At 47.2% G+C, this 242,897-nt stretch overlaps 1 protein-coding gene across 1 annotated transcript; it reads right to left on the minus strand.

The window, feature by feature from the left end:
* Positions 1 to 15,008: 15,008 nt before the first annotated feature.
* Positions 15,009 to 215,610, minus strand: LOC125638524 (NACHT, LRR and PYD domains-containing protein 12). Its single transcript, XM_048854409.2, has 13 exons — positions 215,570 to 215,610; positions 201,229 to 201,540; positions 194,098 to 194,136; positions 190,883 to 192,614; positions 158,640 to 158,810; positions 130,102 to 130,272; positions 84,865 to 85,038; positions 73,683 to 73,898; positions 66,430 to 66,600; positions 60,709 to 60,879; positions 39,877 to 40,047; positions 22,172 to 22,339; positions 15,009 to 15,694 (listed from the first exon to the last, which is right to left on the minus strand). The coding sequence occupies exons 2-13, from the start codon at positions 201,518 to 201,520 to the stop codon at positions 15,568 to 15,570; spliced, it is 3,603 nt and encodes a 1,200-aa protein (XP_048710366.2). The 5' UTR covers positions 201,521 to 201,540; positions 215,570 to 215,610; the 3' UTR covers positions 15,009 to 15,567.
* Positions 215,611 to 242,897: the final 27,287 nt, after the last annotated feature.

A 242,897-nucleotide genomic window follows, 5' to 3' on the forward strand; every position in this document is an offset into this window, starting at 1 on the left:
GGATTAATAACAAGAATTTTAGTTATAAGCTAGGGACGCATCAGTTAGAAGTAACAGAGGAGGAGAAGGACCTTGGAGTATTGGTTGACCGCAGGATGACTATGAGCCACCAATGTGATATGGCCGTGAAAAAAATTAATGTGGTCTTGGGATACATCAGGAGAAGTATTTCCAGTAGGGATAAGAAGGTTTTAGTACCATTATACAAGGCACTGGTGAGACCTCACTTGGAATACTGTGTGCAGTTCTGGTCTCCCATGTTTAAGAAGGATGAATTCAAACTGGAACAGGTACAGAGAAGGGCTACTAGGATGATCTGAGGAATGGAAAACTTGTCTTATGAAAGGAGACTCAAGGAGCTTGGCTTGTTTAGCCTAACTAAAAGAAGGTTGAGGGGAGATATGATTGCTCTTTATAAATATATCAGAGGGATAAATACTGGAGAGGGAGAGGAATTATTTAAGCTCAGTACCAATGTGGACACAAGAACAAATGGATATAAACTGGCCATTGGGAAGTTTAGACTTGAAATTAGATGAAGGTTTCTAACCATCAGAGGAGTGAAGTTTTGGAACAGCCTTCCAAGGGAAGCAGTGGGGGCAAAAGACCTATCTGGCTTTAAGATTAAACTCAATAAGTTTATGAGGAGGAGATGGTATAGTGGGATAACATGATTTTGGTAATTAATTGATCTGTAAATATTCATGGTAAATAGGCCTAATGGTCTGTGATGGGATGTTAGATGGGGTGGGATCTGAGTTACCCAGGAAAGAATTTTCTGTAGTATCTGGCTGGTGAATCTTGCCCATATGCTCAGGGTTTAGCTGATCGCCATATTTGGGGTCAGGAAGGAATTTTCCTCCAGGGCACATTGGAAGAGGCCCTGGAGGTTTTTCTCCTTCCTCTGTAGCATGGGGCACGGGTCACTTGCTGGAGGATTCTCTGCTCCTTGAAGTCTTTAAACCACAATTTGAGGACTTCAGTAACTCAGACATAGATGAGGTTTTTCGCAGGAGTGGGTGGGTGAGATTTTGTGGCCTGCATTGTGCAGGAGGTCAGACTAGATGATCATAATGGTCACTTCTGACCTTAGTATCTATGAATCTATGAGGCCATGAAGTTTTGGAACTGGTGCCTTCAACACAACATCCAGATTTCAGCATCCTACCTACCTGGAGCACTAAACACCACCACAGACGAGCTCAGCAGATCTTTTCCTCTGGAGCACGAATGGGAAATAAACAATATGATCTTACACACTGATACCTCTGCTTCACAGAGTAGTACAAAAAATACAAATGGACAGAGCCAGGGTCATACTGATAGCCCCTACATGGCCCAGACAACCATGGTACTCATTCGTCACCAGGATGTCAGTCTGCCCCCGAATTCTACTTCCACCCACTCCAAACCTGTTATCACAATGTGGGGCTCAAATACACCACCCCAACTTACCGATGCTTCACCTCAAAGCATGGCTCCTCAGTGGTTCTCTACTGAGGAGCTAGATTGCTCTGACCAAGTACAAAGAGGACTTTTACACAGCAGAATGCACTCAACACGCACCACTTACCTTCATCAATGGACCAGGTTCTCTCACTGGTGTTCTACTAGACAAACCGCTCCTGCTTCCACACCTCTCTAATACTTGACTGTCTCTTACACCTTAAACTATCTGGCCTCTCCCTCAGCTCCATAAAGGTCCATCTGGCAGTAATCACTGCTCTTCACCTTAAGACGGTGACACCTCCATTTTTGCATGTCTGTCAAGGTTCCTTCCCCACTCTGAACTCTGGGATACAGATGTGGGAACCAGCATGAAAGACCCCCTAAGCTTATTTTTACCAGCTTAGGTTAAAAACTTTCCCAAGGCACAAGCTCCACCATGTCCTTGAACAGTATGCTGCCACCATCAAGTGATTTAGACAAAGAATCAGGGAAAAGGACCACTTGGAGTCCTATTTCCCCAAAATATTCCCCCCAAGCCGCTACACCCCCTTTCCTGGGGAAGGCTTGAGAATAATATCCTCACCAATTGTACAGGTGAACACAGACTCAAACCCTTGGATCTTAAGAACAATGAAAAATCAATTAGGTTCTTAAAAGAAGAATTTTATTTAAAGAAAAGATAAAAGAATCACCTCTGTAAAATCAGGATGGTAAATACTTTACAGAATAACAAAAGATTCAAAAACACAGAGGAACCCCCTCTAGCTTTAGTTTCAACATTACAGAGAAAAAAACAAAGGGGTAAACCTCCGTCTAGCAAAGGGAAAATTCACAAGTTGAAAAACAAAAGGTAATCTAACACATTTCCTTACTATTACTTACTATTTCTGTAATATTAGATACTTAGTTCAAGTATGGCTTAGGGAGATGTATTTTCCCTGCCCTGGTTCCTTGCTGACCCTGGAGAGAACAAAGGAACACAAAACATAACCCTTCCCACACAGATTTGAAAGTATCTTCTCCCCTTATTGGTCCTTTTGGTCAGGTACTAACCAGGTTATCTGAGCTTCTTAGCCCTTTACAGGTAAAGGAGGGATTTTATGCTACCCTTAGCTGTATGTTCACGACAACATCCCATTACAAAGAGATTCCCTATGGGTCTACAAGTTCTATAGCCAGATATTAGACCACCCACTCAGCCTTGGGACTTACATTTGGTCCTCACTTGTTTGACGCACCAACCTTTTGAGCCCCTGGCAATGTGTTGCCTCCTACATTTATCTATGAAAAGTGCATTTTTAGTTGCCATCACCTCCACTAGACATGTAGGGGAAATTGGGACACTCATGACTGACCCACCGTACAGTATATTTTTTAAGGACAAAGTCACCCTTCGAACTCATCCCAAATTTCTCCCCAAAGTCCACTCACCTTTCTACACCAACGAACCTATTCACTTATCCCCCTTCTTCATTGTCAATTCAAAAGTATTGGCATGTGGTTTTGGGCATACTCTCGATGCATGCAGGGTACTATCCTTTTATTTGGACAGAACAAGGACGTTTAGAGCCTCCCCTAAACTTTTCATCTCCGTCTCTTCTCAGCAGGGCTGGATTGACTTTTTGTGGGCCCGGCACCAAACGCATTTGTGGGGCCCCATGGAGCAATGGGGCAAGGTGCAGGGGGGCAGGATGGTCAGTCTCCAGAGCGACGGGCGGGCTGGGTGCAATGAGGCATGGTATGGCAGGAGCAGTCCTGCTCCGCGCAGCCCAGCAGGAGGGCCCTGTTTACAAACTTGCAGCTGCCAGACGCACACTGACCTGCCCAGCCCTGCGCCGTCAGCATGCCCCTTCCCCTGGGGGTGGGCCTGCAGTACACTGCCCCCCTGCCCAGTGCCCCACCCTTGTGCCCAGCACCCCCTCGCCCAGAGACCTCCCCCGGAAGCCTCCCACCACAACTGCACAGCACCCCCCTCCCCACTGCCCACCACCCTCTTCACAGTCCCACCATCACAGCTGCACGCAACCCATATTCCTGAGGGGATTTTTCATCAAAAAAATTAAAATGCTGCACACAATATTTTAAAATTCTGTAAATTTTATTTGTCAATGAATAAATATGGAGGTTCCAGCATGGCAGTGGGGAGCACAGGCCACTGGTTGCATGAAGGTGGGAGATCACCCTGTAGCCTCTCCCCACCCCGGGACAGGGACTCGGCAGTGAGGCTGCACCTGACCCTGACAGTGCAAGGGTCAGGCCTGCCCCAGAAACACTTTTCATAGAAAGCAAAGCTGGGGAGACCGTCCAGCGTGAAATGTGGCTGCTGGTAAAATCTCTCAGGAAGCAGGTGGGAGAGCTACAGGAGGAGGTGTTTAGGCTGAGGAGCATCCATGTACGAGAAAAGTATTCATAAGGAGACCTCCAAGGCTGAAGAAGCTATCAACCTAGAAAGGATTGATGTCACACCCCTTGAGGAGGAGGATACAACTCAGTCAGAGGGAGGACATTGGCTGCTGGTTACTTTTGGCAGCAGGCAGTGCTCCACCCCTGCTCCCAACCCACTGACAATAGTGATGAAGAACCATTACGCTGTCCTGGCAATGAGGGATGAGGAATCACCCCCAAAATGTGGAAGAGGAGAAGCTCTGTACCCCCAAGGCTGGGAGGATCATGGCCACCACTCCCAAGAGGAAAGGTAAGGTAGTGGTGGTTGGTGATTTTCTGGGGGCAGGAGACAAAAGTCCACAAGTGAGTCAAAAAAATGGAGACCCCTCCATTTTGTCTTCAGCTGGCTCAAGAGATATCCTTTGGGGGTGGAGAGACTACCTGAAAGAAACTGGAACAAACGACAGTAGCCACAGGGGTGTGAGTGATTGCTGAACCCAGACTAGAAGGAGGCTAGTCTCTAAAAGAAGCTTACCAGAACATCTCTGAGGGTGAGATTGCATCTGTAATCACTTTTTTACAGTATTAGGTTTAGACTTGCGTGTTTTGTTTTATTTTGCTTGGCAATTCACTTCGTTCTGTCTGCTATTACTTGGAACCACTTAAATCCTACTTTTTTGTATTTAATAAAATCACTTTTTACTTATTAACTAACCCAGAGTATGTATTAATACCGGGGGGGGGGGGGGGGAGAACAGCTGTGGAGCTCTCTATCAGTGTTATAGAGGGCGAAAAATGTATGAGTTTACCCTGTATAAGCTTTATACAGGGTAAAACAGATTGATTTGGGGTTTGGACCCCATTGGGAGCTGGGCATCTGAGAGTGGGAGACAGGAACCCATCTTAAGCTGTTTTCAGTTAAGTCTGCAGATGTTGAGGGATGTGGTTCAGACCTGGGACACGGTTTGCAGCAGGCTGGCGCGTCTGGCTCAAACCAGGCAGGGGCACTGGAGTCCCAAGCTGGCAGGGGAAACAGGGGCAGAGGTAGTCTCAGCACATCAGGTGGCAGTCCCAAGGGGGTCTCTGTGATCCGACCCGTCACACATCCACGTTGCACCAGTCTGTTGTCTGATTGTTCACCCTTAACCCCGTCTGCTGCACCTTGATGTGGCTACTGGTCCAAAGCCTGGATAAAATGGGAAGGGTTGAGATCAAGACTAGCTACTCACCCTTGTAAAAATCCTACTGGGTATAGAAATGGAACCCGGCTGCCACTCCAGTAAAAATGGGACGTTTGATGCTGGCAGTAAGGAAACACTTCACATTTGGTTACTGGAGCATGAGAACAATGTCCCAAACATCAAAGATCTTGCAGATCATGAGGGAGATGGACAACTATAGACCTGAAATTCTGGGCATCAGTGAGAGGAGACTGCCAGGTGCAGATAAAGAAGCACTTCGAGCAAGAAAAGAAACATTGCATTTATTCAGGCCATAGTCACAAGAAAGAGAGAGCAGTGCTCATTATGACAGAGTCCACAACGAAAAATCACTCATCAACTGGGAACCTATCAACCAGCTGTGACAAAGTGGGATTTTCTCTAATATTTTTATGACCCTTATGTGTGTCTTAGTGTCCATGATGTGTTACATTCTTACCAGTGGGTGAAAAAGGACAGTTTGCTGTCAGGGCGGGCTAAGAGACATAGGCGTGAATACCACAGACCTGTCTGAAACTTGAATGAGTAATTGGAAGAGGACTGACTGAAGTAGATCCCATATCAATGGGGAATCTGTGAGGACAATGGCAACCACAATCAGTGAGACTTTGGTACCTAGCAACCAATGACCACCTCTCTGTGCTAACCAAGGAATTCCTATGCTGTGTTCCTGCTGACTAATAAACCTTTTTGTTCTGGCAGTGATGGCTGAGCATCTGTGACTGAAGAAGTGGGGAAGTTTCTCAGTGTGTTGCATGAACACTGTGTGTGTCTCAGTTTCCCCTGCATGCTGTGTGTTTAATGAGGTGGTGGGAGAAGGGGTTTGTTGTTGCAGAGGACCGGGGTGACCTTGCCTAGGAGTTGGGATCCCGGACAATGGCTTGGAGATTGGGTATCCTAGCAACTGGTGCCTCCACAGCTTGGAAGTCAGCTGGATCTGGCCAGTGGGAGGACAATGGGCTGAGGAGAGAAGACCCTGGTGACCTGACCAGCCGGTTCCAGCCAGTGGGGGAACAAAGGACGAAAAAGAGGAGAAGAGGCCCAAGTGGTCTCTTTACCTGGGACCAAAGACAAAGGATGGAGGAGCGGCTGTTGGGGAAGTTGTTATAGGATGAGTGGCTGGAAGGAGGGGGCTCCTGGGCTGGGAACAGAGAGAGCACGCTGAGTCCATTGGGGCGGGAAGAGGGCCAGTTGAACTGTGCTGAGATTGGCCAGACTCAAGGGCCCTGGGAACTTGAGAGGATGCACAGTAGCAGTCTCCTTTCTGCGCATTTCAGGAGGCGTGGGGGAAGGAAGAGCTTCTCCACATCTCATTAAGGCACCTCTCCAGCAGGCCTTCCAGGAGCTCTGTTGGGAACTCTAGGATAGTCACCCAAAGTGTAACTGTAGTGCCTGGGAACTGGGCAGTGTGACAGTAACCCCATAAGGCTTTATGGAAATATGCTTATGAATATATATGACATAACTGGAATATGTTCTATGCTACTGTCAGGGTTCCTTCCCCACTCTGAACTCTGGGGTACAGATGTGCGGACCTGCATGAAAGACCCCCTAAGCTTATTTCTACCAGCTTAGGTTAAAAACTTCCCCAAGGCACAAACCTCTATTTGTCCTTGGGCTAGGAATGCTGCCACCACCAAGCGATTTAACAAAGAACCAGGGAAAAGGACCACTTGGAGTTCCTCTTCCCCCAGCAATCCCCACAAGCCCTACACCCCCTTTCCTGGGGAGGCTTGAGAATAAACAAGTTGAGAACAGACCAGCTTTGGGTTTCTTAGAACTCTAAAAACCCAATCAGATTCTTAAAAAACAGAACTTTATTAGAAGAACCACTCAAAGATAAAAGAAACACTCTGTAAAATTAGAATGAAAGATAATCTCACAGGCAGTCAGATTGAAAACATAGAGAATCCCTCTAGGCAAAACCTTAAGTTACAAAAAGACCCAAAAACAGGAATACACATTCCCTCCAGCACAGCGAATTTAAAAGCCAAAACAAAGAAAAACCTAACGCAGTTTCTAGCTAGATTACTTACTAACTTTACAGGAGTTGGAGGGCTTGCATCCTTGATCTGTTCACGGCAAAGGTATCACACAGACAGACAAAAGCCTCCCCCCCCCGCCTCCAGATTTGAAAGTATTGTGTTCCCTCATTGGTCATTTTGGGTCAGGTGCCACCAAGGTTACCTGAGCTTCTAACCGTTTACAGGTGAAAGGATTTTTCCTCTGGCCAGGAGGGATTTTATAGAACTGTATACAGAAAGGTGGTTACCCTTCCCTTTATATTTATGACAGATACATATGCCATGTAACATATCTATGTAAAGGTTATGATCTACTGAATCTATTAATCCTATCTGTATGCATGTATCATTTTTATATTTGAAGTTATGAATATTAGCTGTGTACTGGCTTGATTTCTAAATAACCTTAGTAGAGCATTTGGTCAGTTCCTGGGGAAAGGAATGTGCAAATTAAGTACCTAATCAAGAAACACTTAAAGGACAATGAATCTTGGGAGGCTCCAATCCACATAAGAAATCTACTTGAGGACGTTCAAGGTAGCATGTGACCCATGACTGCTGTCTGGTAAAAACTGTGAGTCATGCATGGACATTGTTATGTTAGCAACAAGAAGAAAGTCAAGGAAAGTGTGGGCCCCTTACTGAATGAGGGAGGCAACCTTGTGACAGAGGATGTGGAAAAAGCTAATGTACTCTATGCTTCTTTTGCCTCTGTCTTCACGAACAAGGTCAGCTCCCAGACTACTGCACTGGGCAGCACAGCATGGGGAGGAGGTGACCAGCCCTCTGTGGAGAAAGAAGTGGTTCGGGACTATTTAGAAAAGCTGGACGTGCACAAGTCCATGGGGCTGGATGTGTTGCATCCAAGAGTGCGAAAGGAGTTAGCGGATGTGATTGCAGAGCCATTGGCCATTATCTTTGAAAACTCATGGCGATTGGGGGAGGTCCCGGGAGACTGGAAAAAGGCTAATGTAGTGCCCATCTTTAAAAAAGGGAAGAAGGAGGATCCTGGGAACTACAGGCCAGTCAGCCTCACCTCAGTCCCTGGAAAAATCATGGAGCAGGTCCTCACGGAATCAATTCTGAAGAACTTAGGGGAGAGGAAAATGATCAGGAACAGTCAGCATGGATTCACCAAGGACAAGTCATGCCTGACTAATCTAATTGCCTTCTATGACGAGATAAATGGCTCTGTGGATGAAGGGAAAGCAGTGGACGTGTTGTTCCTTGACTTTAGCAAAGCTTTTGACACGGTCTCCCACAGTATTCTTGCCAGCAAGTTAAAGAAGTATGGGCTGGATGAATGGACTATAAGGTGGATAGAAAGCTGGCTAAATTGTCGGGCTCAACGGGTAGTGATCAATGGCTCCATGTCTAGTTGGCAGCCGGTATCAAGTGGAGTTCCCCAAGGGTCGGTCCTGGGGCCAGTTTTGTTCAATATCTTCATAAATGATCTGGAGGATGGTGTGGATTGCACCCTCAGCAAGTTTGCAGATGACACTAAACTGGGAGGAGAGGTAGATATGCTGGAGGGGAGGGATAGGATACAGAGGAACCTAGACAAATTGGAGGATTGGGCCAAAAGAAATCTGGTGAGGTTCAACAAGGACAAGTGCAGAGTCCTGCACTTAGGACGGAAGAATCCAGTGCACCGCTACAGACTAGGGACTGAATGGCTCGGCAGCAGTTCTGCAGAAAAGGACCTAGGGGTTACAGTGGATGAGAAGCTGGATATGAGTCAACAGTGTGCCCTTGTTGCCAAAAAGACCAATGGCATTTTGGGATGTATAAGTAGGGGCATTGCCAGCAGATCGAGGGACGTGATCGTTCCCCTCTATTCGACACTGGTGAGGCCTCATCTGGAGTACTGTGTCCAGTTTTGGGCCCCACACTACAAGAAGGATGTGGAAAAATTGGAAAGAGTCCAGCGGAGGGCAACAAAAATGATTAGGGGACTGGAACACATGACTTATGAGGAGAGGCTGAGGGAACTGGGGATGTTTAGTCTATGGAAGAGAAAAATGAGGGGGGATTTGATAGCTGCTTTCAACTACCTGAAAGGGTGTTCCAAAGAGGATGGCTCTAGACTGTTCTCAGTGGTACCAGATAACAGAACAAGGAGTAATGGTCTTAAGTTGCAGTGGGGGAGATTTAGGTTGGATATTAGGAAAAACTTTTTCACTAGGAGGTTGGTGAAACACTGGAATGGGTTCCCTAGGGAGGTGGTGGAATCTCCTTCCTTAGAAGTTTTTAAGGTCAGGCTTGACAAAGCCCTGGCTGGGATGATTTAATTTGGGATCAGGCCTGCTTTGAGCAGGGGGTTGGACTAGATGACCTCCTGAGGTCCCTTCTAACCCTGATATTCTATGATTCTATGTGACTTGCCCAGGTGACTCCAGAACTTCATCTTGGAGCTGGACTTTGCATAGGAGAAAGGAGAGAGTCTCCACCCACAAGAGAAAGTCTATTTAAACCCCTGGGAGACCCCTCTATTTTGTCTTCAGCTGGCTAAAGAGGAAGCCTTTCCACCCCCAAAGATACCTGAAAGGAACTGGAACAAAGGATGGTAACTGCAAGGGGTGTGAGTGATTGCTGGACCCAGACTAGAAAGTGATTAGTCTGTAAAAGGAAGCATACTGGAACTGGTGAAGATTTTATCTGTATTCTGTTGGATTAGACATAGATGGGTGTGTTTTGTTTTATTTTATTTGGTAATTCACTTTGTTCTGTCTGTCACTACTTGGAACCACTTAAATCCTACTTTCTGTATTTAATAAAATCACCTTTTACTTATTAATTAACCCAGAGTATGTATTAATACCTGGGGGGAGACAAACAGCTGTGCATATCTTTCTATCAGGGTTATAGAGGGTGAACATTTTTTGAGTTTATCCTGTATAAGCTTTATACAGGGTAAAACGGCTTTATTTAGCGTTTAGACCCCATTGGGAGTTGGGAATCTGAGTGTCAAAGGCAGGAACACTTCTTACCTGGCTTTCAGTTAAGCCTGCAGCTGTTAGGGGATGTGGTTCAGACCTGGGTCTGGGTTTGCAGCAGGCTAGCGGGCCTGGCTCAAACCAGGCAGGGCACTGATGTGCTAAGCTGCTAAGGCAGGGAAGCAGGAGCAGAAGTAGCCTTGACACATCGGGTGGCAGCTCCCAAGGGAGTTTCTATGATCCAACCTGTCACAGGCAGTATCCCTTTAAATAGTTTATGAGCCAGCCAGTGGCCCTAACTGTCTTTGTTTCAGAACCCTGCAGTGCGTGTGCAGCCAGGCCTCGCATGCTGTATCCAGTTAGCAAACATGATTATTTGGAGCCCACTGGACCCTTGTGGTTGCTTCCCATTGTGTTTGTTGTCTAAGGAGCAAAAGACCCAGCAATCACACGGCCCAGCGGCAGCAGGGAGTGCGGTGCGGACACGCCGGCCTGCTGGACCAGAACCTGGCTGGCTCGTGCCGACGCATTGCATGGCTGCAGCCTACACCAACTGAATCCCGCTGCTGCAAATGGCAGTGATGCAATTGTCTAGTGTAGATGGGACTGCAGAGGTGAATGGTCTCTGGCTCTCCATGTGCAATGGATGGGAAAACAGCACAGCTCTTAATAGAAGAGCAAGGCCCAGGTTCTCGATCCAGCTGTGGCCCCTTTACGCTGCTCCACTGATGCGAAGAGGCTATAGAGCCACTCAGCCGACTTCCTGAGGATTCCCCTGCACTGGAGAATCCCCAGGTGCCCGAGAGCTTGCACCATGGCTCCTATTCACCCCACTGCTGGTCCCTGGTGCAGGGGATGAGAGCAGGGGAAAGGCGGGGAGGCTGGAGTTCAGCTGACCCTGGCAATCCCTGGCTGCTGGAACATCCCACTGGGGTCACAGGCAGCCGGGCACAACCTAGAGCAGCGCTGCAGGTTCTCTAAGTCCCGCCAGACCCCAGGGCGAGGGGAACACACAGGGAGCTGACAGCCATGTGTGAGCCTTCCACCCTCTCCCCTAAACTCTGTCCCTGCACCAAGTGCAGCTTGGCCAGACCAGAGGGTCTGGGCCTGAGGTCTCTAGCAGTGGAAGGGTGTGATGGGTTTAGAGAACAGAGGCTGGGAGGGCTCCCTGCTCTGTAAATAGGCTGGGGAACAAGAGCTGGGCCCCACGGAGACCAGGAGAAAGGGCGGAGTCTCTCTGTTGCACCTCTTGCAAACAAGGATCAAATTCCACAATATGAGCTGTTTATAATAAACCCAAGGAGCGAAGAGAAGGGGTGGGGTTTCCTGGAAAGATCAGCACTGCTCAGCACCAGGAGCGAGGTCTTTCCCTGCCTGATAAGGAAGAGGCCTTTCCTGAGCACAGGGTTCTCACGCAGGGCCCCTTACCACACAAAGAGCATGTGATTAAAGGTCAGTGCTGGAGTCCCCACCTGCTGTGAGCTAGGAGCTGGCAGGAGGAATCAGCCACTGCTCACAGCCTTACCCCACAAGAGACTTGAATTTATTCCTTCCTGAACAATGTCACAGAGAGAAGGGAAATCAGTGGCAGCTGGGAGTGGAAGTGGGGGAGGGGGATGGAGTGAGCACTGAGAAGGGACGGGGAAATGTTTCAAGCAGCACATGCAGGTGTGTGGATATAGATACTGACCCAGAGGGAGGTGATGCCAGGGAGCCAGTGCACCTGGGGCAGGGAGCAGGGTGTGGGCTCCAGAAGGCAGGGGAGCTGATGCAACAGGATAGGAATGAGGAGGAGCTGAAGAGGCCAGGCCAGCAAGGGGGTGGTAGGGAGACACCAGAGGGAATTGGGCAGGTCTGATCAGGCACGGGGCAGGCAAGCCCAATGGGGAGTCCTTGCTGGAGCACAGGAGGACGTGCAGCAGCTGTTTGCTGGTTAGGGGGCACCCAGTTGGGCACACAGAGCACTGGCTGACAGGGGCAGGCAGGGAGGGAAGAGCTGCTGCTTCGTAACTCCAAAGGGTTTGCAGCACCCAGAAGTGCCGCAGTGACGGTGCCAGGGCAGGCTGCCATGGTGCGGTGCTTCCACACTCGCTATCTGACCACAGGGCAGTTAGACCCAGTGCTGTGTGTGGATACAGGGTAAATCTTTGCAGTTTCAATGCCCTCTGGGTACTTATACGACAGTTCTTGGCACAGCAGTGGATCATAAGAAATCAGGCAAGGCATTCTGGGAGCCATAGGCAGTTATGGGAGATGGGGTTCAAACACCCATAACCCGCCAGGTAGAGTGACCGTTTCCATACCCTACCCCCAGAGTGTCGCCCCAGATGGACAAAGAGGGCTCACTGTCTGCTCAGAGCAAAGCAGGAGCAAAGTGTGACAGCACCAAAAACCAGGAAATGAACCAGTCTGTGCAGAGCGTGGTCCCTCCACAGCGCCCCCTGTGGGATACAAGGGGGCCATGTGCTCACCCAGCCCTTCGTCAGCCGGCACCAGGCTGTCAGCAGAACAGGCTGAGGGACGGAAACTCACCTCTCCGGCTGGTTCCACTGGAGCTGACCCCTCTAGGCCCGGAGAAGGGTAAAACCCCAAGAAACGCAAACAGCCCGTCCCAGATGTGCCGTGGGCCTTCCCCTCCTTAACCCTGCCCCAGTGGGGGAGAGGACGGGATGACCTCTTGAGGTCCCTTCAGCCTTACAAAGACCCAATGACAGAGCAGGAGGATGAAGCAGGATCACCTCTCAGCGGCTGCAGAGGCAGCTGAAGGCTGCGATGGAGGAGAAACCCCTGGTTGTCTTGGACTTCCTTGCCACCGGACACAGGTGCCTCTTCCGCCAAGATTTGTGTGGCTGCCTGTGCAGAACGGCTCCCCCACATCAAACCACTCACGCGCGGGCTTCTTTCACAGGAGAAACTTTTATAAAACCGTGGAAGAGTCATCCTCGACCTCGAGGGATCAACGATTACTACAACAACACGTCTGTGAGTCCTTCAGGGAGCCTCTGGCCAGCCACAGCCCCGCTCAGTGTCCTCTGGGCGCCCCCAGAAAGTGTCCTGAGACGACTGTTTCTAGCCCAACTCACCTTCCCCTCAGGGTGCCTGGACCATCCGCAGTCATGGGAGCAGGCTCTGTCCTCGGCCAGGTGTCTCCCCTGGAGCTGGGGACTAGAGGTTTGTGCTCCTCCCTGAGCCACCTCCTGCAGGGCCGGGCTTCTCCCCTTTGAACCCTCCCTCCAGTCCTGACGTGCCTGGCAGGTGCGGCAGCGCAGGGCTCCTCGAACCCATGGCAGATCCCTAACCCCTTCATGTCTGGTGCGGGATCTGGACACCCATCTTCACACCAGCCTTGCTCAGACGCAGCTGTCTGGACATGGGGCTGTGCAGGGGAGAATCACCCACAGTGTGTTAGGGCTAAATTCCACTTTGAGTTACCTCCTGGCGAGCCCCTTTGGCTTCTACAGGAACAACCCTGTGCTGGCAGGAAGATCATGGGTCTTGTCCAGGCGTAATCTCTATGGTCAGTGGAGCTGCACAGATGTAACTGAGGGCAGAATTTGGCCCTTGTGACCCAGCAATATATTGTCTCCATCCCAGTCCTGTAACAGAGGAATTACCATATCAAGCAATCCAGGTTTAACAGGATAAACTGCTGCAGGGCCTGCTTCAATCACTACAAATTCACACACTGAAAAATCCAGTTGATAGCTGCTGAGCTAAGTTGCCTTTGGTATGGAGGGAAACAAATTCACACTTCTTCAGAGAGCAGAAACATGTTAAAAGCAGACATAAGATGCTCTACACATTCCCCAGAGAACAATGAGAGATGAGGAGCATTTGAAAACAGGTGGGTGACACCTTCTCTGCACTCTTATTGCTGTTCACACCTCAGCCAGGCATTGCTGTCCCTCCAAGCACCTGGAGGCAGACAGAGCCTGTGAAAATCCACCTCCACGTGCACTGGAGGCTCAGATTTTATGTCCAATAACTTCACCAGTAGCCCTGGGACTCTCCCTAAAACGTCTCACCCTTCTGCGCTGTTTTCATCTCTTTTGATAAGACTGTGCTGTATGAGAAAGCTGCAGAGGTGCCACTCAGCGTGTAATGGATCTTCATCCACACTCACAGTGTGTGAACTAGCTTAGGACTCTCCCCGAGGCCACTTTTCAATTACAGGGGGGGTTCTGTTGCAGTTGTCAAGAACAGTTCAGTTTTCAAAGTGCTTTAAAGGCCACTTGTGTAATTACCTAGGCCTGGAAATTGCTAGACCAGTAGAAGGTGCAGGGTAGAGTTTGTGGTTCAAATTTGGACTCATTTGGTGAAGAGGTTCCCACATTACATCATTCCCTGTCCACTGCATGAACTACCATCTTTCAAAACGCAGTAGTCTTCTAACACTTCTTAGCACAGAGCTAAGGAAAGTTCAGTCCTCCTCCCTCATGGTCAAACCCACAAACAAATACACACTCTGTGTGTTTGGGGGTATCTCAATTGTTGTGTAATGGGGCCTGCATGTGTGTTGTATCCATATGAGCCAGGTTGTGAGGTGAGTGTGTTCATTTGTGCCTCCTCAGTCATGCACCAGGCTTAACTAGAACAGCAGCATCTGTCTGGGCACATGGGGTGCCTGTTAGGGCTTTTGAAAATACCAGGTGATCGGCCACATTGTCCTTAACCATCTCTCTGCCCTGCGCCTTTGTTCTCCCCTCCCAACTGGATAGTCCGGGTCCTTTGCTGTCACCCTCACCACTTTTCGGAAAAAGCCAGGAGCACCCAGAGAATGGGTGAAAAACAACCCCCTCCCCTTTTAGCCAACCAAACTGTCATTTTGCCAGCACACACTTCTGAAAGTCTTGACTGGAATGGATAAGAAACTGGGACCATGACAAAATCTCTGTGAAACATCCCTCAGGACTTCCCCCCTCCCACGTCCCCACTCTGGAGAATGGGAAAATTCTTATGCATTTAGCAGAAATTCTAAAAGTGCAGAATTATTTCTTGATACATGATCTTTATTGAACTCTAGCAAAACTGACACAAATATACATCCAGGATAAACCTCTGTTGGAGATGGATACAGAAAAATGCCGACTTAATAGCTGTGGAGTTGTGTAAAATTACAACCCCCTTGTAAATATACACATAATAGTAGGAACCATTGTAAGAGAAGGACAGTTCCCCTTCGGACCCAAGGATAGTTCTTGAGTCTCCCCCATGCACAGACAGACTGAAAAAGGGAGGTTACCAGACTCCTCCATCTCATAATCCCACATCTCTCCCACTCCGCGGCCCTGATCCCCTTTCTCCCTCCTGCCCCTCCCACTCCTCCCCCAAAACAACTACCCCATTGCAGTGAGAATAGAGCAAACCCAGCTCCTACTCCTAAGCCTCCTGCCTTCATGCAGGAGGCTTGGCCCGAACAATCTCTACCCAGCCCGTGCCACAGATGTTGACGTGCTGCTGGAGTCCCTGGAGCTGGCAGGATTTAATTTTAATAGGGGCAGGTGTTCTCCTGCTCCCCCAGCTGCTCCCTCAGCTAGCAGCAGGGCAGCCAGGTCAGAGCTGCATTGGTGCCGTGGCTCCCGCCCACCAGTCCAGTAACTCTATGACCAGGTCAGGTTTTGTGTCTTTCACAGCATCCAGCTCCGCCCGCATTTCTTCACTTAAATACCCTTTCGTCAAGCTGTGGGGAAAACAGGGAAGGAAAAGGACGTATTAATTCTCTCTGCAGACACAACATCTGCGCCCACAGCCCCTATGAAGCCCAGCGCTGCACCCACAGGATCTGTGTCACTGTCACTGCTTTGCCTGCTGAGCTGACTGCCAGCAGGAGCCTTTCCCTTGTGGGGTGGGTGGGGGGGAAGAGAAATGCTGTGCAGTCTGTAGCCTGGCCTCTGCTCCGCACCCCTCAACACACACTGACACTGTGAGCTCTGAGCAGGGACAGCAATGTCCTTTCTGCACAGAAAGGGCTGGATTACGCAGCCCTTGTTCAGGGCGGTGAGCACTGACTGACACAGACAGGCCCATTGATCACTGTGGGGCTACTCCGTGCCCACAGGGAGCAGGGGCTGCAAAATCCAGCTCACAGAATCCATGGAAGAAGCATTATCTCAGCTCTCATGTGCTCCTCACACCCCCTCCTCACAGGCTTCAGTAACACCGTTCTTGAAGGAGTAGAGTTTTTAGCAGCTGTTGTGGGGCTGCAGATTTGGCCTGACACTGCTGAAATCAGGTGGGAGCTCAAACTCCACCCTGGCTGCAGGAAGACAGGAACATTTCACTTTACTGTTACAGCCAGTTCAGGAGAATGGAGTTTGTCTGTCTGCAGCCAGGTTGGTAGAGCAAGAGCCAGTGTTCCAGTTCAGAGCATGGTGCTTGTGATGCTGATAAACCAAGGGCCAGCTCTGGCCAAGGCTGTAGGCATCAGCTAAGAACTGACAAACTCATAGCTGGAAGCCAGACCAGCTGACTGGTATTTTAGTATCGTTCAAAGTAGATGTAAATGTGTAAGAATGTGTTTAGTATTTAAACTTCATGAAAATCTGGTGGGATGTAGCATGCATTGTTTTCACTTATCTGTACCCTGTTCTAATGGAATAGCAAACATTTGCATTGAATATGCCTCTGTAAGGAAGTAACTCATCAAACAAGAAAGAAGCTGTGTGTAATGCAAATTAAGAACTCTAACAGACAGGGCCGGATTTACAACTTACATGCCCCTAGGCACAGCATCTTCAGCGTCCCCCTCCCCACCCAGAGATGCCTCCACAGACCCCCCCACCACAACTGCCCAGCACTCCACACACCCCCACTGCCCAGTGCCCGCCCCGCCCCCGCACAGCCCCACCACAATTGCCCATTGCCTCCTACAGATTCCCAACTGCTCAGCGACTCAACACAACACACACAGACCTCCCACACCTCCCACAACCCTCCAGTGTCCAGCACCCCCCACAAGCCTCCCACTGCTCAGCACCCCCCCAGCTCCCTCAATGCCCAGCACCCCTCCACCCCGCAAGCCCCCTCAGAGACCCACTCTCCTGTGCCCTTCCCCCCAGCCACACTCACCCCGCTGGGAGGTGACTATATCTGCCGGGCTGAGCTGGCAGCATGGCCAGGGCTAGTCGGGGATTGTTCTGGCCCCTCGGGAACAGAGATCAGACAGGCTGGAACAGGAACAGGAGTGGGGCCTACCCAGGCCGGGCTCCCTAAGGACCCACTTGGCTGGCACAGCCCCCTGTGTTGTTCCGCTGAGCTCTTTCCCTGCCACAGGGGGCTGCTTTTCCTTCCCTGCTGGCAGAAGTGCTTCAGCAAGGCTGCGTGAAGCCATCTCCCCATCAGCCGTCCCACCCCCTGCTGGGGTCCGGGAGTGGCAAATGTTGAATTTTTAGGTGCCCCTAGAATGACAGCACCACAAGGCACGTGCCTACTGTGCCTAATTGGAAATCCAGCCCGGCGAACAGAACGGTCTTAATTCCTGCACATTGAAAGCAAATGGCCATTGTGTGTGAGATCAAAGACCAGTCTCTAAGTGCATTCCTCTTTTCCCGCCATGAGGAAAGAACCCATGTACGGCCATCCTGACCACTTGGTTTCTGTGAGCAGCTGCTGTAAATGCGGACACAAGGAAAAATTCTTCATCTTTTGACTGTTTGAATTCTTATTTTTATTCTCATTTTAGTTACCACTAGTAAGTGGTCCACTCCCACGCATGCCTCCTTCCTGCTCTGTACATCTTCTAAAGTTCTGCTCCTTTTGTGCTGAATTGTAACGTGATCCAACTGGTTCCCTGTTCTGTGATTCGATCACCTCCATCTCTGCTACCTTTTGAAATTATAGACTGTAACTCACTTGTACATATATCTTTACCTGCTTTAACCTCTTAATAACTCTCATTTCTTTTTCTGGGGGTGTTTCTACACAGGAATGGAAGCCTAGGGTTAGTGGGACTTGAGTCACCTGACCTGTGTCTAGAAGCCCTGAGCTTGTGCATCTACCCTGCAGTTTAACCCTAGGTTAAGAATTTTCTGACCTGTGCTTGAACCGAGGACTCTGGCACCCACACTGCCGTGCACAGACCACAGTCAAAGTAACCCTATCCCAGAGTGCCTCGCTTCCGCTCCCCATCCATTGTCAACACTCCAGCATTATGAATGTGTTGCACTCTACTTACTGCCCACCCTATTTCCTAACTGTGATGGTGCTGTTGATGGGATTCAGGTGCCTGTAAGGAGCACATGAGTACAGAAACTGCATAATTAGCTCCTTTGGTGGCTGTCTCAATGGAACGACTGCAGTTTGTGAAGATACTGAACTGCCATCTCCTCTGAGAGTTGGGCTCTCCACCTCTAGGCTGAGTCACACTGGCAGGAAAATGCCCATGCGCTCCTGTTCTGAGGATAATTAGGACGTCAGTCTCCAGGGCAGCCAAACTCTTCAACTGAAACTTTGCAATTCTTAATTTTTAAAGTGGGCTGTTCAATGAAGGTGGTTTTGTGTGGTTGGTTTTTTATTTATTTTTGTTTTGAAGTTTGACATAAACTGTAGGTTTCGGAGGAAAAACACACCCCCACCTCAGGCTGGCTCCTGCCGGCTGCAGAGCAATGAAGTGTATCCCGAAGGGCTTGGGGTGCAGTGTGCTCCACCATCCCACCGCAGCCCAGGAGGCAGGGATAAGGGATCCCCGGGAATCTGTGGGGAAGTTTAGAGGCTGGCTCCCACTCACTGCTCTCACAGTACACACTGCCTGGACACCTCTGCACACACAGCCCCAGGGAGGGCAGGGGGAGCCCATGGAGAAAGGGACAGAGAGTGGACTGTGAATCTGCCTTTGAAAGGTAGGGTGACCAGATGTCCCGATTTTATAGGGACAGTCCCGATTTTTGGGTCTTTTTCTTATATAAGCTTCTATTACCCCCCACCCCCTGTCCTGATTTTTCATACTTGCTGTCTGGTCACCCTATTGAAAGGGGGAAGGAGCGGCAGGGCTCTCAGCTCAGCATGGCTGGGGGAGGGATGACCCCCAACATCCTGGCAGCCACAGGCACTAACTTTATTTCTCCCAGTGGATGCTCCACCCCATCAGCAACGGGGCCCACCCTGGCAAGTGATGGGTGACCAGCCGCAGGGCACGGAACCGCTATGGCTGGTGGGTGCTGAGCACCCCCTATTTTTTTCTGAGGGTGCTTGAGCCCCGGAACACCCATGGAACCAATGCCTATGCTGGCAGCTGCCTCCCACCTGTCAGCTTTGCTCCCTGCTTCAGGCAAGCTCTGCAGAGCAGCGAGGAGGAGCCATAGACAGAGCTATCACCGCAGGAGGCTACGGGGAGGTTTTGGGGCTGGATCCCACTCGCTGCCCTGACAGTGAACGATGCCCAGGCACCCTGCACACACAGCCCAGGGAGTGCAGGGGGGCCAGAGGGTGGAGTGGGGACCAAGTGGCTGCCCTGTAGGGAGGGGGAACAGCCAGGGTGTTAGGGGTCATCCTCCCCAGGACGTGCTGAGCTGGGAGCTCTGGCCTCTCTCGGGCTGTTTGTGCAGGGGTACCTGGGCAGCATGCACCAAAATCTGGCTGTGCTCTTGGGACCAGGAAGCAGCTCTCTTTGCAAAAAGCTTCTTCTGATCAGTCTCCATTGAAAACTCTTCAGGCTCGCTGACAGTGTGCTTACAGACCGCTGTTCAGCAGACAATGGGTTAATGCTGATCTGAGCTGCTGCCGTTTCCAAAGGGCGATGTGGCTTCTGTGTGTAATAGAGTGCAACAGACTGCACCACTGATTGTCTCCATAGAGAGGACTAAGGAAGTTGCCCCAAGGAACTCTGGGATACATCCGGAGGGACCCGAGTCAAGTCAGGGCCAAATGCACACAGGAAAGAAACAGGGCTTGGACCCTAGGTCCCAGCTTAACACGGGCTCGGATGCTCCAGTCCTGCAGGGTCCTGGACCCTAAGTTTGAGTCCTAGATTAACACAATTGATGTGTGGACACAAGGGCATTTAGGCTTGAGCCTGGGCTTATATTCCTGTGTAGATATACCCTTAGTAATGAATCTCTCAATAGCTTACTATAGGATTGGATGCCAGTGTCTTTGGTGTGAGATCTAGGATGCAAATCGCCCTTGGTGAGTGACTTGTCTCTTGGCAGCTGTCCATGCTCCTAAGTCCCACCCCAGACAGCTTGACAGTCCTGGTCTAAGGAAAGGGATGTGCTAGCATAACCCACCTTACCTAGTATGACTCTGTCCCTCTCTAATGGCTGGACCACATAGAAGAGTTGTGCTAAAATCACCAGAGTTTGCAATACTGACAGTTCCCCACCCCGACCTGAAAACATGATGAAAGGCAAAAACTTCCAAATTTTCCCTTATTCAAAATGGCCACCATCACCTATTACTGCCAATGAGTCTGAAGCCAGGAATATGGCTGCCATTTCCCTATAGTCCATGTGCTTATGGAAGTGAGGCTGTCCTTGATAAAGTTGGCTGCCACCTCCCGCTGTTTACAATGAGATGGAAGCCATGCCCACAGGCAAAATGGCTGCCACTCTGGTTTGGGGGATAGACAGAACATAGGGACTGTGAGGAGTTTACTGTGACTTTATTGCTTATACCAGGGGTGGGGAACCTTTTTTGCAATAGAAGCCATTGACCCACTGAAAAAATAAATGGTGGGCCACACACATTCAACTCACCTGCCCATGGGTGCACGAAGGCTTGGGGCTTCCCCCCACAGTGGGATGAGCCAACGCATGCAGCTCCAGCCCTGGGAGTGGGGGCGCTGAGATTCAGGGCTTCCCCACCTACAGGGGTGCGAGCTGGCGCTCGTGGCTCCAGGCCTACAGGAGGATGCCAAGGCTCGGGGCTTCCTACCTGTGGTGGGATAAGCCAGTGCTTGCAGCAACAGCCCTGTGGGCAGGAAGCCCTGAGCCTTGGTGCCCCCCATGGGGCTCAAGCCACGAGTGCTGGCTTTCCCTGCTGGGGTGGGAAGCCCCGAACATTGGTGTCTTTTCCCACCAGCGGGCGAGTTGAACATGTGTGGCCCATGGGCCAGATGATAATGAGCAAAGGGCCAGATCCAGACCACAGTCTGTAGGTTCCCCACTCCTGGTTTATACCCTTACCTGAATACATTTCAAGTTCTTTAATATGTATATCTGTCACTCATCAACCCTAACAAGAACTATAGGTTCTGTATGTGAGTGTGACTCATGAGGCATTAACTAGATCAGTGGTTCTCAGACTATTCACAATCCAGCCCTTGATTTCTCCAAAGAAATAAATGTGTGGGGTGGGGGGACACAGTCAAGACAGTGATCAGAAAGGGATAGACGTTCCTCTACATGATGGATGAGGAGAGATTAAATGCAGTCTCCATCTGAGCAACCAGGGAGAGGCATGAATTTCTGTGTACACTGCAGATTGATTTTTAAACCTCATATCTCACACACGTTGGCAAAGGAGTAGAAGGGAGTTAGAAAGTCAAAAGACACTAAAAAAGCACAATTAGATTTTTTTTTAAATCTCATGATTTCAGGGGTCTAACTCAGGATTTTTGAAGTCTTCATGTTGGCAATACTGGATTGTTGTTGTTGTTGTTTTTTGTCTCAAAATAATTCTGTCTGTAACATCAAAACATGCTGCATCTGGGATTTGCTAAAAGCCACCAGAAGCTGCGCCAACTTCACACTCAGCGCTGATGAGGAGACTGAAGAAACTGGTTATAAGTCACCTCTGCACTGCCCTGATCCTGGGCCAGGTGGGGGCCGAAACGGGCTTCTGGTCTAACACAGAGGAACCTCAGGGCTGCCCTAAGGTACTCCAGATGCTGTGCCGGCCGAGGAGAGGGGGAGCACCGTGCACTCCGCCCTGGATATACACCTCCATGTTCCTCCACACCCACTACATGGGGGCAGGGCAATCCGGTGATGGGTGGTACAGAGCTGGCTGTACCTGCATTCTGCCACCAGAGGATTACCCTGAGTCATTGGGATCCTTGGTTTTCCCTTTAGGGCAGCTCCCCAGCTGCTGTCCCTGCTCAACAGGGGCCTGAGCCCACTACGTGCACTGTAGGATGTTGTGATCCTTCCTGGTACCCTGAGTTTAACTCACAACATCAGTGTTACCAGGCACAGACTAAAGGGAGCCGGCTGTTACTTACTGTAGTTTCTGTAGTTTGCAGTTTGGATGTTTTAGCCTCTTACACAGCAGCCGCACTCCGGCCTCTCCCAGGTTACCCCACAGGTTCAGCTCCGTCAGGTTGCGGCTGGTTCTGAGAACAGGGGCGAGATCCCTGCAGCCAGCGTCTGTGACACCGCAGTACCCCAAGCTGCAGGAGAGAGAAAGGCAGAGAAGGGGGATCAATGCGTGAATGGGGCTCGACACAGCTGCTCTGACAGGTGGCCCCACCCACCAGCCCCTCTGTCTGACCAATCAGCATTAAGAATGAGCCAGAAATGCTGCTACAGACACTGTCCAAAGACCCACCTCTTGTCCAGTGACAAATAAACAGTGGGTGGGACTTCCTATCTAAACTCCACCCCTTGCCTTTTGCCCTTCACCAAGCAACAGCAAGAATAGGGAGAAAGGCCGAGACACCTCCAACCTCTGCCACTGACCAATGAGGAATAACGTTTGGGGAAAGACTCCTTCCTAAGCCCCGCCCCCTCACCCTTTCCATTGGCCAACCACAATTCAGAAAGAGTAAAAAGTTGCCCTTTAAGTCCTGCCCACTCAGCTCCTGACCAATCAGGTTGGTCTTCCAACTGATCAGCCCCGGGATGGTGCGACCCAATCGGAGCAGCCCCATCGCTCCAGGGAGGCTGTAGGGGGAGCCCCCTCCCCAGGCAGCTGGGCCAGGCTCAGAGCAGGAGGATCTGGGAGATCCTGACCCTCCGCGCCCCCGGCACTAGCTCTGCTGCTCCCTTGGAGGACACAGACGTCTCCTGTCTCTGCCCCCCACTCTGAGCCCCAGGCCTGGGGAGGGCAGGCAGCTGCGAGGCCCAGCACTGGCAGCATCACACCCACCTTCCTCTGAGACCAGGGACCGAAGTGGGGGAGACAAAGGGAAGAAGGTGTGGGGAGGGAAGAGCAGCTGAAAAGGGGGCAACTGTGCGAGCCTGTTGGTAGGGCCTGATCCAGAGTCTCTGGTGAGGTTATAAAAGCAGTTCTGTTGGTTTCTGTAACCCCCCTGCAGAGCCTGGGCTCCTAATGGAGCTGCCAGCCAGCTGAGTGGGTAACCATGGCAGCAGGTTATAACCATGTGCACTTCAAGGACCACCAGCAAGTCTGGCTGTCTTTGTCTTCCTTCAAGGCTTCATAATGAGCCCCCTGCACACCCAAGCATGATCCCACTCCCATCTGCTTTAAGTGAGTAGAAGTGATAGGCAAAAAGTCAGGGTTAGTTACCAAAGAAAACAAAACAAGCGCACAGTCTGAATCTTAAGCCTGTAAGACACTAGGTGTATTTAGAGCAAGCAGTTTTCTCACCCCACTGGATGTTACGGTTCATAAAACACCGGGAGCTAGTATCTGGGCACTTCCCAAACCCACAGCATATTTTAGTGACACCCATATAACACAATTCTCATAACTTTATATTAATTAGTTATATACAAATTTAGATGGAACAGTGGGTTTCAGCAGATCATAACCTTTCCCGTGATATCTTACATGGCCTGCTTTATATGCAATATCACCATTACGTACAAATGATGAATAAGGGGGTTACAGGGCGCTCCCTCAGCGTGTAGAGTGTCACAGGACAGAAACCTCAACATTTGGGAGAGAAAAAGCCCCTGAATTTGTAAAAGGGAGAGAAGCCCCCATGCCTTGGGGAACACCCAGAGTCTGTAAGGGTTTGAGGAGACCCCAATGTATTTTGGAGGCAGAAAAAGAGGAGCCTGCAATGGAGGGAGGGGAGAGATTCTAAGATTGGGTTGAAGAGGGGGAGAAAAACCCAAAGGCATATGTGGGAATCTGAGGGGATGAAGCCTAATTTGGGGAGGGGTAAAGAGAAGAGGGCATCCAAGTTGAAGCAAAAGAGAAGAACCCCACAAGATTTATAGGCTAAAAGAGAGAGAGAGAGAGAGAGGAAACCTGCGAAGGTGAGGAAAGAGTCCATCGTTACTGAGCTCAGAGGCAAGAATAACCTGATTTTTCTTTCTAACACAATGTTAAGTGTAAAATAAAGGGTTTTCAGTCCTGATTTAACTAAATCTGAATGGAAACTTAATCCTGGCACTGCTCATGTCCCTCCATACATTCTCCCATTGACTCAAGTTGATGCTGGGTGATACACAATGTGTAAAAAGAAAAGGAGTACTTGTGGCACCTTAGAGACTAACAAATTTATTTGAGCATAAGCTTTCGTGAGCTACAGCTCACTTCATTTTCAAATCTGTGCTTCTGGTTCAAAAAATCTCAAAATGATTTCAAGTTGATCCCACCGCTCTGCCACCATGTCAAGGTTCCTTCCCCACTCTGAACTCTAGGGTACAGATGTGGGGACCTGCATGAAAACCTCCTAAGCTTACTTTTACCAGCTTAGGTTAAAACTTCCCCAAGGTACAAACTATTTTACCTTTTGCCCTTGGACATTCGCTGCCACCACCAAACATCTAACTGGATTTATTTTATTAGGAAAGAGCTCATTTGAAAATGTCTTTCCCCCCAAAATCCTCACCAAAACCTTTCACCCCCCTTCCTGGGGAAAGTATGATAAAAATCCTCACCAATTTGCATAGGTGACCACAGACCCAAACCCTTGGATCTTAAGAACAATGAAAAAGCATTCAGTTTCTAAAAAGAAGAATTTTAATACAAGAAAAAGTAAAAAGAATCACCTTTGTAAAATCAGGAGCATCTGTTGACAAACAATCATATCTATTTAGGGTCTTCTGGTTTCGATGCACTTCTATATTAACAATATGTAATTTGAGACACTAGAAAGTTATTCCAGTGCAGAACTCCAGATGAACACCAGGAATGCTCTTATTAGTCTTATTGCATGGAATTTTGCCTTTGAAATGTCTGAAGACCTTCAAATATACTGGAAATGGCACCTGACATTTCAAAAATATTTGGGAGACGGCCACCCTCCACCTCCAGGCAACTCTATCTGGATTTTGTTTTGCCTCTTTATAGCTTTCAGATGTTTGTTTGTGTCTGGTCTGGTGAGCAGTCAGAGCTTTTTTAATTTTTCTGACACACTTCAACAGATCACGTGTATCATGGTCAGAAAATTCATCAGTAGCACCGGCCCTAATTTTAAAATACTGATTGTTAAGGAGCCCTACTTAAAAAAGCACAACCATATAAAAGAGAGGCTGTGTCCAATCCAAAAAGTACATTTCTGAGACAAAATACACAAGAGAATGACAACAGTTCTCTGCAGGAGAAAGGATGCTCTTGTAGTTAAAACCCTGGCTCTACCACAGACTCCCCCATGTGACTTTGTGCAAGTCAGTCTATTTTTATGGGTCTCAATTTTCCATCTGGAAAATGGGAATAATTATATTTCCTTCTCCCATCCTTTGTCTCTCTGGTCTGTTATAGCAGGGTGATGCTATAGCTAAGGTTTAGACCAGGTTTCTGTTTAAAATTCCACTCTTCTAACTGTTTTAAAATCCACACGGTTACTCAGATTGCCTTGAAAGTTGGTGAGCCTAATGGGTGCTTGGGATTCTGTAAGTGTTCCAGACTGTTAGATGATTGACCAAGTTGTTCCCAAGATACAGTCTCAGGGGAAAAAAAGCTTTTCTTAAAGGTGACAGATTTCAGCAGCCTTTTTGTGCTCACACGGTGTGTCTACACTGCAGTTAGACACCAACTATTGACCTGTGCCAGCTGATTTGGGCTCCAGGGATCAGGATATGAGGGTGTTTAATTGCAGTGTAAATTTCCAGGTTCTGGCTGCCAACTTAGGGTCTGGGAATCCTCTGACCTCAAAAGTCCTAGCGCTCAGGCTCCAGCCCACGCCTGGAAAGCTACACTGAAATTAAACAGCCCTCGCAAGCCCAAGTCAGCTGACACAGGCCAGCCATCAGTTTTTAATTGCAGTGTGGACACACCCACAGATAGCAATCAAACCAGGGCTCAGATCATTGCGCCAGGATGGCTACCGCTCGAGGGTTCCTCCAACAGAGAGTCTGGCACCCTCTAGAGAAAATCAAATTAAAACTTTATGTGAATTTTTGCTTCTCTACATTACAATATCAGAAGCCTCCCCTTCCAAATGACATTTTAAATGGATTAAACTGATCATGTGTTGAAAGAGGAGTTAACAGAATTGTTAGCCTTTGCTATGCTACAGCAACTGGATAGCTCAAAGGATAGTCAGTCATCCCTTGAGCCTAACCCCAAGTCAGTTTGACCTCCCACTTGGGGAGACATTTGGAAAAGGCAGAGTAGCAGATTGTTAAAATGTGTGTCTGGGGAATGTGTTATTTTGGGGAAATGTAATCGAAGTATTTTTGTAAAAAAAAGTAATTACACGAATGCTTGCTGGCAGGGAGGGACATTTTACGGGTGCACAAGTGTGGGAATAAGGTTGAGAGGGATTTGGGGCTGCACTGAGGGGAAGGGGATAAATGGGGGTGGGTGGCAGAGGAGGTGAGGGGGCTGGAAGACTCAGGTGAGGGGGAAGGACACATGGCATGAGTGGCAGGGTGTTTGGGGGAGCATAAGGGGACAGGTGCCTGTTAGCCCCACATTCTTCCCTTCTGTGTGTGCCAGGATCTGGGGTGTCTGAGCCCCCTCCCTACCCCCCGCATGTGAGCCAGGTTTTGGAGGGGTTGCATTTCTAAGGGTGTCTGAGTCCCACTCCCTCTGTGTGTGTGCTAGGATCAGGGGAAGCCCCACCCCTCTGGGTGGGTAGTTTAGAACAAGCATGCTCCGAGCAAGCACCAAGCACACTGCTGAGACTGGGATGAGAAGCTGGGCACGGGTACACTTCACCAGGCCAGATTAACCTTTTTCTGGGCCTGGCATCAAACATATTTGTGAACCCCCATGGGGGCAATGGGGCAGGGCATGGAGCGGGTGGCCCCATTCCCCCCAGCACAGCCTCAGGGCACTGTTCACAAACCGGCAGCCACCAGACATACACTGCCCTGTACTGTTCACGCACCCTGTCCCCTCTAGGCAGACCTGCGCTGAGTCACACACACCCCGCTGACACCCTCCTCATCCAGATCCCTATGCCTAGCGCCGCCCTGCTGAGACTCCGACACAGACCCTATCGTAGCACCCCGCTTCCCAGAGACTCCCTAACAGACCCCCTACAATTGCACTGCACCCTGCACAACTCCACCCCTGCCCACAGACCCCCCACAACTGCCCAGCACCCCTTAACTGCCTCCCCAATACACTGCACAGTGCCCCACGAGACCCCCCTACACCCAGTGCCCCAAAAGACACATGGGAACAAGTGGTTGTGTGGAGATGCTTTGGTGAGCTCAGAAAAGAGAGAGGGATAGGGATTGGGGGAGTGGAAAAGTAGGAGGAGTTTGAGAATGTTGTAGCCCAGTTGGCCAGCTTACCTCTATTATATTCACTGCTTTGCTTTATATTCTACTTTATTATATTCAGCAGGAATGCAAGGAACCTACAGGCTCGTATCCTGTAAGACACTGGCTTCACCAGTTAGCATGGAGCTTGAGGCCTACGACCTCTGGCACAGATAAACTCAGATAACTCACACATTTTGGGGAACTAGAAGTAGAGTGTAGGGGGGAATTTTGTCCATAATGAGATTAGCCAACCACAGAACATGAACTAAGACCAGCTTCTGGAGGTTTTGGACGGGACATCCAAGAGTGCCATGGCAATGAATTGACGTATACGATAATGGGATGAAATCATGAATAGACTAACCTGTAGTAGAAGGACATCTGAACATTCATAGATTCATAGATATTAAGGTCAGAAGGGACCATTATGATCATCTAGTCTGACCTCTTGCACAATGCAGGCCGCAGAATCTCACCCACCCACTCCTGCGATAAATCTATGTCTGAGCTATTGAAGTCCTCAAATCATGGTTTAAAGACTTCAAGGTGCAGAGAATCTCATTGATAAGGGGAGGTGGAAATACAAATAAGGAAAAGGGGAGAAACCCCTACTGAATAGGCATTAGACACGGTAAATGTCAGTGTAACATATTATAAAAGTGGCATCCCAGCCTGTGGGCGGGTGGAAGAGAGAGAGAGATGTAGCCCTTAGGAGGGGCCAGAATGATGGCCTCTGGTGAAGATGAGGAAGATGACTGTGATGAAGAAGATAATGGCTAACATTTCACGTTGTCCTGCAAGGATGGCGTGAGTAGGGATGTTCTGATGTACCTTCTGTAGTATCTCTATCTACCTTATTGAGTTAGAGTGTGTGCGACTTTGCTAAATGTATTAAGAAATTCTATATTTGTAAATATAAAAGAGTTCCTATAATGTGAGTGTTGCACCTGTGCATATCGGGGTTCCCAACTATCTAATAATTTTAATGATACTGGGCCTGATCTTGGGACAACAACCTGTCTACCCTCAAAGTAATAACTGGAAATTTATATTCATAATCTATAGATCAAGCTACAATGTGAGTGGTAGCAGAAGAAGATGGGGGTTTAAGTGAGGGGTCCTGTCAGCACTGCATTTTCCCCTTCTGTGGGTGTGCTGAGATCTATGGGACACCTACCCCTTTACAGGGCTCGGAGCCCCTCTCCCTGCCCACTGTAAGTTTTGGGAGCTGAGGGACCCTGCTCCTGTTTGGGGGATCTGAGCTCCTCTCCCTGAAACTCCCTGGGATCTGGGATGGGGGTGGAAATGAAGGTAACAAATTTAACATCTGAAATCCAGACAAGGAATAATTAAAATTCACATCACCCCTGTGTGGGGGGAAGGGGGGAGGCTGGCCAGAATGTGTGAGGGGAGTGTCCCAGTTTGGAGGAGGAGTGGATTGGGTGGACCTGGGACATGGCTGGGGAAGTCTAGCTGAAGCAGGGGCAGGAGTTCCAACTGGAGCTGGATAGTGGGAGTGAGGGGCCCACCTCTGTGTGCCGTTTGGACTGTGTAACCAAGGGAGTGTGCAGCCCTCCATTAAGCGGCTGCCTGTGATATGCGCATTCAGCAGCATAGGGCAGGAGACAGCAAGGAGATGCTTCTTACATGTTTATGGCTTCTACAGTACCAACCAATGGCTTCATGCAGTGGTTCCCAAACTGGGGTTTGTGAACTCCTGGAGGTTCGCGAAATGTTACAGGGGGCTCTTGGGGATTTGTTTTGCTGTTTTTCAAATTAAATAGGCTGCTAGTGTTGTTTTTAAAGTTATTATGAAGAACAAATTTAAGCTTTGTTGTATCGTGTGTTGTTTGCCTGGACTGCTCAAGACCTGAATGCTTGTGTAGGAGGAACTCTTTGAGTTGGCTTCTTAAATACCTTCATGCTGTTTCACATTTGATACTCCTTGATGAAACATAGGAGCCTTGTCTTATAACTGGCTTAATCAAAGTGATACAAGCTAGAAAAGTGAGATCTTGGAAGAGTGTTGCCGTTTTCATAATGTAATAAAAATACTGTAATGATAAATAATAATTAGTAATAAATAGCGTAATAAGCATGTCATAAAACAAATTTTATATCTCCTAGATCACGGCTTTTATAATTTATGCTCAGGTAAGGGAGAAAATCCCTGCACACGTTCATTTTTAGGAGGGGGTTCACGAGACTTGACATTTTAGTGAAAGGGGTTCGCGAGTAGTTAAAGTTTGGGAACCACTGGCTTAATGGGATGGGAAAGAGACCGTGAGCTGGAAATATTGGTTCAGGGGCTACATGTTGCAGGGAATGTTTGTGTAGAGGGTGGAGAAGGAGAAAGACACACCAGTCTTCTCTCACCTGCTAAAAGTTATGTAACAACCCTGTAATAAAACTGTCACGGTTTTGGGACATAAAGCATGGAAGAGATTTCTCTCACTCGTCCTGTTAGCGGCTGCTCATTGTAAACATTTCAAAGTACAACCACTATCCCCTTTCCGCTATAACAAAATGTATGGGAGGCAGAGGAGCACTTAGGGATCACAAAGCAACCATGCATCCTAGTGGAAAGACCATTGGACTGGAACTATTCCTAGCTCTGCTGCTGGCGCTGAGTGAGCTTAGGTTAGTCATTTCATCTCCCTGCGCCTTGATTTCCCATCTGTAAAATGGGGATAAATGATGTAAATATGTTTGAGTGCTACTGAGGAAAAGCACTATATAAAAGCATGCCCTCTTGGGGTTTCCTCCTCCTGGATGTGATTTCTGCAGACAGTTCCACGGTCAGTCTGTCCATAAGGGCGTCAGAGTCTTCGAAGGAGTCCGTCTTCTCCAGCTCCTCCATCCAGGCTTTTTGCCATGGTGTGGCAGCCCTTGCCCATGGCTGCCGCTCCTCTGGCTGCCCCGTCTTGGCAGGCTCGGGCTGGGTAGCTGCTGCAGGTACAACCTGCTGCCTTGTTACCTCCTGAAGTCGAGAGCGGTTCTCAGTCGGATCTTGAGGCAGGGTCACTGGTGTGGTAGGGGGGACTTCTCCCAGTGTTGCTGGGGCAGTGCTGGCTCTTTCAGGAGGGAGGGGGTTTCTAGAAGTGCTGGTGTTGGATCTGAGAGGGACGCAGTCTTGCTTGGAAGCACTGGGACCGGTGCTGGTTCTCCTGCAGGCAGCTTTTAACTGGGGGGGTCCTTGGTGGAACATGGGATCTTCTGAGGATGGGGTCTCACTGGGCAGCCCTGGAGGTAGTGCTGGATTTTCTAGGGGCGAGGTCTTGCTGTGCGGTCTGGGGTCTTCGGGCAGCTCCTCCGTCTGCTGCGTCTCACCGGGCAGCCTGCGAGGTGGTGCTGGCTGTTCTGATGGCAGCGTGGTGCGAGGTTACATGTGGGGGAGCACTGACCTGTCTCGTGTCGGTTTTGAGCTGGATGGTCTGTGTGAGGTCACTAAGCCATCTAGTGAGGTCGCTGCCTCCTCACAGTGTGGTCCAGCATGGGGATTCTGGAGATAGGGCTGACCCTTCAGGCTGTGGTGACCTGTTTGTCGGTCCCCGGGATGGGGGTTGTCCTTCCCTCGGTCGGTGGTTGGGATGCCCTTTGTGGCTCTGGGGACGCTGGCTGGGGTGCTGCAGCTACAACTACAGGTTGTTCCTCCCTGGCCTGGCACCCTGAACCAGGGAATTTTCCGGATCAGGGGAGGGTCTTTCATAGAATATCAGGGTTGGAAGGGACCCCAGAAGGTCATCTAGTCCAACCCCCTGCTCGAAGCAGGACCAATTCCCAGTTAAATCATCCCAGCCAGGGCTTTGTCAAGCCTGACCTTAAAAACCTCTAAGGAAGGAGATTCTACCACCTCCCTAGGTAACACATTCCAGTGTTTCACCACCCTCTTAGTGAAAAAGTTTTTCCTAATATCCAACCTAAACCTCCCCCACTGCAACTTGAGACCATTACTCCTCGTTCTGTCATCTGCTACCACTGAGAACAGTCTAGAGCCATCCTCTTTGGAACCCCCTTTCAGGTAGTTGAAAGCAGCTATCAAATCCCCCCTCATTCTTCTCTTCTGCAGGCTAAACAATCCCAGCTCCCTCAGCCTCTCCTCATAAGTCATGTGTTCCAGACCCCTAATCATTTTTGTTGCCCTTCGCTGGACTCTCTCCAATTTATCCACATCCTTCTTGTAGTGTGGGGCCCAAAACTGGACACAGAGCCAGCTGCAGGGCTCTGCTCCGACAGCAGGTGCCAGCCCAGCATTGACAGGGCGGGGATTGGTTGGGGGGGAGGCGCTCAGGGGAAGAGGCGGGGCGGCTGTGGAGCCAGGAGTGCAACCTGTGTCCATCAGTGGGGTGCTGGGAGCATGGCCGTGGGGCTGCACTCCTGGCCCCACTGTCAGCTGCAGTGCTGTGCTCCCGGCACCCAGCCAGAAGGCTATACAGCCACTTTTCCTCATCTTCCCCTGAGTGCCCCACAGTCCCCATTCCTCCCCCTCCCTTCCTGAGCTTGAACACTGCTCCAGAAGCTCTGGGAGGGCGGGGGAGGAGTTACTGAGTGTGGGGCCCTCGGCTCTTCTCTGTGAGCGATTCAGCCCCGGAGCACCCTCTAATGCTGGATAAGGGATGTTGCCGGATGCATGGAAGTCCGGTTTAGAGAGGTCCAACCTGTACTGTAAGTAAAATGTGGAATTTATTCTGCCATCACCTGAGTTGTTGATGGTTGGCTGGATGAACAGAGAAGCTCATTGGAGCAACTTTTCATTGAGATATTGGAACCCAAACAGGAGAACACCCCCCAGCATAATGATGGCTAATGAGCTTCACCTGCACTATCAAACTGGTGGGTCATGAACCATGACTAAGGAACAAACACATGGAACATCTGTTTACCAAATCAGTACTGTATTTGGTGCTCAATGGGAGATGCCAGAGCCTGCTCATGGGTAAACTGTAGAAGAGGTTCTGTAAAAGGGCCAAATTTTGTAGCTCAATGGCTGGAGTGTTTGGTTTCCAGTAAAAGATATGGTGAAAGACCTCCTCATGTACATTTGTTTCTATTGTAAACTAAATATCTCTTTGAGTAGAGATACCAGGAGCCAAAAAAGAAAAAGAACCCAGAACCTGATCCGTGCAAGGAGTCGGGAGAAAATACCACGCATATTGGTGATAGCAAGCATCTGGGAGAGAAAAGGGGGGAGCGACTACATACTATTATAATAAAAACAAGTTTTAAAACCCAAAGACACGTTTAAAGGAAAACCTGAAGTTAAAAGAAAAATAATGTAGCTAAAAGTTGTTTTGTTAAGTTTGTCAGGGATCCAAGTGGAGTCTTCAGTGAGCATTTAAAATAACAATCACTTTAGTCACAGATTGAAGTAAAAATAGAAAAAGCTTTTCATGGTGGTTTCTATGTTTTTTGAAAGTGACTCACAGGGCCTGAGTCCTCATTTAAGAGTTAGGTCCAAAGTATTTTGAACGTAAAGAATTCAATGATCAAGCTCATTCAACGGCAGAGCTGAGCAAAAGTCAAATTTTCCATCCAGCACAGAAATTCCGATATTTCAACTTTTGTTTTCATTCCGAAGCGTGACAAAAAGATGAGGTGTCAATTTTTGTGGAACAGAAATTAAAAAAAAAAATCAGTCTAGAAATGAAGGAACTTTTGGTTTCCGCCCTCTCAACCCAAATGAAATATTTTGCATTAAGCTTCACCTTCCTATTATTGTGCATTGCCTCCTGCAATTGTAGTTTGGGAACCTCACGCAGCCACTCCCCCCTGTGCCCAGGGTTCCTGCATGGACTAGGTCTCCCATGATGCAGCCTCCATCCTCCCATGATGCATCACACCTTTTGGTCAGAGGAGAGCCCACACTGCACTGTGGGAGATGTAGACCTCCAGGGAGCCTAGCTCATAGAAGAATGATGACCTGAGGTATAACTCCCATAAGGCAATGTGCTAATAGGGACATACAGTTGAATGAAATGTTTTGGGTCAGTTCAACAAAAAAGTTCTGATTTAGGTTGAACCAACCCAAATCAAAAAAGAAAAAATCATTTTGATTTTTCTGATGAAAAATCAAAATATTTATGCAAAATCAAAATATTCTCACACACAAAGTTTCTATTTTGCGGAAGCTGCATTTTCCTTCAGGAAATCATTCCAGTGGTAAGTTCTTGACCAGCTCTTGACAATAGTCTCTGCACATGCCATTAGCTGCCAGAGCAAATTCTTCTAGTTTAAGTATTGGAGCATAAAATGTACATGATCAAGTAACAAACTCGGTTACTGCTACAGACCTGCAGGTCTCGCTCCTCAGGAGAGAACAGGATGCTGCAGGTGCACTCAGCAGGGGGATCTGTAGCTTAGTAGTGACTCCAACAGCCAGGGGGAGGGAAGGAAAATGGAGACGGGAAATCCCTGACAGGTGGCTTTTTCTCACTACTGGTTTGTGGATGGGCAAGGGTCTTTGATAGCAGATGGTTCCTGTCTACTGCAGGCCATGTAACGGAGAGTGGCACCTTCTCATCATCAAGAGAGAAGACAAGGAAGAGGCTAAACAGCAGGGATGGTGGGAATAAAAGGATAATACAAACAGCTCTGAGATGAGTCCTATCCATCCACAAACTGATAGGGAGAGCTCTGAGACCTGGATAGAGGCCTGGTGGGGTAGATGGCGACAGAAGCACCTCAGCCCTCCAGGTTATGGATCTGATGTTCTTGGGAGAGAAAAGGGGAACCTGCATTAGGCGTTAGTTTATTGGCTAAGAAAAGGAAATGAGAGCAACTGAGAAGTTAAAGCAGGTAAATTATATTAAGAGGTGAGTCACAGTTTGTAATTACAGATTGTGGCTGTGATGTAATAAATTGCCAGTGTCCTAAAAGTCTTTTCAGGGTACCCAGATTGTCTCTGGGGATCTCCGCTTTGCATCTAATTTCCTTGTAAAAGTCCAAACAGTCAGAGGTGAATGATCATTCCCTGAAACCAAATAGGCTGACAGCTTCTACCCACATGGGCTTTTCCTCTGATGACAGAAAGTGAAGAATGCCTTTAGAATCTCTGACCTCCAGTCATTATATACAATGGCCAGTTGCTTTGAAATTAGCATTTTACAAGGATTTTTTTTAAAATGAATGAAATATAAAATCCCTCTGACTAAGAAAAGCTTCTGAGAGATTTGTTGTACATCGACACCACCAACTGGAGATCACCACCAATTGTATTTCTCTGTGTTCTTTTTATTTTATTTTATATATATGCATTATGACAACTGAATGTTAGAATTAGTTAAAGTGGGATAAATGTGTTAGTGGGAATAAAGAACTGATAACTAAGGATTATAAGTAGATGTAATAAGAAATGTTGGTGATTTGTGTTGTTCCGTGGTATAGTTTCTGGACCCCAGTGCTGGTCTATGTTAACCACTTCCAAGACTGCATGTGTTCTTTGTGTTCAGTACATGCCTAGTATATTTGTTTATCTACACCTGACAGATAAACTGCCTTGTATTTACATGTGTGGTTCTGGGGGAATTTATAAAGTGTTGGCCAGTTAAGAGCCCCATGTGTCCTGATCTGAGAAATACTGTCCAAGGAAAAAGCTGACTTGAAAAGAACCTAGCATTAACCTTAGTCTGCTAACACTCTGGCTAAACACATTTCAGATTGGCTAATCTAGTTTGTTACATTTCAGCTTGAAAATCTAATCGGCCCCCTGGAAAATCAATAAAATAGCCCCACATTGACACAGCTGTGGGTTACGCTTGGTATTATATGGTATTGGGCCAATGTCCTTTGCATAGAATTCTACCATGTGCAGCAATTTCATCTCTATTATTATTAAATTAAATTGTAATGGGCTTCTTCTCCCCCAGTGGCTGGGCTGCAGGGGGTTGTGGCGAGAGAGAGAGAGAGAGAGAGAGGCTGAGGGAATGGGAAATTGAAACAAAGTGTTCTTATGGTTGGTGGTGCTGCCCGTTTCTGCTCCGTGGGAAACAGGTACTGCTGTGTTAAGACATTTTTCGATTTTAGGTATTGTGGTCTAGCCTCATTCCTTCCAATACCCCTGATGTTACAATATATATTGTACCAGTGTGGTTCTATGGTGGGGGTACAAGGGATTATTCCCCTGGCCGGCCATCTACAATTACTTTGTCATGCTGTTGTGAGGTTGGTCATTTTTTGTTTCTTGTCTGAGCCTGTGAAAGGTTGTTTTGGAAGTGGGTAGTACTGGAGCCAAACTGCTCTTCTTGTATCTCCCTGATTTCATCATTTATAGATGGCCTTAAAACCACAGCAGCTTTAAGGAGCTTCTTTCTGGGCCTTTCTTTCACATTAATAAGTACTTTTGTAGGGTCATAATTATTTTCTGACATCTAGCTGTATTAGGAAGACAGCCTGAAATATAGGGCATGTATCAGAGGGCTGGTATGAGTCCTAAGGCCTGGGTTAAAGTAATGATCAAAACTTGGTAATATAAAGCAAAGTCAGGTTGTGAACAACAGGCAGGCCCTGCTCACAGAATTTGGCAAGCATAGGGCTGATATTGCTAGGCACAGAACACTCGTGCAAGCACATTCCAGAAAGGTGGTACCAGAACACCTTGATACAGGCAAACTCCCCATAGATAACAAGAACATAGTGACCCATCCTAAGGATAAGGTCAGGATGACAGCATGACAAATAGGGATGTTATGATCCAACCAACATGTACAATGTAATAGCGGCACCTTGATACGTCAGGAGTGAGGTGTAACTTGTTTGTATCTGTATATAAAAATGTATCGCAGAGGGGCTGTCTTTGTCCAGCTTAGGGGGCACTGGAAAAGCCTGCCACTGACTGAGTTTAGTCCATTGTCAGGGGGCACATATTTGTAGTAAATCCCGTAGTCTACTGGAAATTATTACTGTGCTTCGTTTTCCAATAAACCTGGTCGTGTGCCTTCGTACCTTATATGATTCTGTGATCACTGGGGGTTCTCTTGGGGTCTGCTTTGCCAGCTGTCTATGCAGAGCACACAGAGGGAGCACATGCATGCAGCCAAACAGTTATCAACATTTGACCGAGTGACATCTGACAACAATAGGCAGTATTGCCAATTGCAGAAGTTCAAAAGTCAGACTTCAAGATCCCAAAATCATGATTTAAATTAATGCTTTTGTGTTTCTTTTTCTTAGCCTGCTAGTTCCTGAGTGTGTAGGTTACACATGGTTCACATTCTTAATCTTTTCTCCACAATCCTGAGGGCCTAGAAACATAATTATCAATAAATTTTAAGCTGAAATTCTAAATTATTCACATGACTCCAGGAGCTGAGGCCCAAAAATTCCAAGTATTGTAATCATCACAATAAAATGGCAGGTGATGCTTTGCAAAGTGGATTGTGTAATATGGCTTCCGGCACCTAAGTTTCATGAACATATATGGTCAGTAATCAGTAAGGCTAGAATATACCCCACACACAACAGCCAGCATGTGTCTCTCAAAGGGAAGTGTTCTGTTTAACCAGTGCTTTGAAAGCATATGCCACAATATAGTCATCATGCACGAGGACAACCCCACCCATGACCAATCAATTGGAATTTTGGGCTCTACGTTAATCTCAAGTTAGTTCAGTGCTAGTGCCCAGTGACAATATATATATTTTTTAATTCCCTAAAGATTTTCTCTCATATGTGTCATCCCAGGGCCATCCTCTACATTCTGAGTAGAACACTCAATTATGACAGGTTTCAGAGTAACAGCCGTGTTAGTCTGTATTCGCAAAAAGAAAAGGAGTACTTGTAGCACCTTAGAGACTAACCAATTTATTTGAGCATAAGCTTTCGTGAGCTACAGCTCACTTCATAAAGCTCATGCTCAAATAAATTGGTTAGTCTCTAAGGTGCTACAAGTACTCCTTTTCTTTTTACTCAATTATGAGACGTTAAGGCTCCTTTTGCTGAGACATTTTAACATGCTGTCACAGGGTGCACTGTCCCTTTAAGGGAGCTGCCAGATTTAGCTCTGTGGTCTTGGTTTCTACCCTGATGGGAGTTTCTGGTTGGTGTAATCCAGAGGGACGCCAAAGTGGAACTCTGGTTAAATAGCTCTGCCTTAATAACCTTAACCATATAAAAAAGACAATGTCCATTAAAAAGGCACATTTCTGAAATCAAGAAACACAAGAATGAACACAGCTCCCTGCAAGAGAAAGCCTGGTTGTGCAGTTAAAACCCTGGATGAGAACTTGGGAGATCTGTATTCAGTTCCTGACTCTACCATACACTACCTGTTTGACCTTGGGAAAGTCATTCCATCTTTCTAGGTCTCATTTTTTCATATGAAAAGTGGGAATAATATTTCCTTCCCCTTGCCTTTGTCCTGGAATGAGACGGTCACACAGCATAAAGGGCTGTCTCCTCTTTCAGGGTTCTCAGCCCAACACGAAACTCCCAAGCAGAAATCTGCCTCCAGAATAGGCTGTAATCAAAGTGCAATGCAGACAGCAAACTCTCTGACTTTTACACAATTCCCTCCTTCCCAAAACTACATCTCCACCAAACCTTGCGAAACCCAATAAAACTAACACAACACGTGTCACCCCAAGACTAAACCTTGCTTAAGTGCTAAAAAAGAACTTGGACAACTATAAGACAACTGACTGGTGACACCTGCCAATACAACATGTCTAGTGCCTAACACACTGAGGCCCTGATCGCAGCTGGGGCACTTAAGCAATACTGTAATACACTAATTACATGACAAATCTTGTTGAATTCAGAGTTAAGGGTGGCAAGTGATAGCTTATGCCCTTCTCACACTTCAGAAAACTAGGAAATAGAGAGTGAAGGTAAACACCCACACAACCTTAACTCTGCCCCTTGGAGCTGGCAAGAGTCACTGGAAATAAGTGCATGCACTCCAGATAAATTTACTGTGTTACGTGTAATTGTATTGAATAGTGGAGGAAGAAGCTCAAGCAACCGGGAAGAGCTGTGACTGTGATACAAGGAGCTCTGTGTCTGAGTCTTCCTCCTGTATATTCTCAAAAGAAAGAGGTTCATGTAAGCCATGAGGTTCCAGTTGGCATCATTCCAGTAGAGAATTGTGGAGGTTGTGTCAGTAGCAGGGCACTGGGTGCTATGGCTATTGTCAGTAGTGAGGTGGGATGTGAGAGCAGTCTGTGGATTTAATGATGGGTAGGGGAAAGTACAGGTTGAGGTGGTAACCTGTGTGCAAGTCTGAAGGGATTGTAAAGGGTATGAAGGGGTTGTTAAATTTTACAAATGTGGCATTCTCTCAGCGGAGTAGGCTCAGTGTTTGAGTGTAGGGCAAGGGCAGGTAGCATCAGTCCAGCAAATGAAATGACAGATTGCAAAAGTGTATGTTATGGTCATTCTGAGACATCATTCAGAGAGGGCAGAGTTAAGGTTGTGTGGGCGTTTAACTTAATTTAATTTTTCCCACATATTTAAGTTCATTCTCAGATTTCCCACCTCAAAGTTGAAGGCTCAGACTGGTGTTATATGGCCCATTCAGTTAATGAGATGTTCACAGCTGAAAGAGACTACCGCATGGGGATGAGTATAGCCTGAAAAATAGCTCAGATATATGAACTGCTCCATTCCTTTCAGTGGTTGTTCCCTTCCCCCTCCTCAGTGCTGCAGAGTTTCTGATATGTTCCAAGCGTATCAGTTCTTAGCTCCTTGCCCCAGTCTCAGCACTTTGTTCTTGGTGCATCTCTGAACATGCCATTTCTAAGCTATTGGGCAGGGATTCCCCAGACCTTGGCTCTCATGTGGGGTAGGGAAATGGGCTCAGACACCCACAGCAAGCAATCCCCCTGTCACATGGCTCACCTGAGGGCAGCAGGGATGGGGGAGGACACATCGCTGTAGAGGGGCTGGGGAAACACAGGTTGTGGCTCACACAAACTATTTTCCCCCTGTGCCCATTGCAGACCCTCATGTCCCCCTCTCCAGCTCCCATCCGTCTCCTTCCCACTCCTGCTAGACCCCCATTTTCTGAGCCTCAACCCCTCCTCCCACCTATTCTTTCACCCCCAATTGTCCTCCCCTCCTAACAAGCAGTTGCTTGTGTAGTTATTTTATTTTCAAACAATAGTTTCAGTGCCTTCTGCATATTTTGCCACACTCAGATCCTATTTCCCTCCAATTAAAATCCCCCTGTAACAGAAGCAGATTGGAGCAATACGCCTGCTTCTTTTACTTCAGATTTCTGCCCTGGGTTGGATTTGGACTCACAGTGCCAGGGGTGGTACTCAGATGCAGTTATTGTAACATTCCCCGGAGATACCCAAGTCCTGTGATGGGTGGTTTTCCAGATAGTAGCCTCTCCCTCTCTCTGCCGGCTGTTACTTACTCCAGTCTCTGCAGTTTGAAGTTCGGGTGTGTCAGCCCCTTACACAGCAGCCGCACTCCGGCATCTCCCAGATTATTACCACGCAGGTTCAGCTCTGTCAGGCTCTGGCTGGTTTTGAGAACAGGGGCGAGATCCCCGCAGCCAGCGGCTGTCACACCGCAGCTCCGCAAGCTGCAGGAGAGAGAAAGACGGAGAAGGGAGATCATGATATGAATGGGGATCGTCACAGCTGCTCAAACAGGTGGCCCCACCCACCAGCCACTCTGCCTGACCAATCAGCATCGAGAATGAGCCAGAAATCCTGCTACAGACTCTGTCCGAAGACCCACCTTTTGTCCAGTGAGAAACAAACAGTGGGTGGGACTTCCTGTCTAAACTCCACCCCTTGCCCTTTGCCCTTCACCAAGCAAGAGCAAGAATAGGGAGAAGGGCCGAGACACCTCCAACCTCTGCCACGGACGAATGAGGAATAACCTTTTGGGAAAGACTCCTTCCTAAGCCCCGCCCCCTCACCCTTTCCATTGGCCAACCACAATTCAGAAAGAGTAAAAAGTTGCCCTTTAAGTCCTGCCCACTCAGCTCCTGACCAATCAGGTTGGTCTTACCACTGATCAGCCCCAGGACGGTGCGACCCAATCAGAGCAGGTCCATTGTTACAGGGCAGCTGTAGGGGGAGCCCCCTCCTCAGACAGCTGGGCCAGGCTCAGAGCAGCAGTAGCTGGGAGATCCTGACCCTCCGCGATCACGGCACAGACGTCTCCTGTCTCTGCCCTCCCTCTGACCCTCAGGCCTGGGGAGGAGAGGCAGCTGCGAGGCCCAGCACTGGCAGCATCACACCCACCTTCCTCTGAGACCAGGGATCATCAAAGCATGAAAGACAAGGAGAAGAAGATCCCCCTGGCAGGGAGTTCCCCAGGGTTTGAGGAGGGAAGAGCCCCTGAAAGGAGGGCGACTGTGTGACGCTTTTTGCAGCGCCTGTTCCAGAGTCTCTGGTGAGGTTATAAAAGCAGAAGTTTTGCTGGTTTCTGTAACCCCCCTGCAGAGTCTGGGCTCCTGATGGAGCTGCTAGCCAAGTGAAGTGGTAACCATGGCAGCAGGCTGGCTATGTCCATGTGCACTTCAAAGACCACCCGCAAGTATAACTGTCTTTGTCCTCCTTCGAGGCCTCACAATGAGCGCCCTGCATACCCAAACATGATCCCACCCCCACCTGCTAAATCTTGCACACATGTTGAGAAACCCCTTCCACCAGAGCTGTCATCTGCACGGCCTCCTTCATCACCTCATTTGCCTTAAAATATTGTTACTCTGCCAAATGGGGAGGTCTGACGGGACCCCCGGGGTGCAACCTGTAACTGTGGGACCGCGGTATCCCCTTTACTCTCTATTTTGGGTGGTCTCTCACAATGCCAGACTGGTGGCAAGCAGCAAACCCCTCCAGGTGCTCTCACAACTCAGTACAGCTGCGTGTGGAGCCTCATATCCAGCTAGATTCCGTGAATGCTCACAGAGCAACGCATGAATCACAGAGAAAGGCCTCAACGAAATCCCCCCAGCTCCATGAGTTGAACTTTAGGAATATACCGTCTTGCACTGCTCAAGATCCTTTCTTGAGAAATGGAAGTTTATTGATTGGAAATTAAATGGAAAGTGGACATTCACCAGCCTTTGTAAACTGAGCAGATTTACAGACCACTTCAATCAAACTCTCTGGTAAGGATAAACATTAAACTAAGCCGTGGTCTACACTAGGAGTTGTGGTCAAATTTAGCAGCGTTAAATCGATTTAACCCTGTACCTGTCCTCACGACGAAGCCTTTTTTTTGACTTAAAGGGCCCTTAAAATCGATTTCCTTACTCCATCCCTGACAAGGGGATTAGTGCTGAAATCGGTCTTGCTGGCTTGAATTTGGGGTACTGTGGATGCAATTAGATGGTATTGTCCTCCAGGAACTATCCCAGAGTGCTGCATTGTGACCGCTCTGGACAGGACTCTCAACAGGACAGGAAAAGGCTCGCGAACTTTTGAATTTCAATTTCCTGTTTAGCCAGCATGGCAAACTTCAGGTGACCATCAGCAGAGGTGACCATGATGGAGTCCCAGAATCGCAAAAGAGCTCCAGCATGGACCGAACGGGAGGTACGGGATCTGATCGCTGTATGGGGAGAGGAATCCGTGCTATCAGAACTCCGTTCCAGTTTTCAAAATGCCAAAACATTTGTCAAAATCTCCCAGGAGAATGACAGGACATGAGGACAGAGGCCATAACAGGGACCCGAAGCAATGCCGCGTGAAACTTAAGGAGCTGAGGCAAGCCTACCAAAAAACCAGAGAGGTGAACGGCCGCTCTGGGTCCGAGCCCCAAACATGCCGCTTCTATGATGAGTTGAATGCCATTTTAGGGGGTTCAGCCACCACTACCCTAGCTGTGTTGTTTGACTCCTTCAATGGAGATGGAGGCAACATGAAAACAGGTTTTGGGGACGAGGAAGATGATGATGATGAGGTTGTAGATAGCTCACAGCAAGCAGAGAAACCGTTTTTCCCGACAGCCAGGAACGGTTTCTCATACGGACCTGGAGGCAGTACCCCCCGAACCCACCCAAGGCTGCCTTCCGGACCCACCGGGCAGAGAAGGGACCTCTGGTGAGTGTACCTTTTAAAATACTATACACGGTTTAAAAGCAAGCATGTGTAATGATTAATTTGCCCTGGCATTCGTGGCTCTCCTAGATATACTCCCAAAGCCTTTGCAAAAGGTTTCTGGGGAGGGCAGCCTTATTCCATCCACCATGGTAGGACACTTTACCACTCCAGGCCAGTAGCACATCCTTGGGAATCACTGTAGAACAAAGCATTGCAGTGTATGTTTGCTGGCGTTCAAACAACATCCGTTCTTTATCTCTCTGTGTTATCCTCAGGAGAATGATATCGTTCATGGTCACCTGGTTGAAATAGGGTGCTTTTCTTAAGGGGACACTCAGAGGTGCCCGTTCCTGCTGGGCTGTTTGCCTGTGGCTGAACAGAAATGTTCCCTGCTGTTAGCCATGGGGAAGGGGGAGGGGCTAGCCACGCGCTGTGGGGAGGCAAAATGCGACCTTGTAACGAAAGCACATGTGCTATGTATGTAATGTTAACAGCAAGGTTTACCGTGAAAGAGTGTACCCATTGTTCTATAAAATGTGTCTTTTTAAATACCACTGTCCCTTTTTTTTTTCTCCACCAGCTGCATGTGTTTCAAGGATCACAGGATCTTCTCCTTCCCAGAGGCTAGAGAAGATTAGAAGGCGAAAAAAAAGCACTCGTGATGAAATGTTCTCTGAGCTCATGCTGTCCTCCCACATTGACAGAGCACAGACGAATGCATGGAGGCAGACAATGTCAGAGTGCAGGAAAGCACAAAATGACTGGGAGGAGAGATGGCAGGCTGAAGAGAGGAAGTGGCGGGCTAAAGAGAGGGCTGAAGCTGAAAGGTGGCGGCAGCGTGATGAGAGGAGGCAGGATTCAATGCTGAGGCTGCTGGAGGATCAAACCAATATGCTCCAGCGTATGGTTGAGCTGCAGGAAAGGCAGCAGGAGCACAGACCGCCGCTACAACCCCTCCTCCCCAAGTTCCATAGCCTCCTCACCCAGACGCCCAAGAACGCGGTGGGGGGGCCTCTGGCCACCCAGCCACTCCACCCCAGAGGACTGCCCAAGCAACAGAAGGCTGGCATTCAATAAGTTTTAAAGTTTTAAACTTTTAAAGTGCTGTGTGGCCTTGTTCTTCCCTCCTCCACTACCTCTCCTGGGTTACCTTGGTAGTTATCCCCCTATTTGTGTGATGAATGAATAAAGAATGTATGAATGTGAAGGAACAATGACTTTATTGCCTCTGCAAGTGCTGATCGAAGTGAGGTGGGGAGGGTGGTTAGCCTACAGGGAAGTAAAGTGAACCAAGGGGCGGGGGGTTTCATCAAGGAGAAACAATCAGAACTTTCACACCGTAGCCTGTCCAGTCATGAAACTGGTTTTCAAAGCTTCTCTGATGCTCACCACGCCCTCCTGTGCTCTTCTAACCGCCCTGGTGTCTGGCTGTGCGTAACCAGCAGCCAGGTGATTTGCCTCAACCTCCCACCCCACCATAAATGTCTCCCCCTTACTCTCACAGATATTGTGGAGCACACAGCAAGCAGTAATAACAGTGGGAATATTGGTTTTGCCGAGGTCTAACCGAGTCAGTAAACTGCGCCAGCGCGCTTTTAAATGTCCAAATGCACATTCTACCACCATTCTGCACTTGCTCAGCCTGTAGTTGAACAGCTCCTGACTACTGTCCAGGCTGCCTGTGTATGGCTTCATGAGCCATGGCATTAAGGCGATAGGTTGGGTCTCCAAGGATAACTATAGGCATTTCAACATCCCCATTGTTTATTTTCTGGTCTGGGAATAAAGTCCCTTCCTGCAGCTTTTGAAACAGACCAGAGTTCCTGAAGATGCGAGTGTCATGTACCTTTCCCGGCCATTCCACGTTGATGTTGGTGAAACGTCCCTTGTGATCCACCAGTGCTTGCAGCAATATTGAAAAGTACCCCTTGCGGTTTATGTACTCGCCGGCTTGGTGCTCCAGTGCCAAGATAGGGATATGGGTTCCATCTATGGCCCCACCACAGTTAGGGAATCCCATTGCAGCAAAGCCATCCACTATGACCTGCACATTTCCCAGGGTCACCACCCTTGATAGCAGCAGATCTTTGATTACGTTGGCTACTTGCATCACAGTAGCCCCCCACAGTAGATTTGCCCACTCCAAATTGATTCCCGACTGACCGGTAGCTGTCTGGCGTTGCAAGCTTCCACAGGGCTATTGCCACTTGCTTCTCAACTGTGAGAGCTGCTCTCATCTTGGTATTCATGCGCTTCAGGGCAGAGGAAAGCAAGTCACAAAGTTCCTTGAAAGTGCCCTTATGCATGCGAAAGTTTTGCAGCCACTGGGAATCGTCCCAGACCCGCAACACTATGAGGTCCCACCAGTCTGTGCTTGTTTCCCGGGCCCAGAATCGGCGTTCCACGGCATGAACCTGCCCCATTAGCACCATGATGCCTGCACTGCCAGGGCCCATGCTTTGAGAGAAGTCTGTGTCCATGTCCTCATCACTCTCGTCACCGTGCTGACATCGCCTACTCGCCCGGTTTCGCTTTGCCAGGTTCTGGTGCTGCATATACTGCTGGATAATGCGTGTGGTGTTTAATGTGCTCCTAAATTGCCAAAGTGATCTGAGCGGGCTCCATGCTTGCCGTGGTATGGTGTCTGCACAGAAAAAAGGCGCAGAACGATTGTCTGCCATTGCTCTGATGGAGGGAGGGGCGACTGATGACATGGCTTACAGGGTTGGCTTACAGGGAATTAAAATCAACAAAGGGGGTGGCTTTACATCAAGGAGAAACAAAAACAACTGTCACACAGAATGTCCCCCCTCAAGGATTGAACTCAAAACCCTGGGTTTAGCAGGCCAATACTCAACCTACTAAGCTATCCCTCCCTCTCGTATTTCCTGGCTGCTCGGCAGCAGATGGTGCAATAGGACTGCTAGCCATCCTCATCTCCTGCCTGCTCGGCAGAAGATGGTACAATAGGACTGCCTACAGGACTAAAGAGAATGACCTGGTCGAGTCACTCCTAATTTAGTCCCTGCGCCCAGGTCTGCCCAGGCGCTCTTGACCGACCTTACTGAGGCAGCCAGGAGCACCTCGGACAAGACGATGACGGCTACCAGTCCTACTGTACCGTCTGCTGCCACAAGGCAATGGGTTGCTGCTGTTGTGTAGCAATGCAGTACCGCATCTGCTAGCACCCAGGAGACGTATGGTGACAGTGAGCTGAGCGGGCTCCATGCTTGCCGTGGTATGGCGTCTACACAGGTAACTCAGGAAAAAAGGCATAAAACGATTGTCTGCTGTTGCTTGCACAGAGGGAGGGAGGGCCTGATGACACATACCCAGAACCACCCGCGACAATGTTTTTTGCCCCATCAGGCACTGGGATCTCAACCCAGAATTCCAATGGGCAGCGGAGACTGTGGGAACTGGGGGATAGCTACCCACAGTGCAACACTCCGGAAGTCTACGCTTGCCTCGGTACTGTGGAAGCACTCCGCTAAGTTAATGCACTTAATGCACTTAGAGCATTTTGTGTGGGGACACACACAATCGACTATATAAAAATGATTTCTAAAAAAACGACTTCTATAAATTCGACCTAATTTCATAGTGTAGACATACCATAGGTTTATTGATTACAAAAGGTTGATTTTAAGTGATTAGAAGTGATAGGCAAAAAGTCAGAGTTAGTTACCAAAGAAAACAAAATAAGTGCACAGTCTGAATCTTAAACCTGTAAGACACTAGGTAGTATTTAGAGCAAGCAGTTTTCTCACCCCACTGGATGTTATAGTTCATAAAACACCGGGAGCTAGTATCTGGGCGTTTCCCAAACCCACAGCATATTTTAGTGACAACCTTATAATACAATTTTCATAACTTTATATTCATTAGTGATATACAAATTTAGATGGAACAATGGGTTTCAGCAGATCATAACCTTTCCCATGATACCTTACATGGCCTGCTTTGTATGCAATATCACAGTTACATACAAATGATGAATATGGGGGTCACAGGGCGCTCCCTCAGAGGGTAGAGTGTCACAGAAGGGAAATCTCCTCATTTGGGAGAGAAAAAAGCCCCTGAATTTGTATAAGGGAGAGAAGCCCCCGTGCCTTGGTGAGCACCCAGAGTCTATAAGGGTTTGAGGAGACCCCAATGTATTTTGGAGGCAGAAGAAGAGGAGCCTGCAATGGAGGGAGGGGAGAGATTCTAAGATTGGGTTGAAGAAGGGGAGAAAAAACCCAAAGGCATAGGTGGGAATCTGAGGGGATGAAGCCTAATTTGGGGAGGGGTGAAGAGAAGAGGGCATCCAAGTTGAAGCAGAAGAGAAGAACCCCACAAGATTTAAAGGCTAAAAGAGAGAGGGGGAGAGAGGACACCTGCGAAGGTGAGGAGAGAGTCCATCGTTACTGAGCTCAGAGGCAAGAATAACCCGATTTTTCCTTCTAACACAATGTTAAGTGGAAAATAAAGGGTTTTCAGTCCTGATTTAATGATAAACCTGAATGGAAACTTAATCCCGGCGCTGCTCATGCCCCTCCATACATTCTCCAATTGACTCAAGTTGATGCTGGGTTTTAGAATATAGTTGTGTATGCATCTGTTGGCAAATAATCATATCTATTTAGGGTCTTCTGGTTTCGATGCACTTCTATATTAACAATATGTAATTTGAGACACTAGAAAGTTATTCCAGTGCAGAACTCCAGATGAACACCAGGAATGCTCTTATTATTCTAATTGCGTAGAATTTTGCCTTTGAAATGTCTGAAGACCTTCAAATATACTGGAAATGGCACCTGACATTTCAAAAATATTTGGGAGACGGCCACCCTCCACCCCCAGGCAACTCTACCTGGATTTTGTTTTGCCTCTTTATAGCTTTCAGATGTTTGTGTGTGTCTGGTCTGGTCAGCAGTCAGAGCTTTTTGAATTTTTCTGACACACTTCAACAGATCACGTGTATCATGGTCAGAAAATCTATCAGTAGTACTGGCCCTAATTTTTAAATGCTGATTGTTAAGGAGCCCTACTTGAAAAAGCACAACCATATAAAAGAGAGGCTGTGTCCAATCCAAAAAGCACATTTCTGAGACAGAAAATACAAGAGAATAACAACGGTTCTCTGCAGGAGAAAGGATGCTTTTGTAGATAAAGCCCTGGACTAGAACTCAGAAATCTGTGGTTCAGCTCCTGGCTCTACCACCCACTCCCTCATGTGACTTTGGGCAAGTCACTCTATCTTTATGGGTCTCAATTTTCCATCTGGAAAATGGGAATAATTATATTTTCTTCCCCCATTCTTTGTCTTTCTGGTCTCTTATAGCAGGGTGATGCTATAGTTAAAGGTTTAGACCACGTTTCTGTTTAAAATTCAACTCTTCTAACCATTCTAAAATCCACACAGTTACTCAGATTGCCTTGAAAGTTGCGTGAGCCTCATGAGTGCCTAGATTCTGTACGTGTTCCAAACTTTTAGATGTTTGACCAAGTTGTTCCCAAGATACAGTCTCAGGGAAAAAAACAGCTTTTCTTAAAGATGACAGATTTCAGCAGCCTTTCTGTGCTCTTAGGGTGTGTCTACACTGCAGTTAGACGCCCACTATTCATAGATTCATAGATATTTAGGTCAGAAGGAACCATTATAATCATCTAGTCTGACCTCCTGCACAATGCAGGCCACAGAATGTCACCCACCACTCCTGCAAAAAAACTCTCACCTATGTCTGAGCTTGAAGTCCTCAAATCGTGGTTTAAAGACTTCAAGGAGCAGAGAATCCTCCAGCAAGTGACTCGTGCCCCATGCTACAGAGGAAGGCGAAAAACCTCCAGGGCCTCTTCCAATCTGCTCTGGAGGAAAATTCCTTCCCAACCCAAATATGGCGATCAGCTAAACCCTGAGCATATGGGCAAGATTCACCAGCCAAATACTACAGAAAATTCTTTCCTGGGTAACTCAGATCCCACCCCATCTAATATCCCATCACAGGCCATTGGGCCTATTTACCATGAATATTTAATTACCAAAACCATGTTATCCCATCATACTATCTCCTCCATAAACTATTGGCCTATGCGAGCTGGTTTGGGCCCCGGGGATCAGGATATGAGGCTGTTTAATTGCAGTATAGACTTCCAGGCTCTGGTTGCCAACTTAGGCTCTGGGATCCTCTGACCTCAAAAGTCCTAGAGCTCAGGCTCCAGCCAGCGCCCGGAAACCTACACTGAAATTAAACAGCCCTCGCAAGCCCAAGTCAGCTGACACAGGCCAGCCATCGGTTTTTAATTTCAGTGTGGACATGCCCACAGAAAGCGATTAAACCAGGGCTCAGATCATTGTGCCAGGGTGCCCAGAGCTCAAGGGTTCCTCCAACAGAGAGTCTGGCACCCTCTGGAGAAAATCAAATTAAAACTTTATGTGAAACATATTTTGCTTCTCTACGTTACAATATCAGAATCCTCCCCTTCCAAATGACATTTTAAATGGATTAAACTGATCATGTGTGGACAGAGGAGTTAACAGGATTGTTCGCCTTAGCTATTCTATGGAAATAGGATAGCTTAAAAGAATAGTCAGTCGTCCTTTGATCTTAACCCCAAGTCAGTTTGACCTCTCACTTGGGCAGACATTCGGAAAAAAAAGGATAGCAGATTGTTAAAATGTGTGTCTGGGGAATGTGTTATTTTGGGGAAATGTAATCAAGTACTTTTGCAAAAAACATAATTACATGAATGCTTGCTGGAAGGGAGGGATATTTAACGGGTCCAGAAGTGTGGGAATAAGGTTGAGAGGGATTTGGGGCTGCACTGCGGGGAGGGGGATAAATGGGGGTGGGTGGCAGAGGAGGTGAGGGAGCTGGAAGACTCAGGTGAGGGGGTAGGACACATGGCGTGAGTGGCAGGGTGTTTGGGGGAGCATAAAGAGACAGGTGCCTGTTAGCCCCACATTCTTCCCTTCTGTGTGTGCCAGGATCTGGGGTGTCTGAGCCCCCTCCCTACCCCCCGCATGTGAGCCAGGTTTTGGAGGGGTTGCATTTCTAAGGGTGTCTGAGTCCCGCTCCCTCCGTTTGTGTGCCAGGATCAGGGGAAGCCCCACCCCTCTGGGTGGGTAGTTTAGAACTAGCATGCTCCGAGCAAGCACCAAGCACACTGCTGAGACTGGGATGAGAAGCTGGGCACGGGTACGCTTCACCAGGCCAGATTAACCTTTTTCTGGGCCTGGCACCAAACATATTTGTGAACCCCCATGGGGGCAGTGGGGCAGGGCATGGAGCGGGTGGCCCCATTCCCCCCAGCACAGCCTCAGGGCACTGTTCACAAACCGGCAGCCACCAGACGTAAACTGACTGACCTGGCCCTGCACTGTCCGCGCACCCTGTACCCTGGAGGCAGACCTGAGCTGAGTCATACACACACCGCTGAGCACCCTCCTCACTCAGAGACCCCCCCACAGACCCCTATGCCCAGCGCCGCTCTGCTGAGACTCCCACACAGACCCAATCCTAGCACCGCCCTTCCCAGAGACTCCCTAACAGACACCCCACAACTGCACAAAGCCCTGCACACCATCCCTGCCCACAGACTCCCCCAGTGCCCAGCGCCCCTTCTCTGCCTACCCACCACACTGCACAGTGCCCTCCAGACCCCCTATACCCAGTGCCCCAAAATACACAACCCTCCCCCAACCCCCACTGCCCAGAAACCCCATACACAGACCCCTCAGAAACCCACTCCCTTGAGTCCTGCCCCTCGGCTGCACTCACCAACCCCACTGGGAAATGACTGTGTCTACTGGACTGACCTGGCAGCATGGGTGGGGCTGGTCGCGGGGCGGGGATCGCTCCAATCCCTCAGGGATGGTGTGATCATCCATGTCGGATCGGGGCCTGCCCAGGCCAGGTTCCCTCAGGACCCACTTGGCTGGTGGGGTCCAGCCGAGCACCCCCGTGCTGCTCCCCTGCCCACTGGCCGAGACTGACTCAGCCTTTGCACTGGTCCCAGGTGGCTCATGCCAAGGATCGTGGGTGGGTCCCCACATGTCCCAGGCAGCAGTATTTGGAGCCAGAACCGCACTGGGGAGTGGGGCAGACCCCTGGAACATGACCCCCACAAGCTCACCCTGCCCAGGTACACCCACTGGCCCCATGGACACCATCCTTGCCCAGCTCACATGGCAGAGTCCAGCTTCTGACCGGTGACTGGGACCTGCTGGCTGGGACCTGCTCATAGAGCAAGGCCTGGGTGCTGGACTTCTCCAGCGATAGGGACCAGACCCAGTCATGTGGATGGGTTAGACAGGTCCATAATGGGCCCCTTCCCAGTGTGGGTCTGGCGCCATTGTAAACCCAGTACTGTGCTTGACCCATATGAGGAATTGTCTAGCACTGGGGAGGGAGGGAGACTCACTGACATGAATGGTGCAATTCATACATCTCAGAGCCATAGAATCATAGAAGCATAGAATATCTGGGTTGGAAGGGACCTCAGGAGCTCATCTAGTCCAACCCCCTGCTCAAAGCAGGACCAACACCAACTAAATCATCCCAGCCAGGGCTTTGTCAAGCCTGACCTTAAAAACTTCTAAGGAAGAAGATTCCACCACCTCCCTAGGGAACGCATTCCAGTGTTTCACCACCCTCCTAGTGAAAAAGTTTTTCCTAATATCCAACGTAAACCTCCGCCACTGCAACTTCAGACCATTACTCCTTGTTCATTGTTTCAGGCTGCGTTCATCTCCATGGGGAGAACATCTCATTGAGATTAATGGGGTGCTTAACACATCTTTGAGTCTGAAGTTCTACCCTAGGCAGAAATCTCAGAATGAAATTTAAATATTTGGGAAAAATCTCCCTCTGTTGAGGTTTTATTGTTTATTTTGGAGAAATGTCACCTAAGCACAGTAGAATATTCAGAAGGGTCTGACACTGTTGTTGAAAAGAAAACAAATGATACACGTGACTGCTCACGGGGGAGAGGATTGATTAAGGTGCGAGAGCAGGTAGCAATACGGGAAGGAGAGTCTGAGTCTGCAGCAAAGGATGGGGTGTTATGGAGCGGAGGACACATGGGAACGAGTGGTGGGGGGAGATGCTTTGGTGAGCTCAGATAAGAGAGAGGGGTAGGGATTAGGGGGAGTGCAGAAGTATGAGGGGTTTGAGAATGTTGTAGCCCAGTTGGCCAGCTTACCTCTATTATATTAACTGCTTTGCTTTATATTCTGCTTTATTATATACAGCAGCAGAGCAAGGAACCTACAGGCTCGTATCCTGTAAGACACTGGCTTCAGCAGTTAGCATGGGGCTTGGGGCCTACGACCTCTGGCACAGATAAACTCAGGTAACTCATAAATTTTGGGAAACTAGAAGTAGAGTGTAGGGGGGAATTTTGTCCATAATGAGATTAGCCAACCACAGAACATGAACTAAGACCAGCTTCTGGAGGTTTTGGATGGGAGATCTGACTGCAAGAGTGCCAAGGCAATGAATTGACATATATGATAATGGGGTGAAATCATGAACAAACTAACCTGTACAAGAAGGACATCTGAACATTGATAAGGGGAGGTGGAAATACAAATAAGGAAAAGGGGAGAAACCCCTACTGAATAGGCATTAGACACGGTAAATGTCAGTTTAACATATTATAAAAGTGGCATCCCAGCCTGTGGGCGGGTGGGAGAGAGAGAGAGATGTAGCCTTAGGAGGGGCCAGAATGATGGCCTCTGGTGAAGATGAGGAAGATGACTGTGATGAAGAAGATAACGGCTAACATTTCACGTTGTCCTGCAAGGATGGCGTGAGTAGGGATGTTCTGATGTACCTTCTGTAGTATCTCTATCTACCTTATTGAGTTAGAGTGTGTGCGACTTTGCTAAATATGTTAAGAAATTCTATATTTGTAAATATGAAAGAGTTCCTATAATGTGAGTGTTGCACCTGTGCATATCGGGGTTCCCAACTATCTAATAATTTTAATGATACTGGGCCTGATCTTGGGACAACAACCTGTCTACCCTCAAAGTAATAACTGGACATTTATATCCATAATCTATAGATCAAGCTACAATGTGAGTGGTAGCAGAAGAAGATGGGGGTTTAAGTGAGGGGTCCTGTCAGCACTGCATTTTCCCCTTCTGTGGGTGTGCTGAGATCTATGGGACACCTACCCCTTTACAGGGCTCGGAGCCCCTCTCCCTGCCTACTGTAAGTTTTGGGAGCTGAGGGACCCTGGTCTTCTTGGGGGATCTGAGCTCCCCTCCCTGAACGTCCCTGGGATCTGGGATGGGGGTGGGAATGAAGGTAACAAATTTAACATCTGAAATCCAGACAAGGAATAATTAAAATTCACATCACCCCTGTGTGGGGGGAAGGGGGGAGGCTGGCCAGAATGTGTGAGGGGAGTGTCCCAGTTTGGAGGAGGGGTGGATTGGGTGGACCTGGGACATGGCTGGGGACGTCTAGCTGAAGCAGGGGCAGGAGTTCCAACTGGAGCTGGATAGTGGGAGTGAGGGGCCCACCTCTGTGTGCAGTTTGGACTGTGTAACCAAGGGAGTGTACAGCCCTCCATTAAGCGGCTGCCTGTGATATGCGCATTCAGCAGCATAGGGCAGGAGACAGCAAGGAGATGCTTCTTACATGTTTATGGCTTCTACAGTACCAACCAATGGCTTCATGCAGTGGTTCCCAAACTGGGGTTTGTGAACTCCTGGAGGTTCGCGAAATGTTACAGGGGGCTCTTGGGGATTTGTTTTGCTGTTTTTCAAATTAAATAGGCTGCTAGTGTTGTTTTTAAAGTTATTATGAAGAACAAATTTAAGCTTTGTTGTATCGTGTGTTGTTTGCCTGGACTGCTCAAGACCTGAATGCTTGGGTAGGAGGAACTCTTTGAGTTGGCTTCTTAAATACCTTCATGCTGTTTCACATTTGATACTCCTTGATGAAACATAGGAGCCTTGTCTTATAACTGGCTTAATCAAAGTGATACAAGCTAGAAAAGTGAGATCTTGGAAGAGTGTTGCCGTTTTCATAATGTAATAAAAATACTGTAATGATAAATAATAATTAGTAATAAATAGCATAATAAGCATGTCATAAAACAAATTTTATATCTCCTAGATCACGGCTTTTATAATTTATGCTCAGGTAAGGGAGAAAATCCCTGCACACATTCATTTTTAGGAGGGGGTTCACGAGACTTGACATTTTAGTGAAAGGGTTCGTGAGTTGTTAAAGTTTGGGAACCACTGGCTTAATGGGATGGGAAAGAGACCGGGAGCTGGAAATATTGGTTCAGGGGCTACATGTTGCAGGGAATGTTTGTGTAGAGGGTGGAGAAGGAGAAAGACACACCAGTCTTCTCTCACATGCTAAAAGTTATGTAACAAACCTGTAATAAAACTGTCAAGGTTTTGGGACATGGAGCATGGAAGAGATTTCTCTCACTCGTCCTGTTAGCGGCTGCTCATTGTAAACATTTCGAAGTATGACCACTATCCTCTTTCCACTATAACAAAATGTATGGGAGACAGAGGAGCACTGAGGGATCACAAAGCAACGATGCATCCTTGTGGAAAGACCATTGGACTGGAACTATGCCTAGCTCTGCAACTGGTGCTGAGTGAGCTTGGGCACCTGTAACAGCACCACCTGGGGGCACCTTCCATAACAACATGTACAGTGCCTAGAACAGTGAGGCCCTGATCTCAGCCAAGGCATTTTACCAAGACTGCAATTCACTAATAAATAATTTTATTAAAGTTCACGTTACACAGGTTTAAAGGAAAGGTACTGTACATCTGGGGTGAAGCTTGGGTTATGAAAAATTAAAAATCTTGATTATAAAGCTGATGAGATACATGTATACAGGTACATACCAAGCATTGTTCCAGATTAATGTGTGTGAGTTTTTAAAAGTGGTAGGGAATAAGTGTTCTCGGGTACGTTGTTTTGGGCCTCGTGATTGAACACGTCCTTGAAGTAGGAGAAGAGTCTCTCAGATGGGATAGCACAGTAGGATGAGGGCCCGTCAAGGATCTCTCTCATGGCTTTCGGACGGTTCATCCTGTAGAGATTCTGGATATGGGATGCAGCCACTGGGTCGTAGCAGCAGCTGGCATTCCTTCTCCTGCCTTCTCTGGTGTTGTTGTTACGGTTTGGTGCAGGAAACCTGCGAACGGTCTACATGCCCTCCTGGGGTTCGCTGCTCCCGGATGCGATTTCCACAGACAGTTCCACGGTCAGTCTGTCCATAAGGGCGTCAAAGTCTTCGAAGGAGTCCGTCTTCTCCAGCTCCTCCATCCAGGCTTTTGCCATGGTGTGGCAGCCCTTGCCCATGGCTGCTGCTCCTCTGGCTGCCCCGTCTCGGCAGGCTCGGGCTGGGAAGCTGCTGCGGGGACAACCTGCTGCCTTGTTACCTCCCGAAGTTAAGAGCGGTTCTTGGTTGGATCTTGAGGCAGGGTCACTGGTATGGTAGGGGGGACTTCTCCCAGTGTTGCTGGGGCAGTGCTGGCTCTTTCAGGAGGGAGGGGAGTTCTGGAAGTGCTGGTGTTGGATCTCAGAGGAAAGCAGTCTTGCTTGGAAGCACTGGGACTGGTGCTGGTTCTCCTGTGGGCGATTTTCAGCTGGGGGGTCCTTGGTGAAACACGGGACCTTCTGCGGACAGGGTCTCGCTGGGCGGCCCTGGAGGTAGTGCTGTGTCTCCTAGGGGCGAGGTCCTGCTGTGCGGTCTGGGGTCTGCGGGCAGCTCCTCCATCGGCTGCGTCTCACCGGGAAGCCTGTGAGGCGGTGCTGGCTGCTCCGATGGCAGCGTGGTGCGAGGTTACATGCGGGGGAGCACTGACCCGTCTCATGTCGGTTTTGAGCTGGATGATCTGTATGAGGTCACTTAGCCATCTAGTGAGGTCGCTGCCTTGCAAAAGGGCATTGATCCTCCTCACAGTGTGGTCCAGCATGGGGATTCTGGAGATAGGGCTGACCCTTCTGGCTGTTTGTCGGTCCCCGGGATGGGGATTGTCCTTCCCTCAGTCGGTGGTTGGGATGCCCTTTGTGGCTCTGGGGACGCTGGCTGGGGTGCTGCAGCCAGAGCCACAACTACAGGTTGTTCCTCCCTGGTCTGGCACCCTGAACCAGGGAATTTTCCAGATCAGGGGAGGTCTATGCTAGCCCCTCTGCTGCTGCCAGCTGCAGGGCTCTGCTCTGGCGGCAGGGGCCAGCCCGGCATTGACCTAGCGGGGACTGGTGGGGTGGGGGGGGCGCTCGGGGGAAGAGGTGGGGCAGCTGCGGAGACAGGAATGTGGAGACAGGAATGCAGGAGACAGGAATGCAGCAGTGGGGTGCCAGGAGTATGGTCGTGGGGCTGCACTCCTGGCCCCACTGCCAGCTGCGATGCTGTGCTCCCGGCACCCAGCCAGGAGGCTACACAGCCACCTTGCCTTGTCTTCCCCCAAGAGCCAATCAAAGATATGGTGAAAAACCTCCTCATGGAAATTTGTTTCTATTGTAAACTAAAAAAATCCCTGTCACACAAACTTAAACCTTTGTGTTTAGTCTCTACTCAAAAGTGGTCACATAAACAAGCAATTTCTGCAGAAATACGCCTACAGTTATGTTCTGCTTTGGCTCATGCCTCACACCTGATATTGAGTGTAAGCAGGGTGGAGGAAAATGGATGTTTGTTTTAATAAAAGAATCACAGCCATTGTCTGATTTTTTTCCTTAAATCAGATAAATTGAAATTGGACTTTTTATTTAAATTAAATCTATTTTGCTTTTAAAATATTTACAATTAAATAAGAAATTATAACATCCTGTTTTAAAGCATAAACTACTATAATCTGTATATAAATTATTTAAATTAAATAAAAATGATATTCAAGAAGTATGTGTTTTCTGATGAACTGGTAGAAGTTATCTGCTGAGCACCTGGAAGCTCTGAGAATACCACCTCAACATAGGGATCGGCTTCTGGCTCCCAGCTGCAGAGCTGAGAAGTCTGGAAGCACCAGCTCCCTACTTTTAAGGCTCCTGGCTCAGCCACTGTTCCCAGGGCTTCTAGGTTCCCATGGCTTCTAGAATCCTGATTCACAATCAATCCACTAGGGCTGACAGGGAGCCAGAAGTCTAGAAGCCATGGGAGCCGTGGCTGAGCTAAAAGAGTGGTTTTCAACTTCTTTGGTCTCAGGACCCATTTGTAAACTTTGATGGTCTGTCGTGAGCCAGTAAATAGATTCAGTGCAAAAATGTCTGGCTTATGAAATATTTCTAACCTAATTTCTAATACTTATATACCACATTAGTCTACATCTTAGTCTCATCCAGAATCCTGCCAGTAGCGTCCGGGGTATATTTCCCTTCAGGGAGTTCAGGTCCCAAAGAATCCATGAGTTTTTCATCCCACACTCTCAGACTCAGAGTCACGACTGACCTCGAGGGCGGGGGGGAACCTCAGAGAGACTGTAGGGAGTGGGCTGCCGGGACTGAGGGTACTAATACCTAAGAATTCCCCATGCCTCCAACCAAAGAATGACCCTCAGCAGCACCTGCAGCCATGTGCTCCCCGACTGCACTGACCAAACTAATCCACTGGGGCCTTCAATGGCTGTTTTTTATTCTGGAGTTTTGCCAACAAGTCAGAATCCACAGCCAAAGCCGTGGAAACCACAGCGACAGGCCCAGTCTCCATTTCTCAGACAGGCTCAGGCTGAGAGTCCACTGAATCAGGAGCCACAGAGCCACTAATACCATCACCCCTGGGTGTAAAGGGGCCACTAACCCCCTTCCCTCCAGAACCCCCAGAGACAGCTGGAGCCTGCTGGCTCAGTCCCTCCTGCAGCCACCCCACCCTGCGCTTTACCCTCAGAGCCCCCCACATTCCCAGGCACAGGGTCACCAGGGGCAGCCTGCCTCTTCTTAGGGCACTGATTGACTCAGTGTGTCAGACTCCCACAACGAAAACAGGCCACTTCCTCAGTGGCAACAAACATGATGTTGTCACACTCCCTAATCCTATACTTCAGGGACACCTTAAATACTTTGGAAGCACAGTTTAATATCATATAGAGCTGCCAATGAAAGGACAAGACATGCTGAACTTCTGGGCTTTACAGCTGAAAGGAATCCTCCTAATAGGGCTAGTGATCTTACCATAACTCGCCAGGCCTCTGGCCACCTGCTCATTTCCTAAAAATGGAGGGACATTAGAAACAGCAACTTGAACAGCAGGTGTTGAGAGGGGCACAACAGGGACAAAAACACCCTAATCCCCTCCACAACCATCTGCTTACGGAGGCTTCGTGTGGCAACAAACAACACAGCCTTGCTCATGCGGGAGGCAATACCTCACATTCTTAAACCCAATGACCTTCCACACAGCTAGAACATGCTCCTCCACCGAGGAAAAGCCTGAGGCAAAATCCGAAACCCATAGCCACACGTTAAACTCTCAGACTCTGCGACAAATTGTAATCTTTGTCCCCCTGGGCCCTCAACCAGCCATCCCAGTCCACAGGGTGCCCAAAAGCTTGCTAAGACAAAAGAAGGCCTGAAATAAACCCACAACTACCAAAAAATAATGAAACACACATACAAACAAACAAAAATTCCCCAAAACACAGACAACAGCAAAGCACACTCACTCTCAACCTCCATCCTAAACAATCCCACAGTCCTCAGTGAGAAAGATCCCCCTGTACTGCCTGTTCTGTGTGTGTGTATGTCTGAGAGAGAGAGAGAGATCCTGATACACTTCCCCCTGCCACTTGTGTGTGTGTGAGAGGGAGAGAGGCAGCCTGGCAAAGGGAGAGGGTTTACAATTGGAAGCTGGGAGAGAGGAGAGAGACAGCACAGATCAAGGAGCCCCTGCTAAATTCCCACTCCCCCAAAAAGTGAGACTGTGGCTTCAGGGATATGGCAGCTCCAGCACCGCAGTGACCAGAATCCAGAGAGAGAGAGAGAGAGAGATCTTACCCAGCACAGGTTATCAAGAGCCAGCTGGTATCCCAAGGGATTTTAATGAAACTGGATGGAGTCAGGAGAGGAGCCAGAGGGGCTGTCTTTGTCCAGCTTAGGGGGCACTGGGAAATCCTGCCAGTGACTGAACTTAGTCCATTGTTAGGGGGCACATATTTGTAGTAAATCCTGTAGTCTACTGGAAACTATTCCTGTGCTTCATTTTCCAATAAACCTTGCCAGGTGCCTTCGTACCTTATCTGATTCTGGGGGTTCTCTTGGGGTCTGCTTTGCCAGCTATCTGCGCAGAGCCAGGGCAGCACACAGAGGGAGCACACGCATGCAGCCGAACAGTTATCAACATTTGACAGAGTGACAGTATTGCCAATTGCAGAAGTTCAAAAGTCAGACTTCATGATCCCCAAATCATGATTTAAATTAATGCTTTTGTGTTTCTTTTTCTTAGCCTGCTAGTTCCTGAGTTTGTAGGTTACACATGGTTCACATTCTTAATCTTTTCTCCACAATCCTGAGGGCCTAGAAACATAATTATCAATAAATTTTAAGCTGAAATTCTAAATTATTCACATGACTCTCAGGAGCTAAGACCCAAAAATTCCAAGTACTGTAATCATCACAATAAAATGGCAGGTGATGCTTTGCAAAGTGGATTGTGTAATATGGCTTCCGGCACCTAAGTTTCATGAACATATATGGTCAGAAATCAGTAGAGCTAGAATACACCTCACACAACAGCCAGCAAGTGTCTCTCAAAGGGAAGTGTCGTGTTTAACCAGTGCTTTGGAAGCATATGCCACAATATAGTCATCATCCATGAGGACAACTCCCACCCATGACCAATCAATTGCAACACTCAATTGTGAGAAGTTAAGGCTGAATTTGCTGAGACATTTTAACATGTTGACATAGGATGCACTGTCCCTTTAAGGGAGCTGCCAGGTTTAGCTCTGTGGTCTTGGTTTCTACCCTGAATGGGGGTTTCTGGTGGCTGTAATCTAGAGGGATGCTCAAGTGGTACTCTGGTTAAATAGCTCTGCCTTAATAACCTTAACCATATAAAAAAGACAATGTCCATTAAAAACAGCAGATTTTTGAAATCAAGAAACACAAGAATGAACACAGCTCCCTGCAAGAGAAAGCCTGGTTGTGCAGTTAAAGCCCTGGATGAGAACTTGGGAGATCTGTGTTCAGTTCCTGGCTCTACCATACACTACCTGTGCGACCTTGGGAATGTCATTCCATCTTTCTGGGTCTCATTTTTTCATCTGAAAAGTGGGAATAATATTTCCTTCCACTTCCCTCTGTCCTGGAATGAGACGGTCACACAGCATAAAGGGCTGTCCCCTCTTTCAGGGTTCTCAGCCAAACACCAAACTCCCAAGCAGAAACCTGCCTCCAGAATAGGCTGTAATCAAAGTGCAATGCAGACAGCAAACTCTCTGGCTTCTTACACAATTCCCTCCATTCCTTTCAGTGGTTGTTCCTTTCCCCCTTCTCAGTGCCAGAGTTTCTGATATGTGCCAAGTGTCTCAGTTCTTAGCTCCTCGCCCCAGTCTCAGCACTTTGTTCTTGGTGCATCTCTGAACATGCCAGTTCTAAGCTAGTGGGCAGGGATTCCCTAGATCTTGGCTCTCATGTGGGGTAGGGAAATGGGCTCAGACACCCACAGCAAGCAATCCCCCTGTCACATGGCTCACCTGAGGGCAGCAGGGATGGGGGAGGACACATCGCTGTAGAGGGGCTGGGGAAACACAGGTTGTGGCTCACACAAACTATTTTCCCCCTGTGCCCATTGCAGACCCTCATGTCCCCCTCTCCAGCTCCCATCCGTCTCCTTCCCACTCCTGCTAGACCCCCATTTCCTGAGCCTCAACCCCTCCTCCCACCTATTCTTTCACCCCCAATTGTCCTCCCCTCCTAACGAGCAGTTGCTTGTGTAGTTATTTTATTTTCAAACAATAGTTTCAGCACCTTCTGCATATTCTGCCATACTCAGATCCTATTTCCCTCCAATTAAAATCCCCCTGTAACAGAGGCAGATTGGAGCAATACGCCTGCTTCTTTTACTTCAGATTTCTGCCCTGGGTTGGATTTGGACTCACAGTGCCAGGGGTGGTACTCAGATGCAGTTATTGTAACATTCCCCGGAGATACCCAAGTCTTGCGATGGGTGGTTTTCCAGACAGTAGCCTCTCCCTCTCTCTGCCGGCTGTTACTTACTCCAGTCTCTGCAGTTTGAAGTTCGGGTGTGTCAGCCCCTTACACAGCAGCCGCACTCCGGCATCTCCCAGATTATTACCACGCAGGTGCAGCTCTGTCAGGCTCTGGCTGGTTTTGAGAACAGGGGCGAGATCCCCGCAGCCAGCGGCTGTCACACCGCAGCTCCGCAAGCTGCAGGAGAGAGAAAGACGGAGAAGGGAGATCATGATAGGAATGGGGATCGTCACAGCTGCTCAAACAGGTGGCACCAGCCGCTCTGCCTGACCAATCAGCATCGAGAATGAGCCAGAAATCCTGCTACAGACTCTGTCCGAAGACCCACCTCTTGTCCAGTGAGAAATCAGCAGTGGGTGGGACTTCCTGTCTAAACTCCACCCCTTGCCCTTTGCCCTTCACCAAGCAACAGGGAGAATGGCCTAGACCCTCAAACCTCTGCCACTGACCAATGAGGAATAAGGTTTGGGGTAAAACTCCTTCCTGAGCCCCGCCCCCTCGCCCTTTTTTAGTGGCCAACCAGAATTCAGAAAGAGTAAAAAGTTGCCCTTTAAGTCCTGCCCACTCAGCTGCTGACCAATCAGGTTGGTCTTGCCATTGATCAGCCCCAGAATCAGTGGAGAGCTGGAGCCCGTTCGCACCGGTTCGCTAGAACTGGTTGTTAAATTTAGAAGCCCTTTTAGAACCGGTTGTTCCGCGAGGGAGAACCGGTTCTAAAAGGGCTTCTAAATTTAACCAGCCAAAAGTGGCGCCTTGGGCGCCGGCTCCATGGGTGCTCCAGCCCTAGAGCACCCAAGGGGAAAATTTGGTGGGTGCAGAGCACCCACCGGCAGCTCCCCGCCCCGCCCCCCACCCCAACTCACTTTTGCTCTGCCTCCTCCCCTGAATATGCCGCCCCACTCTGCTTCTCCACCTCCACCCCCCAGGCTTCCCGCAAATCAGCTGTTTGTGCGGGAAGACAGGGCAGGCTGAGAAGCAAGCAGCAGCTTTGCGCTCAGGCCCAGGGAGGTGGAGATTAGCTGGGGGGTGTGCACCACAGCAGGTAACTGGGGGGGGCACGCCCCGCCCCAGCTCACCTCCACCACCCTTGGCCTGAGCGCGAAGCCGCCACCTGCTTCTCAGCCCTCCCAGGCTTCCCACCGAACAGCTGATTCGCTCTGCACCCACCAAATTTTCCCCACGGATGCTCCAGCCCAGAGCACCCAGGGACTCGGCGCCTAAGGCGTCACTTTTGATGTTATCAGTGGGGGAGCAGCCGCTCCCCCTGCTCCCCCTCAGCTACGTCCCCCACCCCTAGGAGCCAGAGGGACCTGCCGGATGATTCCTGGGAGCTGCCCCAGGTAAGCACCTCCGGGACACCCCACCTCGCCCCTCAGCAGGTGCCTCTGGCTCTTAGGGGTGGGGTGGGAACCCACTATGGTGGCCCACAAGACCCTCCTGCCCAGTTCTGGGGGCAGTTAGGGGACAGGGGAGGGGGGTGGATGGGGCAGGAGTCCCGGGGGGCGGGGATGGGCAACGACCCCCTCGTGGGGTGAGGAGGGAACCCGTTGTTAAGATTTTGGCAGCTCATCACTGCCTAGTATGGAGTGACCCAAACAGGGCAGGCCCATTGCTACAGGGAGGCTGTAGGGGGAGCCCCCTCCCCAGGCAGCTGGGCCAGGCTCAGAACAGGAGGAGCTGGGAGATCTTGTCCCTCCATGACCCCGGCATTAGCTCTGCTGCTGCCCTGCAGGACACAGACGTCTCCTGTCTCTGCCCCCAACCCATAAGCTCCCAGCTCTGAGCCTCAGGCCTGGGGAGGGGAGGCAGCTGCGAGGCCCAGCACTGGCAGAACCACACCCACCTTCCTCTGAGACCAGGGATCAAAGTGGGGGAGAGACAAAGAGAAGAAGATCCTCCTGGCAGGGGGTTCCCCAGGATGTGAGGAGGGAAAAGCCCCTGAAAAGAAGGCGACTGTGTGACCCTGTTGGCAGGGCCTGTTCCAGGGTCTCTGGAGGGGTTATAAAAGTAGGAGTTCTGCTAGTTTCTTTAACCCCCCTGCAGAGTCTGGGCTCCTGATGGAGCTGCCAGCCAGCTGAAGGGGTAACCATGGCAGCAGGCTGGCTATGTCCATGTGCACTTCAAGGACCACCTGCAAGTACGGCTGTCTTTGTCCTCCTTTGAGGCCTCACAATGAGCGCCCTGCACACCCAAACATGATCCCACCCCCACCTGCTAAATGTTGCACACACGTCGAGAAACCCCTTCCATCAGAGCTGTCATCTGCACGGCCTCCTTCATCACCTCATTTGCCTTAAGATATTATTACTCTGCCCAATGGGGAGGTGTGATGGGACCCCCGAGGTGCGACCTGTGACTGTGGGACCGCTGTGCCCCCTTTACTCTCTATTCTGGGTTGTCTCTCACAATGCCAGACTGGTGGCAAGCAGCAAACCCCTGCAGGTGCTGTTACCCCTCAGTACAACTGCGTGTGGAACCCCACACCCAGCTAGATTGTGTGAATGCTCCCAGAGCCACTCATGAATGCCTTTAGCGTCTCTGACCTCCAAAAGGTTTTTTGAAATAAAGGAAATATAAAATCCCTCTAAGAAAAGCTTCTGAGAGATCTGTTGTACATCAACACCACCACGGGCGTCTATGATGTGCTGGTTAGTAGGTTCCCAGTTGATGAGTGATTTTTCTACAGAATCTGTCATAATGAGAACTACTCCCTCTGAGCGCTTGTTGTCACTACGCCCTGAATAAATCAGATCTTTCTTCTCTTGCCCGAAGTATTTCTTATCCACATCTCTCAATTTGCTCTCACCGATGCCCAGGATTTCAAGTCTATAGTTACCCATAACTCTCATGATCTGCAAGATCTTTGATGTGTGAAACATTGTTCTCATATTCCAGTAACCAACCCTGAAGTGTTTTCTTGCTGTCAGCATCCAACTTTTCAGGGCCTTGGCTTCCAGAGACTGGCTTTCATCAGGAGCCTTCCTGAAGCACAAAGGGGCACCAGCGTTCATTTTTACCGGAATGGTATCCTGGTTCTGTTTCTATAACTGGTGAGATGTTTTTATGAGACTATGTCTTTAGCCTTGTACACAACCCTCCTGACTTTATCCGGGCTTGGGACTGACAGACACAGGCATAAGATGCAGCATTGTCCCTAGTTTTTTAGGCAGAGTTTGCTTGTTTGTTTAAATTTTGTTATTTTTTCAGATGTTCTGTTTGTTTAGTAGCTAAACTCAGTTTCTCTCTATCCTGTTTTCCTATAGGAGCTAGACAGGAGAGTACTCTGGGCTCAAAGGAAGAATATCCTTGGAGGTCCTCCACGCAGCCCAGGGAATGCTCACCGAAGTTCTTCCCCACCTATAGTGGAGTCCCTTGGGGCTGGAAGGATGGGAGCATTCAGTTGGTGATGGAGACCCATGGAAAAGAGGTTTTAGTTGGGGTGGAGGAATGTAGAGGATAGGGTTCATCCGGGTGTTAATTTTTTAACTAATTACCCAGCTCTGAGTTCCCTTTAGTACATCTCAGGAGTGTGGAAATTGATGTGGATGCTGCCAACAGGCAGTCATTATGCATTGTGGGGTGTCTGTGTTCATGCACGGCCATGGTGTAGCATTTTATGTTTTTGCACAAGAATTACCAATGCACCAAGCAATTGTTTTAAAGCTGACACATGTTTGAAGTTCTAATGCTATAACATTGTATTTCTCATTCACTATGTCTTTGTAAATCTGAGGGGTGGGTGTTTGAGGGCACACTGAGCAGAGACTACTGAGTCTCCCCTCACCTGCTCTGGGGCTGGCATGCAGCCGGGATACGAGTGGCACAGCTTGCTGAAAAATGGAAACAATTCTCTTTGGAATATTTTGCTTCGTACTTCATCCATTTTTGAACCAAAATTATGAATTTTTGCAACTAACTCCAGTGAGCGGCTTGTCAGGTGACAGAATCAGCTTTACTGAGTTTAAGGCCACAAGAGACTATTAGTTCATCTAGTCTGCCCTCCTGCACATCACAGGCTATTACATTTCCCCTAAAATCTCCTGTGTTGAGCCCCGTGATTCTGAGTGATCAAAGGGCTCGTGGAAGAATGGGGTAAGGGCAGCGTGGAACTGCACTGCGCGGAGACTCACTGCACATCTGCAGCAGCTTTGCCAGTGTTGGTGCTAAAAGAGTGCAGAGGGATGTGTTGGTAAAAAATATGTGATTGTATTTCCTCTGAGCAGGTTAAACACTAGAGGTCATGGGATCCCTTGGGCACTGCTGTGCGCACGTTTGTGTGTGGCTGGGCAGCGTTAGAGGTATGGTGTGGAGTTGTGCTGTTACTGCCAAGGCAAATGGCCTGTAGCAGACAGTCTCAACTGCGCTCCACAGGGACAATCCCACTGGAGATGCCCAGGTTCAGACTCTTGGGCATTGCAGCAGAGTGTTCTCAACAGCTAGAACTCAGCTGTAGAAGGCCTTCTGAGAGGGGATCAGACTGAGCCCTGGCCTGGCCATGGTCCGAGCAAAATGCAAGATCACTTCTTCGCTAAAGCCCTTACCAGGAACAACACCAGGGTCAGCATGAGATGGAGATGGTGAAATAAGAGGAAAGATAAAGAATAAGAGAAAAGAAAATTGGGTTGGTGTGACACAGAGCAACCTTGGCAAAGGGTCCCCTGTTCTTTGCAAACAGCTCTCACCTCAGGCCTGACAAACTCATTACACCAAATACTTCTTAAAGGATATTTATTCATCAAGTATAACATGTAATGTATCTACAGAACCCTGTGTTGTCTACCCTTGCCACATCCCAGAACATTCAATGGAAAAGCGTCAAATACCATGGCAAATGATCAAAACCACTTGGAAGTGAAAAGGAACATCACAGCAGGCAGGGGATCACCAGCTAGTTCTGCAACTGACTGAGCTTTGTGGGGAAAACGTTTTTCATTAGATAGGAAAGGTAACTATTGATGACTGTAGATCAGGGTTCACGCTTTAGGAGTTTGTTTTGTGTTACAACCAGTTGTTTCCATCACCATCTCTCTTTCCTGGATAAATCTTTATTCTTTCTTAAATAAACCTACTTTATAGAAACATAGAATCTCAGGGTTGGAAGGGACCTCAGGAGGTCATCGAGTCCAACCCCCTGCTCAAAGCAGGACCAATCCCCAATTTTTGCCCCAGATCCCAAAATGGCCCCCTCAAGGATTGAGCTCACAACCCTGGGTTTAGCAGGCCAAAGCTCAAACCACTGAGCTATCCCTCCCCCCCAACTTTAGTTTTATGATAAGTGTTCACAAGTGCTATGTGGCTTACAGGAGCACTAGTTAAGGTAACTCTGATAAACTGGGGTATGCTACATCTTTGGGTGCAGAGATTCTGGTACTTCTGTGAGTAGCCAGAGTCAGGGGCAGTATATCAAAGGAGAATGAATCAGGGATTCAGTGATAAGGGTGCCCATCTTGTTAGCCTGCAAAGCAAAGCTGGGGCTGGCATAAGCCCAGAGGAGAGTGCTTGAGTGAGTGAAGGGCTGGTGGTGCCAGGGAGCTGGCACCCAAATACTCCTAGTAAGACTCTGTAGGCGCAGGGGGTGGGGTAATGCGGTAACTCTCCATCCCCAATAACATCAGAGTGGAACAGAGAGAAAAAAAAAATCTCCTCCCCTCCACCATCTCTCACTGTGTTAAGCACTTTACACAGAGGACACCTGTGAATACACCGAGGAGGCCAAATGTTACTTACTCCAATTTCTGCAGTTTGCAGTTCAGGTGTTTTAGTCCCTCACACAGCAGCCGCACTGCAGCATCTCCGAGTTTATTACCACCCAGGTCCATCTCTGTCAGGCTCTGGTTGGTTCTGAGAACAGCAGCAAGATCCTCGAAGCCAGTGTCTGTGAGACCACAGTCCCGCAACCTGCAGGAGAGAGAAACACAGAGAAGGGGGATCACAGTGTGAAGGGGGCTCGTCACAGCTGTTCTGACAGGTGGCCCCGCCCACCAGCCCCTCTCCCTGACCAATCCACGTGAAGAATAAAGTAGAAGCCCTGCTCCACCGCCTGTCCCAACCCCCACCCTATGCCAATGAGGAAACAGTGTGGGGTGGAACTTCCTGCCTAAGCCCCACCCCTTGCACTTCACTCTTGACCAATCAGCACTGTGAATGGACCAGACACCCCAATCCTTAAATCTCTGCCATTGACCAATAAGGAATAAGGTTTGGGGTGAGACTTCCTCACTAAGCACCGCCCCTCACCCTTTCCAGTGACCAACCAGAATTTAAAGGGCAGCCACCAGGACACCCTAAGTCCCACCTACCCAGCTCTCAGCCAATCAGATTGGATTTGCCACTGATCAGCCCCGGGACGGTGCGACGCAATCAGAGCAGCCCCATTGCGACAGGGAGGCTGTAGGGGGAGCCCCCTCCCCAGGTAGCTGGGCCAGGCTCAGAGCAGGAGGATCTGGGAGATCCTGACCCACCACACCCCCAGCACTAGCTCAGCTGCTCCCCTGCAGGACACAGACGTCTCCTGTCTCTGCCCTCAACCCATCAGCTCCCAGCTTCGATCCTCAGGTCTGGGGAGGGGAGGCACCGGCAAGGCCCAGCACTGGCAGCATCACACCTACCTTCCACTGAGACCCGGGAGCAAAGGCTGGGGGGATTGGAAGACAAAGAGGAGACCAGCCCCACAACTGGGGGATCCCCAAAGTTTGGGGAAGAAGAGACCCTGAGAGGAGGGTGACCATGTGACCCCGTTGGCAGGGTCTGTTCCAGAAACACTGGTGGGGTTATTGTAACAGAAATTTTCTACCGGATTCTGCGTCACTTCCTGCAGAGTCTGGGCTCCTGGCGGAGATACCACCCAGCGGAATGTGGACCTATGGCAGCAGCCTGGTTATGACCATGTGCATCTCAATGACCAGCCCCAGCATGGCTGTCATATTCTACCACTCTGCCATCCACCCTCCCTCCAGGGCTCAGAGGGAACCCTCTGCATCCGCAACAGCTGCCAAATCTTGCACGCATGTAGAGACACCCCACCCATCGCATCTGTCACCTGCACAGCCTCCTCCATCACTACAGTTGCCTTCAAAATATGGTCGCTTCGCCAAATGGGGAGGAAAGTCCTAATGTTTGAGAGAGAAAAAGAGCCCTGAATTTGTATGAGGGAGAGAAATCCCCAATCCCTGGGGTCCCCCAAGTTCCGTCATGGTTGGTAGAGCCCCAGAGATATTTTGGAGGCAGGACGAGAGGCGCCCCAATGCGATGAGACACTCTAAGTTTGTGTTCAACAATGAAAGAAAAAAACTCATGGGTGTATGTGGGAAACTACGGAGATTAGCGCTAGCAGGGGGAGGTGGGGAGAGGGTGTACTTGATTAAGCAACAGAGAAGAGCTCCACAGGATTTAAAGGTAAGGAAGGAGGGAAGTCAAATAAGAAATTGAGGAGCAAAAGACCCCAAAACGGGGAGAGGACACATGATGGTAAAGAAGAACCCAACTGGGATAAAAAAAGGAAAGACTCCCCCAAACGAGGAGTGGTGTCGGGGGTAAGCTTTGGGAAGGAGGTAGCTGTGCCAACCGTATATGAGTTTATTCTTTGCCCTGGGCGCTGATTAGAGTCCATTCTAGAGGCAGATTTCAAAGTAGCAGCCGTGTTAGTCTGTATTCGCAAAAAGAAAAGGAGTACTTGTAGCACCTGAGAGACTAACAAATTTATTTGAGCATAAGCTTTTGTGAGCTACAGCTCACTTCATCGGATGCATTCAGTGGAAAATACAGTGGGGAGATTTATATACATAGAGAACATGAAACAATGGGTGTTCCCATACACACTGTAACAAGAGTGATCACTTAAGGTGAGCTACTACCAGCAGGAGAGCTGGGGGGGGGGGGAAACTTTTGTAGTGATAATCAAGGTGGGCCATTTCCAGCAGTTGACAAGAACATCTGAGGAACAGTGGGAGGTGGAGGGGGAATAAACATGGGGAAATAAGAAAAGGAGTACTTGTGGCACCTTAGAGACTAACCAATTTATTTGAGCATAAGCTTTTGTGAGCTACAGCTCACTTCATCGGATGCATAAAGTGGAAAATAGTGAGGATGTTTTTATACACACAGACCATGAAAAAATGGGTGTTTATCACTACAAAAAGTTTTCTCTCCCCCCACCCCACTCTCCTGCTGGTACTAGCTTATCTAAAGTGATCACTCTCCTTACAATGTGTATGATAATCAAGGTGGGCCATTTCCAGCACAAATCCAGGGTTTAACAAAAACGTCTAAGGAACAGTGGGGGGAGGGAAGGAATAAACAAGGGGAAATAGGTTACTTTTTATAATGACTCAGCCACTCCCAGTCTCTATTCAAGCCTAAGTTAATTGTATCTAATTTGCAAATTAATTCCAATTCAGCAGTTTCTCGGTGGAGTCTGTTTCTGAAGTTTTTCTGTTGTAATATCGCAACTTTCATGTCTGTAATTGCTTGACCAGAGAGATTGAAGTGTTCTCTGACTGGTTTATGAATGTTATCATTCTTGACATCTGATTTGTGTCCATTTATTCTTTTACGTAGAGACTGTCCAGTTTGACCAATGTACATGGCAAAGTGGCATTGCTGGCACATGATGGCATATATCACATTGGTAGATGTGCCGGTGAACGAGCCTCTGATAGTGTGGCTGATGTTATTAGGCCCTGTGATGGTGTCCCCGGAATAGATATGTGGGCACAGTTGGCAACGGGCTTTGTTCCTGTGTTAGTGGTTCTGTTGTGTGGTATGTGGTTGCTGGTGAGTATTTGCTTCAGGTTGGGGGGCTGTCTGTAAGCAAGGACTGGCCTGTCTCCCAAGATTTGTGAGAGTGATGGGTCATCCTTCAGGATAGGTTGTAGATCCTTGATAATGCGTTGGAGGGGTTTTAGTTGGGGGCTGAAGGTGATGGCTAGTGGCGTTCTGTTATTTTTTTTGTTGGGCCTGTCCTTTAATAGGTGACTTCTGGGTACTCTTCTGGCTCTGTCAATCTGTTTCTTCACTTCAGCAGGCGGGTATTGTAGTTGTAAGAATGCTTGATAGAGATCTTGTAGGTGTTTGTCTCTGTCTGAGGGGTTGGAGCAAATGCAGTTGTATCGTAGAGCTTGGCTGTAGACAATGGATCGTGTGGTGTGGTCAGGGTGAAAGCTGGAGGCATGTAAGTAGGAATAGCGGTCAGTACGTTTCCGGTATAGGGTGGTGTTTATGTGACCATCGCTTATTAGCACTGTAGTGTCCAGGAAGTGGATCTCTTGTGTGGACTGGTCCAGGCTGAGGTTGATGGTGGGATGGAAATTGTTGAAATCATGGTGGAATTCCTCAAGGGCTTCTTTTCCATGGGTCCAGATGATGAAGATGTCATCAATATAGCGCAAGTAGAGTAGGGGCATTAGGGGACAAGAGCTGAGGAAGCGTTGTTCTAAGTCAGCCATAAAAATGTTGGCATACTGTGGGGCCATGCGGGTACTCATAGCCGTGCTGCTGATTTGAAGGTATACATTGTCCCCAAATGTGAAATAGTTATGGGTGAGGACAAAGTCACAAAGTTCAGCCACCAGGTTTGCTGTGATATTATCGGGGATAGTGTTCCTGACGGCTTGTAGTCCATCTTTGTGTGGAATGTTGGTGTAGTGGGCTTCTACATCCATAGTGGCCAGGATGGTGTTTTCAGGAAGATCACTTATGGATTGTAGTTTGCTCAGGAAGTCAGTGGTGTCTCGAAGGTAGCTGGGAGTGCTGGTAGTGTAGGGCCTGAGGAGGGAGTCTACATAGCCAGACAATCCTGCTGTCAGGGTGCCAATGCCTGAGATGATGGGGCGCCCAGGATTTCCAGGTTTATGGATCTTGGGTAGTAGATAGAATATCCCAGGTCGGGGTTCCAGGGGTGTGTCTGTGAGGATCTGATCTTGTGCTTTTTCAGGGAGTTTCTTGAGCAAATGCTGAAGTTTCTTTTGGTAACCCTCAGTGGGATCAGAGGGAAATGGTTTGTAGAAAGTGGTGTTGGAGAGCTGCCGAGCAGCCTCTTGTTCATATTCCAACCTATTCATGATGACAACAGCACCTCCTTTGTCAGCCTTTTTGATTATGATGTCAGAGTTGTTTCTGAGGCTGTGGATGGCATTGTGTTCTGCACAGCTGAGGTTGTGGGGCAAGTGATGCTGCTTTTCCACAATTTCAGCCCGTGCACGTCGGCGGAAGCACTCTATGCAGAAGTCCAGTCTGCTGTCTCGACCTTCAGGAGGAGTCCACCTAGAATCCTTCCTTTTGTAGTGTTGGTAGGGAGGTCTCTGTGGATTAGTATGTTGTTCAGAGGTGTGTTGGAAATATTCCTTGAGTCGGAGACGTCGAAAATAGGATTCTAGGTCACCACAGAACTGTATCATGTTCGTGGGGGTGGAGGGGCAGAAGGAGAGGCCCCGAGAGAGGACAGCTGCTTCTGCTGGGCTAAGAGTATAGTTGGATAGATTAACAATATTGCTGGGTGGGTTGAGGGAACCATTGCTGTGGCCCCTTGTAGCATGTAGTAGTGTAGAAAGTTTAGTGTCCTTTTCTTTTGTAGAGAAGCAAAGTGTGTGTTGTAAATGGCTTGTCTAGTTTTAGTAAAGTCCAGCCACGAGGAATTTTGTGTGGAAGGTTGTTTTTTTATGAGAGTATCCAGTTCTGAGAGCTCATTCTTAATCTTTCCCTGTTTGCTGTAGAGGATGTTGATCAGGTGGTTCCGCAGTTTCTTTGAGAGCGTGTGGCACAAGCTGTTAGCATAGTCTGTGTGGTATGTAGATTGTAATGGATTTTTTACCTTCAGTCCTTTTGGTACGATGTCCATCTGTTTGCATTTGGAAATGAAGACGATGTCTGTCTGTATCTGTACAAGTTTTTTCATGCACTTGATAGATTTCCACTCCATACGGCTAAATGCAGTGCCTTGCATAATGACAGGTTTCAGAGTAACAGCTGTGTTAGTCTGTATTCGCAAAAAGAAAAGGAGTACTTGTGGCACCTTAGAGACTAACCAATTTATTTGAGCATAAGCTTTTGTGAGCTACAGCTCACTTCATCGGATGCATAAAGTGGAAAATAGTGAGGATGTTTTTATACACACAGACCATGAAAAAAAGTGAGGATGTTTTTATACACATAGACCATGAAAAAATGGGTGTTTATCACTACAAAAGGTTTTCCCTCCCCCCACCCCACTCTTCTGCTGGTACTAGCTTATCTAAAGTGATCACTCTCCTTACAATGTGTATGATAATCAAGGTAGGCCATTTCCAGCACAAATCCAGGGTTTAACAAGAACTCTGAGGAACAGTGGGGGGAGGAAAGGAATAAACAAGGGGAAATAGGTTACTTTTTATAATGACTCAACCACTCCAGTCTCTATTCAAGCCTAAGTTAACTGTATCCAATTTGCAAATTAATTCCAATTCAGCAGTCTCTCGGTGGAGTCTGTTTCTGAAGTTTTTCTGTTGTAATATCGCAACTTTCATGTCTGTAGTCGCGTGACCAGAGAGATTGAAGTGTTCTCCGACTGGTTTATGAATATTATAATTCTTGACATCTGATTTGTGTTCATTTATTCTTTTACATAGAGACTGTCCAGTTTAACCAATGTACATGGCAAAGTGGCATTGCTGGCACATGATGGCATATATCACATTGGTAGATGTGCAGGTGAACGAGCCTCTGATAGTGTGGCTGATGTTATTAGGCCCTGTGATGGTGTCCCCGGAATAGTTGGCAACGGGCTTTGTTGCAAGGATAGGTTCTGAAACAGATTGACAGAGCCAGAAGAGTACCCAGAAGTCACCTACTACAGGACAGGCCTAACAAAGAAAATAACAGAACGCCACTAGCCGTCACCTTCAGCCCGCAACTAAAACCCCTCCAATGCATTATCAAGGATCTACAACCTATCCTGAAGGATGACCCATCACTTTCACAAATCTTGGGAGACAGGCCAGTCCTTGCCTACAGACAGCCCCCCAACCTGAAGCAAATACTCACCAGCAACCACATACCACACAACAGAACCACTAACACAGGAAAACAGAACCACTAACACAGAGAAAAGAAAATTGGGTTGGTGTGACACAGAGCGCCCTTGGTACAGGGTCCCCTGTTCTTTGCAAACAGCTCTCACTCAGGCCTGGTAAGCTCAATACACCAATGACATAGGATATTTATTCATCAAGTATAACGTGTAATGTATCTACAGAACACTGTGTTGTCACATCCCAGAACATTCAATGGAAAAGCATCAAATACCATGGCAAATGATCAAAACCACTTGGAGGTGAAAAGGAACATCACAGCATGCAGGGGATCACCAGCTAGTTCTGCAACTGACTGAACTTTGTGGGGAAAGCCTAGTTCATTAGAAACAAAAAGAACTATTGGCAAGTGTAGACCCAGGTTCACACTTTAGGATTTTGTTTTGTGTTTCAACCAGTTGTTTCCATCACCTTCTCCATCACCTTCTCTCTTTCCTGGGTAAATCTTTATTCTTTCTTAAATAAACCTTTTTTTGTTTTTATGATAAGTGTTCAGAAGTGCTGTGTAGCTTACCGGAGCGGTGGTTAACGTAACTCTGATAACTGGGGTTCACTACATCTTTGGGTGCAGAGATTCTGGTACTTCTGTGAGTAGCCACACTCAGGGGCTGGATATCACAGGAGAATGAATCAGGGGTTCAGTGATTGGGCTGGAATAAGCCCAGAGGAGAGTGCTTGAGTGAGTGAAGGGCTGGTGGGGCCAGGGAGCTGACACCCAGCTACTACTAGTAAGACCCCCTCTAGCTGTAGGCGCGAGGGCGGAAGGGGGTAACAAGGCAACTCTCCATCCCCAAGAAACATCAGAGTGGAGCAGAGAGAAAAAAAAATCTTCTCCTCCCCTCCACCATCTCTCACTGTGTCAAGCACTTTACACAGAGGACACCTGTAAATACACCAAGGAGGCCAAACGTTACTTACTCCAATTTCTGTAGTTTGCAGTTTGGGTGTTTCAGTCCCTCACACAGCAGCCGCACTCTGGCATCGCCCAGTTTATTATCAAAAAGAACTTGTGGCACCTTGGAGACTGAAACCAGTTTATTATGACTCAGGTTGAGCTCTGTCAGGCTCTGGCTGGTGCTGAGAACAGCGGCAAGATCTCTGTAGCTAACACCTGTGAGACGACAACTCCACAATCTGCAGGAGAGAGAAACGCAGAGAAGGGGGATCACAGTGTGAAGGGGGCTCATCACATCTGATCTGACAGGTGGCCCCGCCCAACAGCCCCTCTCCCTGACCAAGCCACATGTGGATTTAGAGGTAAGAAATGAGGGAAGACAAATGAGAAGTTGAGGAGAAAAAGGACCCAAAGTGGGGAGAAGACACATGAAGGGAAAAAAGGTCGCAACTGGTATAAAAAAGGAGAGACACCCAGCAAATGGGGAGTGGTGTTGGGGGTAAGCTTTTGGAAGGCGGTAGCTGTGTCAACAGTATGGGAGTTTATTCGTTGCCTTGGGCGCTGATCAGAGTCCATTCTGGAGGCAGAGTTTCTCTTTGGGAATTTGGTGCTGGGCTCCGATCTCTGGAAGAGGAGCCTCTGCTGTGTGACCATCTCAGTCCAAAACAGGTGAATAAATGTAAATGTGACAAGTTTCACTTCGGGTTTATCCAGACTCCCTGTCACCGATTTCTCCTCTGATCTGCAATGTGATGGACACCTGCCACCACTTGGCTGAGGGTAATGCTGGTGTCAGAACAGGACACTGGTGCTAAAGAAGGTGCAACAATACACACAGACAGTCCCTGCCCTGTCTCAAATGGAGAACTGAGACCCATAAGAGATTGAATGACTTGCCCAAGGTCACACAGAGAGTCTGAGGTTTGATCCAGCAATTTAATTACCCGACCATCCTTTCTCTTGCATAGAGCTGTGCTTAGTCTCCTTGTGTTTCTCAGTTCAGAAGGGCCCCCCTATTTTTTAACCAATCAGGTATTGAACATTAGGGCCTGAGCAAATGATGAGGCTTCTCACTGTGAAACCTATTGTGATTTGCTAAAGTGTGTTGGAAAAATTCGAAAAGATCTAAATACTGACTAGACCAGACCCAAGCAAACATTTCAACAGCTGCTGGAAGGGAATAGAAAAATTCAAAATGGGTTCCCTAGAAGGGAGAGAACTCCAGTGTGTGTGAGTGTGGGGACAATGGTTGGGTGGGGGGGAAGGTCAGACTGACTCAGATGTTTTTGAAATGTCATGTGCCATTTCCAGTATTTTACAAATTTGCCATACATTTCAAGGGCCAAATTGTGTTCTATCAAAATTACAAGAACTTTCATTGTTTTCATTATGCACTAGGATGGCTTACAAAAATGGCTACAACTAAAAAAAAACAATGTTTAATTTTCACCAAAAGTGGCAGAAATCTTCTAAATATGAGTGATAATGCAATTATGTACTGAAAATTGTACTGGTTTTGAAAGTTTGGGAAATACTTAGGCCCAGGTGATATATTGTATGTATTTTCCCTTACTTTTTTCCTTTGGTTAAAGCAAAAGTCTGTAATCATACAACAATATGAACTTGTACCATGAAATGCAAAAAAAAAAAAAAAGTCATCATTTGTAGACTGGACTGATTTGAGAACAGTTTTTCTGTCTGCAATTTTTATGAAGATATGAAGACAAGAAGACTCCTAACCCCTATTTATAAAATGTTTTTGTTATTACCTCTTCAGCTCTGTGGCCATGAGGGATAACATGACCCCCTCCTTCTCAGAATTTGGCCACCCTAGCTATTGAGGAGGGAAATGTAACCAGCCAAACTCTTGAGCATGCAGCACTCTGGGCAGTACTTACAAATCCATTGCTTGATGAAGCCGGCCTTACAAGCTACCTCCTGTGCAGTTTAGTGATCATGCAGAGCCAGGCAGTCTGACAGAGCTCTACGATATTCACTAACTGATCTGCATTTCTTAACATGATCCTTGCACAACTTAACAACCAGTTCCAACTGGCTCACCACGTGGTATCATCTAGTCTCTCACTTCTGAGCAAATTAATCTGCAACTGAAAAACTACATCCAATGTCACCTATCTATTGGCAATAGGCTCACTACTAGTCTCAAAGCCACGCAGCTCCCGGGAAGCAGCTGGCATGTTCCCACTCTGGCTCCTACACATAGTGGCTGCAATGGATCTCCACTTGCTACCCCTTGCCCCAAGTGCCGCCCTGCCACTCCAATTGGCTGGGAATTGCAGCCAATAGGAGCTGCGGGGGCGGCACCTGCGGATGGGCAGCGTGGAGAGCCACCTGGCTACGTCTCCATGTAGGAGACGGAAAGGGCATGTGCTGCTGCTTCTGGGAGCTGCTTGATGTAAGCGCCACCCGGAGCCTGAACCCCTGACCCCCTCCTAGGCCCCAACCTCCTGCCCCAGCCCTGATCCCCCTCCCACCCTCCAAAACCCTCGATCCTTGTCTGACGCACCCTCCTGTATCCCAAACTCTTTATCCACAGCCCCACCCCAAGGCCCGCACCCTCAGCAGAGCCCTCGCCGCCCCTGCACCCCAATCCCCTGAAACAGCCCTGATCCCCCTCCCACATTCCAAACCCATCAGTCCCAGCCTGGAGCACCCTCCTGCACCCCAAAACCCTCATCCTCAGACTCATCGCAGAGTCTCCACCCACAGCCAGAGCTCTCACCCCCCTGCACCCCTCCCGCACTCTGAACCGCTCAGCCCCAGCCTGGAGCCTCCTCCTGTACCCGAGAGCCCACATCCACAGCCTGAGCCCTCACTGCCTCTCGCATCCCAACCCACTGACTCAGCGTGGAACCCCCTCCTGCACTCTAAACCCCTCATCCCTAGCCCCACCCCAGAGCCTGCACCCCAGCTGGACCCCTTAGCCCCTACTACACCCCAGCCCTCTGAGCCAGCCCAGTGAAAATGAGCAAGTGAGTGAGGGTGGGGAGAACAAGCAACGCAGGGGGATGGAGTGAGCGGGGGCATGGCCTCAGAGGAGGGGTGGAGAATGGGCATGGCCTCAGAGCAGCGGGGGCAGGGGGCGGGGGAAGAGCATTCAGTTTTGTGTGAGTAGAAATTTGGCCACCCTAGCTATTGAGGAGGGAAATGTAACCAGCCAAACTCTTGAGTATGCAGCTCTCTGGCAAGTACTTAGGAATGCAGCCGGCCTTACAAGCTACCTCCAGTGCAGTTCAGTGATCATGCAGAGCCAGGGAGTCTGACAGAGCTCTGCTACATTCACTGTCTAACTGATCTGCATTGCTTAACATAAGCCTTGCTCAACACAACAACCAGTTCCAATGGGCTCCCCAACTGGTATCATCCAGTCTCCCACTGCTGAGCAACTTAATCAAGAAGCTACAGAATAACTGCATCCAATGTCACCCGTCCATTGGCAATAGCCAGCTGGGTTTTAGGCGTGGACATAGAATAGAAATGGCACTGCTGAGGCTGAGAGTGCTTCGCTTCCAGCTCTCACATGTTTCATCCTAGGTTTTGTGATGTACTTTGTCGCAGAGCAGCACAAAAATTTCAGCATTTCATCAATTGATCTCTCACGTCGCTGGGGCCAGAGCCACTAGGTTTTTATTCTCTGTATTACAGTGGTGTCTGCAAAGCAACCAGGCACAGGGCGCCATTGTGCTTGGAGTTGTACAGAGTAGTAGCTAGTCCCTCCCCTGAAGAGTTTACAATGTAATTAGACAAGACAGACAATGCAGGGGACAGAGATAGAACACACAAGTAGAACAAATGGCACAATTGTTTGTAAGTGTCACTTTGTTTATTATTTTGTTGTGGGGGGACATTTTTTTTTAAATTCTGGGTGGGGTTTCTTAGGAGGGGATTGGCTTAACAGAAAGACTGGAAAAAGGCTAATGTAGTGCTAATCTTTAAAAAAGGGAAGAAGGAGGATCCTGGGAACTACAGGCCAGTCAGCCTCACCTCAGTCCCTGGAAAAATCATGGAGCAGGTCCTCAAGGAATCAATTCTGAAGCACTTAGAGGAGAGGAAAGTGATCAGGAATAGTCAGCATGGATTCACAAAGGGCAAGTCATGCCTGACTAATGTAATTACCTTCTATGACGAGATAACTGGTTCTGTGGATGAAGGGAAAGCCGTGGACGTGTTGTTCCTTGACTTTAGCAAAGCTTTTGATACTGTCTGCCACAGTATTGTTGCCAGCAAGTTAAAGAAGTATGGGCTGGATGAATGGACTATAAGGTGGATAGAAAGCTGGCTAGATTGTCGGGCTCAACGGGTAGTGATCAATGGCTCCATGTCTAGTTGGCAGCCGGTATCAAGTGGAGTGCCCCAAGGGTCGGTCCTGGGGCTGGTTTTGTTCAATATCTTCATAAATGATCTGGAGGATGGTGTGGATTGCACCCTCAGCAAGTTTGCAGATGAAACTACTGGGAGGAGAGGTAGATACGCTGGAGGGTAGGGATAGGATACAGAGGGATCTAGACAAATTGGAGGATTGGGACAAAAGAAATCTGATGAGGTTCAACAAGGACAAGTGCAGACTCCTGCACGTAGGATGAAAGAATCCCATGCACTACTACAGACTAGGGACCGAATGGCTCGGCAGCAGTTCTGCAGAAAAGGACCTAGGGGTTACAGTGGACGAGAAGCTGGATATGAGTCAACAGTGTGCCCTTGTTGCCAAGAAGGCCAATGGCATTTTGGGATGTATAAGTAGGGGCATTGCCAGCAGATCGAGGGACGTGATCGTTCCCCTCTATTCGACACTGGTGAGGCCTCATCTGGAGTATTGTGTCCAGTTTTGGGCCCCACACTGGAACACATGAGTTATGAGGAGAGGCTGAGGGAACTGGGGATGTTTAGTCTGCAGAAGAGAAGAATGAGGGGGGGATTTGATAGCTGCTTTCAACTACCTGAAAGGGGGTTCCAAAGGGGATGGCTCTAGACTGTTCTCAGTGGTAGCAGATGACAGAACAAGGAGTAATGGTCTCAAGTTGCAGTGGGGGAGATTTAGGTTGGATATTAGGAACAACTTTTTCACTAGGAGGGTGGTGAAACACTGGAATGCGTTACCTAGGGAGGTGGTGGAATCTCCTTCCTTAGAAGTTTTTAAGTTCAGGCTTGACAAAGCCCTGGCTGGGATGATTTAATTGGGGATCGGTCCTGCTTTGAGCAGGGGGTTGGACTAGATGACCTCCTGAGGTCCCTTCCAACCCTGATATTCTATGATTCTATGATTCTATGAAAGTAAGAAGAAAAGAAAGGGGACAAAGAAGGGAGGGAGAGAAGGAATGAGGGGTGTATTATGGGCATTAGAGTTAATTTGTTTCTGCAGATTTGTTTTTCTTTAGCCAAAGAAACAAAAAGAGGAGGGCCATAATATTGGCTAAACACATGCCCTATCAGATTAAAGACCAACTGAAGGAAAGGGAGGAACAGTTTATTTTCTCAAAGGGCACAACAGCTGGGTTATGAATAACAGTGGGCTCAGTGGACATTTAAATGTTGACAGACTGATGATTTGTCTGCCAGACATAAAGGAAAGAAACATTTTAACACATTTTTGAAAATTGTCTGGGCTCAGAAATCCCCAAGCCTGCCTTTGCAGCCACTGCAGTGCTCAAGGATCTCTGTCTCTCAGGGCTTCTTCTCAGGGTCAAGCTCCCCACTGCTACTCTCATCTTCTGATCACTTTCTCATGGCTTACGTCCCCTGCTGGCTATAACACACACAGACACAGCTGCCATCAGACAAATCTCCTACCCCCTGCATTTGCAACCAGACTTCAGAAAAAGTGCTCAGGCTGCATGGATAAGCTTCTCATCTGCCTTTCCATGTGGCCTGTTGTTTCAAGAGGTGGTTGCTATTGTTTCTGCTATCGCTATACAAAAGGATATTTAATTGGTCCTCCTATTTAGCCTGAATGAAGGCTGGTTGGCAGACCCATCAGCTTTAACCTGTCCTGTGACTGAGGGCAGGCATTAACATCTTCCAGCGTAACAGGATACATAACATAACAACATTCCACCAGTGTTCTAATAGTGTTTCAAGTTCACTGAGAGACAATTATGATTTAAATCTTATGATGCCTTTTTGTAGGGAAGTTATTACGCTTCCCCATGTATGGAAGGTTTTCTTAGAAGGTCAAAAGTGAGTAGATGAAAGAAAATGATATTTCATGGACCAGCAGTGCACAGCAATCCTAAACTGCTCTTCCATGGCCACAGAAGGATTCTCTCTGTACAGAAGTCTCTGATGGCACCTCTACCCAATACTGCTTCCTTCACCATGCCCCTATCCCCACATGCCAGCAAAGGGACAGTGGCCAGGGGGATGGGGTGTAGCTGGAGCATCCCTAAACTCTGGCACTCTCCAGCTTCTGTGGGCCAAAAACTATGATTAAAGGACAAGCATATGGAGGTTCTGTTGACCAAACCATGTTGTATCTGGTGGTGAACAGTGAGAACCAGGGAGCCAATAACTGGTAAAATGGGCCTAAAATTGTGGAAGACTCTCTGGAAAAGGTCCTAATTTGGTAGCTCAATGACCAGAGTGTTCGGCTTCCAGTCAGAGTTGGTGAAACAAGATCCACTCAGGCAAATATTTTATAATGTAAGCTAAAAAATCCCCCTTCGCACAGACTTAAATCTTTGTTTTTAGTCTTGACTCCAAAGTGGTAACCTAAACTAGCCAACCACCCTGCAGAAATAAGCCTCTGGTCACGTTCTGCTTTTGCCTCAAACTTGACATTGCAAGTAAGTAGGGTGGAGAAAAATCAGTAGTTTATAAAAAAAAAGTTTTCCTTAAGTCAGCTTTCATTTAAATCCGAGTAGTATAAAAAATTAAATAGGTTTATATTTAAAAAGAAAAATATATTTAAAACTAAATTTGAAATGAAGACATCCTATGTTAAGGCCTAAATTTACTATAATCTACACACATTATTTACATTAAATTAAAAAACAAGATCAAAGCAGTATGTTTGATGCTGACGTTTTAACAGAAAGTGAAACCACTGAACTGGTGTAAGTCACTGGCTAAGCATCTGGAAACCCTGGGAACGCTGGCTCTAGCTGAGGCTTGGCTTCAGGCTCTGCCATAGGGAGCCTCCCAGCCCTAAGAACTGCAATTTGAGCAGGGCTTCAGCTCCTGACTGCAACAGAGCTGGGAGCCTTGAAGTTTTGGCTTCTGAGTTCTAAGTCTCCTGGCTGAGTCGTTGCCCCCAGGGCTTCTAGCGGACTGATGGGTAGCTGGGAGCCTAAAAGACCTGGGAGCCCTGGCTGAGCTGGGAGACACGGCGCTTGGTTGCCCAGACTTAATTTCTTTTACAGATTTTGAAACAAAATGTTTTGATTATTTAAAAAACGATTCTTTCATTTTTTTTTTCATTCCAGGGGAAAAATTCAAAATTTTTACTTTTCATTCCGAAAATGGAAATTTTTTCCCAAAATGTCTGCAAAATGGAAACTCTGACTTTCAACCTGGTCTACGTTTTACTTTTGTGGTCTGCCTCAGAGAGTTCAAGGAGCGAGTTACTGTTACAAAACACTGATACCCTAACACAGCAGAAAAGGACTAGGCGAGCCAGTGAGACATAGAATATCAGGGTTGGAAGGGACCGCAGGAGGTCATCTAGTCCAACCCCCTGCTCAAAGCAGGACCAATCCCCAGACAGATTTTTATCCCAGTTCCCTAAATGGCCCCCTCAACGACTGAACTCACAACCCTGGGTTTAGCAGGCCAATGCTCAAACAACTGAAGAGAATGTCAAGAGTGACAACGTGTAGCTGGCAGTCTGATGATATCAGTGTCCATCGGTCTCTGCTGAGGCTGCTTCTCTGTCTGCTCCTACTGGCTGGGAGTCATCTCTGGTCCTGGGCTTGGTTCTGGAGTTTCATGGAGATTTAAGACCATGGCATTAAATTGGCAACAGAAGCTGACTGGCAGCCAATGGAGGGACTGGAGCAGTGAGCTCATGTGGTCATAGTGGTATAAAGCACAAAAGAGGTGGAGAGTTCTCTTCTATCAGCTGGAACATATGCAGTGTTAGACTGAGCATTAGGTGCAGTGAATTACAGTGATCCGGTCTGGAGCGGAGAAGTCGATTGAACTATTTGGCTAAGTTCTTGTCTTGGCAGAAAGTGTGAAGTTTCTGAGCAAACTGGTGATTCCTATTCAAACTCTGTCACAGGTCGTACCTCTAGATCACCCGTTGGTGAATTCTAGTCCTGGGTGACATATTCAATGCTTTCTAACTTGTCAATAACCATGCTGTGCTATCTTGGGTGCATATTTCTGAAGCACAACTTGTGTATGAGGTGAACATGCTGTAACATTAATTGCTTCCCAGAAGGAGTGTATGTATGCCTCCTTTTCATATTGTCTGCTTTGTCCCTTATTAATAAATTAAGCTAAGCTGGGTTATTTGGTCTCTTAAATTCATTTAATATTGAACCACAAGTGTTGCGAAGCAATTGGCTAGACCTCAGTGAATATTGTTAGACTGACACAAGTCACTATGCCTGTGGGGGAGATAAGTACTACATTCAGATGGTAGCCGTTCCTTTAAGCAACAATGACTCACGCAAGCGCCTCTCTCTGATGCTCCACAAACTCAGTTGGTTTCCCATTCCCTGCCAGACTGAATTCAAAGTCCTCGTACTAATTGCAAAGGCCCTGGATAGGGTATGATCTAACGTGTACACTAGAGAACTCCACATTGCAACTTGCATCAGTGTGACTGAACTGGAAGCTGCAATGATGCAGTGCATCCACACTAGCCATTTTATCTTGGCTGCATACAATGAACTATGTTCACTGCGAGTGAACTCTCTAAATGCTACAGGGCCCGGGGGTTGTTGCACCTACCCTGCATTTCCTTGCACTGCTTCCTAGAGCAGGTGCATAATGTCTACGACTTATAGTGTCTGTCTGCACATAGTCACTCTTTTCAGTTTGCTGCATTGCCTCCTTTAAATAGTTTGGTCCTACACAAGGCTCTGCATATGTGTTGTGAGAAGCAACACCCTGCACTTGCAGATGCCATGACAGAGGGTCAGCAGCTCCTACTGCCTCTCCCCCCACCCCAACACAGGTGCTGAGCCTGAAGGCCCAGAGTGGATCATGAACAGCACCAGCAGCTTTGGGTGCTCAGGGTGGTGAGGAGCTGGATTTTTTTTCTTTAAATTTATTTCTTCATTCATGTTTGTTAGGTTTTTAGACAGAGTTTACTTGTTTGTTTAAATTTTGTTATTTTTTCAAATGTTTTGTTTGTTTAGTAGCTAAACTCAGTTCCTCTCTATCCTGTTTTCCTATAGGAGCTAGAGATATGAGTGCTCTGGGCCCAAAGGAAGAATATCCTTGGGGGTCCTCCACACAGCCCAGAGTATGCTCACCAGAGTTCTTCCCCACCTGCTATAGTGGAGTCCCTTGGGGCTGAAAGGATGGGAGCAATCAATGGGTGATGGACAACCATGGAAAAGAGGATTTAGTTGGGGTGGGGGAGTCCAGAGGGTAGGTTTCATCCGGATGTTAATTTGTTAACTAATTACCCTGTTCTGTTTTCTCTTTAGCACATCTCAGGAGAGTGGAAATTGTTGTGAATGCTGTCAACAGGCAGTGATTATGCATTGTGGGGTGTCTGTGTTTATGCACATAAATCAGGGGTTACTCAGCACGGCCATGGTGTAGCATTTTATGTTTTTGCACAAGAATTCCCAATGCACCAAACAATGTTATTTAAGTTGAGACATGTTTAAAGTTTGAACGTTATAACATTGTATTTTTCAATCATTGTGTCTTTGTAAATCACAGAGGTGGGTGTTTGAGGCCAGGCCTAGCAGAGACCACTGAGTCTCCCCTCAGCTGCTGTTGGGCTGGCATATGAGTGGCACAGCTTGCTGAAAAAGAGAAACAATTCTCTTCGGAATATTTTGCTTAATACGTCATCCATTTTCGAATTAAAATTATGAATTTTTGTAATTAACTCCAGTGAGCGGCTTGGCAGGTGACAGAATGAGCTTCATAGAGTTTAAGGCCACAAGAGACCATTAGCTCACCTAGTCTGGCCTCCTGCACATCACAGGCTGTTACATTTCCATTAAAGTCCCCTGTGTTGAGCCCAGAGATTCTGAGTTATCAAAGGGCTCGTGGAAGGATGGGCAGGGGCAATGTGGAACTGCACTGGGAGAAGACTCATTGCACGACTGCAGCTGCTTTGCCAGTGCTTGTGCTGAAACAGTGCAGAGGGATGTGGTCGTGGAAAGTACGTCATTGTATTTCCTCTGAGTGGGTTAAGCACCAGAGGTGATGGGATCCCTGTGCACGGCTGTGCGCACCTTTGTGTGTGGCTGGGCAGTGTTACAGGCATGGTATGGAGTAGTGCTGTTGTTGCCAACGCCAACAGCCTGTAGCAGAGCCTCACAGGGACAGTCCCCCTGGAGATGCCCAGGTTCACACTCCAGGGCATTGCAGCAGAGTGTTCTCAACAGCTAGAACTCGGCTGTAGAAGGCCTTCTGAGAGGGCATCAGACTGAGCCCTGGCCTGGCCATGGTCAGAGCAAAATGCAAGATCACCTCATTGCTAAAGCCCTTGCCAGGAACAACACCAGGGTCAGCATGAGATGGAGATGGTGTAACAAAAGGAAAGATAAAGAATAAGAGAAAAGAAAATTGCATTGGTGTGACACAGAGCGGCCCTGGCAAAGGGTCCCCTGTTCTTTGCAAACAGCTCTCACCTCAGACTTGACAAACTCAATACACCAAAGACGTCTTATAGGCTATTTATTCGTCAAGTATAACATGTAACGTATCTACAGAACCCTGTGTTGTCTACCCTTGCCACATCCCAGAACATTCAATGGAAAAGCATCAAAGACCATGAGAAATTATCAAAACCACTTGGAGATGAAAAGGAACATCACACCAGACAGGGGATCACCTGAAACGCTGCTGATGCCAGGGAGCTGACACCCAGCTACTACTAGTCAGACTTCCTCTAGCTGTAGGCAGGGGAGAAACGAGGTGACTCTCAGTCCCCAAGAAACATCAGAGTGCAGCAGAGAGAAAAAAAATATTTTCATCCCCACCATCTCTCACTGTGTCAAGCACGTTACACAGAGGACACCTGTAAATACGCAGAGGAGGCCAAACGTTACTTACCGCAGAATCTGCAGTTTGCAGTTCGGGTGTTTCAGTCCCTCACACAGCAGCCGCACTCCGACATCTCCCAGAGAATAATGAGCACCCAGGTTCAGCTCTGTCAGGCTCTGGCTGGTTCTGAAAACAACGGCGAGATCTCCGCAGCCAGCATCTGTAACACCGCAGCTCCACATTCTGCAGGAGAGAGAAACACAGAGAAGTGGGATCACAGTGTGAAGGGGGCTCGTCACAGCTGTTCTGACAGGCGGCCCCGCCCACCAGCCCCCTGCCTGACCAATCCATGCGCAGAATGAACTAAAATCTCTGCTCCAGCACCTGTCCGAACCCCCACCCTATTGCAATGAGGAACCAGTGTGAGGTTGGACTTCCTGCCTGAGCCCCACCCCTTACACTTGACTCTTGACCAATCAGGACTGTGAATGGACCAGAAACCTCAATCCTTAAAACTCTGCCATTGACCAATAAAGATTAGGGTTCTGGGTGAGACTTCCTCACTAAGCACCATCCCTCACCTTTTCCACTGACCAACCAGAATTTAAGGGGCAGCCATCTGGCCACCCTAAGTCCCACCTACCCAGCTCTCAACCAATCAGATTGGACTTGGCAATGATCAGACCCAGAATGGTGCGACGCAATCAGAGCAGTCCTATTGCTACAGGGAGGCTGTAGGGGGAGCCCCCTCCCCAGGCACCTGGGCCAAGCTCAGAGCAGGAGGAGCTGGGAGATCCTGCCCCTCCATGAACCTGGCACTAGCTTGGCTGGTCCCCTACAGGACACAGACGTCCCCTGTCTCTGTCTCTGCCCCCAGCCTGTCAGCTCCCAGCTCTGATCTTTAGGCCCAGCACTGGCAGCATCACACCCACCTTCCACTGAGACCAGGGATCAAAGGCTGGGGGGGATTGGAAGACAAAGAGGAGAACTAGGGGGATCCCCAAAGTTTGGGGAAGAAAAGCCCTTGAGAAGAGGGTGACCATGTGACCATGTTGGTAGGGCCTGTTCCAGTAACACTGATGGGGTTATTGCAACTGAAATTTTCTTCTGGTTTCTGCATCCCTTCCTGCAGAGTCTGGGCTCCTGGGGGAGCTGCCACCCAGCAGAGTGTGGAACTATGGCAGCAGCCTGGCTATGACCATGTGCATCTCAGTGACCAGCCCCAGTATGACTGTCACATACTGACGCTCCGCCATCCACCCTCCCTCCAGGGCTCACAGGGAACCCTCTGCACTCCCGACAACTGCCAAATCTTGCACACGTGTAGAGACACCCCACCCACTGCAACTGTCACCTGCACAACTTCCTCCATGACTACAGTTGCCTTGAAAATATGATCGCTCCGCCAAATGGGGAGGGAAGTCCTAATCTTTGAGAGAGAAAAAGAGCCCTGAATTTGTATGAGGGAGAGAAGCCCCCACTCCCTGGGGGGCCCCCATCTTCAGTCAGGGTTGGTAGAGCCCCAGAGATATTTTGGAGGCAGAAAGAGAGGCACCCCCAATGCGATGAGAGACTCTAAGTTTGTGTTCAACAATGAAAGAAAAAAACTCATTGGTGTATGTGGGAAACTACGGAGATAAGTGCTAGTGGAGAGAGGTGAGGACAGGGTTTTCTTGATGAAGCAACAGAGAAGAGCTCCACAAGATGTAAAGATTTAAAGGTAAGAAAGGAGGGAAGACAAATGAGAAATTGAGGAGCAAAAGACCCCAAAGTGGTTAGACAACACATGAAGGGAAAGAAGGACCCAACTGGGATAAAAAAGGAGAGATGCCCCCTAAATGAGGAGTGGTGTTGGGGGTAAGCTTTGAGAAGGAGGTAGCTGTGCCAACAGTAATAGAGTTTGTTCTTTGCCCTGGGTGCTGATTAGAGTCCATTCTGGAGGCAGAGTTTCTCTTTGGGAATTTGGTGCTGGGCTCAGATCTCTGGAAGAGGAACTTCTACTGTGTGACCCTCCCATTCCAAAAGAGGTGAATAAATGTAAATATCTCAAGTTTCACTTAGAGTTTACCCGCACTCCCTGTCACTGATTTCTCCTCTGATCTGCAAGGTGATGGACACCTGCCACCACTTGGCAGAAGGTAATGCTGGTGTCAGAGCAGGACACTGGTGCTAGAAGAAGGCACAACAGTACACACAGACAGTCCCTGCCCAGTCTCAAATGGAGAATTAAGACCCATAAGAGATTGAATGACTTGCTCAAGGTCACACAGAGAGTCTGAGATTTGATCCAGCAATTTAATTACACGACCATCCTTTCTTAGTCTCTCATGTTTCTCAGTTTCAGAAGGGCCCCCATATTTTTTTAACCAACATGACCTCTTTTTCCCCCTTTTTTTCTCATGGTTGAGGCTCTTAAGGAAGAGCTACTTACCAATCAGGTATTGAGCATTAGGGCCTGAGCAAATGGTGAGGCTTCTCACCGTGATACCTATTGTGATTTGCTAAAGTGTGTTGGAAGAATTCAAAAAGATCTAACTACTGACCAGACCAGACCCAAGCAAACATTTGAAGAATCATAGAATCATAGAATCATAGAATATCAGGGTTGGAAGGGACCCCAGAAGGTCATCTAGTCCAACCCCCTGCTCGAAGCAGGACCAATTCCCAGTTAAATCATCCCAGCCAGGGCTTTGTCAAGCCTGACCTTAAAAACCTCTAAGGAAGGAGATTCTACCACCTCCCTAGGTAACGCATTCCAGTGTTTCACCACCCTCTTAGTGAAAAAGTTTTTCCTAATATCCAATCTAAACCTCCCCCACTGCAACTTGAGACCATTACTCCTCGTTCTGTCATCTGCTACCATTGAGAACAGTCTAGAGCCATCCTCTTTGGAACCCCCTTTCAGGTAGTTGAAAGCAGCTATCAAATCCCCCCTCATTCTTCTCTTCTGCAGGCTAAACAATCCCAGCTCCCTCAGCCTCTCCTCATAAGTCATGTGTTCCAGACCCCTAATCATTTTTGTTGCCCTTCGCTGGACTCTCTCCAATTTATCCACATCCTTCTTGTAGTGTGGGGCCCAAAACTGGACACAGTACTCCAGATGAGGCCTCACCAATGTCGAATAGAGGGGAACGATCACGTCCCTCGATCTGCTCGCTATGCCCCTACTTATACATCCCAAAATGCCATTGGCCTTCTTGGCAACAAGGGCACACTGCTGACTCATATCCAGCTTCTCGTCCACTGTCACCCCTAGGTCCTTTTCCGCAGAACTGCTGCCTAGCCATTCGGTCCCTAGTCTGTAGCGGTGCATTGGATTCTTCCATCCTAAGTGCAGGACCCTGCACTTATCCTTATTGAACCTCATCAGATTTCTTTTGGCCCAAGAGTTGTTGGAAGGGGAAACAAAAATTCAAAATGGGTTCCCTAGAAGTGAGGGAACTCTCATGCGTGCGGAGGAAGGTTGGACTGGCTCAGATCTTTTTGAAATGTCATGTGCCATTTCCAGTATTTTACAAATTTGCTATACATTTCATAGAATCAGAATATCAGGGTTGGAAGTGACCTCAGGAGGTCATCTAGTCCAACCCCCTGCTCAAAGCAGAACCAATCCCCAATTTTTGGCCCAGATCCGGAATGGTCCCCCTCAAGGATTGAACTCACAACCCTGGGGTTAGCAGGCCAATGCTCAAACCACTGAGCTATCCCTCCCCACCAATTTCAAGGCCAAAATTGTATTCTATCAAAGTTACAAGAACATTCATTGTTTTCATCTGAAATTATGTACTAGGATGGCTTGTAAAAAGGGCCACAACTCATAAAAAACAATGATTAATCTTCACCAGAAGTGGCAGAAATCTTCTAAATGTGAGTGATAATGCAACTATGTACTGAAAATTGTACTGTCTTTGAAAGTTCAGGAAATACTTAGACTCAGATATATGCATTTTCCCATACTTTTTTTCCTTACGTTAAAGCAAAAGTCTGTAATCATACAACAATATGAGCTTGTACCCATGAAATGGAAAAAAGTCGTCATTTGTAGACTGGACTGATTTGAGAACGGTTTTTCTGTCTGCAATTTTTATGAAGATATGAAGACAAGAAGACTCCTAACCCCTATTTATAAAATGTTTTTGTTATTACCTCTTCAGCTCTGTGGCCATCAGGGATAACATGACCCCCTACTTCTCAGAATTCTGCCCCTTGGGAAAAGAGGAATCCTAGAAACAGTAGAGGAAATCTAAACCTCCACTTACAACTCTGATCCTTAAATTTGTAGGCTAACGAAGGAGAGTAAGAGCACTTAGAACACCCACAAACAACTGTTGTCACCACTAGTGTTCCCTCTAATTTTCCCCACTCATGTGCAGAATGAATCTTACACTTCCATGTTGGTGCACAGAACAAAATTAATGGGGTGGGGCAGAGGGGTTTGGAGTGTGGGAGGGGGCTCAGGGCTGGGCAGAGGGTTGGGTTAGGTCAGCTCTTCAGCTGATTACATCTGCTGTCATATTGCATAAGAAGAGATATGGTTTCTCAGGTAGCCATCACACATTCCATTTAAGGTTTTATAGATGAAAATGGGACCTCTACATTTTGCAAAAAAACAATAGGAAGCCAGTGCAGACAATACAGCACAAATGTGTCACATACCACTTTATAAATAGGCATCTGCAGTCTACCCTAGCTGAAGTTTCTGAATTGTCTTGTATGATCCCAAACAGTGCACACTGCAGTAATTCAGTACCAACGTGACAAAGACGTCCAGAATTGTGGTAAGGTCTGCAAATGAAAGGAAAGGTTGGAAGCTTCTTGACATTTGCAGAATGGGAAAAAATAAAGGCCCACACTCTTGACCAGATACAGGGATCGTCCTTGACACTGACAAATTAATACAGGGCCATGGGCAAATTAATACAAGGCTATTGGCAAATTAATTCAAGCTCCTTAGTGGTATTTAAAATCAGAACTTGGATAAAAGGCAATGTAGTATGTGCCATTCTTACCCACTGGCAGATGGAAAGATATCCCAATGGCTGCAAGCTTCACTACCCAATTTCTCTGCTCCATCTCTTCTCACCTTTTTTAACTTCCCCTTCTGTGATTTAGAAACAATAGAGAGCACTGGGAGCTGGATCTCATACCCTTAAGATTTCCTAGAGGCTAGAAATATTGCAATATATCAAAGAAGTTAAAATGAAGGTAATGAAGAGTGCTAAGGGGAAGCAGTCAGTCTGGTTCAGAGGCCCATAGTGTTGACTTCTTTTCTAGATCTGTTTTCACAGCTCATGAGACTCTCTAGATGTGTTTAAAACACGAAAAACAAATCCACTGCCAGCAGCCTTGCTTTCATTATGAGCAACTTGTCACAACAAACCAGTGTCCGTCAAGCGTGCTGCCCTGGGGCCGGGGCTAGAGGACTCCCCCAGCCCTCTCCCCACTGGCAACACAGAGCTCCAGGGTAAGGGGCCCCCTCTCTCCCGGCCGGTGGCACAGAGGTCCGGGGGAGGTGACGCAAACAGCTCCTTGGCAGAATTTCCTATTTAGGTTGCACTGAGCATGCTCACAGGAACTGAGGCAGCTCAGTAACATTGCTGCTCTTTTTGCCATTACATCGACAGCATGGAGCTTGCAATAGCCCTGCACACCCCAACTTGCTCTCCTCCCCATTTCATGCGCACCCCCTACCACTCTCTTCTCCAGGCCATTGCTGCACGGCTTAGCGGGAACTTCGATTACCACATGCTATTGATAGGTTGAGAAGGTGACCTGGTCAACCTATCAATAGCAGGTGGTGACGGAAGACTGGGCCATTAACTGTCCTGTTGGTGGCACCATGCAGAGGGGCTGGCAGGCTCCCTACTAGTCTCCATGCCACGCAGCTCCCGGGAAGCAGCTGGCATGTTCCCACTCTGGCTACTACATGTAGGTGATGCCATGGAGCTCCGCACGCTACATCTGCCCCAAGCGCTGCCCCGCCACTCCCGTTGGCTGGGAACTGCAGCCAATAGGAGCTGCGGGGCGCGGTGCCTGTGGATGGGCAGCGTGGAGAGCCACCTGGCCATGTCTCCGTGTAGGAGGCGGAAAGGGGATGTGCCGCTGCTTCCAAAAGCTGCTTGATGTAAGCTCCACCCGGAGCCTGAACCCCTGACCCCCTCCCAGGCCCCAACCTCCTGCCCCAGCCCTGATCCCCCTCCCACCTTCCAAAACCCTCAATCCCAGTCCGGTGCACACCCCTGTACCCCAAACCCTTCATCCCCTGACCCAGCCCAGAGCCTGCACCCCCAGCCAGAGTGCTCACCCCCTCCCACACCCCAACCCCCTGAGCCAGCCTGGTGAAAATAAGCCAGTGAGAGTGGGAAGATCAAGCAATAGAGGGAGGGGGAATGGAGTGAGCATGGGGTGGGGCCTCGGAGAGGGGGAGGGGCAGGGGCGGGACCACAGGTGCGGGGTGGGGCTTCAGAGGAGGGGCTTTAGAGGAAAGTCAGAGCAGAGGCAGTGCAAGGATGTTTGGGTTTGAGCGAGCAGAAAGTTGGCAACCCTATGCAGCAGGCAGTCTGATAACATCAGTGTCCATTGATCCATGCTGAGGCTGCTTCTGTGTCTGTACCTATGGGTTGGGAGGTCTCTCTGGGCCCAGGGCTTGCTCCTCCTGGGAATTTCATAGAGGATTAAGACCATGGCATTAAAGTGACAGAAGAGCTCACAGGGAGCCAGTTTTGGGGAGCAGAGCATTGACTTGATGTGGTCATAGTGACATAAACCATGGAAGGAGTGGACAGTTCTTGTATTATCGGGAACATAGGCATTGTTTTTACATTCAATTTTAGATGCAGTGAAATAGAGCAATCCAGTCTGGAGAGGAAAAGAGGATTTCACAAAATGGCTATGTCCTCGTCTAGGTAGAATGTATGAAGTTTCTGAGCAAACTGGAAATTCCTAATTAAACTATGATTTACTTTTAAAATCAGAGTTATACAATAAGAGACTTGAAGTAAGGAAAAAAATGACACTCTGATAGCTTGGAATAGCATGATCCTAATCTCAGACACAAAAAAAGACATTACAGAGGTAGAAACTAATAATAAACTACTGAAAAAAAATCCTAACAAATGGCGAAACCATGAAAAGGAGAATAAGACAAGAAGAGATGAAAGATACTAGAGATCCTGTTGGTATCCTGGAGGTGAGCGGGCTTCTGCCTGCCCACTACTAAAGGACCTCCCCCAGCCTAAGGGGAGGATCCACAAGTCCGGGATTCCAAATAAGTTTGGGGGACAACTAATGAGATAACAGGAACGGGAGTGAGGTCACAGGGCTAAACGAAGGGAACCTGATGGGGACACCGAGCAGAGAACCACGGACAGTGCCCACTGCTCCTCGAAGGCGTCCAGGGAGCCAGCGGACACCGCTCAGAAGAAATCTGCCTGGTTGCGTGAACGGACTGAGGAACAGAAATAGGCCCCACAGTCGCAGGAAACCCCATCAGCCAACTTCCTCTCCCTGGTTTTATAGATGGCCAATTTGGCCAGGGCTAGGAGGAGGCTGACAAGGAAGTCCCGTGACTTTGTTAGGCCATGGATAGGGAGTGCATAGATGAACAGGTGAGGGGAAAAGTGCAACCAAAATCATAATAAAATATCTAGGAGGAGACAGAATAGGGGCTGCAACCTGGCGCACTCCAGGTACACGTGCGCCAGGGTCTCCCTTATGCCGCAAAAGGGGCAGGTGTCCCGGAGGGGACTGAACCTCGCCAAGTACACGCCCGTGCTCATGGCTCCATGAAGGAGCCGCCAGCTGATGTCCCCGGAGGGCCACGGGCCCAGGGTGGAATATAGGCTGGCCCACCAGGGCTCCACACAGAGGCGGCAATAGGTCCCACCACTTCGTGTCAGGGCTGGACGTGAGGCTGAGAAAGTGAAGGGTGTGGAGCATGAGCATGTATAGATGTTTCCTTGGCGCGGTCTGGAAACGAACGGGCTGCAAGTCGTGCAGCCGGCTCACAGAGAAGGGGTGGGGGGGCCAGTTGGGTCCACGGGGCAGGGGCCCGATGAAAAGGTCTGGAAGGCCTGGGGTGGAGGGTGGGTGGGGCATGCCCTCTCGTAGGACCCGGTCGAGGTAGGCCCAAGTAGCGGGCGGTAAAGCAGCCCTCACCTCCTGAAGTATGTGCCAGGGAGTACAAGGTCTGGAGATCCCCATGCGCCGAGCGAGTGTCAGGTGATCCAGCCAGTCTCCTGGGTCATAGTCCAGGAGATCTCCGACTCTGGTGACTTCTGCCAGAACCAACCTCTGGTGCACAGAGGGGGACTCTGCCACCTGCACACGGAGCTGGGGGTTGTGTAGCAGGGGCTCCACGAGGCCGCCACGGACCTGGTCACCAAGAATAGTTTCCAGGTCTGGATGAAAGGCACAGAGAATGTACTGGCAGTGGCAGAAGTGAAACAGGACATGAAAATCCAGACACCTGAGCAGTAATCTAAAGATTAACCAGAAGGGAATTATTGGAAATCATCCAGAACAAGCAGATGAACAGTAACTATTTCAATACTGTAAAGCAAATAGTCTGAAGTTGGTTTAATTGGAGTGGGCAAAACTCTGTGGTAGCTGTGTTCTGTATCAAAAAATAGAGAAAATAAAGGATATGAAGGGGGAGCATAGAAGGGGGTCTCAGAGATGGAGAAGACTGGAGAAAAGGGAGAGGAAAGCAGAGGGGACCTCTGTGGTTCTGTGTAAATCCTCCCCCGGTAATTCAAATGATCAGATGATAATTTATCCCTGAGGGTGAGGGTTGAGGTCCCATATATGAAGGATGTACTTTCCTTGGATTGTTTCCCTTTCAGTCCAAGTGTTATAGGGAGAGTACAGGTCCTTAGGAAAACACTTTTATTTGAGGACAGATTTATATGATATTTTGGTATTTTATTTTTGGATTTAAATGAAGGGGAATGCAGGAAAACATAAATGGGATAGGTGTGGAAGTCTGCAAACTGAAATCATGCCATATCAAGGCACACCATTTTAATACAATTTAATTAGAAATGGGAGAGACATTTACCACAACAAAATTCAACACTTCAGACAGCCTCTCTGCAGACAATCCTCAATTATAAATGAGAGGCAAGAACTAGATGGATTGCAATCTTTAGTGAAAAGAAAAGGAAAAAACTAAACAAAAACAACCTCCCACCGCCCAAAACTGTGCCAAGGTTACCTGTGTCCACATCTTGCAAACTATTGTAATAATCTTTGTCCAAAATATGCCTTGTGAGGTATCATTTGAGAACTCATGATTTGCTGGTCATTATTGTCCTGGTAAACTGTGTGTGGCAATATTGTGTGTGAAGTTATAAGATTCCACTGTACAGTGTTACTAACACATGTTCCAAACTGAGGTTGGCAAACAGATCAGCCTCAAGCAAAGGAATGTGTGCTCTGCAGAATTTTTATTCAGGAAACAGTCATCAAGCAGGAAGGGGAATTAAAGGAGGGTTAAACAGGTGAGGGAAAAGCAGCAGGGCACAGCCTTCCCCATAGACTTTTTGTCTCCCGAATCCCAGCTGGAAATGCTTTTCTAAGGGGAGATATAAAAAGGACTATAAAAGAAGTGGCAGACACTCCAGGGATACACCTCTCTCTCTCTGCCCACTGAATTCATGGCACCTGAAAGACACAGGGAGCAGCACTGGAATGGTGGAGGGGTTCTGACCAAAGAATTTGGTCAGTAATCTGCTGAAGCATATGGTGGGAATCTTTGCTTTCAATCTAATGTCGCTTGTTAAACTGGCATTAGTAAATATTTTATCTTTATTTTTCTTGTAACCATTTTTGACATTTAAGCCTCGTTACTTGTACTCAGTTAAAATCTATCTCTTTGTAGTTAATAAACTGGTTTTATTGTTTTATTTAATCCAGTGTGTTTAAATTGTAGTGTTTGAAATAGTAAACTGGCATTTTATTTCTATGAAAGAAATGACGGACTGTATATAATTTGTACTCTACAAAAGAAGGCTGGGCAGTATAGAACATACATTTTGGGGAGGAAATCTGAGACTGGGAGTGTGTTGGGGTCACTCTGAAATATAACCAAGGCTGGTGAGAAGAAGAGGTGAGGCTGGCAGGCTGCAGTTACACAGAGACACTCAGGGTGTGGCTTGCATGCTGGCAGGTGGATTGCTAATGATCCAGGTGAGAGCTACTTCAGCAAGGCATTGTAAGGCACCAAAGGTTGCAGGGTAGGGGTGATACAGCTGCTCATAAGTCCGGATGACATAATGGTATGTCACATACACACACACACTTTTTTAAATCTTCAGAAAACTAAATTATTATTATTATCAATAGTTCTGCCCTTTAAAACAACATCATGAATGTCAAAGGAATGGGCAGAAATCAAAGAAAAAAACAAAACGAAAAGTCCCTACTTCCAGAACATTCTATTTCAGGAGACTGATTTTCAAGGTGTGGAGGGGTATATTATGGGCATTAAAGGTAATTTGTTTCTTCAGATTTGTTTTTCTTTAGCCAAAGAAACAAAAAGAGGAGGAGCCATAATACTGGCTAAACACATGTCCTATCAGATTAAAGATTAATTGAAGGGAAAGGAGGAAGAGTTTATTTTCTCAAAGGGCACAACAGATGGGTTATGAATAACAGGGGGCTCAGAGGAGATTGAAATGTTGACAACCTGATGATTTATCTGCCAGACATAAAGAAAAGAAACATTTAAATACATTTTAGAAAAATGTCTGGGCTCAAAAATCCCCAAGCCTGCCTTTGCAGCCACTGCAGTGCTCAAGGATCTCTGTCTCTCAGGGCTCCTTCTCAGGGTCAAGCTCCCCATGGCTTCTCTCATCTTCTGATCACCTTCTCATGGCTTACATCCCCTGCTGGATGTAACACACATAGACACAGCTGCCACCAAACAGATCTCCTACCCCTGAATTTGCAACCAGACTTCAGAAAAAGTGCTCAGGCTGCATGGCTAAGCTTCTCATCTGCCTTTCCATGTGGCCTATTGTTTCAAGAGGTGGTTCCTATTGTTTCTCCTGTCACTATACAAAAGGATATTTAATTGGTCCTCCTATTTATCCTGAAAGAAGGCTGGTTGGCAGACCCATCAGAATTTCAAGTTCATTGAGAGGCATTTATAACTTTAAATCTTATTTCGCCTTTTTGTTGGGAAGTTGTTACACTTCACCTTGTATGGAAGGTTTTCTTAGAAGGTCAAAAGTGAGTAGGCGAAAGAAAATAATATTTGATGGACCAGCAGTGCACAGCAATCCTAAACTGCTCTTCCATGGCCACAGAAGAATTCTCTCTGTACAGAAGCCTCTGATGGCACCTCTACCCAATACTGCTTCCTTCACCATGCCCTTATCCCCACATGCCAGCATAGGGACAGTGGCCAGAGGGATAGGGTGTAGCTGGAGCACCCCTAAACTCTGGCACTCTCCAGCTTCTGGAGGAGAGCCTTTGGGCCAGAGGCAGCCAGTAAATAATCCTCTTGGATACTGAAACAAACTCAATACAACCCTTGGAGTATGTAAATAGCCTTTCCTCAAAGTTGATTTATTACCACAGGTCCTACTACCATAAAAACCAGAATCTCCCCAGCTCCCCAGCCATTTGTCCCAACCGTCAAACACCAAGTACAGGTCTAGAGTCTCTCACCACACCTCATCCCAGCCCCTCTAGCTGGGTTGATTCTTTGCCCTGTTTCTTTCCCAGGTATGGTTCCAGGTCTCATCTGGAGATTATCAGTGGTTTCACCCCACCATCATTCCCCAGCCTTCAGCCCTCTCTGGTTGCAGCTCTCCAGCTCAGAGAGCCAGCAGACCTCTCCCTCTGCTGCTGTCCACTTTCAGCCCTCGCCAGCCACGGCTCTTTGGCCTCGGGAAGTTTGCAGATGACCCCGGGCCCAACTCCCTTCCTGCCTTCAGCTTTCACCAGCCTGCTCTGGCTCCACTGCTCAACCAGGGAACGTTTTCCATTCCCCGCTACAGGGCAACTCCTCCCTGAAGCTCACAGCCCAGTTCTGCTCTGCTTCCAGGCTCCCTCTGGGTTCTGGACTCCTCCCTCTCAGGATTCTGAATTCTCATTAATAACTTCCAGGGGCAGTCCTGCCCTCCTCATTACACCAAACTAGGGCACATCCTTACTGGAACACGAGAGCTGGGCCCTATTCCACTTAAGGGGCCAGCTTCCCTGCTACAAGCACCTAGCCAAGAATTTTGCATGATTTACATATGGATAAAACTTCTCTCCCCCTCCCAGCCTAGCTAAAAAGAACCCCCAAATGCTGCCAAGCACATAACACCCTGCTTTCCCATAATGTAAAGGGGTCCATTATAGACTGCGAGTGAATCAAGATCAAGAGATGGGTGGGAAACTATTGGAGTTTAACTAGAAATAACTAGCTATGAACCCATAAAAGAGAAGGATATATAAATGGGTCAAATCTCTTGATTCCCCAAAGAAGTCCAATTCACATATTTTCATCCCAAATTTTAAGCTTCACATATCTCTCCCATATAAATCGAACATACCATAGATAATTTGTTCCTCCAATGTGTCTTTCACCCTGAATTAGAAGCTATATATATATATATATATATATATATTATCTATGTTGTTCCTCTCATGTCATGCCTTGTGTTCTGCTATAAGCCCTGAAAGATGTGAAATGAAAGGTATTAGATGTAACCAAAGAATGTACAGACTAGGAACTATAAGGGATTTTTGTTTTCTTTCTAAATGATTGCTGCACTATAGAAGTGGTATGAAGAAAGGACAAAGAATACTGAAAGAGATAAGCACCTAATCAGGGCATAACTTTGGAACACTAAAAGAAATTCCTTAAAGAGGGGGTAATTTCAGTTGAGAGTCTGAGATAATAATGAAATTCAACTTTAAAATTAATTGAATATAACATCCCTCTGACTAAGAAAAGCTTCTGAGAGATTTGTTGTACATTGACACCACCTACTGGAGATCCACACTTGTCATTCTCTCTGAGCATGGACAGGTCAAGTGTCCAATAGAAAATCAGAGGATAGCCCTGGCCAATGAGTCCTGCATTCATGGTATATAAGACTGAGGTCACTGTGTGGGACCCCAGGGTTGATAAATCCATTGAAGAAGGTGCAGGACTAAGAAGCACTGCTGGACATTTGACCAGCCCATAGACCAACTCTCCCCATCCTAGGGTTACCAGGACTGAGAAGAAGAAGCGGTGAGATTTAATTTCAGAAATTGTATTTCACTTTGTGTTCATTAAATATATATGTATAGATAAACTGAATGTTATCGTGCTGCATGTTATCGTGCTATTTAGTAAGACCTCAAGTAAACATATTACGGATTTTTAGTAACTAAAGTTATCTGCTTGTTTCTCCTTTTTAAGCCCAAGTATACTGGCCAAAGAGAACCTCAAAATATAGCTTTAACCAACTGATTTTGAGATTTTAATCCTGTCCCTTTTATACTTTAAATACACTTGAAATAGCACTAGCAGGCACCATTTTAGTAAACGTGCCTTAAGACAATTGAATGCTTATTCCTTGGAGAATTACTGGAATTACTTAAAGTGGGATAAATGTGTTAATGGGAATAAAGAATTGATAGCTAATGATTATGAGTAGATGCAATAAGAAATGTGGTGATTTGTGTTGTTCCGTGGTATAGTTGATGGAGCCCAGTGCTGGTCTATGTTAACCACTTGTAAGACTGCATGTGTTCTTTGTGTTCAGTACATGCCTAGAGTATTTGTGTATCTATACCGGACTCATGAAGTGTTGTGTAGATATGTAAGTGGTTCAGGGAGAATTAATAAACTGTTGGTCACTTAAGAGCCCCATGTGTCCTGATCTGAGAAATACTGTCCAAGGTAAAAGCTGACCTGAAAAGCATCTAGCATTCAAATTTAGTCTGATAACGCTCCCTGGACTCCAAAAAAAAAAAAAAGAGGTTCTCCTATTTAAATTCATTTCCAACATTGGCTACAACATTTATCAAATTGGCTAATCTATTTGTTGGATTTCAGCTCTAAAATCTAACTGGCCCCTTGGGAAATTTGTCAAATAGCCCCACATTGACACTTACAGCTGTGGGTTATGCTGGGCATTTTTAATGTCATAGTGTGGGGTATTAGGCCAGTGCCTTTTGTATAGAATCCCACCACATGCAGCAATTTCATCTCTATTATTATTATTATTATTACATACATTTTAATGGGCTTCTTCCCCAGTGCAGGGGGTTGTGGCAAGAGACAGAGCCTGAGGGAATGGGAAATTGAAACAAAGTGTGCTTATGGTTGGTGGTACTGCCCATCACCTGCTTCAGGGGAAGCAGGCACTCCTGTCTGTTTGGGATCTCATGATATTATAGGTTTTTTTTTTTTCATTTTAGATATATGGTCTCACCTCATTCTCTCCAGTACCCCTGCTGTTACAATATATGTTGTACCAATATGGTACTATAGTGGGGACACAAGGGATTTTTCCTTTGGCCGGCCATCTACATTACTTTGTCATGCTGTTGGAAGGCTGGTCATTTTTTGTTTCTTGTCTGACCTTGTCAAAGTTTGCTTTGGAAATGCATTGTATTGGAGCCAAACTCCTCCTCGTGCATTTCTTTGATTTCACTATAGATGCCCTTGAAAGCACGGGCTGCTTTAAGAAGCTCCTTTCTGGGCCTTTATTTCACATTAAAAAGTACTTTTGCAAAGTCATAATTATTTTCTGACATATAGGCAGTATTGCCAATTACAGACGTCCAAAAGTTATGAGTCATGATTAAAATTAATGCTTTTGTGTTTCTTTTCACTACTCTTCTAGTTTCTGAGTGTGTAGGTTATGCCTGGGTCACATTTTTAATCTTCTCTCCACAATCACGAGGGTCTAGAAAAATAATTATAAATAAAAATTTAAACTGAAGTTCTCAAATATTCATATGACTCCAGGAGCTGAGGCTAAATAAAAACCCCACCAAGTATTATAAACCTTGCAATAAAATGGCAAGAATTAGCAATGCTAGGTGGTTCTTTGCACAGTGCATTCTGTAATATGGCTTACAGCTCTTAAATTTCATGAACATGTTATGGTCAGAAATCAGTAGAGCCAGCATCTGTCTCTCAATGGGCAGAGTTGTGTCATGTTTTACTCAGTCCATTCGAAGCAAATGTCCATGAGGAGAACCCTCACTCTAAGCACTTCAGTACTAATGCTCCATGACAACATTTTTTAAAATTTCCTAAAGCTTTTCTCTTGTCTGTCATTCCAGTGCCATCAAGCAGCATTCTGAGCAGAACACTCAGTTGTGACAACTTAAGGCTGAATTTGCTGAGACATATTAACATGCTGTGACAAGGGGCACTGTCCCTCCAGAGGAGCTGCCAGGTCCAGCTCTGTTGTCTTGGTTTCTTCCCTGAATGAGGGCTTCTTGCGGCTGTAGTCCAAAGCAAAGCCCAAGAGGCACTGTCATAAACATACAGCTAAGGGCAGCATCAAATCCCTCCTTTACCTGTAAAGGATTAATCAGTTCCATTAACCTAGTTGGCACCTGACCAAAAGGATCAATGGGGAAAGAAGATACTTTAAAATCTGGGGGAGGAGGGGAGGAAGGCTTTGTTTTGTGCTCTGTGGGGGCTCTCTCCGAGACAAAGAGAGAGAGACCAAACAAGTAATCCAGCTCCTACTGAAAAGATACATCTAACATTACAGAAATAGTAAGTAATAGCAAGGAAATGCGTTAGATTATCTTTTGTTTTAGCTTGTGAATTTTCCCTGTGCTAAGAGGGAGGTTTATCCCTGTTTTTTGTAACTTTGACGTTTTGCCTAGAGGGGAATCCTCTGTGTTTAAATAGACTCATAGACTCATAGATATTAAGGTCAGAAGGGACCATTATGATCATCTAGTCTGACCTCCTGCACAATGCAGGCCACAGAATCTCACCCACCCACTCCCGCAATAAAACTCTCACCTATGTCTGAGCTCTTGAAGTCCTCAAACCATGGTTTAAAGACTTCAAGGTGCAGAGAATCCTCCAGCAAGTGACCCGTGCCCCATGCTGCAAAGACAGGCGAAAAACCCCCACTGCCTCTTCCAATCTGCCCTGGAGGAAAACTCCTTCCCGACCCCAAATATGGCAATCAGCTGAACCCTGAGCACGTGGGCAAGATTCACCAGCCAGATACCCAGGAAAGAATTCTCTGTAGTAACTCAGATCCCACCCCATCTAACATCCCATCACAGGCCATTGGGCCTATTTACCATGAAGAGTTAAAGATCAATTAATTGCCAAAATCATGTCATCCCATCATACCATCTCCTCCATAAACTTATCGAGGTTAATCTTGAAGCCAGATAGATCTTTTGCCCTCACTGCTTCCCTTGGAAGGCTGTTCCAGAACTTCACTCCTCTGATGATTAGAAACCTTCATCTAATTTCAAGTCTAAACTTCCTGATGGCCAGTTTATATCCATTTGTTCTCGTGTCCACATTGGTACTGAGCTTAAATAATTCCTCTCCCTCTCTGGTATTTATCCCTCTGATATATTTATAGAGAGCAATCATATCTCCTCTCGGCCTTCTTTTAGTTAGGCTAAACAAGCCAAGCTCCTTGAGTCTCCTTTTATAAGACAGGTTTTCCATTCCTCGGATCATCCTAGTAGCTCTTCTCTGTACCTCTTCCAGTTTGAATTCATCCTTCTTAAACATGGGAGACCAAAACTGCACACAGTATTCCAGATGAGGTCTCACCAGTGCCTTGTATAACGGTACTAACACTTCCTTATCTCTACTTGTAATACCTCGCCTGATGCATCCCAAGACCGAATTAGCCTTTTTCATGGCCATATCACATTGGCGGCTCATAGTCATCCTGTGGTCAACCAATACTCCAAGGTCCTTTTCCTCCTCCATTACTTCTAATTGATGCGTCCCCAGCTTATAACTAAAATTCTTGTTATTAATCCCTAAATGCATGACCTTGCACTTCTCACTATTAAATTTCATCCTATTACTATTACTCCAGTTTGCAAGGTCATCCAGATCCTCCTGTATGATATCCCGGTCCTTCTCTAAATTGGCAATACCTCCCAGCTTTGTATCATCCGCAAACTTTATTAGCACATTCCCACTTTTTGTGCCGAGGTCAGTAATAAAAAGATTAAATAAGATTGATCCCAAAACCGATCCCTGAGGAACTCCACTCGTAACCTCCCTCCAGTCTGACAGTTCATCTTTCAGTATCACCTGCTATAGTCTCCCCTTTCACCAATTCCTTATCCACCTTTCAATTTTCATATTGATCCCCATCTTTTCCAATTAAATTAATAATTCCCCTTGTGGCACGGTATCAAACGCCTCACTGAAATCTAGGTAAATTAGATCCACTGTGTTTCCTTTGTCTAAAAAATCTGTTACTTTCTCAAAGAAGGAGATCAGGTTGGTTTGGCATGATCTACCTTTTGTAAAACCATGTTGTATTTTGTCCTATTTACCATTGACTTCAATGTCCTTAACTACTTTCTCCTTCAAAAAGTTTTCCAAGACCTTGCATACTACAGATGTCAAACTAACAGGCCTGTAGTTACCTGGATCACTTTTTTTTCCTTTCTTAAATATAGGAACTATGTTAGCAATTTCTCCAGTCATAAGATACAACCCCTGAGTTTACAGATTCATTAAAAATTCTTGCTAATGGGCTTGAAATTTCATGTGCCAATTCCTTTAATATTCTTGGATGAAGATTATCTGGGCTCCCCGATTTAGTCCCATTAAGCTGTTCGAGTCTTGCTTCTACCTCAGATATGGTAATATCTACCTCCATATCCTCATTCCCATTTGTCATGCTACCATTACCCCTAAGATCCTCATTAGCCTCATTAAAGACTGAGGCAAAGTATTTGTTTAGATATTGGGCCTTGCCTAGATTATCCTTAACCTCCACTCCATCTTTAGTGTTTAGCGGTCCCACTTCTTCTTTCTTTGTTTTCTTCTTATTTATATGGCTATAGAACCTTTTACTATTGGTTTTAATTCCCTTTGCAAGGTCCAACTCTACTTGACTTTTAGCCTTTCTCACTTTATCCCTACATGTTCTGACCTCAATAAGGTAGCTTTCCTTGCTGATCCCTCCCATCTTCCAATCCCTGTATGCTTTCTGCTTTTTCTTAAATCACCTCTCTGAGATGAGATGCTTGCTCATCCAGCATGGTCTACAACTCCTGCCTATGAATTTTTTCCCCTTTCTTGGGATGCAGGCTTCCGATAGCTTCTGCAGCTTTGACTTGAAGTAATCCCAGGCCTCCTCCGCCTTTAGATCCATAAGTTCTTCAGTCCAATCCACTTCCCTAACTAATTTCCTTAATTTTTGAAAGTCAGCCCTTTTGAAATCATATACCCTAGTCGCAGATTTATTTTTGTTTATCCTTCCGTTCAGTTAGAACTGAATTAGCTCATGATCACTTGAACCAAGATTGTCCCCTACAACCATTTCTTCTATGAGGTCCTCACTACTCACCAAAACCAAATCTAAAATGGCATCCCCTCTTGTCGGTTCAGCAACTACTTGATGAAGGAATCCATCAGCTATTGCATCGAGGAAAATCTGAGCCCTATTATTCTTACTAGCACTTGTCCTCCAGTCTATATCTGGGAAGTTAAAGTCTCCCATGATCACGCAGTTTCCATTAGTATTTACTTCATTAAAAACATTAAAAAGGGCTCTATCCATATCCAAATTAGATCCCGGAGGTCTATAGCACACCCCAAGCACTATCCCAGGTGAGGCTCTACTAGTTTTCTTCCCCAATGTGATTTTTGCCCAGACGGACTCTGTCTTATCCATTCCATCGCTTCTTATTTCTTTACATTCTACGTCATCATTGATATACAATGCTACTCCACCACCTTTACCTTTATTTCGGTCTTTCCTAAACAGCATATGCCCTTCAATACCTGTAGTCCACTCATGACTACTATTCCACCATGTTTCTGTTATCCCTATAATATCTGGTTTCACTTCCTGCACCAGTAGCTCTAGTTCCTCCATTTTGTTACCCAGGCTCCTCGCATTGGTGTACAAACATCTTAATTTTTGCTGTTTGGCCTCGCTCACATTCTTTACCCGATTAGGCACGGTCATTCTGCAGCCAGTATAACCTATTAGACTGGTATCTACACTGTCCTTCCTCCTTATATACATTCTCCTACCCACGGCTGTATCCTTTCTTACTTTGTTTTCTTCCCTCTCAATGTTATAATCCGGCCTGGAGATTACCTGGACATCTCCCAACCATCTCCCCCCAAATTCCTAGTTTAAAGCTCTCTTAATCAGTTATGCCAGCCTCCATCCTAGAAGTCTATTTCCTTCCTTACTCAGATGAAGTCCATCCCAAGAGAACAGTCCTCTGTCCATGAATGCTTCCCAGTGGCCATAAATCCCAAAGCCCTCCTTATAACACCACTGCCTGAGCTATCTGCTGATAGTCATAATCTTTTCACACCTTTGTTGCCCTTCTCTAGGAACAGGCAGAATCCCACAGAAGATCACCTGAGCCTCGATTTCCTTAAGCATCTTCCCCAGCCTGCCATAGTCTCCCTTGATACGTTCCAGCGAGAATCTACCAGTATCATTTGTTCCCACATGAAGGACGATCAGTGGATTCTTTCCCGCTCCCTTTAGGATCCTCTTCAACCTCAGGTCCACATCCTGTATCTTAGCACCTGGTCGGCAGCACAGCACACCTTCTTTTCTCTGGATCAGCTCTGGTTACAGGCCTGTCCATTCTTCTCAGTAAGGAGTCCCTGATCACGTAGACCTGCCTTTTCCTGGTGACAGTGCGATTCTCCGGTCTATCCCCTGTTCCCTCTGGCTGCAAGTTCTTTCCATTTCTATTCTCCCTTGTAATCCTCTTCAACACATCCTGTATCCTCCTGGGGCTCATATTTGGTGGAGTCTCTATTGATTCTTCCCCTTTTCCTATCGGACTAGCTGCTCTTCTCTTCTTCCTTGCCCTTCCACCTTCAGTGACCACCTGCTGAGCCCCTTCTTCATTTTCCAACTCTGCAAACCTGTTCTTGACCTCTATTTCTCCTTCACTAGCCTGTCTTTTCCTCTGCCTGGTTCTCTTAGTCACATTCTTCCACTGTCCATTTTCTTCACCCAGCAGTCTCCCCTCAGAGTTCTTCGATCCTGCTTCCATCTGCAAGTCTGAGCTTTTCCCTTCAGCCGCCTCGTGTCTTTGCTCCGTAATCTGCTTGAACCCCCTTCTAACCTCAACCAGACTTTCCACCTGTATCTCCAATCCTCGGATCTTTTCTTCCATCAGCTTTATCAGACAGCACTTCATGCAGACAAAACTCTTTCCAGGTACCCCCTCCAGAATCATGTACATACTGCAGATTCCACATCCAGTCGCTTCATTGTGTCCTCCACTGCTTGGGTCATTACAACTGCTGCCTCTGTATCTGTCATAGCCTTCCCACCTAAATCCTGTTAATCTGGGAAACACAAACCACACCAAAACACCACCACGCACAGCAAAAACAAACCCCAAACAAGCACCGCAATACAAACTCCCCTTTCAAACTCCCACTCAAACTCCCCTGTTTACAGCTCTGTTTGCTGGCTCCTGTGCCGCTGCAGCTGTCTGTGGGTAAATCTTATTACCCTGTAAAATTACTTTCCATCCTGATTTTACAGAGGTGCTTCTTTTACTTTTTTTCTTTATAATAAAGTTCTGGTTTTTTAAGAATCTGATTGGATTTTAGTGTCCTAAAAACACAAAGGTCTGGTCTGTGCTCACCTTGTTTACCTATCTGGTTGGTAGATTATTCTCAAGCCTCCACAGGAAAGGGAGATGAAGGGGCTTGGGGGTATATTTTGAGGAAACAGTAACTCCAAGTGCTCCTTTTCCTGAATCTTTGTCTAACTCACTTGGTGGTGGAAGCAGTACCCATCCAAGGACAAGGAAGGATTTGTGCCTTGGGGAAGTTTTTAACCTAAACTGGTAGAAATAAGCTTAGGGGGTCTTTCATGCGGGTCCCCACATCTGTATCCCAGAGTTCAGAGTGGGGAGGAAACCCTGCCATGGTGGCAGAGTGGTGGGATAATTCTGAACCAGAAGCACAAACCTCAGGATATTAAAAGGACTTTTTTTTCTTTTGGCTGATCGAAAACCAGGGAGGTTTTTTTTTAAAAAATGACACTTTATTTTCTTTTAATTGAGAGGAGCTGGAGGTTTTTTTTCTCTGCCTCAGGACAGAGTAGTTAAGTCCTGCAAGGGAATTCATAAGCTGTTTTTTTTTCTTTCCAGCTCTTGGGTTAGGCTAGGCTAACGGCAGGGAGGCTAGGATGACAGAAAGTGATGTCCAAAAGAAACTAGATTTAGCTAGACTGGAAGCAAAAGAGAAAGAAAACGAACATACGAGATGGATGGAATTAAGATAATTAGAACTTAATGCAGAGTGAAGCTGCCCACAAGAGAGCTGTGGAGGCAGAAACAGCCAGGGAGGAGGCTGCCCACAAGAGAGCTATGGAGGCCCAGAAGCATGCTCAGGAGGAGACGGAAAGAGAGAGGAAGCATGACCTGGAGGCGATGAAGTTGAAATGACAAAACCCTTCAGCAGCTGGCTCCACTTCCCCAAAAATCCACAAATGGGAGCGACTATGTACACAGTATGATGAATCCAATGATATTGCTGAATATTTCATCACCTTTGAGAGACTGTGCACCCTCCATGCAATTCCTGAAGATCACAAGATGACCATATTGGTAGCAAAATTGACTGGAAGAGCTCTGGACATATTCAACAAGATGCCTATTGAGGATGCTTCTGACTATGGTAAATTTAAGGATTTGGTTTTGAAACAATTTCAAATTACACCTGAAATGTACAGAGTAAAAATTGGAGCCCTTAAGAGAGGGGCTGGACTAAGTAACATGGCTTATGTAAGCCAGATGAAGGATCTGTTAGATAAATGGGTCAAAGACAGAGGTGTAACTAGCTTTGAAGGAATGTGTGATTTGGTTATCCAGGAGCAGTTCCTGACTATGACCAATGATGATGTCAAACAGTGTTTATGGGATAAGAAAATGGACTCAGCAGAAAGTCTTGCTTCTTATGCTGATCAATACGAACAGTCCCAGACCGTCAGAGAGGCGGGGCAAATCGGAACAAAACAGGTGGAGGTAGCAGAGAGGAACAACCCTGGTCACAGTTTGGGCGGATACCAGATGGGACACCCCGAGACCACACCATACCACCCTAACTACAGCCCAAGGAAAACCCCAGATGACACCTTATCGTCCCACCACACCATTCTCCAGCAACCCACCTCGCCCCAGTGACCAGTCAGCTGGACGAAATTTTAAATGTAATGAGCCAGGGCATATAAAGGCCAACTGCCCCAAGAACCCCAAAAGATTAGAGTTCATTGCACCAGGGTCAACACCAAAGGTCCTCAGGCCCAGATGCCTCCCAGATACCCTCAGAGTGAAGGGAAACTGTGAGTGTGGGCAGGAAGAAAGTTATTGCATGGAGGGACATTGGAGCACAGGTGTCAGCTATCCACCAATCGTTAGTGGACCCCAAATTCATCAACCCAGAGGCCCAAGTGACAATTCAACCCTTCAAGTCAACCTCTTTTGACTTGCCTACAGCCAAGTTGCCTGTCCAATACAAGGGCTAGTCAGGAATGTGGACTTTTGCAGTCTATGATGATTATCCTATTCCCATGATGCTGGAGGAAGACTTGGCCCACCATGTGAAGCTAGCCAAGAGGGTGGGAATGGTCACCTGCAGCCAGGCTAAGCAAGCCTTCACACCTAGCTCTGTTCCTGAGCCTTCTACAAGAGCCCAGTCTGTGTTAACAGAGACCCAGATTGAGGTAGTGGAACCGGACCCCATCCCAGTGTCTGCGACAGCAGTCGAGGATCCAGTCATAGAGACCCAGCCAGAGCCAGTCCCAGAACTGGAACTGGCGGAGCAACGAGCACCAGAACGATTGCCAGCACTGACTGAGTCCAGCACTTGCAACCCCGTCTACAACTCCAATGCCTGAGAGCACCACTGAGCCCGCACTGGCAACAGCAGTTAAACCTGCGCAAGAGGCTCAGCTGGAACCTGAAACACAACATAGTGCACCAGCGGAGAGTGGTTCACAGTCAACAGAAACAGCCCCATCACCTACATCGCTTCCAGAGGGACCAAGCCCGAGTCCACAATCCAATGCAAAAATTGGGGATTGGTCAGGCTTTGAGCAAGGGGTTGGACTAGATGACCTCCTGAGGTCTCCTCCAACCCTGATATACTATGATTCTAATAAGGAACTGATGTCTCCAGCATGAAGGGAACAGTTCCAGGCTGAGCAGGAAGCAGATGAAAGCCTCCAGGGAGCTTGGACGGCAGCACAGAGCAACCCACCGCCTCTCAGCTCTTCTAACCAATCCCGGTTTGTTCTGGAAAGAGGACTTTTATAAAAGAAAACTCTTTCTGGTGGACACCAGGAGGACTGACATTCTCAAAGACAGTTGGTAGTTCCAACTAAGTACCGAGTAAAGCTCTTGAGTTTAGCCCATAATCATCCTAGTGGCCATGCTGGGGTGAACAGAACCAAAGACCGTTTGGGGAAGTCCTTCCACTGGGAGGGAATGGGCAAGGACGTTTCTACTTATGTCCGGTCTTGTGAGGTGTGCCAAAGAGTGGGAAAACCCCAAGACCAGGTCAAAGCCCCTCTCCAGCCACTCCCCATCACTGACGTTCCATTTCAGCGAGTAGCTGTGGATATTCTGGGTCCCTTTCCAAAAAAGACACCCAGAGGAAAGCAGTACATACTGACTTTCATGATTTTTGCCACCCGATGGCTGGAAGCAGTAGCTCTAAGCAACACCAGGGCTAAAAGTGTCGGCCAGACACTAACAGACATTTTTGCCAGGGTAGGTTGGCCCTCTGACATCCTTACGGATTCGGGAACTAATTTCCTGGCAGGGACCATGAAAAGCCTTTGGGAAACTCATGGGGTGAATCACTTGGTTGCCACCCCTTACCACCATCAAACAAATGGCATGGTGGAGAAGTTTAATGGAACTTTGGGGGCCATGATACGTAAATTTGTAAATGAGCACTCCAATGATTTGGACCTAGTGTTTCAGCGGTTGCTCTTTGCCTACAGGGCTGTACCACACCCCAGTTTAGGGTTTTCCCCATTTGAACTTGTATATGGCCGTGAGGTTAAGGGGCCATTGCAGTTGGTGAAGCAGCAATGAGAGGGATTTACACCTTCTCCAGGAACTAACATTCTGGACTTTGTAACCAACCTACAAAACACCTCCGAGACTCTTTAGCCCTTGCTAGAGAAAACCTAAAAGATGCTCAGGAAGAGCAAAAGGCCTGGTATGATAACCATGCCAGAGAGCAATCCTTCAAAGTAGGGGACCAGGTCATGGTCTTGCAGGCGCTCTAGGCCCATAAGATGGAAGCGTCATGGGAAGGGCCATTCACGGTCCAAGAGCGCCTGGGAGCTGTTAACTATCTCATAGCATCCCTCACCTCAAACCTAAAGCCTAAAGTGTACCATGTTAATTCTCCAATGCCCTTTTATTCCAGAGAATTAAAGGTTTGTCAGTTTACAGCCCAGGGAGGAGATGATGCTGAGTGGCCTGAAGGTGTCTACTACAAAGGGAAAAGTGATGGTGGCGTGGAAGATGTGAACCTCTCCATGACCCTTGGATGTACGCAGCGACAGCAGATCAAGGAGCTGTGCACTAGCTTCGCGCCGATGTTCTCAGCCACCCCAGGACGGAACGAATGGGCATACCACTCCATTGACGCAGGTAATGCTCACCCAATTAGAGCCCAACCTTACTGGGTGGCTCCTCAAGCCAAAACTGCTATAGAATGGGAGATCCAGGACACACTATAGATGGGTGTAATCCTCCCCTCTAACAGTGCATGGGCATCTCCAGTAGTTCTAGGTCCCAAACCAGTTGGGGAGATACACGTTTGCGTGGACTACCGTAAGCTAAATGCTGTAACTCGCCCAGAGAACTATCCAGTGCCACACACAGATGAGCTACTGGAGAAACTGGGACGTGCCCAGCTCATCTCTACCTGAGACTTAACCAAGGGGTACTGGCAAGTACCGCTAGATGAATCTGCCAAGAAAAGGTCAGCCTTCACCACCCATGACGGGCTGTATGAATTTAATGTGCTTCCTTTTGGGCTGCGAAATGCACCCGCCACCTTCCAAAGACTTGTAGATGGTCTCCTAGCAGGATTGGGAGAATCTGCAGTCACCTACCTTGATGATGTGGCCATTTTTTCTGATTCATGGGCAGAACACCTGGAGCATCTACAAAAAGTCTTTGAGCACATAAGGGAGGCAGGACTAACTGTTAAGGCGAAGAAGTGTCAAATAGGCCTAAACAGAGTGACTTGCCTTGGACACCAGGTGGGTCAAGAAACTATCAACCACCGACAGGCCAAAGTGGATGCTATCCAAAAGTGGCCTGTCGGTGGTTGCCTGTTCCAAAGTCAAAGAAACAGGTTCAATCCTTCTTAGCCTTGGCTGGTTGTTACAGACATTACATTAACATTACAAAAATAGTAAGTAATAGCAAGGAAATGTGTTAGATCATCTTTTGTTTTAGCTTGTGAATTTCCCGTATGCTAAGAGGGAGGTTTGTTCCTGTTTTTGTAACTTTGAAGCTGAGCCTAGAAGGGAATCCTCTGTTTTAAATCTTTTTCATAGAATCATAGAATAACAGAGTTGGAAGGGACCTCTGGAGGCCATCTAGTCCAACCCCCTGCCCAGAGCAGGACCAATCCCAACTAAATCATCCCAGCCAGGGCTGTGTCAAGCCTGACCTTAAAAACTTCTAAGGAAGGGGATTCCACCACCTCCCTAGGTAACGCATTCTAGTGTTTCACCACCCTCCTAGTGAAAAAGTTTTTCCTAATATCCAACCTAAACCTCCCCCACTGCAACTTGAGACCATTACTCCTTGTCCTGTCATCTGCTATCACTGAGAATAGTCTAGATCCATCCTCTTTGGATCCACCTTTCAGGTAGTTAAAAGCAGCTATCAAATCCCCCCTCATTCTTCTCTTCCATAGACTAAACAATCCCAGTTCCCTCAGCCTCTCCTCATAACTCATGTGTTCCAGTCCCCTAATCATTTTTGTTGCCCTTCGCTGGACTCTTTCTAATTTATCCACATCCTTCTTGTAGTGTGGGGCCCAAAACTGGACACAGTACTCCAGATGAGGCCTCACCAATGTCGAATAGAGGGGAACGATCACGTCCCTCGATCTGCTGGCAATGCCCCTACTTATACACCCCAAAATGCCATTGGCCTTCTTGGCAACAAGGGCACACTGTTGACTCATATCCAGCTTCTCGTCCACTGTCACCCCTAGGTCCTTCTCTGCAGAACTGCTGCCTAGCCATTCGGTCCCTAGTCTGTAGAGGTGCATTGGATTCTTCCATCCTAAGTGCAGGATTCTGCACTTGTCCTTGTTGAACCTCATCAGATTTCTTTTGGCCCAATCCTCCAATTTGTCTAGGTCCCTCTGTATCCTATCCCTACCCTCCAGCATATCTACCACTCCTCCCAGTTTAGTGTCATCCGCAAACTTGCTGAGGGTGCAATCCACACCATCCTCCAGATCATTAATGAAGATATTGAACAAAACCAGCCCCAGGACCGACCCTTGGGGCACTCCACTAGATACCAGCTGCCAACTAGACATGGAGCCATTGATCACTACCCGTTGAGCCTGACAATCTAGCCAGCTTTCTATCCACCTTATAGTCCATTCATCCAGCCCATATTCTTTAACTTGCTGGCAAGAATACTGTGGGAGACCGTGTCAAAAGCTTTGCTAAAGTCAAGGAACAATACATCCACTGCTTTCCCTTCATCCACAGAACCAGTTATCTCATCATAGAAGGCAATTAGATTAGTCAGGCATGACTTTCCCTTGGTGAATCCATGCTGACTGTTCCTGATCACTTTCCTCTCGTCTAAGTGCTTCAGAATTGATTCCTTGAGGACATGCTCCATGATTTTTCCAGGGACTGAGGTGAGGCTGACTGGCCTGTAGTTCCCAGGATCCTCCTTCTTCCCTTTTTTAAAGATGGGCACTACATTAGCCTTTTTCCAGTCATCCAGGACTTCCCCCAATCGCCATGAGTTTTCAAAGATAATGGCCAATGGTTCTTGTCAAGGTTCCTCCCCCACTCTGAACTCTAGGGTACAGATGTGGGGATCTGCATGAAAACCTCCTAAGCTTACTTTCACCAGCTTAGGTTAAAACTTCCCCAGGGTACAAATTAATTTTATCCTTTGTCCCTGGATCTCCACTGCCACCACCAAACTCTAACTGGGTTCACTGGGAAATGTAGTTTGGACACGTCTTTCCCCCCAAAATCCTCCCAACCCTTGCACCCCACTTCCTGGTGAAGGTTTGGTAAAAATCCTCACCAATTTGCATAGGTGACCACAGACCCAAACCCTTGGATCTGAGAACAATGAAAAAGCATTCAGTTTTCTTACAAGAAGACTTTTAATAGAAGTAAAGGAATCACCTCTGTAAAATCAGGATGGTAGATACCTTACAGGGTAATTAGATTCAAAACATAGAGAATCCCTCTAGGCAAAACCTTAAGTTACAAAAAAGACACACAGAGAGGAATAGTCATTCTATTCAGCACAGTTCCTTTTTCAACCATTTAAAGAAATCATAATCTAACACATACCTAGCTAGATTACTTACTAAAGTTCTAAGACGCCATTCCTGGTCTATCCCCAACAAAAGCAGCATACAGACAGACACAGACCCTTTGTTTCTCTCCCTCCTCCCAGCTTTTGAAAGTATCTTGTCTCCTCATTTGTCATTTTGGTCAGGTGCCAGCGAGGTTACCTTTAGCTTCTTAACCCTTTACAGGTGAGAGGTTTTTTCTCTGGCCAGGAGGGATTTTAAAGGGGTTTACCCTTCCCTTTATATTTATGACAGCTCTGCAATCACATCCGCCAATTCCTTTAGAACTTTCGGATGCAACGCATCTGGCCCCATGGACTTGTGCACATCCAGTTTTTCTAAATAGTCCCGAACCACTTCTTCCTTCACAGAGGGCTGGCCACCTCCTCCCCAGGCTGTGCTGCCCAGTGCAGTAGTCTGGGAGCTGACCTTGTTCGTGAAGACAGAGGCAAAAAAAGCATTGAGTACGTTAGCTTTTTCCACATCCTCTGTCACTATGTTGCCTCCATCATTTAGTAAGGGGCCCACACTTTCCTTGGCTTTCTTCTTATTGCCAACATACCTGAAGAAACCCTTCTTGTTACTCTTAACATCCCTCGCTAGCTGCAACTCCAGGTGTGATTTAGCCTTCCTGATTCCATTCCTACATGCCCAAGCAATATTTATATACTCATCCCTGGTCATTTGTCCAATCTTCCACTTCTTGTAAGCCTCTTTTTTGTGTTTAAGATCAGCAAGGATTTCACTGTTAAGCCAAGCTGGTCGCCTGCCATATTTATTATTCTTTCTACACATCGGGATGGTTTGTCCCTGTAACCTCAATAAGGATTCTTGAAAATACAGCCAGCTCTCCTGGACTCCTTTCCCCCTCATGTTATTCTCCCAGGGGATCTTGCCCATCAGTTTCCTGAGGGAGTCAAAGTCTGCTTTTCTGAAGTCCAGGGTCCATATTCTGCTGCTTTCCTGTCTTCCTTGTGTCAGGATCCTGAACTCGACCATCTCATGGTCACTGCCTCCCAGGTTCCCATCCACTTTTGCTTCCCCTACTAATTCTTCCCGGTTTGTGAGCAGCAGGTCAAGAAGAGCTCTGCCCCTAGTTGGTTCCTCCAGCACTTGCACCAGGAAATTGTCCCCTACCCTTTCCAAAAACTTCCTGGACTGTCTGTGCACCGCTGTGTTGCTCTCCCAGCAGATATCAGGATAACTGAAGTCGCCCATGAGAACCAGGGCGTGCGATCTAGTAGCTTCTGCGACTTGCCAGAAGAAAGCCTCGTCCACCTCATCCCCCTGGTCCGGTGGTCTATAGCAGACTCCCACCACGACATCACCCTTGTTGCTCAGGCTTCTAAATTTAATCCAGAGACTCTCAGGTTTTTGTGCAGTTTCATACTTGAACTCTGAGCAGTCATACTGCTCCCTTACATACAGTGCAACTCCCCCACCTTTTCTGGCCTCCCTGTCCTTCCTGAACAGTTTATACCCATCCATGACAGTACTCCAGTCATGCGAGTTATCCCACCAAGTCTCCGTTATTCCAATCATATCATAATTCCCTGACTTTGCCAGGACCTCCAGTTCTCCCTGCTTGTTTCCCAGGCTTTGTGCATTTGTATATAGGCACTTGAGATAATCCGCTGGTCGCCCCTTGTTCTCAGTGTGAGGCAGGAGCCCTCCCCTCTCACACGCTCCTGCTAGTGCTTCCTCCCTGTATCCCGCTTCCCCACTTACCTCAGGGCTTTGGTCTCCTTCCCCCGGTGAACCTAGTTTGAAGCCCTCCTCACTAGGTTAGCCAGCCTGCTCGTGAAGATGCTCTTCCCTCTCTTCGTTAAGTGGAGCCCGTCTCCGCCTAGCACTCCTCCTTCTTGGAACACCATCCCATGGTCGAAGAATCCAAAGCCTTCTCTACGACACCACCTGCGTAGCCATTCATTGACTTCCACGATTCAACGATGCCTACCCCGGCCTTTTCCTTCCATGGGGAGGATGGACGAGAACACCACTTGCGCCTCGTACTCCTTTATCCTCCTTCCCAGAGCCACGTAGTCTGCAGTGATCCGCTCAAGGTCATTCTTGCCAGTATCATTTATTACCCTGTAAAATTACCTTCCATCCTGATTTTAAAGTGGTGCTTCTTTTACTTTTTTTCTTTATAATAAAGTTCTGTTTTTTTACGAATCTGATTAGTTTTTAGTGTCCTAAAAACCCAAGGGTCTGGTCTGTGCTCACCTTATTTACCTATCTGGTTGGTAGATTATCCTCAAGCCTCCCCAGGGAGGGGGGTGAAGGGGCTTGGGGGAATATTTTGCGGAAACAGTTACTCCAAGTGATCCTTTTCCTGAATCTTTGTCTACCTCACTTGGTGGTGGCAGCAGTACCCATCCAAGAACAAGGAAGGATTTGTGCCTTGGGGAAGTTTTTAACCTAAGCTGGTAGAAATAAGCTTAGGGGGTCTTTCATGTGGGTCCCCACATCTGTACCCCAGAGTTCAGAGTGGGGAGGGAACTCTGACAGGCACTCTGATTATTAAGTAGCTCTGCCTTAAAAACCTTAACCATAGAAAAGAGAGACGATATCCATTTTAAAAAAGGCACATTTCTGGAAAGGAGAAACACAAGAATGAGCACAGCTCCCTGCACAAGACAGTCTGGTTTTGCAGTTAAAGCCCTGGATGAGAACTTGGGAGATCTGTGTTCAGTTACTGGCTCTACCATACACTTCCTGAGTGACCTCGGGAAAGTCATTCCATCTTTCTGAGTCCCTATTTTTCATCTGAAAAATGGGAATTGTAATATTCCTTCCCCTTCCCTTTGTCTGTCCTGGAATGAGACGGTCACACAGCATAAAGGGCTGTCTCCTCTTCAAGGAACTCAGTCCAACACCAAACTCCCAAGCAGAAACCTGCCTCCAGAATAGACTGTAATCAGAGCACAAGGCAGACAGCAAACTCTCTGGCTGCTTGCACAGTTCCCTCCTTCCCAAAACTGCATCTCCACCAAATCTTGCAAAACCCAATAAAACTAACACAACACATGTCACCCCAAGACTAAAACCTTGCTTACATGATAAAAAAGAACTTGGAAGACTATAACAGAACTGCCTGGTGACACCTTCCAATACAACATGTCCAGTGCCTAACACTCTGAGGCCCTTATAGTGGCTGGGGTACTTAAGCAATACTGTAATACACTAATAATTAAATGACAAAAATCTTGTTTAATTCAGAGTTAAGGTTGCCCAGTGATAGCTCATGCCCTTCTCACACTTCAGAAAACCAGGAAATACAGAGTGAAGATAAACACCCCCACAACCTTAACTCTGCCCGCTGGAGCTGTCAATAGTCACTGGGAATTAAGTGTGTCCCCTACAGATTCATGTTAGGTGTAACTGTACTGAATGGTTCAGGAATAAGTTGAAGCAGCTTGGAAGAGCTGTGATTGTGATATGAAGAGATCTATGGATTAGCTTGAGGAGTGTCATCATAGAGCTGTGACCCTGATATGAGGGGATCTGGGTCTGAGTCTCCTCTGTGTGTATTCTCAAAAGAAAGAGGATGTGAACCACGAGGTTCCAGTCTGCATCATTGCAGTGTAGAATTGTGGAGGTTGTGTCAGTAGCAGGGCACTGGGGTGCTATGGCTATTGTCAGTAGTGAGGTGGGATAGGAAAGCAGTCTGTGGATTTAATAATGGGTAGGGGAAAGTACAGGTTGAGGTGGTAACCTGTGTGCAAGTCTGAAGGGATTGTAAAGGGTATGAAGGGGTTGTTAAATTTTACAAGTGTGGCATTCTCTCCGGGGAGTAGGCTCAGTGTTTGAGTGTAGGTCAAGGGCGGGTAGCACCTGTCCATCACAATGAAAAGGCAGCGTGCAAGTGTGTGTGTTATGGGCATTCTGCGACATCACTCAGAGAGGGAAGAGTTAAGGTTCTGTGGGCATTTGCCTTAATTTATTTTTTCCCAGACATTTACAGTTCATTCTCAGATTTCTACCCAGGGCGGGTTTCACACCTCAAAGTTGAAAGCTCAGACGGGTGGTAAGGGGCCCATTCATCTCAATGAGATGTTGTCAGCTGAAAGAGAATAACCTCTGGGGATGAAGACAGCCTGAAAAAATAGCTCTGAGACATGTGAACTGCTCCATTCATTTCTGTGGGTGTTCCACCTGTCTCAGACATGTGTTCTTGGAGCATGCTCTGAGCATGACCTGTTCTAAGCTAGAGGGCAGGGCTTCCCCAGCTCCTGGCTCACATGTGGGATAGGGAAATAGGCTCAGACACCCACAACAGGCAAGCCCCCTGGCACCTGCCTCATTTGAGGGGGGAATGGATGAAGGTCAGACTCCCATAGATGGGCACCGACTCCCAGAGCCAAGCACACATGGAGAGGCAGGGGACAGGGAGCGGGGCTCAGATACCACCAAAGGGACAGTGACTTCCAGATTACATGGAGGGGTTAGAGAGAGGGGCTCTGATACCCCAGAAAGGCAATCCTCCTTCAGAACCTGGCTCACATGAGGGGGCAGTGATGGGGGTCACACCCCATAGATGGTCGGGAGCCCCCTAGAGCCTCACACTTACACAGGAGCATGGAGAAGAGTTCAGACACCACCAGGGGGACAAGGGACCCCAAGTCACATAAGGAATAGGAAGAGGGGCTCAGACCCCCCTGGAAAAGCAAGCCCCCCCTGAACCTGGTTCACATGAGAGGAGCAAGGAAGGGGGAGGTCATGACCCTGTAGATGGATTGGGGGAAACCCAGATTGTGGCACACACAAACCATTGTGGCACACACATTCCCCTGTGCCCCTAGACCCCCATTATCTGAGCCTTAACCCTCTTCCCACCTACTCTTTCACCCCAATCACCCTCCTCTCCAAGCGAGCATTTGCTTGTGTGGCTTTTTTCACACAATAGTTTCAGCACCTTCTGCATTTTCTGCTATACTCAGATTCTGTTCCCCCAAAATTAAAATCCCCCCCGTAATAGATGTAGATTGGAGCAATATGCCTGCTTCTTTTACCTCAGATTTCTGCCCCTGATTGGATTTGAACTCTCAGTGCCAGGGGTGGTACTCAGATGCAATTACCATAACACATCCACAGAGCCACCCAGGTCCTGTGATAGGTGGTTTTCCAGACAGTAGACTCTGTTTCTGCACATGACAGTAGCTGAGGCGCATCATTTGGACCATCCAACTGCTGGGCCACAAATCATGATTAAAGGAGAAGCATATGGAGGTTCTCTTGACCAAATCAATGCTGTCTCTGGTCATGAACACTGAGATGCAGGGAGCCCATTAACTGGTAAAGTGGGCCTAAAATTGTGGAAGAGTTTCTGTACAAGCACCAAATTTGGTCGCTCAATGGCCAGAGCTTTTGGCTTCCAGTCAGAGTTGGTGAAACAAGATCCATCATGCAAATATTTTATAATGTAAGCTAAAAAAAAACCCTTCACACAAACTTAAATCTTTGTTTTTAATCTTGACTTCTGTCAGGGTAAATCCCCCCACTCTGAACTCTAGGATACAGATGTGGGACCCACATGAAAGACCCCCTAAGCTTATATTCTACCAGCTTAGGTTAAAACTTCTCCAAGGCAAAATTCCCCCTCTTGTCCTTGGACTGGTATTGCTGCCAACACCAAGTGATTTACACAAAAATTCAGGGAAGGGTCACTTGGAATCCCTATCCTCCCATATATCCCCCAAGGCTCCTTTACCCCCATTCCTGGGGAGGCTTGAGAATAAAATACCAACCAGTTGCTTCAGCAATGTGAGCACAACCAGACTTTTTGTCTTCAGGACACTGAAATCAATCAGGTTCTTAAAAGAAGAACTTTTATTATAAAGAAAAAAAGTAAAAGAATCACACCTGAAAAAATCAGGATGAAAGGTAACTTTTACAGGGTAATAAAAAGATTTAAAACACAGAGGGTTCCCCTCTGGGGTCAGCTTCACAGTTACAAAAACAGGAATGAAATACTTCTCTAGCATAGGGAAATTCACAAGCCAAAACAAGAGACAACCAAACACATTTCCTTGCCCTACTCACAGTTCCTGTGGTTTTAGATGGATTATTCCAGGTATGGTTTTAGGAGATAGTGTGCATGCTGGCATTTCCCTCTGTCCAGAGAGAGAACAACCCACAGAACAACAAAACAAATCCTTCCCCCCCAGATTTGAAATTATCTTCTTTCCTCATTGGTCCTTCTGGTCAGGTGCCAACTTGGTCATTTGAACTGCTTAACCCCTTACAGGTAAGGCAATCCAGTACAGCTGCCAAGGAGGGATTTTATGCTACAGAATGGGCTGGCATACATAAAGGTTGCTATCCTTCCCCGTTTATGATTTAACTGGGAATTGGTCCTGCTTTGAGCAGGGGGTTGGACTAGATGACCTTCTGGGGTCCCTTCCAACCCTGATATTCTGTGATTCTATGATGATATTCATGACATGCCCCTCAAATCACAGACGGTGCTGGACAGCCTGTTTCACACTGGCTCTGATTTCTTCCTGGAGCTCTAGGAGAAAACAGAGTTAATAAGATATATGCACCTTTAATTTTACTACCAATTACATGAAGACTAGACAGTATTTTCCACATTTCAAGGGCTAAAATGACTTAGAATACAGGGACATTTTTACCCAGCTGATTCTGGGCAACTTTCATGGGAGAGTGCATCAGCCACTTTGTTAGAAGCTCCTGAAATGTGTTGAATTTCAAAATCAAAATCTTGAAGAGCTAAACTCCACCGAAGAAGTTTCTTGTTATTTTCCTTGATGGTATGAAGCCACTTCAGTGCAGCATGGTCGGTCTGCAGGTGGAAACACCATCCCCAAACGTATGGGCGTACCTTCTCCAGAGCGTACACAATGCCATAACATTCCTTCTAGCAACCTGATTAGGAAACTACTGAATAACTGCATCCAGCTTCACCTGTCCATTGCAATATCCAGTTGGGTTTAGGGCTAGACAGAGATGGCTCTAATGAGGCCGAGAATGCTTTGTTCCCAGCTCTCACATCCTTGGTCCTGGGCTTTGTGAATGGCAGTGTCCCAGAGGAGCCCAGCAATCGCAGCAGTTCACAGATCAAAATTTGGTCCTTCATGTTACTGGAGTTAGAGCCGTATTATTATTATTATTTGTATTACAGTAGCAGAACTCACCTTTATCCTCATTGCTCTGTTCCTCCATTGGACCACAGTGCTGTATAACTTTAGGAATCTGGCCTGGAGTCTGGCGTCTATGATGCGCTGGTTAGTAGGTTCCCAGTTGATGAGTGATTTTTCTGCACAATCTGTTATAATGAGAATTACTCCCTCTGAGTGCTTGTTGTCACTACGCCCTGAATAAATCAGATATTTCTTCTCTTGCCTGAAGCACTTCTTATCCACATCTCTCAATCTGCTCTCACCGATGCCCAGGATTTCAAGTCTATACTTGTCCATAACTCTCATGATCTTCAAGATCGTTGATGTGTGAAACATTGTTCTCACATACCAGTAACCAGCCCTGAAGAGTTTTCTTGCTTTCAGCATCCAACTTTTCAGGGACTTGGCTTCCAGAGACTGGCTTTCATCAGGAGCCTTCCTGAAGCACAAAGGGGAAGCAGTGTTCATTTTTACCGGAATGGTAGCCTGGTTCTGTTTCTATAACTGGTGAGGTGTTTTTACGAGACGACGTGTTTAGCCTTGCACTCGACCCTCCCCGCTTTATCTGGGCTTGGGACTGAAAGACACAAGCACAAGATGCAGCAATGCAGAAGTGTATTAGTAACACAAACACCAGTCTAGGATAGGTAGACAGCAAATGCCAGGAAGACCAAGACTTAGCTAATGATATTACGCTATTGAGCAACAGCCCCAAAAATTTACAAAGTCAGACAACTTGGGGAAAATAGCAGGCTAAGCAGGGCTCAGAGTTAATTATGCTAAAGCAAATATCCTTGAACCCCAGAGGTCAAGCAGTAACAGCACATTAGAATTCAAAAATATCAGACAAATTGTTCTACTTTCTTATCTCAGAAGCACCATATTGACCATCAGATAGCTCCAGAAGGAAGTGACATCAAGTATAGGAAAGTATCAGAGGGGTTGCTGTCTTAGTCTCTAGCCACAAAAACAATGAGGAGTCCCGGTGGCACTTTAAAGACTAACAGATTTTTCTGGCATTAGTTTTTGTGGGTAAAAAATCCACTTCTTCAGATGCATGGAGTGAAAATTACATATATGGGCATAAATATACTGGCACATGAAGAGAAGAGGGTTACCTTACAGGTGGAGAACCAGTGTTGACAAGGCCAGTTCAGTCAGGGTGGATGAGGTCCACTCCCAATAACTGGTGAGGAGGTGTCAATAACAAGAGAGGGAAAATTACAAGAAGTGGAAGGTTGGACATATGACCAAGGAAGAGTATAAAAATATTGCTCAGGCATGTAGGAATGATATCAGGAGGGCCAAATCGCACCTGGAGCTGCAGCTAGCCAGAGATGTTAAGAGTAACAAGAAGGGTTTCTTCAGGTATGTTGGCAACAAGAAGAAAGCCAAGGAAAGTGTGGGCCCCTTACTGAATGAGGGAGGCAACCTAGTGACAGAGGATGTGGAAAGAGCTAATGTACTCAATGCTTTTTTTGCCTCTGTTTTCACTAACAAGGTCAGCTCCCAGACTGCTGCGCTGGGCATCACAAAATGGGGAAGAGATGGCCAGCCCTCTGTGGAGACAGAGGTGCTTAGGGACTATTTAGAAAAACTGGACGTGCACAAGTCCATGGGGCCGGACGAGTTGCATCCGAGAGTGCTGAAGGAATTGGCGGCTGTGATTGCAGAGCCATTGGCCATTATCTTTGAAAACTCGTGGCGAACCGGGGAAGTCCCGGATGACTGGAAAAAGGCTAATGTAGTGTCAATCTTTAAAAAAGGGAAGGAGGAGGATCCAGGGAACTACAGGCCAGTCAGCCTCACCTCAGTCCCTGGAAAAATCATGGAGCAGGTCCTCAAAGAATCAATCCTGAAGCACTTCCATGAGAGGAAAGTGATCAGGAACAGCCAGCATGGATTCACCAAGGGAAGGTCATGCCTGACTAATCTAATCGCCTTTTATGATGAGATTACTGGTTCTGTGGATGAAGGGAAAGCAGTGGATGTATTGTTTCTTGACTTTAGCAAAGCCTTTGACACGGTCTCCCACAGTATTCTTGTCAGCAAGTTAAGGAAGTATGGGCTGGATGAATGCACTATAAGGTGGGTAGAAAGCTGGCTAGATTGTCGGGCTCAACGGGTAGTGATCAATGGCTCCATGTCTAGTTGGCAGCCGGTATCAAGTGGAGTGCCCCAAGGGTCGGTCCTGGGGCCGGTTTTGTTCAATATCTTCATAAATGATCTGGAGGATGGTGTGGATTGCACTCTCAGCAAATTTGCGGATGATACTAAACTGGGAGGAGTGGTAGATATGCTGGAGGGGAGGGATAGGATACAGAAGGACCTAGACAAATTGGAGGATTGGGCCAAAAGAAATCTGATGAGGTTCAATAAGGATAAGTGCAGGGTCCTGCACTTAGGATGGAAGAATCCAATGCACCGCTACAGACTAGGGACCGAATGGCTAGGCAGCATTTCTGCGGAAAAGGACCTAGGGGTGACAGTGGACGAGAAGCTGGATATGAGTCAGCAGTGTGCCCTTGTTGCCAAGAAGGCCAATGGCATTTTGGGATGTATAAGTAGGGGCATTGCCAGCAGATCGAGGGACGTGATCGTTCCCCTCTATTCGACATTGGTGAGGCCTCATCTGGAGTACTGTGTCCAGTTTTGGGCCCCACACTACAAGAAGGATGTGGATAAATTGGAGAGAGTCCAGCGAAGGGCAACAAAAATGATTAGGGGTCTGGAACACATGACTTATGAGGAGAGGCTGAGGAAGCTGGGATTGTTTAGCCTGCAGAAGAGAAGAATGAGGGGGGATTTGATAGCTGCTTTCAACTACCTGAAAGGGGGTTCCAAAGAGGATGGCTCTAGACTGTTCTCAATGGTAGCAGATGACAGAACGAGGAGTAATGGTCTCAAGTTGCAGTGGGGGAGGTTTAGATTGGATATTAGGAAAAACTTTTTCACTAAGAGGATGGTGAAACACTGGAATGCGTTACCTAGGGAGGTGGTAGAATCTCCTTCCTTAGAGGTTTTTAAGGTCAGGCTTGACAAAGCCCTGGGTGGGATGATTTAACTGGGAATTGGTCCTGCTTCGAGCAGGGGGTTGGACTAGATGACCTTCTGGGGTCCCTTCCAACCCTGATATTCTATGATTCTATGATTCTATGAAAATTGCTTTTGTAGTGAGTAAGCCACTCCCAGTCCGTATTCAAGCCCAAATTAATGGTGTTAAGTTTCTGAATGAATTGTAGCTCTTCACTTTCTCTTTGAAGTCTGTTTTTGAAGTTTTTTTGTTGAAGGGTGGCTACTTTTAAATCTGTTATTGAATGTCTAGGGAGATTGAAGTGTTCTCCTACTGGCTTTTGTATGTTACCATTCCTGATGTCTGATTTGTGTCCATTTATTCTTTTATGTAGGTACTGTCCAGTTTGGCCAATGTACATGGCAGAGGGGCATTGCTGGCACATGATGGCTTATATCACATTAGTAGATGTGTAGGTGAATGAGCCCTGATGGTGTGGCTGGTGTGTTTGGGTCCTACGCTGGTGTCACTAGAGTAGATATGGGGACAGAGTTGGCAACGAGGTTTGTTACAGGGATTGGTTCCTGGGTTAGTGTTTCTGTGGTGTGGTGTGCAGTTGCTGGTGAGTATTTGCTTCAGTTTGGGGGGCTGTCTGTAAGCGAGGACTGGCCTGTCTCCCAAGGTCTGTGAGAATGAGGGATCATTTTCCAGGATAGGTTGTAGATCGTAGATGATGTTTAGAACATGTTTAGAAGTTTTAGAAGTACAGCTGGGGCTGTAGGTGATGGCTAGTGGCATTCTGTTATTTTCCTTGTTGGGCCTGTCCTGTAGTAGGTGACTTCTGGGTACCCGTCTCGCTCTGTCAATCTGTTTCCTCACTTCCCCAGGTGGGTATTGTAGTTTTAGGAATGCTTGATAAAGATCTTGTAGGTATTTGTCACTGTCTGAGGGTTTGGAGCAAATGCGGTTGTATAGGAATAGTATAGGAAAGGCATTTACTAAACTCAGCAATGTATGGAAAACAAAGATATTCAGCACCAGAATAAAACTGAGAATCTTCAAACATAATCTCAGTGTCAACATAAGGCTGCTAGAGCTTGAGAGCTACGAAGCTTTACTCAGAAAACTAGATGCCTTCGAAAATAAGTGCCTGCAAAAGATTCTTGGCATTGGTTGGAAAGACATCGTCATCAACAAAAAGATCTGAGAAATCACCAACGAGCAGCTCATTTCCAACACAATCTGAGGGCACACTGAACATATTTGGGGCATGTACACCAGATACCAACACAGACTCCCACATGAAGTCATCAAGTGGAAATCAAATTCTGTGAGAAACCAAGGGTGCCCAAGAGAAACCTTGAGCAGAAGCCTTAGAAGGGAGGGCAGAATAGTCCATCTCAACACCTTAGAGCAAATGGAAGCAGCAGCAGATGACAGAGGGGAATGGAAGAGACTGGTTTACACCCTGTGTGCCAACATTGGCATGGGAATGATGTAATCACATAATGTAGCAGTGCCTGGGGCTCACCCAAGAACATGGCCTCATTGTGCTAGGAGCTGTACAGAGTAGTAACTAGTCCCTCTCCTGAAGAGTTTATGATGTAATTAGACAAGACAGACAAAAGGGAGGGGACAGGGACAGAAAACACAAGCAGAATGAACAGTGCAATAGTGACCTTTTGTTTGTTATTTTGTTTTGGGGGGAAGGTGGGTGAATCTTTGCATTTGGGTTTTCCATAATTCTTTGGGTGGGAGTTGCTAGGTGGGGATTATCTAAATGAAAAGAGATAGGAATGGAAGGGGACAAAGAAGGGAGGGAGGAAAGAGGGGAGCATGGAAAGAGGCTGAGGTGCACTGACCATGAGGGGAGGGGAAAGGACAGATTTGCAAGAAACAGCCAATCAGCACAAGGAAGAGAATGTCGAGAGTGACAACTTGTTGCAGGTAGACAAATTACATCAGTGTCCATCAGGCTGTTTCTCTGTCTGCTCCTACTGGCTGGGAGTCATCTCTGGTCCTTGGCTTGGTTCTGGAGTTTCATGGAGGTTTAAGACCATGGCATTAAATTGGCAACAGAAACTGACTGGCAGCTAATGGAGGGATTGGAGCACTGACCTGATGTGGTCATAGTGACATAAACCACAGAAGAGGTGGAGAGTTCCTTTCAATCAGCTGGAACATACGCAGTGTTAGATTGAGTCTTAGGTGCAGTGAATTACAGTGATCCAGTCTGGAGATGAGAAATAGATGGAACTGTTTGGCTAAGTCCTTGTCTGGGCGGAAAGTGTGAAATTTCTGAGCAAACTGGTGATTCCTATTCAAACTCTGTCACAGGTTTTACCTCTACATAACGCCTGTGAGGTGAGGGTGGGCACCTCTCTCATCCCTAAGGTCCCTTTCTGGCTGGAGATGTCAGTATAGCACTGGTTTGGAGTGCAGGGTGAGGTCTCCGGCGGTCAGTCTTTGGGAGGTGTCTTCTCCTCCTTTAAGGCATGGCCACAGTCCAAGACAGAAAAAAGCAAAGAAAAGAATCCTGCAACCCACAAAACAGTCTGGGCTCACCCCACTGTCCCTCGCAAGGTAAAAAATAAATAGTCTCTCAGAAGAGGACTGGGTTCCTAACACCCTGCGTGTCAGAGGCCAAGGATGAGCACCTGGGCTCTAATGAAAAGCAAAGCAGAGTAAAGATGGTTCCTCTGTCTCTCCAGAGGGTTCAGGCAGCAGAATCTCTTCTGCAGGTTCCCTGCCAACCTGCACTGGGCTGTGATCCTCTCTTTCAAGGAGCCACCCCTCTCCAGGTGCAATAGGTCTCACAGGTGCGCCAGGTTGGGGGTGAATGTGCCCTGATGAGTTCTTTAACCCCTTTCTGACTGGAGAGTGCCACCCCTCAAGACGGAAGTCAGGATCCCCCGATCCAATCCTGATTTCCCCAGCAGTCCCAGTCAGGGCTGACTCAGCCCTCTGGAGCCCCATGGTGGAACATGCTCGGTGAAGAAGGGAGCTTTGGAGATTCTAGCTGTAAATCTGAAATAAATCTCCACTGAGCATCGAGACTGAGATTTTTCAAATGCTTATAACTTTGAAAATTGGGGCAGATTTTCACAGGAACAGGAATAGGCACATCCCTGTCAGAAATGCTTCCCCTGCCAAATTTTAAATTCCTGCACCAAAGCATGGGGATGATAGAGCTTCTCACTGCAAAGTTCACTAGAATTACTTGGGGGAAAGGAGCGTGTTTTCCTAGCCTATGGATGAAAATGGATGAACCATTTAGGCTGAAATTTCACAAAAATATCCAGCTTGAAGCAGACACCCAGCATGGAAAATTTAAGTCAAAATGGTTAAGGTTAGCAAAGTTATAAGCAACAGAAAACAAGGTTTACTCATGGAAGTGTCAGGCTACCATAACAGGAGGTAGTACTTCCAGCTTCACTTCAAATATGTGTACTCTACAAGGCAAAAGATAGCTTTTGACATTAGCAAATATAAAACCAATTGAAGGCACAATACATCCATTGTACATCCCAGTACAGGTTGGGTAGTGCCTTCGTAGCTCTTACAGTGTAGTATTCAAAAGAAAGAGAAAGATACACGATGATACAAGAAGAAAAGTTAAGAAAGCTGACTGGTGAATTCTAGCCCTGGGTGACATATTCAGTGCCTTCTAATTTGGAAATAACCATGCTGTGCTATCTTGGATGCATATTTTTGAAGCACAACTTGTGTGTAAGGTGAATGTGCTGAGACATTAGTTGGTTCCCAGAAAGAGCGTATGTATGCCTCCTTTTCGTATTGTACTGCTTTGTCCCCTATTAACCCTATTAAACTCACCTAAGCTTGGTTATTTGGTCTCTTAAATACTTTTAATATTGAACCACAAGTGTTGCCAAGCAATGGCTAGACCTCAGTGAATAGTGTTAGACTGACACGAATCATGCTCCTGGGTGGGGAGGTAAGTACCACATTCAGGTGGCAGCAGTTCCTTTTTTAAGCAACAGTGGCTGATGTGAGCCCCTCTCTCTGATGCTCCACCAAGTCAATTGGTTTCCCATTCCCTTCCAGACTAAATTCAAAGTCCTCGTACTAATTGTCAAGACCCTAAATAGGGTATGAGAACTCCACATTGCAACTTGCATCAGTGTAACTGAACTGGTAGCTGCAATAATGCAGTGCATCCACACTAGCAGTTCTATCTTGGGTGCACACAATGTACTTCTCAAGCTTCCTTCCCCACTCTGAACTCTAGGGCACAGATGTGGGGACCTGCATGAAAGACCCCCAAAGCTTATTCTTACCAGCTTAGGTTAAAAACTTCCCCAAGGTACAAACTTTGCCTTATCCTTGAACCATATGCTGCCACCACCAAGCGTTTTAAACAAAGTACAGGGAAAGAGCCCACTTGGAGACGTCTTCCCCCAAAATATCCCCCCAAGTCCTATACCCCCTTTCCTGGGGAAGGCTTGATAAGAATCCTCACCAATTTGTACAGGTGAACACAGACCCAAACCCTTGGATCTTAAGAACAATGAAAAAGCAATCAGGTTCTTAAAAGAAGAATTTTAATTAAAGAAAAGGTAAAAGAATCACCTCTGTAAAATCAGGATGGTAACTACCTTACAGGGTAATCCCTCTAGGCAATCCCTCTAGGTAAAACCTTAAGTTACAAAAAGACACAAAAACAGGAATATACATTCCATTCAGCCATTAAACAAAAGGAAATCTAACACATTTCTGGCTAGATTACTTACTAACTTAACAGGAGTTGTGAGTCTGCATTCCTGATCTGTTCCCGGCAAAAAGCATCACACAGACACACCAAACCCTTTGTTCCCCCCACCTCCAGATTTGAAAGAATCTTGTCCCCCCATTGGCCATTTTGGGTCAGGTGCCAGTGGGGTCACCTTAGCTTCTTAACCCTTTACAGGTGAAAGGGTTTTGTCTCTGGCCAGGAAGGGTTTTATAGCACTGTATACAGAAAGATGGTTACCCTTCCCTTTATATTTATGACAGTACTACATTCACTAGGAGTGCACTCTACATGTTGCAGGGCCTCGGGGTTGTTGCACCTATCCTGCATTTCCTCGCGCTGCTTCCTGGAGCATATGCATAATGTCTACAGCTTATAGTTTTTGTGTACATGTAGTCACTCTTTTTGGTTTGCTGCGCCTGCTTTAAATGGTTGTGACCTGCACAAGGAGCTGCAAATGTGTTGTGAGCAGCAACACCCTCACACTTATAGACGCCATGACAGAGGGTCAGCAGCTTCTACTGCCACTCCCACCACCCCAAAACATGTGCTGAGCCTGAAGGCCCAGAGTGGATCATGAAGAGCACCAGCAGCTTTGAGGGTTGGTGGTCAGGGCAGTGAAGAGTTGGATTTAATTTGCTTTTAATTCATTTCTTCAATCATGTTTATAGCTAAACTCAGTTTCTCTCTATCCAGTGTTTTCCTTTAGGAGCTAGAGATGAGAGTGCTCTGGGCCCAAAGGAAGGATATTCCTGGGGGTCCTCCATGCAGCCCAGAGAATGCTCACCAAAGTTCTTCCCCACCTTCTATGGTGGACTTCCTTGGGGCTGGAAGGATGGGACCAATCAGTGGGTGATGGAGAACCATAGAAAAGAGGATTTAGTTGGGGTGGAGGAATGCAGAGGGTAGGGTTCATCCGGGTGTTAATTTGTTAATTCATTACCATGCCTTGTGTTCTCTTTAGCACATCTCAGGAGAGTGGAAATTGCTGCAGATGCTGTCAACAGGCAGCCATTATGCATTGTGGGGTGTCTGTGCTCATGCATGTAAATCAGGGGTTAGTCAGCATGGCCATGTTGTAGCATTTTATATTTTTGCACAAGAATTCCCAATGCAGCAAATAATTTTTTTAAGTTGACATGTGTTTGAAGTACTAATGCTATAACATTGTATTTCTCATTCATTGTGTCTTTGTAAATCTGAGGGGTGGGTGTTTGGGGCCAGGCCAAGCAGAGACCAACTAGTCTCCCCTCACCTACTCTGGGGCTGGCATGCAGCAGGAATACGAGTGGCACAGCTTGCTGAAAAATGGAAACAATTCTCTTTAGAATATTTTGTTTAGTACTTCATCCATTTTTGAACCAAAATTATGAATTTTTGCAACTAACTCCAGTGAGCAGCTTGGCAGGTGACAGAATGAGCTTCATAGAGTTTAAGGCCACAAGAGACCATTAGCTCATCTAGTCTGCCCTCCTGCACATCACAGGCCATTACATTTCCCCTAAAGTCCCCTGTGTTGAGTCCAGTGATTCTGAATTATCAAAATGCTCATGGAAGGATGGGCAGGGGCAGTGTGGAACACCACTGGGAGAAGACTCGTTGCACGACTGCAGCTGTTTTGCAAGTGCTTGTGCTAAAACAGTGCAGAGGGACATGGTGGTGGAAAATATGTGATTATATTTCCTCTGAGCAGGTTAAACACCAGAGGTGATGGGATCCCTTGGGCACGGCTGTACGCATGTTTGTGTGTGGCTGTGCAGTGTTAGAGGTATGGTGCGGAGTTGCGTTATTGCTATTTGCCAAGGCCAATGGCCTGTAGCAGACATAGTCTCAACTGTGCTCCACAGGGACAATCTCACTGGAGATGCCCAGGTTCAGACTCCAGAGCATTGGAGCAGAGTGTTCTCAACAGCTAGAACTCAGCTGTAGAACTGCTTCTGAGAGAGGAAAAGACTGAGCCCTGGCCTGGTCATGGTCAGAGCAAAATCCAAGATCACCCATTCGCTAAAACCCTTGCCAGGAACAACACCAGGGTCAGCATGAGTTGGAGGTGGTGTAATAAGGGAAAAGAAAATTGGGTTGGTGTGACAGAGCGGCCTTGGCAAAGGGTCTGCTGTTCTTTGCAAACAGCTCTCACCTAAGACCAGACAAACTCAGTAGAACAAACACATCTTACAGGATATTTATTCATCGAGTATAACATGTAACGTATCTACAGAACACTGTGTTGTCTACCCTTGCCACATCCCATAACAGTCAATGGAAAACCACTAAAGACCATGGCAAATGATCAAAACCACTTGGAGGTGAAAACATCACAGCAGGCCGGGATCACCCTGGCTATGAATATAACAAATGATGGTTTTCAGTATAACAGAGTGTAGGCAAAGGCACTCTGTATTTACTAAGGAAAGTCTCTGAGGAGCTCAGGGAGCTGTCCTGAATATTTGGATCCTGGTTCTTACCCAGCTACTACTAGAGTAACGAGGTGACTCTCAGTCCCCGAGAAACATCAGAGTGGAACAGAGAGAAAAAAAATCTTCTCCCCTCCACCATCTCTCACTGCGTCAAGCACTTTACACAGAGGACACCTGTAAATACACAGAGGAGGCCAAATGTTACTTACTCCAATTTCTGCAGTTTGCAGTTCGGGTGTTTCAGTCCCTCACACAGCAGCCGCACTCCGGCATCTCCCAGTTTATTACCAGCCAGGTTGAGCACTGTCAGACTCTGGCTGGTTCTGAGAACAGCAGCGAGATCCCCACAGCAAGCGGCTGTGAGACGACATTTCCACAAGCTGCAGGAGAGAGGAACACAGACAAGGGGGATCACAGTGTGAACCGGGCTCGTCACAACTGTTCTGACAGGCGGCCCCGCCCACCAGCCTCCCTGTCCCTGACCAATCCACATGCTACACCAACTCTCCCAACCCCCACCCTATTGCAATGAGAAACCAGTGTTGGGTGGGACTTCCTGCCTAAGCCCCACCCCTTGCACTTGACTCTTGACCAATCAGGACTGTGAATGACCCAGACACCCCAATCCTTAAACCTCTGCCATTGACCAATAAGGATTAAGGTTTGGGGTAAAACTTCCTCACTAAGCACCGCCCCTCACCCTTTCCACTGACCAACCAGAATTTAAGGGACAGCCATCTGGCTACCCTAAGTCCCACCTACCCAGCTCTCAGCCAATCAGGCTGGACTTGGCACTGATCAGCCCTGGGATGGTGCGACCCAATCAGAGCAGGCCCATCACTACAGGGAGGCTATAGGGGAAGCCCCCTCCCCAGGCAGCTGGGCCAGGCTCAGAGCAGGAGGAGCTGGGAGATCCTGACCCTCTGCGCCCCCGGCACTAGCTCTGCTGCTGCCCTGCAGGACACAGACGTCTCCTGTCTCTGCCCCCAACTCTGACCCTCAGGCCTGGGGAGGGGAGGCAGCTGTGACCAAGGCCCAGCACTGGCAGCGTCACACCCACCTTCCACTGAGACCCGGGAGCAAAGGCTGGGGGGATTGGAAGACAAAGAGGAGAACAGCCCCACAACCAGGGGGATCCCCAAAGTTTGGGGAAGAAGAGACCCTGAGAGGAGGGCGACCATGTGACCCTGTTGCCAGGGTCTGTTCGAGAAACACTGGTGGAGTTATTGCAACAGAAATTTTCTGCTGGATTCTGCATCCCTCCCCGCAGAGTCTGGGCTCCTGGTGGAGCTGCCAGCCAGCAGAGTGTGGAACTATGGCAGCAGCCTGGCTTTGACCATGTGCATCTCAATGACCAGCCCCCAGTATGGCTGTCATATTCTACCACTCCGCCATCCACCCTCCCTCCAGGGCTCAGAGGGAACCCTCTGCACCCCCAACAGCTGCCAAATCTTGCACACATGTAGAGACACCCCACCCATCGCATCTGTCACCTGCACGGCCTCCTCCATCACTACAGTTGCCTTCAAAATATGGTCGCTTCGCCAAATGGGGAGGAAAGTCCTAATGTTTGAGAGAGAAAAGGAGCCCTGAATTTGTATTAGGGAGAGAAGCCCCCAATCCCTGGGGTCCCCCAAGTTCTGTCATGGTTGGTAGAGCCCCTGAGATATTTTGGAGAGAGGAAGAGAGGTGCCCCAATGCGATGAGAGAATCTATGTTTGTGTTGAAGAGAGGAAGAAATAAATTCATGGGTGTATGTGGGAAAATACAGAGATAAACCCTAGACAGGGGAGGTAGGGAGAGGGTGTTCTTGATGAATCAACAGAGAAGAGCTCCACAAAATGTAAAGGTAAGAAAGGAGGGAAGACAAACAAGAAGTTGAGGAGAAAAAGGACCCAAAGTGGGGAGAAGACACATGATGGTAAAGAAGGACCCAACTGGGATAAAAAAGGAAAGACACCCCCCATATGAGGAGTGGTGTTGGGGGTAAGCTTTGGGAAGGACGTAGCTCTGCCAACAGTAATAGAGTTTGTTCTTTGCCCTGGGTGCTGATCAGAGTCCATTCTGGAGGCAGAGTTTCTCTTTGGGAATTTGGTGCTGGGCTCAGATCTCTGGAAGATCTCTGCTGTTGACCCTCTCATTCCAAAACAGGTGAATAAATGTAAATATGACAAGTTTCACTTAGAGTTTACCCAGACTCCCTGTCACCGATTTCTCCTCTGATCTGCAATGTGCTGGACACCTGCCACCACTTGGCTGAGGGTAATGCTGGTGTCAGAACAGGACACTGGTGCCAGAAGAAGGAGCAACACTACACACAGACAGACCCTGCCCTGAGGATCCTACAATCTAAGCAGACCAGACAGGTGAATGGTAGGGTAAGGAAATATTATTATTCTCATTTTTCAAATGGAGAATTGAGATCCATAAGAGATTGAATGACTTGCCCAAGGTCACACAGAGTGTCTTGAGTTCAATCCAGCAATTTAATGACACGACCATCCTTTCTCTTGCATAGAGCTGTGCTTAGCCCCTCATGTTTCTCAGTATCAGAAGGGCCCCCATATTTTTTAACCAACATGACCTATTTTTTTTCTTTTTCCCCCTCATGATTGAGGTTCTTAAGGAAGAGCTACCTACCAATCAGGTGTTGAACATTAGGGCCTGAGCAAATGGTGAGGCTTCTCACCATGATACCTATTGTGATTTGCTAAAGTGTGTTGGAAGAATTCAAAAAGATCTAACTACTGACCAGACCAGACCCAAGCAAACATTTGAAGAGCTGTTGGTGGGGAAAACAAAAATTCAAAATGGGTTCCCTGGAAGTGAGGGAACTCTAGTGTGTGTGAGTGTGGGGGCAGGGAGAGGGAAGGTTGGACTGACTCAGATGTTTTTGAAATGCCAGGTGCCATTTGCAGTGTTTTAGAAATCTGCCATACATTTAAGGGCAAAATTGTGTTCTATCAAAATTACAAGAGCACTCATTGTTTTCATCTGGAATTCTGTACTAGGATGGTTTGCTAATATGTCATTTTGTGATGTACTGTAAAGAGATGGGGAATACATCAAAACCACATGACCCCAAAATAGATTTGATTATTTCCCAGCAGATGCATACACAATCCAAATGCAACATCACTCAGTGGGAGACAGGAATGTTCACAAAGGCATTAGCAGCTCCATGATTAAGTTTACATGCAGATTTACACTTGAAGCAGGACTAAAACCCCTTATTTTTACTAGATTACCAGCCCAGACCCATTCTGGGCACTAAGGGGTAACCCATGAGCTAGAAAAATTTCATTGCTGTCATGTTAGGCACATATTTGGCAGTAATCACCAGGGTGGACGTAGATGTGGGAAGTGGCGTGTTTTTTCTCTAATGATTAAACATTATTGATTATCCAATCTGAGAAAAATTTGAAAATCACAAAAATGGCAACAACTCAAATAAAAAGTTTAATTTTCACCAAAAGTGGCAGAAACCTTCTAAATATGATTGATAATGCAGCTATTTACTCAAAATAGTCATGTTTTTGAAAGTTTGGGAAATACTTAGACCCAGGTGATATACTGTATGCATTTTCCAATACTTTTTTCTGTTCGTTAAAGCAAAAGTCTGTAATCATACTACATTGTGAGCTTGTACCATGAAATACAAAAGTCTGTAATCATACAAGAATATGAGCTTGTACCATGAAATGCAAAAAAAAAAAAAAAAAAAAAATAACAAATTGTCATCATTTGTAGACTGGACTGATTTGAGAACAGTATTTTCCCAATCATGGGCGGAATGAATCTTGTTATGTGCACCAATATGGAGGTGATGTGTGACTAATCACCTCCATATTGTTGCACAGAACAAAGTTAATGGGGTGGGGCCAAAGGGTTCGGAGTGTAGGAGGGGTCTCAGGGTAGGGCAAGAGGGTTGGGGTGTGGGGGGAGGAGGGCTCTGGCTGGGGGTGAGGGCTCTGGGGTGAGGGTTCTGGGGTGTGGCTGGGGATGAGGGTTTGGAGTGTGGGAGGGGGCTCAGTGCTTGGCAGAGGTTTGGGTTAGGTCTGCTGCTCAGCTGATTACATCTGCTGCCATACTGTGTAAGAAGAGATGTGGTTTCTTAGGTAGCCATCACCTATTCCATTTAAGGTTTTATAGATGAAAATGGGACCTTTACATTTTGCATAAAATCAGTAGGAAGCCAGTGCAGACATTATAGCACAAGTGTGTTGATGTTCCACTTTATAAATAGGCAAGTACAGTCTACCCTAGCTGAACTTTCTGAATTGTCTTATATGATCCCAAACAGAACACACTGCAGTAATTCAATCTCAAGGTGATAAAGACCTCCAGAATTGTGATTAGGTCTGCATCTGAAACAAAAGGTTGGAAGCTTCTTGACATGTGTAGATGGAGGAAAAAAACCCCACACTCTTGATCAAATACAGGGATCATCTTTGACACTGACAAATTAATACAGGGCCATGGGCAAGTTAATTCAGGCCACAGTTAAAACTCCTTAGTGGTATTTAAAATCAGAACTCGGATAAAAGGCAATGTAGGATGTGCCATTCTTATCCACTGGCAGATGGAAAGATATCCCCATGACTGCAAGCTGCACTACCCAATTTCTCTGCTCCATCTCTTCTCACCTTTTTTAACTTCCCCTTCTGTGATTTACAAACAATAAAGAGCACTGGGAGCTGGATCTCATACTCTTAAGATTTCCTAGAGGCTGGAAATATTGCAATATATCAAAGAAGTTAAAATGAAGGTAATGAAGAGTGCTAAGGGGAAGCAGTCAGTCTGGTTCAGAGGCCCATAGTGTCGGCTTCTTTTTTAGATCTGTCTTCACAGCTCATGAAACTCTCTAGGTGTGTTTGAAATATGAAAAACAAATCCACTGCCAGCAGCCTTGTTTTCGTTATGAGCAACTTGCCACAACAAACCAGTGTCCGTCAGGCAGGCTGCCCTGGGGCTCGGTCTACAGGTCTCCCCCCAGCCCTCTCCCTACCGGCAGCATGCAGCTCCGGAGAAGGGGTCCCTCTCTCCCAGCTGGCAGCACGGAGCTCCGGGGGAGGCAACGCAAGCAGGTCCCTGGCAGAATTTCCTATCTAGGGCAGAAGCAGGGCCTGAGAGGAGGGGGCTCAGAGAAGGAGTAGGGGAGGGGCAGTGCAAGGGTGTTTGGGTTTGTGTGAGTAGAAAGTTGGCAACCCTATGCAACAGGCAGTCTGAAACATCAGTGTCCATTGGTCCATGCTGAAGCTGCTTCTGTGTCTGCTCCTACTGGCTGGGAGGTCTCTCTGGGCCCAGGCCTTGCTCCTCCCGGGAATTTCATGGAGGATTAAGTTCATGGCATTAAAGGGGCAGTAGAGCTCACAGGGAGCCAGTTGGGGGGCACTGGAACATTGACTAGATGTGGTCATAGTGCCGTAAACCATGGAAGAAGTGGTCAGTTCTTCTTGTATTATCTGGAACGTAGGCATTGTTTTTACATTCAAGTTTAGATGCAGTGAAATAGAGTCATCCAGTCTGGAGAGGAAAAGTGGTTTGAACAATATGGCTAGGTCCTCATCTGGGCAGAATGTGTGAAATTTCTGAGTAAACTGGAAATTCCTAATTAAACTATGATTTATTTTTAAAATCAGAATTATACAATGAGAGACTTTAAGCAAGGAAAAAATGACACTCCGAGAGCTTGGGATAGTATGATCCTAATCTCAGAAACAAAAGAAGACACTGCAGAGGTAGAAACTAATAATAAACTACTGAAAAAAATCCTAAAAAATGGTGAAACCATGAAAAGGAGAATAAGGCCTGGTCTCCAGTACGTGGTTATTTCAGAATTAGCCGAGTTACTTTGAAATAAAACTGATTCCGTCCACACGACCAAACCAGTTTTTTTTTATTTAAAGGGCTCTTTAATCCGATTTCTGTACTCCACCTCGGCAAGTGGAGTAGCGCTAAAATCAAGATCACAGTTCCAGGTTACAGGTACTAGGACCTAGACAAATTGGAGGATTGGGCCAAAAGAAATCTGATGAGGTTCAATAAGGATAAGTGCAGGGTCCTGCACTTAGGACGGAAGAACCCAATGCACAGCTACAGACTAGGGACCGAATGGCTAGGCAGCAGTTCTGCGGAAAAGGACCTAGGGGTGACAGTGGACGAGAAGCTGGATATGAGTCAGCAGTGTGCCCTTGTTGCCAAGAAGGCCAATGGCATTTTGGGATGTATAAGTAGGGGCATTGCCAGCAGATCGAGGGACGTGATCGTTCCCCTCTATTCGACATTGGTGAGGCCTCATCTGGAGTACTGTGTCCAGTTTTGGGCCCCACACTTCAAGAAGGATGTGGATAAATTGGAGAGAGTCCAGCGAAGGGCAACAAAAATGATTAGGGGTCTGGAACTCATGAGTTATGAGGACAGGCTGAGGGAGCTGGGATTGTTTAGCCTGCAGAAGAGAAGAATGAGGGGGGATTTGATAGCTGCTTTCAACTACCTGAAAGGGGGTTCCAAAGAGGATGGCTCTAGACTGTTCTCAATGGTATCAGATGACAGAACGAGGAGTAATGGTCTCAAGCTGCAGTGGGGGAGGTTTAGATTGGATATTAGGAAAAACTTTTTCACTAAGAGGGTGGTGAAACACTGGAATGCGTTACCTAGGGAGGTGGTAGAATCTCCTTCCTTAGAGGTTTTTAAGGTCAGGCTTGACAAAGCCCTGGCTGGGATGATTTAACTGGGAATTGGTCCTGCTTTGAGCAGGGGGTTGGACTAGATGACCTTCTGGGGTCCCTTCCAACCCTTATATTCTATGATTCTACTGTGGTTGCAATTCAACAATAATGGCCTCCAGGAGCTATCCCAGAATGCTCCCTTGTGACTGCTCTGGACAACACTCTGAACTCCGATGCACTAGCCAGGTAGGCAGTAAGAGCCCTGGGAACTTTTGAGTTTCCTCTTTGGTCACCATCAGCACAGTCCACCATACAAGAGACCACACAGTCCCGGAGTCGCAGACAAGCTCCAGCATGGTCCGAATGGGAGGTACTGGATCTCACTGCATGTTGGGGAGACGAATCTGTTATGGCAAAACTACGTTCCAAAAAAAGAAATGCAAATACGTACTCTAAAGTCTCCAGAGCCATGACGGAAAGAGGCTACTCTAGGGACAAAGAGCAGTGTTGTACAAAAATCAAGGAGCTCAGGCAAGCGTATCAAAAAGCCAGGGAGACGAACGGGCGCTCTGGGTCACAGCCCCATACATGCCACTTCTACCATGAGCTGCATGTGGTTATGGGGTTGATGCCACCACTACCCCACCACTATCCATGGACACCTGCAAGGGGGGAGTAGCACGGAGCGAGGAGGATGAGTTTTTGGAGGATGAAGAGGAGGAGGAGGAGGACAGTGCACAGGCAGCAAGTGGGGAATCTGTTTCCCCCCCTAGCCAGGAACTGTTCTTAATGCTGGAGCCAATAGCCTCCCCCCAACTCCCAAGGCATGCTCCTGGACCATGACCCTGGAGAAGGCACTTCTGGTGAATGAGAGCTTGATCGGAGCCAGGTGGTGGGGGGTGGGGAGAAACCCAGCTGTGCTGGGATGTTCGCGTTTAAAGGGCTCATCCCTGCTCAGAGCCTCATCGGAGCCACACGGTGTGTGTGTGTGTGGGGGGGAAAGTGTTGTGTGAAGCGATCATCCCAGAGAGCCTGCAGGCCCTCCTTTTATATGGCAAACCCACCAGGCATTGCTTGCTATGGGAAAGGGGGCCCAGCAGTTTGAAAACATTGAAATGAATGCGGAAGAAGCAGAACCCTGCGTGCCCCTAGGGCTTACCATGGCTGCCTGCAAGCTGAATTCTGTTTCCTGGCCCCATGTGGTGGCTTACTCACACCAAAGTGGCAGGCACTTCAGTATAAGAGGCAAAATGAGACCTTGTACAGAAAGAACATGTGCTGTGTACTATGAATTTCCTGTTTCACTGAGAAAGAGTGTCCCCTTTGTTCTCTAAAATGTATCTTTTAAAATACTACCCTCCCCTTTTCTCCTCCTGCAGCAGGTGCAAATGTTTCAATGCGGCCCCTATCTACTCCGTCCCAGAGGCTGGTCCAGATTAGAAGGCAGAAAAAACGAACTCCGGACGACATGTTTGCTGAGCTCATGCAGTCCTCCCGCACTGATAGGGCCCAGTTGAATGCGTGGAGGCAAACAATTGCGGAGTTGCATAAAGTGTTACATGAATACGAAGAGAGGAGGGACGTGCGCGATGAGAGCAGGCAGGATGCTATGGTCAAGCTCATGGGGGAGCAAACTGACATGCTCCGCTGTATGGTGGATCTAATGCGGGAAAGGCAGCAAGACCACAGACTGCCGCTGCAGCCCCAGTATAACCACCCTCCCTCCTCCCCAAGTTCCATTGCCTCCTCACCCAGACGCCCAAGAACATGGCGGGGGTGAGGCTACGGGGACCCACACAGTCAACCCCAGAGGATTGCACAAGCAGCTGAAAGCTGGCATATCCTAAATTTTGATTTGGTTTCTGGACTTGTCCTTCCCTCCTCCTCCACCACCCTCCTCCCCCATCTAGCTTCTGATTTCTCTCAGTGTTTTGTGCAACAAATAAAAAAGAACTTTTTTTAAACAATTGTGACTTTATTTCTTTTCATATATATAGGGGGCGGGTAACTTTAAGAGAAACAAACACAACTGTCACACCGTACCCTGGCCAGTCATGAAACTGGCTTTCAAAGCTTCTCTGATGTGCAGCGCACCCTGCTGTGCTCTTCTGATCGCCCTGTTGTCTGGCTGTGGGAAACTGGCCGCCAGGCGAGTTGCCTCAACCTCCCACCCTGCCATAAATATCTCCCTCTTACTCTCACAGATATTGTGGAGCACACAACAAGCAGCAACTACAATTGGAATATTGGTTGTGCAAGTCAGTGCATCATACGTAGCAAACACAGATGCCTACTAGCATTGGAACCACTGCACTTCACTCTCGTGCAGGGAACCAAACATTACTGGTGGCTTTCAGCATCCAATTGCTCCCTCAAGGCATCCTTAATCCTTACAGCCCCGCACTGGGCCCCTCTAATAGCCCTGGTCTCTGGCTGTTCAAATTCAGCCTCCAGGTATTGAACCTCCGTGGTCCATGCCTGAGTAAAGCTTTCACCCTTCCCTTCACAAATGTTATGGAGGGTACAGCACGCGGCTATAACTGTGGGGATGTTGTCATTGGCCAGGTCCAGCTTCCCAAACAGACAGCACCAGAGGCCCTTTAAATGGCCAAAAGCACACTCAACAGTCATTCTGCACTGACTCAGCCTGTTGTTGAACCGCTCCTTGCTGCTGTCAAGGCTCCCTGTGTAGGGTTTCATGAGCCACGGCATTAAAGGGTAAGCGGGGTCTCCAAGGATCACAATGGGCATTTCGATTTCCCCTATGGTGATCTTCTAGTTTGGGAAGCAAGTCCTGGCTTGCAGCTTCCTGAACAGGCCTGTGTTCCGAAAGATGCGTGCACCATGCACCTTTCTGGACCAGCCTCCATTAATGTCAATGAAATGCCCACATAATCCACAAGTGGCTGGAGAACCATAGAGAAATACCCCTTCCAATTTATGAATTCAGAGGCTCGGTGGTCTGGTGCCAGAATTGGAATATGTGTCCCATTTATCACACCTCCACAGTTAGAGAAACCCATTTGTACAAAGCTGGCCACAATGTCATGCCCGTTGTGCAGAGTCACGGTTCTTCTGAGCAGGATGCGATTCATGGCCCTGCAAACTTGCATCAACACGATTCCAACTGTCGACTTTTCCACTCCAAACTGGTTAGTGACCGATTGGTAGCTGTCTGGAGTTGCCAGCTTCCAAACTGCAATAGACACCCACTTCTTCACCAGCAGGGCAGCTCTCAGTCTCGTGTCCTTGTGCTGCAGGGTGGGGGCAAACTCAGCACACAGTCCCATGGAAGTGTCATTTCTCATCTGAAAGTTCTGCAGCCACTGCTCGTTATCCCAGACTTGCATGATTCATGATGTGCTGGGGAGACCCATCAGCATATTCCTCACAAGCTTGGGATCCATTCCCGTAGACCGAAAGGGAAAACAGAGCACGCAGTACCAAAACCATTGAAAGATGGCGCCAAATGTGGATGGAAGCACAGGGATTGCTGGGATGCAAAGCGCAGTGGTGTGGCCACATTTGCGGCACTTGCAGTGGCATTGGGAGTGGTGCATTATGGGCAGCTATCCCACCCCCGCCACCTTCCCACAAGCTGCAGTGTCAGAATGGGAAGAGGTGCTCTGTGGGATAGCTGCCCATGATGCACCGCTCCCAATGCTGCTGCAAGTGCCGCAAATGCGGCCACGCCACTGCTCTTGCAGCTGACAGTGTGAACACTTGGCAGCACTTTCCCTGCTGCGGTCTCCAAGAGCTGGTTTAACTCACAGCGCTCTACATCTGCAAGTGTAGCCATGCCCTAAATATTAACCAGAAGCGAACTATTGGAAGTCGTTCAGAACAAGCAGATGAACAGTAATTATCTCAACACTGTAAAGCAAATTCTCTGAAGTTGGTTTCACTGGAGTGGGAAAAACTCTGTGGTAGCTGTGTTCTGTATTAAAAAATAGAGAAAATAAAGGCTATGAAGGGGGTGCGTATAAGGAGGAGCTCAGAGATGGAGGAGATTGGAGAACAGAGAGAGGGAATCAGAGGGGTCCTCTGGGATTCTGTGTAAATCCTTCACCTGTAACTCAAATGATCAGATGGTAATTTATCCCTGGGGTTGAGGGCTGAGGTCCCATAGATGGAGAATGTACTTCCCTTGGATTGTTTCCCTTTTAGTCCAAGTGTTATTCGGAGAGTACAGGGTCTTAGGAAACCACTGTCATTTGGGGACAGATTTATATGATATTTTGGTATTTTTTGTTTGGATTTAAATGAAAGGGAATGTAGGAGCAGGGAGGGAAAATAATAAATGGGATAGGTGTGGAAGTCTACAAACTGAAATCATGCCATATCAAGGCCCACCATTTTATACAATTTAATTAGAAATGGGAGAGCCATTTCCCACAACAGAATTCAACACATCAGACAGCCTCTCTGCAGACAATCCTCAATTATAAATTAGAGGAAAAGACGAGCTGGATTGTAATCTTTAGTGAAAAGAAAGGGAAAAAACTAAACAAAAACAACCCCCCACCACCCAAAATTGTGCCGAGATTACCTGTGCCCACATCTTGCAAACTATTGTAATAATCTTTGTCCAAAATATGCTTTGTGAGGTATCATTTGAGAACTCATGATTTGCTGGTCATTATTGTCCTAGTAAAATATGGGTGGCAATATTGTGTGTGAAGTTATAAGATTCCACTGTACGGTGTTACTAACACATGATCCAAACTGAGGTTGGCAAACAGATCAGCCTCAAGCAAAGGAATGTGTGCTCTGCAGAATTTGTATTCAGGAAACAGTCATCAAGCAGGAAGGGGAGATAAAGGAGGATCAAACAGGAGAGGGAAAAGCAGCAGGGCACATCCTTCCCCATAGACTTTTTGTCTTCCAAATCCCAACTGGAAATGCTTCTCAAAGTGGGGACAGGACTATTAAAAGGAGTGACAGACACCCCAGGGATACACCTCTCTCTCTGCCCACTGAATTCGTGGCACCAGAAAGACAAAGGGAGCAGCACTGGAATGGTGCGAGGGGTTCTGACCTATCAGTTTGGTCAGTGATCTGCTGAAGCATGTTGTGGGAATTTTTGCTTTCAATCTAATGTAGTTTGTTAAGTTGGCATTAGTAAATATTTTATCTTTATTTTTCTTGTAACCATTTTTGCCATTTATACCTCATTACTTGTACTCACTTTAAATCTCTTTGTAGTTAATAAACTGGTTTTATTGTTTTATCTAATCCAGTGTGTTTAAATTGTAGTGTTTGAAACAGTAAACTGGCATATTATTTCTATGAAAGAAATGACAGACTTTATATAATTTGTACTCTACAAAAGAAGGCTGGGCAGTATAGAACATACATTTTGGGGAGGAAATCTGAGACTGGGAGTGTGTTGGGGTCACTCTGAAATATAACCAAGGCTGGTGAGAAGAAGAGGTGAGGCTGGCAGGCTGCAGTTACACAGAGACACTCAGGGTGTGGCTTGCATGCTGGCAGGTGGATTGCTAATGGTCCAGGTGGGAGCTACTTCAGCAAGGCAATGTAAGGCTGCTCATAAGTCTGTCTTCTACAATGATATGTCACACGCACACACAGTTTTTAAAATCTTCAGAAAAAAAAATCATCATCATCAGTAGTTCTACCCTTTAAAACAACATTTTGAATGTCAAAGAAATGGGCAAAAATAAAAAAAATAAAAAAAACCCTACTTCCAGAACATTCTGCTGCAGGAGACTGATTCTCAGGGAGAGTGGGGTTTATGGGCATTAGAGGTAATTTATTTCTGCAGATTCTTTGTTTTTAGCCAAAGAAACAAAAAGAGGAGGGGCCATAATATTCGATAAACTCATGCCCTTTCAGACTGAAAATCAATTGATGGAATAGGAGGAACAGTTTATTTTCTCAAAGGGCACCATAGCTGGGTTATGAATAATAGTGGGCTCAGTGGAGATTGAAATGTTGACAGCCTGATGACTTATCTGCCAGACATAAAGGAAAGAAACATTTTAACACATTTTTGAAAAAGGTCTGGGCTCAGAAATCCCCAAGTCTGTCTTTTTAGCCACTGCAGTGCTCAGGGATCTCTGTCTCTCAAGGCTCCTTCTCAGGGTCAAGCTCCCCACGGCTTCTCTCATCTTCTGATCACTTTCTTATGGCTTACGTCCCCTACTGGCTATCACACACACAGACACCGCTGCCATCAAACACATCTCATACCCCCTGCATTTGCAACCAGACTTCAGAAAAACTGCTCAAGCTGGATGGTGAAACTTCTCATCTGCCTTTCCATGTGGCCTATTGTTTCTCCTATTACTATATAAAAGGATATTTAATTGGTCCTCCTATTTAGCCTCAATAAAGGCTGGTTGGCAGACCCACAAGCTTTAACCTATCCTGTGACTGCTGGCAGCCATTAACACCTTCCAGCACAACAACATACTGCCAGTGTTTTAACAGTGTTTCAAGTTCATAGAGAGGCATTTATAACTTTAAATCTAATGATGCCTTTTTGTAGGGAAGTTATTACACTTCCCCATGTATGGAAGGTTTTCTTAGACGGTCAAAAGTGAGTAGATGAAAGAAAATAATATTTGAGGCACCAGCAGCACACAGCAATCCTAAACTGCTCTTCCATGGCCACAGAAGGATTCTCTCTGTATAGAAGCCACTGATGGCAGCCCTACCCATAGTGGTTCCTTCACCATGCCCCCATCCCCACATGCCAGCACAGGGACAGTGGCCAGGAGGATGGGGTGTAGCTGGAGCATCCCTAAACTCTGGCACTCTCCAGCTTCTGGAGGAGACCCTTTGGGACAGAGGCAGCCAGTGAACAATAGAGCACAAACTGCACCTCTCTGCCTAAAGGCCAGGAATCCAAAGTTCAATCCACACCTGTATTTTACAGACATGAAACATGACTGACCATGTCTGGTCAACAACAAATCTACCCTGTATTCTAAACAAACCCAGCTCTGCACCAGAGCTAAGCAGCTTTATGTTAACTTTCCAGATCTTGGTTTCTCACAGTAGAGTTCCTTCAAATGCCATCACCTGCAGTTAAAGTCTTAAAATGCATATAAGAGCCATTTTTTAAAGTGTGAAGTTACGTTACAGCCCTGATGCCACCTACCTCTGCAAGTGAGTTAGGAATTTATCTAAGTTGTGTCTCTATTTGAAATTTTTTTACTAGTTGGAAAGCTTACGTAGTGAACAAAAACAAAACCCCCTCACACACAGATCATCGAGGAATCCATTTTGAAGCACTTGGAGGAAAGGAGGGTGATCAGGAACAGTCAACATGGATTCACCAAGGGAAAGCCATGCATGACCAACCCGATTGCCTTCTCTGATGAGATATCTGGCTCTGTGGATATGGAGAAAGTAGTGGATGTGATATATTTTGACTTTACCAAAGCTTTTGATACGGTCTCCCACAGTATTCTTGCCAGCAAGTTAAAGAATTATGGATGGGATGAATGGACTATAAGGTGGATAGAAAGCTGGCTAGATTGTCGGGCTCAACGGGTTGTTATCAACGGCTCAATGTCTAGTTGGCAGCTGGAATCAAGTGAAGAGATGGTCACACAGCAAAATGGGCTGCCTCCTCTTTCAGGGATCTCAGCCCAACACCAAACTCCCAAGGAGAAACTTGCCACCAGAATAGACTGTAATCCGAGTGCAAGTCAGACAGCAAATTCTCTGGCTGCTTGCACAGCTCCCTCCTTCCCAGGACTGCATATCCACCAAATCTTGCAAAATCCAATAAAACAAACAAAACACGTGTTGCCCCAAGACTAAAATCTTGCTTACGTGCTAAAAAAGAACTGGGAAGACTATAACAGAACCACCTGGTGACAGCTGCCCTTACAACATGTCCAGTGCCTAACACACTGAGACCCTGATCATGGATGGGGCACTTAAACAATACTGTAATACACTAACAATTAAATAACAAAAATCTTGTTTAATTCAGAGTTGCTCGGTGACAGCTTATGCCCTTCTCATACTTCAGAAAACCAGGAAATATAGAGCGAAGGTAAACACCCATACAACCTTAACTCTGCCCCCTGGAGCTGGCAATAGCCACTGGGAATTAAGTGCATGCCCTCTAGATTCATTCACTGTGTTAGGTGTAACTGTATTGAATGGCGGAGGAATAAATTGTAGCATCTTGGAAGAGCTGTGATCGTGATACGAGGAGATGTAGGGATTAGTCTGAGGAGTGTCATCGTAGAGCTGTGACTGTGATATGAGGAGATCTGGGTCTGAGTCTCCTCTGTGTGTATTCTCAAAGAAAAGAGCTGCATGTGAACCATGAGGTTCCAGTCGGCATCATTCCAGTATAGAATTGTGGAGGTTGTGTCAGGAGCAGGGCAGTGGGTGCTATGGCTAGTGTCAGTGGTGAGGTGGGATAGGAGAGCAGTCTGTGGATTTAAGGATGGGTAGGGGAAAGTAAAGGTTTAGGTGTCAACCTGGTGTGCAGGTCTGAAGGGATTGTAAAAGGGTATGAAGTGGCTGTTACATTTTACAGATGTGGCATTCTCTCAGGGGAGTAGGCTCAGTGTTTGAGTGTAGGTCAAGGGCAGGTAGCACCTGTCAATCAAAATGAAAAGGCAGAGTGCAAATGTGTGTGTTATGGGCATTCTAAGACATCACTCAGAGAGGACAGAGTTAAGGTTGTGTGGGCGTTTACCTTAAGTTTTTCTCAGACATTTACAGTTCATTCTCAAATTTCTACTCAAGGTGGGTTTCACACCTCAAAGTTGAAGGCTCAGAGGGGTGGTAATGGCCCATTCATCTCAATGAGATGTTCTCAGCTGAAAGAGAATAACCCATGGAGATGAAGACAGACTGAAAAAATAGCTCTGAGACATGTGAACTGCTTCATTCATTTCTGTGGGTGTTCCCTTCCCCCCTCAGTGCTGGAAAGTTTCTGATGTGTGTCAAGCACACCTGTCTCAGGAGTGTGTTCTTGGTACATCCTCTGAGCATGCCTGTTCTAAGGATCTTCCAGGATCCTGGCTCACATGCAGGGTAGGGAAACGGGCTCAGACACCCCCAACAGGCAAGCCCCCTGGCACCTGCCTCATTTGAGGGGGGAAAGGGATGAGGGTCAGACTTCCATGGATGTGCAGCTGCTCCCAGATCCAAGCATACAGAGGAAAGCGGGGGACAGGGAGCTGGTCTGAACATTAACTATAGCAGAGCTGTCGCTTTAATGTAATAAAAAATACAACTACCCTAAACAAAATGTGGAATTTATTCAGCTAGCACCTGAGGTCCAGTGTCTGCACAGGAAAGAATAAATTGGTGATCGTTCACTTGGTGACAAGAGAAGCTCATGGGAGACACTTTTGGTTGAAACACTGGAACCCAAACAAGACAGCTCCCCACACACACACGACAGTGGCTGATAAGCATCATTTGGACCATCGAACTGCTGGGCCACACACCATGAGTAAAGGACAAGCACGTGGAGGTTCTGCGGAGCAAATCCATGCTATACCTGGTGGTGAACAGTGAGCTGCAGGGAGCCCCATAGCCAGTAAAGTGGGTCTAAAATTGTGGAAGAGTTTCTGTAAAAGGGCCAAATTTGGTAGCTCAATGGCCAGAGTGTTTGGCTTGCAGTCAGAGTTGGTGAAACAAGATCCCCTCATGCAAATATGTTATAATGCAAGCTAAAATATCCCGCTTTGCACAAATTTAAATCTTTGTTTTTAGTCTTGACTTCAAAGCAGTAACGTCAACAAGCCAGCCCTGCAGAAATAAACCTACTGTCGTGTTCTGCTTTTGCCTTAAATTTGACATTGCAAGTAAGTAGGGTGTAGAAAAAAAAGCAGTTTATAAAAAAAAATTCTTTAAATCAGCTTTCATTGAAATCAGAGTAGTATATACATTATATAGGTTTATATTTAAAAAGAAAAATGTATTTAAAATTAAATTTGAAATTAAGACATCCCATGCTAAGGCTTAAATTTGCTATAATCTACATACATCATTTACATTAAATTAAGAAACAAGGTTGAAGCAGTCCGTGTTTGCTGCTGATGTTCTAACAGAAAGTAAAACTACTGAATTTGTGAAAGTTAGTGGCTAAGCATCTGGAAGCCCAGGAAACTCTGTTCTGGCTGGGGCTTGGCTTCAGGCTCCACTCTAGGGAGCCTTGCGAGCCCTCAGAACTGCAATTTGGGCAGGGCTTCAGCTCCTGACTCCCTGCTACAGAGCTGGGAGCCTTGAAGCTCTGGTTCAGTCATTGCCTCCAGGGTTTCTAGCCAACTGACGGGGAGCTGGGAGCTTAGAAGACCTGGGAGCCCTGGGTTCAGCTGGGAGACACAGTGCTTGGTCCCCCAGGCTTAATTTCTTTAACATATTGTTGAAACAAAATGTTTTGATTATTTAAAAAATGGTTCTTTTTTTTTCCATTCCAGGGGAAAACTTCAAAATTCCTACTTTTCATTCTGATTTTTTTTTCAGAATGTGCTGCAAAATGGAAACACTGACTTTCAGCCTGGTCTGTGACTTACTTTCATGGTCTGCTTCAGAGAGTTCAAGGAGCGAGTTATTGTTACAAAACACTGGTACCCTAGCCCAGCACAAAAGGATGAGACGAGCCAGAGTGACATGATAATCACTGACTGACCACAGCTCTCAACACTGGGTTCTAAGTACCACCTCCCCTCCTTGGCACTCACAAAGCTCTGTGGTTTCTCCCACCCGTGACAGATGAAGCAGGAGCAATGAAAACCCAAGTGTCAGTGTTGAGAAACACAAGAAGAAATAAACGTCTGTACAAAGAATTTTTGTATGCCCGCTCCTTAGCCATGAAGAGGCAAAGAGATTCTCTTTCTTCTCTGCCATAGCAATCACTAAGTCACACATCACTGTTAATAACTTTATCAGTCTAGTTGTCTCCTCTCATCTCCAGAGCCCAGCACCTCTCACTGAAAGGAACTGGGCATTCACTTCACAGAGAAGCTCTTCCGCATCCGGGATGGCCGCTGTGGCCATCAGGGATAAAATGACAGCCTCCTTCTCACAATTCTGACTATTCACAAAACAGGAATCACTAGAAAATATCTGATCCTTGACCAATGAGTCTGATTCTAGATCTTTTTGGCTGGTGAAAGATAGTAAAAGCATCCAGGATTGCTACTAGCTAGTATTCACAACATCTGGTTTTGAGGAGGGAATCTATCCCCCAATTTTGAGCATGCAGCACTCTGGCTATACTTAAGAATCCACTGATTGATGCAACTCAACTTAAAATGAACCTCCTGTGCTACTCAATGATCAGATAGAGCCAGGGAGTCTGACAGAGGTCTGCTTCATTCAGTGTAACTGATCAGCATTGCTTAAAGTGAGCCTCTGCAAAACATAACAGCCAGTTCCAACTGGCTCACCACCTGCTATCATCTGGAGGCCTTGCTTGAGACCTAGGCATGGCTAAAAGTATGAACCATAGTAAGAGCGTGGACCAAAGTAGACCATGTCAAAATAGTAACACTAGGTATCAGATAATCAAGTAAACCCATTCCTGGTCTGCGGGGATGGTACAAGAACCCAGAGACCCCTTTGAGATAAGGAGAGAATGACAGGAGAATGGGTGAGAAAGTTTTGTTTGAGCTATCAGGTACAAGGATGGTAACTAAGAACATCTGGAGTGTAATATGCAACTTGTTTGTACCAAGGTATAAAAGGAGAAGTCATAAGAGGGGCAGCTTTGTCTAGGGGACAACATTCTGTTGATTGTCACGGGCATACTTGCGTCAGTATAACTGTAACCACTGAGTCGGGGCTCTGAAACTGCACCTTGTCCATAATGAACCTGACCAAGCTTTCACCAGAGAACCGAGCCCGTGGTCTTTCTTTATGATTAACACTGAGATCTGCTGAACCAGCAAGGTACAAGCTATGCTGGTGCCGTTAACACTGGAGCTCCACAAATGACACGGGAGCAGCACAGACTCACAGCAGCACAGATCATCATCCTCTGGGCTCCCTTTCTAGCAACCTGATTAGCTGGTGCACAGCACTCTACAACTGAGATCTTTAGGAATCTGGTTTGGAGTCTGGCATCTATGATGAGCTGGTTAGTAGGTTCCCAGCTGATGAATGATTTTTCTGAAGAATCTGTCAGAATGAGAACTACTCCCTCTGAGTGCTTGTTGTCACTATGACTTGAGTAAATCAGATGTTTCTTCTTTTGCCTGAAGTACTTCTTATCCACCGATGCCCAGGCTTTCAAGTCTATAGTTTTCCATAACTCTCATGAGCTGCAAGATCTTTGGTGTGTGAAACATTGTTCTCACATTCCAGTAACCAGCTCTGAAAAGTTTTCATGCTGTCAACATCCAACTTTACAGGGCCTTGGCTTCCAGAGACTGGCTTTCATCAGGAGCCTTCCTGAAGCACAAAGGGGAAGCAATGTTCATTTTTATCAGAATGGTAGCCTCGTTCTTTTTCTATAACTGGTGAGGTGTTTTTATGAGACTATGTGTTTAGCCCTGCACTCAACCCTCCACACTTTAACAGGGATTGGGACTGCCAGACACAGGCACAAGATGCAGCAATGCAGAAGTGTATTAGTAACACAAATACGAGTATAGCATAGGTAGACAGCAAATGCCAAGAAGACCGAGACTTAGCTAATGATATTGCACTACTGAGCAACAGCCCTGAAAAGTTAGAAAGTCAGACAACTTGGTGAAAATAGCAGGCAAGCAGGGCTCACAGTTAATTATGCTAAATCAAGCATCCTTGAAACCCAGAGGTCAAGCAGTAACAGCACATTGGAATGCAAAAATATCAGACAAATTCTTCTACTTTCTTATCTCAGCAGCGCCATATTGACCAACCGATACCTAAAGAAGGAAGAGACATTAAGCATAGGAAAGGCATTCACTAAGCTCAGCAATGTATGGAAACCAAAGATATTCAGCACCAGAACAAAACTGAGAATCTTCAATTCGAGCATAATCTTGGTGTTAAGATAAGGCTGCTAGAGCTGGAAAGATACGAAGCTTTGTTCTGAAAACTAGAAGTCTTCAAAAATAAGTGCCTACAAAAGATGGTTGGCATTGGTTGGAAAGATGTCATCACCTACAAAAAGATCTAAGAAATCACCAACGAGCAGCTCATTTCCAACACAATCTGAGGGCACACTGAACATATTTGAGGCATGTACCCCAGATGCCAACACAGACTCCCACATGAAGACATCAAGTGGAAATCAAGTTCTATGAGAAAACAAGGGTGCCCAAGAGAAACCTTGAGCAGAAGCCTTAGCAGAGAGGACAGAATAGTCCATCTCAACACCTTAGAGCAAATGGAAGCAGCAGCAGATGACAGAGGGGAATGGAAGAGACTGGTTTACACCCTGTGTGCCAACAATGGCACGGGAAGGATGTAATCACATAATGTAGTAACTCCAGCAGTGCCTAGGGCTCATCCAGCAACAGGGACCCATTGTGCTAGGAGCTGTACAGAGTAGTAGCTAGTCCCTCCCCTGAAGAGTTTATGATGTAATTAGACAAGACAGACAAAAGGGAGGGGACAGGAACAGAACACACAAGCAGAACGAACAGTGCAATAGTGACCTTTTGTGTGTTATTTTGCTGTGGTGGGAAGGTGGGTGAGTCTTTGCATTTGGGTTTTCCATAATTCTTTGGGTGGGAGTTGCTAGGTGGGGATTAGCTAAATGGAAGGAGATAGGAATGGAGGGGGACAAAGAAGGGAGGGGAGAAGGAAGGAAAGAGGAGAGCATGGAAAGAGGCTGAGATGCACTGACTGTGAGGGGAGGGGAAAGGACAGGGTGGCAACAAACAGCCAGTCAGCACAAGGAAGAGAATGTCGAGTGACAACTTGTAGCGGGCGGTCGGATGACATCAGTGTTCATTGGTCTCTGCTGAGGCTGCTTCTCTGTCTGCTCCTGCTCGCTGGGAGTCATCTCTGGTCCTGGGCTTGGTTCTGGAGTTTCATGGACTATTAAGACGATAGCATTAAACTGGCATCAGAAGCTGACTGGCAGCCAATGGAGGGATTGGAGCACTGACCTGATGTGGTCATAGTGGCATAAATCACAGAAGAGGTGGAGAGTTCTCTTCTATCAGCTGGAACATATGCAGCATTCGATTGAGTGTTAGGTGCAGTGAATTACAGTGATCTAGTCTGGAGATGAGAAGAAGATTGAAATATTTGGCTAAGTCCTTGTCTGGACGGAAAGTGTGAAGTTTCTGAGTAAACTGGTAATTCTTATTCAAACTCTGTCACAGGTTGTACCTCTACGTAACTCCTGTGAGGTGAGTGTGGGCGCCTCTCTCATCCCTAAGGTCCCTTTCTGGCTGGAGGTGTCACTATGGTGCTGGTTTGGAGTGCAGGATGCTGTCTCCTGGCGGTCAGTCTTTGGGAGGCGTCTTTTCCTCCTTTAAGGCAAGGCCACAGTCCGAGACAGAAAAAAGCAAAGAAAATAATCTTGCACCCAAAAACCAGTCTGGGCTCACCCCGCTTTTCCTCATAAGTTAATAGGTAACTAGTCTCTGAGAAGGGGGCTGGGTTCCTAACACCCTGAGTGTCTGAGAGATCCAGGCTGAGCACCTGGACACTAATGAAAAGCGAAGCAGAGTAAAGATGGTTCCTCTGCCTCTCCAGAGGGCTCAGGCAGCACAGTCTCTTCTGCAGGTTTCCTGTGGAGCAGGGGAGTGCTAGTGTCAAGGTTCCTCCCCCACTCTGAACTCTAGGGTACAGATGTGGGGACCTGCATGAAAAACCTCCTAAGTTTATCTTTACCAGCTTAGGTCAAAACTTCCCCAAGGTACAAAATATTCCACCCGTTGTCCTTGGACTGGCCGCAACCACCACCAAACTAATACTGGTTACTGGGGAAGAGCTGTTTGGACGCGTCCTTCCCCCCAAAATACTTCCCAAAACCTTGCACCCCACTTCCTGGACAAGGTTTGGTAAAAAGGCTCACCAATTTGCCAAGGTGACTACAGACCCAGACCCTTGGATCTTAAGAACAATGAACAATCCTCCCAACACTTGCATCCCCCCCTTTCCTGGGAAATGTTGGATAAAAAGCCTCACCAATTTGCACAGGTGACCACAGACCCAAACCCTTGGATCTGAGAACAATGAAAAAGCATTCAGTTTTCTTACAAAAAGACTTTTAATAAAAATAGAAGTAAAGAAATCCCCCCTGTAAAATCAGGATGGTAGATATCTTACAGGGTAATTAGATTCAAAAACATAGAGAACCCCTCTAGGCAAAACCTTAAGTTACAAAAAAGATACACAGACAGAAATAGTTATTCTATTCAGCACAATTCTTTTCTCAGCCATTTAAAGAAATCATAATCTAACACATACCTAGCTAGATTACTTACTAAAAGTTCTAAGACTCCATTCCTGGTCTATTCCCAGCAGAAACCAGCATATAGACAAACACACAGACCCTTTGTTTCTCTCCCTCCTCCCAGCTTTTGAAAATATCTTGTCTCCTCATTGGTCATTTTGGTCAGGTGCCAGCGAGGTTACCTTTAGCTTCTTAACCCTTTACAGGTGAGAGGAGCTTTCCCCTGGCCAGGAGGGATTTCAAAGGGGTTTACCCTTCCCTTTATATTTATGACAGCTAGTTTTGCTTCCCTCTGAAGGTCAGCATGCACTGGGCTTGGATCCTCCCTTTAAAGGAGCCACCCTTCTCAAGGTGCAATAGGTGTCACAGGTGTGCCACGTTGGGGCTGAATGATCCCAAAGGAGCTCTTTAATCCCTTCCTGACTAGGGTGGGAATCTGTCCCAGCATATTTCCCACCCCTCAAGATGGAATTCAGGATCCCCCAATCCAATCCAATTTCCCCACCAGTCCCAGTCAGGGCTAACTCAGCCCTCTGGAGCCCCAGGGTAAAGCAAGCTTGTTGAAGAGGTAGAGGTAGAGCACTCTCAGTGAAGAAGGGACCTTTGGAGATTGTAGCTGCAAAGCTGAAATAAGTTTCCACTGAGCATCAGCACTGAGATTTTTCAAATGCTTATAACTTTGAAAATTGGGGCAGATTTTCATAAGAACAGAAATAGGCACACCCCTGGCACAAATGCTTCCCCCTGCCAAATTTCAAGTTCCTGCTCTAAAGCATGGGGATGACAGAGTTTCTCACTGAAAAGTTCACCAGAATTACTTGGGGTAAACAGTGTGTTTCCCTAGCTATGGATGAAAATGGATGAACCATTCAGGCTGAAATTTCACAAAAATATCCAGCTTGAAGGAGACACTCAGCATGGAAAATTTAAGTCAATATGGTTAAGGTTAGCAAAGTTATAAGCAACAGAAAACAGGATCTACTGATGGAAGTGTCCGGCTATCATAACAGGAGATAGCACTTCCAGCTTCACTTCAAATATATGTACTCTACAAAGCAAAACATAGCTTTTGACATTCGCAAATATAAAACCGATCGAAGGCACGAACATTCCATTGTATATTCTAGTACACATTGGATAGTGCATTCGTAGCTCTTGTAATGTAGTATTTAAAAGAAGAGAAAGATACACTATGATAGAAGAAGAAAAGATAAAAAGCTGTCTGGTGAATTCTAGTCCTGGGTGACATTTTCAGTGCTTTCTAACTTGTCAGTAACCATGCTGTGCAATCTTGGATGCATATTTTTTAAGCACAACTTCTGTGTGAGGTGAACGTTCTGCGACATTAATTGTTTCCCAGGAGTGTATGTATGCCTCCTTTTCATATTGTACTGCTTTGTCCCTTATTAATAAACTAAGTTAAGCTGGGTTATTTGGTCTCTTAAATACTTTTAATATTGAACCGCAAGTGTTGCCAAGCAATTGGCTAGACCTCAGTGAATAGTGTTAGGCTGACACAAGTCACTCTCCCTGTGGGGGAGATAAGTACCACATTCAGGTGGCAGCAGTTCCTTTTTTAAGCAACAGTGGCTGATGTGAGCCCCTTTCTCTGATGCTCCACCAAGTCAATTGGTTTCCCATTCCCTTCCAGACTAAATTCAAAGTCCTCATGCTAATTGTCAAGGCCCTAAATAGGTTATGATCTAACGTGTACACTAGAGAACTCCACATTGCAACTTGCATCAGTGTGACTGAACTGGAAGCTGCCATGACGCAGTGCATCCACACTAGCCATTCTATCTTTGGGGCACACAATGCACTGTTCCCTAGAGTGCACTCTGTAAATGTTGCAGGGCCTGTGGGTTGTTGCATCTACCCTGCATTTCCTCACGCTGCTTCCTGGAGCAGCTGCATAATGTCTATGGCTTATAGTGTCTGTGTGCACGTAGTCACTCTTTGCTCTGCTGCATTGCCAGCTTTAAATGGTTGTGTCCTGCACAAAGATCTGCATATGTGCTGTGAGCAGCAACACCCTGCATTTGCAGATGCCATGACAGAAGATCAGCAGCTCCTACTGCCACTCCTCCCACCCCTATACAGGTTCTGGGCCTGGAGGCCCAGAGTGGATCATGAAAGAGCACCAGCAGCTTTGGGTGTCTGTGCTCATGGTGGTGAGGAGGTGGATTTTTTTCTTTTAATTCATTTCTTCAGTCATGTTTGTTAGTTTTTTAGACAGAGTTTGCTTGTTAGTTTAAATTTTATTATTTTTTTCAGTTGTTTTGTTTAGTAGCTAAACTCAGTTTCTCTCTATCCCGTTTTCCTATAGGAGCTAGAGATGTGAGTGCTCTGGGCCCAAAGGAAGGATATTCCTGGGGGTCCTCCATGCAGCCCAGAGAATGCTCACTGAAGTTCTTCCCCACCTGCTATAGTGGAGTCCCTTGGGGCTGGAAGGATGGGAGCATTCAGTGGGTGATTGTTGGGGACACTGGGGCATGGCCACTAGGTAACTCGAGGGGATGGAAGACCACGAGTGTCGATGAAGCCCCCTCGCACTAGGCCCAGGTGTCCTTGCCCGCCCCTCCCGCCTGGAGGCACTCGCAGCAGCTCTGCGTACTAGGCCCAAGTGTCCTTGGCCCCCCCGCCTGGAGGCACACACAGCAGTTATGCTGAGGATCTGCAACAATATGCTGCAGAGTCAGACTGCCTGAAACTAAGCAAGGCCAAACAGGGCAGATATGGAAGAACAATGCTGAATAAAGCAGCTTTATGTATAGTTTAACAAATGATACAGAGAATCAGGGAACTAGCTGGGAACTGGATTGGCTGGCTATATGGATACTTGGGGCAGCTTGCTATTGGATAAGTATGCTGGGAAAAAGGATGTATAAAAGCCTGTGTAACTTCCTGCTCTGGGTACAGGATTTGAGATTCAAATCTCCCTGTACCTATTTGAAGCTTCAAATAAACTTTTCTGCTTCTCCACCCCGTTGTGATTATTGGGTGTAGCACACCAGGTAACGAACCACTCAAGCTGTTGTTCAGCCTCACTGGGTGCCGGCAACATGATGGAGAACCATAGAAAAGAGGATTTAGTTGGGGTGGGGGAGTGCAGAGGGTAGGGTTCATCCTGGTGTTAATTTGTTAATTAATTACCCTGCTCTGTGTTCTCTTTAGCACATCTCAGGAGTGTGGAAATTGCTGTGGATGCTGTCAACAGGCAGCCATTGTGCATTGTGGGATGTTTGTGTTCATGCACATAAACCAGAGGTTAGTCAGCACTGCCATGGTGTAGCATTTTATGTTTTTGCACAAGAATTCCCAATGCACCAGTCACTTTTTTTTACATTGACTCGTGTGTTCTCTCATTGGGACTCCCTTGGGACTGTCACTTGATGTGCTGAGATACCGCTGAGCCTAAGCCTTCTGCCCACATGGGCACCCCTTAACTCTGTCTTCCTTAGCTAGACCCTCCAGGCTTCCTCCAGCACAGATGAAGAGATAGGGGCCACGCCCCTCTACAGAATGCAGACCCTGAGTTCAGCTCAGCTCTGGGCAGACTCAGTTAATGGGATTTGCCTTAGCACCCCAGTGCACAGCCTTTCTGGGAGCCTGAACCCCAGATAAATTCATCTTACACTTATAAAGTTTATACAATATAAGTTAGAGTCATAGAATCATAGACTTTAAGGTCAGAAGGGACCATAATGATCATCTAGTCTGACCTCCTGCACAGTGCAGGCCGTAGAATCGCACCCTCCCGCTCCTGGAATAAACCCCTAACCTATGTCTGAGCTACTGAAGTCCTCAAATCATGGTTTAAAGTGCAGAGAATCCTCTAGCAAGTGACCCGTGCCCCATGCTGCAGAGGAAGGCAAAAAAACCCAGGGCCTCTGCCAATCTGCCCTGGAGGAAAATTCCTTCCTGACCCCAAATATGGCCATCATAAGTTCATATTATTTGCCCTCTTTCTCAAAGAGAGATATGCACAGACTGTTTCCCCACCACCACCTCACAGGTAACAATTGCTTACACTGGGTTTATTAATAAACAAAAGTGATTTTATTAAGTATAAAATTTAGGATTTAAGTGATCATAAGAGGTAACAGACAGAACAAAGTAAGTTACTAAGCAAAATAAAACAAACACGCTAGGCTAAGCTTAATACACTACAAAACTGGTTACAGGTAATATCTCATCCTCAAAGGTGTTCCAATAAGCTTCTTTCACAGACTAGATTCATTTCTAGTCCGGGTCCAATCCTTCCCCCTGTTCAGTCTCTGTTAGTTCCAGCAGACCTCTTGGGTGGTAAGGAGGGGTTTCCTCATGACTGGCCTCATATAGCTTTTGCAGAAGGTGGGAATCCTTAGTCCTCTTGTTTAAACGTTTTTTATGCCTCATGGAAAAATATAGAATCCAAGATGGATTCCAGCATCAGGTGACACAGACACATGTCTTCACAGGGACCCTCATCACCCCTCCTCCTCATAGGCATTCCACAGACTTACAGGAAAACAAATCCATTCAAAGCAAATTGTTTCTTGCTTAAGAGTCATCAAGTTCTTGAAGTACCATTAATAGCCCTCCATAAGCATAATTACATTAGTAACATATTTCTAACTTCAGACATAGAAATGATACTTGCATACAAATAGGATGAACACTTTCAGTAGATTATAACCTCTCCAATGATATCCTACATGACTTATTTTGCATAAAGCATAGTCCAGTTATGTCATATTCATATTCATAAGCATATTTCCATAAAGAATATGGAGTGCAACGTAACAACGTGTTTGAAGTTCTAATCCTCTAACATGGTATTTTTTGTTAATTGTGTCTTTGTAAATCTGAGAGGGGCCAGACCAAGCAGAGACCAACAAGCCATCCCTCGGCTGCTCTGGGGCTGGCATACAGCAGGGATATGAGTGGCACAGCTTGCTGAAAAACGGAAACAATTCTTGTTGGAATATTTCGCTTAACAAGTCATCCATTTTTTAACCAAAATTATGAATTTTTGCAACTAACTCCAGTGAGTGGCTTTGCAGGTGACAGAATCAGTTCATAGAGTTTCAGGCCACAAGAGACCATTAGCCCGTCTAGTCTGCCCTCCGGCACATCACAGGCCCTTACATTTCCCCTAAAGTCCCCTGTGTTGAGCCCAGTGATTCTGAGTTATCAAAGCGCTAGTGGAAGGATGGGCAGGGGCAATGTGGAACTGCACTGGGAGAAGACTCATTGCACGACTGCAGCTGCTTTGCCAGTGCTTGTGCTGAAACAGTGCAGAGGGACGTGGTCGTGGAAAGTACGTCATTGTATTTCCTCTGAGTGGGTTAAACACCAAAGGTGATGTACGCACATTTCTGTGCGTCTCTGAAGAGCTGTGCTGTTGCTTCCAAGGCCAACAGCCTGTAGCAGACAGTCTCAACAGTGCTCCACAGGGTCAATCTCACTGGAGATGCCCAGGTTCAGATTCTTGGGCATTGGAGAAGAGTGTTATCAAAAGCCAGAACTCAGCTGCAGAAGGCCTTCTGAGAGGGGATCAGAGGGAGCCCTGGCCTGGCCATGGTCCGAGCAAAATGCTAGATCACCTATGTAAAGCCTTTGCCAGGAAGAACACCAGGGTCAGCATGAGGTGGAGTTGGTGTAATAAGAGGAAAGACAAAGAATAAGGGAAAATAACATTGGGTTTTTGTGACACAGAGAACCTTTGCCAAAGGGTCCTCTGCTCTTTGCAAACAGCTCTCACCTCAGAACGGAAAAACTCAATACACCAAACACGTCTTATAGGATATTTATTCATCAAGTATAATGTGTAATGTATCTACAAAAAGCTGTGCTGTCTACCCTTGCCACATCCCAGAACATTCAATGGAAAAGCATCAAAGACCATGGCAAATGATCAAAACCACTTGGAGGTGAAAAGGAACATCACAGCAGGGCGGGGATTTCCCTGTTATGAATATAGCAAATGATGGTTTTCAGGAAAACAGAGTGTAGGAAAAGACACACTGTATTTAGTAAAGAAAGCCTTGCAGAGTTCAGGGACCTGTCCTGAATATTTGGATCCTGGTTCTTATAAAACCAGCTAGTTCTATAACTGACTGAATTTTGTGGGAAAAACCTAGTTCATTAGATAGGAAAGGTAACTACTGGCAAAGGTAAACCCAGGTTTACACTTTAGGATCTTGTTTTGCATTACAACCAGTTGTTCCCATCACCTTCTCTCTTTCTTGGATAAATCTTTATTCTTTCTTAAATAAACCTACTTTTGTTTTTATTTTAAGTGTTCGCAAGTGCTGTGTGGACTACAGGAGCAGTGATTGAAGGAAACTCTGATAAACTGGGGTACACTACATCTTTGCATGTAAAGATTCTGGTACTTCTGTGAATAACCAGAATCAGGGGCTGGATATCACAGGAGAATGAATCAGCGATTCAGTGATTAGGGTGCCTCTCTTGTCAGCCTGGAAGGCAAAGCTGGGTCTGGCATAAGCCTAGAGGAGAGTGCTTGAGTGAGTGAAAGGCTGTTGGTGCCGGGGAGTTGACACCCAGCTACTACTAGTAAGACCCCCTCTTACTGTAGGCAGTGGGGTAATGAAGTGACAGTCCCCAAGAAACTTCAGAGTTTTAGAGAGGGAAAAAATCTCCTCCCCTCCACCATCTTCACTGTGTCAAGCACTTTACCCAGAGGACACCTGTAAATACACAGAGGAGGCCAAATGTTACTTACTCCAGCGTCTGCAGTTTGCAGTTCGGGTGTTTCAGTCCCTCACACAGCAGCCGCACTCCAGCATCTCCCAGTTTATTATCAGGCAGTTTCAGCTCTGTCAGGCTCTGGCTGGTTTTGAGAATAGCGGTGAGAGCCCCGCAGTCAGTGTCTGTGAGATGACAACCCCCCAAGCTGCAGGAGAGAGAAACACAGAGAAGGGGGATCACAGTGTGAAGGGGGCTCGTCACAGCTGTTCTGACAGGCAGCCCCACCCACCAGCCCCTCTCCCTGACCAATCCACCTGAAGAATGAAGTAGAAACCCTGCTCCACCGCCTGTCACAACCCCCACCCTATGCCAATGAGGAACCAGTGTTGGGTGTAATTTCCTACCTAAGCCCCACCCCTTGCACATGACTCTTGACCAATCAGAACTGTCAATGACCCAGACACCCCCCCCCATCCTTAAACCTCTGCCATTGACCAACAAGATTTAAGGTTCTGGGTAAGGTGTCCTCATAAGCACCGCCCCTCACTCTTTCCACTAACCAACCAGAAGTTAAGGGGCAGCTGTCTGGCCACCCTAACTCCCACCTACCCAGCTCTCAGCCAATCAGATTGGACTCAGCACTGATCAGCCCCACAATGGTGCAACCCAATCAGAGCAGGCTCCTCCCTGTTCACCGGGGCCAGGCTCAGAGCCGGCAGAGCTGGGAGATCCTGGCCCTCTGCGCCCCCGGCACTGGCTCTGCTGCTCCCCTGCAGGACACAGACGTCTCCTGTCTCTGCCCCCCGCTCTGAGCCTCAGGCCTGGGGGGGGGAGGCAGCTGCGAGGCCCAGCACTGGCAGCATCACACCCACCTTCCTCTGAGACCAGGGATAAAAGGCTGGGGGGATTGGAAGACAAAGAGGAGACCAGCCCCACAACCAGGGGGATCCCCAAAGTTTGGGGAAGAAGAGCCCCTGAGAGGAGGGTGACCACGTGACCTTGTTGGCAGGGCCTGTTCCAGAAACACTGGTGAGGTTATTACAATAGAAATTTTCCACTGGATTCTGTGTCCCTCCCTGCAGAATCTGGGTTCCTGGCAGAGCTGCCAGCCACCGGAGTGTGGAACTATGGCAGTAGCCTGGCTATGACCATGTGCATCTCAATGACCAGCCCCCAGCATGGCTGTCACATACTGCCACTCCTCCCTCCCTCCAGGGCTCACAGAGAACCCTCTGCACCCCCGACAGCTGCCAAATCTTGCACACATGTAGAGACACCCTACCCATCGCAACTGTCACCTGCATGGCCTCCTCCATCACTACAGTTGCCTTCAAAATATGGTCGCTCCGCCAAAAGGGGAGGGAAGTCCTAATGTTTGATAGAGAAAAAGAGCCCTGAATTTGTATTAGGGAGAGAAGCCCCCACTCCCTGTGGGACCCCCAGGTTCAGTCATCATGGTAGAGCCATGTGGGAAAGTATGGAGATAAGCCCTAGCCTGGGGAGGTGGGGAGAGGGTGTTCCTGATGAAGCAACAGAGACAAGCTCCACAAAATGTAAAGGTAAGAAAGGAGGGAAGGCAAATGAGAAGCTGAGGAGAAAAAGGTGCCAAACTGGGGAGAGGACACATGACTCTTAAAGAAGGACCCAACTGAGATAAAAAAAGAGAGACACCCCCCATATGAGGAGTGGTGTTGGGGGTAAGCTTTGGGAAGGACATAGCTGTGCCAACAGTAGTAGAGTTTGTTCTTTGCCCTGGGTGCTGATCAGAGTCCATTCTGGAGGCAGAGTTTCTCTTTGGGAATTTGGTGCTGGGCTCAGATCTCTGGAAGATCTCTGCTGTTGACCCTCTCATTCCAAAACAGGTGAATAAATGTAAATATGACAAGTTTCACTTAGAGTTTACCCAGACTCCCTGTCACTGATTTCTCCTCTGATCTGCAATGTGCTGGACACCTGCCACCACTTGGCTGAGGGTAATGCTGGTGTCAGAACAGGACACTGGTGCGAGAAGAAGGAGCAACACTACACACAGACAGACCCTGCCCTGAGGATCCTACAATCTAAACAGACCAGACAGGTGAATGGTAGGGAAAGGAAATATTATTATTCTCATTTTTCAAATGGAGAATTGAGATCCATAAGAGATTGAATGACTTGCCCAAGGTCACACAGAGTGTCTTGAGTTCAATCCAGCAGTTGAATGACACAGCCATCCTTTCTCTTGCATAGAGCTGTGCTTGGCCCCTCATGTTTCTCAGTATCAGAAGGGCCCCCATTTTTTTAACCAACATGACCTCTTTTCCCTCCCTGTTTTTCTCATGGCTGAGGCTGAGGTAAGAGCTACTTACCAATCAGGTACTGAACATAAGGGCCTGACCTACTGATGAGGCTTCTCACTGTGATACCTATTGTGATTTGCTAAAGTGTGTTGGAAGAATTCAAAAAGATCTAACTACTGATCAGACCAGACCCAAGCAAACATTTGAAGAGCTGTTGGAAGGGAAAACAAAAATTCAAAATGGGTTTCTTAGAACTGAGGGACCTCTAGTGTGTGTGAGTATGGGGGTCAAGGGAGGGGGAAGGTTGGACTGACTCAGATGTTTTTGAAATGTCAGGTGCCATTTCCAGTATTTTAAAAATTTGCCATACATTTCATATCAAAATTACAAGAGCATTCATTGTTTTCATCTGGAATTTGGTAATAGGATGGCTTGCTAATATGTCATATTGTGATGTATGGTAAAGAGATGGCTGCATTAGGAGCTCCATGATTAAGTTTACTTGCAGATTTACACTTGGAGCAGGACTGAAAACTCTTTATTTTCACTAGATTACCAGCCCAGCCATAAAACAATGTTTAATTTTCACCAGAAGCGGAAGAAATCTTCTAAATATGATTGATAATGCAGCTATTTACTCAAAATAGTACTGTTTTTGAAAAGTGACCCAGGTGATATACTGTATGCATTTTCCCATACTTTTTTTTCCTTTTGTTAAAGCAAAAGTCTGTAATCATACAACAATGTGAGCTTGTACCATATAATGCAAAAAAAATGTCAGGTTTCAGAGTAACAGCCGTGTTAGTCTGTATTCGCAAAAAGAAAAGGAGTACTTGTGGCACCTTAGAGACTAACCAATTTATTTGAGCATGAGCTTTCGTGAGCTACAGCTCACTTCATCGGATGCATCATTTGTAGATGGTACTGATGTGAGAACAGTTTTCTTTCTGCAATTTTTATGAAGCTATGCAAACAAGAAGACACCTACCCCCATTTATAAAATGTTTTTGTTATTATATCTTCAGCTCTGTGGCCATCAGGGATAACATGACCCCCTCCTTCTCAGAATTCTGTCCCTTCGCAAAAGAGGTTTCCTAGAAACACAAGAGGAAATCGAAGCCTCCACTTACAACTCTGATCCTTAATCTTCTATGCTGATGAAGGAGAGTAAGAGCACTTAGAACACCTACAAACAACTACTGTCACCACTGTTCCCTCTAATTTCCCCCACTCATATGTGGAATGAATCTTGTTATGTACACCAATATAGAGGAGATGTGTGATAAATCACCTCCATATTGGTGCACATAAAATTAATGGTGTGGGGCTGAGGGGTGCGGAGTATGTGTGGGAGGCTCAGGGTAGGGAAGAGGGTTGGGTTGTGGGGGGATGAAGAATCTGGCTGGGGGTGAGGGCTCTGGGGTGGGGCTGGGGCTGGGAATGAGGGGTTTCGGGTGTGGGAGGGGGCTCAGGGCTGGGCAGAGGGTTGGGTTAGGTCAGCTCTTCAGCTGATTACATCTGCTGCCATATTGCATAAGAAGAGATGTGGTTTCTCAAGCATCCATCACCCATTCCATTTAAGGTTTTATAGATGAAAAAGGGACCTCTACATTTTGCATAAAATCAGTAGGAAACCAGTGCAGACAATACAGCACAAATGTGTCAATGTACCACTTTATAAATAGGCATCTACAATCTACCCTAGCTGAAGTTTCTGAATTGTCTTGCATGATCCCAAACAGAGCACACTGCAGTAATTCAATTTCAAGGTGATAAAGAGCTCCAGAATTGTGATTAGGTCTGCATCTGAAAGGAAAGGTTGGAATCTTCTTGACACGTGCAGATGGGGAAAAAATAAAACCCCACACTCTTGACCAGATACAGGGATCATCTTTGACACTGACAAATTAATACAAGGCTATTGGCAAATTAATGCAGGGCCACTGTTAAAGCTCTTTAGTGGTATTTAAAATCAGAACTAAGGTAAAAAGCAATCTAGGATGTGCTTATTTACTGGCAGATGGAAATATATCCCCATGACTGCAAGCTGCTCTGCCCAATTTCTCTGCTCCATCTCTTCTCACCTTTTTAAGCTTCCCCTTCTGTGATTTAGAAACCATAAAGCACACTGGGAAGTGGATCTCATACTCTTAAAATTTCCTTGAGGCTAGAAATATTATATATATACACCCCTTGGATTGTTTCCTTTTCAGTTCAAATGTTATAGGGAGAGTACAGCGTCTAAGGAAAACACTGTCATTTGGGGACAGATTTATATGATATTTTTGTATTTTATTTTTGGATTTAAATGAAGGGGAATGCACTTTGTATTCAGTATACGCATAAAACATTTGTTGTTTGAACACTTGACTGATGAACTGCTGCGGGCATAGGTATGTGGTTCTGGGGGAATTAATAAACTATTGGCCAGTCAAGACCCCAAGTATCCTCATCTGAGAAATACTGTTCAAATTAAAAGCTGACCTGAAAAGAACCTAGTATTAAAATTAGTCTGCTAACGCTCCCTGGACTCAATAAGAGGTTCTCCTAATTAAATTCATTGGCTACAACACATTTCAACTTGGCTAACCTAGTTTGTTACATTTCAGTTTTAAAATCTCATTGGCCCCCTGGCAAATTCATAAAATAGCCCCATATTGACACTTACAGCTGTGCGTTATGCATGGCATTTTTGGCATTTCATATTGTATGGTATTAGGACAGCGTCCCTTATATACAATCCCACCATGTGCAGCAATTTCATCTCTATTATTAAATTGTAATGAGCTTCCTCTCCCCCAGTGGCTGGCCTGCAGGGGGTCATGGCAACAGAGAGGCTGAGGGAATGGGAAATTGAAACAAAGCATTCATATGGTACTGGTGCAGCCTGTCACCAGCTCCAGGGGAAACAGGCACTGCTGTGTCAGGGCTCATGATATTTTGTATTGTATAGAACGTGGTCTCACCTCATTCCTTCCAATACCTGTGATGTTACAATATATTTTGCACCAATATGGGTTTATGTTGGGAGCACCTGGGATTTTTCCCGTGACCAGCCCTCTGGAATTACTTTGTCATGCTGTTGTATAGTTGGCCATTTTTTGTTTCTTATCTGAGCTTGTCAAACTTTGTTTTTGAAATGGGTAGTATTGGAGCCAAACTCTTTCTCTTTCTGCTCCCTGATTTCACTATCTATAGAGGCCCTTGCAAGTACAGCTGCTTTAAGAAGCTCCATTCTGGGCCTTTATGTCACATTAATGAGTACTTCTGCAAAGCCATAATCATTTTCTGACATATAGGCTGTAGTAACTCAGAACCCTCCCAGTCTCGTGTCTCATGTTTACCAGTTGAGGATTTTTGCTACAGGCAGTCCCCAATGGGCTGCATGCTACTGTAGGCAATCCCATCATACCACCCCCTTCGTATACTAATCCAGCTCAGTTTTGAAGTCAGTTAGGGTTTTTGCCCTCACTGCTCCCCTTTGAAGGCTCTTCCAGAATTTCACTTCTCAGATAGTTGGAAACCTTCCTCTAATTTCAAGCCTAAACTTGTTGATTGCCAGTTTGTATCTATTTCTTCTTGGGTCAACACTGGCACTCAATTTAAATAACTCCTCTTCCTCCCTGGTATTTATCCCTTTGATGTATTTATAGAGAGCAATCCTATCTCCCCTCAGCCTTCTTTTGGTTAGGCTACACAAGCCATGTTTCCTGAGTCTCCTCTCATAAGGTATGTTTTCAATTCCAAGGATCATCCTAGTAGCTCTTCTCTGCCCCGGTCCCAGATTGAATTCATCTTTCTTAAACCTGGGAAACCAGAATTGTACACAGTATTCCAGATGAGGTTTCACCAGTGCAGAATAGAGGGGAATAATCACTTCCCTCGATGTGCTGGCAATGCTCCTACTAATGCTACCCAATATGCCATTAGCCTTCTTGGCAACAAGGGCACACTGTTGACCCATATCCAGCTTCTTGCCCACGGTCATCCCCAGGTTCTTTTCTGCAGAACTGCTGCTTAGCCAGTCAGTCCCCAGCCTATAGCAGTGGATGGGATTCTTCCATCCTAAATGCAGGACTCTGCACTTGTCCTTGTTGAACCTTATCAGATTTCTTTTGGCCCAATCCTCCAATTTGTCTAGGTCACTCTGGACCCTATCCCTACCCTCCAGAGTATCTACCTCTCCCACAGCTTAGTGTCATCTGCAAACTTGCCGAGGGTGCAATCCATCCCATCATCCAGATCATGAATGAAGATGTTGATCAAAACCAGCCCCAGGAATGACCATTGGGGCACTCCACTTGACACTGGTTTCCAGCTAGACATGAGCTGTTGATCACTACCCATTGCATCCGATGATCTAGCCAGCTTTCTATCCACCTTATAGTCCATTCATCCAATCCATACTTTTTTAACTTGCTGGAAAGAATACTTTTGTGTTGGTCAGTCATTTTTAAAATCAGTTCTGGAGCTACAATAGGAATGATCATGTTTCTCTAACCCAGAGAGTTTACTTTAATTTACCCACTAAAGTACCAACCAAAAACATGAGCATTTGCTTACAATTGTAAGTATGACTATCACTCAGCGATACGTAACTGCTGTTACACTTTGTGAAATAACATCCCCATAACTAAGAGGAAATGGTGGCTTCTTAGAGCCTGATACCAAGAGTCTAACAGGGCAAGTTAATTTTAAGACAGCATCTGTATAACAAATAGTGCTGTATTATCACCATCATGGCAAATCCCAAATGGACATCGCCTCCTTGCAGATTGAGCAGCACCTAGATCAATTGCTACCTGGGACTTAAGATGGTGTGGCTGGATTCTCAATCTACGTCCAGTATTGGCATCCTTATTGTACCACCAGAGTTTTTGGCAACATGTGACCACCAATTTCTGCCAGGGTTTGCCAGCTGGGTCCCCTCCCTGTGCAGAAGCTCCTGGAGCTGACGAGCTGCAAACTGTGGCTGCGGGGAGAGGCGGCAGCAAACAGCTGGGAGCTACGGGGAGGGGCCATTGAGGGTAAGAGGGCAGGTCATGCCTGGGAGGAGCATGACTCAGGCTGTTGGGGGGATGAACCTTTAAATTTTTCCCACCTACTATCAGCAGGTACCAGTCTTCTCTATATAACTCTATGCACTGAAAGGAGATGCACTGATTGAAATTCTGGCCCCACTGTAGTCAAGGGGAGTTTTCTTAGTGACTTAATTGAAGCCAGGATTCCACCCACTATCTGCCTCAGCTCCCATCTCTCTGCTTCAGCTCTCACACCCGCATCACTGCCTTTCATACCTCCGAGATAACACATCTGCAGGCAACCAGCCACAACAAAGACATGAGCAAAAACAAGCAAACCAACACCAGTCTACAAAAGAATGTCATGAGCCTCAAGCATAAATTGATTTTTTTGTCAAAGCATTGCCACAGGATTAATAATTTTTATGGGATATTAAAATGATATTGCAATTTAATGTACTACTAGTTAAACACCAAACTGGTTAGACTGCACATGCTTGTAGAGAAGACATTGTACGCTTTGGACTTAGAAAGTTAAGGGATTTAATTTGAAAGTGCAAAGTATTATATTCATTAACTTGCCTGTCTAAAGACTACTCTTTGAAGTGAGTTTATGTTTTTATTAAAAAATTGCTATGTTAAATAATTTCTTATATGGTGTATTTTAAATACCTGAAATAAGTACTTTCTTCAGTTTCATAGGACTTAACTAAGACTACAAATGCCCACTCATACACTGTTTGGGTTATCTATTGTAACAAAGTCAGGCAGGAAGGCTGCAAGAGAGTGCTAGAAGGCAGATACATTAGCCCCAGAATGTTAAAGGCCCTCTTCCCTACTAGCTGAGAAGGGGTTACCTCAGGTCAAGGAGGGACACCTGATTCCAATGAAGGCCTGCCCGAGGCCTTTAAAAACCCCTCCTCTGGGGAGAGAAAAGGGGGAAGAGAGAGACAAACTGCTGCCAGGCTAGTGGCAATAGGGAAATAAGCTTCTCCACAGTGGGAGGCTGGGCTCCTTCCCATAGGGGAAACTGCCAAACCTGAGACCTGATAGGGGAAGGACTGACTCCCCAGGGAAACCAAACAGGGTGACACCCTGCACCAGGGAGAAGGCAGCGAAAGGTAGCCCCCTGGGTTTTCTTTGTTTATGAGACTGTTTTCTTTTTGTTTGGCGGAGGATCAACCCTTAGGCCAACCTTCAGGCCTACCCTGAAAATACGACCAAGGGAGCACAGAAGGGGGAAGGCAAACCCTGCCATGAGTGGGGCTGATTATCATAGGCTCACCATCGTCTGAGGGGGAAGCACTAAATCTGCCAAGATGAAGGAGATGCCTTGCCATATGTGATGTCAGGAGTGGGACAGACTTCATGGCAAACCGTCCCAGGGCAAGGTAAATCACCCTCACCTCCAAAATGGATGATGTAGTGAGGGCGCTGGTGAAGGCCACAGCAGCACAAGAGGCTACCAGGGTCCAGATGGCTGCCCAACAGGAGTTGGTACAGCTACAGCAGAAAAACAAATCAATTGCTGATGAGCCAGGCAGCCCAGGATCGAGCCACCCTGCAGGAGGTCATGAGCCAGCTGAAGGCTCTGACCACTATGATGCATGGCCATGATGGGACACGATCCCTACGGACAAGCAGTTACCTAGAGACGATGACAGTGGATGATGATGTGGAGGTGTATTTTCTCTCCTTTGAGAGAAAGGCCCTATGTGAGGCTTGGACCTGAGACCAGTGGGACAGCATCCTCACTCCTTTCCTGTGTGGGAAGGCCCAGAAGGCCTAGTATGACATGGCAGGGGAAGCAGCTACCGATTACCCCCAATTGAAGGCTGAGATCCTAGTGAGGTCTGAGGTGACAACAGCTATAAGGGCCCAGAGATTCCATGAGTGGAGGTACCAGGATGGCAAAATGACCCCTCCTCCTATGATGAATTAATTGCCCTTGTGGAGAGACACTTAACAGCCAAAGACCTCTCTCAGACTGCCAGGGAAGAGACATGCCAGGTCAAGAGGCCAGTCCCTGCCCCGAGGGCCTGGGTCTCTGAAACACCGGGCAGAACTATATTGGGGAGGAAGGAGTCTGAAGAGCAACCTGAGGCCACAAATGGACTTGGGGACATGGGGAGAGAGGGTCGTGGGGTAAGGCCCACTAGCCCAAAGAATAGGGGGATACTTCAAGAAGGGTATAGCTGTTACGCTTGTGGGGAAGTAGGACATATAGCCACCCAGTGCCCTAATGTGGAGGAGCCCATGCAGTGGAATCTGGGGAATCATGAAGATCTTTGTGGCTTGATAAATCTTATGGGAGTTGCAATGGCCCTCCATAGATACACGTGATCAGTTAGGATGAATGACATACAAACCATTGTATTAGTGGACTCCGGAAGTGCCGTCACACTAGTCTCAGGGAAACTAGTGGGGCAGGACCAGCTGTCTCGGGCCAAGCACACCAGGATAACCTGTGTTCATGGTGCTGTCAATTGTTATCTGACCATCCCTGTACAAACTGAGGTCCAGGGGAATACCACAAGGGTGTTGGTGGGCGTGGTCCCGAAACTCCCATATCCGGTCCTTATATGACGAGACTTCTCAGGGTTTGGAAGCCTACTCCCCATAGATGAGTCAGAGGAGGATGGCGATCCCAGGATTGATACGATGGCTCCAGTAACTAGCCCCCTCCTGATCTTCTGTAAATTAGCCCAGGACTCGTTTTCTACAACTGGGAAACCCCGGAAGACTAGATGAGAAAGGACAACAGACAAGAGATTGGGAACCAAGATCTTGGCCCAGAACCAAAAGTATGTGCTTGCAGGGAAGAAATGAGGTCCAGTAGGCAGGGGAGCACACAAAGGGTCAACGAGCCAGAAGCTGGACCCAGTTCCACAGAGACCAACCCTGACAGGGAAACAGAAGTAGGTTCCCTTGAATTTGGGCATATTGGACCCTCACTTGAGAATTTTTGGCAGGATCAGGCCAATGATCCACTATACAATAACATTAGAAAAGAGATAGTTGAGATGAAGGGGGTCCCGGTGGATGGGAAAACCAAAGGCCCAGGGCTGTATTTCATGATAAAAAGGGACCTATTATATAGAGTAGTCTGACTGCAAGAGCAAGAGGTGGAGCAGCTCTTGGAACCTCGACAGCATCAGAGGGCAGTGTTGGACCTAGCTCAGTCATTTGTTTGGAGGACATATAGGGGTAAATTAAACCCTTGATCAAATCCTATGGAAGTTCTTTTGGCCCGGAGTTTATATGGAGGTCCAACGATACTATGCCTCCTGCCCAGAATGCCAATTACATGGCCCTCAACCGCACTTGAGGGCCCCTTTAGTACCTCTCCCAATTATTGAAGTCCCATTCAAGAGGATAGCCATGGACCTGATAGGCCCACTGGAGAAGTCATCCCGGGCCATCAGAGTGTGCTCGTTGTTCTGGACTATGCCACCCAACACCCAGAAGCCGTATCCCTACAAAACACAATGTCCAAGATGATACCTAAGGAATTAATCCAAATTTTCTCTAGGATGGGGATACCCAAAGAGTCTTGACGTATCAAGGAACCCCCTTCGTGTCAAAGTTGATGAAGGACTTGTGTGCAATGCTCCACATACAGGCCTTAAGAATGTCAGTATACCACCCCCAGACCGATGGCTTCATCAAACGTTTTAACAGCACACTGAAGAACATGATATGGAAAGTGGTGAGCCAGGATGGGAAAAATTGGGATACCTTGCTATCTTACCTGATAGCCTGATACCCTGCTACAAGGGACGTTCCCCAGACTTCAACCAGGTTCTCTCCTATTGAGCTGTTATATAGTCACCACCTGCATGGCATACTGGACATCACCAAGGAGGGCTGGGAAGAACAGCCTAACCAGGGAAGAAGCATCATGGAGCGTGTGATGCAGATGAATGACAGAATAGCCCAAGTCACCCCCATAGCGTGGGAACACATGGAGAAGGCACAAGAGGCCCAACAGACCTATTACAATAGCTGGGCGATGGCCGAAAAATTCCAGGTGGGAGACTGGGTAATGGTGCTGGTGCCCACAGCAGAGAGCAAGCTCCTGGCCAGATGTCAGGGGCCATATGAAGTAATAGAAGCCATTGGGGGGTCGACTATAAGGTTCGACAGCCTGATTTCCAGAAGCTGGAACAGATCTACCATGTCAACCTATTGAAATCCTGGCAGGACAGGGAAGTCCATCTGGTCACCCTAGAGATACCACTCCAAGAAAGCAAACCTCAGGGAAAGGTGGGAATATCCCCTGAATTGACCCCTGAACAATGAGCAGAAGTCATCAATATGATTGGACGGAACCATGACGTGTTCTTGGAGAAGCCAGGCAGAACCACAGAGGTTCATCACCATATCATCACAAATCCTCAAGTAAAGGTGCCTGTTAAGCCATACCAGATCCCAAAGGCAAAAACGGAGGAGATCAGGACCGAAGTTGGGAGAATGCTGGAGCTGGGAGTCATTGAGGAGTCCCATAGTCAGTGGTCCAGTTCAATTGTCTTGGTACCTAAGCCCAATGGCAGCATGCGATTCTGCAATGACCTCTGAAAATTAAACAAGGTGTCCCAGTTTGATGCTTACCCCATAGCTCATATAGACAAGCTAATTGACCAGTTGGGAAAAGCATGATTTTTGTCCACCCTTGACCTGACCAAAGGTTATTGGCAAATCCCACTGACCAAAGAAGCCAAAGAGAAGACTGCCTTTTGGACACCAGAGGGATTGTACCAGTACACAGTCCTCCCTTTTGGTTTCCATGGGGTTCCCACAACCTTCCAGCAGCTCATGGATAAAACTGTTGCATCCACATGGCAAGTATGTGGCTGCTTACCTTGACGATGTTATCATACATAGCCCAGACTGGGAGACACATCTAGAAAAGTTGGAAGCAGTACTGGATACCCTGAAGAAGGAGGGTCTCACTGCGAATCCCTCCAAATGTGCAATAGGGCTAGCAGAAGCCAAATACCTCAGCTACATTGTGGGGAGGGGCATAGTGAAACCTCAGCTGAGCATGTTAGAGGTGATTCAAAGTTGTCCCTGACCGATCCAGAAGAAACAGGTCAGAGCATTCCTGAGGATAGTTGGGTACTACAGGCAATTCATTCCCCACTTTGCTACCAAAGCATACGCGTTGACGGATATGATAAGAGCCCGAGGCCCAGACATAGTAAAATGGACCAGTGCCACTGAAGAAGCTTTTGCAGATCTGAGGCCCACCCTCTACAGTAACCCAGTGCTAGTAGCCCCAGACTTTGAAAAGGAGTGTTTACTACAAACTGATGCCTCCAAGGTCGTGTTGGGGGCCATACTTTCTCAAATGGTAGGAGAGGAAGAACACCCAATCCTATTCCTTAATAGAAAACTCCTGCCCAGAGAACAAAAGTATGCTGTGGTAGAGAAGGAATGCCGTGCTGTTAAGTGGGCCATGGAAACCCTCCAATATTACCTACTTGGATGAAGGTTTACCCTCATCACTGACCATGTCCCCATCAAATAGATGTACCAGAACAAAGAAAGAAATGCAAGGGTGACGAGATGGTTCATGTTGTTACAACCCTTCCACTTCAGGGTGCAGCACAGATCAGGGATCAGACATGGCAACACTGACCACCTGTCACGGGTACAATGTTTTTCAGCCCAAGCAGCCAAACCCTGTGGTGTTGAAAGTGTGTGTGTGTCTGTGTGTGTGTGTCTGTGGCAGGGGGAGGGAGATATATGACAAAGTCAGGATGGAAAGCTGAAAGAGGGTGCTCCTTTTGAACGCCAGGATGTGGGTGGGCGCTAGCTCGCCCACTGCTAAAAGCCCCTCCCCCAGCCTAGGGAGGAGTTACTGGACCCAAAACCCAACCAAGTTCAGGGGACAACAAAGGAAATCACGGGAACAGGTGTGGGGGTCAAAGGGCTAAAACAAGGGAACCAGAAGGGGACACCAAGCACAGAACCCCGGCAGCACCCATTGATCCTCAAAGGCATCGAGACAGCCAGCTGACACTGCCCAGAGGAACTCTGCCCAGATACGTGAGCGGATAAAAGAACGAAAGACGGCCCCACAGTCGCAGGGCCCCCCTCCACAGCCAACCTCCTCTCCCTTGTGTTATGAATGGCCACCTTGGTCATGGCCAGGAGGAAGTTGACGAGGTGGTCCCGCAACTTTGTGGGGCCTTGGATTGGGTGTGCGTAAATAAACAAGTGCGGGGGAAAGTGCAACCAGAACCTCAATAAGAGGTTCTGGAGGAGCTGGAAGAGGGGCTGCAACCTGGTGCACTGAAGGTACACATGTGCCAGGGTCTCCCTCACGCCACAGAAGGGACAGGCTTCAGGGACAGAGGTGAACTGCACCAAGTATACACCCGTACAAGAGAGTGCTAGAAGGTAGATACATTAGCTCCAGAATGTTAAAGGCCCTCTTCCCTACTAGCTGAGAAGGGGTTACCTCAGGTCAAGGAGGGACACCTGATTTCAATTAAGGCCTGTCTGAGGCCCTTAAACCCCCACCTTCTCTGGGGAGAGAAAAGGGCAAAGAGAGAAACAAGCAGCTGCTAGGCTAGAGTCAGTAGGGAAATAAGTTTCTCCACGGTGGGAGGCTGGGCTCCTTCCCATAGGGGAAACTGCCAAACCTGAGGCCTGCTGGGGGAAGAACTGACACCTCAGCGCAACGACCGGAGTGACACCCTGCACCAGGGAGAAGGCAGCGAAAGGTAGCCCCCTGGGTTTTCTTTGTTTATGAGACTGTTTCCTCTTCGTTTGGTGGAGGATCAAGCCTTGGGCCAACCTTCAGGCCTACCCTGAAAGTATGACCAAGGGAGCACAGAAGGGGGAAGGCAAACCCAGCCGTGAGTGAGGCTGATTACCCCAGGCCTGCCATGGCCACAGGGGGAAGCACTATTTCTGGCAAGATGAAGGAGGTGCCTTGCCACACTATAATAAACCAAACAGAATTCTCTGTCTGTTTAACAAAAGTCCTCTGGCCATTTATAGATGGTTTATGTTTTTATGGTTCCATAGTTAGGGTAGAATTGAGATTTGCACTTAAAGCACGGATTTGACCATTCTGTTATATACGAAAAATATGGTGCATCCTCCCCAAATTACAGCTCTTACTCTTTAAATACAGAATGAGTTTTTCAAGAAACTACAAGTAAATTAGTTAATTAGTTTATTTAATTAAAATTATTTTTAAAATAGGCTCTTTAAGAAATTTGGCACCAGCCATCAGTATGGATGCACCATCGGGGCACCAAAACCATCTTAATTCTGCTCTGTAGTCACCAAAATCTAATGCATCTTTAAAAAGCAGTGTAATATGAGCTGTGAAATGACACTGTGTACCCTGTATTCAATCCCTACACATGGTTGTAAGGTTGTAATAATCTTTGTACAAAATATGTCTTGTGAGGTATCTTTTGAAAACTAATAACACACTGGTCAATAATAATCTTGTGTGATGTATTTGCATGGTTGGTATTAAGAGTTATGGACATATGCTGAAATGATGACTAAACTGTGTTCAAGCCAGGCACGTCCGGGGGAGTTGGTAAACAGGTTTGCCTTAGACAAAGGAACGTGAATTTGATCCTTTGACCAGCCCAATCTTCAGGCAAAGAAAATGATGGAACATTTTTACATACCAAGTGAAAAAGGTACCAAACATCTATACCCAGCAGGAGACAGAAGCTTGTGGCTCAAGGAGACCCCCACGCACATTCTCCCCCTCCCCCCCCCGTTTCTCCTCCTACCACACTGGGCTGGGGCTTCTGCCGTGCAGCACGGTGGTGGGATTAGGGACTTCTGCCCTGCAGGGAGGCAGGTCTAAGGGCTTTAGTCCCCTGTGGGGGCATCAGGGCAGAAACCCTCACAGACCAGTGTTGCAAGCGTTGCAACTTTTCTAGAAGCCACCACCTATCAGGCCTCCAACACCCCAGACACACAGGTCTTCTCCAGCATCAGAGCTCATGCCAGACCACCACATTTCCCTACACTTCTCTGACTTGCAGAAGCACCGATGTGACACCATCATAGGACTCAACCACATTAGGCACACCATCAGGGGCTCATTCACCTGCACATCTACTAATGTGATATATGCCATCATGTGCCAGCAATGCCCCTCTGCCATGTACATTGGCCAAACTGGACAGTCTCTACATAAAAGAACAAATGGACACAAATCAGACATCAGGAATGGTAACATACAAAAGCCAGTAGGAGAACACTTCAATCTCCCTGGACATTCAATAACAGATTTAAAAGTAGCCATCCTTCAACAAAAAAAACTTCAAACACAGACTTCAAAGAGAAACTGCAGCACTACAATTCATTTGCAAACTTAACACATTAATTTGGGCCTGAATAGGGACTGGGAGTGGCTGGCTCACTACAAAAGCAATTTTCCCTCTCATGGTATTGACCCCTCCTCATCAATTATTGGGAGTGGATCACATCCACCCTGATTGAATTGGCCCCGTTAGCACTGGTTCTCCACTTGTAAGGCAACTCCCTTCTCTTCATAGGCCAGTATATTTAAATCTGTATCTGTAATTTTCACTCCATGCATCTGAAGAAGTGGGTTTTTTACCTACAAAAGCTTATGCCCAAATACATCTGTTCGTCTTTAAGGTGCCACCAGACTACACATTGTTTTAGCACAGCTGAGTGTCTCTGGCAGAAATCCTGTGACCAACCTGACTTCCTCCACTAGAGATTTGTTCTCTCCTCTTTCAGTTCCGCCATCTTCCTATCTAAACAACTCTACTTCGCTAACTTAAATGAATCACATGCCTGCAATCGAAGGCACCTATTTTTCGCCTTTGACTTCCCCTTCCCTCCCCCTTACTTGACTTCACTTTCCTTTGCACAGAATGACACTGACTTCTTCAAATAAATCATTCACAAAATCCCTCACCTCACACTGCCCTCCTACCGCTCTTCCCTCCCTCTTCTCAGCCACTGACACAGAAACTTCTTGTCTGCTGTTCTCCTCCAACCGCCGCAGTGACTCTGTTGTGATGTTCCCCTCTGGTGTTATGCGGATCGGTGATCTACTAGCCCTCTCCAATCCTAGACTCTGGAAGCCAGCCTTACCCTGCTCTGCTGTGGGAGCCCCCGCTCCTGGGCCGTTCAAGCACAGCCTCTGGCTCCCAGCTACTTGCAAGCGAATGACACTAGCCAATATCTCCGGTCCCAGACACAACCCTAGGAACCTCCGTCTTGCAGTGTCCAGTTATGCCTGCTGGATGCTGCAAGCTTATACGAGTTCATCAATTTAACAAAGAAATTGATATGTACCAGGCTTGTTATCCCAAGGGGAGCCTCTGACACACTTCAAACCAAACACACTGCTTCAGGTAGAATAAACAAATTTATTAACTACAAAGATAGATCTTAAGTTGTTATAAGTCATAGAATCATAGAATCATAGAATATCAGGGTTGTAAGGGACCCCTGAAGGTCATCTAGTCCAACCCCCTGCTCGAAGCAGGACCAATTCCCAATTAAATCATCCCAGCCAGGGCTTTGTCAAGCCTGACCTTAAAAACCTCTAAGGAAAGAGATTCTACCACCTCCCTAGGTAACGCATTCCAGTGTTTCACCACCCTCTTAGTGAAAAAGTTTTTCCTAATATCCAATCTAAACCTCCCCCACTACAACTTGAGACCATTACTCCTCGTTCTGTCATCTGCTACCATTGAGAACAGTCTAGAGCCATCCTCTTTGGAACCCCCTTTCAGGTAGTTGAAAGCAGCTATCAAATCCCCCCTCATTCTTCTCTTCTGCAGGCTAAACAATCCCAGCTCCCTCAGCCTCTCCTCATAAGTCATGTGTTCTAGACCTCTAATCATTTTTGTTGCCCTTCGCTGGACTCTCTCCAATTTATCCACATCCTTCTTGTAGTGTGGGGCCCAAAACTGGACACAGTACTCCAGATGAGGCCTCACCAATGTCGAATAGAGGGGAACGATCACGTCCCTCGATCTGCTCGCTATGCCCCTACTTATACATCCCAAAATGCCATTGGCCTTCTTGGCAACAAGGGCACACTGCTGACTCATATCCAGCTTCTCGTCCACTGTCACCCCTAGGTCCTTTTCCGCAGAACTGCTGCCTAGCCATTCGGTCCCTAGTCTGTAGCTGTGCATTGGGTTCTTCCGTCCTAAGTGCAGGACCCTGCACTTATCCTTATTGAACCTCATCAGATTTCTTTTGGCCCAATCCTCCAATTTGTCTAGGTCCTTCTGTATCCTATCCCTCCCCTCCAGCGTATCTACCACACCTCCCAGTTTAGTATCATCCGCAAATTTGCTGAGAGTGCAATCCACACCATCCTCCAGATCATTTATGAAGATATTGAACAAAACCGGCCCCAGAACCGACCCTTGGGGCACTCCACTTGACACCGGCTGCCAACTAGACATGGAGCCATTGATCACTACCCGTTGAGCCCGACAATCTAGCCAGCTTTCTACCCACCTTATAGTGCATTCATCCAGCCCATACTTCCTTAACTTGCTGACAAGAATACTGTGGGAGACCGTGTCAAAAGCTTTGCTAAAGTCAAGAAACAATACATCCACTGCTTTCCCTTCATCCACAGAACCAGTAATCTCATCATAAAAGGCGATTAGATTAGTCAGGCATGACCTTCCCTTGGTGAATCCATGCTGGCTGTTCCTGATCACTTTCCTCTCATGCAAGTGCATCAGGATTGATTCTTTGAGGACCTGCTCCATGATTTTTCCAGGGACTGAGGTGAGGCTGACTGGCCTGTAGTTCCCAGGATCCTCCTTCTTCCCTTTTTTAAAGATTGGCACTACATTAGCCTTTTTCCAGTCATCCGGGACTTCCCCGGTTCGCCACGAGTTTTCAAAGATAATGGCCAATGGCTCTGCAATTACAGCCGCCAATTCCTTCAGCACTCTCGGATGCAACTCGTCCGGCCCCATGGACTTGTGCACGTCCAGCTTTTCTAAATAGTCCCTAACCACCTCTACCTCCACAGAGGGCTGGCCATCTCTTCCCCATTTTGTGATGCCCAGCGCAGCAGTCTGGGAGCTGACCTTGTTAGTGAAGACAGAGGCAAAAAAAGCATTGAGTACATTAGCTTTTTCCACATCCTCCGTCACTAGGTTGCCTCCCTCATTCAGTAAGGGGCCCACACTGTTCTTGGCTTTCTTCTTGTTGCCAACATACCTGAAGAAACCCTTCTTGTTACTCTTGACATCTCTCGCTAGCTGCAGCTCCAGGTGCGATTTGGCCCTCCTGATATCATTCCTACATGCCCGAGCAATATTTTTATACTCTTCCCTGGTCATATGTCCAACCTTCCACTTCTTGTAAGCTTCTTTTTTATGTTTAAGATCCGCTAGGATTTCACCATTAAGCCAAGCTGGTCGCCTGCCATATTTACTATTCTTTCGACTCATCGGGATGGTTTGTCCCTGTAACCTCAACAGGGATTCCTTGAAATACAGCCAGCTCTCCTGGACTCCTTTCCCCTTCAAGGAGTCAAAGCATAACAAGTCAGATTTGGTCAAATGAAATAAAAGCAAAACACATTCTAAGCTGACCTTAACACTTTCAATGTCCTTAAAAACTTAGATGCTTCTCACCACAGGCTGGCTGGTTACTTTTCAGTCAGGCTCTCCCCTTTGATCAGCGTTTCAGTCGCTTGGTGATGGTGGTGTCTGCAGATGTAGGTGGAAGAGAGAGAGAGCATGGCAAAATGTCTCTCCCTTTTATCATGTCCTTTCTTTCCTCTTGGTTTTGCCCCCTCCCACTTCAGAGTCAAGTGAGCATTACCTCATCGCAGTTCCAAACTGACCAAAGGAAGGGGGTGACTCGCTCGAGGATCTAACAGATTCTTTTGTTGCTGCCTAAGACAGTGTCTGTTGTTCCTGTGAGGCTGGGCTGGGTTTGTCCCATCCATGCCCTGACGTGGTGTGAACTGCCTCTCTGTTCTTGGAGAATTTTTGCATGGGTTTGCTTTAAGCCATGAGGATACATTTTCAGCTTCACAACTATATACATGAAATCATAATCTTATTATAACATCACTATAACAACCATTCTCAGTGTATTATGAGTCTTCTGAAGACACCCAACATGACAAAATTTGCATTGGATACCACATAATCATTTTATAAAGATGAACATGGGGGTGTAGAGTGTTCCCTGGAGGTATGGACTATCACATCTGTGATGGGGTGTACCAACACTGCCCTTGGGACGTGAGGGTTAAAGAGCTGCTCAGGGACCCTCACCTCTGCTGGGTATGCTCTCAGTGGAGGGCACATTGAAAAGGGAGTGACTCAGCTCAGTCTGGGCTGACTGAGGAGGAGAGGAGTCAGGTGCAGCAGCCTCCTGCAGGGAAGCCGTCAGGACTGAGCCTCATAGCTGACGCACTGGAAGACCGTACACTGCAAGAGCTGGGTGATGACTCGCTGAGGCCAGTGGAAGTGACTCCAGAGATGGATCAGAGGGTAACACATGAGGGACCCCAAGTCCAACCCATGACAAAGTCTGAAGGACTGGAACCAGGGTAGGAAGTGACCCAGGGAGCGCATGTAGGGGTATCAGGCCCTGAACCCTGCACAAGGGCTACTGTTTCAAAGGGCCCTAGGTCAGAACCTGGTGGAGGAGGGTGGGCCTGTGTTCCCCTACCACCTGCTCCTTGCTAGTAGGTGAGGCTACTCTGAACTACAGCCACTAGGCAAAGCAGACTTTGGACTCTCACCAGTGGGTAACACCACCCTGAGCTCTAGCTGCTAGGGAAGGTGGCCTATGGACTCTTGCCAGTGGGTGACACTACCCCAAATTGTAACTACCAATGAAATTGACCCTTGGACTCTCACAGTTAGGCATTACACTGCGGAGTATCGCCATTAGGCAGTACTGCTGGCCTGGATCACACAGCCAACCCCCCAACACATGGTGGATAGCCTATACCTTGGGAGAGCACCCTGTAACCCCCGTAGTCCTCATTTACATGTAATTGTGATATTGCATATAAAGCATTCTTTGTAAGGTATCATGGAAAAGGTTATGATCTAAGTTCCCTCTAAGCTGCAAGGCAACGTGGCCATACAGCAGCCTATTAAGCATCATGTAGGTGCTCAGGGCTGCAGCGGGGAAAGATGCCTCTCCCTGCTGGCTCCGCCCAAACCCCAGACCTACCGCGGCTGGGGGAGAGGCGCCTCTCCCTGCTGGCTCCACCCAAACCCCAGACCTACCGCGGCTGGGGGAGAGGCGCCTCTCCCTGCTGGTTCCACCCAAACCCCAGACCTACCGCGGCTGGGGGAGAGGCGCCTCTCCCTGCTGGCTCCACCCAAACCCCAGACCTACCGCGGCTGGAGGAGAGGCATCCCTCCCCCGGCCTCAACCCATCCCTGGCCCAGACCTGCCATAGCATATGAAGTTATTAGATTATGTTGAACGGTTGTCAGTAAAACATGCTGTAAATTGAGGAATCAGCCAGATATTAGCTCCAGAGGCAACATCAAGGAAAGCAACCAATGCCCGGACGGGTGTCAAACAACCATCAACAGTCATTGTCCAGCAAGGGAGCTACAATTCAAGGACTCACTTGCATAAGGCCACACCAAAGGAATTGCTCAACTTTGCTGATGACTCAGCAATGCCCACCAGACGTACCTGTGTTGTATTCTCTAAACACATGGACTAAGGGTATAAAACAGAACACGGACCCACTGCTTGGCCTTTTCTCCGTCCCCCACCTATGCTGCAAGCAACAAGGACACTCAGAAGACTGAAGACTCTAACAGAGGAGGCTGGGTCAGGTTTCAAGGGTGAAACCTGTGTACTGTGAACTGCAATATCCACTGGGGTGAGAAAAAACACTTAATCTAGATGTTGCCCAGCCTAATAGGGTTGAAAGTTTAGATTGCGTGCTTATCTTTTATTTTATTTTGGTAACTAACTCAGGCAAAAAGTCAATCACTTATAATCACTTAAAATCTATCATTTGTACTCAAACTTCTTTTACCGTTATCTTCACCAGTGAGTTTGCCTGAAGTGTTGGTAAATCTGCTCAGGTTTGCAAAGGCTGGCGTATATCCATTTTCCATTGAGGAAGTGATGAACCAATTAATAAATTTGCGCTGCTCATCTTCAGCAGTGCAAGATGGTATATTCCTGAGGTACAGTGCTGGGAGCTGGGGGGATTCGGCTGGCAGCTTTCTCTGTGTGATTCATGACTGGCTCTGGGAACATTCATGCAATCTAGCTGGGTGTGGGGCTCCACGTGTGGTTGTGCTGAGTGATCACAGCGCCTGGAGGGGGTTGTTGCTTGTCACTAGCAAAGCACTGTGAGAGACACCCTAGGCTGCAGAGTTAAGGGTGCACAGCGGTCCCACAATCCCAGGCTGCACCCCAGGGATCCCATCACAGTGGAGAATGTGGGCATAGACCGGGTCCTGTTAGAAAGGCCAAGTGAGAGGGTTAAGGGGACTAAATGGCAAGGAAACCATGGACACAGAAAAGCTGTTGAAATGGTTGTTGGAGAGCCAGCAGCAGCAGGTGGCCCAGCAGCATCGGGGCAGCTGCTACAACACATTGCGGCCCAACAGCAACAACCGATGGCCCATCCACAAGAACAGCAGCAACAGTTGATGCATGAGTTGGTGGCCTTGCAGCAGCTGCAGCAGCAAGAGTGTCTGATCCAACAGATGTCAGTACTACTACATCTGCAAGGGGAAACCAAAGCCGCCATGCCCGGGCTGGTGGGAGACAATCCCTCTGCCAGGCTGCCCATACCAGTGCATGAAGATGGGCCCTGAGGCCTTCCTGGTCACCTTCAAATGGGAGGCCACCACCGCATGCTGGCTCCCTAGTTAACCAGCCCTGCACAAGCCACATATCAGAACCTAGACCCTACGGAGGTGCTGGACTATGCCAAGAGGACGATGGCCATACTCAACCACCTGGGAATCAGTCCAGAAATATTCCAACAGAGGTTTCGTCAGGAGAAATCTCCCCTGAGTTGGATCCCATGTGGTGTCCCAATTTCTGCGGGACTGCTGCTAGTGCCGGCTAAACCCAGAGAGATAGACTGGGGTGCAGATAGTGGAGGGGATTATGATAGAGCAAAAAGAAAAGGAGTACTTGTGGCACCTTAGAGACTAACCAATTTATTTGAGCATGAGCTTTCGTGAGCTACAGCTCACTTCATCGGATGCATGCCATGGAAACTGCAGCAGACTTTATTTATACACAGAGAATATGAAAAAATACCTCCTCCCACCCCACTGTCCTGCTGGTAATAGCTTATCTTAAAACAAAAAAACTTCAAATCCAGACTCCAGCGAGAAACTGCTGAATTGGAATTCATTTGCTAATTGGATACTATTAATTTAGGCTTAAATAGAGACTGGGAGTGGCTAAGTCATTATGCAAGGTAGCCTATTTCCTCTTGTTTTTTCCTACCCCCCCCCAGATGTTCTGGTTTAACTTGGATTTAAACTTGGAGAGTGGTCAGTTTGGATGAGCTATTACCAGCAGGAGAGTGAGTTTGTGTGTGTATGGGGGTGGGGGGGATGTGAGAGAACCTGGATTTGTGCAGGAAATGGCCCAACTTTATTATCATGCACATTGTGTAAAGAGTTGTCACTTTGGATGGACTATCACCAGCAGGAGAGTGAATTTGTGTGGGGGGGTGGAGGGTGAGAAAACCTGGATTTGTGCTGGAAATGGCCCACCTGATGATCACTTTAGATAAGCTATTACCAGCAGGACAGTGGGGTGGGAGGAGGTATTTTTTCATATTCTCTGTGTATAAATAAAGTCTGCTGCAATTTCCACGGCATGCATCCGATGAAGTGAGCTGTAGCTCACAAAAGCTCATGCTCAAATAAATTGGTTAGTCTCTAAGGTGCCACAAGTACTCCTTTTCTTCTTGCGAATACAGACTAACACGGCTGTTACTCTGAAACCTATGATAGAGCAATTCACCCAAATTCTCCCGGCTGGAGGAAGGGACTGGCTGAAGCACCATAGGCTGTCGACCCTCCCCGAGGTGATGATGCTCATTGAGGATTACATGGCTGCCAAGGACCTGGCCCCTTTGGCTCTGAGACCAGGAAGCCGCTAGAATAAGGACCCAAATTCCAGCAGAGACCGGATGAGGTGAGAAGAACAGGGACCACTGACCTGACCAACCCTGCAAGAGGTATCCTCAGCCAGAGAGAAGATCATCAATATTGAGGCCCTACACAGAGGAGACCAAAAATCCTGAAAAGAAGGAGACACCGCATCCTAGAAAGGAGCATGCTGTCAGGGGTCCCGAAGGGCCAATGCTTCGAGTGCACACAGGAGGGGCATATCAGGTGAGAGTGACCCTTTATGAATTGTAGCTCTGTTGAGGCATGGGCCACAGGCCCCATGCTCAGAAGAGGGGCCTGCCCAATCTACTGCTCCAGTGTGGGTCAATGACACTCAGGTAATGGGCCTAGAGGACTCAGGTGCAGCCAGACTATTGTCTAGATCAGTCTGGTGGGATCCCCTGACACGGCTCGGGCCCCCATCTACCTCCAGTGCATCCACGGGGATGTACAGCCCTGCTCGGTAACCAAGATACAGCTCAAAGTAAAAGGCCATGAGGAAACCTGCTGTGTCAGCCTTGTGACTACCCTTGCCTATACTGTAATCCTCGGATGTGACTGGAGGTGGTTTCCTGAAACAATGCAGATCCCGTAGCAATGGAGCAGCAACCATCCCACAGAAACAAACCCAGGCCCAAAAGTAAGGGGGTTCATGGACTGAAAGGAGATGGAGGACTCAGGTGAGAGTCCCTCAGGGCAGGCAGAGCCACCAGTGTTGCGCCCCATAGAAGCGGAGGCATTAGACGAGACAGGCCAAGAATGCTTGATGAACAATAGGGACTTTGTGCAGGAGCAGAGAGAAGACCAGACCCTAAGTCATGCCTGGGACCAGATAGTTACCCCTGATGGGGAGTGGAGTGGGGATCTCGGACATCACAGGGACCCCACTTTGAAATCCACAAGAGACTGTAGCAGTAACAAAAGACCCCCAACCACAGAAGATGCTCCAACAGCTGTCAGTTCCCAAGATACTCTGGCAGGGGCTATGACACCTCGTCCACTCGGTGCCATCTGCCAGACACTTAGGGAGAGAGAAGATGCTTCAAAGGGTAGCCGTCAGGTATTTTTGGCCAGGCATCAACAAAGTTTGTGTGCGATTTCTGTGCCTCAAGCCCTGGGTACCAGCTAACAGGGCCCAACGGGATGCCCAAGTAGTATTTGAGTGGGTAGGAATGGACCGGGTGGGACCCCTGAAGAAGAAGAGTGGGTCTGGGTTCCAGAATATACTGGTGATTGTAGACCAGGCCGTCCCGTTGTGCACAATGAAGGCACCTGTTAGAATATAGGCTTGGCTGGCAGCCTGAGATAGAATTTTGTGTCTGAGTTTTTGATATTCTTATATCTTATACTAATATGAAGAACAATGAAGAAGGACACTGTGTGTTGCATTTTCCACAACCAGGTGGGGCCTTTAATACAAATGGAAGAGATAAGGGATGGAGGAGTTAAAGTGTTAGAGGGCATGCTGGAAGTGCAATATATAAGCACATAGTGAAAGACTCCCCCTGTGTTTAATTTGTATTGAAAGGTGCCAGAGCTCAACCCTGGCACAAATTAAGCACTGGCAGAGCGGCTCACCTTAGCAGTGCCGCTTAAAAAAAATAGCTGAACACAGAACTTTAGACTCTGTGCAGATGAAGGTCACTTATTTTAAAACTGTATTTTTAGTTATATTTGTAAAAGAACAACTTAAAATTTGTGTGAAAGTAAACACGGTTCCAAGACTGATACTAATCATAATGATGGAGTCAAATGTTAGTGAGTCATGCACATGATTGTGATCAGTAAACAGAATGCCAAAATAATTTGAAAAATAAATTCCCATTCTTAATAAAAGAGGGAAAAAACGTAATCACATATGTTAAAATTAAATAAATACATTCTTAGTGGAGTGAAAAACAGTTAACTAAAATAGAGTAGATAATGGCAGTAACACAGAATGTGTCTGTTAGACAATGTAAGCAGATTTTATTTGTCTCTACTAAAGAGAGGGTACAAACTATCTAACTTGTACTTCTGATATCTGTGTTAAGGCTTCAAAACTGATACCTCAAGGTTTGGGATTGAGAATATTTTACTGTATTATCTAAATTTACATAAAAACTTAAAATATGGATTTAATTGGTGTTTGCATTTTTTTCCTTTCTTTATATAGGAATTAAATACCATGATCCTGTCAGGTAATTCCTAGGATGTTATCTGCAAAAAAAGAGTTTTCGTATGCCTAAGTAGCCCCTGGAATCATGGTTAAATTTGTACCCTCCTCCACCAAAGTCAGAAATGGCCCCCTGTTCGTTGACTTGGGGCAGCTTTATCACCACAAAATCAGCATGGACACTACAGAGTCCCCCGTGGCCCAAGCCCGTTCTGGACCTAGTAACAATCAATGGGTCCCACTTGCACTCTGGACCAGTGGCTGCAGAAACTGTTCCTCTCGAGGTTACTATCCAAGGGCATTGAAAGACCTACAGTTCAATGCCATCCATTCCCCACACTCCCCTCTGATCCTGGGAATCCCATAGCTGGCCCTCCACAACCTCCTTCTCTGTTGGTGTGTACTAAACTCAACTTTCACTCAGAATTCAGCCAGCAGCACAGCTTAATGGCAGGAAGTTGGCAGTGGACAGTAGTTCCCTGGTGGTCACAAACCAGGGCATCTGGCCTGGCAGAGCCATCCACTAAACTGGTCCTCAACTTCCATTCAAATACAGTGACTACAATGATGTCTCTGGGGTAAAAATGCAGATGTCTTGCCCCACACAGGGACCGATTGCCCACTCAAGTTACAACCAGGGACAAACATTCCATTTGGGCATATAAACACCAGGCCTGACCGGGCCACACTGTGTACCTACCTTCAATAGACCCAAGTCAAGAACTTTATTTGTAAGTCCACCTGACCTGCTGGGGATTCATCCTCCTTGTTTAAAAAAAAAATGGAAGGCTACACCTGTGTGCGACTGTTGGGCCCTGAATCAGGTCACCATGAGAAACGGATACCCATTACCACTAATCCCCGAGCTAATGGGCCATGCGAGCACCGCTTGAGTATACACAAAACTAGATCTCCAGGGGATATACAACCTATTATGTGTTCGAGCTGGGGATGAATGGAAGACTGTCTTTCAAACTCATTAGGGTCACAACAAGTATCTCATGGTGCCCTTTGGTTTGAAAAATGCACCCAAAATGTTCCAACATTTTATTATTGACATACTCTGGGAGATTCTGGATCAATATGTGGTAGAACTCCTGGATAACATACTTTTTTTATAACAATACCGAACACCACACCATGCACATCTGTTCCATCTGGAAGAGGCTATGTGACCATGGCCTCTATGCTAAGCTAGAAAAATGTGCCTTGGATCAGTCCTTCATAGAATTCTTAAGGTTCATCCTACATCCCCCTGGTATCAAAATGGACCCACACAAGGTAAAGGGAGGCCTCAAGTGGGCAGCACCACGGAATGTTTGTGAACTACAACAATATTTGCTGGAGCTTATAAGCTTCTATTGGCTGTTCATCCTGAGGTTCTCGGAGCAGATCACCCCTTTTACTGCCCTGCGCTAGAAAAATACCAGGTTCCTCTGGTTTCCCGAGGCCCAACAGGCCTTTGAGCAAATAAAGCTCATGTTTATCACCACTGCCATATTGGTCCACCCTGACACCACACAAGCCTTCATCAGCAAGTGGATGCTTCCAAACTGGCAATTGGAGTGGTGGTATCCCAAAAGCACAGTCCTCAACAATTGCTACATCCATGTGCCTTTTACTCCTAGAAACTCACACCCACAGAGCAAAATTACAACATTTTAGACAAAGAATTCATGGCCATTAACATTGCCTTTGAAGAGTGGCATCACAATCTATAAGTGGCCTCATACCCCATCTAGGCATACACCATCATAAGAATCTAGAATATCTGCATAGGTCCAAAGTCCTCAATGTTATCTTAGGTAGGCCTCATTCTTTTTGTGCTTTGATTTCCTAATCTCCTATCATCCAGGAACCAAAAACAGCATGCTTGATCCTGTCCCAGAAGGGAGAATTTTATGCTGATCTGAAGGATTCTAATCCTAAAATCTCCTGCATCCTTAAACCTCACAACTTTCTGGGCATGGCCTCCTGCCAAGACCTGCTCACTCTCATACAGCCCATGGAATCCCTCCTGATGAGCAGAACCCATAAGTAAGGAACTCCATGATGTCAAGACAGGGTACCTACATGAAAGGGCATATACATGTCTCCACCCTCCCCCAGCCTCCAAGGACAACAACTCTACAAGTATGTCATGACCCCCCACTGGCAGGACATTTTGGCCACTTTAAAACTCTGTGTCCAGTCTCTTGTTTCTTCTGGTAGCCTTGCGTGTGGGCCAGAGCACAGGCCTGTGGGTCTCTTGAAATGCATGGGCCCATTCCAAGGTACTGCACAATAAACCCTTCAGACTCCTGCAATCCCTCGAGACTTCATCCAGCCTCTGGACAGTTGTTGTCCTGGATTTTGGAGTAGAATATCCTGAGTCCAGTGGGGTCATGACCATTCTGACAGTAGTGGACCACCTCACAAAAGGTGGCACTCTTCATCACCTGCTCTGGCCCAACCTCCTCCCAGGAAATTGCCTGGCTCTGGGTGGATCAAATCATCCACCTCCATGTCCTCCTGGAGCACATCATCCATGACCACAGTGTGTAATTTATCTTCCACTTCCGATGAGGAGCTCACTGGATTTTGGGCATCTGCTTCTGTCTCTCCTTCACCTACCACTCCCAGACAACAGATCAAATGGAAAGAACCAACCAGATCCTGGAACAGTATCTTTAATGCTTCATAAAATTTCACCAGAATGACTGTTCCTTGTTGCTACGTCAGGCAGAGTTCATGTACAAAAATGCAGAACATGCCTCTATATGGCAAAGCCCCTTTCCCCACCCCGCTGTTTTTTGGACTGTGGGTTCTACCCTGGGTTGACTGGATACAACAGCTGTGCCAAACCCAGGATGAACTTAAGTTCACCTGGACAATGCCAAGAAGAGCTAAAAACATTATGCTGACTGTCAATGACTGGAGGGCCCCCCCCTTTCGGTAGGCCAGAGGGTATGGCTCTCAACAAGATACCCACACACAGACAGGCCAACTCGTAACTGGACTACCAGTTCCTTGGCCCCACCAAGTTCCCTGGCAAATAAACGCAGTCATATTTCTACTCGACTTAACTGGTTCCCTCCGAATACCCCTGGTTTTCCATATACTTCTGGGAATTGGTGCAGGATGTTCATACCACTGACATGGTAAACACCTTCCACAAAAAACACATTGGAAAACTCAGACCACTACTGCCTGGGGTGGGGCACACTAAGGGCATGGGTGATCTGAGGGTCATGGTTCCCAAACCCTAGCCTGTGGTTCCCAAGCAGTGTTTAGACCATGGCCCCCACCCAGCAGATCTCCAGAATCAGTGGAGAAGGGAGCTAGAGGAGCTAGCCCTCTTGTAGACCGGCCACTGGAGGAGGTCTTGACAAACACTTTCACAGAGGGTTCCTCAAGTATTTACTAATCAGCAGTAGAATATTGTTAATCAAGAAACCCGGACTCTATCCCTCACTCAGGGTGAGGAATGTGGTTTATAGTGGTTAGAGATAGGATAAGCAAAACTGGTGTAGTAAACATGAGAGGCAGTATGCTTCAGTGGATGAAATTGGGGTTTATTATGTGAGAGAGCTGGGTTGCTGTCCCGGAAGTGACCCTGCATAATCTCTCTACCAGTGTCTTCAAACAATGGGGTGTGTTCAGCCGTTCTTTGGGAACTGCCTTCTAAGGTTGGGGCTCATGGCCTTGGTCAATGAAAAGGGTAATGAATTGCATGAGAATATACTATAAGCAGCACTTAGAAGAAGTGAGGTTTGAACTCCTGGGATCCTGTTTCCCAGACTTAGGAAGTTTGCCTGATACTATAGTGGCATTTGGTGAGAAAATCCCTCAGACTGAGTGTTGACATTTGGGCAGTGGCAGATGCATTGGCACATTTGTCTTGGTGCACAGATTTACTGTTATGATTAAAATGTTATAAAATGCTCCACAGACAAACAGTACCTATGTATAACTGATACTAGCTGCCCAAAAATGTTGTTAATGCAGAGTTAAGGTTACACAGCTCTGCCTTGTACCCTTGCAGAATGTGGAGAGTGGCATCACTTAATCCTCTGTGTGTCAGGGTTTGCTCCACAGCAGCCTCATGGCCCACCAGAGCACTCTGCACCCTGCCTCAGGGTCTCCAATGATCAGCCACTGCCTCTTGTGAGGTCCTCTGCCATGGTGCTTTAGCCTCTGGCTAAGGCACTCTTCCGTCCCTGCCTTCCGAGGTATTAAAGTCCCAAAAGAAACAAACCAAAAACTCTTAATAGGGTCATCCCACAAGTCTTCAGCAGGACCCTGCCCATTTACGCTGGGCATGTCTCCAATAGCCAGTCCTTTGGTCAGTCCCCCAGGGCTCCGTCATCCAATCCACAGGAGGCTCGTCCAACTGGAAAGCTCTCAGCCTCCTGGATGTAACCAGGCTTCCCTCACAGAGGGAGAAGCAGGGCTCTGCTCTCCTTCTTGGACAGCACCCAACAGAGCTAGGTTGTCTCCTTTTAACTGCCCGCTCCACAACTGACATCTGTTGCAGCTGTCGTAAGGTAGTGCTAACTGGGTCCACAGGCTCTCATTAATCTCCTCCTTGTCAGCATGAGGCCTGTATGCCCCAGCACAATCTGAAAACTAGGAAACACAAAATTGAGCTACACATCAGGCTGCCTGCAAACACTCTGGTTTGCAAAGAGCCCCAGACTAATTGCATATGTGCAAATTACTGACTCTGGCACATTCATAGAATATCAGGGTTGGAAGGGACCTCAGGAGGTCATCTAGTTGCCAGGACTCAAGCCACATGGGAGACCCAACATTTACCCTGAACAACTTAAATATTCCTCCCCCAAAGGGGAAGTGGATGCCAAACACGAGCTGAGTAGTCCGGTTAGGTTTGTGGTGAGGGTTGAATTTTTCTATCAAATTTGAAGTGAATTTGACAAAAGGTTCCTGGATTAGGACACTAAAAATAGAGATCTTCAACATAGGTCAAAAAGTGATTTTTTTGCCACTTTCCAGTCAAACAACAAAAAGAAGAAAAGTCAAAACAGTTCAGTGGATTCCCCTAGCTGGGATCTAGTACACAGAACCAAAGTTATTATCACTGGTTATTTGTAGTACAATAGCCCCTGGAGGCCCCAGCTAGGATTAGGGTCCCAGTGAGCAAGGCACCGTATCTATACATTATAACAGACAGAGCTTATACAACAATTATTATACGCAGAGCTAGTAGCGACTCCTATTGTTAAGATTGTCGGACACTTCTCTGTTTCCAGTTGCTTATAACTTTGCCAAATTTTAAGCATTTGGGCTGAAATTTTCCATGCCTGGTGTTTCCATCAGGCTAAATATTGTGACAGTTTCTGCTAAAATGGTTCAGCCATTTCTGAGAATTAGGTTGTTTTCCCCATGATAAAAAAATCTTGCAACTTTTTTCCCTCAGAAGCTCTAGCTCCCCCATGTTTTGGAGCAGGGAATTGAAATTTTGCAGGGGGAGAGGGGTGGGGCTGGTCTGTGTGTCAGGGACAGGCCTTTTGCTGTTCCCTTGAAAATATGGCCAAGTTAAGAGACTCTGAAAAATCTCCTTGCATGGTGACAGGTTTCAGAGTGGTAGCCGTGTTAGTCTGTATCAGCAAAAAGAACGAGGAGTACTTGTGGCACCTTAGAGACCTACAAATTTATTTGGGCATAAGCTTTTGAAATCAGAAGTCAGAAGACAGCTTATGCCCAAATAAATTTGTTAGTCTCTAAGGTGCCACAAGTCCTCCTCGTTCTTTGTTTTAAATCTCCATTTGCGCAAACTCCGTAGAGAGACTTGTTAGAGCTTTGTAGCTCAATTTCTTCTGAATTTTTGTTGTTGCTACTGTTTGTAATCTTGTCAATCACCCATGGTTTTTATTACACCGCCATTTCTGCACCACAGTAGCTGTTCTCTCCCCCTTCACTGGCCTCATTTCCCCTTCCTTGTTTTCCCTCACCCCTCTACAGTTCCCACCTGCTCTATTGACTCCATCCTAATCTCCCCTTGCTTCCCACCAGCCCAAATAGATATAGGTCCCATATCCATAACTGCCTCCTGACTTCTGATGATATCTGCCCTAACCTGGGCTCTCCCTCAATCCTCTCCTTCTCTGCCTCCCACACACACACACACCACACCACCACGTTGGCCCCTCTGCTGCCATCCTGCCTAACCTTATGCCCACCCCTCTGCTTTCCCACCCTCGCCTCCTCTTCTCTTGCTGCCTCCAGAACACCCACTCCATCTCTAAAAAGATCTCAGCCATCCACAACCTCTTCATCCCTCATTCCCTACAGCTCCACACTCTAGCACTCCATAGAGTTTTGCACTGTAGTGTGAGTGTGATGAAGTTGGGGTACATATTGCTTTTGGTAGCTACTGGAGTTGGAGGTGAAAGCCAAATGGAGCACTGCAGCATTACTGACAATGTTTAGGCAACATGAAGGTAGAAATGAGTGCACAAGTCTTTCCCCTTAACTTCTTATTTCCATGCTTTTAAGGTTTGGGGGTGGATTGGGCACGGTCCTTCCCAGTCTTAATGTTTGTCACTAAATTGGGTCACTTTTATGGTGGTCCATTTGGCCATTTGTGAACTATGAAAACCCAGGGGAAAAAAAATCAATGTTTAAAAAAAATAAGTTAGTTACATACATATTTTTAGATCTCAGATAACACTCACCGAAGTGGCCACTTGCATGGTCCTGGGGAATCTTCATTCGGGTCTTCAGTTAGAAACCTGCACTTCTCTATGTAAACAGACTCCAGGTTACAGCAATTCTTTATACAGAATTGAAGAACAATTTGATCCATTTTGGTAAAGGTATGATGAGTAAACTTTAGCTCAGTGAAATGATTCATTGCACTCTGCATAAATTCTGTTTCTTGAATTTCATACAAACAGTAAAAATAATCCAGATAGAAAATCATCTCCTCTTTATCAGAAGGCAATTTATCATAGTTGAACAACGATGAAAAAGGTTTTTCTTTAACCCATGTTAGTAAATTATTTTTAATTTTGGGTGAAAATTTGCAGCTAAGTTTTTTCTCCATGTTCTCCATTCTCTTTTTATTTAAGAGACCAAACAGGAACTGCACTGTTAACATTAAATAATTCCTAGATTTTCCACACTTTTCAAACAATTTTTCCACAGGTTGTATAGCAGTTTCTGATTTTTTCACCGTTTCTTCTTTCTCCAACACATAAAACAAAGCTGCAAAAAACTCTTGAAAACTCAGGTGAATGAAGCTGTAAACACGTTCACAGAAAATGCCTTTTTGAAACATGTTCTCATTCAGAAAGAGGGAATTAGGTTTATCTAAGCCGTGTTTCTTGACATCTTCTTCCTCAAACAGTATTTTCTGCCTCCAGAGTCCATCTGCAGCCAAAGAGCAAAGTCCCTTCAAGTTATCTTGTACCTGTTGTTTTTCTGAATTGCTGCTGTGACCCTCTAATAAACTGAAGAGATAGAGCATGTAGACTCCAGTGATTGTATCAGAAGTTCGTGCAAGATCTTCACCTGCTTCCATCTGCTGTTTCAGAACCGTGCAGATGATCCAACACGCAATGGGGACAAAGCACATGGTGAACAGCATTTCATTGTCTTTTACAAAGTTAAAGGCTTTTCTTGCTTGTTCTTCATTCCCAAAGAACTTGTAGAAGTATTCTTTTCTCTCATTTTCAGAAAATCCCAAGATCTCTGCATATGCACAACGTTCATCTTTCAAACACTGCCCAAGTTTCTCCAGGGCAATTGGTCTTGTAGTAATTATTAAGTAGGACTTGTGAAGCACTTCTTTCCTGAATAAACTGCTCAGTATGATTTCAACTGGCTGCTTCTTACAGGGATCAGAGCACAGATTACCTGTTGGTTGATTAAAGGAAAATCTCAGTTCATCAAAACCATCAATTATGAATAGGAGTTTTTCTGGATTCATCAGAATCTCTTTAGTTGGTGCATTTTGATCAGGACAATTCTTTAAAATCAAATCTTCAACACTTCCCTGCTCACTGACCAAGTTAATTTCCCTGCAATTTATGTAGAAAACATAATCAAACCTGCTCTGATACAGTTCTTCATTTGCCCAGTCCAACATGATCTTTCTTGCTGTCAGTGTTTTTCCAATCCCTGCAGCTCCCTGCAGCACGACAATTTGTGGTGACTGTCCATCTTTATCAGAGTCAAATAAATTGGCTATGGTGATAGGACTAGCATGCTCAGCCATGATTTCTGCATGTTTCCGTCCCAAGGCCATTATTTCATGTTCTCTCTGCTTTTTGTGACGATGTTCATTTACAATGATCAGCTTTGTGTATCTGCTGTTTAGCTTCACATTCTCACCAAGACGAGCATTCATGTCTTTTATTGCGCTGTATTTGTTTCGTATATGTTCTCTATACTTCACTGTGTAAGCTGAGTTAGTGACAAGACAAGAAGCATTAGATATTACTGTAATGTTACAATAAAGCTATTTAAACAATAATACTGGTACTGTATATTTATAGTGCACCTTTCATCATAAAGTATCCCCTCACAAATTAACTACGGGTGCAGTCCTTACTCACATCAGTGGTCCCATTGAAATCAGTGATGTGAGAGAAAAGTGTAGGCTCAGACCTTCTGTTGCCCTGGATTTGAGGGGTGTGTACCCCCCAGGATATGATCAAGCCAACTGCAGCCATATTATATGCTTTCAGCCACCATGAATTAATGAAATAGAACACCACATAGTTAAGGGTTAATTTGGAGACAAGCTTTTACAAGCAAAGTTAAAACTAGCTACAGTTTCTGCTAATCAGAATGGGAGGAGGGTAGAGACAAGTAAATAACTAAGACTGAAAACTTTGGTGGTTGGAAAGACTTGAATCTAGACATCTCTCATATTAGAAGTTTATTGAAAGTGAGGAAAAGTGTTGATTCAGTAGGGGTCATTATGACCTATGTTTTTGCTGTTATAAAAGGTTACCTAATAGAGCATACCTGGAAGCAATTCTCTGACACCATCTTGAAAGACGTTTTCCTAACACCCTTTCTCCCCAGTGCGTGAGCAACTGGGCACTGTGAACCTGATGTTAATTACTCAATACCATTCTAGATGTCAGGTAAATATCTGGGATGTTCTAAACCTATTGCTTATATTTGTGTGCTTAAATCTAATAAACTGCAGTTTTAGATAAGATTCATGCAAGTAAGCGTGTTCTATCAGATAGAAGTGCTGTGTTCCTGTTGATTTATTTCTTACACTGCCTAGAGTGAAATAGTTACGTTCCCCTGTTGGGGGTTCTGAAAACTCCAGATAACACTTCTAAACACATATATAAGAATCACTTCATCAGTTACTGAAATGCAGCCACCTCTAGGGTGAAACCTGTCTAGTGTTTAACAGCGCACAGTGGCACTCTGTAACAAAGTAGGGCATGAAGTGATGGAGAATGACAGGTATAACTGAAACAGTAGTGGGAATTTAGGAGCAAAGAATATAACTTAATATAACCTAAAATTTGTCCAGGGCCCAGAGGTTTTAAAAAGTCCCACAGCACTTTCAGTGACCCCAAATGTTGACCTCTCGTTATTTCACCTCGTTTAAAAGATGGCGTCCTTAGCAGGAGAGGGCCTTCCAGCATCATGCTGCTGCACGGGGTCAGTCCTGCCTGAGACAAGTGCTCCACCTCCTCACCAGCACCATGTTCTGCAGCCCCTGATTCTTTCCTGGAGATCTCCCCATGCATTTCCTCATCCCCCATCCAACCCTGCGTAACCGGTGTGATCTGACGAGACTGCGCTCTGAGGGGTTACTTATTATTTCTACTAATAAACCCAATGTCTGGCTGACCTAGCCTAATGCTGGTAATCACTGGTAACTATGCAATGCAATTCCTTATTGAATGTCACATACCATTTGCTGATGTTTCAGGAGTTTGCTGAGGACCCAAAGCTGAAAGAGAAATTTCACATGAATGTTAGTGCGACAAAAATCACAGAGTATCACGCAGTTCAGGACGTTGGGACAAGTCATTCATTCAGGGCTCTCTGCAGTAATAAGCTCCCTAGTAAACCCACGGTTGAGGCAGACAAAGAGAATTTCTTTGGCGACACGAGTTCAATGACTTGTTCAAAACGTCCACCAGAAGCAATACTCTTTTTTTTAAAACCACTGGAGTAGCCACGTACAGTATATCTACACAGCAATGTAAGCCTGGGCTCAGTCTAACCCCCCTTGTGTCCATGCACCAATTGTGCTAACCTAGGCCTCAGTTCTAGGGTCCCAGGACCTTGCAGGGCTGGAGGGTTTGAGCCCTTGTTAAGCTGGGACCTAGGATCCAAGCCCTATTGCTTTCCTGTGTGCACATAGCCCTGGCTTGCCTTGGGTCCTGGAAGCCCTCTGGGTGTATCCCAGAGATCCAGGTGGCAGAGGAGCAGCGCTGCAGGCAGCCAGCCCAGCAGCTGGAAGCTCCATTACTGCCTGGCCTAACATGATCCCTGCTCCTCTCCCAGTGGCAGCAGCTCCTGCTCTGGCTCCTCCTCGCTGCTGCACAGAGCTTCCCCGAACCAAGGGGCAAAGCTGCCAGGCAGGAGGCAGCTCCCAGCCACTGGGATGTTGGGAGTCTTCCCTCTCCTGGCCATGCTGAGCCAGGAGCCCTGCTGCTCCCCTTCCCTGCAGGGCAGCTGCCTGGTCCCTACTCCACTCTCTGGCCCTTGCCCCCAGCCCCTCTGGGGCTGCATGTGCAGGGCTGCCTGGGCTGCACGCACTGTCAGGGGACTGAGTGGGACTCAGCCCCCCAAATTCCCCCACTGCCTCCCTCAGTGGTAGCAGCTCCAGCTCTTCCTTGCTGCATGGCAGTCGCTTGTTCCCACTGTGCTCTCTGGCCCTTGCTCTCGAGCCCCCTGGGGCTGCATGTGCAGGGGTGCCCCAGCTGTGGCATGGTCAGGATGGTAAGTGGGAACCAGCTACAAACCTTCCCCGCAGCCTCCTTGTAACGGCCTGGCACTGACCTCTCACGAGTGCCCCTTCTGGTCGGGTGCATCTTCAGTCTCTAAATAGCTCCAGTCCTGGTATCAGGCCGTAGCCCCAGGGCTCCTCCCTGGCAGCAATAGATACATCCTCTGTGCGCCCTTCTGGCCCCAGCTCTTCAGCCAGGCCACTACGTAGTTCAGATCCCCTTCTTGAGAGTTATGGCTGTCCAATTATAGGACACTTTCCCAGTGGCCTATGGGGGGCACCCAAGTCCGCCCATTACTCCAAGTCCAAGCCTAGCGACCCTAAGAATAGCTGCCACACGCCGCTGTGTCCCTTTAACTAAGCTGCCAGCCAGGAGCTCTCTCGCTCGCTCCCCCAGTCCCAGCTGGCACAGATCTGTCCATGGTGCTGCAGTTCCCTTTGGCCAGTCCTCTGGCTCCAGCAAGGAACTGCTGGTCTCTGGCGTTGCAGGTCCTTTTTAGATGGCCTTCCTGTGCCTTGATTGGCTGTGTCCCCTGAAGCCACTCTAGGCTGTTTGGAGGACTCCTCTACTACTCCTTTCCTAGCACAAGAGTGGCAGGATCCTGAGGCCTCCAGCAGGGGGCCTCTGGGCCTAGTGCACCCCATCACACTCCTATGGTGGTGGCGGCGGCTTTCGCTCCAGCTCTTCCTTGCCGCTGTGCAGAGCTTGCCAGGAACAAAGCTGAGAGGTGGGAGATGGCTCCCAGCTGCCAGGATGTTCAGCTGTATCCCTTCCCTGCAGGGCAGCCACTTGGTCTGCTCTCTGACCCTTGCTCTCAGGCCCCTACTGCCCTCCCTGGGGCTGCATGTTTAGCGATGCCTGGGCAGTGTGCGCTGTGAGGGCAATGAGTGGGAGCAGTCCCAAAACTTCCCGACAAACTCCAGGGATCCTTTATCTCTGCCTCCCGGGGTGCGGTGGGGGCAGGGATAAGGGATCCTTGGGCGGGGGTGGAGCACATTTCACCTCAAGCCCTGGGGAAACCCCGCAGCAGTCCGTAGCTGGCAGCAGCCAGCTTGGTGTGGGGGTGTGTTTTTCCTCTGATACCGTCATTTTATGTCAAACTTCAAAACAGACAAAAATAAATTAAAAAACCCAAACAAAAACAGCTTAATTGAATAGCCCATTTTTAAAAATTAAGAATTGCAAAGTTTCATTTAATAGTTTGGCAGCCCTGGAGACTGACATCATAATTATGCACAGAACAGGAGCACATGGGAATTTTTACCTGCCAGTGTGACGCAGCCTAGAGGTGGAGAGCTCAGTTCTCAGATTAGATGGCAGTTCAGGATCAAGCCTTCACAAACTGCAGTCATTCTACTGAGACAGCCGCCAAAGGTGCTAATTATGCAGCTGATGTACTCATGTGTCCTTATGGGCACCTGAATCCCATCAACAACACCATTACAGTTAACAAAGTTAACAAATAGGGTGGGCATTAGTTTTCCCCCACAATGGAACGTATTTGTAGGGCTAGAGTGCTGACTCTGGGATGAGGGGGCACCAGGCTGACTCTGGGATAGGGTTACTTTGACTCAGGTCTGTGCACTGCAGTGTGGGTGCCAGAGTCCTGGGTTCAAGCACAGGTCAGAAAATCCTTAACCTAGGGTTAAAATGCAGTGTAGGTGCTCAAACCCAGGGTTCCCTGACATGGGTCAGCTGACTCAAATCCCACAAATCAAGTCCCATTACATTTCTATGTAGACATAGCCATAGTGTCTTTCTTAATGATATATGAGCACTGAGATCTGCTAATGAAAAGCCCTATATTAGAGCTGGGTATTATTATAAAAAACAAACAAACAATCTGAAAGGGTTGGAAGCAACCCAACAAAGAACAAAACAAATAACGTTAACAAAGTGGGGGTTTTAGAAATTTCAAAATACTGCAGCATTTAGTCATCCCCAATTTTGGCAGGGGTCTCACTGCAAGTCCAGATAAGTGGTTTGGAAGCTCTCTCAGTCCTATAATTAAAGGGGCATTAGTTCTGAAGATATCTTTTCTTGCAACTGTATATCAGAAGCTTGAGTTGAACAAAAAACACTTTCAACACTCAAGCCTTCTTTATATATAATAAAGCAGGACAGAATTTTTTTAAACAGACCTTTTTTCCCCCACAGGTAAGCAGCTCAAGAGAGTAAACGTATTGATACTTCAGCCTTGTCAAAAGCTAACAACTATTTCTGAGTATAGCTCAAATGATGAGGTCCCAGCTGAGCTCGGGATTTATAGAGACAGAGTTCAAATCCTGCTACTAGCCCAAGTTTGAGGGTGGCATATCATGGAATTTCTTTTTAAAAAAAACTAGCTCCCCCTTCCCTCCCACTGTTGTCACCCTCTCTGCTCTCATGCGCACTAGTGTCTTCATCCCTTCCATATTCTCCTTCCAATCTGAAGACAGAAAGTATCAACCTTACATTCTTTTTTAATTTAATTTTTAAGGCCAGGTTCAATGGCATACTCTGGCTGCCCTACTCCACACTCAGAGCACATGGTCCAGTCAAACTGGGTTAGCAAATGCCTTGCGTCACCAGATTCACACAGAACTGTGCCAAAAGTTCCCTGCCTCTTTCACCTCCCTACATCCCCTGCATGCATACTCCAAATCCTCTTCCTTTCTGTCCTCCATAGTCCCTTGCACAAACTTGCTCCAGTTTCACCCTTCCTCCTGCACCCCGCATTTCCTCTCTCTTTCTCACACACACACTCTCTCACTCTCATTTCCCCCTCTTGTATCCTTCCACACACAGCTCTGTTTTCCCCTTATTCTCTCCTCTGTTGAGTAAATCTAGTGCAATAAGTAATATTTGAAAATAAATATTCTGGACTATTTTTTTCCTTTTTTCATAACTGAAAGTTTCTGCCAGCAGAGGCTGGTGCAGAACATTCTTCTCTACGGCTTTGTCTACACTTGAGGCATGAAAGTGCTGTCGTGGCAGTGCTGCCAAAAAACCCACTTTCCAATGAGAGGGAGACCAACACCCATATTTGTTAAACGCAGCCTGAGACTTCAGTCCCTCTGAGAGCAATGGTAAATAGATGCCCTTCTCAAAATAGCCACCTGACTGTGGGCTTGGACTTCAGTCCTGATGGAGATGGCAGCCATTTTGAAAGAGAGCAGTTCTTAGTGGACTTCTCAGTAGTAGAATATTAATAGTCGAGATTGCGAAGGCCTTACACTCAATTCAAAGGCATTTCTCTCTTTGTCCTTCTGTGTGTATGTAATGTGATAATTTTTGAATATGGCAGTGTGACAAAGTTCCTCCTCTACCCTGGTGGGTCTTGCACTTATTGGCGGATTTGCTCGCCTTGGAGCTTCACGGCAGCCCTCAGTTTGGCCGTTTTTGTGAACCAACAGTACAAGTCAACGCCTCCTGTGTCTGACCAGGAGTTGGGAGGTTTGGGGGGAATCCGGGCCCGCCCTCTACTCCGGGTTCCAGCCCAGGGCCCTGTGGAATGCAGCTGTCTAGAGTGCCTCCTGGAACAGCTGTGTGACAGCTACAACTCCCTGGGCTACTTCCCCATGGCCTCCTCCCAACCCCTTCTTTATCCTCACCATAGGACCTTCCTCCTGGTGTCTAATAATGCTTGTACTCCTCAGCCCTCCAACAGTATGCGTTCTCACTCTCAGCTCCTAGTACCTCTTGCTCCCAGCTCCTCACACACGCACCTCAAACTGAAGTGAGCTCCTTTTTAAACACAAGTGCCCTGATTAGCCTGCCTTAATTGATTCTAGCAGCTTCTTGATTGGCTGCAGGTGTTCTAATCAGCCTGTCAGTCTTAATTATCTCCAGAAGGATCCTGATTGTTCTGGAACCTTCCTTGTTACCTTACCCAGGGAAAAGGGACCTACTTAACCTGGGGCTAATATATCTGCCTTCTGTTACTCTCCTGTAGCCATCCCTCCCGACCCTGTTACAGCAGCCAATCCCAAAATTTCAGAGAATGCTCATTACATCAATGGCAGGAACCCTATTGATTTCTGGGGAAATTGGAAACCCAAGAAAGGGAAACACATGAAGTCCCTGCCATCTATTTAGCATAGCAACAGCTTGAAGAATCTCTGAAGTTGTCTCTATAGCAATCGGTCAGTTGATGGCACCCATTAATGCCTTCCAGCATAGCAACGCCCTATTTCTTCTCTGCTCATGCTCCTCTCTCTAAGACTCCAAGAGCTTGCAGCAGAGGCATCTAGCTCCCACAAGCGAGAACAGGCACAGGCCACTTGCAGGAAAATTTATATTCTAGAGTTTGTTCTCACCACAATGATGAATGTTTCTGAATAGTCCAGTAAAATTCCTTTCAGTCTGTTTTGAGATGTATGGAATGATTTATAGAGGCAGTTTCCTGGGCCAGTAATGAGCCAGGACTACTCAGTCCCTCAGTGGGAGGGGACAGCCTGACTCAGAGACAAAGGGACTGGTTTTAGCTTCAAGTTTGGGCTGTCTGAATTAGGAGCTGGGGGAGACACTGAACAGCTCAGGGAGTCTCTCATTAACTCCCACTCCACACAAAGGGGGTCTTTGAACTGCTGTGAGATGCAGCGCACGGTCAGACAGTTCCAGCCCTGTGGAGACCCGTGTGCAGGGAGGCACAGAACCAAACCAGTGCCAGCCAACTGAAGCCTCCACAGGACTCCAATCCAAGGTGCCAAGAGAGGGCCCTGCCCCACCTAGGAGTGAAAATATCATAAGAGGTCCCCTTTTGTTTTCTTTAAACTGGTCAATGTTTGTGGTACTGCTACACTAATCTCTGGGCAAAGAGCTGGGGAGGGAGCTGGGGGTTGTGGTGCAGTAGTGAATGGCAGGAGGTGGGGAATGTATTGTATTATTCATGTTGTAGCATTTATTAGTTATTAACCCTTTCTTTCCCTAGAGCCCTTTTTTCCTGTCACCACCAGGACAGGACACCATTTGTTACGTTGTTATTTTGGATGTGGTGTTTCAGTTGTTGGGGTCTGTATTGTTGTATTTTGTTCCCTGTGTAGTGGGTTACACTTCTTGTCTTGGGGGAGGGCTACATGCAGTTGTGTGAGATTGGGTAAATACAGCAAGAAATAAAACAACAAAAGGGAATATACTGAAGTTGTCCTGTCAGTGGAGTAAGATTTAACCAGTATTGGATGTGTTGTTCTGTGGTTTTTAATACCCATATTTGAGTTTTTATTTATTTACTTTGGAGCTAATCTGTGGATATATCAGTAAGAATTACTGCAAGAAAAGAGGCCATCCAATCACACAGACACTATGAAACACCATACATTGATCTAAATGGATGCATTCCAGCACTCAGATTTTTGAATCTGTTCTCAGATCTACTAATCTGTCCTTAATAGACCGGGCTGAAAATTTTCCAATGGAACATTTTTCTGTAGGAAAATGTCAGTTTGTCAAAATTTAAACATTCTGTGGGAACATGTCCATTCTGGTGAATTTTTTGTTGAAAGAGCATTTTGATGAAACATGCTGTTTCAACGTTTTTTTGTAACAGAACGTTTTGATTTTTTATTGGGAAATGACTTGTCTTTTTAAAATGTATTGCATTTCAGAGCATGCCTACTCTTACAATGCTGTGCCACTGTAGCACTTTAATGAAGTGCTCTCCCGTCAGCTTAGTTAATCCGCCTTCCGGAGAGGCAGTAGCTGTGTTGGCTACCACTGCCATAGTGCTGTGTACATGGGGGTTAGGTCGGCATGACCACGTTGCCCGGAGCGACGTAGTGACGTACCGATTTATGGCTATAGTGTAGACCAGACCTTATATTTATATTTGATAAAAAAAATAGAAATGTCAAAATGAAAACATTTCACATTTTTTAAAATGAAGCATTTTTTGGAACATTTCAATTCTTGAAAAACTTCAAAAGTTTAAGTTTCTGTGTCAATTTGGGATGAAACAAAATTTCAAAATCTAAACATTTTTTATGAGATAGATCTATTTTCCAACCAGTTTTAATAATTAGATTGTAGCTGTTCCTCCTGCACCCATTTCAGGGAATATTCAAAAGGGGGAGAGATTCAGAAGTTGCAGGAACATTAGGTTTTCTTACCTTTCTTTCTTGCCTCCTTGAGTTTATCAGCAGAATCTCTGAGACTGATCTTTTCAAGGACCGATATAGCTACATTCACTGCACCATGTTCCTTGTAGTATTCACACAAGAGGTCTACAAGTTTCATCCGAGTGTCAGCTTCCTGTAGCTGACCTTTGGGGATTGGTGCTTTTTTTTCATAGTCAGCATTTGCTAAGATGAATTTAAATCTTTCAAGATCTCCTTCCTTTTCCCCTGAGAGATTGTCCAGTATATCTAGAAGGATTTCTTTCATATTTTTGTCTGTAGTCATCACAGGATATTACCAATAATCTGAAAAATAAGTGGAGAATTAAAAGTCAATTATTTATGAATCTCATAGTGTTGTTGAGGTGGTGATTCAGTACACATACATGTAACCCTTCTGCCCATCTGAGTTGGCAGCAACAAGGGCCGGATTCAGTATCTAGGGGTTCCGTTTCAATAACGCAATGCAAAACCGGCTCGAGCCCCCTACCACCTCCTGGGTGCCTCTAAAAGGCAGTACTTCCCCTCTCACAAGCACAGAGTCTGAGATTAGCAAAATCGTTTTAATAAAGGAGGGAAACAATGCGGCATTTTGTTGGGAAAACACCACAAACAGGATTCATAACACAAACCACAAGCAAAAGACCCACCCCCAAGTAAGTTTGGCAGTGTCCTTTTCCCCTTAGGGTCTTAAGTCCACCAATGCAAAAAATCACCCAAAGTCCCAAAAGTCCAACACCCCTGTTAACGTTTCTTCCCCACTCTGAACTCTAGGGTACAGATGTGGGGACCCGCATGAAAGACCCCCGAAGCTTATTTCTACCAGCTTAGGTTAAAGCTTCTCCAAGGAGACTAGTCTGTAAAAGGAAGCTTACTGGGTGAGATTTTTATCTCTATTCAGTTTTCTTAGACATAGACTTGCGTGTTCTATTTTATTTTGCTTGGTAATTCACTTTGTCTTGTCTGTTACTACTTGGAACCATTTAAATACTACTTTCTGTATTTAATAAAATCACTTTTTGCTTACGAATTAACCCAGAGTATGTATTAATACCTGGGGGGGGCAAACAGTTGTGCATATCTCTCTATCAGTGTTATAGAGGGTGAACAATTTATGAGTTTACCCTGTATAAGCTTTATACAGGGAAAACGGATTTATTTGGGGTTTGAAACGCATTGGGAGTTGGACATCTGAGTGTTAAAGACAGGAACACTTCTGTAAGCTGCTTTCAGGTAAGTCTGCAGCTTTGGGGCATGTGGTTCAGACCGTGGGTCTGTGTTTGGAGCAGACTGGCATGTGTGGCTCATCAAGACAGGGTGCTGGAGTCCCAAGCTGGCAGGGAAAGCAGGGGCACTAGTAGTCTTGGCACATCATTTGGCGGTTCCCAAGGGGGTTTCTGCAGTCCAATCCATCACAACTCCTTTAAGTAGTTTGTGAGCTGTCTAGCGGTGATCACTCTTCTGTTTTAGAAGCCATCAGAAACTAGTCAGAGGAGCAGTGTGTGTTAAACTAGGCCTTCTATGTCCGTATATAGTTAATAAACATGCTTATTCGGGAGCTATTGAAATGGATCTTTACAGGCCCATGGTTTGGCAGGCCTTTTCACCAGTACCAGTGAAAAGTCAAAATCCCTTATCTGCAATACAGAGCAGTTTATTTGAGAGAATTATACAAGCAGTATAGAGTTATACAAAACACATTCCCCCTAGTGAGCCTCTCTCCCACAAAAATTCACCCTCAGAAACTATGCTGGCCTAACGCAGTATCCTGATTGGCAAACATGGCAGATAGCCACCAGCTTTACAGATGGCATCTCTTCTCTTAGTCACCTGGTTTCTCTCAGATTCCCTCATAGCAAGTCTTTAGCTGCCTTGAGACCTTCTGGTTTCAGGTCCTACTCGAGCCCACGAAGCAGAGTCTCGGCTACTCTGTCTAACAGCGTTATGGGCCTCTTCAGGTATTAATTAATAGTTCCCCTTCTTCCTTTGTGTAACAAGGTCGCACTCACTGCCATGGTGCCTCCTGCTGGTCAGGCTGTAAATTAGCTCATTTCCAGCACAGGAGCACCCTCCTCTGGCAGTGTCTCGCCTGCTATTACCTAACCTTTCCGTCTCCACCACACCAGGACCTGCATCCCTCCCAGACCATGGCGCCCTTCCCCTGGGTATTGCCCCACAGCACTGCCAATGTTCTGGGCTCCTCCCCTCAGGGGAACCCACTACTCCTGATGCCACCACTCACATCAGTGACCCACTGCAGTCCTTAGTCTGGCCCCTCGCCCCAGGGGCAAACTGCAGTCAGAATTGGCCACTCTCATCATTTGGAATGGGGAGGTGGACCTGCTGCCTATTTCTTTCCCCTGGTTGCCCTCTGCAGACCTAGTACCCCCTTGGGTCCCTTAGTCAGGGTCTGAACTTGGGAGTTAATCAGGCTGGAGCCCTGCTGGCTCTCTGGCTTCTCCCAGCACTGCTCTGTCTGTGGTACCAGACTCTACCAGGCAGCATTGTCCATCTCCCTCCAGAGCTGGAGAGAGACTGAGCTCCCTCTGCCCAGCAGCCCTTCTTACATGACCTACCCTGGCCCTAATTGGCTGCCTTCAGCCTTCTTCTGATTGGCTCTTGGAGCATCCCTCTCCCAGGGTTCTTTTAACATCTTTTATTCCAGTGCAGGGCAACCGCTCCATTACACTTTGCTTTGCTTAACATTTATACATTTTGCTCTCAAAGGAGTCACATGTTCCAGAAACATGACCTGTGGGCATTTATTATTATTTTTTACTTAATTAGTGTTTCAGGAGGAGACTACAGGGTGGTGTCAAGGGTCATTCCAAGTTTACCCACTCATTAATCATTCACTTTGGTTCCTCATGTGATGTTTCTCCAACAGGGGGCTACAATGCCCCAGGTCAGGTCATGCCAAACTTGATGTTCTACATGTTATTTGCTCTTCAAGTTGGCATATTTGCTAACCCAAAGATCAATATCGATCATCAACACAGAGTAGCCAGTACTTTTCCAAAATTAACTGCTGCTAAGAGAAATCCTGCCCCATTTGCTTTGGCAGTTCAGTCATGTCAAGCCAAGACAAGCCATGTTCACAACACTTATTCAGTACAGCCACACCAATTTTGCCCCATTGCAACAGAAGCCAGCTGTGCCCGTGGAGTTTCTTCATATTTTCTTTGTTGTGTAATGAGCAAAAGACAACACTAATCATAATAAATATTTTTATATTTGTAACAAGCAAGTTTTGATAAATTTAGCCATTTTTCCTGTGTTTAATTTGTCTAAGAACAAACCAGGGTTCCTATAGACATAATTTGCAACTGTCTATATAATTTCCATGAAAACATTACTGCTGGATTTGCAACAAATTCACAAAATAATGATTTTGTTTGATTTTACATTAATATTGTAACTATACTAACAAAGAAAACCCAAAAGAGAAATGGGAGTACAATATCTAGCAGAGCTGAGCCCTAAAATGAAACTTCAGTTCTGGGAGTGGCATAGCTTCATGCCTTCATAATGGCATAGCAAATGTAGGGATGTGTCAGTTGCAGTGATCCGAGAAGTGTTTAGTCACTTAGGGACAGTCAAAACCCAGCTCCTTATTCAAGCACCATTTACAGAATGGAAGGTTGGGAGTGTGTGTGACATATGGAGGGCTTATGGTTTTAGGTTTTAACTGATAAACACAGACAAAGACACCCCCAGTACAAAAAAATGAAATTGGTGTTTATCCAATGAACATCAGACAAAACACCGGATATGGTTGCTTGTATTTAGGGGTTTGTGTACACAGAGCAGTAACGCGGACTACAGGTGTGCAATTTCTAAAGCGCACCAAGATGTTGTGCATTAATTGATCTGTGTAGACCCAGCTGGTGGACACTAAAAGTTTGAAACAGTACTATGTTAAAATGCACGAGGGAACATTACAAAGAGATTACTCATTACAGTAAATCTGACTGTATAATACTGTATAATGTATATTACTTATTACTGTATATACTAAAAAATACCTGTAACCCACTAATTTTTGAACATCCATGTAAGACTCAAAAATTGCTAACCCCCCCCCCCACACTGAAATTAATAAACCCTGAAAAAAGCAGCTCTAGACATAGGTGAGCATATTGGTCAGGAATAAAGCTTTGGATGAGGAAATGACATACCCCAGCTACTTCAGAACCGTCTAATGGTTGTAGAGACATGTCACTTGGGATGACCTGAGAAATATTTTGTCATAACCAGTCAAAACCCAGTTTTTTATTTAAATTATTAATTTATTAATCACCAATATCAATTATTATAAGATTCATTCACATCTATTATGGTGAAATCTCTGAAAAATTAATTTTTCATTGAGTATTTAGGAAATTTTGGTCTTTGAATAAGGGAACCACAAATAAGGAGCAGGGAATAAGGAACCAATTTCAGCCTTGTCAAAGACAGCGATAGTGTGATGAGATTGAAAGACGGAGACTGGGATCAAGAGTGGGGAAAAAGGGAAAAGAAATCCAGCAGGGATAAATTAGGGGATGGATGATTTTGTGACTAATGCACAGGCCTGTGAACCTGGACTCTGGGGTACTATTCTTGGCTCTGTCATTGGTTCACTGTAAAATGGAGACAGTAATACTGATCTGCCTCACACCAAGGGGAAATCATGAAAAAACCCATAAAACAGTAACGTTAGTTAGTCGTAGATGGTTTAGGAGCTACCTATCTATGAGATACCCCCACCCCTCTCTCTCTCTCTCCATGCCATAGCACCTCAGCTGAGATCAGCAGAGATGCTAAAGCCCTGCTGGTATAAACAAGAAGGGGCTGCTAGCAGGGCATTCTCTGTGAGGGCCTCACAACTTTGTAATTTGCACCTCCCTTGGTTCAAAATAACCCAAATTTGATGTCCTTCAGGGTACATAGCAAAGCTTAGCTTTTCCCTGGGGCAGCTGAAAAGGGAAACTGCGAGAGTAGAGAATTACTGGGTCGGGTTTGCGTTTATAATTTGCCTGGCTTGCTAGTGGTGGCTTACATTGAATTGTACTCCTGCACGATATACGTTGTCTTATATCATTATGTCAAGGCCTGAAAGAGCAAGGGAACCACTGAGGAGGTTTTGTTTGGAAGGTACATGGCTGTGGATGGGAAGAGAAGACCCTGTGGAGTCAGGCAATGGGAGGACCTAGAGTGGATTATGTCTGGTCTGTGGGTGAAACCAAGGGAGCCTATTGGTAGATGAGAGAAGAGATATCCTTAATAGAGGTCATAGGCCTGCTATCTTCTAAGGGCACCACAAGACAGTGGGTAGCAAGCAACTTCTCCTGCCCCTGAAATCCCACCACACAATGGGGATAAGCAGGACTTCATGGAGAAGGTCACGGGGCCAGGTGGGAGCCTCTGTAGGTTGGGTTAAGTGTCCAGATTCTTAGACTCTAAACCTTGTAAGGCTTCCCAGTTACATATTTTATATGTAGTTTTGGAAAGTGGAGACTGATTTATGGCCTGCTATTATATGAATTTACTATAAGCTATAGGGTATTGTAGGCTGCGTGCTTTTATATAAGTTGCTGCAATACTGATTATGGTATTTTGTGCATTTTATCCCCTTTTTAGTATTAGAAGCAGGGCAACAATTTTTTTAAAGGAGGAAAAGAAAATATTATATTTAGAATTACAGGGAGCAGGGGATATCTGAAAAGTATAAAGCCCTCCATCCATATTCCTACTGGCCATAAATCCTAAATTCTTTTGCAAATTTTATAAATTAGAGTTGTGCGTAAATACCACATGGTACCGCCTCTTTAAGCAGAAAACAATGATGGTGCTGTTTAATTGGTTCTACTTTCCCAACTTCTAGGCTAAATTAGAGCCAAGAAAAATGGTGAAGGAGTAGATGTTACAGAATATTTTATTCTTCACTAACTGTTCTGGCCCCTACCCTGCTGAAAGTGGCTGGCAGCTGAGCTCACTAACTCATGGCTTCTAGATCACTCAGGTGCTCTTCATTAGCCTGAGCAGTTCCTGCCATCCAGGCTCCCATTGGTGCAGCTGGGACAGGGCTGGGAAAGCAAATCCAATTCCTGCAGGCAGAATGTAGCTGTGAGAAGGTGGCTGGGCTCCCTCAGATGTCATTCTGTGAGCTACAAATGGAGCTGTCTCTGCCTACTGAGTACCCCTTGCACAATCCTAGAATATCAGGGTTGGAAGGGACCTCAGGAAGTCATCTAGTCCAACCCCCTGCTCAAAGCAGGACCAATCCCCAACTAAATCATCCCAGCCAGGGCTTTGCCAAGCCTGACCTTAAAAACCTCTAAGGAAGGAGATTCTACCACCTCCCTAGGTAACGCATTCCAGTGTTTCACCACCCTCCTAGTGAAAAAGTTTTTCCTAATATCCAACCTAAACCTCCCCCACTGCAACTTGAGACCATTACTCCTTGTTCTGTCATCTGCTACCTCTGAGAACAGTCTAGATCCATCCTCTTTGGAGCCCCCTTTTAGGTAGTTGAAAGCAGCTATCAAATTCCCCCTCCTTCTTCTCTTCCGCAGACTAAACAATCCCAGTTCCCTCAGCATCTCCTCACAAGTCATGAGTTCCAGTCCCCCTCTTCCCTGTGCCTGTGATGTGGGCAGGACCATCCTTAGGCAAATGCAGCATGCGCAGCTGCATAGGGCAACACCAAATTTGGCACACCAGTTAATAGCGGTACCCTATGCTGCGTATGCTTAAGGCCACCACCAGCTGCGGGCAGCTCTGGCAGCCCCATTCCCTGGCCCCCCACCCCCTTCTCCACCTCCTGGCCCCGGCATCCCCAATTCCCCAGCCCCCAACCCCCTGCTCCGCCTCCCGGCCTGCAGTTCTGATGGGCTGCGCCGCTCCCCCTTCCACCTGCTCCTCCTCCTGGCCCACAGCTCCAGTCAGCTGTGCCATTCTCCCTTCTGCCTGCTCCCGCACCCCCCAGCCTCCCTGCCCTCCACAGCTCCTGCCCCTGCACCCCTGAGGGCAGCCCAGGGCTGTGGGTGCGGGTGGTCGGACTGTGTAGGGCACCGAAAATCATGAGGACAGCCCTGGGTATGGGGCTTACCTTGGGTCTAAGTGTTTGTACTTTCATTTGTATTTGGAGATGCTGGGCAGGAGGGAAAATAATTAAATGTCCCAGTGTCTGTCTCCCTCTGAGCTGTGATGAGGGGCAGTTTTGGGCACCAAGGTACTGACAGAGGAGGGGGTGCTTGTAGAAGAGTGACAGAAGACATCCAGGGGCTGTATTACGAGGGAAAAGCTAAATCCATATCACTTAGCTGAATGATGCCTAGGGAAAGCGTATGACAGTCCAAGTCACACCACTGAGTGGGATGGCTGTATATAGCAAAGCACTGGGGGAGAGTAACTGGATGAGCGCAGAAAGGGAGGGGAGCATTTAGGTAGAGCAGGAAAAGGTTTATGAGCATGCAAAAGAGCAAGTGAAAGATTATTCCACATTGACTGATCTCCTGGTGGGTGGTGGCCTGGGAAAGAGGAGAGTTCGACTCTGTCTCTCCCAGCCCTAGCTGGGCTGTGGGGGTTGGGAGAGACTCTCCTGGAGAAAAAACACAATTACTGCTTACTGGAGTTAGTTTTTTAAAAAGAATCCAAATAAATCATCTCTTCTCCTCCCCAAATCTGTCATTAAAAATCACATTTAATAACTTTTTATAACCACAAAAATGGCAGTGTATTATTTATGCCTAGCTTTTGAATTGGGTAGCATTTCAGAATTGCTTAATTGGTACATAGATTAATTAGTTTAGTTCCTAAAATGAAGGCTACCTCCAACAGCTGCTTAAAATGTTTGGATTTAGCTTTGTCTGGGAACATGTATTATAGCTTTGAAGTTTGATTTTGAAGGGCCAAAATCTATTAACGTGTACGTAAAAACGTAGCCATAGTCTCTGTCTAAGAACTTTTCACACAGGCCCAAATTCCACAGCTTGGTCTGAGGCCTGGGGCCTAGCTAACAATGAACAATATATGGCTAAGAAAAACAGGAGACAACCTCGCTTTGTTTCAACTAGATAAGCAAAGTCAGCAAAACTCCAGATGGGGAGTAGTAATTGGGTGTTATTATCATGAGTTACAGACACACAAAGCACTAAGAAGAGCCTCAAAGTCTACTCCCGGTGCAGGAAAGAGATCGTGAACACCATCCCCAAATGCCTACCAGGGTTCAGGGAGAGGCCCAACATGTCCGTATGAGATATGACATCCTCTCCCTTCACAGCTGTATCCTCCTTCGCAGATGCCAACTCTAGTTCTCAGAAACACAATGGTGAACCCTAAAACAATTACTATTCGTTGTATACTTTTCACTGTCTTTTTCCTTTAAACCCCCAGGAATGTACCTGTTGGACAACCGGAAGAGCTACCTCATTCCTATGGACACCAAAATCCAGGATTTAACCTACACATTGCAACAGGAATAGTTTGAGGAAAACACCTGTGTATTAGCAATATGTTAACCTGAGCCATGGGCGGGGCCATTATGTAATCTTTTAGACTATTGGTTTATTGTGCTAATCGTGTCTTGCTGCTAGAACCTATCCAGGGGCTCGAGACCTCCCACCCCATTGCTTCTGTCTGCCCATGAGCACCCTATATAATCTATTGTTACTAATCGTTTAGCAGTCTCTCTGAGCCTAATAAGCGAAGTGATACTCCGCCAGTGCTGTGCGCAATAAACCCTCGTGCTTGACTCTACACGGTGTCCATTTCTGTTCCTTCAGATTTGCAGTATCACTCTTCTATTTTCTAAACTGCTGTGTGTCCCAGTTCCAGCTCCAGGGTTGCAGTAGCCAGGAGAGATGCTTTTCTTAATGGAAATCACTTGGATTCCAGACATGTGATTTCCATTAAGGTTTCAAATTTGTTTGGGGAGAGGTATTTAAAACCATTAAGGCCAGATCTTTGTTATCTGCTATAGTTCTGGCTCTTCAGAATACTCCCATTGACTCATAAATAGTAAGCACTAGGGGTTTGATGTTAGGTGCTTTGTAGGATGATTTTTTGCAAGCTCTTTGGGTCTGCCTGCAAAGCAGGAGTCTGTCTGCAAACTCCGACGCCATGTGTTAATGTGCTCTGTTTACTTAAGGGGCTTGTAAAAACTTAATGAGCCTGTCATAAATATAAAGGGAAGGGTAAACACCTTGAAAATCCCTCCTGGCCAGAGGAAAATCCCTCTCACCTGTAAAGGGTTAAGAAGCTAGGATAACTTCGCTGGTACCTGACCACAATGGCCAATGAGGAGACAAGATACTTTCAAAGGGGTGGGGGGGGAGAAACAAAGGTTCTCTCTGTCTGTGTGATGCTTTTTCCGGGAACAGAACCGGAATGGAATCTTAGAATTTAGTAAGTAATCTAGCTAGATATGCGTTAGATTCTGTTTTGTTTAAATGGCTGAGAAAATAAGCTGTGCTGAATAGAATGGATATTCCTGTCTGTGTGTCTTTTTGTAACTGAAGGTTTTGCCTAGAGGGATTCTCTATGTTTTGAATCTGATTACCCTGTAAGGTATTTACCATCCTGATTTTACAGAGGTGATTCTTTTACTTTTTTCTTCAATTAAAATTCTTTTAAGAACCTGATTGCTTTTTCATTGCCCTTAAGATCCAAGGGTTTGGGTCTGTGTTCACCTATGCAAATTGGCGAGGATTTTTATCAAGCCTTCCCCAGGAAAGGGGGTGTAGGGTTTGGGGAGGATTTTTGGGGGAAAGACGTTTTCAAGCGGGCTCTTTCCTGGTTATATATCTGTTAGACGCTTGGTGGTGGCAGCAATAAAGTCCAAGAAGTCCAAGGGAAAAAGGAAAATAGTTTGTACCTTGGGGAAGTTTTAACCTAAGCTGGTAAAAATAAGCTTTGGGGGTTTTCATGCGGGTCCCCACATCTGTACCCTAGAGTTCAGAGTGGGGAAGGAACCTTGACAGAGCCTACTTTGAGTTTTTGAGTTGGTGGCACACAGTGTGAAGCCACGAGAACTTTGCCTGTTTCTATGTCACTTGTTTGTGGTTTTCTTTGCTTCTGTGTTGCTTTATTATTTATTTTTACTGTTCTCTGTGTGTGAAGTATTAAATTAAGAGTTGACATCCCAGAGAAATTGTATAAGCCTGAGTGAATGCCTTTTTCTCCTTTCCAGTATCAGAAAATATTGTATTAATATTTGAGATGAGACCATGATTCTTTCTAGTTGACTCAGAGATTTGTTTAGCATCTTAAAGCTGAGCTCTGTGTGCAGATAATATGCATGCAAGAGGGATAGTTTTGTGAACTGCAAAAGTCAGTAGCATGCTAGTGTTTTGGCAGATGCTTCATTTTTAGAGAGCAGCTTTCCCTGAAGATTTAGTGGTCTATGGTAAGAGTAGGTTATTAAACTGGGGCTCTGGTGCTTTTTTTTATGCTTTCACTTAATGGCCATGACTTTTTCATTTATCTAGCTGTTTTCAGTATGCCACACTTTGGTGTGTTTACTAGCTTGAGTTGTTAGAAAGGAGGATAAAATACATGTACTCCAAGGACAGTGTTAATTTTCTTCTTCTTTGATTTCATATTAAACAAACACCTTAAGCAGTGCACCTTGTTAATTATCCCTTGTTTTAATATTCATTCTTCTATATCTATGAACTTTTTAAAAATAGACATCTAGGTTTTTTGTTTAGAGTGGTGGCGAATCTCCGCACATTACCTTGATATTGGTGCACATAGCAAAATTCAATCTGCACATGGATGGGAAAATTAGAGGGAACACTGGGCTGAACCCCAGGAACACCTTCCTGAATGTCAGAATGACCATATTATATTGTGGACAACTCTTCAGAGAGAAGTGATTTTAGGATTTAATGAAAACAGACAAATGTTGGAAATGGAATAGGGCTCATTCATCCACAGTAAACTGATGCCCCACTTACGGGGCAATATGAATTTCCACAAATTTTAGTTTCTTCCAAAGTCTTAGTAGTAGTAAGTTGTGCATGTGCATGGTTTGTTTTAATTTTTATTTTACAAAGGCCTTAGAAATATTCCCCGGGAGAATGTGCAGTTTAACTGTACAAAATAAGGACAGGGGTAAGGACAGGGTGATCTGACATTATAAACACTCATCAGTATTTGGTATAGTACCTGCTGCACGGGCAGCGAAAATGCAGGACCGACCCTGTTATGGGAACTTTCAGAATTTTCTGCTTCTAGTAAAAATAAAATAGACACACTCTACGTCTTTTCCTTTTGGTAACATTTCTTGATGAGGAAGCTTCCACTGGAGGAAGAATGTTTCCTTTTTTTCCCTCTCACTGTACTGAAGCAAACCGCGGCCACTGGGAGCTGCAGGCAGGTGGCCGTGCCTACGGACGGTCCATGTAAACAAACTCTGGTGGCCGGCCAGCAGATTACCCTGGCAGGCTGCAAACCAAAGGTTGCTGACTCCTGTACTGACCCTACCAATTCTCAAATGCACAATGTTTAACAGAGCGGAATGTGGAGCCAACTGCTCTATCACAGATGCTATGAGAAAGCTGAAGAGAGAATCTTGCAGATCAGGCCACACTAAATATAAACTACTTCATCTACAAAACACAAAGGTAGAAGAACAAACTAGGGACCCAATCCTGCAGTCCTTACCAAGGCAAACTGTATGTGTACATTCCATTGCCACCCGCAGTTCCCATGAACATTCTTTCAAAAGGGAGGAGTCACAAGTTGCTTTGTAGGTTTGGAGAATATCAGAGAGATGGGCTATTTCTCTCGGCACTCATGACTGCTCCCACTCCAGCTCATTGGAGCCAGACCTGCATGGAAGAGCTTTCAGGGGGGCGGAGGGAAGGAAGAGAAAGATGGAATATGCAAGCTCTCCTCCCTTCTTCACTCCTAGGGCTGGGGTGTCTGATTCAGTTGTCCCTTCACTTGGGGACACAGAGAGGAACATTGCACCCTTCATACTGTTACAGCTCCTACCCCCACTGCTCCACCCCAGTTACTTTCTTTTACTTCTAACACAGCTCCAGAGATCTTTCAAGAGATTTTGGAACCAGAGCATATGGAATCCGTTATTCTCTCTTCCAGCTTTAATACAAATTATATAAACAAACTATACAAACATATAAACCTGCAAACATATGCCCTCCATTTCCAGGAGGGAGCAGAGAGCTTGCCACACCCATATATTCCTTTGTCTATCTGCACTGAAGATTCTGGCTTTCTCCATAGAATTTGATTGACTGTAATATGCTATTAGCTCACTAAAAATATCATGCATTATGGACTTGCCTTGAGGCACTGGAAGAGCTGGTTTAGACTGAGTTTCAGACTTTTTTTTTTTTTTTTTTGCTGCCCAGAAATGTAGGACAACTGTTCTGTGCAATCTGCTATGATCAGAGAGCAGCTTCACTTTTGCATGCGGCCCTTGCATTTCCTGTCTCTTCAAAAGCAGTGTTAGAGCTAGCCCTGTCCCTGTCCCAGAAGGGGGGAAAAAACTCTTAGCTTCAATTTAAGGTTTAATTATGCACAGCTGATGGCCAAAATAACTGGTGGGCCTATAGGTAGCCAGGTACAAACCCTGGTGTGCACACAGCCCTCTAGTCTCATTGGCCCTATTTTTAAAAGTGAAAACCTGAGGGGCCTTTTGTCAGGTGTCACTGGGAAGACTTTTGTTGGAGAAAAGTGGTAAGAAAAATGGGCCCCCTATCCCCACCCTTGCCTCTTTCAGAATAAAAACTATCACTTTACAGGAAAGGGCTGGAAGCGAGAAAACTACCAGAGTTGCTAACTCAGGTAGTGTGATTTGTCCCCAGCTTTGGTCCCTATTGTGATGATGTGAAAAGCTGCAGCCTTCTCACGATTTTGGGAAGCAAAATGAGAGGCAATTTTGCCATCCAATGTTCTGTAGCCTCCTGGAAAGTACACTCAACCGCCAGACCAAAAACCATGAGTTCCAATCCCAGCTCTTTCACTTACTGCTAATATTTCTGCACCCCCTTATACAGAGGTCACTTAGAACACTCTGCCGCCCTAGCCAAAACTTTACTATGGGGACGCTCAGACGCAGGTTCCAATCACGTGGGTTAACCGTGCAGTGCAGACATAGACTTTGATAAGGGAGAGCTTACACAAGGCCGCTTCAGGGAGACTTGAGAATAGCATCCAGGTCACTGAGGGTATGTCTACGCTGCAATTAAAAACCCGTGGCTGGCCTACACCAGATGACCCAGGCTCACAGGGCCCTGTTTAATTGCAGTTAATAGAGGTTCAGGCTCAGGCTGCGGCCAAAGTTCAGGGCCCCTCTCACCTTGCAGGGCCCTAGACCCAGGCTCCAGCCCGAACATCTAATACAGCAGTTTCTCAGCCCTGGAGTCTAAGTTCTGCGAGCCAGAGTCAGGGGCCAGTCGTGAGTTTTTGTTTTGTTTTTGTTTTGCTGAATAGAAGTACTTTAACTCACTTCCAGGTAGTGTTGCCAAGTTTCCCGGACCGGACGCCATTGACGGAAATGGGGATGCCGTCGCTGCAATATGGCATCCCGTCTGGGAGAGTTGGCAACCCTGCTTCCAGCTGCCACATCACAGAGCAGCCGTGCTCTGAGCAGGGCTAATCCAGGCAGAAGGGGAACAGAAGTACCCATGGAGCAGAGCCTACTGCTCCCCCCGCCTAGGTGCTGGATCTGCTGCTGGCAGCTGGCCGCTTCTGACAGGGTGTGCGCGACAGGCAGGGAGCCAGGCAGGGAGCCTGCCTGCATGTCACTGACCAGGAGGCACCCCACGTAAGCCCCCACCCCAGCCTCCAGCCCCCTCCTGCACCCCAAACCCCTCATCCCAGCCATACCCCAGAGCTCGCACCCCCAGCTGGAACCCTCACTCCCTCCCGCACATCAATTCCCTGCCCCAGCCCAGAGCACCCTCCCACACCCTGAACCCCTCATTTCTGGCCCCACCCTGGAGCCCACACCCCAATTTAGAGCCCCCGTCCCCTCCCAACCCCTGGTCTGGTTCTGTGTCTGGTTTTGTGCCAATGGAAAGTTCGCAACCCTCTGACCCATACAAAGCTGTACCGAGTTGAGTCACAGGAACACAGAGCGTGGTGCACTTACTGGGAGACAGGGAGAGAGTCCAGACAGAACTTGGGAGCCAGCTTCCTTTCTCTGTCTCTATTTCTCACTATTTAGACCCACAAATGGAGACAAGAGCCCAGGACCAGAATGAGCAGCGCTGGCTCCCTCTCACCCCAGCCTGCAGAGTCTGCACTGAATGAGGAAAACTTACCTGTGAAAGGGAAACTCAGAGCAACCCACACATAGCGTTAACCCTTCACTCACCTCAGTGCTGCTCTGTCCTCCTGGGGCTCAGTTGAGCCTGGCAGTTACACAGGAGCACAGAGGGGGAGGGACACGAAGCACTTCCCCTGAAACTTGCACAACCTGGTGTGTATTTTGGGGGTGGCTTCTGCTTTTTTGTATTTTGGGTTTTTGGCTTTTTTCACAAACACACCCCCAGCAAGTTGCACAATCCTCTTCTCTACACAAGAGCACACAGCTAAAAAACAAGCTTGAAAGGCTACTTCCTTTCCATGTTGATTTTCCCTTTCACCTTTCGGGTGGCTCGATTCAGCTGCATGTGTGCTTGGTGCTTGCTGGCTCCCTGCCTTGCTTTCAATTCAGCCAGCCCCCCACCTAGCACTAGGTGCGGGGGGGTTGCGTTATGGAGGAGGCGGACTGGAGGGCACTGCCGCTCTTAGCAGCAGCCTGCAATTTGCCTGCCTTCAGCTGTGTAAGGCCAGGCACAATTGCAGTCCCTGCAGAGCTTGCTCCCTCCAGGTCACCCCATGGAGGGGAGAAGGCAGGAGAGGTGGGGCCGTGACACCAGCCTGCAGAGAGAGACTGGCACACTCGGGGTGGTGTAAAACACCCCTAGAGGGGGCAGCAGGTGCTTTGCTCCTCCTGTAAACCCAGGATTCCTCCCTGACCTTGACCTCCCCCAGCACGGGGCTGTACAGACACATGGGGAAGGAAGGCAGCAGCAGAGGTACATGAAGCATCATAGGCGCATTAGGGCGGTGGGTCAGAGCCACATGGGGATAGCAGAGGGGAGGACTGAAGGGTCAGAAGCGCACACTGCACAGAGGGGGTCAGGGGTTGGGAGTCCCTGGCAGGATTCTGGGGGCCTCACTGACAAAGTCCAGCCCACGCCAGTGGGGGTGGAGCTGGGAGCTAAGAGCTCAGGGAAAGTGGGGATGTGGGTGGTGGGGCTTGGGGAAACCAGGCTGAGCGACCCCTTGGTTGGGGGATATAGTGGGGCACTGGAGTGGGGAATTTTCTGGTCAGAGACAGGGGAACTAGGCATTAAACTTGGGAGACCAGATACTGGGGGGGAGCCCGTGGGCTGCATGGGGGACGGGGCCTGTGGCAGTTTCTTGCCCAGGGAATTGGGAGACAGGGGTAGAGGCAGGAGCCATGGGCTGTGGGGCTCAGAGGGAAGGATAAGTTTTGTACTGAACACATGGAAGCCCCTCCTTCTCCAGGGATCTGCCTATAAAAGGCCAGGTCTCTGGCTGTGCTCTCCTGCTCCTGTGTAGCTTGGGGGTTGGTTTGGTGGAGCCATGGAGGCAACTGTTGAGCTGCACCTGGAGGTGATGGGACATGTGCACAGGATGAATGGGGGTGATGTGTATCGGGTGATGTCATAATTATAAAGGGAAGGGTAAACACCTTTAAAATCCCTCCTGGCCAGAGGAAAATCCCTCTCACCTGTAAAGGGTTAAGAAGCTAGGATAACCTCGCTGGCACCTGACCAAAATGACCAATGAGGAGACAAGATACTTTCAAAAGCTGGGGGGAGGGAGAAACAAACCCTCTCTCTTTGTCTGTGTGATGCTTTTGCTGGGGACAGAACAGGAATGGAGTCTTAGAACTTAGTAAGTAATCTAGCTAGATATGCGTTAGATTCTGATTTCTTTAAATGGCTGAGAAAATAAGCTGTGCTGAATGGAATGGATATTTCTGTTTTTGTGCCTTTTTGTAACTTAAGGTTTTGCCTAGAGGGATTCTTTATGTTTTGAATCTAATTACCCTGTAAGGTATTTACCATCCTGATTTTACTGAGGTGATTCTTTTTACTTCTATTAAAATTCTTCTTGTAAGAAACTGAATGCTTTTTCATTGTTCTTAAGATCTAAGGGTTTGGTTCTGTGGTCACCTATGCAAATTGGTGAGGATTTTTATCAAACCTTCCCTAGGAAAGGAGGTGTAATGTTTGGGAGGATTTTGGGGGGAAAGATGTTTCCAAACGGACTCTTTCCAAATTGTGTCCCTGTTAGACGTTTGGTGGTGGCATCGATAAGTCCAAGGGCAAAAGGTAAAATAGTTTGTACCTTGGGGAAGTTTTAATCTAAGCTGGTAAAAGTAAACTTAGGAGGTTTTCATGCATGTCCCTACATCTGTACCCTAGACTTCAGAGTGGGGAAGGAACCTTGACAGGTGACGTGTGCATGAAACGAGTGGGGCGATGTGTTAGCTGAATGGAGCGTGAATGGGTGTGTGCAGGGGGCACAGATGGCTATAGAACGGGTGGGGTGAGTATGCACAGTGAGTGGCTCTGTCTGTGTCCAGGGTGTGTGTACTCAGTATGGAATGAACGGGGATGGGTGGTGCAGTAAGTGGTGCCTGGAGAGTTTGTGTGTAATGAGCGTGTGGGTGGAAGAACAGGATGGAATGAAAGTGGGTGTGCAACGAATGCTCAGTGAGATGGATGGAAGCAATGAACCAAGTGGGTATGAGTAGGGCAAACAGGCAATATGTCAATCTATGCAGATTTATGAAAATATTTTTGTTTGCTAATGTTGGCAGGTCAACATACTATCTGAGCAACTCAGTATTTTTAATGTATTTCTCCTCTCAACCCCTCTTGGAGGTAGGGCAGTGCTGTTATCCTGTTTTACAGATGGGGAAACTGAGGTACAGAGCAACTAAGTGACTTGCCCAAGGTCATACAGGGAGTCTCTCGCAGAGAAGAGAATTGAAACCAGGCGCCCAATGTCCAGGCCAGTGCCCTGACCTGCACCATCCTTCCTTTGTTAAAGCTCATTTAAGTTAAACTTGTGCAACTTCCCCATAGAGATGACCACTGAAATTGCATCATCCTAATTCTCCAGCAGGTTTCAGATAAGAAATGCAGAAGTGCAAACAGAAGCTCCTTTGGGGAGCTGGAGGAGCCAAAGATCTGGGCCCTGCAGCCACCCCCCCCCCCACCCCCGTTCATTCCCAGTCTCTGCAGTAGTAGGGGGGACTTGTAATCCCTGAACCGATGGACCTGTTACAGCTACCTAGGGAATGGGAAGAGGAGCAAAGGGGGTAAGAGGGATCTGTTGGCTGCATGTGAAATTGTCCCAAACATTTCCCGACACAAATGCTGAATAAATCAACATGTCTCTAAGCAAAAGCTTTCATTCCCTGGCCACAGCCACGGGGAAATCCTCTGGATCTGCACTACGGCAGCCCTCACAGTGTAGCCTGCAAAGACCTTGCCTGCTTTTTGCAAGCACTGCCTGGGATTTGATGGGCCTCACTTTACCATCTGAGAACCTGTTCACCTGCTTTGTGACTCTCCTGTCTCCCCACCTACTGTCTGCACAAGGCCTCAGTGACTGTCACATGCTGCCTCCAATCAGACATGGTGACCCTCCACATTGCACGAAGGCAAAGAGATCCCCATGGCCATGGATTAGTTCCAAAAAAGGCCGTCAGGGACAAGAGCATGAAAAAGGAAACCAAGCTCACTGGGGGGCATCTGGAGAAGGACAGCCATGGAGCTGGGCACACACTCTATCCTTTACAAAATGCAGCTTGGGTCTCCCATATTCTGACAGTGCCTGATGTTCTTTGGCTGCAGTTTGGAAGAGAAGCCCCCACCTCACCCCTCCTGATTCCATAGGACACGGGGCACCCTGGGGATGGGGATGTTCTAACACAGCCAGAGAATGAACCATCACACCCCAACTCACCCTGGCTTCTGTTCAGAGTATGAAGAAAAAGCCATCTCCAAAGTAAACACCAAGCCAGCCCAGTGTCATCCCCAGATGAAAATGATGCTGGTAGGATGTGGAGGTTTCTCTGCAGGTTTCCCATGAGTTTTGGATCGGGCCCATAAAACCCATTTCTGCCCCACCAAAGTCAATGGGAGTTGTGCAGTTGACTCCAGTGGCAGCAGCATTGGGCCTACAGAGTGGGGGAAATTCCCTAATGAGGTTTAATTCGCTCTTCACACCAGCTTTGCTCAGACGCAGCTGTCTGAACATGGGGCCACGCAGAGGAGACTCACCCAGAGTGTGTTAGGGGCAAATTCCACCTTGAGTTACCCCCTGTGCAGCCCCTTTGGCTTCTGCAGGAACAATCCTGCTCTCGCAGGAAGATCCTGGATCCTGTCCATGTGTCACTTCCATGGTTCAGTGGAGCAGCACGGATGTAACTTAGGGCAGAATTTGGCCCTTGTGGCCCAGCAACCTCTTGGCTCCATCCTAGTTTTGGAAGAGAGGAATTACCATATAAACCAATCCAGGTTTAGCAGGACAAACTACTGCATGGCCTGCTCCAATCACTATATACACAAACAGTGAAAAATCCAATGCATAACTCCTGAGTAAAGTTGCCCTCAGTATGGAAAGGAGCAAATGTATGTTCTCTCAGAGAGCAGAAACATGTTTAACTCAGAAGGAAGATGCACTTCTCATCCCCCTGAGTGCAAGGAAAGATGAGGAGCATTTGGAAAAAGGCAGGTGACTCCTTCTCCGCACTCTCCTTACTAGTCACTCCTCAGCCAGCCATTACTAATCACTCCAAGCACCTGGCAGCAGACAGGGCCTGCCAGAATCCACCTCCATAGGCCTGGGAAGCTCAGATTTTTTTACCCAATAAATTCTCCAGTATTCCTGGGACTCTCCCTGAAATATCTCACCTTTCTATGACCTGAAGAAGGGCTCTGTGTAAGCTCAAAAGCTTGTCTCTCACCACCAGAAATCGGTCCAATAAAAGATGTTACCTCACCCACCCTGTATCACCCCTCCATAGCTGTGACACACTGTACCTCAAAATAACACTCTGTAACCCCCATATTCACCACTTGCGTATGGCTATGATATTTTGTACTAAGCTTGCCTTGAGAAGCATCATTTAAAAAATCACGATTTGCTGAAACACATTCTCCTGTTTAAATGTGTGGATCATCATGTATATGTTTCAGAGTAACAGCCGTGTTAGTCTGTATTCGCAAAAAGAAAAGGAGTACTTGTGGCACCTTAGAGACTAACCAATTTATTTGAGCATAAGCTTTCGTGAGCTACAGCTCACTTCATCGGATGCTTGCACGAAAGCCACGAAAGCTTATGCTCAAATAAATTGGTTAGTCTCGAAGGTGCCACAAGAAGTTCTGAGATTTTGCTACATGTGTGTTAATGGTGCTTGTTGTGAGCCATGGTCTAGCCCCTGAGAAATAACAGAGACTATGAACAAAAGACCTGTATGTCATCTCCAGAGATACAGCAGGCTACAAGCATACAGAAGGTGCGAGCAAGAATTTGCAATTCATATGAAGGACACTTGGCAGCTCACGCAGGCAGTGGGGGCTGCCTAGCCCCATGACACAGCATGGGTTTTCCCAGCACGTGGAGAAGAGCATAAATAAGAGACACTGACAGCATCACTTCACCTGCCTCTCCTCCCCCATCTCTACACAAGAAAGCAAGATGGTCTGGAAGAAAAAGAAATCTTCATTGAGACTATGGGAAGGGCTGGTCCTACCTAGAAGGCATTCCAGTGAGCATGAACTGCTGTGGAGTTTTGGGTGAGAGACATCTTTTTGTTTTTAGAATTGTTAGCTTGGTAAAGTTTAGGATTTAGGTTGTGACTTTATCTTTTATTTCCTTTTTGTAACCAATTCTGATCTTCTATGCCCCTACCACTTAATCACTTAAAATCTATCTTTCTATAGTAACAAATCTGTTTTATATTTCATCTAAACTAGTATGGTTTTGGTTGAAGTGTTTGGGGAATCTACTTTGATTACACAGGCTGGTACATCCTTTTCCCTTTGATGGAATGGTGGATTTTATGAGCTGGTGCTGCTCAGTAAGTAACTGAACAGTGCAAGATGGTACATTTCTGGGGTGCAAGGCTGGGACTAGGGATATGCAGGTGTCACCCTATATAATTCAAGAGTGGCTGGGCAAAGCACCCTGGTATATGTCTGGAGGTGACTTGTATGCTGGAGGCTGGGGTGAGTGGCAGCTCACACAGCAAAGCGAGGCACAGTGCACACCAGACTGGAGAATTAAGGGGGCACAGCTGTCCAACAATCCAGATTGTGCCCTGGGGGATATCACAACAGTCACCCTTGTAAACTAGTTTAGGACTCCTCCAAAGACCCCTTTTCAATTATGGGGTGACAAGAGCTGCACCATAGGCAAGGCTCTGTTGCTGTTTAGAGCTGATTTTTCCAAGTGCTTTAAAATCCATGTGCACAGACAGATTGGCCTGAAAATTGCTAGCCCTGTTGAAGACCCAGGGTGGAGTTTGTGGTTGAAGCGTGGACTCATTTGGTCAAGGGGGTTTTCAGGCTACAATCCCCCACTCTGCCCACCCACCCCCAACAGGTGACCTGCTTTTAAAATCTATCTTTTCTTCTACTGCTTTTTAGCACAGAGCTAGGGAAAGCCCAGTAATGTCTCCTGCCTCCCTGCTCAGGCTACACCCACAAATACAAGCCCTCTGTGTCTCACTCAAACCCACAGCCTGTGGGTTTGAGTGAATTTCAAGCTGTGTGTAATGGAGCCTAGAGATGTGTTGTATCTGTGTACAGTGGCTGTGAGGGGGTGGGTGTGTTCACTTGTAACTGCCAAATTAGCTGTGGATCAGGCCTAACCGCAGCAGCGGCATCTGTCCTGTCAGCTCTTTACCATCCCCCCTGACCTGTGCCTCTGTTCTCCATTCCCACCTGAGCCTTCAGGGGCCTTGATTGCCCCCCACACCACCTTTCTGAAAAAGGTAGGAGCGCACAGAGAACAGAAAACAAACAAACCTTCTCCCAGCTGCCCAAAACTCCTTTCTCCCCACACAAGCATCCAAAAGCATTTGTAGTAGCTCTTGCCAACTTGCTCTTGTAACATAAGAAAAGATGCTGGACTTCTTAAGTAACAAATACTTCCCTTGTTGTAGGGTTGCCAGCCTGTCTCCAAGTGCCCTAGCACTTGGTGGAATCTCGATCTTTAGAGGTTTTTAAGGCCTGGCTTGACAAAGCTCTGGCTGGGATGATTTAGTTGGGGTTGGTCCCACTTTGAGCAGGGGATTGGACTAGATGACCTCCTGAGGTCTCTTCCAACCCTAATCTTCTGTGATTCTATGTGTGCTTCTGATGATAAGCTTCACTACGTAAAGATTCCCTTGCCTCCACCCCTGTACAACGCTGTGGTTAATTTCGGTTCCTACCATCATTACAGTGTTCACCATAATGAATAGGAAATGGGAACCATGAAAAGAATGCTTGGGAACCATCCTTGAGGATTCCCCTAGCCCCAAGAAATGGAGAAATTCTTGTGCATTAGTACAAACTGTGGCAAGAAATAGGAACTCTAAAGGGCAATATTAGTTCTTGGTTCATGATCTTTGCCTCCAGCAAAACTGACACCCAAATGATACATCTGGGATAAATAAAATGTTGAAAATGAATGCAGAAAATGCCACTTTAATAGCTATGGAACTGTATAAAATTTAAAAAAAACTCTTGTAAATATACAAATAATAGTGAATGAATCATTCTAACAGAATGGAAATTCCCCAGCAGCTCCAAGGGATTAAAACGTTCTAATGAAGAAAAAGCAGAAGCCCTAGCAGAAATATTCCACAATCTAAGTAAGGGTGAAAATCAGAGTGTAGAAATCTGCATGAGGAAAAAAATTCATTGAAGAGAATCATGAGAAATGGAAGAGATCAGAGGAGGAGGAGGATACAATATTAAATGAAAACTTCTGCAGGAGGGAACATCAAAAAGTTATAGATAAAAGCAAAAACTCTGCACCAGGCAAGGATGGCGTATGTAAGGGAATGCTAAAACACCTGGATGAAGGGAGTCGGAAAAATACTGCTAAAATTGTACAACGGTAAATGGGGAAAATGGTGAGCTACCAATGGAGTGGAAACATGTGGTTGTAATTCTAGTGTGGAAACCAGGCAAGCTGCAAACAAAATCTGATGCATCCAGGCCAGTTGCCCTTACATCACGCATGGGTAAAGCCATGGAAAGACTGGGGACTGAAAGATTACCAATATATCTGGAGAGAAATGGACTTACAGACAATAAGGAAAGAGGGTTCAGGAGGGGAGGGAGTAGAGCTGATCATCTAGTAAGAGTAGAGATGGAAGCACAAAACAAATGAGAAAAAAAATACATGACAGCTTTCTTAGATATTGAAAAGGCATATGATCTCATGGAGAGCGTGCTTATTGCATAAAATAGCATGCATGGGCACAAAAGGAAGAATATATAGATGGATAAAAATTTCTTAAGTACAAGAATGATATAAGTCAGAGTAGGGAAAGCTTAGTCTTGAGTATATATATAAAATTATAAATAGGACTCTACAGAGGAGTGTTATCAGCCCTACCTTACTCAACATAATGATAAACTCTTCAGAAAAGGATGAGTGCAGGAATGGGCATTTCTTTGTTTGCAGATGACTTTTCTTGTTTCTGTTTTTAGCCCATCTGGCAAATAGCTGAGAAGTGAATTAATGAAGCATTTAGGAAAAGTGCAGAATAGAGAGATATTTGGTGCTTTTAAATGTTCAATTCTCAAAACTAAAAGAATAGTCATTAAAATGAAAATTTTAAAAGATTGTAAACTGTATCCATATGGATAGCAAGCTGATCTATTTAAAAGCTGCAAATAGCTGGTTGTGACATTTGATAGCAAACTAACACGGAAGGATCACATTGTAGATGAATGCAAAGATCAAATCAGGCTACCTAAAAGTATTTCTGAAACCACTTGGGGGCATGGGTAAGAAAGCAATGGTAATACTGTACAGAGCATTAATAAGACCAATAATTAATGGCTCTCAAGCATTTAGTTTAGCATCATAAATGAACCTAAGAAAATTAGACTTGATCCAAGCCCAGGCATGTCACACTGCATGTGGTGCCTTCATCATGACCCCTTTGCATGGAATACAGATAGCTGCTGGCAAACGGCCTGTAGCATTAAGAATGAATGATTAGACTTAACCTTCTGGGCAAAAGTCATAGGAAACAGGGAAAATGGAAACACTAAACAAATATAAGAAGAAAGCTGGGAACTCAGTGGACAACAGGGAGGGAAAATTCCAAAATGCCTCATATTAATAGGATTGAAATATGGACAAAGAAACTAAGAGAAAAAGACCTAAAAGAAATGAGCCTATATAGCCATGGGAAAATACATTTGTCAAGGTTCCTTCCCCACTCTGAACTCTAGGGTACAGATGTGGGGACCTGCATGAAAACCTCCTAAGCTTACTTTTACCAGCTTAGGTTAAAACTTCCCCAAGGTACAAACTATTTTACCCTTTGCCCCTGGACTTCCACTGCCACCACCAAACTTTATCTGGGTTCCTGAAAAAACATAGGTTGGACATGTCATTCCCCCCAAAATCCTCCCAACCCTTGCACCCCACTTCCTGGGGAAGGTTTGGTAAAAATCCTCACCAATTTGCATAGGTGACCACAGACCCAAACCCTTGGATCTTAGAACAATGAAAAAGCATTCAGTTTTCTTACAAGAAGACTTTTAATAGAAGTAAAAAGGAATCACCTCTGTAAAATCAGGATGGTAGATACCTTACAGCGTAATTAGATTCAAAACATAGAGAATCCCTCTAGGCAAAACCTTAAGTTACAAAAAAGACTCACAGACAGGAAAATTCATTCTATTCAGCACAGCTATTTTCTCAACCATTTAAAGAAATCATAATCTAACATATAACTAGCTAGATTACTTACTAAGTTATAAGACTCCATTCCTATTCTGTCTCCGGCAAAAGCATCACACAGACAGACACAGACCCTTTGTTTTTCTCCCTCCTCCCAGCTTTTGAAAGTATGTTGTCTCCTCATTGGTCATTTTGGTCAGGTGCCAGCGAGGTTACCTTTAGCGTCTTAACCCTTTACAGGTGAGAGGATTTTTCCTCTGGCCAGGAGGGATTTTAAAGGGGTTTACCCTTCCCTTTGTATTTATGACAGCATTATAGGTAGAAAGTCACTCCCCACTTCCTGATATAAATGTGGAACTACACCATGAAATTAAAATTGGAAAAGGAGAGCTAAATGTATTACATCTGGCAAATCAATATGTATGTGATAAATGGTGTAAATATTTAGGGATGGCTCTAAAGATGAGAGTGGGATGCAGAAGCTGTCCCCAGCATGTGAATAGAGAGATATGTTAGACTCCCAAATGTTGTAGCTATTATGATGACTGAACTAGCAGGGATAACGTTGGATATGGGATGTGCAACCTACCGCTGTCATCTTGTCAGATTTACTATCAGGACTACTGACAATCAAAAATGGGAATTCAGATAGCAGAAATGATATAATTAATGAAATATTGTTAACAACAGAATTGGCATCAGATGGGAGTAAACATAGAAATGGCATGGATCCCGACACATGCCATTTGATAGCTGCTTTCAACTACCTGAAAGGGGGTTCCAAAGAGGATGGCTCTAGACTGTTCTCAATGGTATCAGATGACAGAACGAGGAGTAATGGTCTCAAGCTGCAGTGGGGGAGGTTTAGATTGGATATTAGGAAAAACTTTTTCACTAAGAGGGTGGTGAAACACTGGAATGCGTTACCTAGGGAGGTGGTAGAATCTCCTTCCTTAGAGGTTTTTAAGGTCAGGCTTGACAAAGCCCTGGCTGGGATGATTTAACTGGGAATTGGTCCTGCTTCGAGCAGGGGGTTGGATTAGATGACCTTCTGGGGTCCCTTCCAACCCTTATATTCTATGATTCTATGACATGTTGGGATACCAGGAAATGAGAGACAAAGTAGCAAAAAATGCTGTAAAAAAATTGACAGAAATTCCTGTAAGTAAAGAGGAGTTTAAAAATCTAATTTAAAATTAACTAAGAGAGAAGTGGCAGGAAATATGGAGAAGAGAAACAGGAGGGGGAAAGATTTAATGAAGTAAAATCTAAGTGAACTAGAACCGAAAATGCTGACATACCGCAAGAAAGCGAGAGAAAGACTGAGGTAGCAAAGCCCATTGCCAACTCTGTCCACATATCTATTCAGGGGACACCATCATAGGAGCTAATCACATCAGCCACACAATCAGAGGCTCGTTCACCTGCACATCTACCAATGTGATATATGCCAGCAATGCCCCTCTGCCATGTACATTGGCCAAACCGGACAGTCTCTACATAAAAGAATAAATGGACACAAATCAGACATCAAGAATTATAACATTCAAAAACCAGTTGGAGAACACTTCAATCTCCCTGTTCACTCGATTACAGACCTAAAAGTCGCAATATTACAACAACAAAAAAACTTCAAAAGCAGACTCCAATGAGAGGTTGCTGAATTGGAATTAATTTGCAAACTGGACACCATTAAATTAGGTTTGAATAAAGACTGGGAGTGGATGTGTCATTACACAAAGTAAAAACTATTTCCCCATGCTAATTTCCCCCCCCCCCCCGTACTGCTCCTCACACCTCCTTGTCAGCTGCTGGAAATTGCCCATCTTGATTATCACTATAAAAGAGTTTTTTTCTCTCCTGCTGGTAATAGCTCACCTTAACTGATCACTCTCATTATAGTGTGTATAACCCCATTGTTTCATATTCTCTGTGTGTGTATATCTTCCTACTGTATTTTCCACTGCATGCATCTGATGAAGTGGGTTTTAGCCCACGAAAGCTTATGCTCAAATAAATTCGTTAGTCTCTAAGGTGCCACAAGTACTCCTTTTCTTTTTACCAGACACTGTGGCTTCAGCAGTAACTTGACTCTAATTAATCAACACAAAGATGGGCTGTGAGAGACATGTGAAGTCAAAGAAATGGTTGACCACATTCTTTTGGAGTGTAAAGAGGATAACATTGATGGGACAATTTTGTATGACAAACTCAGGCACTTACGTGACAATATTACCATTTAAAAAATACTGGAAAAAGAAATTGGAATCAAGCACCTGGCAGTTATAGACTCAGAATGTGAGTCTGCTACACACAAAATGCAAGAAGATGAAGAGTGGGAGACTAGACTGAGACCATGTCTACACTGGCAAGTTACAGCATAGTAACTTGCTCACTCAGGGGTGTGAAAAATCACACATCCCGAGCACAGCAAGTTTGAGCGCTGTACAGGTACACTTCTAGCACTCGGAGCTATTCCCCTCGTCAAGGTGGATTACATAGAGCGCTGGGAGAACTCTCTCCCAAGCGCTCAGGAGTGACCACACTCAGATCAAAGCACGGCTACAGCGCTTTGAGGTTTTTAGTGTAGACTTAGCCTGAGTCAGTCAGGAGACAGCAGGAGATGAGAGGTGCCAGAGAGAGAAGGTGGTTCCTGGAGAAGGCTGAAGGAAGGAAGGCGGCAAGAGGGGTTTGCTGGCTGCTTCCCCCAAGCCAGACAGCCAGGGCCAAGGGTAGGAGGAGCAGCAGAGGGAGATGCCTTCTGGCCCTAAGCCAGAGCCAAGGGCCAGAAAAGGCTGAAGGAAGGAGGAGCAGCAGAGGAGTTTACCTGCTAGCATCTCCTTGCCGGAGAGCTGGGGCCCAGAGGAACAGTGAGCGGTCCAGGGGGAGTGGGGGCTGCCCCCCGCAAAGAGGCTGTGGCAGTTCTCACTGAGAAGAGTGGGGTTGTGCTCCAGAAGCAGTCCCGGGCTTACAATGGCACCAGTGGCTCTATGGAGCCGGGCGCATGCTCAGATGGTCCACAACTTGCTCCTCTTGGCCTGCCCACCGGCTGGCTCCTCTCCATCCCCTTGCCCCACCTGCCAGCTGTTCAGCCTCCTGGCCGGACCCAGTGCACCTCTGGCTCTAGGCAGTCTCTGCTTCCCACCACCTGTGGGGCCCCACCTGGGAGCTGAGCCAGCTGGGACTGGTGCAGAAGCCTGGACAGTCTAGGCCAGTTGGGGGTACAGTGTGGGGGGCTTGACTGGGTCCTCCAGGCAAGTGGGTCCTGAGGGAGCCTGGCCGGGGCAGGCCCTGACCTGGCTGATCACGCCACTCCTGGGGGACCGGAGTGATTCCCCGCCCCGGGACCAGCCCTGGCTGCACTGGTGGCTCAGCCTGGCAGACACAGCCACTTCCCAGCAGGGCTGGTGAATGCGGCCGGGAGGCAGGGCTTGGGGGAGTGGGTCTCTGGAGGGCCTAAGGGGGGAAGGGGTGCTGGGCTGTGAGAGGGCAGGGAAGATCTGTGTGTGCTGGGGCACTAGGGAGTGGGGGTTTTGTGTGTAGTTGTGGTGGGGCTGTGGGCAGGGTGCGCTGGGCAGGGGTGGTGGTGTGCAGGGTGCTGTGCATTTGTGGGAGGTCCTGGGCATAGCAAGTCTAGGGGGCACTCTGGCCATAGGGAGTCGGGGCAGGTGTTGGGCGGGGAGGGCTATGTGGCATGGCATGGCATGGGCCCACCCCTGAGGGGAAGGGGCATATTGCAGCACAGGGCTGGGCAGGCCATTGTGAGTCTGGGAACTGCCAGTTTGTAAACAGTGCCCTCACACTGGGCTGGGTGGAGTGGGGCTGCCCCTGCCATGCCATGCTCCTGTCTGGCCCCTCGCTCAGTGGACCGACACCCCCACCACCCCCGCGCCATGCTCCATTGCCCCCATGGGGGCCCACAAATATGTTTGGCACCAGGCCCACAAAAGGTTAATCTGGCCCTGTCCAGAAGGAATGGCGGGAGTGGCTGTCCCTGGCAGAGGGACAGAGCAGGATGGATGAAGAGTCCAAGGTGGCAGAAGATACTGGAATGGTGAGAAAGAAGCTGGCTTTGAAAGACTGTTTGCAGGGGAGTGATATGGACTATGTTGCGGGACTTCTGGGTATGGACTCTTGGCACTATGTTTTGGTTACTAAACGATATTGATTGACTTGAAGATAAGCTCATATGGAGTTACTGGGGTTCCAGAGGGAAACAGGTGAGGGGCCACTTGCAGGACTGCCCAAAAGCCATCAGGGGGCGCCCAGGAGGCAGCCACTCGTTCACAGGGCAAGGAGAGCTCTGCCTGGGCACAGGGGGAATGGGATGGGGGTAGACCAAGGAAAAGGGGCAGGGGAAAGAGCTCCTGCCCCAGATGAAGGAATTCGGGGGGCAGAGGGAAGGACCCTGCTCCTCAGAGAGGGGAGTGAGTTTCTGTGTGTGCCGGGGGCTCCATTTCCCCTTCCACTCGCTCCCCATTTACAGGGAGCCAGAGCAGTACCTGCAGCAGGGAGCGGGAGTTGCTGGTGGCCTCAGAGGCAGAGCTCCTGCAGTGCCTCAGGCACCTGGCGCAAGTGCCGGATGACGCGGAGCTGGCGCATCACATTGGCCGTGACGTCCTCCTGCTGCAAGGGAACGAGGACCTGTCAGAGACTCAGACGCCCCAGCGGAATCAGGGGGAATTAAGGGCACCTGGAACCAGCAGCATTTCCACCCAGCACCCACCCACCTCTGAGGGATCAATTCCCCCTCCTGACCCCCAGAATGGAGTCTTGTTGTCCTTTCTAGTGACCTCCAGTGCCAACCCCCCTCCTTGCAGGGTGAGCTCCTGCCGCCTCCCCCTCAGTGCCCCTGCCTCATAGGATGGCAGCTGTTCCACCTCCAATCCACAGATCATAGAATCATAGAATATCAGGGTTGGAAGGGACCTCAGGAGGTCTTCTAGCCCAACCCCCTGCTCAAAGCAGGACCAATCCCCAATTTTTGCCCCATATTCCTAAATGGCCCCCTCAAGTATTGAACTCACAACCCTGGGTTTAGCAGGCCAATGCTCAAACCACTGAGCTATCCCTCCCCCCAAAGTTCAAGTTCTCAGAACCCTCTCCTCCACCCTCACCCAGGTTGGGCAGGGAGGGGGCTCTAGTGGGGGGGCAGGAGGGATTCTGGCAGCCGTGAAGTGGGCTGTGAGGAGGTTGAGACCTTTCCCCAAGTCATCCCAGCCACTAATGCTGAAGCCGCAGGATGGCAGCCCTGGTGAATGGGGCAGATCAGCAGCCCCTGCTGACTGAATCCCCCCGTTCTCTCTAGAGCGGGTCCAACCCTGCCAGCAGCACAACAAGCTTTCCCCGCCCATGTGCCTCAGAACTGCATGGTCAGTCGCCATCACCCATCAGTCCTTGGCCTCCCAGGCTGCCAGTGATGGGAGCAACTCTGGGTGGTGGCTCGGGTGACAGGAGAGGCTCGCAGAGGGCACTTAGAGGACTCTGCTGCCCTTCCCAACAACATAAGTCCGTGATGAGGCAATGCTTGTCATTAACTAGCCTTGCTAAAGAGCTCAGTTGGAGCTGCTCTGGGGACAAGTTGTCTCCCTCCTGCTCATGGAGGTGAATTCATCTCCCTTCCCAGTAGCACCTGGTCTCACTCTCATTCCCCACCAGTCTCTTTGCTGCCAGGCCAGCAAATGGCCATAGGATGGGAATGAGGCGTGGGCCCTGCCCCAATCTTCTGAGTCTAATGCAGCTGCTTACCTTGTCCCCCATCAGCTGCTGGGCTTCCCCCAGGAGGGAGTAGGTGAGGAGCAGCCCAGCCTGGCTGACACGCAGCAGGGGATTGTGGAATGCCAGCACTGCTGTCCAGAGGAAGAATCTTCTCTGCCCCTCCGAGAAGAACTTTCTGAAGACCTAAAACCAACCGGATGTGAGGCTTCAGCAGATTGCCCAGAACCAGGCTCCAAATCCTGGACTAGAACGGCATCTCCGTCTAGTGGTTCCAGGAGGCAGCCACCCGCAGTGCCAGAGCTGTGTCATGCCCTGGCAGAATGTCCTTACCTCCCCCACCCTGGCTGTGTTCTTGTAGCCCAGGAGCCTGCTGTCCTGGTGCCAGTCCAAGACGCACAAGTCTTCGGCCTCATGGACAGTCAGGCCTGGGAAAGACAGACAGACACACACACACACACATTTGTCGTTCTGGTTGCAGTGTTTGTGTCCTTCCAATCCCATTGGTGGCTGCACAGTGGGCAGAGTCCTCGCTATGTGCCTGGCCCAACAGAGTTGCAGGGGGTGGTGTAGAAAACAGAAAGAGAGAGAGAGAGACTCATCCTCCAGCCCGGGTCAGTCTGAGAGAAATTGGCTGGGGTCCCAGTCTCACTCTTCTCTCAGGTGCCATTTCTCAGCTGGGTTCCTTACCCCTCTGGTGCAGCAGCAGCTGGTAGATCCGGTAAACCCCCTCCCTGGCCTGCCGGCTGATGTCCTTGGCTGGGTCACCGACAAACAGAGCCAGCTGTGCCACATGGTGACCCATCCTGGGGAATTCGGCTGAGTTCTAATGGAAGAGAGAGGGAGACAGGACACCATCAGCATTTTCCTGTCAGCTCCCAGTCCCCGCCTGGTCCAGGACTCTCCTTCTCCTTAGCCCCTCTGCAGGAGATGCTAGAGGATAGGAGCTAGAGCTAGATCCTTAATTTTCTCTTCCTGCAAGGGAGCCTGGAGCATAGGGATGCGGGCAGGGCCCTCCATGAGGATTTGCTTCCCCAGCTGCTCCAGGATGACAGGAAGGCATAAATCTGGAGCATGGTCCCCTTAAAAGCGAAAGTCGCCACTTAACCAGGACAAGAAGAACTTGACTCAAGCCAGGCTCATTCTCTGCTTTGACTCTGTCTCCCCAAGAGGAACACTCCTAACCCACAGCCCCTGCAGCAGCCGATCCTACAGCCCATTGGAGCCAGCCCACCTACGCCTGGAGTCAGGAAGCTGGGGTCAGAGGCCACTTACGTCGAACTCAGGGAGGGTGATGGTGGATCTGACCAGGGCCGTGCTGCTCCTAATGGCCCTGGCTCTCTCTTGCAACACCTTGGACATGATCCAGTAGTTAATGTGCTGTGGGGAAAGGAGGCAGCTAAGGATCAATGGGCAAGTGCATGTGTTGTGCTAATGAGCTCCTCCCCATCCCCAGGGGGCCGAGACATTGTGTGCGGGGAAGAATATCTGATTCATTGATCACAGAGCTTGAGAAGTGGATTGTTGCCCCCAGGATGATGCTTGTAGGTCACAACTTGTCATTGTCTCTCTAGATTGGAACAATGCTCGGTGTCGGGGCTCGTCCCATCCTCCCTGAACTCCTGATTCCTGAACAGCTCACCAGGAAGGAGACAGACCCCTCACCCCTCCCTGACTCTCAACTCCTTGGTTGGGTGAAGGGACTGAGTGTGAGCACAATCCCCGCAGGAATCTCGGGGCCTGTCAGAGACAAGGGCTGATTCTCTGGGGTCCTCCTGTTTCTCTAGGAATGAGCCTGTGACTCTTCTCTGAGGACCATCTTCTGGATCTCACAGGAGGGGTTCAGACTCTCAGTCCCCAAGCCAGCCAGGGGCCCCATGGTTAGTGCTCAACAGAACCAGGCAGAGCTCTGGCTTGAAGTCCCAGCTCCTTCCTCTGTCCTTCAAGGAGGAAGGGCCTGATGCTGCATTGCACTGACTGCCCTGACCAAGGATGGCCCACTGGGGGCCCAGCTAGGAGGACAGACTGGAAAATGGATCTAAGAGTTAAGGTAAAATTGCCCCCACCCCTCTCATCGGGCTCACCTCCAAGATGTAGTGGAGCCTGTTGGTGTCTGGGGACTCTGCCAGCAGGTTCCCCAGCATGGCATCCAGGAGGTCTGGCAAGACCCTATGCAGATCCTGCAAAGCAAGGGCGAGTCATGGGCCAGAGTTAGGGAAACTGTGGCTACAGGATGGGAAGAGGGGGTCTTCCCTCAGGATGGGAAGAGGGGATCTCTGGGAAGCACTGGTGAGACCCCCAAACACATATTCTGGCCTCTCTCATTCACATCCCACTGCAGACAATTAGCAAGAATTCATGGCAGAATGACTTGGGTGGTGTCCTTCTCCATGCCCAGGGTGAAGACTGCGTGCAGGGCAGCTCGAAGGAGGTGGGTCTCCAGCTCCGGCTCAAGAGCAGGTGTCATGGTGCTGGCAAGAGAGAGGAGCCGGTATTAGACTGTGCAGTGCAGGGGTGGGACTGGCACCAACACGGACGTGAACCTACAGGGAAATAGGCAGAGGCTGGCGAGAATGGAAACTGAGGCACTGAGCCAAGGAATGATAAGGCCAAGGTTTCCCAGACAGACAGTGGCAGGGCAGGAATGGTGCCTGTTCCCTGGACCCTGCTGCCTCTCCTGTATCTGATCCTGGGAGTCAGCCTCTCCCCAAAGCCATTGCAATGTTACTGGAGTGAAAAGAACAGAGCAGCCAGGAGAGAGTGAATCTTCCTGCCACCTCTGCCATGGAGGTGACCTAGGAGTGGGAGGGGCAGTGACTCCCAGCCATGGGCCTGAGCAGCACCGGGGTTAGGGGAACCGGGCAAGAGGGTCTCGGTACCTGAGGTTGCCCACAGCTATCAGGGAGTTAGTGAGGACAGTGCCGGGTGGAGCGTCATCAGGAAGCTCCTCAATGAGCTCCTGTGAGACCCAAAGGAGACAAAGGAGTGTGAGAGATTTGGGCCTCACTGATACTTCCCAATGAGGAGATTACACAGCCAGCACCCCACACAGCCAGCAGGATCCCCCCACCTGCCTCCCGCTCCTCCGTTTCCTGCCCACTATTTCTCCCGTCTCTTCTCCCCAATCTTCAGCCAGCAATCCCTGCCCTCAGCTGCCCCTCCAGCACCAGCCATCCCCCAACCATCGGCCCGGGGAGACCCCTGCCCCTCCCATGTCTCTGTCCACCCTCCAGCTGCCGGGTGCCGTGTTTCGCTCACCAAAATCCTCTCCACCACAGCCTCCTTGCAGCAGTGCGGCTCCAGTGTGTCCTGCCCTCTCTGCTGTGCAGCGAGACATGCGGGGTGGATGGCGTGCAGGAACAGGAGATGCTGGGCCTCATCCTGCGCCCACCAAGAGTGGAGTTAGGGGAGAGAAAGCCAGTTAGCCAGGGACCTCCCTGCCCCACCCATACCAGCTGCAGGACTTAGGCCTGAATGGGGGATAGTGGGGACCCGCCCATTGTCCAAATCCCCCACGACTCCTACACCAGCAGGGTCAGGAACGGGGACAGTGCCTGTGGGGGAAGGAGACCCCGGCTGGTGTGTGACAAACAAACATCTTGGGGGTCCTAGATACTGGAGGAAGAGGTCCCCATTAGGGGTGGTGGCTCATGAGGGCCAAGACCCTCTGCAGGAGGTTCGGATGCAGGGAAGGAACAGGGCAATCTCGGTTCCAGCACAGCTGGGAAATGTTTGTACCTTTTCTCGGCCCTGGAGCTGCTCTCAGATGTTTTTGAGAGCAGCCTCCTCTGTGACCACATCCACCCATTCCTCCTCCTCCTTCTCCTCTGAGTCCCTGGCGGTCCCTGCACCAGGGAGAGAAGGGACAGGGTGACTCCTGCTGCCACTCAGGGGAAGGACAGGGGCATGGTGGGGCAATGTGCCCCCTTCCCACCTCTGGGACCTAGGGCAGATCGGGCCCCACACTCCCCCCTCTCAGTGATGCCTTCAGCCCCCAACTTTTTCAGGAGCCCATAGCAAAGAGACCCCCCCCACACACTGTCCTGGACTCCCTGGGCGGTGCCTCCCCCCCCCCGCCCAATGGAGCACCAAGGACCAAAGTGGCAGCATCTATTATCAGTGGGTTTCACGTGGCTCAGGCCAGACACCTGGGCTGGGGACCTGTGCCCCATAGCACTGGTCAAGGGCTTGGTCCCAGGGTGTTCACAGCCCCCTCCTCACCCTTCCCTGAGCCCAGCCTGGCTCCTCACCAGGAACAAAGCAGAAGCGTCCATCGGCCTCGCTGCTGCTCCAGTCCCAGGCACTGCTGCTGTCCCATGGGGAGCGGGCCGAGCTGCTGGTGCTGGGACAGGGATCCTCCACCTCCTGCTCTGGGGAGGCTGGAAGGTCCTCAGTGACCGGGCAGGGCGATGCCTCCTGCTGGGAATCAGGGCTGGGCTCCTGGGGCCGCTGCTGCCCACACAACAAGCCCCAGAGCCACCCTGCCTGGTTCCGCTCCTGGGCTGGGTCCTGCCTGCCCAGCTGCATCCTGGCCCAGCTCCATTTTGGCCTGGCCGGTGCCTCTCCCACCTCGGCGCCTGTGCCGGGAGTGAGCTTCCTCTGCCAGAAGGCTGGACACTTCCACCTCCTGGCCCGGCCAGGAGCTCCTTCCCCGCCAGCAGGGACGGAGGGGCCGCTCTGCTCCTGGGGAAGATGGCAGCTGCTTCCCTCAGGCTCTGGGGCCACCTGCAGAGCCTTCTTCCTGAACATCCTCGGGAGCCTGGCCATCCTGGAACCGAGCGGGGACCAGGAGTGAGTCTGGGGTCAAGGCAGCCTCTCACTAACCAGCCTTTTTGGTCCCTCCTCATCTCTGCCCCAGCCAGAGCAGCTCGTACTCCCACCACAGGGGTGCAGGGAGTACAAGCTACACACAGTGGCAGGAGTTCATTGCATGATCTGTTCCCAGCATTCCCCCTCATCATCCTGGTGCGGCAATAACCGAGGAGTCTCCTCCTTTTCGAGCACTGGGGTCAGTCTCAAAGACCATCGGTCACTTTGGACAAGCTGCTCCCTCCTGCCATCCCAGGCCACACTGCCCCCCTTTATTCCCCCCAGGCTAGATAAGGAACAGAACCCAGGAGTCCGGACTTCTCCTGGGAAACCATTCCCCACTTCAAAGTCCCTAGGCATAGCAAGGCCAGGGCCCCCTCGTTTCCCATTGATTTCCATGCTCAGCAGCTCACAGGGTCTGGCCCAGCTCAGAGACTCTCAGCCTGCGGAACAGTCTCCCACAAGGGAAGGGCTGGGAGCCCCATTGCTGGGACCTTTCCAAACACGCTGGAGACGGCTCTGGAGAAGCCCTCCCTGGTCTGAGAGCAAGGGGATCCTGGGGGCTGTTTGCAAATGCAATCTCCTTTGGGAGAGATTCTCTCCCCCTCTTTCTGCCGCTCCCCAGACAGACAGGGAATGCCACAGAGGAACCCTAATGCCACTCCCTTGCTCTAGGTGATGGAGCGATGGATGGAGGATGTTCAGTCTTGTCCCTCGCCCTTCTCCTCACTCTCCAAGCCCAAGGCAGGCTGGAGAGCGTGGTGGTGACCTGAGGAGTTACCCTGCCCAGCCAGGGTGATGACACTGGGGGATCAACTGGCTGTGAAAACAAGAGTCTGTCTTATTGCCAATGGACGGAGAAACTCGGCCAGCAGCATGGGGTGCAGAACACAGCCCTAGGGCGGAGGTGACAGCGCCTCCAGGATCCTGACATCCCAGCACTTTACACACCTTCCTGGAGCCTCCCAACCCCCCTGGGCTGTTGGGACTGCGACCCCAACCCTACTGATGAGAAACAGGCCTGGGGAGGGGAAGCTACAGGCTCAGGGTCACACCAAGTGGCAGGGCTATGGATGGGACCCAGCAGTCCTTATTTCCAGGCCACTTCTCTAACTACTGCTTCACACTCTCTCCCACAGCTGGCAATTACGACCAGGCCCTCATGTCCGCTCCCCCTACCTTTGAGAGGGAGTGTGCTCCGCTGGAGTGACTGGACCAGGGGATTGGGAGTCAGGACTCCTGAGTTCCATTGCTGGGTTTCCTATTAGTTCCATTGCTGGTTGTTTTCCTTTTCCTGTGAGACTTTGGGCAAGTTGCTCCCCCCTCTATGTCTCTGTCCCCAGCAGTCAAATGGAGATTTAATACTTTCCAACAATTGGAAAGTACTGGGAGAATCCCCCAGCAAAAGCTGCTCTGACAGTGCTAAGCAGCATCTGACCATTAAAGGTCGGCGTGCACTGCCCAGAGGGAAGGGTGTTTGGCTCTGGGGTTTCACTTCAGCCCAGTCTATAGAGAGGGGCCCAGCCATGGAGTCTGGAAGACCAAGTCTCCAATTTGTTAAGGGCGTTTTGAATTCTAATTCTGTGCTCCAAAGTGCTTGGTGTCATTTGCAAATTTTAGAAGCATACTCTCCACTCCATTTTCCAAATCATTAATGAAAATATTGAATAGTACTGGACCCCGTACTGATCCCCTGCCGGACCCACTAGGTACACCCTCTCCATTGGACAGCCAAACATGGAGAAGGGTTCTTGGAGTATGGGCTTTCAACCAGCTCTGCACCCACATTACACTAATTGCATCTAGACCACATTTCCCTAGTTTGCTTGTGCTATGTCAAAAGCCTTAGTAACACCAAGATAGATCACATCTACTGTTTACCCACATCCACTAGGCCCGTAACCCTGTCAAAGAAGGAAATAGGTTTGGTTTGGAATGATTTGTTCTTGACAAATCCATGCTCACTAGTCCTAAGAACCAAATTATCCTGTAGATGCTGACAAACTGATTGTTTAATAATGTATTCCAGTATCTTTCCAGCTATGGAAGTGAGGCTAGCTAGTCTGCAAGTCGCAGGGTTCTCTTTATTCCCCTTTTTAAGATAGGTCCTGTCTTGTTAATGGATGGGAAGATGTTCTCTTTCAGGGATCTCAGACGAGAACTGGGGCACAGCACCTGGACTGTAAAGGCCACAGAAATGGAGGCAGGAACCTCTTCTCTCCTGCTGGCAAAGAACCCCAGGTACCTAAAAGACAGGGACTCACATCCCTGAATGGGCTTTAAAAAAGGCAATGGTTAAAAAATTTGGCCCCGGCCATTTCTTGTTTCCACAGACTAAACATTTTAGCAAACTTTAGAATTCCTTGGTGCTAAACACCATGAAACTATCCTTTCTCCTTCACAGAGGGCTTTAATGCCCCTTATCTCACTCAGGCTCACAACTGCCCAGAGTTCAAGAATTGTCCCTATTGGACAGATGGGGAGGAGCCTGAGGTACAAGAAGGGAAGTGACCTACCCAAGGGCCTACACAGCAAGGCGGTGGCAGAGCCAGAAAGAGAAGCCACCAGTCCTGACTCCTGTTCTAATGGACTACAAACCCCCCAGAGGCAGGGATAGAGCCCAGGAATCGAGATGGTGGGGAAATTTCATTGAAACTGTTTCTGTCAGAAAATCCCATTCAGACTAAACCAGTTTGTTTCTTGAAATCATAACAAGTGGGATGAAAGTTCTTTGCAAAAATATTTTGTTTCGAAACAAAAGCATCTCCTGTTTGTCACAGTGTGTTCAATTGTCTTGTCGCACACAAAGAGGAGATACTTAGATCTCGAAAATTAGATAAGATGCTTCAGTCTGAGCTAAGTAGTTGCTGCTCTTAACAATTTCAAAATAAAAAAATAGAAATAAACGAGAATATTTGAGGTATTCTGTTATGTCATAATCTGATCTGAGTAAATGGGATAGGACTCCTCATATTATGCACTACTCCTAGTGACACTCTCCACCCACTGTGAGGTAGGTAGGAGCGGATCATTATTATCCCTACTTGAAAGAGGGAGAAGCTAAGGCTGAGAAAGGAGAATTGACTCCTAGTGACACTCTCCACCCACTGTGAGGTAGGTAGGAATGGATCATTATTATCCCTACTTGAAAGAGGGAGAAGCTAAGGCTGAGAAAGGAGAATTGACTTGTCTTAGGTCACACAGCCAGTCAGTGGCAGAGTTGGGAATAGGATCCAAGAGCCCTGATTTTCAAACTAACCATCGGATCTTGAATTTCATACATTGAATGACCTGAATAAAGTGCTCTCAAATGAACTCCAGACCAACAACAGTGCACAGTAATTATTCAGCAAGTATTTTAGGAGAACTGGAATGTTAGAGAGAATCATGAACTGCTCAGAGACAATTAATGCAGAGAAGCAGCAAAATTCGTCAAACATATGACTGGTTATGACTTATTTACTTGGTCTTAAAAGAGAACAGCAAGGACCTGAGTTTCCTCCCTGTCAATAATCCCCTGCTCAGCCAATCAGGGTAGAGACTGAGGACGGGATGCTGAGGGTTCTCACCAAAGAGCCCAAAGGATGGCCCAGGTCACTTGTGGGGATCACTGCCCGAGCACTATTTCAGCCCCACATTTTTGGGTGGACCTCCCACAGTGGGAGCTGCAGAGCACTCCCCCACGACACATACACACACACACCTCCTGATGTTGAGAGGGAAACAGGAAAAAGGACAAAAGAAGCAAGAGAAGAAGAGAAAGGAGGGAGGGATGGAGGAAAAGGTGAAACAAAAAGGACAAACCCAAATGTCCCCAGTGATTCTAAGGGACAAAATTCTAGAGCGGAATAAAATTTTGCCTTTTTAAGCTCGTGTTTTCCAAGCCTAGAATTCAACTGTCACCAGATGGAGCAGACTGAACAGGTTTCAGACCTCGAGGAGGCTCTTACCTTCTAAACAGGGACGTCTGTTTTCTAGTCAAATCAGTAAAAGGAAAGGAGAAAACTTGAAAGAGGTTCCTCCTCGCGCTCACGTACGTGAACCCTAATACTCTCTCAGTCCTCAGAGAGAGACCTCGAGAGGGAGACTTGCTGAAGCAAAGACACAGGGGTCTCTGAGGTTTCCCTGGCCCCTCACCCCTGTCCTGCCTGGCTGATGTCAGCATCTCTCTGTGAGGTCACCACCTCCCCACCACCTTTGACCAATAGTCTGAGGTCCTGCAAAAGGCCTTTGTGATGTCACTGCCACACTCCTCCCTCGTTGTGCTAATGTCCTGCTGCTGGCCAGGCTTGGGCTACTCCCTGTGGATCACTCCACTCAATGAGTGTTCATTCTAGGAAGCAAGCCGACAAGACAGTAAAACATCAGACGCTGCTCCCAATGCTACACTCAGTTTTTCAGAAATTAGTAGACTTCATGGCCAGAAGAGACCATTAGAGCATCTAATCTGACCCCCTGCATATCACAGGCCTCCTGTATGACACAATAGCTACTTTTGGAGCAAACACATTCCAGAAAGGCATCTAGTTTTCATTAAATGACATCAAGTGATGGAGAATCCACCACTTTCCTTGGTAGCTTGTTCCTGTGGTGAATCATCTTCGCTGTTGAATATTTGTGCCTTATTTGTAATATGAATTTGTCTCTTTTCACCTTCCAGCCATTGGGTCTTGTTATGCCTTTCTCTGCTAGATTAAAGAGCCTGTTAATACCCAATATTGTCTCTTCATTAAGGCACTTCAACACTTCAATGAAGTCACCTTTCAATCTTCTTTTGATAAGATAAACAGGTTGAGCTCTTTCAATCGCTCCCTAGAAGGCATTTTTCTCCAGCCCTCAGAACATTTGGTGGCTCTTTGCTGCCTCAGCTCCAATTTCACAACATCTTTTTCAAATGAGGACACAAAACTGGATGCAGTATTCCAGTATCAATCTCACTGATGCCGTGTCACCTCCTGTGACGTTATTGACATAATCTGTAACTGTATAGATCACTGTTGCGATCACTGTTATATATCTGCAGCCAATATTGTATCAAGGTTGTTGGGTAAGGGGTCTACGGAGAGGTTATGATTGGCTGTTTATAATTATGCTATCTGTACATGTGTATCATTTTTTAGCTGAAGTTATGAATATTGGCTCTATACTGTCTGTATTTCAAACTTGTGCTATGCTTCCGGGGAACACCCCAGACTAGTTGGTGTCAACTCTGCCTAGCCTGCTTGATGGTCCATTAAGGACCATCAGCGATACAATCCACCCATTGAGAGAAGGCAGATACACCTTGTGACTCAGCAAGGTATGGAGGGACCTGACTATGGATAGAACTCTCAGGTTTTTCTATGCAACGTGCTGGACAGAGTGTCCTTGGGACAAAGAAAGCAAAGACCACATGGCAAGAGACTATAAAAGGCTGATTCTTCACCTCCATCTTGTCTTCAATCCTGCTTCATACCTCTGGAGGAACTTTGCTACAAACTGAAGCTCTATACAAAGGACTGAATGATCCATCCCAGCTGTGGATGTCCTCCAGAGACTTGATTTGAACCTGCAGTTTATTCTATCACTGCTGCAAGCCTGAACCAAGAACTTTGCCATTACTGTATGTAATTGATTTCACTTAACCAGTTCTAGCTCTCATCTATATCTTTTCCCCTTTATGAATAAAGCTTTAGATTTTAGATTCTAAAGGATTGGCAACACTATGCTTTGTGGGAAAGATCTGATTTGTATTTTGATGTGGGTCTGGGGCTTGGTCCTTTGGGGTCCTTTGAGAGAATCTTTTTCCTTTTACTGGGGTATTGGTTTTCATAACCATTCATCCCCATAACAAGCGTCACTGGCGGTGATACTGGCAAACTGCAGTGTCCAAGGGAATTGCTTTTGTGACTTGTGGTTGGCCAGAGAGATTGAAGTGTTCTCCGACTGGTTTGTGAATGATGGCATGTCAAGAATTATAACATGTGCCAGCAATGCCCCTCTGCCATGTACATTGCTCAAACTGGCCAGTCTCTACGTAAAAGAATAACTGGGCACAAATCAGATGTCAAGAATTATAACATTCATAAACCAGTCAGAGAACACTTCAATCTCTCTGGTCACTGGCCACAAGTACTCCTTTTCTTTTTTCAATCTCTCTGGTCACTCGATTACAGACCTGGGAGTGGATGTGTCATTACACAAAGTAAAACTATTTCCCCATGTTTATTTTCCTCCCCCCCCACCCCCCCACTGTTCCTCAGACGTTCCTGTTAACTCCTGGAAATGGTCCACCTTGATTATCATTACAAAAGGTTTTCTCCCTCCCCTCCACTTCCGCTCTCCTGCTGGTAATAGCTCATCTTAAGTGATCACTCTCCTTATGGTGTGTATGGTAACACCCATTTTTTCATGTTCTGTGTGTATATAAATCTCCCCACTGTATTTTCCACAGAATGCATCTGATGAAGTGAGCTGTAGTCACGAAAGCTTTTGCTCAAATAAATTGGTTAGTCTCTAAGGTGCCACAAGTACTCCTTTTCTTTTTGCGAATACAGACTAACACGGCTGCTACGCTGAAAATTGTCACTACCTGTCACTCTTCATCCCATCACCGAATGAACAGACAACACACAAACAAATGCAAGAGGAAACACAGAAATTGCTATAGCAGTCCAGTGACCTCTCGCTGAGAGAGGCCAGTGCCAGGTGCTCCAGAGGAAGATGCAAGAAACTACACAGGGGACAGTTTTTGAGTACCATGCCCACAGGAGAAGTTTCTTTCTAAACCTCAAACCTGTAACCCAAGATGGACAAACAGGGCTCTAAGCTTTGCTCAGAGCAAAACTGGAAAGCTGGTAGTAGTGGGACAGCACGAGAACCCAGGAAATGAAACCTGTCTGTCAAGGGCCCAGCCCCTCCACTGCGTCCCCTTTGGGGTGCAACGGGGTCATGTACTCATCTAGCCCCTCGTTGGCTGGCCCAGGGCAGTCAACAGTACAAGCCCATGGATGGAAACTTACCCCTCCAGCTGGATCCACTGGAGCTAACCCCTTCCAGGGCTCAGAGGAGGAAAAAATCCAACAGAAAGACAAACAGCTATTCGCAAATGTGCCACAGGCCTTCCCATCCCTAATCCTGGCCCCCGTGTGGGGGAGGGACTAGACAACCGCTTGAGGTCCCTTCCTGCCCTC

This window comes from Caretta caretta, chromosome 6, assembly GCF_965140235.1.
Source record: "Caretta caretta isolate rCarCar2 chromosome 6, rCarCar1.hap1, whole genome shotgun sequence".
Lineage (NCBI taxonomy): Eukaryota > Metazoa > Chordata > Testudines > Cheloniidae > Caretta > Caretta caretta.

What these genes read in the sequence shown, in the direction of transcription:
- LOC125638524 (XM_048854409.2), bottom strand. Translation starts at nt 201,520, where the DNA reads ATGACTACAGACAAAAATATGAAAGAAATCCTTCTAGATATACTGGAC. An exon ending in TGCAAACTGCAGACGCTGGA is followed by an intron (nt 130,273 to 158,639) that starts GTAAGTAACATT and finishes TCTCTCCTGCAG; the next exon opens with CTTGTGGAAATGTCGTCTCA. An exon ending in TGCAAACTACAGAAATTGGA is followed by an intron (nt 66,601 to 73,682) that starts GTAAGTAACGTT and finishes TCTCTCCTGCAG; the next exon opens with GTTGCGGGACTGTGGTCTCA.